At 39.7% G+C, this 284,059-nt stretch overlaps 31 protein-coding genes and 2 long non-coding RNA genes across 45 annotated transcripts in view; 16 read left to right on the top strand and 17 right to left on the bottom strand.

Annotated features, from left to right (window-relative positions):
- The first annotated feature begins 13,439 nt into the window (after positions 1–13,439).
- On the top strand, positions 13,440–18,014 carry LOC6568982 (toll-like receptor 7). The gene has a single exon (XM_001995182.3). It carries the CDS (start codon positions 13,490–13,492, stop codon positions 17,747–17,749), a length of 4,260 nt encoding a protein of 1,419 aa, XP_001995218.1. The 5' UTR covers positions 13,440–13,489; the 3' UTR covers positions 17,750–18,014.
- A 39,221-nt stretch (positions 18,015–57,235) lies between these two features.
- Positions 57,236–57,982, top strand: LOC6568983 (dynein regulatory complex protein 8). The gene is made up of 4 exons (XM_001995183.3): positions 57,236–57,304; positions 57,370–57,601; positions 57,658–57,868; positions 57,930–57,982. Exons 1-4 carry the CDS (start codon positions 57,292–57,294, stop codon positions 57,939–57,941), a joined length of 468 nt encoding a protein of 155 aa, XP_001995219.1. The 5' UTR covers positions 57,236–57,291; the 3' UTR covers positions 57,942–57,982.
- An 84,895-nt stretch (positions 57,983–142,877) lies between these two features.
- Positions 142,878–143,772, bottom strand: LOC6568985 (protein crossbronx-like). The gene is made up of 2 exons (XM_001995185.3): positions 143,685–143,772; positions 142,878–143,619 (listed from the first exon to the last, which is right to left on the bottom strand). Exon 2 carries the CDS (start codon positions 143,607–143,609, stop codon positions 142,974–142,976), a length of 636 nt encoding a protein of 211 aa, XP_001995221.1. The 5' UTR covers positions 143,610–143,619; positions 143,685–143,772; the 3' UTR covers positions 142,878–142,973.
- A 28,334-nt stretch (positions 143,773–172,106) lies between these two features.
- Positions 172,107–174,979, top strand: LOC6568986. The gene is made up of 6 exons (XM_032741009.1): positions 172,107–172,478; positions 172,888–173,042; positions 173,108–173,356; positions 173,693–174,037; positions 174,096–174,530; positions 174,589–174,979. Exons 1-6 carry the CDS (start codon positions 172,385–172,387, stop codon positions 174,865–174,867), a joined length of 1,557 nt encoding a protein of 518 aa, XP_032596900.1. The 5' UTR covers positions 172,107–172,384; the 3' UTR covers positions 174,868–174,979.
- Positions 174,980–176,272: 1,293 nt separating this feature from the next.
- LOC6568722 (leucine-rich repeat protein soc-2 homolog) lies at positions 176,273–178,449 on the top strand. Its single transcript, XM_001995187.3, has 5 exons — positions 176,273–176,910; positions 176,965–177,147; positions 177,216–177,363; positions 177,438–177,749; positions 178,116–178,449. The coding sequence occupies exons 1-5, from the start codon at positions 176,580–176,582 to the stop codon at positions 178,282–178,284; spliced, it is 1,143 nt and encodes a 380-aa protein (XP_001995223.1). The 5' UTR covers positions 176,273–176,579; the 3' UTR covers positions 178,285–178,449.
- Positions 178,450–178,537: 88 nt separating this feature from the next.
- On the top strand, positions 178,538–181,613 carry LOC6568723 (EF-hand domain-containing family member C2). Its single transcript, XM_001995188.2, has 5 exons — positions 178,538–178,921; positions 178,994–179,547; positions 179,621–180,140; positions 180,305–180,820; positions 180,885–181,613. Exons 1-5 carry the CDS (start codon positions 178,871–178,873, stop codon positions 181,533–181,535), a joined length of 2,292 nt encoding a protein of 763 aa, XP_001995224.1. The 5' UTR covers positions 178,538–178,870; the 3' UTR covers positions 181,536–181,613.
- Positions 181,614–181,668: 55 nt separating this feature from the next.
- On the bottom strand, positions 181,669–184,828 carry LOC6568724 (2-hydroxyacyl-CoA lyase 1). Its single transcript, XM_001995189.3, has 4 exons — positions 184,628–184,828; positions 183,538–183,733; positions 182,236–183,475; positions 181,669–182,150 (listed from the first exon to the last, which is right to left on the bottom strand). The coding sequence occupies exons 1-4, from the start codon at positions 184,676–184,678 to the stop codon at positions 181,931–181,933; spliced, it is 1,707 nt and encodes a 568-aa protein (XP_001995225.1). The 5' UTR covers positions 184,679–184,828; the 3' UTR covers positions 181,669–181,930.
- Positions 184,829–185,616: 788 nt separating this feature from the next.
- Positions 185,617–192,696, bottom strand: LOC6568725 (sialin). Its single transcript, XM_001995190.3, has 7 exons — positions 192,581–192,696; positions 188,112–188,167; positions 187,568–187,713; positions 186,730–187,272; positions 186,389–186,668; positions 186,073–186,314; positions 185,617–186,010 (listed from the first exon to the last, which is right to left on the bottom strand). The coding sequence occupies exons 2-7, from the start codon at positions 188,128–188,130 to the stop codon at positions 185,852–185,854; spliced, it is 1,389 nt and encodes a 462-aa protein (XP_001995226.3). The 5' UTR covers positions 188,131–188,167; positions 192,581–192,696; the 3' UTR covers positions 185,617–185,851.
- Positions 192,697–194,389: 1,693 nt separating this feature from the next.
- Positions 194,390–197,271, bottom strand: LOC6568726 (arginyl-tRNA--protein transferase 1). 2 transcript variants are annotated; one of them, XM_032740831.2, is made up of 8 exons: positions 197,080–197,271; positions 196,492–196,944; positions 196,253–196,431; positions 195,715–195,867; positions 195,232–195,413; positions 195,000–195,163; positions 194,791–194,942; positions 194,390–194,736 (listed from the first exon to the last, which is right to left on the bottom strand). In XM_032740831.2, the coding sequence occupies exons 1-8, from the start codon at positions 197,162–197,164 to the stop codon at positions 194,638–194,640; spliced, it is 1,467 nt and encodes a 488-aa protein (XP_032596722.1). In that variant the 5' UTR covers positions 197,165–197,271; the 3' UTR covers positions 194,390–194,637. The 2 variants fall into 2 exon arrangements, with proteins under 2 accessions (XP_032596722.1, XP_032596723.1); XM_032740832.2 differs by lacking the exon at positions 195,715–195,867 and adding an exon at positions 195,520–195,669 and having other exon boundaries at positions 197,080–197,269.
- Positions 197,272–197,451: 180 nt separating this feature from the next.
- On the top strand, positions 197,452–201,598 carry LOC6568727 (hormone-sensitive lipase). 2 transcript variants are annotated; one of them, XM_001995192.3, is made up of 5 exons: positions 197,452–197,594; positions 197,709–197,772; positions 198,134–200,545; positions 200,618–200,743; positions 200,809–201,581. In XM_001995192.3, the coding sequence occupies exons 3-5, from the start codon at positions 198,143–198,145 to the stop codon at positions 200,956–200,958; spliced, it is 2,679 nt and encodes an 892-aa protein (XP_001995228.1). In that variant the 5' UTR covers positions 197,452–197,594; positions 197,709–197,772; positions 198,134–198,142; the 3' UTR covers positions 200,959–201,581. The 2 variants fall into 2 exon arrangements, with proteins under 2 accessions (XP_001995228.1, XP_043070540.1); XM_043214605.1 differs by having other exon boundaries at positions 197,586–197,772; positions 200,809–201,598.
- Positions 201,599–201,607: 9 nt separating this feature from the next.
- Positions 201,608–202,741, bottom strand: LOC6568728 (proliferating cell nuclear antigen). The gene is made up of 2 exons (XM_001995193.2): positions 202,484–202,741; positions 201,608–202,409 (listed from the first exon to the last, which is right to left on the bottom strand). Exons 1-2 carry the CDS (start codon positions 202,589–202,591, stop codon positions 201,735–201,737), a joined length of 783 nt encoding a protein of 260 aa, XP_001995229.1. The 5' UTR covers positions 202,592–202,741; the 3' UTR covers positions 201,608–201,734.
- Positions 202,742–202,867: 126 nt separating this feature from the next.
- Positions 202,868–203,671, bottom strand: LOC6568810 (DNA replication inhibitor plutonium). 2 transcript variants are annotated; one of them, XM_043216358.1, is made up of 3 exons: positions 203,515–203,671; positions 203,058–203,468; positions 202,868–202,992 (listed from the first exon to the last, which is right to left on the bottom strand). In XM_043216358.1, the coding sequence occupies exons 1-3, from the start codon at positions 203,537–203,539 to the stop codon at positions 202,895–202,897; spliced, it is 534 nt and encodes a 177-aa protein (XP_043072293.1). In that variant the 5' UTR covers positions 203,540–203,671; the 3' UTR covers positions 202,868–202,894. The 2 variants fall into 2 exon arrangements, with proteins under 2 accessions (XP_043072293.1, XP_001995230.1); XM_001995194.3 differs by having other exon boundaries at positions 203,058–203,459; positions 203,515–203,670.
- LOC6568811 (40S ribosomal protein S18) lies at positions 203,651–204,634 on the top strand. 2 transcript variants are annotated; one of them, XM_001995195.2, is made up of 3 exons: positions 203,651–203,727; positions 203,981–204,166; positions 204,235–204,634. In XM_001995195.2, the coding sequence occupies exons 1-3, from the start codon at positions 203,725–203,727 to the stop codon at positions 204,502–204,504; spliced, it is 459 nt and encodes a 152-aa protein (XP_001995231.2). In that variant the 5' UTR covers positions 203,651–203,724; the 3' UTR covers positions 204,505–204,634. The 2 variants fall into 2 exon arrangements, with proteins under 2 accessions (XP_001995231.2, XP_032596823.1); XM_032740932.1 differs by having other exon boundaries at positions 203,687–203,809.
- Positions 204,635–204,702: 68 nt separating this feature from the next.
- Positions 204,703–211,727, top strand: LOC6568812 (ATP-binding cassette sub-family A member 2). The gene is made up of 12 exons (XM_001995196.3): positions 204,703–205,012; positions 205,062–205,569; positions 206,491–207,678; positions 207,745–207,972; positions 208,026–208,317; positions 208,458–209,447; positions 209,608–209,908; positions 209,989–210,171; positions 210,228–210,875; positions 210,943–210,974; positions 211,071–211,368; positions 211,429–211,727. Exons 1-12 carry the CDS (start codon positions 204,768–204,770, stop codon positions 211,610–211,612), a joined length of 5,097 nt encoding a protein of 1,698 aa, XP_001995232.2. The 5' UTR covers positions 204,703–204,767; the 3' UTR covers positions 211,613–211,727.
- Positions 211,728–212,452: 725 nt separating this feature from the next.
- Positions 212,453–215,722, bottom strand: LOC6568814 (putative sodium-dependent multivitamin transporter). Its single transcript, XM_001995198.2, has 2 exons — positions 214,496–215,722; positions 212,453–214,430 (listed from the first exon to the last, which is right to left on the bottom strand). Exons 1-2 carry the CDS (start codon positions 215,475–215,477, stop codon positions 213,637–213,639), a joined length of 1,776 nt encoding a protein of 591 aa, XP_001995234.1. The 5' UTR covers positions 215,478–215,722; the 3' UTR covers positions 212,453–213,636.
- A 381-nt stretch (positions 215,723–216,103) lies between these two features.
- On the bottom strand, positions 216,104–218,328 carry LOC6568815. The gene is made up of 3 exons (XM_001995199.3): positions 218,174–218,328; positions 216,955–218,096; positions 216,104–216,896 (listed from the first exon to the last, which is right to left on the bottom strand). Exons 1-3 carry the CDS (start codon positions 218,286–218,288, stop codon positions 216,189–216,191), a joined length of 1,965 nt encoding a protein of 654 aa, XP_001995235.1. The 5' UTR covers positions 218,289–218,328; the 3' UTR covers positions 216,104–216,188.
- Positions 218,329–218,639: 311 nt separating this feature from the next.
- Positions 218,640–220,578, top strand: LOC116805905 (phosphatidylinositol 4,5-bisphosphate 5-phosphatase A). Of its 2 annotated transcripts, XM_032741070.2 has the most exons (3): positions 218,640–218,776; positions 218,944–219,990; positions 220,073–220,578. In XM_032741070.2, exons 2-3 carry the CDS (start codon positions 218,977–218,979, stop codon positions 220,106–220,108), a joined length of 1,050 nt encoding a protein of 349 aa, XP_032596961.1. In that variant the 5' UTR covers positions 218,640–218,776; positions 218,944–218,976; the 3' UTR covers positions 220,109–220,578. The 2 variants fall into 2 exon arrangements, with proteins under 2 accessions (XP_032596961.1, XP_032596960.1); XM_032741069.2 differs by having other exon boundaries at positions 218,944–220,578.
- A 2,415-nt stretch (positions 220,579–222,993) lies between these two features.
- On the top strand, positions 222,994–224,276 carry LOC6568816. Its single transcript, XM_001995200.2, has one exon. It carries the CDS (start codon positions 223,327–223,329, stop codon positions 223,915–223,917), a length of 591 nt encoding a protein of 196 aa, XP_001995236.1. The 5' UTR covers positions 222,994–223,326; the 3' UTR covers positions 223,918–224,276.
- A 994-nt stretch (positions 224,277–225,270) lies between these two features.
- LOC6568817 (protein Rae1) lies at positions 225,271–226,582 on the top strand. Its single transcript, XM_001995201.2, has 2 exons — positions 225,271–225,798; positions 225,856–226,582. The coding sequence occupies exons 1-2, from the start codon at positions 225,388–225,390 to the stop codon at positions 226,486–226,488; spliced, it is 1,044 nt and encodes a 347-aa protein (XP_001995237.1). The 5' UTR covers positions 225,271–225,387; the 3' UTR covers positions 226,489–226,582.
- LOC6568818 (NADH dehydrogenase [ubiquinone] 1 beta subcomplex subunit 3) lies at positions 226,583–227,291 on the bottom strand. Of its 3 annotated transcripts, none has more exons than XM_043216332.1 (3): positions 227,271–227,291; positions 226,906–227,055; positions 226,583–226,832 (listed from the first exon to the last, which is right to left on the bottom strand). In XM_043216332.1, exons 2-3 carry the CDS (start codon positions 227,031–227,033, stop codon positions 226,637–226,639), a joined length of 324 nt encoding a protein of 107 aa, XP_043072267.1. In that variant the 5' UTR covers positions 227,034–227,055; positions 227,271–227,291; the 3' UTR covers positions 226,583–226,636. The 3 variants fall into 3 exon arrangements, with proteins under 3 accessions (XP_043072267.1, XP_032596936.1, XP_001995238.1); XM_032741045.2 differs by lacking the exon at positions 227,271–227,291 and adding an exon at positions 227,250–227,269; XM_001995202.3 differs by lacking the exon at positions 227,271–227,291 and having other exon boundaries at positions 226,906–227,061.
- Positions 227,292–227,488: 197 nt separating this feature from the next.
- On the bottom strand, positions 227,489–237,233 carry LOC6568968 (nucleolar and coiled-body phosphoprotein 1). 3 transcript variants are annotated; one of them, XM_001995203.3, is made up of 7 exons: positions 236,512–237,233; positions 234,366–234,492; positions 231,849–231,981; positions 230,735–230,811; positions 230,216–230,597; positions 229,348–230,159; positions 227,489–229,279 (listed from the first exon to the last, which is right to left on the bottom strand). In XM_001995203.3, exons 1-7 carry the CDS (start codon positions 237,151–237,153, stop codon positions 228,495–228,497), a joined length of 2,958 nt encoding a protein of 985 aa, XP_001995239.1. In that variant the 5' UTR covers positions 237,154–237,233; the 3' UTR covers positions 227,489–228,494. The 3 variants fall into 3 exon arrangements, with proteins under 3 accessions (XP_001995239.1, XP_032596933.1, XP_032596934.1); XM_032741042.1 differs by lacking the exons at positions 234,366–234,492; positions 236,512–237,233 and adding an exon at positions 232,660–232,967; XM_032741043.1 differs by lacking the exons at positions 231,849–231,981; positions 234,366–234,492; positions 236,512–237,233 and adding an exon at positions 231,132–231,149.
- Positions 235,312–236,492, top strand: LOC6568969 (protein Aster-B). Of its 2 annotated transcripts, none has more exons than XM_032741044.2 (2): positions 235,312–235,436; positions 235,498–236,491. In XM_032741044.2, the coding sequence occupies exon 2, from the start codon at positions 235,550–235,552 to the stop codon at positions 236,396–236,398; it is 849 nt and encodes a 282-aa protein (XP_032596935.1). In that variant the 5' UTR covers positions 235,312–235,436; positions 235,498–235,549; the 3' UTR covers positions 236,399–236,491. The 2 variants fall into 2 exon arrangements, with proteins under 2 accessions (XP_032596935.1, XP_001995240.2); XM_001995204.3 differs by having other exon boundaries at positions 235,416–235,436; positions 235,510–236,492.
- A 17-nt stretch (positions 237,234–237,250) lies between the features above and the next one.
- On the bottom strand, positions 237,251–260,127 carry LOC116805894. Its single transcript, XR_004365448.2, has 3 exons — positions 259,910–260,127; positions 253,559–253,650; positions 237,251–237,277 (listed from the first exon to the last, which is right to left on the bottom strand). It is a non-coding gene; the product is annotated as an uncharacterized LOC116805894 (long non-coding RNA).
- Positions 239,638–240,068, top strand: LOC116805895. 3 transcript variants are annotated; one of them, XR_004365449.1, is made up of 3 exons: positions 239,638–239,713; positions 239,787–239,948; positions 240,015–240,068. It is a non-coding gene; the product is annotated as an uncharacterized LOC116805895 (long non-coding RNA). The 3 variants fall into 3 exon arrangements; XR_006246904.1 differs by having other exon boundaries at positions 239,639–239,708; XR_004365450.2 differs by having other exon boundaries at positions 239,640–239,726.
- Positions 255,763–259,672, bottom strand: LOC6568970 (zinc finger protein 853). The gene is made up of 3 exons (XM_001995205.3): positions 259,278–259,672; positions 258,315–258,845; positions 255,763–258,250 (listed from the first exon to the last, which is right to left on the bottom strand). The coding sequence occupies exons 2-3, from the start codon at positions 258,795–258,797 to the stop codon at positions 255,908–255,910; spliced, it is 2,826 nt and encodes a 941-aa protein (XP_001995241.2). The 5' UTR covers positions 258,798–258,845; positions 259,278–259,672; the 3' UTR covers positions 255,763–255,907.
- Positions 260,128–260,449: 322 nt separating the features above from the next.
- On the bottom strand, positions 260,450–263,012 carry LOC6568971. Its single transcript, XM_001995206.3, has 3 exons — positions 262,592–263,012; positions 261,423–261,767; positions 260,450–261,351 (listed from the first exon to the last, which is right to left on the bottom strand). The coding sequence occupies exons 1-3, from the start codon at positions 262,796–262,798 to the stop codon at positions 260,533–260,535; spliced, it is 1,371 nt and encodes a 456-aa protein (XP_001995242.1). The 5' UTR covers positions 262,799–263,012; the 3' UTR covers positions 260,450–260,532.
- A 239-nt stretch (positions 263,013–263,251) lies between these two features.
- On the bottom strand, positions 263,252–269,718 carry LOC6568972 (protein mahjong). The gene is made up of 11 exons (XM_001995207.2): positions 269,085–269,718; positions 268,872–269,022; positions 267,950–268,777; positions 267,616–267,888; positions 265,361–267,544; positions 265,177–265,297; positions 265,004–265,101; positions 264,575–264,937; positions 264,018–264,090; positions 263,753–263,941; positions 263,252–263,674 (listed from the first exon to the last, which is right to left on the bottom strand). Exons 1-11 carry the CDS (start codon positions 269,549–269,551, stop codon positions 263,670–263,672), a joined length of 4,752 nt encoding a protein of 1,583 aa, XP_001995243.1. The 5' UTR covers positions 269,552–269,718; the 3' UTR covers positions 263,252–263,669.
- Positions 269,719–269,857: 139 nt separating this feature from the next.
- On the top strand, positions 269,858–270,874 carry LOC6568973 (protein TEX261). Its single transcript, XM_001995208.3, has 3 exons — positions 269,858–270,174; positions 270,235–270,536; positions 270,598–270,874. Exons 1-3 carry the CDS (start codon positions 269,892–269,894, stop codon positions 270,832–270,834), a joined length of 822 nt encoding a protein of 273 aa, XP_001995244.2. The 5' UTR covers positions 269,858–269,891; the 3' UTR covers positions 270,835–270,874.
- Positions 270,854–272,017, bottom strand: LOC6570774 (ribose-5-phosphate isomerase). Its single transcript, XM_001996953.3, has one exon. The coding sequence runs from the start codon at positions 271,813–271,815 to the stop codon at positions 270,973–270,975; it is 843 nt and encodes a 280-aa protein (XP_001996989.3). The 5' UTR covers positions 271,816–272,017; the 3' UTR covers positions 270,854–270,972.
- Positions 272,018–272,306: 289 nt separating this feature from the next.
- LOC116805902 (ficolin-1-like) lies at positions 272,307–273,058 on the top strand. Its single transcript, XM_032741066.1, has 2 exons — positions 272,307–272,766; positions 272,832–273,058. The coding sequence occupies exons 1-2, from the start codon at positions 272,384–272,386 to the stop codon at positions 272,959–272,961; spliced, it is 513 nt and encodes a 170-aa protein (XP_032596957.1). The 5' UTR covers positions 272,307–272,383; the 3' UTR covers positions 272,962–273,058.
- A 2,349-nt stretch (positions 273,059–275,407) lies between these two features.
- LOC6568975 lies at positions 275,408–276,011 on the bottom strand. The gene is made up of 2 exons (XM_001995210.3): positions 275,953–276,011; positions 275,408–275,887 (listed from the first exon to the last, which is right to left on the bottom strand). The coding sequence occupies exons 1-2, from the start codon at positions 275,964–275,966 to the stop codon at positions 275,614–275,616; spliced, it is 288 nt and encodes a 95-aa protein (XP_001995246.1). The 5' UTR covers positions 275,967–276,011; the 3' UTR covers positions 275,408–275,613.
- A 6,637-nt stretch (positions 276,012–282,648) lies between these two features.
- LOC6568976 lies at positions 282,649–283,248 on the bottom strand. The gene has a single exon (XM_001995211.1). The coding sequence runs from the start codon at positions 283,246–283,248 to the stop codon at positions 282,649–282,651; it is 600 nt and encodes a 199-aa protein (XP_001995247.1).
- A 384-nt stretch (positions 283,249–283,632) lies between these two features.
- Positions 283,633–284,059, top strand: part of LOC6569104 (aminopeptidase N) — a 3,135-nt gene continuing 2,708 nt past the window's right edge. Inside the window, exon 1 of the mRNA XM_001995212.3 lies at positions 283,633–284,059. This exon is cut by the window's right edge and continues 40 nt beyond it. Coding sequence (XP_001995248.2) covers positions 283,648–284,059 — 412 coding nt within the window. The 5' untranslated portion in view covers positions 283,633–283,647.

Below are 284,059 nucleotides of genomic sequence, written 5' to 3'. Positions count from 1 at the left end.
CAAGTATAGAATCGCCAAAGTTTTGTTTACCTCTTGCAGCTAAGACTTTTCACATTTTAGAATTGGTCCAGTGTCATGAAAAAGTTTTGTAATTTTAGAGATATATTTTATCAAAATGTATATATTGCTGTAAGTTGTCTTTTAGGTTCGATTGAGTGAATTTGAAGAGATATCTATAATTAAAAGTTTGAAACACGCAATCGTCGTTTAAGCATACTTCAAGCTGACGAAACCACCCCTGAAATTATCCAGTTTGAGCCTATAATTTTCTCTCAGTGCTGCTGCGTATCCTCGACGTCGTCAGTCGCTGTCTGTTCGTGTAACAGATAACTGCTACACTTTCTGCTCGACGATGCATAAAAAGGGTGCAACAACAACAACAACAACAACAACATTGGGCATTGGACAAACCACACAAAACTCTTTCACAAAGTGTTTTTTATGACAATGGCCAATTGCATTTGGCCTCAGCTGTGACTGCAACTGCAACTGCAACTGCAATGGCTAAACTCACACGCGACTTGCAACAGCAGCTGTAAAACTGAAAATTTCATATCAATTGACATTTGTTTGGGGCATCGTAAAAGGCAAAAAATTAAAAAAAAAAGAAAAAAAAGAAAATACTTAGCACTGGTCGAAGCACACCGCTCATTTTTATGGGCTCCAATTGATAAGAGGCGAACACTTGCGGCACTTTTGATCCAGAGACATTTTGGTTACTTCAGCTATCTGGCGGCTAAGTTAAGGTCGTAAAACAAATACAAAATCGACGAATATGTAAATTTCTCAACAAATTGTTATCACTCTTCCAAAAGGTCGTCGTTGCTATAAATAGTAACTCTCTATAAATACATATATATATATAAATGAATATGTATTTAAAGTGAGTACTATATCATTTTAGCGCCATGATGCGGCAACAAAATGTTGCCTTCGCCCCTCAAGTACACTTGAATAAAACTAAAAAACAGAGAAAGAGCCAAAACAATGGCAAGCAGGTCGTGATTGGCATAATTTTAAGTGGTTCGGCGTTTTGAGGTGTGAAAATAATTTAATATACGAGACGAGACGAGCCCTGACTGAGACGATCACTGCTAAAACTCAAGGCTAACTTTAATAAAACACCTACAGGCTAAACAAAAAAAATCTGGCCAACAAAAATTGGTACAAAAAAAAAGAAAAAAAAAAACAGAAATACAGATAAAAAATGATTATTATAGACTTTGTCCGGCAACTGTTGAAATTAATTGCAATTTATGATGACGTTTCAACAAAAACAAAAACTTCAACAGCAGCAGCCAGCAACAATAATAAAAAGTGTAAGTTCAACAAAAACAAAAGCTAAAAGAGTTGTAAAAACAAAAAACGAACAAACCAACAAAAAAACAAAAAAAAAAAACTACGCAGGTAAGCACAATAAACGTGCGACTCTTAATTAAGTCATGGCCTGGTCCGCTGAATTTGTAGTGGGCTTCGAGTGGCTACAGTGGCTGCATTGGCCAGTTAACGAAAAAAAACACACACACAGAAATATAAATACGTTTGGGGAACAATATTTATATTAAACAATATATATATATATATGGTATACATGGATATGCATGTGAAGTGCTCAGGATGGTAGCTGATGTTGATGTTGATGATGATGCCGATGCCGATGCCGAGCCGATGCTGCTCTCAAGTGTAACGAAAATATTGAAATGAATTTGTCAAGTGAGTAGCAGAACTTGAGTGAAAGCACCTATTCGGCTGTGTGTGTGTGTGTGTGTGTGGGTTGACCCACTGGGCAGAGGAGCAGCAACTGAGGTAACAGTAGCTAGCCAATAATTACAGAAAATATAGCGAAAAATAGATGAATGTATTTTAAAAATGAAGAGACTTTGGTTGCTAGCTCTGAGACGTTTAGATTTGGAAATGTTTTCCAAATTCCAATTTCGATATTCTGTTTGACATCTTAGTTTTTAGGTCAATTGAGAACAAGCTTTTCGTATTTTCGCTAAGTTATTAATAACAACAGTTCCATTTACTGGTAACTAACAAATTTTGAAATTAACTTGAAATTCGTATTTCCATTCCGCATTTCAATAGTTTAATCCTAGTTTAGTTTAGTCCTACGTTGAGTTATCGTTCTAATAAGTACTTTGTGTCATATTTTCAGATATAAAGTAGAGAATTTATTTCATTTTTCTTAAAGTTAAAAATATGAAATTTAAAAATGCAATTCAGAAAAGTGAAAGATATACAACAACCTCCCACAAGCTTCTGTACCTATCTTAACCTTTTCCAGCTTGCTTACCTTAGCACATTTTTCTCATTTTTTCTTAAAAAAAAAACTCGTAGATTGTATAAGAATGCAATTCATAAAAACTAAAAATATGCAACCACTTAAAACTCGCCAACTTGTTAACCTTAATGCTTTTTTTATTAAAGATTAGTTGTTATAGTTATCGTATAATTAAGCCTGCAATTCATAAATATTTAAATACAAAACTTTTGCTGAGAAACTTCTTAACCTAGGCTTACCTTCCCCAACTTGCCTACCTGAACGCATTATAATTGTTATATATATTTATAAATATTAAAACACTGACATTAAATAATTTATTTATATTTTGCGTACTTTAACCTTATACTCTGTAAATATATTTTACACTTCCTGGTGGGCGTTTTTCACCTAAAAAAAAAAAGAAAACCAATCAAGCAATTTTCATTACATGAGTTAATTTGCTTTTGTCTCTGCAGCACACATATAAAGTCAAGCCAGCACGCCCTCCTCTACACTCCCCCTCCTGCAGCACTTTTGCTACACATTAAAAAATCAATCAGCGTTCAAAAATACGAAGAAAAAGAAATGAGTTGGTTTTTTGTGGCGTTTACGCTTTTGCGGATTTTGGCCGACTTCCTTCAGACTTCCTCATCTCATGGGCAAGTGTGAAATTTGCTGTAAACCACAAGAGGCGGTAAAAAAAAAAACAGCTCAACTTAAAGCACAGAGCAACACTGAAACGAAAATACCGCAAAGAGGTGCCGGCTATAACGGACAGCGAGTGAGGCTTGGAACACAACTTGATTACCGCCTCATTTAGTTTCATTTAAGCCAAGCGAACAACGCCAACAACGCCAACAACAACAGCAAACAGCAAAGTATATTGTAAAATGGCAAAAAAAAAGAAGTAAAACAGTACGAAAAGAGTTGGCCAAATGAGAGCATTTTGTGTGTGTGGTAAAACAAGTTAAGCAGAACCGAGCGACAGGCAATAAAAACGACATCGACAAAGGCAACAAAAATTTGCTATGACGCCGCCTTAAAGCTCTTGCCACATACATATATATATATATATATATATATACTTATATATATATATAGTATTGGAGGATCGAATTTCAAAGGCATTCTTTTTTACGATATTGTCTCAATCAGCTATGGGACGTTTATGCACAACAGAAATTCACACCACACAAAAGGCAGCGAAGCGACAAACATTTTTTTCTTTCTTCTTTTTTCAATATTTAAAATTGGTTTTTTTGTGGACATTAAAAAATATATTTCGCCCTTCGTTGGTTGGGCTGTGTTTTGATATTCAGTGAATGCGCAGGCGCGACTGTGAAAACAAAAGAGCTAAAAATTGCAAGTGATAGAGCAAAATGTGCGGCATTTAAAGCAGCAGATACAGATACAAGCGAGGAAGACAAACGACGGACTACAGATACAGATACAGGCAGCAAGCGAGTTACAGATACAAGATACATAATTGCCTGCCTCGCAAACCTTCCGTGCTGAGCGTGTCAATGACAGCGAGAAACTCAAAGAGAGCAGGTTGCCCAAGAGAGAGACCCAGAGAGCGAGAAAGAGAGAGAGAGAGAGAGAGAGCGCTTTGTAAGTGTGTGAGTGAGAGCGACACCAACACAAGCAAACAACAAGCAGGCAGCATAAAATGTGCAAGCGAGTGGCAAGATACAAAAGCCAGCAGCGCAAGCGAGCAAGCAGACGGGAGAGAGCAGCAGAGCGAAAGAGAGCGAGAGAGAGCGGAAGATCAGTTGTCAGAGTGTGCGTGAGAGAGAGAGAGTAAGAAATGCAGCTGTATAGGTGCCATATTTCCCCTCCAAACAGCGAGAGAGAGAGAGCGAAACTTGCTCTGGCTACCTGCAAAATGTATCTGTAAGAATGTATCTGGAAACGAGCTCTGTTATTTTTGTGGGCTCAGAGTTGGTGGCTTAGAGTTCTTCTGGCTGCCTGCCTTAAACTGTTTGCTGAAATAACAAGACACGGCCAGAGGAAAATATTATCTTTCTACAGTAATTTTCACTCATTTTTGGCAATTAGCTTGAAAAGGCCTGCAAAAATATTGAAAGACAGTTTTTGAAGAGCCTCCCGTTAAATAGGAAGAGCAAAAATAATAGAAATAAATAAATAAATAAATAAATGTGCACAGCACAGCAGCAGTTGTAAGCTGTAAAAATAAAATTATAGACCAATTTATAAAGATGAGTTGCCAGTTGTCTGCGTTTCGTGTGTGTGTTTAATGAAGGGTTCCAATAAAATACATGCAAGTATCTTTGAACTGGGCTACGTTCGGCTCTTTAAAGTGGGTATTAGCAAAATGCTGAAAAATTGCCAACACCAACAGCAACACCAACAAAAAAAGGCCACAAAATAAACTGAAAATGAAATGAAATCGTCGACTGACAATTAGAATTGTCTGCTTGGCTTTTTGTGCTCAGCCCGAGCCATGATTATGGGTTATGCGCGCTTTTAACTTGAGTCTGCTTCGGCTTCGGCTTCTGCTTCTTCTTCGTTTTGGCCATATTCGTGCACTCTGCTTTTTTACTCAACAAATTTTTGTCGATTATCAAAATATTTAAATTATAGGAAGTGTATTATTATATATATTTCAAAGGGTCCATTTTGGGGCATGCAAATCCAAACATGTATGTGAGGAAGTCACAAATTGCGAAAAACAGTTGCCCAAAAACAGACGAGACAAGCCTGAAAATGCTACAAATTTACTGGCATTTACTGGCTGCTTAAGCATTAAGTCTAAACAAGTTAAATATAATAAGCATGAGTAAAAACTTAACTGAAAATAAAATATAGCTTTCACACCTGTCGTAAATTTGCAACACGCGCAAGAAAATACCTCAATAAAAATTAAATGTGATTAATTTGTAAGAAAGTAAACTTATTGAACTTTCCACTGGCATTGGTTAGTCACAGATCTGTGCTCAACTAATCCGAGTGCTTGCCACACATGTTCCGCTCTTTAGTCACAGCAGGTAGCCCAATAGACTGCCACTAAACTAAATGGAGAGCTTTTGGCTTTCAGCTTCTTGGGAGAAATGCCACAGAGTAAGCCACATGGCCACAAGCACATAAATCAAAGGCGACCAATAAATAAAGCGAACCATAAACGCGTAATTAACCTCATTCTGTGGCCATGTCTGGCGGAGAGCATCTGAAAATATGGCACAAGAGTTAATGCACATTAAAGCTCATATATCAACCCCTATTCCAAATGCAAGCGAGGGTCGAAACAATAGGCACAGCCACTTTGATCCACTCCATACTCCATACTCCATACTTGCCACTCAACTTGCAGCTAAGCGCGACACGGCTGCCACAATGCTGCCAAAGTATCTTTAAGATGCACTTGAGCGGTCGTTGATGCCACAGCACAGCTCGTTACTCACTCGATAGTCCCATAGTTCTTTTCATATAAAATATTGCATGCCACAAGACATATGAATATACAAATATACAAATATATATATATATCTATATATATATAGAAAATACCTCGCATTGTTTCAGCAGCATTGTGTCGTGTGGGCGCATTGCTGAGCCCGCATATCAAATGAGCCTGATACCAGCAATAACAACAGCAACAGCAACAACAACATCGATATCAAAACACACTATGCAACAACAGGAATTTGTTTTATAAGGACACACTGGCATATAAATGATGTATAAATTAAAATTGCATAGCAATATTTTTAAAAGAAAAAAACTATTCATTTAAAAGAAGTCTGAATAACATCAAAATGAATTCTTCTCTCAATCAAATTTTTATTACAATTCAAACGCCACAAAACCACATAAAACATACAAGTTGCTGACGAGATTCTAACTAATTTAACTAATAAAAATAATATAATATATTATAATGTATTTAATAATAAATAATCAGAAAAAGGCTGTCTAATCAGGGCTTCACTTAATCGCTAAGCTTTTATAGAATATTAAAACTGCGATTAATTAAATGTCAAATCACAGACTGATAAATTGCCAATAAATTGATGATGCTTTGCAAGCTGAACTATGTAGGGCAGTGTAATCGTAATGTAATGCAAGTGCGCTTGACAGCTGCCAGGGACTTGCCAAGGAGTTTGCTCCTGTCACACACACACACACACACACTGCTGCTGCTGTTGTTTCTTCTTCAATATTTTGCATGGTAAGCAAGAATTGCACAAACAGCAACCAGAACAACAAAATTTTGTACCCATTTGGTTAGCTTCACGTTCATATTCCATATATAAACACACACATTATAAATCGAAGTTGCTGTTTTTCAGTATTGTTGTTGTATTTGGAGTTGGCATCGAGTAATTTCACTGGAGGCCTCATTCATTAAAATCCATGCAAAATGATATTCATAATTTGTGCACGCTGCTTTTGCTCGCTGGCAGACAATTCTCTCTCTAGTTTTTGCCAAAAGATTATGAAAATTTTGGCCTGGAAAAGCATTTGGACGAAGATACCAAAAAGAAAAATCAGTTTCAGTTTGCTTGAACTCACATAGCAAAGTTGACGACGCTGCTTGATGCTGAGAAACAATTCAAAACAAATAAATTATGCATTGCAAACGTGCTGCTGACCCATTGCCATTTTCTAATTCAATTAAAAACTGAAAGAAACAGCAGAAAAATATCTTTAGCTTTTGCATTTGAATACAATTTCCCAAGGAGTACGGCGCCGGGAAAGTTTTTACTTTGCCTAAATGCGCCACTGGGAAAGCCGCAGTGCACCATCACCATCAACATCAGCAGCAGTAGTAGTAGTAGTAGTAGTGCAACCAATGGGGGCATCCACTTTGGAGTCCGCTGCATCCGTTGAACACAGAGTCAGAGACACTAATTTGACATAGTTATGCGCAGCGAAATGAAAGCTGTGCAACTCCCAACAACTGCAACTGGGATTATTGTTGCAACTACTTCTGCTGCTTGCTGTTGTTGTTATTGTTGTTATTATTGTTGTTGGCGTGGCAAATGCGGCGTATGAATAATATTTAAGCTCTGCCTCTTTCTGCTGTTGTCTGCCGCTGATGCTGCGCCTGCTGCCTGCAATGGGGCGACAACTGCCAACTTGGATGCAACTTGAATTGTGTGTGAAGCCACTCGGCTTGAGCACTGCGGCCAGGCTTTATCTTTGGCTTCGGAGATAAGCATAAAATACATAGAGTATATATCTATCTGGCAAATGCTACTAGCCAATATTTTATAGATTATTTACTGCCTGATAAACTTCCTAGATACGCAATCATAACTCGGCTTACGTTTTTGCCTGTGCACAAATCATATTTATTACTAAAAAGCAAAAGCCCTGTAGAAAATATGACCAGGCTTAAGTATTAAATGGGTATAAAATTATAATATGAAATTTAGTGTGATAATTCTTGAATTATGCTTTACACCTCAAATGCTGTGAAATATATTCTTTGACTCTGGGTAGTAAAGACAGGTGCGGAGAGAATAATAAGTAAATGTCCAGCATTAAACTTAAATAATTTATTAAATAATAAGTTTGGCAACGCTGCTTCTTAATGAAAATCAGAAGACTCCGGATTAAGCTTGCACTGCAGTCAGATAATTAACATTTCTTGCAACAGCCTCAACTAATTTTGAGCTTGAGAATTTTTGATTTACTTTTTAGAAAGTCTATGTATGTGTGGCACTCTGCAACTGCAAAGGGTCGATGGCATGTGACACAAAACCAGCAACAATAACAAAAACAACAACAACAACAATAATGATGGCGACAACGTTGTCGGCACATGCCACGATAATGAAATTTAAAAATTCATAAAATATTCGCACCACTAAACAAACAACATGCCACAGCAGCAACCAACAGCAATAATAACAACAACAACAGTAATTGCAGTGCAAGTGTAACTCAATTAATTAATAACAATATAGCAACAGCAACAGCAACACCAGCAACAACAACATTAACAAGAGCAGCAAACAAAATAATTAAGTAACAAAAGTTTCATATTTGCAGCGCCGCAAAACAAAACGACTGACAAAAATTACAGAAGTAGAAATTTGCAGAGCTGTGACGAATATGAAATACCCTAACCCAGCAACACGGCTTATTAATTATATTATTATTAAGATCACTCTAAAGATCACTCTCAAGAGTGATCTTATGGAGAAATATGTAAAGATCACTGCAGAAACCACTAAATTACTATCGGCATCAGTTCCAAATATGACAAAATCTTTTATAGATTAGAAGGGGGCTATACTTAATAGTTGGAATATTCGAAATGTATTTCAATTTTGTTTAAATCATAATTTTAATTGATTATTTATATGTTGTCTGCTAAAAAAAAATATATTTAAATTATAAAAGCCAAACAATAAACAGCCATATTTTTAGAGATCATAAATTTGTATGTTGTTCCGGCAGATATGTTTCTATTTATACTCGGGTTAGTTCAAATTGTGAAATACCTTGTGTTAGGGTATAAGCATCAACAACAACAATTAATGAACAACAGCAGCAGAAGTAGCAGAAACAGCAGCAGAAGGCAGCATGGCAAATTCCCAAAAGCTGGGCAAAGTTTGCACTAGCAAAAAGTGAGTGAATTACAGAAATGCCATGAGAGAAACAGAGAGAGATGTAGAGACAGAGAGAAAGAGAGAGAGAGAGAGAGTGGTGTATGTGTGTTGGAATGTAAGATGAGTGGGCGGTGGGCGTGTGTGTGTTGTTGTTGGACCTGGCCTGTCCCTTGCCTTGGCAGACGACAGAAGTTTTTTAATGTAATTTTAAGTGGCATAAGTCGACAGCCAAAAGCATAAGTACACCGCAACACACACACACTATTCACACACACATACACACAGATGCCTATGTGTGCTATGCTTCTATGACAGGTGGGCGTGCTGGGCGTGACATTTACATGCACAACGGGCAGCAGCAACAACTTGCAACAGAGCTGCATGCATTATGCCAAATTTAGTTAGCGTTTGGTATTTCTGTTTGTTTATTTGTTGGCATTTTTCTCTGCTTTTTTTTGCAGTGCAGCTGAAAGTAACAACAAAATTATCAGAGTAACCGAAAAAATTAGCGCAAAGTAACTAGAAATGACATTAAATAGCTATAGTAACTAAATAAAGCCAAGTAAAACAGAGCCAGAGACAGACACACAAAGCACTGCGGCTATCAGATGACCTGTAAAAAAGTGCAGGAAAAAAAGGCATAAAAGCAAAAGTTGAACAAAAACAAACAGCATGCAAAATCTAGAAAAAATACGTATAAATATATAGGTTGGTCTAATAAAAAGATAGAGTTGATTAGGAAGTGCACGACTAACAGGTGACCTCTAAAAAATATGTATAAACCACTAAAAGATAAAACAAAAGTAAAACTTGATCTGTAGAATCTGGATACTTAATAAATGGTCTGCAAAAATCATATTTTTTTATTACTCAGCATGTATTATTTTAAACTTGTATCAAATTAAATTTTAATTTGGAAAACCCTCATTTATTGACAGGTTCTTATATGCTAAGGTCAGATATGCCCTCTTCTAATTGCAGGGCATTTAATTTTTTGCGGAGCAGAGCATGGCAAAAAAAAAAAAGAAAAACAAAATGGAATTAATGGTGGAAAAAACGTGGCACAGCGCAGTCGCGTCGCCGTCGCAGTGGCAGCGGCAGTGGCAGCGGCAGCCGCTTGTTGCACGCCTGAATGTGGAAGGCATTAAAAATGGCATAATAATAGCATTCAAACTGTAATGTTGCCAACCAGCGACGCCGACGACGACGACGACGATGTTGCTGCTGTCGCAGTTGACGCCAGCAGCAGCGACGGCGATGTTGCTGCTGCTGCTGCTGGCTGCTGCTGATGCTGCTCGTTAATGTTTGTTGCTGGCGCGTTGCATGCAACATTCATATGCAATATTTTAAGCTTTGCCGTTGAGAGTGTGGAAGAGTTGTGCTGAGATTGTTGAGCCGTGTGGCAGTTGTGTGTTGTATGACATAAATGGGCACGGTAGCAACTCGTAAATTTGCTGACTTGCCACATAAACGCATATCTACAATTCTCGCGAGCGGCAACTGCAACAGCAGCAGCAACAGCAGCAACTCTAAGCTGCAAAATGATGAGGCATCTAATGCTAAATGCCCAAATACCTAAATGTGCAACATGCATATTACGACTCAAATCTGTGTTGCATATGCTACATGTGTAGAGAGTAGGCAGACATGCGAAAACATTCTAAAGTTGCAGATTATAATTGAGAGGTGGCAATCCATTCCAAAGATGCACAGAGCCACAATTATAAAGAGTTAAACTTGAAGTTAACTCTAGGATATATCAAATAAATACAACTAAAGCAATTAAAATCAAATTAAATTAAAAGTGGAAAAGGAAACAAGAATTGAATGTTAGAAGTTAATTCTAATGTTAATAATAATCCAAAAAAGAAAAGATTAAGAGCTGATAAATGTTAAAATATATTGGAATATCTAAAAAGAGACTTGATCTAGTTGCAAGTAATATATTTCAATTATTATTAAGTAATGGTAAAAAGCAAAAAATTTGCTTAAGAAAATTTTTAATGAGATCTTAATCGATTTTATGTATATGTATGGATGCCTCAAAATATCTTTTTAACAAAAGTAATCAATAAAGTTTATTAATGGCTTCCAAGTTGATAACATGTATTCCAAAAATATATCAATAATTTGCTGACTAAGGCGACATATTCTGTTATAATTTGCTTAGAGGATTCATTTCATTTCATAACAAGTTTAGTTAGTTGTCTTTCAGGTCAAAAGATCGTTAAGAGTTTTAAGAATATTACAAAGGGTTCTCCAGATAGCTGTGGGTAATCCAAGTCAATTCCATTCCAGATACAAAACTAGTTTGATGTTAGATATAAAGTAATATCACAATTTACTCAAGTACTTTCAGTTAGTTTAACTACTCATAAGTTTATCACTCTTTAAAAGCCCCTTTCACAATTAAACCCAACCAAGCCAAAAACTTGATAGCCTATTCAGTGAATCCTTCTCAATTCACCACTTTCATCAACTGAGCGCTAGAAAAAACACTTCTCAATTTGACAAAAAGCAGAAAAGCGAAGAAAATGTTTTTAAAATACACAGAACAGTTGACAGACGACAATAGAAACTGAATTTTATGGCTCAGAGTCGAGTCGACTAGTTGGCTTAAGGGCACTGTGGCATGCAACATGGCCATTGCAACATACTCAAAGTGGGTGGCTGAGTGGCGGGTGGCAGAGGCAGATGCAGAGGCAGCAACACTCGTGTTGCAACACGACGCCAGCAACGAGTCCGTGCTGCTGCTGCTGCTGCCAAAAAGGACGAAAGGGGGAGGTGGAGGTGGCAACTAGCCGACAACACATGCACACACGAAATGTTGCAAGACAGCCTGTTGACTGCCACCGGTTAGTGCCACAAATGCTTAACCCTACAGCGAATGAAGGGGCTGAAAGAGTGGCAAAAGGCATTAACAGAGAAAAATACTAGAAAAAGAAACTTTAGCTTGAATTTCAAATTGGGTTTAGCTATTAAAAATAAATACATTTTTTGATGAGTTACTATCTTTTTTAAGATCTAATACTAAATAGATATTTAAGTTTTCTCTGTTGTATTTTGTTGTTATACTTTATTTATTTATCTATACAAAAAATTCAATTATAGATGATTTACAATCTTAATACATTTTATTTTATTGTTATGCATTATTTATCTGTGCAGATTACACCGATTTAATTATGTGCATACAACGAATAGTTATTCAGTATTTATGTCTATTAATTAATGTTTAGTTAATAAAAAAAGCAGTTAATAGCGCTTGGTGCCATTTAAATACATCTTTTTTGCATAATAAGTCATAAAAATGAGAAATAATTTGACATTTCTGACGCCCGAAACGGCAACATTAAAAAATCATTAACTGATTAGATGATCTATAAAAAATATATAGCTGTATATTAATAAGGAATCGTAGCAACTGTTGCTGACTTTTTTTTTGCTAAGCTCCGCTATGAAACTATTTTTTTTCTTTTATAGTTCAACTAATTAGTGTCGATCGGAAAAAAAATAAAAAATATATGTAAAGATTGAATTGGTTTTCATGACGATCGCAGCAACAACAATTTCACAGATTGTTTTCTGTCTCTAAACATATGTGTGGTAGTCTGTTGTGTGTGCATGTGTGTGTGAGAGAGAGCAGAGCTAGCAACATTTCCCCTACTTTCGGTGAGAGCGAGAGAGCGAGCGCACTCTCCCACACGGACATGCACATGCATGTGAGCTGTAAGCGAGCGAGATAGAGAGAGAGAGAGAGCGCGAGTAAAATGCATGCATGTTGCTAAACTGCATATGGCTAGCCAAAGCAGTAGCAAAGAGCGTAGCGTATGTGAGAGCGACGTACACATCTTTGCTGTGTGTGTGTGAGTTGTGTGCATGTGCATGTGTGAATGCAGCAACAGCGCAGCAAGCAGCGCACGAACTAGCCAGCAGGCACACATACACACACAACAAGCACATTTTTGTCTGTCTGCCTTTTGCTGTTCATACATACGCTATGTGTGTCTGGCTGTGTGTGTGTGTGTTCGTTGCCGTCGTCGCTCGTAAAAACATTTTCAACGAGCCAACGGAGTCGCTGGCGTTCAACTTCAGCAATCAGTTTGAGTTGAAGCGCGAGGCGGTTAACATGCTTTAAGAAAACGAGCTCCCGGCAAGCACAAAAATACAAATAAACTTATATATATATACATATATATAGTGTATATATATATATGTAGCGAGAGCAATCTGTAAAAAAAACACACGATTTTCCAAGTGCCAACGTCGAACGTAAAATGTTGTAAACAAACAAAATATATTTCAAATGCAATTTGCACACACAAAAATATGTTCAAGTGCTGAGAGCTGGAAGTGAAACAACTTAAAATAAGTCACAAATCAAATATTTAAAACAAAAGTAATAAAAAACACGCACAAGGATTACGGTTACGCGTAGCAAGCTAAAAAGCAACAAAAAAGCAAGCAACAAAAAAAAAAAAAAAAAACAGCGCTCAAATATGAAAACCAGAAAGTGAAATAAATTTTCTAAAAAAAAAAAATATCCCAAAACCCACCAGAAAAAGCTAAAACTAGCTTAAGCCAAAAAAAGAAAAGCTGGCAATTTGAAAATAAGAAAGAAAAGCGCGAAAATTCAAGCAACATGTCAACAAAAAGAACAACGACGGCAACAACAATTGCAACAAATGCGAATTGTCGCCTGTTGCTGCTGGCCGCGCTGCTGGCTGCGCTGCTGGCGGCGACGCATGCGCAGCAATGCGCCTGGGAATTTGTGCGCACCACAATGGACATCAAGTGCAACGTGCGCGCCTTGGACCAGGGACTCGGCCTGGATCTGCAGGTGGCAGAGACGGCGAATCGCTTTGAGTTGCAATGCAGCGAGGATTTGTTGCACGCCAGCGAGCTGCAACACGGCCTCTTTCGCAAGCTGCAAAAACTGGCCGAGCTGCGCGTGGATGCCTGCAAATTGCAGCGTGTGCCCGCGCTGGCCTTCGAGGGTCTCCACTCGCTGAAGCGCTTGCAACTCGAGACGCACAACTCCGTTTGGGGCGCGGGCAAAACGCTCGAGTTGCACGCGCAGGCGTTTCAGGGTCTGCGCGAGTTGCGCGAACTGCACTTGGGTGACAACAATTTGCGCCAGCTGCCGGAGGGTGTGTGGTGCAGCATGCCCGGCCTGCAACTGCTCAATCTCACCCAGAATCGCGTACGCGGCGCCGAACATTTGGGCTTCTCGGAGAAATTGTGCCTGAGTGGCAGCGCTGGGCCAGCGCTCAATCAGCTGAGTGGCGGCTCCGAGCTGCAAGTGCTCGACTTGTCGCACAATGAGCTGCGTTCGCTGCCCGACGCTTGGGGCGCCTCCCGGCTGCGTCGCCTGCAAACATTGAGTCTGCAGCACAACAATATCACGACGCTCTCGCCAAATTCCCTGGCGGGTTTGAGCTCGTTGCGAGTGTTGAACTTGTCGCACAATCATCTGGAGTCGCTGCCATCGGAGGCATTTGCCGGCAACAAGGAGTTGCGCGAGTTGCATCTGCATCACAACGATCTGTACGATCTGCCCAAGGGTCTGTTGCATCGGCTCGAACAGTTGCTCGTCCTCGATTTGAGTGGCAATCAGCTGACCAGTCATCATGTGGACAACAACACCTTTGCCGGCCTGATTCGCCTGATTGTCTTGAATCTCTCGAATAATGCCTTGACTCGCATTGGTGCCAAGACCTTCAAGGAGCTGTACTTTCTTCAGATCTTGGATATGCGCAACAATTCCATTGGCCATATTGAGGAGGGCGCCTTTCTGCCGCTGTACAACTTGCATACATTGAATCTGGCTGAGAATCGTCTGCATACCCTGGATAATCGCATCTTCAATGGGTTGTATGTGCTCACAAAACTCACACTGAACAACAATCTGATTAGCATTGTGGAATCGCAAGCGTTCCGCAATTGCTCGGATCTCAAAGAACTCGACTTGAGCTCCAATCAGCTGATGGAGGTTCCGGAGGCGGTGCAGGATTTGAGCATGCTCAAAACTCTCGACTTGGGCGAGAATCAAATATCCGATTTCAAAAATGGCACCTTCAACAATCTGAATCAGTTGACCGGATTGCGTCTGATCGATAACCGGATTGGAAATATCACCATCAACATGTTCCAGCAGCTGCCACGTTTGAGTGTCCTCAATCTGGCCAAGAATCGTATACAGAACATCGAGCGGGGCTCGTTCGATAAGAATACGGAAATTGAGGCGATCCGCTTGGATAAGAATTTCCTCACGGATATTAACGGGATCTTTGCCACACTTGCCTCACTGCTCTGGCTAAATCTGTCCGAAAATCATCTGGTTTGGTTCGACTATGCGTTTATACCCTCGAATCTGAAGTGGTTGGACATCCATGGCAATTACATTGAGGCGCTGGGCAACTACTACAAGCTGCAGGAGGAGTTGAGAGTCAGCACGCTGGATGCGAGTCACAATCGGATTACGGAAATCTCGCCGAACTCGGTGCCCAATTCGATTGAGTTGCTGTTCATCAACAACAACATCATCGGTCAGATCCAACCGAATAGTTTTGTGGACAAAACCCGCTTGGCACGCGTCGATCTCTATGCAAACGTGTTGTCCAAGATCTCGTTGAACTCGCTGCGTGTGGCACCCGTGACACAGGACAAGTCGCAGCCCGAATTCTATCTCGGTGGCAATCCGTTCGAGTGTGATTGCTCCATGGAGTGGCTGCAACGCATCAATAATTTGACCACCCGGCAGCATCCACGTGTTGTGGATCTGGCGAACATCGAGTGCCTCATGCCACACAGCAGGCAGGCGCCACTGCGCCCCCTCTCCAGCCTGACTGCGGCAGACTTCCTCTGCAAATACGATTCGCATTGCCCCTCAACGTGCCACTGTTGCGAGTACGGCAACTGCGACTGCGAGCTGATCTGTCCGAACAACTGCAGCTGTTTCCACGATGCCAACTGGTCGAGCAATGTGGTCGATTGTGGCAAACAGGATATGATCAGCATGCCACCGCGACTGCCGCAGGACATCAATGTGTTGTACTTGGATGGCAACAATTTGCCCGTGTTGCAGGCGACACATTTGGCGGGGCAACGCAATTTGCACACACTCTACTTGAATGCCTCCAATTTGATGGCCTTGGCCAATGACAGTCTGAGCCAGTTGGCCAATCTTCGTGTGCTGCACTTGGAGCACAACAAGCTTACCTCCTTGGATGCGGCCACATTCCGTTCGTTGACCTTGCTGCGTGAGTTGCACTTGCAGGGCAACCAGCTGGCTTTGATTGGCAACTCCACTTTTGAGCCACTGGTTTCGCTGCAGTTGCTCCGCTTGGATAACAATCGGCTGACAATGTTGCCACTGCAACAGCTGGCCAATCTGCAGTACAGGAATAATCTGCAAGGACTGACGCTGGGCAGGAACACGTGGAGTTGTCGCTGCCAACAGCTGCGGGAACTGGTGCAATTTGTCACGGACAATGCGCTGATTGTGCGCGACTCGCAGGACATCTACTGCGTGGAGGCGGGCATCAAGCGGGAATTGGAGCTGTTGTCTTCGAAGCTGCCCGGCAGCGATTGCTCCGAGTTGCTCGATGCGAGTGCCAGCAACATTAGCTCTGCCCAAGATCTGACCAACGGCTATCGATTGCCACTGCTCGCCGCCATTTTGGTGTTGATCTTCCTGGTGGTGGTGCTGATCATTGTCTTTGTCTTCCGGGAGAGCGTTCGCATGTGGCTCTTTGCCCATTACGGGGTGCGCGTCTGCGAGCCCCGCTTCGAGGATGCCGGCAAACTGTACGACGCCATCATCCTGCACTCGGAGAAGGATTACGAGTTTGTTTGCCGCAATATTGCCGCTGAACTGGAGCATGGTCGGCCTCCCTTCCGGCTATGCATACAGCAGAGAGACTTGCCATCGCAGGCCAGTCACCTGCAGTTGGTTGAGGGTGCACGTGCCTCGAGGAAGATTATACTGGTGTTGACGCGTCATCTGCTGGCCACCGAGTGGCAGCGTGTCGAGTTCCGCAATGCATTCCACGAGGCGTTGCGCGGCTTGGCCCAAAAGCTGGTCATCATCGAGGAGACGAGTGTGTCCAGCGAGGCCGAGGATGTTGCTGAACTTGCCCCATACCTCAAATCGGTGCCCTCGAATCGTCTGCTGACCTGTGACCGTTACTTCTGGGAGAAGTTGCGCTATGCCATCCCCATTGAGTTGTCGCCCAGGGGCAACAACTACACCTTGGATCACCACGAGCGCTTCAAGCAGCCCGTTTCCCCTGGACTCATCTTTCGCCAGGCCCCGCCCCCGCCCGCCTACTACTGCACCGAGGACATGGAGGCCAATTATTCGTCGGCGACAACGGCCACGCCCTCGCCACGCCCCATGCGCCCAGTGGTGGAGTCGATGGCCATGCGACCCCCATCGGAGCACATCTATCACAGCATCGAATCCGAATACAGCGCCTACGATCAACATGAGGCACTGTCAATGATGCAACAGCAGCAGCAGCAGCAGCATCATCAGCAACACCAACAGTTGCAGGCGCATCAGCTGCAACAGTTGGCGCGACAGCAGCAACAGCAGCGGCTGCTCCAGCCCCAATATCGACCACAGCAGCCAGCAGCACAGTCGGCGCCGCAGTCGGCAGCAGCGCTATCAGCAGCAGCGCAGTCAGCGTCAACCGCGGCGCCCATACACCTGCGCAGCGGCAGCGGACTGAGCCAGGCGAGCACCAGCACGCAGTCAACGGCTCAGGCTTCCACTTCCGCTGCGGCAGCGCAGCAGCAGCAGCAGCAGCAGCAGCAACAGCAGCAGCAGCAGCTGGCAGCGGCAGATGCAGCAGGCAGCAGCAGCAGCGCCAATAAGAACCAAGCTTTTTTGGTTTAAGCGCTCTCTCGCTCTGTCGCTTGCTCGCTCTCTCTCTCTCACTCGCTCAACGGTTCCTGCGCAAGGGCGGCCATCTTGAAGCTGCTCGCACGCTTGCGCGCCAGGCAACACACACACACACACACACCTATATATACATATATATATACATTTATATATATATGTATAACAAATAAAAGACTTTTTTTCGTAGGCATTTCTTTTTCGCATGCGCCTTCGGTGTTCAAGTGTTCAAGTGTCGTTGTTGTTGTTGTTGTTGTTTTGTAGTAGTTGTATGGCACAACCAACACACACACAAACACACACACAGACGCACACACACAACACACCCATTATATTCATAGGCTTATTATTATAAAATTTACCATTAAAAAGCATAAAAATAATTACTAGAAATGTTGCAAAACAGACACTTTCAAATTCAATGTGATATATTAATTAAAAATATAATATATATATTATATATATATTTAATGTATGACTAATGCAGAAATTAACAAGAAATAACTGTAATTGTAGCCATTAGTTTCTAGCCTGGCAAAAAAACGAAAACAAAAAGAATTAAACACCCACAAAACACACATCTACATTTAAATTAACACAGAAAACATTCGTATAAAGATTTCATCGAATCTTAATAACTAAATAAATAAAAAAATATATAGTTATGTGTAAATAGAGCAGCAGAGATCCATACATAGAAATTATTTAGCACACTTAATGTATTTATGTAATATGATGTTTAAAAAAGGAAAAACGAAAACGCAACTAAATTAATTAAATTAACTAAAAGAAATGTATTATTAAATTAATTATTACAATTACAAAAAACACAAGAAAAACTATATATGAGAAAAATAAACAACATAAAAAAACCATTAAAAAATATATACAAAAATTAAAAAAAAAACAGTCAACATCTTTTTTTCTTTATTGGAAATTATTAGCAATTTTTTTTCAGCTCGTTTTCAGCAATTTTCAGGTTATGATATCCTATAGAAGATAATGAGAGGAGATGGTAAATGACTTTAATTAAAGTATCATCATTTTGTTCACCTAACTGGAATTAAATCTATTGCATTGATAGTGTTATCAAATTTGCCACATCCTAATCAAAAATGATATTTAACAGCTTTAGCGGCAATTTAAAATTACACTTTGTTGGTCAAATTAATTGGCACTTTACGCATTATCGTGTGTAAACCACAAAAACACCAAATCCGTAATTTTCAGCTAAAACCAGAAAAATGCTTGGCCAACCAAATAAATGAAATGAAAAGTACGCACAAAGTTAATTGCTTGTAAATAATTATTTATAGATAAATTAATTGAAAATGCACTCGAACAAACGAAAAACAAAAAAACCAACAACAAAAAGTATGCGTTTTGTTTATGTATATGTAAATTATTATTTTTGAAAATGAAATTAAAATGCGGCACGAAAAACACAGGCACAATAACAAAATGCATTTCTCGTTTGGCGGTTATTTAACGCCCTGGCATAAATAAATTTTCATTACAATTTTATGGCCCGACAAACCACAGCAACAGCATTCAACAGAAAAAAACAGAAAAAAATCAGAATAAAGGCACAACAACTAACCATGCAAAAGGGCTTCATCAAGGGGCAACACAAAAGGAGAACAGTGCAACAAACTAAAAACTAAATCCATTATTTAGCCGCACGAGTAATTTTATAAATTAATTACCAGCATTGCGCCGCCAATTGTTCAAATGTTGCACAAAACTTTTCAATGTAATTAGCTGCATTTTTAAAGAGCACCACCAGCAACATGAAATGATGAAAAATACACCCGAGCGTGCTGAGAATGGTTTCAACAGATGATACCACTTAATTTGGCAAACTTTACATGACGACATGCAGTGTGTCCTATATAGAAATAATATAGGTAGAGCAACAAAAATATACATAAAAGAGAGGAAGAACGGATATATGTGGCATGCTCTTTCAGACTGGAGTCAACACGTCGACATCTCAAATAACCTATAAATTTTAAATTCCCATCGATATCTTGCAAATAGTAAAATTGTTGGTTTAGTTCTGATAATTAAGTATTCAATAAAGTTTATTATTTCTGTGACAGCTATATCATATATTTATCACATCTGGTTGGCTGCCAGATAAGTGCTGCCTACTGCAATAAGCCAACTTTAACTTTTCCTTTAAAATGGCCAAAGCAGAAATCAGTTTACAACATATATTATATGGAAACTACTTTGATTACATCTGAAGGAATACGCCGCAGTAATATTTTTAAGCCCATGTTCTTTGGGTTCGCTTATAAATATTAAGTATTTCCCCAAAGTGTAATTTAAAAAGTTTCAAGCGGATTTCAATCGTCTCGGAATTTGCTGCCTGCTCCCCTCCTCAACACACTTTACGCTATTCCGGTTGAGTTTTGGCTTGTTTATGGACCCAGCATATTGGCATGTGTCTATTTCTGGTCTAACCCTGACATTTTTTTGGCACTGACTTGGCCAAGAGCACTTGCCAAAGTCGAGCGGGCAGCAAAACCAGCAATAGCAGCAGTAATCGCAATTTGCTGGCCAAATCGTTGCGATGCGCTTTGCCAAAACAAACAGCAAATTGCATATTTTATGAGTACAAAACTTTTTGCCATGTAATTCACTTGCAATATACACACAACACATAGCACACAACATAACATACAACACACAACACCCCACACACACACACAACTCACTCAGCCTGGCATCGATAGCAAATTAAGTATGTCAATTTGTGCAGTGGAAAATGCGAAAAGAAAACAACAACAAAAAGACAAACAGACAAAAACAAACGAACCAAAAATTGCAACTTGTAAAAGCCAGAACCAAAGCCAAAGTTTGCCAAGTTGCGGAAAGCGAAACAAACTAATTGAAAATCAATAAGTAGCCGGCAAAAAACCAAAAAACCAAACAAAAAATCAACTATAAACTGCAAAACTGAATGGTTACAAATGGGAAAACAGCTGCGTTACTCGAAAGTACGCTTAATAGGCGTTACAATAGGTCATTGGCATATGAGTATTTCGTATCCGACTTGCGACTCGGCTGCTTGCGTATCTTGACCTTTACTAGCACACAGCGGCGAGAGATAAAAAGCTAAATAAAAACAAAAAAAAAAAAAGAAGCTGAATCTGTGAAATCAGAGAGAAACAGCCAAAGCAACAGCCAACACCAACACCAAAATAAACTTAAATACTACGTAATAAATGCGGCGTCCAGCTGCTTGTAATTAAATTTTAAAAGCCGAGTCGCAGTTGCAGAAAGGAACAATTAAGTCTTGAGGTTGACCTTGAATAATTACATAAAAAATACATTTCTTGGAGTTTCTTTGGCGTTTGGGAAGTTATTAAGAATAGTTTAGAATACAAAGTAAAGATTAAATCGCATTCCATTTTCTTTAATTCATAAAAAAGTATCTTAAGCTACATGAAAATTGCATTAGGACTTGATTTAGATATAGGAAAAAGACTTAAATGAATTCATTTTCAATAGTTGATATAAAAACAAAATTAAAAATCAATTGAATCCAATTTAATTTGCAATAACTGCACTATATGAATAACGAATAGCAACTGACTTGATTAAATGCAGAAAATAAACATTAAATTGAATTCATTTTCAATAGCTGACAAAAAAGACAAACTTTCAAATCAATTGAATCTAATCTCATTTAAAAAAATTGCAGTATATGAAAAATGAATAACAGCAAACTTTATTAAATGCAGAAAGTAAACATTACACTTAATTCACTTTCAATAGTTAAACAAAAGGAGCAGCCAGATAATAATTTAATCCAATTTACAAAAACTACAATTTATGATTTCTAGCTTAAAAATTTATGTATTTTTTTGTTATTTTTTTAATCTTTTTCAATCAGTGATGTTTGTAAGGGAAATATATATCCTCAATCAACATCACAGATTTCATGAAACTTTGCATATATCTTTGTTTTGCATGCATTCTAAGATATCATTTCTTTGCTGGGTTCCTGGTTTTCTTTGAATATTTAAAGAGCCTGTGCAATTGAAATGTTTTGGCTCGATAAGAACTTTAAACTTGAATCGATTAAGTTGGCAGTAAGTGCGTATCTAAAGCAACTTCGACAAAGTGGATTCCCTAATCGAAACTTAAGTACTTGGATGCCTTGCCGCAAAAATTGCACATGTTTAAAAATGCATTTATGCAAATTTAATTGACTGGGTCGAACGCTTGCATCAGACACTGTAGACACTACAGTGCACTGCTGTCTCGCTGACAAAATGGCTAAATGCCATTAAGCCGCCAACTCACTCTGCTCCTGTCTCGAAGTTGGCAAATTGATTTGTTTAATAATTAAAACATGCAAACGGCATATGTATGGCAAATTGCACTTGGCCATAAAAGGAGGCCCCAGTTTCCAATAGAATGCGGCATTTGTCTATGTGTGTTGTGTGTGTGTGTGTGTGTATATGTCACACAGGTATTTGCAATTAATGACGCCTGACAGCGTTAGATAAACGCCTTGTATTGCTGGCATATATAATAATTAGACCCCGCGGCTACTTATAGCTAAGCGGATATATTCAAATTATTCATACATATGCAAAACTCCCCCCATTTGAAAAGCTAATAACACAGTTTACATAAAACGCACCGCGAGGTATTAAGTTGGGGTTTGGGATTTGATGTTCTGGGTTCTGCTTTTGGGCACTCCTCAATAGTAAAATTTTGATTTGGAAATAAGGCTCGAGGGGCAAACAACAACAGCAACAGCAACAACATCAGCCACGGTGAATCTAAAAGGCAAACACAAATATTTATGCGTTTATTAAAAAACCAAAATTAATACACTGAAACAACAGCGATTATGCATGCTATATCGCTATAACAACAACAACAACAGCAGCTCGACTCTTAAATGTATTCGCAGGGGAAGGGTTGAAACAACCCCTTTTTGGCTTATCGCCATGTTGAACGCTTGTAAGCGCAACCCGCCCACAACAAAAGAGGTTCACTTTTTGTGTGTGCATTCATTTATAGCAAATATTTTGCATACCCTTTTTTTTGCAGTATTTTCTTCTTTTTTTTGTTGTTTTTTTTTGTTTTTTGCTTGGCCTGTGTGTTTGTTAATAAAAAATGCAAACAATCGGGTGGGGTGGGGGTCGAAGGGGTTGCTGGGTTCGCTGGGTCGATACGAGAAACTGGTTCAGTGTGGTAGCAATGGAGAGTGAGGAGCGGGCTGCGGGGCAGCAGGAAGTGTGCAGCTTACTATTTGCATACGTTGTAAGTAGGGGTAAGGGAGAAGGGGCAGAAGGAGGGGGTGGGCAGTCAAGGGGTTGCCACTAAGCGCATAAATAGACAACTGCGGAACAAGTTGCGTTGGTTCTGTTTTGCCCGTTTGGCTTGTGTTCGGTTCTGTTCTGTTCTGCTCTGTTCTCTGTTGAGTTCTGCTCGCTTTCGGTCAGTTTGCAAACTGGCCAAAATGTTGCTGCCCACTTGCATTTTCAGTTTCGGTTTAAGCTATTAATTTCTTCTTTTTTTTTTTGTTTTTGGCCCTGAAAAAGAGTTACTAGCACATTTTTCCACGAACACTTGGCTAGCCAGCTAAAACGTAAACAATGCTGAATACCAAAAGTTTGCATTAAAAATTTCAAATATTAAAGTCTTATTGTTTTGGTTAACTGCAACGAAATTTGTGTTTGACTCAAATCACGTTCTTAAATTAAGCTGCATGCAATTCTGAGTCGCGCAAGCAGCTTGGGGAAACTTTATTTGGGATTTTTGGCATACATTTTGTACTTGAAAACAGAGCCGAATTTTCAACCATGTATGAAATGGCTTGGATTTTCAAAATTGGATCTTTAGAGAAAGTCATGGTTGTGGCATGATTTGAATCGCCGCCAATTTTGCTATTTTGCCCTGGTTTTTAAAAATCTGATCACTTTTGAGGAAGTTGTGGCTGATCAGCGATTTCATCCTTCCCTAAAGACATTTTCTTATTATGGCTTTCGTTCTAGAATCGCGTTTTCAGTTTGAAAAGCAGTATTAAGCTGGAAGTGAAATTATTAAGAGCCCCTGTCTGCAATCATATTCGCAAATAAAGAGTTATTTCTGTTTTAAAAATTACTTGATTTTCACAAATTTATTTTTTCACTTTCCGCAATTGACTTGCGAAACTTGTGTGTCAAAATATGCTCGCACCTCTGCCACTCTTTTGATGTGGCACACTTTGATGCTGATTGTCAAAGGAAAACAGCCAATGTTGCAGACTATATATACAGACAGACATATAGATATATATATGTGTACATTTGTAACTGTACAATGTGTGCGAAAGTGCGCGAATTTTTATCTTAGCTTTGGCAATCTGCGTGAAATGATTTATTCATATTCATAACTTTTTGTTGCTGTTGCTGTTGTTGTTGCATGCGATTCTTGCGAGAGTGAGGCAATGCCATTCACTTGCCGACTGACTGACTGACTGACTGACTGACTGAGTGACTGACAAAATGAGAGTTGCTGCCCCAAGAAGTCGAGGAGGAGCAAGAAGCAGCAGCAGCAGCAGCAGCAGTGATTCGAGTGCCGTTTTTCGCAACACAAGCGCCAAAGCATTTCCCACGGCATCAAATTGTTGCCGCTGCTGCTGCTGCTGTTGCAGCCTCACCTTGTTTTGTACAGAGAGTGAAAGAGTGAAAGAGAGGGGTAGAGTGTGTGCGTGTGTGTGTGTGTGTGTGTGTGAGTAAGAGGGCGTTCAGGTTGAAACGATGCGCACTTCCTTCATTTGCATTACAATGATAAACTCCAAAGTGTGTGTGTCTCAGAGAATTTCTAAATTTTTTTCCTTTCATGTGTTTTTTGTTTTTGGATTTTTGCTAGAAACTAGCTTTAGTTATGTATGGAAATCAAAGATAGAACATAGAACTCTTTCTGTGTACAGTTTCAACATCATCGTCAGCAAGAGCAACAACAGCAGCAACAGCAGCTGATTGAAAAAACATGATGTGGAACAAATTTAACCCCATTTTCAGTTTCTAGACATAATGAGTTATCAAACTGAGCGATACGCTCATTAAGCATAAATATTTGCCATCGATATAGACACTTACAATGCTGGGCAACTATCCACAAATGGAAGCCAAATGTGTCATCACACACACAAGCACAAACACACACACAGATACAATATAGTTCCAGTTTTAGCTGCCACATATGGCAAGCACAATGCCTAATGAAGCCGTCGATTTGAACAGTTTGTGAATTATTTTTGTGTCTCAGTTCGGTTGAGCAGCAACAGCAACAGCAATTTCTCAGCTAATTGTTATGCAATGCCAGTGTAAGTTATGACCATTGAGACATTTTCTTACGGAAATTCCAGCACCAATAACAAACAACAACAACAACAGTCCATTGAACTTGATGCGATGCCATCGACACATTTTTTGGCAGGCCATCATCAACAGTAACAGCAACAGCAACAGCAATAGAAGAGCAACCCATCATAACTGTGTAGAACTTGAGACTTGAAAACTCATGATGTGACTGAAAAAACTTCAAGTGTAAAGAGTACAGTAAACACACAACTAGACGACTAAGCAGCAGATGCAGCTGATGCTTATAAACAGCTGAACAACCACAACTAAATATAGTATTAAATGAATTCAAAGAAAATAGAAACTTTATTAGAGGTTCTCGTTTTAGCCAGATAAAAATCTTTGGGAATAGTTGTTAAAAGTATTCTCAATATTTAAGGTATAAGTATATCTTCCAAACTAAGTTTTTCATTCATCTTAATACACAATTTAGTAGGACAAAAGTCTTTGGAAATAGTTGTTAAAGATATTTTCTGCTTTAGCCATCTAAGTTTTCAAAAGAAGTTTTCCATCATGCAAAACACTTGAATATCACTTTGGCAACTGACTCAATTGCTTGACTAATGAATGCTAATTGAACTATATATTTTAAATAAGTTAAGATAACAAATCGCATTCAGCTGGCAACGGCAACAATTTAGAGCAGCTGCTGCTCAAGTGCCTTCGATTCAAGTGTTTTTCTTTCTCGGAATGAAAGGTTTGCTCAAACTATATATTTTGAAACAATGAAATTCCATTGACTATTTGGCTTACTTTTGTAACTACGAGAGTGTTCACTGTACTGTAGACCTTGCTTCGAGATGCAACCTTACACACACACACACACGCACACACACAAAGAGCTGCCACTTGTGTTTATCATTTCTCTCGTCTCCTTTTTTGTACAAATCATCAACTTAATTATGCTTATATTAAGGTTTTTATCTGCACGCCGCCGACTTTTCACATGGCCACAGTTGGGGTAAAGGGTTATGGCAAAGGGGGCAGGGGGCGGGGTAGAAGCGGGGCAATAGCCAGAGGCAAGTGCCAGTAGCTCGAGTGCAACAACTTCACTTATTTGTGTAGCAAACTGGCGCTGTTGTATCTGTATCTGTATCTGTATCTGTATCTCTATCTATGAATCTGCATTTGTATCTGTAACTGTGGCCACTGGGCAAGCGAGTGTGTACCATGGTGTGTGTGTGCGAGTGTGTGTGTGTGTTTGCGTTTTGTCAAGTGCACTTGTGGCTTATTTGCATATAGTAGGCACTTTGGTAATTGAATTCAGTTAGCCGCCAGTTCGGACGCAAAAAGATGGTACAACTCACGCGCATGCTTGATTGGATACAGCAGAGTACCCTGCCTGTCCTCCCCCTCCCTTACTCCTTTACCCCTCTTCAAAACCCTTACACACACACACACACACACACGCAGAATGTGTGCGTTTGCCATACGCAGGGCTGAGGGAGAGGAGATAAAGAGAGATAGAATGCTTGCTGACTGTTTTATGATTAAGTTGAGTTGTGGCCACAATTAAGCAGAACCTTTCTAGGCACTCGAGACTCAAAAAAATACAGTTACGGAACTCGGGAAGGCCAAGCAGCTAGAAGAAGCCAAACAGCTAGAAGCCGAGCCAAGCAGCCAGGCAGCCAAGCAGCTAAAAACAATCTAGCAGCCAAGTGCCTGGGCCAACAAAGCAATATGCAAATGTCCATTGCATGAATTCCAATTAGGCAAAAAAGAAATAACAAGTCAGGAATCAATTCTTAAGTGTGTGTGCGTGTGTTTGCATTTACAAATAGTAAGGCCGAGTCATAAATAATTTTTACTTCATTTGAGGCCCAATCAAAAAATTACTAACGAACTTCCCTAACCCAAAACGAAACCCACACCCCAACTCCAAATCCAATCCTCAGCTCCATTCACTTTGGGCAATCAATGACTAAAATTGTAAGCAGTGTCGCAATTGAAAAAATTATATGTATGAAAAGGGCAAAATTATCTGTGAACTAAAGACTAATTGATGCCCTTTCCATCTCTTCTCCTTCTCTTCTCTCTCACTTTAATTCCTGCATTTTCAAAATGTGTGTTTTGAATCATTTTGATAACAACTTATTTAGTACTTATATCACAACTTTTTAATGAGGGTCACACAAGAGTCAGGACTTTACTAATTATCATTGGGAACTGGAGATTCAAGATTTTTTTAAAGAAGCCAGCAGACGTTCCAGTAACCAATCGTTAATCCATATATATAATATGAATACCCAAAAGTTGGAAGCTAATTTCTTTTGTACTACATGTGACAGATCCTGAACTGGTATTGAAATACGATTCGATCTGACAGCCAAATTTTATAAGACTGTCTTTCAGTTTGTTGCTCATCTAAAAAGGAATTTTTATTTTCATTTATTTATATCTGAAGAATCAATCTTTCCCTGCTGCTCACAAAAGTCTCTTCATGCAGCACATTGCACACAGTTCATAATAAAATCTATGTACCCCCAATGCATATGACATAAATTATGCAACGAACAATGTGCAGGTTGTTGTGGCAGGTGCCTCACATGGGCTTGAAAGAGTCGGCTCTCTCTCTCTCTCTCTCTGTCCCTATCTCTCTTTCTCTCTGTCTGAGGCACTAATTGTCCAAAATGGACCACCAGCACGTCTTTATGTCATTAGGAATGCCTCGCTTGACTCTGTCTCCGTATCTGTTTCTATTGTTGCCACTGCTTGTGGCATGCAATGGAAAAGGATGACAAAAGTGCAACGTGACTGCAAATGCTGCACGTGGGCGACTATCTTCTTCTGTGTGTATGTGTGTGTTGCACAACTTTGCATTTTGTGGCTTAACAATTATTTGATAATATTTGACATGGCAATTGTGTCGTGCGCATAATTACACTTGTCAATATAAAATGGGCTAAGATTCCATAAGATTCTCCAAGGCCTGAATGTCAGTCAATCACAGATAAAACTTGCATAGCCTTCCACGTTTTGTTCTCTGCCTGGCGCTGCCTGTCATTTCCTCAGTTCGGATCTGACAAGTCTAATTGAAATTTCATTAGCGTTGTGTATTCAGTATCTGCCCCTCCCCACATAAAATAATTTGTAATTTATTATTAATAATTCATAACACTCAAAGTCAGTTGTAGTTGAAATTTGTTGCTGATAAGATTGTTGTTGCTGCTACTCAAAAATGCAAGGGAGATGTTTATGTATTATTTTTTTTGGAGTGTGGGTTTAGTTATTGTTTTGTTTTTCATTGGAAAAATAATCAATGATCAGCAGCAGCAGGCACAGCCCAAAAATGTAAGCACATGAGAGATACGACCAAAGTACAAGTTGGGAAAAATTTGAAAAAGAAAAACTGATTATAGTGTTGGACATTTTCCATAGGAAGTGCATACTTTGAGCAGAGGAAGTAAGTGAAAAGATATTCTTGCAGATATCATGCTGGAATGAATAAGCAATGCTAGGGAAATGCATATCAAGATGGAAGATTGATTTGCAGTGATATCTGAAGTTTGCATATTGATTTGTTATTTCAATGCTGTTGAGACAGAGACCTGCCACTGCTTTGGCTTGGTCCAAGTTGAATGAACTTTGCTCAACAGTTTGCAGTTGTTTTCCATTTCTTTTTTTTATGGATTTTACGTATATATTCGCTGGCTGAGTCAGTCATTAAGAGAATAATCAAATTAAACTCTTACAAATTAGAGAGACACGTGAGGTAACGTTTATAGTCGGTGTCATGAGTCGCAGCCACATGCAACATGCAACAGCAACAACTGAAAGGCGTTCAGGGGGAAGCGAAAGACAAAACGGGATAGATAGGCAGACAGACAGATAGGCAGACAGCCAAGCAGATAGACAGAGAGACAGACAAGCAGATAGACAGAGAGACAGACAGCCAAGCAGATAGACAGATAGACAGAGAGACAGTGAGACAGTCAGACGACCCAAAATCAAAAACCAAACCCAGTCAAAATGAAAACCAAAGCAAACACCCGCAATCTCATGCACACACACACACACACACTTACACACACCACAAGCTATTCAATTATGGGTGCGCCCAGGGCACACACACACACACATGCACACAGGGGCAGAAGCAGGAGGGTTTTGGGGCAGGGGTTTGGGAGTTGGAAGGGTCACAGCGCAGGACCGACGAAAACGACAGATGTCATTTGGCTTTTGTGGCACACACAATATTACGATTATTGTTGTGCGTGTGTGTGCTTTATATGAAAATACATTCTAAATTATCAATGCAGGTAATTGCAGCTTATCAGTTATGCTTACGGCTTAGACATACAAAGCATATACACACATGTACACATGTATTTAGATGTGTCTTTGCAGCCACACTCCCTTTTTACCAATAACAATAACAACAATTGTTATTATAATGTACTCATATGCATTGCATCATAAATGAAACACCTCCCGACCCTCTCCTCTACTGTCTGCCAATGCATTTGCAGTAATTGCATTTCATTGATTTTTACAACGAAAACTTTTTCGATGCTGTGTCTCTGGCCATTTTCATTTGACCGTTTTGCAGTTTTTGCAGTCAGCTTTCAGTTTTCAGTAAATAAATACGAAAACGTTTTGCCATATGAAAGAGAGTGTCAAGTGTGTCATAATACTTATCTAAATTGCTGCACACATAAAAAGACACACACAGAACGAAGTCTTGAGAGAGCTGAGAGACAACAACGCCCACAGATTTTGGTTGGGGCTCTCTTTAAATATTTATCGTTTAAGATTTTTAAGTCCGCCCACCCATATTTGAGTGGTGGACCACCCAGGGTGCTAGCCATCAACTCGCAATCTATTCCTATGGCAATTGCATAGATATCAGCATTTAAGCCATTGATTATTGCCACAGCCAGCCAGCTCTTGATGTAAGTCTGGCAATTTTATTATGATTGCATGCAAAAAAAATTGTAATGAAAAACAAATGCATTTATTACAATTGCAATTGTTCCAGTTTTGCATAAGACTCTCGGCCCTCTCTGGATTGGCAGCTCGTTATTGCTTTGTATTATTTTTATATTGAATTTCGAGTGTTCGAGTCAAAAAAATGAAATGACTTTCAGTGCATTTAAGCCATTAAAATTGATCATAAATTGTGCCATAAGCTTGATTTCAAATGGTGTTTAGGACACGTAAAAATTTATATTTCAAATTAAATTTTATATTACTTTTGATTGTGTACCAAACAAAAATTGATGTCAATTTTGACTATATAAAATTTAATGTGAAATATAAATTTTATATTATTCATTTTTGATTGTGTGAGAGCAATTATTACGATCATTCTGTTCCCCAAAGGGTATCTGCTAGTTGAGCAACCTTAGCAACCGACAACTTGTCAAGACTTGAATTATAATTTGTTTTTGAGCTGTGCACTTTACAAGCAAACTTATAGAAGAGGCCACTCAATCTATATTAAATTATCAATCAGATCTCCGGCACGTTTCAGACAAGATAAGGGCAAGGGGTAAAGGAGAATTGATAACAGAATAAATATGGTTGATAATCGGGGCAATAAAATAAATATGGGTCGGCATATATTGATTAAGCATTAGCTGGGCGTTATAAGTTATTTACCACCCATTATATTTATATATATTAAGTAAATCATTAAATTACAAATTGTAGAGGCATTTTTGGTATAGAAGAATCTATCTATTTGTGAATATTTTATTTGGTTTTATAGTAACCGCAATAATTTTGAAAATAAATGCATTGCACTAAAATGCGGTTGTGAATTTATTACAATGGTCTGTCGACATTTGTCAGCATTCTTTGCTAAATTATTGCTTTATTTAGCTGACTAATTGCACTAAAAGAATGCTGTCAAAATGTAATTCGAGTGTTCTTTGCGAGGCTCCAATAACCAACACCTCAGATGTGAATTTGAAAACGGTGGCACTTTATTTTATTGCAATATAGTGATATATACACAGAGCAAACATAAATAAATGCATGTCTGTGAGCCTCTTGTCTGTTATTGCTATTGATTTTGTATATTAGCAAGCACTCACTAAATATTCACCATCAAATTTTCTCAGGCGAATGAAATTGAGTCATAGAAATGCGTATATTCAGTGGAAATGACAAAATAATCGAATTTTGAATACTCTTCTAAACTGATTTGTGTTATGATACCGACGGCAATGAAAACTGATCTACAAAAATAATTAATAATAGAAAGATCTAAAGTTTCTTTAAGAGACAACACAATTACTGAGAGATCTGTTTTGTCTGTGATAAAAAATCACAGTTTAAGTATATATTTTACATATAAGATATATATTTCAAGTTTAAATAAAAAGCTCAGCTACTCCTCAAATGTCAGTGACAAGTTCATGTCTATGTTTTCTATAAGATTTGCTGCGGCGACCAATCGTGTTGTAAGCTACAAGTATATGTACATGTTTATATATGTATATAACTATATATATCTATAACTATATCTATGTAATTGCAGTGCAATCAAAGCATTGTGTTTGTTTATTGAATTCGGGCCCTACTCTCTATTTGTTTATCTAATTTCGGTGTAAAATGGAGCTGTCGTTGCTGACAGCACTCCAAGCTCAAACTCAAACTCGAACTCAAACCTAGACTCAGACTCAGAAACACCAGCAAATTCCGAATGCCTGACTGTCTGCATAATTGTGTGCTTAACGCGTGCGTTTCTCTATATACATACAAATGTATATATATATATATATATATATATATATATGTGTGTGTGTGTATTTGTATATGTATCTATGTGACAACACAAACAAATGCAATGTGAAAAAACAACAATGACAACTGCAGCAGCAGCGTGTGGAATCGAAGCGCGAGCCGCAATGCCACAGATTGCAGCGATGTCGATGTTGCTCTTGCTGTTGCTGTTGCTGTTACTGTCGATGGCGATGTCTATGGGACGCCTCATATCGAATGGACACGAATCATATTATCAACGGAGACCAGCGAGACAACAACCACAACAACAACAAATCCCAATGCATCTGACAACGACCAACAGCAGAATATGTTGGTATTCACGAATTTCGAATACTCTTGGAAGCAATAAATAAATTAAATGAATCCCATTTGGCATTTAGACAGAATTTTAAGTAGATTCTTATAATGTTTCAATATTATTTTGAATAAGAGATTTTAATATAGAAAAACTCTTGATATTTAAAGCATAAATATAATATACTTTAAAAGCACATTTGAATTTAGAGAGAGCTCTTTAAGGATCATATATCTATCACGAATCACTAAATTACTATTCTGGCAGTTTGTAAGCTAAACTAGTGCAGGATTCGAGAAATAGTCTTATTCTTCTTAAGCACTCAGATCTCCATTTAACTTTCCCTGTATATAGAGAAGAGTCGGTATCAGTGTTCTGGAATTTCTAGCCAATATTGAAGTGACTTTCGATTTTAGATAGCTCTGTTTCGAGTACATCTCAGTTGCCTCAGTCGTCTTCCATCATATCGCTTACACTGTAATGAGTTATGTACCCGATCTTATCCAGTGCAACGCAGCAACGCCGCAACGCATTCTGTTGTGGCAGCATTCAGTTGATGTTTCTTTATTTCTTGTGGTATTTAACCATCAACGTCTACGCAGCAGTGGGGCACACACACCGAGCACACACCGAACTCTGCGGCCTGTAGCCTGTAATCAATGCGTCGACACATCGAACTGGGCGATTGGGTGAATGACGACAAATGGTTTGTTTAAGTTCGATTCACTGCTGTTTATTTATACATCACTGGACTGGTTGTTGTTGCTGTTGCTGTCGCTGTTATTGCAGAAACAACATCAGCGGAAATGCATTCAAACAAAAATTGAAACTGTGACTCGAGATAGCAAAAGTATTTAATTAACCTCATTTTCAAAGGAGAAAAACTCTCGATGCTCTTCGAGTAACTTAAGGTCAAGTATTCCTTTTGAGGCCAGCGCAAAAAGTAAAGATTTCAAGTTAATTCTTAACTTGTATTTGTTTATTTGGCAATATTAAATTAATCGTTTACATAACACAGTTTTCCTTGCTTGCAGTATTAGTTCTTGAGAAGTATAAGTTAAACAACCATTTGTTATTAATACAAGTTTACAGGGCATATGACTGACCCAATCTCAATTCAAGTAGCAAAAAACGACTCATTCGCGGCGGAAATCTCAATAAATGATAACTTAAAGGAAACAAAAACCTGTATAAAGCGTGAAGTCGAAGTGTACACAAGATGCAGGAATGGGAATTTTTATAAATATATATTCATCACATATTTGTGTTTAATGCCCCATATTTTTCATGTCACATGCATATTGCATGCTGCACGTTGCGCGTTGCACGCTGCACATGGCCATGTTTACCGTTGCAATTATTGACGCACAGTGAAACTCAACCCAAGAGATTAAAAAAAACAAATTCGCATGAGGCATATGAAAAAGCAGTTGCTGTTGGCATTGTTGCATTTGAGGGTGGGGTGGGGCGGCGTGGCACCGTTGGATGTTTCAACATGTGACAAGCGAGCCTATTTTATTTGCACACGCTTAAAAAACAATAGATATGTGCACATATATATATATATATATATGTATAGTCTGCTAAATAAACTCAAATATCGTGCGAATTGCGAGTCGCATTGAAACATAAATATTTAAAAATGATTTTTACGCGTCCAACGATTTGTAACAGTATTTTTCATTTATTTTGTTATTTCTCTGTTTTTTTCTTTTTTGTTTTTTTGTTTTTTTAGTGTTTTGTTCGCAGTGATAACAGATTGGTTTGGGATGGGCTTGGGCCTAGAACGTGAGTGTGTGCCATCAAACTAGGGTGAGAAAAAAGTCGTACAAACAAACAGACAGACAGACAGACAGGGAGACAGACAGACGGATGGACAGACGGATGGATGGATGGACGGGGCTTGTCAATTATATAGACAGACAGTTGGCCTGAAACAAAGTTTGTCGTTTTTTATTTTTTTCGCTTTTCCTGCTTTTCCTGCTTTTATTGTCATTGTATAATAGAGGCAAAGTTAAAGGTAGAATGCCGCGCCATATGTTTATATATCCAAAGTTGACACTTGTTGCGTGTTGTGTGTTGAGTGGGGCGGGGGCGGGGGGCAGGGGAAGGGCTAAACTATTGCCGTTGTGATTTGCGTGATTTAATGGGTTTTTCGCTGAAAGACGCCACCGCATAAATCGCGGAAGAGCAAAACCAAAATCGTCAACAACAAATGTTGTTTGTTTTTTGTTGTTGTTATTTTTGCGGCCCTATGCTGAAATTTTATTGTTCCACATACATTGACGTACTTCAAAGTGCGCTGGGAATATGGCAAAGACAACAACAACAAAGATCAAAGACAGAGAAAGGGTGTAGCAATATGCGAATGAGTGACATGCAACGCAAAACAACACAAAATGAAACAAAACAAAGCAAATAGACAAACAGACACACAGACGGACAGACAAACAAATACAAAGTGACAAAAAGTCAACGCTTAGGCGGAAAATGCAGGCCAAAGATTCAAGCAATGAACTCCGTCATAAGTAAATAACTGAAATTGTGCATAATGGACGCTAATTAGCTGGGAAGACGCCTCCCCGCCATTGTTAACAGGTAATAGCCGTCAGCAGCAGCAGCAGCAGCAGCAGCGGGGCATGAAGGCAGGGGACCCCCAACAAACGGAAATCAACAATAAAAGCAAATTTGTGTGACAGAAATTATTTAATAGCTCAATTTTTATGAGCAAGCTCCAAAGCGCCACCTGGTGTGACGACAAATGTAAATGCACTGAGAAAAATTAGACGCTTGTAAGGCATTTATGGGAAAGAAACAAAAGTGTGCCACAGATTTGTATAAATGATGCAGTGTTTAATCAAGCTAACTTAATAACTGAGGTAACACATCGCATAGGAAATACAGAAAAGCAGATAGAGCTGCCTATATCTGTTTGGCTAGTGATTTTGATCAGAAATATATATATCTTATGCTGGAAATGCGTAACTAACTTTAATACCCTTACATGGCTATAAAAAACCTTGATTTTATTCAAAGAGAAAAGGATTTGCAGCGCACAAAAATGCAGAAAATTACGGTCTAAAAATGTTGTCTCAGTGTACATAGCGTAGTTGTACGTGCTGTGGTTGTAACCGCGCTGACAAGTGTCTCTCTCAGTGTATCTGTGCGTGTTTGCCTCTCACACAAAAGGCATCGATTTGAAATCCGTTTGAAAGAAAATGAAAAATTAAAAATGTATGAGCTGTAGCAGTATTGGGTCAGTTTGTGGCTGTGGCAAAGGTTATAGTGGAGGGAGGGGGCGAAGGGGCGGCAAAGCTGCAGTTTCCGCCCTGAGCCACAAAACACACTGTGAAGAAAATAATACCCACAGTGCCACCAAAGAGCAGCAAGCAGGCAGCAGGCAAGCTTCGAGTACAGCTCACTTCCGCTTGTCAATTTGGGGTTTCTGCGGCTACGTAAAACGACAGACTTGACATTAATTTTCATAAAGACTTTTTGTGGCATGACTGCAGGTCTTAAGAATTTCACTTTAAAATTAATTTCGTTAAGATTTACGGAATTTTTGTTTACAATTAACAACCAGCCACAAGAGAAGCAGACTCAGCCTCAGCATCAGCATCAGCCTCAGCATCGGTAGCCATGCGGGCGGGCTGGCCCAAAAGATTTCTCGTTTTCATTTTCATTTTCGTTTACAGTTTGGTTTTCATTTTCATTTTCCTTTTACATACATTTTTCAGGGCCGGATGCATTCAATGGCATTTAATTGTTTATACATTAAGATACACAAAGCCACACACAACAGACGGCATGGCGGCTGATTGCCAATGATGTGCTTTAAATCGTTGCCCGAACGGTCAAAATTGTGTATAAACAGTCAAAAAAGAAAAAAAACTGTTTATCGATTTTCACTTTGTGTTGGCCAGAAAAGGGGGCAAGTGCCCCTCAAACTCTATTTATCTTTTCAGATACAATTTAGCTTATCAATGCGCATTGTTGCAGCTAATTAGCCGTGTCTTATCAGCAATTGCAGCTGTCTCTTTTGCCTTACATTACTAATCAAGTGCATTTGTTTACAATTCTCGAGCATTTCTTTCGACATCTTCTAATGAGTTTTGCCCTGCGCTGCGCCTCTTGATTTCAAGTAGCTGCAGCTACTGGGACAGTCTCTACACACACCAATTTGTATGTGTGTGTGTGTATCTGTGTTAATATGTATGTTTGTGTGCTGGAAGTAGGACAGCAGCAGTGCAGCTCTGCAGCTAAACTGCTATATAGAAATATGATTGGAAACCCTACAAAATGTCATCTAGGAAAGGGTAAATCTTTGTGCAGCAAAACTTTGTCAAAATTAATCGATGTTAAAAAACCAGGGCTTTTCAGTCATGATTTAACCTCTACAATAATACCACATTCAAAGTTGGAAACGCTATTCCGATTCTTAGTTATGAATCCCAATAGTTTAGAGAAACTAAAGTTAACCCTTCACTGCTGCTTTCAATACCCCATCAAATAACTCATTTTCAAAATTAAAATGCAGCAATTGAAATTAGCAATTTAAAATTTGAAAGGCAGAACAATTACAGTATTATGTTGATTTTGGCTACTGTTTGCTGTAACTCTGAATAATTCAATTGAGGGGTATCTCATTCGATCAGTTCACTGTTGTTTAGAGTTTTTATTTTGGCAGCAGCTGCCTAATTGCTGAGCAGACTCAATGCGAAGGCGTTTCTCCTCAGGCATAAATATATAGATATATATATATATTGTTTTTTATCTTTCTTGTTCATAATTATTATGACAATGTTTTTTGGGGTGTTGCTGCTGTTGCAGTTGCAGTTGCAGTCGCTGTTGCTGTTGCTGTTGCTGTTATTGGTATGCAAACACAACACCAGATCGAAATGGAAATTGAAATGCTCGAAACAAGCAGCTGGCCACAACACCAACAACAACAACAACGAGTAATCAAGTCCGGGGCACTCGATATTTACGAATGTATCTGCTGGATACATTCCAAGCCAAGCAGCTAGCCAGCTACTTGCAGCTACTCTTGTGTGTGTTGGTGTGTGTGTGGTGGGCGTAGAGGGGGCTCTGCCCCACCTCAATTACTGCCGCAATGCAATCTGCATCTAAATTGATCGTAATAATTATTGTTTGTGTCGGTTTGTCTTGTTGTTGCTGTTGCTGTTGTTGTTATTGCTGGTGTTGCTGCCTGCTGTCGGTGCTAAAAGTAGCTCAAGTGGCAACAACAACAACGACATTTGCCCTGGTGGAAAAGTGAAATTTTTCATTAGCGCTTCAATCGAATCGCTGCAGACACAGTGGCACACGTTTGTATCCATATAGCTCAAAGACACACAAAAGCAGAAAAAGAAAAATTACATTTCGATTTGGTTTTTGATTTCAATTGAATTTGTAATTGTTGCCTTTTTTACGTTACGTTTGTCTTTCATGTGTGTTTATCTTATTGTTTTTGTTATTCTTTTCGCCCCCAAACTATATTTTTGATAATTGCTTGCCTCACATTGTGCAAGGTTTCTTTTTGGCCCCTTTGTTTAGATGTTTTTTAGCTACTGTTGTTGTTTTTGTTCTTGTTGTCTCTGCTGCTGCTGTGTATCTGTGTGTGGTTTCTTTTATTTTCCATTGATGTGGAAAACTGAAGGCAATTTTTATATTTTGGCCACACGCCCTTTTCCACAATTGAACAAATTGAATGTTTTGAATGTTTTGAAGTGCGCTTTTCCATTTAAATAGACCTCCCCCATTTGCCTTTCACCCAATGACCCAAATACTGCATTCATATCAGCTTTTGTGATTTATGCCAATTATTGGCTTTGTTCTATAGCGTAAATTATCAATTTTAAGTGCAGGCAATCGGTTTATCCGACTAGTTGCAATTGGTTCCGTTTTGATATATGGCATTATGTTTGAAATGCGGCCGAAAGATACATAATAAATTAAGACTCTTATGCACTTAAGATTGGTTTTGTTTTTGGGATAAGTAGATTATGTTGGGCGTGAAAATTGTCTGCGATTGAATGTGTTAAACAAATCAAATAAATTTCTTTAAGCAATTGAATTGAAAAAGGAATCATAAGAAATATTTTGTAATAAAACGAAAATGAAATTCAAATTCAACCAATTCGAACTCCGAAAAAGTATTTAGATGTCTGCAGATTAATTCCGGTATGTAATCTTTTGCGTGCCTGAGATAACAGTTATTTCTTTTTAATGCAAACGTGAATAGAAAACATTTCAAGCCTCCATTAATTTGTCTTAGAGCTTATCTAATTGCCGTTGAGCTTATCGCAAGAGTTTAAAGAAAAACCGCACGTTTTAACTAGACTCACGAATTCTATTGGCATCTTTGCAGTCATTTAGTTAGTGCGCTTTCATAAACGCAATAAAGTAATAGATACACAGATACATAGATATACAGATACAGATGCGGCAACAGCAGATACATTTCAATCTCGCTCGTGCGCTGTCTTCATATCCGTATCTCAATCTGCTTGCAGAACGGCTGGCAGGCCCAGCTAGCTGTTTAATCAGCCGTTAATCGCCGGCATGTACTCAACTCTGGCAATCAAATGACGGCTTGGACATCATCTCAACTGCTCAGGGCCAGCTCAGTTCTAATGACGTGCAACGTGGGGCATAATTGCACGTACTGCGTTTTCCTTTGAAGTGTAGAAGTGCAACAGCATCAGTAAATGCAACATGCAACATGCAACATCAGCGCATCCACAAGATACGCTAAAGACACTTTTGCACAAACCTTAAAGATACATTTCAACTGTTGCGCCGTTTGTACTAGAGATGAACAGCAGAATGCGACCCATGGTTTATAGATAGAACATAAAATCAGTCGAGAATCGTAAGTGTTGTGAATTACTTAGAAATTGTCAGACAAATTCACAATTTACAGCAATTTGATTGGTTACTCTGGAAGGAAATAAAACCCAAGATATGTAGCACGTCGAAGATTAAATACTCTTTCAGCAACTCAGCCTCATCCAGATTGCTTTGTATATATTCCTGATTAAATTGTTTAATCTAAATCCCCATTCAATATTCATAACTATCTTCTATGCTGCAGCGTATGTAGAATCTTGGTCGTGTTAGCTCGTGTCACGCATTCATCTCAGATATCTGCCTAAAACTAGTTCGTACTTTTTTTTATATATATTTCTTATTTTTTTGCTAATCTTACAATACAGAAGGGGGTTTGAGGTGGCCAACATCAATGCCCTCAATGAGAGATCAGTTTTCGATACGTGTGGAAATTGCCATATAATTGCCGGGCTGCCTCATCGAAAAGGAAACTCGAATTGTATGTCAGTAGTCGTAGAGTTGATTGTTGATAGTTGATTGTGGATAGTTGGTCGTTGATAGTTGGTAGTTGAGTGAAAACACAACAACAACAACAGAAACTACAAGAGCAGAGACAAACGAGTTGAGGTATCACTGCAATTTGCAATTGCACAGGTGGAAATTTATTTTGATGCCAAGTGCGATAATGTACCAAAGCAACCATTTATTTTCGCAGGGGGCCACCTCCTTTTGAGACCTTCAATCTCGTCCCGCCTCGTCCTTAATTTATGGTCAAAGTTTTCCCTTATGCCACTTGTTGTTGCCTTCTCATGCTCGGCATTGGCATTGATGTTGGGCTTGTGAACGGATGTCATTGCTGGTCGCAGCCTTAAAGTTGAAAGTTCACTCGCATGTGGATGCAACACAGTGGGGCACTGTGTGGCACAGTGGGGATATCTCGGACAACGGACATTGGCAGCTTGGTCTTGGATTGGGATTCAGTTTTAAGCTGCATGTTCGCCGCTCTGTCTACACGCTGTCAATGTGCTCCTCGTTTGATTAATTACAAAAGCGCCGCACAGCAAACAAAAACTGCAGCAAATTGCGCGCAGCAACGAGGGTTGCCACACAAGTCGTATGTTGTTTAATTATATAAGTACCATTGTGTTAAAATAATACCATTAATATTATGTTACCTAAGTATTAAAAACTTAACAACAGCTTCATTAGATATCCCAGTAAAAATACAATTTTAATTTATTAATTAGTCATCTGTAATATATATTTAGTCTAATCGAATCTTTTATAAATTACTCTGAAAGTTCTAAGCAACTATTAATTATGTAATATAAACTAAATAATTGATAATTAACTGCTACGCATAACTTAATTAATAGTTTCTCGATTGCTTTACTAATGATATTCCACTATTTTCAGAATAATTTATAATAGTTTCTTATTAAATTTCATAATTATAGTCTTGGACCTATTAAAACATGCAACTACAAACGGAGACTGTGAGTCCGTATTGCAGCCCTAGCGCGTTGCATGCTACAAGCTATCCTTGTGCAGCTGTTGCTGCTCTGCGGGCATGCGAGTCATGTTATTTACGCCATTTTACACCGATTGACAAATAAACTAAGCCAACTAAGTCAACGTTGAAATCGCCTTTGCAGTCACCGTCGCCGTTGCAGTCGCAGTCGTTGGCAGCAAAGTAACTTACATTGACATAATTAAATTAATTTACGTGGCAGGCAGCGCAACCATGTCTAATTGGTTGCGCCAACAAGCATGTTGCAAACAGTTTCTGTTGACTGGTTGTGGTACCATCTTAACGGCCACAACTCAGCTCATTCATCATGCGGGCCAGCCACAATTAAAATGTCACTCACTTCGATCCCAACAATGCAAGGTTAACAAACTAAACTAGCTACTTGCTACTATAATTATTTGCCAATGTTTTTTGTGTATCGCATATTTGTGACATTTTGCACTGACTTGATATATAAATCATACGCAGTGTTGTCAACGGCAGCATCGCAAACTGGCAGTTGCTGTTTGCGTGGGACACCAGCTGCAAAATGTCAAAGTTATCGCACACCTTGCCAAACCAACCAGGCTGTCAACAGTTGTTGTTGGCTGCTCACTGCTCACTGCTGCTAACTCGCCTGCCCCACGGGTTGCATGACCTAATTAATGCCCTAACTGAAAACCCCCATATACCTTGCCGCATTCACCTTTCAGCGTCTACAAAACTTTTCTTTTTGCATGCTCCCGATGCTCAGAGTTTGACATGTGGCCAACGTTTGCCGCCACGCTGACTGCCTGTCAGCCAAATTCCGGTTGCAGATGACTCACTCGCAAGGGGGGAGAGGGGGTAAAGGGAACGGGCAGCGGACGAAAGCTGTGCAAAATTTCATTTGCTGTATGCTTAAGTGTAAAATGTTGTTTAAACTGAAGGTTAACATGCCCTTTGGCTAACTTTGTGTGGAATTTAGTTAACAAGTTTAAGTGTTTAGACCACCTAAAACGAGTCAATTTGTTAACGAGAAAGTGAAAGGCTTAAAAGGTCAACACATTTAGTGCTATAATTATAACTTGTTTTTTTACTACCCATAGATTACTTCAAATTTGTGTAACAAATTTAATTGTTGTACATTTTATTCACTCAAGTTCTTGGCACTAGTTTCGATTATTTATTTCAATTTTATTTTATTTTTAAATATTTATTGAATTTAATATTACAACATTTTTATTATAAAATGCTTAATGACTTTAACTTGTTCTAAGATATTTTTTATTTTATATATTTATTAAATTGACAATTTGAAAACTTTTTAGGCTTGCATATTAAAATGTGTTTAAATTGCTTGAATATCTTTAAGTATTCAAAGTATGTTCACAATATGAAAATATGTGGACACCATAACAAGAATAGAATATACCAAAAATATAAAAATACACGAATAGCATATGAAATGAAGTAAAGACATTCCATAAGCGACACAATGTATACAATTTCAAAGAACTGTGAGTCACAAATAGTTTTGCATGTTGCAGTGAAGAGTCAACTATGTGTGTAGCTGACAAGTGCGACAAACGACTGTCAGTCAATTGTGGCATTAAAGTAAATTTGCTTTTGGCCAAGCCCAAGAGAGTGTTTGCTATTTTGGCCAAAATAACACGAAGCAGAGGCAGAGGCAGAGGCAGCGGCATCTACTTCACTTGCCGCTGATGTTGCATTAGCTGTGAGTAATGCGCCGTGACTTTCATTGAGAAAGCTGCTTGCAAGGGGAGAACAGGTCACAAGAGCCAAATTGGGATTCTGATTGAGATTGCGATGGGGATGGGGATGGGGAGGGGAATGGTGATGGGGATTGGGATTGGATTGTGTGCAAACGTTGTGAAGTTGAGTGATTAATGCAATTTAGAAGTTCAATGTGGTGCAGCAATGACCCAGTTAACATTGCCCAACACCTGGCTAAGGCACAATTCAAATTAGTTGCAACTAGTTGTGGCACGTACAACATGCTTAATTGAATAGTGCAACTGGGTGAGCAGCTGAGTGCAACTGATTTTATTTTTTTTATGCATGCAACCTCCAAACTGCAGAAAACACGCAACACTCAATCGGCAATCAGCAGACATGCAATGTTCATTTATTTCTTCTTTTTTTTATGTATCTGCAAGATACTTTTTTACATACATATTTCAAGTGTCTCGCCGACAGCTGCTTATTATAGTAGATGCTGCCGCTGATTATCGAGTGGCCCCCAACGAGAAAAGACTTCATAAATCTACGGAGCAAATTTTTGACACATGCTGCGGCAACTGTCTGCCAGATGATCGAAACTTCATCTGCTGTGGGTGGCTCTTGTTGACAAGCATTCTGACACTTGCTGACATGCAAAATGCCAAAATTTATGGTTGTGTTGCCCCCATGCTGCTGATAACAGACACAACTACGGACTGGCGACGTACTTTAATTGCAGCCAGTTTGTGGCAAGCGCACAAATTGTTAACTGCCGGCTTAAGTGCCGCATGATCGACATTCGTTTTGCCAAAATGACTGCCGCACGTTTAGCACATCAGTCTCACTACTGCAACTGAAATTGCAACAGAAAATTGAAAGGATCGTGATTTAGCCAACATGCCCCAGCCACCAAATATCCCTGGTCGGCAACATACAACTACAAACCTGGTTATGTTGCATGATGCACACGCATGATACAAACACTACTGCGGCTGCTGCTGCGGCTGCTGGTGCTGCTGCTGGTGCTGGTCGTGGTGGTGCTGCTGCTGCTGCAGCAAATAACAGACAACGCTCAAAACTAATTAAAAACAACTGCCGCTCAACGACGTGGAAAGCTTTTTCATAGATAATGGACTGCAATAATAGAAATGGTAATAGCGCTCCACATCCACAGTCCCATTCAAAGAAAGCAAAGCACCAAATGCAGGCTCATAAAAGAAAAGAAAATCAAAAAACAAAAATGCCACGAAATATTTAAACACTACGAATACTTTAACACTCTCTCTAAGCATTAGTTTATCTTTGGATATACTCAACAATTGTAACTCTTTAAACAGTCATTAAATTTTTTGAAACTATTTTTGTTAATTGATTGCAGCGCCCAATTGGCTAAGAAAGCTGAAAGACCTTGCTGAAAATCGTCGTTATGGAGAAAAATTACAATATTAGATGGCTGGCTGGCTGGCTGGCTGGCTGAAACTACTACTTGAAATTGGCAGACAGGCAGCTGGCCAGGCCAGCACACAAACACATACTCATCCAGCAGCAGCAAGTCTAGTCCAACCTTGCTAGAAAGCATTGCCAGCTGATGGACAACAACTAGGTTTGAGTTACGCGCACAGTTTGAAATTCATTTATTATATTATTGTGTGGCAAATGGATGCGGCCATTCTGAAATACTTATTCGCTAGTTACACACACATACACACACACATGATTGTGTGTGAAGTTAGCTGTGATATGTAAATGGTAGCAGCAGCAGCAAAGAAATTGAATAAGAAGAAAATCTCTGCTGGATATTACCTCTAACGATTTTGAACAGTCTGCTACCTGCCACAAGTTGAAGTTGCACTTAATTTAGCATATTAATTTACCACACTGGCACCCCACACCCCCTCCCCCTGCCCCCTACCAGCAACTGCAGCTCGTTCCACTAATGCGCCAATATTATACGCTATGCGATTTGAGTGTAGTTCTTTAATGGCTTGGAAAGTACTCGAAATAAATTTGACTTTAAGTTGCAATTTTCTTCGTTCTAAATCGAGCACATTTATGGAATCTGTGAGAGAAATATGGCAACAAGTTTATTTTTTATTGTATTTAACTATTCTTGGTATTTCAAATTCATAATCTCGCACCTCAATCTGAGCTTTAAAACACTTTTATTTGCCTGACTTATGATCCATTTTATATGTTTACGTTCTATTCACCTTGACCTCATTTGAGATGCGGAAACTTATTTGTTTTTTAGGGAATGGCTTTCAGAAAATCAACACCTCGACAAAGAACATACCCTGTACAGATCTAACATGCATTTGTACTTTACAAATATCCACTTTATCTTCTTAATATTTGACTGTATAATAAACCCAAGTGGGATATATCTGTCTCTGCATTTAGCATCACTTTAAAGCCTAGTCTATACTCATTTCTACACATTTTCATTGCCTAGAGGGTACACATGTAGCATATAAATATAACACTAAAATGTATATTCAGCATAATCGCAACTTCCTCAGAAGTTGAACAAACAAAAACAAAGCTGCAACTCCTAGCTGTGAGAGAGCAGCTCCACATGGGGCCACCCACATGAATGCAAATGTTGCTTGACCTTTTTTCCTGATCCGCGAGCCAAAAGTTGCATGGTTAAATCAGTTCAAGGTTTCCAGACAGTTTCAATTCGCACACACATAACTCACACAGTCGCAACTGAAACTTCTTCATGGGGTTCAAGTTGTTTGCGCTTTTGTATCTTGCTTATTTTATTCTTGCCATTTTTTTTTCTCCATTTTTTTCGGGTGGCTGCTCTTAAGTAATTTATTGTGTATCGGAAATTTTGAATTTGCATGCCAAAGCCATAATTCTTAATTTACTCATTCTTCAGCTTTTATTATGAATACGCAACGATTGCCGACTGTTGCGTGTGAGCGACCACCAGAAGACAGTCTCTCCTTCTCCCCTCCCCCTGTTTACGCCCCCTGCCCCTCTTGCAACAATTAAGTGACCCGACCGCAGCTTCAGCTGGAGGAGAGCTTGAGGCCAACCCGTGGCTGAAGTTCATGCAGCTGTGCACTGTGGCAGTTAACAAAGAAAAAACTTGGACAGCATTTGGCTACGCACAGACAACACTTTCAGTTTCTGTTCGAGGCACAAGGCAAATATGAATTTGAAATAAAAAAATCAAATTCCCACTAATTACTGGGATCGGACACAGTTATAAATTTATAAGTTGTTATTTCTGTTGCACAGCATCTGCTGCTGCTGCTGCTGCTTCTGCTGCTACTCGTTGTGTGTGCATATAATTTTAAGATGAGCGATTTTATTTTTTTTTAACATTTATTTAACTGCCAGTTAAAGCACATGGCAACTGTCAAATAAAAAGTTGTTATTGTGCCACTGTAATTATTCTATAAAAGGCAATCGAAAGTATTCAAATGGAAGGCAGAATGCTTTAGCAGAGACACCCTGAGGTCAATTCATTAACAATCTGTAAGACATACATTTCTAAAATATGCAAGACAACAAACATTATAATTCAAGTGATTTTAATTTTAGATACAATGAATGCTAAATATAGTTGCAAAGATAAATACAGATGGACAGTTATATCATAAAACATTGTGGTTCTTTTTGTTATTGCCAAATTGTGAGCCTCAAGATCTTAAAGTCTCTGACAAAGGGTTTTTCATACAGACAGAAACACAAAGTGAAAGACGAACATGACTAGCTGGACTCAGCCATTGATGCTGATTAAGAATATATATAATATATCAAATACTTAGGTGCCTTCTGCGTGTTACACTTAAATTAATACCTTCTTTAGCCAGTTGCCATGAGTTCAGGATGTAAGCAGACTAATCAATATGCTCGATTCAAAATGTTGCAGACTAATACTCTTTATATGTCCGCAAAGCAATAAATTAAAATCAAATGCTGTCATAGATACTAATCTAACTGCAGTCAGTAGGAAAAGTCGTTAACAAAGAGCGCTTTTAATTGACTTCTAATTGCACATTGAACTTTTGTCTGAACTCAACGGCACTGCACATGCAATATGCAAATGGAGTCATTTATCAAGAGGTTGAGGCACCCACAATAAATCAATTTAATTAAACTACACATTTAACATTTAGATGATGGCTAAATCCTATAAATAAAGCAATTTGCAAAGCACGACATGCCGACAAGGTAACTATGTATGTGAAATTCGGTTTGAATAAAAGTGTCAAATAAATATTGAGTTGTATGCAAATGTTTGTATATGCAAATTCTTCGCATCATTGAGCCAAACACAAAAGACAAGCGGCAAGATTTGTTTTGACATTAGAAACTGTCACAGTTGTATTTGTTTTTTTTTTGGGAGGTTTGATGTGAATTTACGAGCCATGCACTGAAACTTAAACTGAAAAAAACTGGCTAAGGTCGAAGGGGGGCGGCAGCAGCAGCAGCAGCAGCGTCTTGTTTGCTTATCGACAATATTTGAATAAAAATCGATTTAAAATATTTGTTTAATTTGTTGTGCGGCAATAACAGGCAATAACAGGCAATAACATGATAAATGCTTGTACGCAATTTGTTACCTCATCGTCAACACACAAATTTTATGCTAATTGGTACCAAACTAGATGTCGATATTGTTTAATTGAGCAGCCAAAGCGTCGCTCGTCAGTCAATCTGAACACATATACACAAATATGTATAAACTCAACTTTGTAATTAGCATATTATGAGAATCAAAATCAAATGCTCAGGTTGAAGAAGATCTCGGCCCAAAGATAAAGCTGCAAATTTATGGGACTTTGAATGGTCAAAGCGACACAAAAAATGGCAAAGTCAACACACAATTAAGTCAGCTGGAGAATTTAAATTTTACATTTAATTAAACGAAATATGAATGCCCTTTCAAAAGGGTATCGAACGGCAGGAAGGTCCCTGCTATTATATTCATTAGTTTTAGGCTCAACCCTCTCAGGAACCAATTTATTTGGCGGGCCTTAATTATTATTTGAGATCGTATTATTTTTACCATGACTACATCAAATATATTGCATGAGTCGTGCAACATCTTAGTAATTGTCATGTCTTTGATATTATTTACAATTTAACTATTATATAATTTGACACATCTTCAATATATGTCCTTCTATACCCTATATGAACACTATTTTTTTAGCTGTCAATCATGAGGGCGGAAAAATATCCGGTGCTGCTGAGATTCACATAAATTACGCAACGCCAGTTAATGAAATGGACACAAAAATGTGTTCACTGTCGCGTTAATATTTATATTTATTTATGAATATACAAACAAATCTTCTTTTTTTTGTTGTTATTTTGGCATTGCGCTTTAGGAACAACAAATTGCTTAAGCGAAATTATGGGAAAATGCTAATAAGGCAAATAAATTTTGACAACATAAAATTAATAAACAATATCGATTTGAATGAATTTGAAAGATGCTAGTCGCGAGTCTGGTCGCACACTGATTAAATTTCACACTCAAATGGGGTCTGCGTCCAAGTGTGTGTACAAGTATATATATATACAACTATATAACGACTTGTGCTAATTGGCATCTTTGATTTGCCGCACAAAAAAAAACAGCGAGTGGCATAGATTCTGCACTTGCCACAACATAAATGTCTGCGCTACGAATTTTCAATTCAATGCTAATTAAGTCATCAAGTGATGTTTTTTATTATACATAGATGGGCAACATTTGAATGCTGGCGAACAGGCTGACAAGGCGGCACCCAAAGGCAGAAGAGCATTGCTGGTGGTAAATGTTTTGCCACTGCCACAGACAACAACTGCAGCAGCAACAACAAGCAACGAATCCATCAAAATAGCACGTTTTTAGTGTCCACACGAATACAATGACCAGCTAACAGTAGTTTCCAGGTAATTAATTGGTAAAAAACAGATGGAAAGAAAAAAACAAATATGTATTTAAATGTCGAAAGAAAGGGTCACATTTAATTTTTAAACACAACAAATCATGTTTTTATACTCAACGACATCCAACTAACTAGCTTGAGCTGGCCAAACAAGCGGCTAATTAAATTGTCAGCCACAAACACGAATGCAGCCACGAAGAAAAAAAAAAGAGAGCTGGGAATTGATAACTGCTTTATTTATGATATATGCTGAATCTCTGCTTTTGATCTACGAAGCTGACCAGCTTTAATTTTTCTTGAATACTATGAGCAACTAATTATTTAATGAGCGGGCGAAAAAATCAATCATACAGAAAATTGTTTGATGGAGCAGCACAGACTAATGATACTTAGGCCTAGACAACCTTTAGACGGTCTTAGTTTATTTCGAGCTGATTATCTTCAAAATTCTAACAATTTTATTCTTATTATTATTCTATTTTGGGAACCCCAAAAAGGAATATTCTGTCATCTGTAGTAGTAGCTATCACACTCATGTGATGCTGAACATTTTTGAAATCCGGGAAAAATGATCATATTTTGCCAAATGTATAAATCTGAAAATAAAAAAAAATATTTCTTATTATGTAAAACTGACCTAGAGTTTGCAAATAACAAGAAAATCGAATTAGTGGAGAAATAAAATTAGGCCTTCTTAAAGAGATCTTAGACACCAGGCGTATAAATATGAAAAGTTAAGTCTTGAATTTAGTTTAATCTCTAAGGCGATTAAGACAATATTCATAGTCAAGTTCATGGCGAACAGGCAACAAATAATAGTAAATAAATACAAGTAATCGGCCGCTATCAATGAAGCCATAATTATGACATAAAATGCGTTATTGGCTAATGGAGAATATGCGATAATACAATAATAATGCTTGAGTACGAGTCCGACAATAACCGAGTAGTTTTTCAACGGCGCTTTCGTGTTCATACATTGTATACAGCTAACCAATTAAAGGCCATCAAAATTGGCTAAAAATCTTAAAAGCCGTCAAGTTGAGAACAAGCCAACGCGATACGAATCACATTTGTATATATATCTGTCTGTGTGTGTATTGCTACAAGTTTTTATTAGCCAAGAGTCTTTGGCTTTGACTGTGACTGTGGCTGTGGCTTTGACTGTGACTTTGGAAGTGGTGGGCAATGCTTTTGCCATTTGTTTTTATGGCTTATCAGCAATTGCCGCAGCGCGGTGGCTTCCTCTCTCAGTTGTCGAGGCGTAACAATGTTGTTCTTGTTCTCGTTGTTGCTTTTTATTGTTGTTGTTGCTGTTATTGTTGTTGTTGAGGCGCGATGCGTCAGTTCGTTAGCTGCTCAACGAACAACAAACAGCCCAGCAACAACACACGGCTCCACAACAACAACAGCAACAACACCATCAGGTTGAACGACGTCAACGTCATGTCTGCTATGATTATGCCCGAAAGCACTAATTACCTTATTTACACTTTTACAACTCTTATGGCAGCCAAGTTGCGCATGCGCAGATCTCTGCAGATCGCCGATATATACATACATATATATATATATATATATATATATATATATATATATATATATATATATATATATATGTGCATATGTACATATCGGCAATCTCTAACAGTTGTTTATGGCTTATGGAAGCTGCGGTTTGTGTTTGACGGATGCCGTTTTCAGCTGTGTGCAAAAGTGAAAACATTACTGGTCAACATCGATAATAATAATATTGTATATATTATGCACCCGTGCACTCGGATAAAAGAAATACACAAGTATTTTGTAGTCTAAGTAGAGATTAGATGCATTTTTGTAAGCTTAAACTTTAGCTTTGAAGTGAGTATTTTTCCACTCATTTTCCAGTAGTCAAAAATTATTTATTAATAATAATCAATTAGTCAAAATTTTCAATCGATTGTGCTCCGACTTTTTTGGAGTGTATGCAGTGCAGACACTGGGCAAAAGCAAAATTATTGATGTGTGCAATGCAAGTCCTGCAGTTATAGAGCAAACAATCAATTGTCCGAGCCACCAAGTAACCCACCACCAAGTGGTTCATTTGCCGCCAGGCACAAGCCACTCACTCGGCCAAGTTGATAAAGTTGGCTTTTTTCACTTCTATATTTTGGGTGCAGCAGCAGGCAGTCAAACTTGGTCGGGGGCTCTTTAGAAACTGCTGTTGCTGTGGCTGCTGCTGCTGCTGCTGCTGCTGCTGCTGCTGCTACCGATTGCCGGTGATTAAGTCATGAATCAGTTGCGGCCTAGCAACTGCTCGGAGAGTAACGGTTAAAGCGACTCTAACTATGAATTTTGGTGGGCGTGTGCCTTGCAGCATAAGCCCAAACAACCAACCAACCAACCAACCAGCCAACCAGCCTACCAATTCACAAAGTAATCCGAGTGATTGTCATGCTAAAGCAAAATCAATTTTCTACCAATTTTATTTCCATTTTTTTTTGTGCGAGTCCAAAAAATACGAATTTCATTTCATTTTGGCCAATTTCAATGTCAAGTAAATTTTCTATAAATTGCTAGCAAATCAGCAGCGAAAGCTGACAGTGAAAATTAACATGTTCAGATAGACGCACATTGGTTGAAAATAAACATGTTCAAAGTCTGAATCCCGACGGGACCCGAAATATATCGGGGCAAAAAAAAGACTTAATCAGGAGCTGGAAAAAATCATATTTTAATTATTTGAAAATTTTAATTTACAGAACAAATATTGTGATATTAAACTTGTAGTTGAAACTTTATTTGATCAACTGAATTTCCAATTTAACAAATCTTTCTTTCTGTAATAAGAAAGTGCTTATAAATTACTGATAATATCGATTGATATAACAATTTTGCAGTTTCGGCCTTTGATTAGTCATAAGAGAAAGGGAAATGAGTATTTCGAAAGATGTTTTAAGCTTGATTGCACCACTGTGTGGCACGGCCATAGCCAAAATCGAAGATTGAGCCGCCTCCTGGGCACATGCAGGTGCCCAGTTTGAATTCAGCTGTTGGTTGCATTCCTGTGCGTCGCCAACAGCAGCTGCAGCAGCAGCAGCAAAAGCAGCTCCTTCTTTTTCTGTGGCATTGCGGTCTGATTGAGGATTTATTTTTTTGTTGCTACTTTTGGGGGGCGCTTTTCAATTATTAGCAACGCCTAACGAATGCCAATTTCCAGTTGTGTTTGCATAAAATAATATATACTATAAGCGCAGGGAAGTTGTTGCGGTTGTTTGCCTGGTATGGGTATATGTACATACTTTTGGGTCATTTTTTGGAGCGGGCCAAGTCCGTTCTACATTTACGTGTATTTTGTTTGCACTGTGGGCAGGGTCAACAAGTTAATCACATTGTGTGGCATGAATATAATAGAATTCTTATTGAGCTGCTGCACGGATTACTGAGGCTGATGTTGCTGCTTTTGTTGGTGGCGAGACTGGAGACTGGAGCTGAGGCACGCGTTTGGACCTTAATAAGACAACGGTCGCAGTTTGCCCGTTTGTTGTTGCTGTTGTTGGTGTTGTTGCTGTTGTTATTGGCACGGAAATTGACGTTTAAGCAGCAAAACAAACCAACGGACAACGGCAGCTAACTGGCCAGCTGTCTGGCCTTTTTTGGCCAAATGAGAAGCAAGTACGCTTTTAGCCTTTGGCGTCCAAATTGGCAAATTAAGTCATACGCCTGCAACGCACCGTTGTAATTTATCTCCGTGATTCTGTTGTGCAGTTGACCAACAACAACAACAACAATCTCAACACAAAAAATCAAGTAATATTTTGCAATAACAATTATTGATTTATTGTCGGGTTGGTGACTGTGTGCCAAGCAGAAAGAATAATCAAAGCACCCGCCAAATTCATTATCGCATGCATGCGAAATGTTCAAGTTCTCAGAGCGACCCCAAAATAAAAATAAAAAAAAAACAACAACCAAAATAACAAAAAACAAAAATCATTAGTAAAGGTAATGGGTAATGATGGGGCTGCTGTTTGTGCTCAGATCTCAACCTCAACATCGACTTTGACTTGAAGTTCGACTTTGTAATTGGAAAGGCACGCACATTAGGGCGTAGGCATTTTTATGGCTAGAAAGTAAGGCTTCTAGAGAGAGAGAGAGAGAGCGGGGCGAGGGTGAGGTGGCGGTACGTGGGGCCAACCAATTAACTGGCAGAGCAAGAGTAGCAATTGAGACGGCAGAGACCTTTCCTTTTTTTTTTGGGTTTTGTTTTGTTGTGTTTTGTATATTTTGTGTCTGTGGCTACCAGGCGTGTTCAGCGCATTAATATTTCACGCCTATTAATCGAACGTAAACTAGTGCAGAAATTGGCTTAGAGCCGTTTACTTTTATGGCTACATAATGACTAAAAATGTTATGGCTATGCTTAAACGGGTCTAGAGAAATTAATATTTGATAGGCTGTTGTAATGTGAACGAAAAATTGAGAGAAGTTCAAACGACTATTTAAAAGATATTCCCAAGAGAAATATTGCAAGAAAAAACACAAATATGAAGTCAGATTAAAAGTAAATTATTAAGGAATATTTTTAAGAAACAAAGGCTATCTTTAGCAGATAGATCTTAAATATCCTGCAGATCAAAGAGGCACGGCTATATTTGATTGGCTTATACTTCTATTCTAGATTTCTTATACTTTACAGTTTTGGGGGCATCTTCTATAGTGCATTACGCATAATAATAACTTCTTGTGATAACATGTCAGGCAATCTGTTTTCCTCATTGCAACAGCATTTTCCTCAGTTAAGCCGTCAATTTCATAATGTTCTCAAATTTGCTAACATATTTTCTACACCTGATTTTTCCTCGGCAATCGGACAAGTTTCTTTGCAAATTTTCACTCGAAGTGGCGACCAGTTTAACGAGTTCCTTGTTGCCCGATACATATGGTAATTTTGCCAGCGCTATCCACCGAAATGCAGAAAAGCAGAAAAGCAAAAGAGAATAAAAATAAATTAAATTGCAAAATATTTTTAACGCCTTATTATAGAAAATGTGCTACACATTGTTACTGTGCGGTGCTGGCAAGCAGCCTATTTGCTGTCCCGTTTGTCCGCCGTTCAATGGAAAACAATTTCCATTTCCTGACAGGCCACAAAGAGCAGCCAGCTACCACCACAAGAGAAGAGTTGGCGATTCAACGGGGTGTTTGGGGATTGGTGGTTTAGCTTCAAGCTGGCGACTTGGGACAACAATTGTTGGTTTCGCTTGTTGCGCTTTCATGCTGTTGTATAGTTCATGGTTGGAGGCATGAAACCCACTTATCTAATTGCGATTCCGGGAACTGGTTTTCCTTGATACATTTTTCTCAACTCATTAGAACTCAATCATAACTTGCTGTGGCCGGACTGTGTATGCCTCTCTCTCTCTCTCTCTCTCTCTCACTCTATCTCTCTCTGTCTATCTCTGTCTGTCCATGCAATAGGCAAATGTAATCGCTGGCTACATATTTTTCAGACGTTGCGCGCAATTGTTGCCCTAAGCAATTTTTAGCCAAGCCAACAAGCCAACAACCACAGCAACAACAACAACAAACAACAACAACAGCAGCAGTAACAATAACAACAACAACAACACGCCGGACGTGTTCCATAAACAACACTTTGATTACAACGACGCGGGCGCAGCAGAGAACCAAACGCAAATCGATGTTTTCATATGGAAATTGAATCAAAGTCAAGTCGAGTGGAGTCGATTCGAGGCAAGCTCGGCCACAAAACAAAACATGACTGGACGCCAGAGTCGTCAGAGAATGTGGAGCACAGCAGCAACAGCAACAGCAACACCAACAACAATAACAACAACAAAAGCCGCAGTTGTAGCATGTGTAGCTGCTGCTACGCCCAGGCTTATGCACGGTAAACTATTTATCGATTCTTTGTCATTTTTATTTAATATTTATTTTGTAGTTAAATTTAACTACTATTCACCAAAAGATTTAAATGCCAATTTGTAAAGGACATTGTCAGAAATATACCTTCAGAGTTTTGAGAATCTAGCCTTAAAATAAATATATAATAATATTAAGATTCCTCAAAAGACTTGAAGATATTTTACATTTAACCAACTCTTTTTCTACAGTACACTCAATTGGCCTTGGCTAAAACTGAAGTTGAAGCTAAAGTTGGAGCGAGCATGGCGTCAGCGCTTTTTTGGCCAGTAGCCACCGTCTCAGCCTCACTCTCCGTCCGCAGTCTCCGTCTACAAGTCTACAGTCCGCAAACTGTGGCACAGTCTGAGCCTCCGTTTGAGCCTCCATTCATGAGGCAGCTCTTTTGTGGTTTTCGCTATGATTATTAATCAATTCTTTCATATCATTTGCCTTTGAATTGAATTCTGTTTTTTACCAAGACGTTTACAAAAATTGAACAGAAAAAAAAAAACCAAAAAGGGGTAAGAAAAAAACAATCTGTGGCTGCTGCTGCTGTTTATCTCTGTTAGTCTGTCCGCCTGTCTGGCTGCCTCTTTTTTACTCTAATTAATTCAACAAAAGTTTCTGGGCCAGCTTTTTCAGACAGTTTTTCCGTTTTGACTGCTGTGAAAGGTAGCGCTCATTATTTGCATGTTTATGTTTATTAAATTCCATTTAATTACCACAATCTACACACACACACACGCATTCACAAAGCGAATTGTAAAGCAATTCGAATCAAAAATAGATAGGGAAAAAAATATTATTCATTTTATATTAATGGAAAAATACTTTTGCAAAAGGGCCCATGATTTGAATGGGAAACTGGTCTTTTTAACGTGTATGCATTAATATGGGCGTATGCAAATATAAATATAGATATTTCCATTATAATTATTATTGTTTGTTATTGACAATTGCCTTTTGTTAAAGCACTGATTTGAATAGTAATTGCCTAGTCTAGTTTAATGTATTTTTAGAATGTGTTTCTTTGATTATATTGGTCAAGGATTTAGATTAGCATTTAATCAAAATAATGATATGAATAAGTGCTATTCAAATTACTTTCAAAAATCAGAAATAAGATAATAACCATAATAAATAATAACATTGAAATTTCCCTTTCATAATGCAAGATTTTAAATTAGTTAAGACCATTGAAAATGTGTACATAAATATCCGTAAAAGGAAATTCTGTATCCTATTAACTCATTCTCCATAGCAAAGATTAAGAGAGCAAAATGACAACCCCAATTCCTATATGAATCAATCAAGAGATTTTAATTAAACAGCGGCTTAAATAATAAGCCATCAGTTGGGAAAAAGTACACATTTTAAGTCTGATTCAATTATAAGGAATTTAAGTATAGACATTGGCAAATGAAGTGCACTTCATACTTTAATGAAACTATTTAAATTAATTATGAAATCAATATTCAAGGGCCGCGGAAATCATAAAGCTGCAAAAGAAAACGGAACTAAGAATAATGCCCTTAAATAGCCATAATGAAACCAGCCGCAGCAGCAGCAGCAGCAGCAGCACCACCAGCATCAATTTCATGTGGAACCCCACAGGAAGTGGGACAGGCTGACAACTTGCCGTCCTGTCTGTGGCAGGTGTCGAAAATGACAGATGAACACAGTCCGCTCTCGATATGCTAATGACAAAACCAAATGGCAAGCGGATGTTAAAACTGGGCGTGTTGCTAGATGCATGCAGGAGAAGTGGTAAAGGGTGGCTTGGATCGCAATTTAGGCCGAGGCTCGACTTCAATTTAAATTTTAATCGCTTGCCTAATAGACTAACAAACTAAGAGCAAATGTCTGAGTAAAGAGACTAAGAGCCTGGCTTAAATCATGCCAACATTTACAAAGTGCTTTACACAAGACCACCAGCTACAACGGACACGTCGTCGACAAGGCTTGGTTAAGACAAACTTCCGATCATGTTGTAAGTCTGTGCAACGAAATTGCAAAAGGCAGTCAACAACGAAGGCCTAAGCGAAAAGGGTCGAGAGCCGCAGAGTGAGAGAGAGAGAGGGAGAGGAACGGAGAGTGAGAGAGAAAATGAAAAAGAAAAAAAAAACTTAATGGAGGCAAATGCATCAAAATGGTTAATTGGATCTGGAACAGCAAATGACGAACACTTTTAGTGTTTATGGCAGTAGCCATGGCCAAAAGCTGGCCTAGCAGACCTAAACCAGCCCAGCACTAGATGGCCCAGCCGATATGCAGCTGTATGTGTGTGTGTGTGTGTGTACGTGTTTGTTGCAAGAAAATGTTGAACGCAAGTGCGCACAGCTCAAGTGGCTCGAAGCGTGTTGTACACGACACGCATTAGCGTGAATGAATAAAGTAGTGTCATGTTGCCTATTGCAACCTTTTCCTTTTTTTTTATATTTTGTTTTATTTTTCTTTTTTGTTTTGCTTTAATCGAATTCAATGCGTGGCATACGCTTTTCAGCACTGCCCCACCTCCTTGAGGATCTGCTGTAATCTCCATTAAAGTGAGCATAATTCTAAAATGCACTTGTTGCTCTATCCAGTTGGAGTATTATGGCCTGCTTACGGTTTCATACTTCCGTATGCCATACAAGCTTAGCTTAGAAAGGTAAGTCTCGCTTCGCAAATTGCAATTGAAACTACAAAGTTGCCACACAATAAGAAAAAATCATTATCGTTAGGCATTTAAATAGTAAAATATTTCAAAAGAACTTACTTTGATCATATTTATTGGTTTACCTCAGGATTTGTTGATCCTTACCAATTTCATAACTTGATCTTTTATTGCGATGTATTTGGACTCGTTTGGATTCAATTGATAAGTTGCATTGCACCTGCCAAATAAATAAAGCATAATCTATTTTTTATTAAAATAGCTATTTTTCTTTTCTTTAATATTGCATAAAATATATAATCGACTATTAGGAGTATGCTCGATATAAGAATTAATAGTGATTTTGATTGTACTCACATTTATCCTTAAAAATTACTGCAAAACTTGCTCTTAAATTTTTAGAAAATTTACTCCTTGACTCTCTCTCTCTCTCTCTCTCTCTCCCTATCTCATTCAAACTCCCTTTCTCTCTCTCTCTTCCAGACCCAATTGTCACCAGGCAACACTGACAACAGTTTTGTCAGTCTCACTTCAAATATTGATCTAACAAACAACAGTTGAAAACGCTGCTTGAAAAATTATTTTGTGAAAACCAGTATACGATTTATATAGAATGGATCTAGACTGTAAGTGTTCTTCCTAATAATTGAACATCAAACTATAAAATATGGTTTAAAATCTCCACAACTAGTCAATAACGATTTGGAGAAACGCATTTCGGATGCATTTTGTGTATTCGATCATCATGGCGACAAATTGATTGATGTGCGTGAGGTGGGCACAGTTTTGAGGCTGTTGGGCTGTGTGCCCACCGAGCAGGAGGTCAACGAGGTCATCTCGGCCACCGAAACGGAGGAGACAAGCGGCGTGGTGCATCTAACCAAATTTCTGCCACATGTCTCGCAGTTGCTCATGGAACGCAAGTAAGTTTCTCTGTTTTTGCTAAAGAGATTGTGAGTCTATCAAAATCGATTGTCAGAATGGAGCCAGCACCGCCGGAGAAAATTCTGGAAGCTTTCAAGATATTGGACTTTGAGAACAATGGCTATTTGACCAAGGAGAGCTTTGGCAAACTGATGATGGAGGAGGGTGAACCGTTCACCCAAGAGGAAATGGATGAAATGTGGCCAGTGGCAATAGATCCCATCAGCGGACATATACCCTATGAATTGTATTTGAATCAATTAATGGTAAGTATTCAGTTTAAAGATGGACAGAGTGTTGGTGTATTAATTTGTGGTATTTTTACAGGTGTATCTTTAAATAAATGTACAGTTTGGCTTGCTGACAGGTCTCATATGGAATATCCATTAAGTCATTTGAATATTTCTCACAGTGTACACTTTGGCTAATGGACTACACACTGCGTGGCTCATTTTAGCCACTTTGACTTTGCATTAGCCACACTCACACATATACATAAGCTATGGGCTAAAGCCAACTAACCAGCGAGCCAAATGCGTTTCAAAATAGCAAAATAAATCCACAAGCCCAGCAGACAGGACAGGAGAGCAAAGAACAGGACACTCTCCTACAAACAACAACAGCAACAAAAACAACAAGTTAAGGAGGTGCTGACTGGCTGGTTGGTTGGTTGATTCTGTGCGGATCGCGGCTCAAAGTGGGTTGCGCATCATTAGCACAACTAATGGATGTTCACTTTTCTTTTGGCCAAAGTCGCAAACCGGCAACAGCAACAGCAACAGCAGCAGCAGCTTATAGTCGTGTGCGCCAGTTGGCCAAGACACCAAAAAGGATGTCCGTCGGTCCATTTGGTCCGTCTGTTTGTCTGCCCTGTCGTTGAGTGTCTGTAAATTGCAGTTGGTAATATGAGCGGCTAGAAAATTTAAATAAATTAAAATACCTCTTTACGAGTGGTTGCTGTTAGTGGTAGATGTAGCTGGAGTTGTGTGGCTGACTTTATACTACTATTGGCAAGGACTGTGTGTTCGCGTCGTGTTCTCGCTTCCGTATTTATTAAATACTAAATACACGCTGATGGATGCACTTAACTGCATCTTTGGGATTAAAATATTTCATGTAATTCAGGCATATTCGTGCCGTTGCCATCTGCACGTTCAGCTGCTTTTGGCCAATTTGAGTGATTGCATTGCGCGCATTTAAATCGCTTGCCTGCCATGTTCGCTTCGACTCGATTTTGTGGTTTGACTACTGCAATTGCCTCATTGCTTCATTGCCTCCTTGCCACCCCTGCCATCCCTGCCACAACGCCTTCCACACCACTCGCTTTGACGCTGCTGCCATCTAAACAAGTTCTACGTGCGTCGGCACGCCTAATGGACATTTAATCTTTACAACTTGTAACAAACCTTTTTTTTAACATTCTGAATTGCACTGCATACGAACTTGATTGCAAATTGTCAGCGCCATAAAAAACTAATTGTAAAAAAAATATATATATACATATAAATGAAAGAATTATATTATACTCAACTAGACTGACACAGCTGCTGACCTAACCCATTAGTGGTCAGGATAGTTTTGTATTATTGTCCGTATATATACAACAAAATGGAGCTCGTTGCTCATTCGATTAAATATTATTGGTAAGGCTCAAAAATGGTATAGTTTGAAACAGTTTCAGCTGAAATCATGTCTGCATAGTGCATTTATTTAACTTACTTCTCATCTAGTTCTTAATGCACTTGCACATCAATTGCCAACCATTATCGGTATCTTAGACTTCGTTATGCCTTCCTTAATAGTTCTTTCCGTGTTTCGCATTTCTCATTTCCAGTTATGCATTTGATTTACTGTCAACAATTATCAGCCATAAAAGCTAATGGAATGAGGCATATTTTCAACTGGGTACTATAAAAAAAAGTAACATTCCTGCCACAGCTGACTGGGTGAGGCATATTCAAAGTTCAGAAAAGTCGTCGTCACTTAGTCTGTGTGGGTCATAAAATGAATAAGGAAAATAATAATATAAAATGCCGCCAAATTGTCAGAGTTACTTGAGAGTCGAACTGAAGCTGCTGCTGCTGCAGCACAATTTCTTCCTTCTTCATTGAAGAGCTTGTGGCGAAATCGCTATGCATGAATCAATTTGGCCAGTACGCGCTGCGGCTGATGATGATTTACGCTCGACGAAGCGTAATTAAGATTTATGCGACATACTTGCTTACAAACACATGACCAGATATCTATATCACATAAATATATACATATGCACACACTTCGATATGTATATACATAAATGCCCTTTGTGGTTAACTTGCGTATGAGCAATGCGAGCTTAATTGTTAGTTATGCCCTTGGTTTGTTTTGGGCGTGGAACGATATTAAAACTAATTAAGTTGAAAGAATTCCTATAAGATTTATATGCCTCAATGGCGGCAATATAATTTGCGTTTGCTCTTGTTGCAAATTGCGGCAATTAACTGCACTTAAAGACAAATGGCCCGAGCACATAACAAATTGTCACCAAAGTGCTCAACAATAGATCAAAAATATAATTTCCAAGCCTCAAGGGACTTACATGAATAATAAGCCAAATTGAGCCGCTTGATTGAACAACATTCTTGATTTCTGCTAATAAGTGCATAATTTCACAAAGTAAAGTCTGTGTGTGAGTGTGTGTTTGTGTGTGTACTAAAATCAATATTAATAATGCGACGGTAAATGGCCATTTTTCATTGAATAGCGACACGAAATAATTGCTAATGAAAATTCCAACAAAATTAAGATAGCATAATTTTTGGGGCGTAAAACTCTAAGCAGGTAAAAGGTTAATTGATATTAGTAAAAAGTAGTTAGAACTCTTAAATGAATTATTTGCAAGTTTGTTTTATTAAATTTTAATTAGAATAATGAATAAACTTTCTTTTTGACTTATTTTTACTATTTTTTTATTTTGCTTAAATTATCAACAAATTGCATAACTTTTTTGTAGATTTTCTAACCATTATTAGGTTATTTCCAGCAATAGTATCAGTCATCTGTAGGCATGTACAGCGGAACAAGTTATGACGTTTTTGATAACTTGTTTTGCATTTAATCTGCTGGTTTATTTGCTCAAGCTAGTTACCTGCCAGTGTTTGCTGCTGGTGTTGCTGATGTTGTTGCTCCTGTTTTTGTTGCTCCCACACATCTCAGAGCTCACTCGTGCTGTGTTGTATCTCACTTAGTGTGGTTTCATTTCCCAGCTGCACTTTGCTCAAAACTTTCAATCAACTTTCTGTTTACCTACTCGCCAGGCGGCTACTTGTTTGTTGATTACTTGCGATGCCTTGCGATGCCTTGCCTTGAGTTGCAGTTGCAGTTTGAGCTGGAGTTTCAGTTAAGTTTGAGTTAATGGCCAGCAACAACTACTATTTCTGGCCTTCGCCTTTAACTCTGAGCTGTGGCAGGTTGAGAACGAAAGCGCAGCAGGCGCTCGTTATACATATTTTTGGAAGCAATTCGCATTTCGTTACTCTTGGCGGCGTCGTACCGTTAATTGAATTTAAGCAATGAAATGTAATTTGAAATGCATTTTGCATGTGTTCGAAGTCTCTTGCGCGTAGCACGCCAAAAATCATCATGAAGACAAGACAGCCGACAGACAGACAGACAGACAGACACACAGACAGACAGACAGCAGTTGCAAACATGAAATGAAATTGCCAAAGGTGAACAGCATGCAATGGGCCAATGTGGATGCGAAAAGCGGATGGCGGATGGCGGATGGCGGACATGGCCAACAAAAACAAAAAAAAACAAAACAAAAAGCAGCCAGAGCCCAGCAACAAAAAGATGAAGAAGAAGCTGATCGCAAAAAAACGCCAAGCGTGGCCAGTGGCATGCAGCCTGTGCTTGCCTGCCTGCCTGCCTGCTTGCGTCTTTATTGTTGGCAACAGTCGCCGTCTTGTACAACACCCAAAGGTATCAGCAGACAAAATGCTAAAAATGTATTTACCACAAAAGTGAACAACGACGACGACGACGACGATGACGATGACGACGGGTGCGCTTCAGCAGCGACTGCGACTCGCTGCTCAGCTCATTGCCTGGTGCCCTTAATGGATCTGCAGCACTTTGAGTGATTTATTTCACACGTTGATGAAATGGACAGCAATGGGCCGCATTTTGACGTTTATTGCAGCAGTGGCAAAGGCAGCAGCAAGCACTAACAAAAGCAACCAGCAACAACAACAAAAAACAACAACAACAGCAGCAGCAGCAGCCACAACAACTGCCCACGGCATGTGTTGTGCGCATGCGCGCAGCCCTGTGACGACGACGACGGCAACGACGAGTTGCCCAGAAGGACGCTGCAGTTCTTTATACTAACCGAAAGAGATTACATTCACTATAACATCAAGAAAAAACTAAAAACCCTAATTTGAAAGCGCTTTCAACTTTAAAAACGAAGTTCAGTTAAAATCAGAGTTCACTAATAAAAATGAAAATAAATCACATAACAAAACAATATATATATAATGTTAAAAAACAAATCACAAAACCAAAATATATATTCAAGAACAAAAGTACCTTCCAAGTTCTAGACTAGATATGCTTTCCGATCTTTCAGAGTGTCAAATCAGAAACGCAAATTTGCCAATTGTGTTTAAGAAAATCCACATTTTCAAGAAGCTGTTAGAGGAACTGACTATTAAAGTCCATGTAGTACCATAACCTTTACCTGAAAGTTTCCAGTTTATGCATCAGAACCGAAGCCGGAGCCGGAGCCGGAACCGAGCAGCGAATCATTTTGACAGCCTGCTTGCAACTATAACAAAAATCTTACATTGAGATAGAAGAGCTAATTAAAAAGGAAAGTTGATTGTGCAGCCAAATCTTAATTGTTGGCGATAATTGCATAAATATATACCCTAGAAATGGCATATATTTTAAGAGACTGACTTAAAAAGCAAAGGTTAACTTTGGGCTAAATAAAAACCGAATTTTAAGTTAATTAGTTAAGTTGGTTAATTGCATGCTGCTGGTTTGTTGCCTCTTAAAACAGTGCACCAGTTTCAGGCGACCGAAGGGTATTTAAAACTTCGGTTTTATTTCCTTTTGTGCCTGCATTTTTTTAATTTTTAAAATGTGGTTGATGTTTTCGTTTTACTCGTTTTTGGATCTTTTTTGCCGCAATTGCGTTTTGCGCTGTGAGCTTGCACGTCTTTTGGTAATAGCCCCAAAGACCGTGTGCGCTTTAATGAGGCGCGCTCCTCATTTGAACGCCACGCATTTTGTAGTTTTATATCCGGCTGTGTCGCCTGATGAAATAGTGCAAGGGAGCAAGGAAAGAGCAGATGGGTAATGAGATGGGAGCAATGGGGTCAAAGATGGGCTATTAAAAACATTTAATTGCAACTTAATTAGCCAACGTTGAGCTCTTCTCACGAAATGCAACGACAAACTGTTACTTGCAACTGCAACTGCGACCTCATCTCAAATGCCAGCACCGACCTGGAGCTAAACAAAAGGCCACAGTGATCCAATGCATTGAGAAGCACCCACCATTCACGAGCCATTCAGCCAACCATTGATGTGGGCCAAGATATTGTCGCGGCAACCACCCCAGGAGAAAAGTCAATTTAACACATTCACTATGCCTCTTAAAATGTTGATATTTTAATTAGTAACGCTCTAGAGGATTTTCAACAGCTCCAGCTCCAGCTCCAGCTCCGACAACCACTCCCACAATTCAGCCAATGCAGAGGCGGGGGAGGCGGGACACAAAGCGGGACACAAGCTCCAAACCATCATCAACAACAACAACAACAGCAGAAACAACGATGTGGCAATGCAGCTGAACCAAACTGCAGTAAAGTGCCAAAGGGCACCAGGCATTGAGTGCGATTTGGATTTATTTGTGGCTTTTGTTCCAAGCCAAAAGCATATAAGAATCCAGTGGAGTGGCAAAATCAGTTTAACTGGGGGAAGCTTTAACTTTCTGGTAGATAATTGAATTCAATCCCCTTTCAAAAGTTGTTGTTCCACACCAATGTACGCTAAAGAAAACATTACCCATATGCCAAACTGCAGATTTTTTTTGGAGCCAACCTACAGAGTTTTTCCCGACTGCTTTTATGACAGCGTGCCCAACTGTGGCAATAAGTTCAAATGCCAGTCCGCAAAATACTGAAAGACTAAAAGACTTAAAGCCAGGCTTAATGTGCCACATGAGCAAGGAGAAAGAAGAGAACTCCAACTACGACGACGACGACGACGACTGTGACTCTAAGTTCGACTTTGACTCTGACTCTGACACAGAGTACACATACAAAAAGATTCCCTTGGCCAAAAAGTGGGTGTAGCGGCACCAAATGCCATTGCCACAATGCCACAGAGCCTTACGGTGGTTTGGGTTTTTGGGTTTGGGTTCGGGTTCGGGCTTGGGTTCGGGATCGGGGCACAAACGCCAACGCACTGACACTCACTCACCGCTCACAACTCACAACAGCTCGTGAGGCTCCACTCCTCCACTTTTGTTATAGAGAGATTGCTCAAGAGCTGCCTGCTGCAGCACTGTCTAGTGCTGATTTCTACTAATTTGATTAAACAGATTGAGTTTAATAACGAATAAAGAAAGCCAACCTGCCACAACAACAGCACAACAGCACAACACCAGCTTACAGCAAACTTGCCACAAACCATGCCAAGCCCGGCAATGCCACAACCTGAACAAATGTTGCCTAATTCGAGTGCCGCATTTATTTTGTAAACATTTCACATGTACTCGTTGTGGTACTTAGGCATACCCTCACGATTTGTTGTGATACAAAATATGCCGGCTGAGCAGTGATACCACTCAAGAATTTGCCCACACAAAAGGCCACAGTCTCAGTCGCAGTCACAGACCCAAGCAGGCTGGCTGGCTGGCAGGAACAACCCAATCAATGGCCCCCAGTAAGAGACCCCATCCCCATCCCCATTCCCATACCCAATCCGCAGTCCCATTCTCAGTCTGAACTGCAATGTGCGTTTTGTGTGCACTTATGCGATCATTTGTTAAGTGTCATCGCGCCGGCATATGGGCAAGAAAACAACTCAAGAACAACCACAACAAACAACCCAATGGCTAGGGCACTTCGCACACCGAAGCTGCAAATACTCTGCATTATTCACAATCGATTTAAATTAACTTAGAATATTGAAAGTATATATTCATTTGTAGTAAATCCTTAGATGTTGTATCTAGAATCTAGTTTGAAACTCATATAAATTATTGCAGATAAATAAAATAATAATTAAAGATAATTAAAAGTGATAAGACACCAATATAATTTTGGTAATTAACAACATAAAGTAGGAGAAAATAATAATCTGTCAGCAAATTTGTTTATTGCCTGCAAACAGCAGATTGTAAATAAAACTCGAATGAAACAAAATCTAAGTAATAAAATCTAATTTTGCTATTCCAATCAATCTTTGCAATTTAGAAAACAATCTTCTGCACATTTTTATACTATTAGGAGCGTCTAACTAATATTTTAGAGTCAGTTCTTATACTTATACAGATATCAATTTGATCTTGGCTCAAATATTTTGAAGCTCTCCGACTTTCGTCCTTGTCAGGCTAACTCACAAAGCAGATAAGCACTTGTCACCGAGGGTATAACAACAAAGTGCAGCTCGTAAACAAAATGTTGTTGTTGTTGTCGCTTGCTGTTGTTGCTGTTGTTGTTGTTACTGTTGTCGTTTGCTGTTGTCCATGGTCATGGTAAATTTATGCACAATTTTTCGCGCTTTCAAAAAATATTTGCATCATTAATCGTTGCACAGTCTTCGGCCTCATGGCGGCACATCGCATTGTTGTTGTTGTTTTTGTTGGTGTTGTTGTTGCTGTTCGAGGCGTTGTCTGCGCCTAAAACTTCAGCAACAGCAACAGCAACAAGAACAAAATCGGCTGGCAACAACGGTTGCATTGGCATGCGGGCGCTGGCGTCGTTACAACGTTGTTGAAATGTTTTGTCAAGTTCTCAACGCCGCCGCCGCAGCAACAGCAGCAGCAACAACGGCTGCAACAGCAACAACAACAGCAACAACAATGTGGCATTTGCCCTCTGGAAAGAGGGGCGGGTGATGAAAGCGAAGAGAGTCTGATGGTTTATAGATGGTTTACCTATTTACGCTTTAAAAACATTTGGAAAGTTCGAAACGAGGGAGCGAGCGAGCGAGAGAGAGAGAGAGAGAGTTGAGTAAGAGCGAGAGAGAAGTTGGAAAATGTTGCTAAAATCATAACACCGTGAAACACATTTCGCATTTCGCGAACCGCAAAAGTCGTAAGTCAAACACTAGACAAAGTACATAGAGTTGCAACCGCAGTTAACTAGCCGGCCGGCAACCAAACCACCACCCACTCAATGCAGCTGTTGCAAAGCACACACACACACACACACACAGACACACACACACACACACACACACAACACACACAACTCAAATAGAACAAGTTTAGCCCAGCAGCTAAAACAAAGGAGAAAACACAACGCGCAGCAATGAAATTATCAAATGTTTAATAGACTCAACGAGCCGAGGTTGCAGCTCTAAAATGCTCCAGTACAAATGATGATAGATGGGGTCACCCAGCAATTCCCTCCACAAATCACCACAACCCCCTCCTCCCCGTGCACACCACGTAAGTAACTCTCAAAGTCAAGAACTCCTAAAAGTCCAGCCCAGCAACTCGAAACAGAGTTCAAACTGCGGCTTAGCTCAGCTCAGCTGCCAAATGAACTTGTAAAATTTCTGTGGGGATTTTCTTCTTTTTTATTTTTTGTCGACTTTTTTTGCGGGTTTTGTGTTGCAAAAGTTTTCTGGGTGTTTTAGTTGGATAAAACTTGAAAATTTACAGCTTGCACCTAGCCATAAGTCGAAAGTTAAGACGATGCAACAAGTTCAAGTTTCTCGAGTGGAGAACTGAGTATTTTACAGTTGGTAAATGTGATGTATTAATTTCAATTAAAAGACACTTAAAGTGCAAATAAAGTCTAGAATAATGCCGTGCCGCAAAGTTATACAAAAGTGAGTTGTTGCCACATTAAATCTTAATATTGTATTAAATATGAATAAAATACAAAGTGTTGAAAGTACGCAGAAATGTGCAATCTGTAAAGGAAAAATCAGCTTGATAAGCAAGTGTAATAGATAGCTAATAGAACACTTAAGACAACTCCTTTTAAAGCACAAACTCAAAAGCGTAATAATTACCCATTAAAGCAACTAAAACATTGGCTACATTTCCTGTAGAGAGAGAACGACAACGAGAAGGAGGAGGAGCAGAAGGATGGGGAGGTGCTTGAGGAGGAAAACGCACAATGAACTCATAAATTGACGCACCCTCCAAAACCGACAACATAATCGGCCACGCCGCCGGCAATGGCAATGCCAACAACAGCAACAGCAACCACAGACAACAAGAACAACAACAGACGACAACAACAACAACGATACCAGCGACGACTTCGAAGGAGTAGTCTCCAAAAACTCGATATTGCAAACGCTGTGGCGCGCACTTGTAAATGGCATGTTGCAACATGCCTAAATATGCGCCACACACACTAACGGCACATGGGGCCAGCCACTGAGTAGAAGTCGGCTCGAGCTGAGCTCAACTTGAGAGCGCGGGCGACTCCTACGCACCATCTAGCGACATTGGATGCGATGCGATGCGATGCGACTTGACTCGACTCGACGCCAGATTGCGAGCCAGCCTCTATTTAGCTACGCCAAAGCCTTGACAATGATCGTCATTAATTGAGAGGCAGACGACGACGACGACGACGACCATACTTGCCTCACTTCCCTGCATCGCGTTGCAACGCTCCAGCTCGAGTCTAATGTTGGCGTTGTTCGATGAGTTCGGTTTCCATTGGACGACGCTTTGGTTTTTCACATTCGGTTGCTCAAACATTCTCAGGCAGTTGGTAACGCAGCAAAACATTGAACAGACTGCTAAACTTTGAGAAAACTATCAAAAACTTTATCAATGTTGTTGCTAAGCAAAGTAGATTCCACAAATATAAATGAGAGCACAATAAATTGCAGAGCTCTTCATTTTATAGCACTCTAAAGCCGTCAATTCCCAAATCACAATAATTAACATCGAAATTGTAGATATGCAATCATGTTTGAATATTTTATAGCAATATTGTACACATTTAAATGTATTACTTATACAAAGGATGTGTAAGCGTATACGAATTTCACTCTGTCCACAGTTGGTTTCCATTTTCTGATTGTTTGTCTTTTTGGCCATGCGAATTATGAAAATGTGGGCTTGGTACTCGTACCACCAACAACAACAACAACAACAGACACACGCAACAGCAATAACAAACAGCAGACAACGACAACGACAACGACAACGCCACCAATATTGTCATCGTCCAGAGTTGAGACCTAAAGCCTCAGCCTGTGAGCTGAGACCCGAGACGAAGTTGTAGCTGGATTTTGGTAAACTTTGGGCGCTGGCATGCGATGCATCTGGGATGAGTTTTGATGGTAGTTGTTGTTGTTGTTGTTGTTGCTATTGCTGCTTTCTAAATGCGTAGCACAAGCCTTGGGTGTGTGTGTGCGTGTGTGTGTGCGAAAATGTTGACCTTTGGCACAGAAAGCCAAGACTAGAAATATTCAACGCTTAATGCGAAAATCTTAGCACAAATCTACGCAGATTTATCTCCCTGCCAAGCAAGCGTTGAAATTTAAGCTCGACATATAAAAAAAACAAGTCTGGGTTATCCGCAAGTTTTTGGGGGTACAAAGAAAATCAACTTAGACATATGTATAAAAGTAGAATACAATATTTATCGACGCAAAACAATCTTTTACAAGCATGTGTATCAAATTCATGCCTTATATTTTATGATTTATATATTTTTTTGCACTCTGATTCAGCGTCAATTTAGGCTGCATCGTTTGAGTTGAGCTGACGCCAATTTCTGGCCTCAAAAAAGTAGTCAGAGAGTATGAAAAGCATAATGATGACAGCTACCGATATGCAACCAACCAACCAAGCCAGCCAGCCAATCCAGCCAGCCAGCAGGCTGCGCGCGCCCCACGCTCATAAATTACAGAGCCATAAGGCACAAAACAAGATCGAGAACACAGCCCAATGATGACCTCGGGGAGGGAGGGAGCGATGGATGTGGGCAGGGTGGGGAGGTGTGGGGAGGGGTAGGCAGCTTATGAAATTACGCTGCGAAATTCTTAGCATGCCACATACATAATTTGTTGGTAGCACTGAGAGAAGCTTTTGATGTTGTTGTTTTCTTTCGCCGCGCACGAAAAAGAAATCACAATCTCATTATGGCATACACCTTTTGGGCAAAATCTGGAACCACGCGCACATACACACACACACACACACACAGACACACACATTTATATACATATGTATATATTTATATGCCATATATGCCGAGAGCCCATAATTATAAAGAGCCCTTAAGTACTTGTTAACAAGTTCGATATCTGAGCGATTTACATGCTGTTCTTTAAATGTTGCCTCTGCCTGGCCGAAAGGAAAGTGCAAAGCCAGCTCGCTGGCAACGGCACATTTTGTCTGATCTGTGGTAAATGATAAGCAGCCCCAAGCGAATTGCACACGCACAGTGGTTAAGTCTTTTTTGTTTTTGGGTATTTAAACAGCTATATAGACACCAACCACCCGAAAATGACTACTGCAAAAGCTGCACTTGCCGGCAAGAAGTCAGACTCCCTGGGAAAAAGTACAAACCAGATAACCTACCTACAAATAATATATTGAAACTACTTTTCATACTCTTACAGGGATTGCTCTACTTAAGAATCGTTTTTAGCATCCATCAAAAAAGACGAACAATATTTCTTTCCCTAGTTAGAAAGCACTTTTCCAGGGATGGCTATTCTTAAGAACCACTAATAATCTCCCCAAAATATTATTATTATTCATGTTTATCAATTCGTTATGTTTTGCATTTGTAAATTGCTGCATTTGCTAACCACTATGCAGTCAGTTTTGGCGGTTAAGCCCAAACAAATTGAATGGTTATGCCTTATGAGTTATGGAAACCGGCAGCTGATTTGCGCGCAGCGATTTGCCGTTTAAATCGTTTGCCATAAAAATCGAATGCAGCACTAATTAAAGGCAGCATAAGATAAGCTCCGAATCCGTTAACTCGTCGACTCCCAGACAGACAGAGAGACGGCCGGACAGAGAGAGCCATTAGCCGTGACAACGCTGTGGCTAACCATTAGCAATTAATTAAAAAATTAGAATATATTATGAAACTGATAGTGCGGCAAGGTGATCAGATGATGTCTTCTTATCTGTCCGCTGCATCGCAGCCATTGACAAACCAAACGAATTAAATAAATTGAAAAATCGTCTGAATTTGAATGAAAATTTGTTAAGGGGAAAATAATACAGAAAGAAAACAAATTCGTAGCTATTCATATTACAAGCGGCTTGAGAAAAATTAAGCTGAGCAGGAGGAGTTCAGCTCAGGCGAATCTCGCATACATATTTACGAGCTATTTATGCATATTAAAAAATTCTTTAAATAAAAAACCAAAGACTAGATAACAGTAGCTCTGACCCCGTAACCGTCCCAGCAACCAAGGCAGTCCTACCTGGGTCACTTTGGGTTATACTACGAAATATTTGTTTGTTGCATGGCATCATTTTTTGTTGTAGTTGTTGTTGTTGTGGTTATTTCCCTTATATATTTGATGTTTTCGTGTTCTTCTTCTTCTTGTGCTGCCCGGAGATGCATTTGCTGATAAAGATTTGTATGTTTTGATTTTTATGACGCCACAAAAGGTTGCTGCTGCTGCTGCTGCTGCTGGCTTCATTCTAGCAAATTGGGCAGCCAACCATCGAACATCAAACATCGAACTGGGTGCATGGGGCACATTTCCTGCAGCACCAGCTACTCTGCTATAAAAACTCTCATTTTAATCTATGGGAAAAATGCCATAAAAAAATTGAACATCAAATTCGCAAATATGCATAGGCAATTATACTTTTTTCTTGTCGTTTTTATTACGAAACGAAAGAAATTATGACAAGAGTGCATTGAACGACGCCGCAGAAGATTCTCCTTCGCTGCGCAAAAACTATTTTATAGCTCAAGTTTACAGTAAAATGATTTGAGATTTAATTTGCTTAAGTGCTAAATTAAAGTTTTCAGTTTATCATATCATGGCCATAACATGTCATTTGCCAGCTAAATAAAATATTTTACGATGAGAAGAGAGAATTTCTCAGAGAAGTACATTCTCATCTTAAAGAAAAAAAATATATATGTATTTCAAAGTGATTTCAGATGAAGTTAAATTTTTATTAATTGTTGATTTTGTGAATTTTGTATTTAAATAATTTCATTGATTTATCCAATACGAAACGAAAAGCTTTTCAAATATCGTGTTTCTACAATGCAACCGATTAATTTAACATTATTTATATATACTTCAAACTTTCTTCAAGTATCCGGTTGTTAGAGTGCAATGTATGCAATTCTTTCATTTATCATCTGTAGCTCAAGTTTTATATCCGCATTCGGTTCTCTCTAATCAACAATCCAATTGCTCCTTAAATATCATGAAATAATAAGCCCAAGAATAGTTGAATATATTGTTGGCCGATTATCTATGGAGCAAACTTGTTGCAGTCGGTGTGCCTCGCCCACTGCTTCGAATGTCTTTTGTCTTTAATATGGATCCTGATTTATGAATATTACTGTAACAGACGCCGCCACCAAGCCAACGGAATAATCCATTTGAATGTACGATCCGGGATCATTACTCATAACGAAAATCAATTAGTGCAACCCACCCAGCTCAGAACAGAACCAAACAGAACAGAGCAGAGTAGAACAGAACAGGACGGAACAGAACCAAACTGAACAGAGTCATCGTCGTCAAGTCGCTTCGAGTTGATGAATTGGTTTTAAATCAATGATAATGCAATGAACAAACCTCAAATAGACACAGACACAGACAGAGACACACAGAGAGAGAGAGAGGGAGATAGGGAGACAAATAGTCATGGATACAGTCTTGAGGAGGAGTCGCCCAAGTCTTGGGCGAAATTCAAAACTTGTGTTTGTGGCCAAGTTATAAATTCAAATCACACACAACAACCACGCAAAATGGAATTCATTGAGAGCCAGCCGCAGCATGTGGGTTGCAAAATCACCACCACCACCACCACCAACAACAACAACAACAACAACGACAACAGCAAAAACAACAGCAGCACCAACGAGACACGAGTTGCTTGTTGTTATCTGCTGTGCAAAAGTTGGGAAAACTGGCAACATGTTGCTGTTGTTGTTTGCTCCCCTCTCACTCTCCCTCTCTCTCTCTCTCTCTCTCTCTCTCTCTAGCACTAAAAAAATATCAATTATGAGGCACAAAGAATGACGCCAAGGAGCAAACAGAGCTGAACTGAGCTGAGCTGAGCACTCGTATCATATTTGTCGGACAAGGCAATGCGGTAGCCAGCTGCGGCAAAGGAGGCTCAGTTTAACTTGCTGTTTGTTGTTTGCAACAGTTGCTGCCGCTACACATGTTGCTACCGTGTTGCAACTGCTGCTGCTGCAGTTGCCTGGTTTGTTCAGCGCCTTTGTAGCCGAGTATGACATTTGTTTTAGCCGCTTATCTGGCAGCCAAACCCAGTCAACATACTCTTTCTTGCCTTGCATTTTCATTCAACTCCCCAAGCTGCTCTCTACTTTTACCCGCCCCTTCTCCCGAGACCTGCCCCTCTCCGGGACATACTCTTCTGATTATGCGCTAAATTCCTATAGATGCTCATTTATTATGTTTTATGTGAGCTGGCTGAACAACAACGCAGACATAGTTGACTGCCATATAATTTGCTGGCTTAGCAAATGTAATTGATGCATTGAGGTTGCGACACAGTTTCTGATAATGTGCCTCGGCTTTCCATATTCCAAATAACCAAGTGCAACTCGTCCCGTCTCGTCTCTCTTGCCACAGGCCACAGTGAGTGGCACGCAATTGTTTCGCAAGCAAGACGCTCAGCTCAACGTGGCTCAATCATTGCCCCCAAAAACAGTTGTTGCAACGTAATAACTATTTTAGACCTTAGACAATGCACATTTCAATTTGTACTTCATAGTTTCGTTTTGTTTGTTGTTTAGCCAGTTATTTATTCGGTGTGGCGGAAAATCTCTAATAAAGCGGCTTTGTTCTTGACTGTTGTAAAATCTCTTTTTCTCACTATTCAATTTGCACACAATAACTCAAATGATGAGTACAAAAGATGAGTTGCCAGCGAAAGAGTTGCATAAGCTATAAATATTTAATATATTCAAAAATCCACATCCAGAAAACTACCAAAAAATAGAATTATAACGCTTAGATTTGTCGATTGTTTAAATACCATGTGGAATAGTTTATACTTTTACCATCAGCTTTTGCTAATTATCAAGATTAGTTTTATAAACTGTTGACTATCAAATTATTTAGATTTATGGATAATAAATAAAATTCTAAAATACTTCATTGCGTAATTAATGTTGATAATAGCTTTATTTGTTAAGTAGTCTTTTACTGTATTTGGATTAGTTTCATAACTTTTTACACTCAATCTACAGTCCATTAAAGACTTACAACATTTTGTTAAAGACCTGCTCCAATTGTGAACACATTCCAGCCAACAAATAAATCTTGTAACTGGCTTTGGTCAACCTGCAGCCAGCAATTGTGACAGCTGCCTGGCAGAAGAAGCTTAGGCTTAAGCTTTGCTGGACTATGTGGACAGAAATGGACTCGGGCTGTGTATCTGTATCTGTGCCTGTGCCTGTGTCTGTGTCAGTATATGTGGTACATATGTGGTGAACAAAACACGCCTTTAAATCCAAACCAATTTGGGTCAGAACTGTAAGCAAACGACAATTGCAGTGGTGGTTGGAAAGGGGGATAATCGACTCGTTATCCAATGCATTTGCTTTTTTGACCCACAGAGGAGGAAAGAGCTTTGACTGCGTCTCAACAATTTCCCTTTCAATTTCAACAGTAATCAAAACTGTCCACTTTCTGTCATGTCACACGCGACAACAACAGCAACAACAGCAGCAGCAGCAACAACGTCAACTGCAGATACTTCAACAAAACAAAAGCAAAGCCCAGCACACAAGCAACTGTCCAACTGTCCAGCTGTCAAATCCAGATATATGTATACATATATATATATATATATATACATACAGACACAGACGCACTGAAGCTATTCAATCAACTTTACAACTTGGACCCAGCGACAGTGTTCACTTCAATTGTACAAACGGCTTGTGGCGGATTATGATTATGTGTGTGCGCGTATCTTACAGATACTTAGGCTTACACACAGCACAACACACTCAACACACACACACACATATATATATATATATATATCGCCGAGGCGTGTCTAATTGCGCGCACATGTCTTACGCCCCATGGGTCAGCGCATACCCCCTGCCCAAGGGGGGGGCAAGCATTGTCATATATCGCCACAATAACTGAATTGTAGCCCATTGTTTCGATCCAGCTATAAATACACACACTGCTAGAAAAGCCAGCAAGCTTCAATGCACCGATTTACGATTGATTTAACGCAATTTATTGTCATGTCGCTGAAATTTCCCAGTGGAAATTAATGGTTATTAAATGTAACATGCGATTTTGCGCACTTATCGAATAATCGAATATTTTAATATGATTTCACATCTCTATTTTCCCAGAGAAAGTAAATTGAATGTTGGGGAAATATAAAAAACTGTCAAACGTCAAGAATAATACTGCATTTAAGTTTGGAAACGCGATTCTGACTCTAAATTTATGCCAAAATACTATTCCCAAATAAAAAACATGGCTTTTTAAACATGGTTTGACCTCTAGAGCTATGCTACAATCTAAGTTGAAAAAAAAACAAATATCTGGCTCGATTCTCATATTTAAATTATATTTTCAGTCGAGGCCAAAACTTTCCACGGCCTTTGTCAAATTTTGGAAACACAATTTTCGCTTGAAATTCATGCAAAATATTAGCCTCAAAAAATTGCTTTTAGTTACGGGTTGAACTTTTCCACTACGATAACTATGTCAAAATGAATGCAAACTTTTTTGAATTTAATAACCAGATGAGAGTTAAGATTAATATGATCATAAAAACCCACTCCAAGCTACTAAACAATTAAGAACTTATCAATTTAAATTAAATTAAAGTTGAAACAATTATGTTAACGAGAAAATATATATTTACGCGAACTTTAAAAAAAAGATACTTATCAAAAGAAGCTCTTTAGTTTACAGGCTGAAACAAAACATTTATGGCTATGATTATTATCCGATTGCATGCCAAAACCCGTTGAGCCTCTGGCCCTTAGTTTATATATAATGGCATACGTTTTATTAGCCACACAGACACTTTAGAAAAAGCTTTTAAGCATTTTTTATACAATATATAAAAATATAAAAAAAACTGCTTTAACCATTACCAGTTAAGAAACCCCCAATAAAGTGTCCGTAATGGGGAGGAGAGCCATCTTGCGCTGTAAAATCACTCAAGAATTCGCCACTCGAAAGATCTCTACTCAGGATACCCTTCAGACAAGTCTCTGACTTGGAGATGGATATATAGCTAATGGGTTGCTAAACACTTTTGCACAACTACAATATACCCTTTTCCAGTGGATGCAGGGTATAGCGTAGGCAGTCAGTTGAATTTTTGTGCTCTTTTACTTTTTTGGCATTAGCCTTCATCAGGCATGCAAAGTGGCGTCCAGGCGGCAGTCGCACTGACGCCAATGGACGATAACCGATACAGTCCCAGGTGCAATAATTACGCATGCAGGCGGCGCACTTCATTGAATAATGCGAGTGCATAAATTAATTAAATTACGTTATAAACTTTTTTGCCTTCCTTTTTTGCGCGAAGAGTGAGGAGCTGGCTGAGCAACTTGCCTCGACTTGCGCGACTTGCCTCACGCATTTGTCGCATAATTACGAAAGCGCGAATTGCGATTCGAGTTCAAGTCTAGAGTGGAGCGGGGAGCAGGGAGCAGGCGGAGAGGTGTTTGCCAGTGAGTCGACTCACAACGTTCAGCAAGTTGGTTGTTGCTTTGATTGGAAATCGTTGTTTGGTTTTAATTTTTGTCGCACGGCCACCCAGCAAGTGGCCAGGCAAACTGAGCCGAGTGGCCAAAATCATTTGCATAGCCCACAGGCCGAGCTCTTTCGCTGCTCGACTCCAACTCGACTTGGAGCTGACTGTCGTCTGTGTGCTCCCTTTTTGGCCAACATGTCGTCCAATTACTCGTTTATTCAATGGCGTTTGCATTAAGTGGACGCGTTAATTACGGCCAACGTTCGATGCTGGGCGAAAAATGTTAATTAAGTGATATTTTCGGCACCCAGCCAGACAAGGTACCAACCTGTACGAAGAGAGATAGAGAGAGAGACAGAGTGAAAGAGTGAAAGAGAGAGGAGTCCTGCTGGCGTCAATGAAGTGCACGTCTCCTTTTGGCAGGCACTGTAATTAAGTTGTACTACGAACGCAACTACGACGAGGCTGCTGCTTTGGTTTTTTGCAGTTTTAGCTGCTTCTTTTTTGGCGAATGTGTGCGAAAGCTTTGTTTTGGCCAAAACAAAATAAATAAAACTTTGGCTGGCTTCAAGGTCGCTTCGTGTGAGGCATAAAAACACATACACAGCGAGTGCAGCGAGTATGCGAAAGTTGTTTGAAAGTGCTACAGCATTTTCCAAATATTTGTTTAAAAAAATGTTCACTTACGAAACAGATTTTAAAGCTGTGGCTAACACTAAGCTAGAACTTTTCTAGTGGTTAACCAATTGCTAGAATAATAATTTGAACTTTAAAAGTTGTGGCTAACACAAAACTAGAACTGTTTGGGGATTGCCACTGATTGTGGCTAGTCACAATTTTGGTTACTAAATTCAAAAGCAGCTAAAACTAAAGAAAATAAGTATTTGTTATTGGTCACACTTATGCAACTGCCAACAAAAATGGTACATTTATGTTGGCCAACTATTTTGGCCAGCGCTTAACTAGCCCATCTTTTAAATGCATCATTAATGTGCATTTGGTGCTTTAGATTATTCGTTTGGATAACACACGCATGAGAATCTGCACAACAAGCGCAACATTAGAGACTAAGCAACGAGGAGAACTGAACGAGAAAACAAATAAAAATGATTTATAACGCAATGCGTTGAGGTGGTTGCCAGACGCCGCCAAAAGCGCCAACTTGCCCGCCACATTCCCTGTCGGCATGGCCAACATTGGACATTGAGAAGGTCCCTCGTTTGCTTGGTTTGGTTCACCCTCGGACTGTGACTGGGACTGCGACTGGGACTGGGACTGAGACTGGAACTGAGACTATCGCGGCTCGCAAGCTAAAAGTCTATGTTAACTTTGATAAATCGCTGCACTACTAAAATGCGATAAGCGTGCGAGCGAGCCAGCCACATCGCTGATGATGTCCAAGACCAGGTCCCCAGTATCCGAGAAGCAACCCAATCAAGAGACCGAGACCAGCACCAACTGTTGTTGTGCTGGCTACTGTGAAAGGGACGACGACGACGACTACGAAGATCGTCCGTTGTAAACGCATGCGCTGATTGCAATGCGATAGTCGACTCAAGACGACGTACTTATATATACATATATATATACGCTATCATGTATATATATATGTACTCTGCTAGTGTCCAGCAAGTACTTGCCACAATGATATCTGCATGTCTATCTTAGATGCTCACACACACACACACACACACACACGCGTACGCACACAGAAAAGGCGTTGAGTGGTGTACGCCTGCGTGGCAGTTGCAGTTACAGTTGCAAGTTGGCAGTGGCAGTGGCAGTGGCAGTGGCTATCTGCGCTGCCAAGCCTCCTTAACCAGCCCATTGCGTGTTGTGGCAAGTCAAGTGCAGCAGCCGCAGCAGCAGCAGCAGCTCTGCAAGTGTCACACACACAGACACCCCAATGGCAAAGTGGATGCACCACACCCAATAAACAAAATTACCAAGCTGGGTATACAAATTAAGTAAAAAATATTAACACACAGTTTAAGACCAGCTAGTTAAAGATTACTTGTAGTCACAATTGTGTGAATAAAATAAAATAAGTATAATAAAGTAATTCACTTTGAATTTAATATACATTCAGTTGTGGAAACCAGAGCTGCAAAGCAAATCAATTTATTTAAAGTTGATCAATTTATAAAGAAGTATATATATATTATCTATACACATAATAGAGGTGGTTATATTCATGTCTAGATATTTCATTTTGTATAAATAGATTCATCATTAATTTTTGGAATTTCTCTTTCAATAAAAGTTGAATTTAATTGAGCGTGTCAAGTGTGGCAAACAAATGAACAATTAATAGATATATTTTATATTAATTCTGAGTTGAAATCTTGTTGAGAGATCTTGTTTAATCTTGTTTGTTTAATACAAACTGCAACATGTGACAACTTGCAGATACAATTATTCTACTGCACAATCTGTTTGTTGGGTTAACGTCTTTAAAATGTTATCTTTAGCTACGTTCTCTCTATCTCTCTCTCTCTCTCTCTGTCGCTATCCCTCCTCTTGCATCTTTTGGGTGCAAGCCCTGCCTGCCACCGTAACGCCGCCCAACACTTTGTACGTAAACTCTTATCTAGCGCCTTGAACTTGTAATGTTGGTTATTTTGTGCAAATATTGCGTTAATTAAAATATTTTAGTTGCGCCTCGTTGATAATGGACGTCATCGCCGCATTGCAACGTCCCTTGAGAGGGGCGGGGCATGCAGCAGGCAGCAGGCAGCTTGTTTGTTTTTTTTTATATGCCACCGACACCTTTGGGCTCCATTTAATGTGGCTGCAGCAGCCACAGCGCGGCAAGTGCATTGCGTTTTGCAGCTTCGATTTCTGAGGCAAGTTGGCAGCACGACGGCTGCGTTGCATTGATTAGATTAAAGCAAGTGCCCAAGTCCAAGTACCATTCGATAGGTTGAAGAATAAAATGGACAAGAATAACTCATTGAAGCTCCTCCCTGGAGGAGGCAATGTGCGCGTCAAATATTTGCATTAAGATGCCAGATACGAAAATGCCGTGTGCTAAACATTTATAATTACTTAACGCATCTTATCGCTGCTGCTACTTTGACTACTTGCAAGCGCAACAAAGACCCAAAATAACTTTGATAAACTCAACTGCACAAACATCAAAGCAAACCGTTGCCGTTTGCTGCCATTCAAGAAACCCAATCCCTAATCCTGCCCCTCCCCCTTCAAGGCAAGTCAACGAACTCAAATGGAGCGTAACAATATTCAAAGTGCCATTGAAGCCGCACATTCACATGCCTTGGCATCCACCGGGCTCCAGTTCCAGGTCCAGTTCGTGCAAAGTTCAATGCGAGGGCGGCTCTCGTCATTCATGTCGAGTTAAGTCTTTTAGATTGAATTGATATAACTGCATCACTGGTGTGTATCTTTTGCTTGCATTTGTGTAACTTTTCAAGAAGTTAAGATACATAATACTTACAGTATGCAAATCGATTCATCACCTTCTCTGTCAATGTTCAACACCTAAGCAGAAGTAAACAAATACTTATCTATTAATAACTATAAGTAGTTAAATTCAGCTATTTGGATTCTCTATATTTGTTTTGTATAATAACTGACTTCGATATGTTTTATTATATTCCAAGTGCAAAGAGAATTTGATTGATTACCTTGCAGTGTTTTAAGTAAACAAATAGTTAACCATTTAAATCAAAAATAAATAGTATTTAGATCAAATCATATTATTAGATTGATTACTGTTTAATAACTATTTTTGATTGTATTTAAATACAAATATTTGATATATATATCTAAAATGCATATGTTCAGCTCACAGTCGCATTTTTTATCAGCAACCCTCGTTGAAATTGATATTTGGTTTGTTGTTGTTGTTGCAACAACTCTCGTTGCATATGTAAGAAGCACATTTCGAATTGCACCCACGCATTAGTTGTAACAAATTTGTAGCGCGTTCTTTGTGGCACGTGACTCTTGGCTGACTCTTGCTGCCCGAAACTGCCCCAACTTCAACTTCTGCTCCAATAGTTCAATGCCGAAACGCCATGGCGGAAGTGTGAGCACATTTGCCTGGCCTGTCTTGGACACCTCCTCCTCCTCCTCCGTCTACTTCCTTCCATACCCCTATCCTGTCTTCCCTTTTGGCCAGTATGTAGCGAAAGTAATTGATTTCTTTTATAGTTGAGACAGTTTCAAACTGAAATGGCTCCAAAGCAGCAGCAGCAACATTTCCTGTCTGCTGACCTGCTGCCTCTCTCTCTCTCTCTCTCTCTCTCTCTATCTCTATCTCTGTCTCTCTTCACTGCACCCCCTCTGCCACTAGCACTTCGCATTGATCGTTGTCGGTTCTATTCCGTTTTCGAGTTTAGCTTTGCCGCACGTGTAAATGCTTCAAACATGTTGCGGTTTTGGCCAAGCCAACAGCAACAGCAACACCAACAATAAGTCGAGTTTTTCGGTGTTTTATTGTTGTGTGGCGTGAAATGTTTTAAATAAAGATTTTTTATTGTCAATGGGAAAATAGTGTTGCGGCTTTTGGCTTTATATCACTCGAAGCAAAAAAATAAAGAAAAGAAAAGAAAAGAGGGGAAAACACCTCTTCAGAGCGCGGCGTTGACTTTAATGTGCTGCGGTCGTTTTGTAAATGTCATCGCACCAGGGACTTTTCCGTGCTGCGGGTTTAACGAGTTGGCAGGAAACGTTTAGACTGCAAGACGCCACATTAACGGACATTCAACATTCAGTCGGCAACAACAACAAATCGTGTAGCAAATGCATTCGCATCGAATATTTGGTTATATGAAGATAAATAGTATCTGCAATTAGGTTTAAAAGCAGTAGCTATCTATGCATAAGTGAAATATTAATCCCAGAAGTATATCGTCCTTTCGCTGTAATCTTTTTGTTAAGTTGCAGTTTATTATTATGTTATATTGAATATATATTTCCCAGAGCCATTACCTATGACTTATGCAGAAGCTGCAGTGATGAAACGGCAGATAAAATTATCATCACTTTCTCTAGACGATGGTTGACATTTTTGGGCTACTTTTCTTCACAGACTTATCAGAGTTCTCTGGTATTCAAGCGAAAGGATACAAAACAGTGCCTATAAATTAAAAATGAGAAATGTATGGGAGCTAAACGTGCCACACGTGGTATTCCCCTGCTCCTGCTGACTATCAATCTAACTTAACCTAAGCTGGTAAGTTCTTCATCCATATTTACCCCTGTGTCTTTAGTGCTTGAATCGAGGTCTTCAACTAGTATTCAAAATGTTCGTAGAACTCTTTTAAACTATAGAAACATCTGGCGATTATCACTTCAACAATAAATGTGTGCTCCTCCTAATCATTCATTACATTTACTCATTTAATCTTCAAGTACCTTCAGCAACTTTCATTTGTAATCCATTCCCAGCCAAGCTGCCAACTCGCTGCAAAACTTTGCATGTTATGAACAACAAAATGCCGTAAAAAATTAAAAAGAGAAACACGCATTTGCTTCTCTAAAGGCGCCTACCATTTCAGACTTGGGGCGTTTTAAACGCCTCAATCAATCTAACTAAAACTGAGAGCTGAGAAAGGTTAAGAAAAAAGGCAAGCGGCGAGTGGAGTGGAGTGGAGTGATGTGGATGTGGTAGAGTATAATAATATATAATGTATGTAAATCACGGACGCATGCCAAATGTTTTGCTAGTGTGACTTTCGATGATGCTTAACATAAATCGAACTGCTTATAAATTTGATAGATATCGTTTTCAAACAAAATTGATTAATGAGCGCTTAGCTGAGGCTTCCAAAAAACAAACAGAAAATAATCAGCTAAAATAGTTTAGGTGAAAACAGCGCGAGGCCATTAATGGGACCAATGTTGTGACTGGAATGGGGGAAGAACCCAAAATATGAATCTTCATACAGATGTCTTGGCTGTTTGTGGAGTAAGTAGCTGGTGTAAAAATGCAAACAAAACCGCCGACACAAAAATGATTTATTAGAGATGCTGCACTTGACAGCGGCATGAAGCGAGTGGTTGGGGCTGAGAGGGGAGCTGCTGTGGTGGTTGAAGCTGCTGCTGGCTGCTTACTGCTGCTGTTACTCATCAGGAACATGACGATCATTATCACTATCAGCTGATGCTGATGATGAGCTGGCAGGCGGCAGTGATTTGATTTGCTTATACTTGCAACATACAACAACACATGTGGCAAGCAGGCTGGCAGGCAGGCAGGGTGCAGTACACATTTATATGCAACATACAGCCTGCCAACGTGTGTATTTTGCCGGCTGCTGATGAATGCCAATGCAATGAATGTTGTCGCTGATGCTGTTGCTGTTGTTGTTTCGCAAGTGCCAAATGTCTCTAGCTATGTCTCCGAGCCTCGTCGAGTCTCGCATCGTGCCGGCTCGTGGGCGTGGCAAGCACTCAGCGTGCAACGCGACTTGACTCCCACTTGAATTTGCATTACAAAGGCAACACAAATTGCGCGCTGCTCTTTGTGCTGCTCAACGCAACACGACGCAGGCATCCGAGCTGCAGCTGCAGCTCCTCAAAATGTTCTACGCTGCATCCTCCGAGCGAGATGTGCTCCAAAAATAAGATATAGTACTCCGATCTCAATGATATTTTGCTTAAATGTTAATATCATAATAAATGCAGAACTTGTGAGTTTGGTGCGGATTACTCAGTCAACAAAAAAGTTACACGAACAAGTCCTTTTGATCTGGCTAAATTGACTTGGCTGGCAATGTTGATCAAGAATACATATAACTTCTTAAATTTATGTTCAACTACACATTGCTTTAGCGGTTGTCTAACAATTTGTTGAACGCACCTCGCACGGCTCTCGCAGATTTGTTTGCCATGCCGTAATTGAATATTGAAATGCATTTTTCATTAGCGCGTCGCAGGGCCAAAAGGGCCACAGCAACAGCAACAACAACAACAACAACAAAAACAATAACAACAAATGCTAGACGAAGGCTAGAAAAATTGCGTATAATGAAAATTCAATTAAACTTTATTACCTTTTGGCTGCACTTGCTTAACCTCAGAGCTTTCACAACTTGAACCGCCATGGGATTTGTGGCCCATTTGTTGCATTAATTCTAAGGCAGCCGCTTTTGCCTCAAGTTCCACCAGCTTGTTACCAACAACAGCAACAACAACAGGCACCCACCAACTTTAGACGCCCCATTCCAGTTATCAGCCGCATAGCAAAGTTGCAAGCAGCATTCTATATGCCACGGCAACAGTTTGTAAATTGCATGCTTTTGTTCAGATTTTCCGCAGAAAGTTTTTCTTTTATAACATTTTCCTCTTGTTGTTGTTGTTGTTGCTGGTGTTGTTGTCAAGACGACAGACGGAAAAACACCTTCATATCTTTTAATGAGAATAAATTGATGTTTTGGGCATTTTGTATTGCTGCCGCTTGTTGCACACCTATTTGTATAGAGCATACACTTTTCCAGCTAGCCAAGCTCCAAGCTTGTAACTTGCCACTTTGTTGCTTACGCTGTTGTTGCATATTGACAGCTACTAAGAACGAGGGGCAGGGTAGTTGGTAAATTTGATGTTAATCAGTGTCAAGACACCCTTGGGGCGTACACGACGAAGAATAAGAAGAAGAAGTCATCAGCAGCAGGGAACACTTTCAACAGCTTCAGCTACCCAAGATTCACAAGTAAATTGATGTTGCAAGTTCGACAAGTGAGCATGGATACGCAATAGGTGCACCTACGAGCATAGTTGCATGTGTAAGAAATTTGATGAAGGATAAGAATATAACTCATATATAACATATATTTAGATATATATCATTGACTGCTAAGCTAAAGCAGTTTGATATGAAGAAGTGAAGTAACTAAGAACATTTAAATCCTAAGAGGCAATGAGGAAAAAAAGAAAAAATAAAATAAAATAAGAAATATATAAAATATATTAGATATATATATACACATAGAAAGTGAGCATTATTTTTCATATAAAAAATTCGCTAGTGTAACACAAACCCAATTCCTAATCTCAACACAATTCAAATCACAAAACCTTCGCCAACTTTCTCTCTGTGCCCATCATAAAGCAACTTATATATATGAAAGCACGTCAAGGACTGGCCTTAAATAGCAGTCACATTATCAAAGATTAAACGTTTCCCAGTTGAAAGTTAAAAGCACTCGCTTTACCCCTTTTTAATAGATGCCTTTTACTTAGTCACTTACTTACTTAGTGCCACCCGCCCACAAAATTACTTAGTTCCAGTCAAACGACCCTTTTAGCTATTGTAGACGCCATTAAACAAATACAGGGGTTGAGGAGGAGGGGGTTGAGCTATTTAAAATGCAATTGCAATGAATATATTTCAAGCATTTCAGGCATTAAATAAATGACAGTCTGACTGACTTGCTCCACTTTCAGCAGACACAGTCACGTCGAGCGGCAGAGATAACGCCAGGCGATATAATATTGACCCAAAGAAGTCAACTCAACTTGACTCAACTCAAATTCAACTGAGCGAATACTGAAAACTGAAAGCTGAAATCGGGAAAACTGAAGAGTGGCAAACACTGGTTGGTTTCGAAGTCTGAAATGAGCTCAGTGGCAACAATTGCAATGCAGCAAGAAAAGTTGAAACTTATTATAATTTTAATGCAAAACATTATGCGAAAGTATAAAATTATATATCTTTTGCCCAGCCAAGTTGCCAGTTGCCAGTTGCCAGTTACGAGAGTTGTTGCCTGTTACCAGTTACCAGTTGCAACTGCAACTCGCTGGCCATAATTTTAAATGGGCAGCAACAGCAGCAGCAGCAGCCGCAAAGAATCAACTGTCATAATGACAGTTCTCTGTTTACGCCATCATTGCGACGGGGGGCAACTTGGTCTTGGACTTGTTGCCTTACCAATATTACCGCCAGTTCACTCCTACCCGCTCCACCGCCCACTGCCCCGTCCCCTCTATAACCACTCCCCTTTATTGCAGTTGTTGTTTGTTGATCCGTTTGCTGACTTCTAATGGAAATTATAATGTGCATTGCAGTTGCGCGCTGCCATCGCTTCAGTTGACTTGTGTTCAGTTGATGCAGTTCCTGTCTGTCTGTCTGTCTGTCTGTCTGTCTGTCGGAGAGCGCGCCAAAAATTTGCTGTTGTTTATCAGTTGTGCCACTTTGCGCTAGACAAGCGGGTCTACTAGTTTTGGATACTTGTTGGTAACAGGTGCACAGGTAAGTGATTTGTTATTCAATTTAGTTTAATCACTTCATAGCTGCATATACAGTCACGGCCATGCAAATAGCAGAGAAGTGAAAAAATAAATTGCTTATATATATTTTAATTAATCAAAATGAAAAAACAATTAAAGCGGAAGTCACCAAACGCCAGCCAAACAACTTTGACCAACTTTGAGGTGTAGTAGAGCGCTCTTTCTCAGGACAGATGTGTCTGAAAGCAAAGGCATCTAGCAAAGAGCTGAAAATAGTCTTAAATCCGTAAATATCTTTATTTGTAACATTTTTGATACTTGCGAAACTTTTATGATATTAATTATGTTATTCGGAGCTGACATTTCTTCAAGGTCTAAGTTATTTTAATTGTATTTTTACTAAGCTTGTCTGAAGCTTTTGAAACATAAGTGTAAATTACTCTTTCAGGAACTATACCTTATAAAAAAAATAAACTTAGAGCACTACAGAAAAAATTCGCACATTTTTGAGTCGAGTGGTATTTATTATTCGTCGTGGACTTCAAAAGTGTATTCTAAGTTGTATTGAAATATATATCTTCTCGCGATAAATGATGTCTTTAAAATATCTCTCTTGCAATTTATATTTAGACTAATAAACTATCAAATATTAAAATCAATTTTACTAAACTTTTCTTTGTCATTTAATTATCCTCTATTAGAGAGCATTTCAATCAAGCAATTAAATTATATTGCTCTCCTCTAATTTGCCCTTTTACTTATTAAATAAATTAAAAAATATTGTAATATGCATTTAATTTGCATTTTATATTCAATTATGTTGAGGTCGACTTTATTATTTACTCGTATTCAACTAGAGAGCATTTTAAATTCGTTTAAATATTTGCTTCTGCTCACATCTAACTTGATTCTTTGTTTGTTGTCCAACTAGGTACGTACTACATACATATATAGATAGTTGCATACCAAGGCAGCCAGTCAGCCAGTCAGTCAGTCAGTTGAGTTGATTAGGGGTCTGTCCGACAGATTGACTCCCTGCCTGCCTGCCTGGCTGCCTGGTTCGACTGGTCTTTTTGACTGCGCTGACTGGCGCTCTTCAAATTGACTCCTTTTGTTGGCCGACGCGATAACGCGCCGAAATGTCAATAAAAACTATGGCCACACGGCATCGCCTTGACTCTCGAGTGCTGAGCGGTGGCCTCAAAATTCAAAATACACTCAAAACCAAAATATCGACACACAAAAAAAAGATCTACAAAAACTACAACCACAGGCAAACCTGAAACTGAAGCTGAACTCGAAGCCTGTGCGGAGCGAGCATTTGAGTGACGTTGCGCTACTTGGCTGACTAGCTGCCTGACTGACTGACAACAGCACCAACCACTGCAAAAACAACAACAACAACAACCACAACAACAACAACAATCTTGTTTAGCCTTGCCTTTCAGTCTCAGTGCCTGGCTTTGCCTTGCCATTGTTGGTTAGTTTTTAATATTTATTTTGATGTGCGATAGATTCGTTTAGACAGGTGAAAGGCTAAATTGTCAATTTGCAAGCCCGAAAATCGAGCCAATATTGGAAGCAAGCAATGCTCAATTATTAGATACTCTAGAAAAATATAAATAAATAATAATTCTGCAAAAATATGGCTAAATATTATGCAAAAATACTCATGTATAACATGGAAACACCTCTTTTGATTTGTAGAAATCACTTAAAGCCACTTCGACATTTTACAGGGTATACCAAATAGTAAGTGTATTGAAAAACCTGAGCAAAAGTGAGTCGACTTGCTTCGTTTGACTTATTTTTGATTGGTACTAACATTTTCATTTCACTGTATTGTTATTTTAGGCTTCAAACCGAATATCTGTGTACAGTAGAGCCTTTTGTTTAGAGCCATGGACACATCTATCAGTTTGTTTACTTGGCCCAGGTAAACTCGATGAGTAAGTTGATGAAGTGACTGACTGACTAGCTGACTAGCTGACTAGGTGACTGGCGAGAGGAAGAGAGTGCCAGGACAACAACATCAATAACGAGTGCATTTCAAAACTGTTTGTTGTTGTTGATGTCTGTTAATGACTGACCGACTTTCGATGAGACTCGTTCTGTCTCAGTGTTTGGCCAATCGAAAATTTATGAAAATGCAGTGTACGTGATTAGTTTGCCGTTCATCAGAAAAGCAGCTGTCAAATCCAGTTTGATCAAATGCATATTTGCCAATCATTTGCTATTTGCTCTATGGTTTCTGATTGGCATATAAAATATAGTTGTCTTAGTAAGTATTTTATTGAACTTATGATTTTCCTTTGGGCGTCAATGAAAAACATCCACTAGAAAGACAAGAAAATTAAGTTATTATAATGAATGAAAAGTTGATTGGAATATAAATACAAATTATGCTAATGCATTATTTGGATAAATATTTATTTAGTGGCTGACAATGACAAACAGTAATCATATAGCACCATAGAAGGATAAATAATTTATATTTGAATTATTACCACAGCTATAAACTCACAACTGACTCTGAATTTACTTAGTTATAGTACTAAATATATTGTTCAAATCAAAAGTGAACTTTATTATTATCTTCTCTTTGGTCACTCATATCTCATATTTCATCGGTTTTTATGTTTGCCCACAATAGCCGATTACATCAGCGCTGTGTCAGCGCATAAAACGCCTCAATTTATAATCGAATTAAATATCAACGAGGTCCCCACCAAAAGCTGTTCCTTCTCTATGCCAACATTTAAGCCACAACAAAGCACAAATCTCAACAAAGTGCAGTTGACTTTTGAATTTATATTGTGTACATTTTATGCGCTGCTTATGTTAGATACTACCACAATACACATACGATTAACGACCTTATAAACAAGTGCCACAGAATGGAGAGCATCCGTTCGACCCACAAAATGCCGAGTGCATTTTGTTGCCCGATTTATTTTTTGTTGTTTTTGTTTTTGCTTCTTTTTTTCTGTTTTAGATGTAGCGCCACGATTGTTAGTTTTGCGATGCATCGTTTAATTTTAACGCTCAATTTAAAATGTTTTATGCAGCAGCGCGAGCGGCACACACACACACACACACACACACACAGACAGACACGCAGACACATGGATATATATCCTGGAACACCCACAGTTGTTAACTGCAGCACCCATACATAAACATATACATATATATATATATATACATATATGAGTGCAGCCAGCCAAGCACAGCAGCAACAACCAGGACGCGCCGCAGGACCAGAGCCAAGACCACTTGCAACAGTAACATCAGCAGTAGTAGGATTCAGCCTGGTTTTCTGGTTGTCGTCCTTGTTCTGCATGCAATTATCTCCGCATTGGCTTTTTCTACAGCCGCTGGTCCTGCATCTTTTTGCCTTGCAATAAATTAAGCTATCAAGTGTCCTTAATGTACGGCGGCGGCAGCAGCAGCAGCAACATCCGAGGGATCTCGACTTAATTTATAAGCAACCCACTATAAGACACCCACAGCTAGCTATCTTGGCACCAACATAATAATGCAAAGTATCACACAGTCGGTCGGCAATTATAAACTTTTTATTTATATACATATATATGTATCTATATGTATATATATATATATATAAGCACTACACTACAGGCCATAAAGACGAGTCCCAGACATAACTGCAGCAGCAGGTGTTGCATATGAAAATTATACGCTTCATAAATTTCGCTAGCCACAAATTGAAACTGGCCCCAGACTCGAGACTCCGACTCCGACTCCGATTGAGTCTGCGACTCAGACAGCACAGTAATTCAAGAAGTTTGTCAACCTTTTTTTTTGTTTTTTTTCTTAACTGTGTCATGCGATACTTTTTATTCAACATCTTTATAATGGGCTGAACGAGATGCCTGGCTCTGGATTTTGGGGACTACCTGCGCACAAATTAGTTTGACAAACTCTATTGACAGCAGAGGGAGACAGAAAGAGAGACAGAGAGAGAGACAGAGAGAGAGAGAGAGAGAGACAGAGAGAGAGAGAGAGAGAGGAGCCATAGGGTCGAGGAAGAGATATATCGGTGGGCATATCAGCAATCTCTTTTGCATCGTGATTTTGTGGGAATAAACTGAGCTGATGTCAAATTATTTTGAAGTGTTTGGACAGATTTTTACCTTTTTCTCATTATTTTTTCTTTTTCTTTTTTTTTTTTGCAAATAATTTGATATGAGCCCTTTAATTTTGTTTGAGAGGGGGGCGTGTAAGGACTTTTATTGCAGGGCGTCTACTTCCGCGGCAACAGCTGCCACAGGACAACTTAACAGAGGATTCTGTTGGGGAATGGAGGATCAAATGCAAGGGTAGACACAAAGGTACCAAATTTGAAACATTAAGTGTAAAAGTTCGAGATGTTGAATTTTCATAAATGTCAAATTGATACTCACTTCTTGAAAATAAAAAGATATTCACACAATCAGAACATTTTCAAATGCAAAACTAAACCAACACAGAAAAACAACTAAAAATAGAATAAAATAAATAGTAGAATCTATCTAAAGGACAATTCGCTTTAGTTTTCACACAGTTTATGGAAGTTTGAGGATTCCAAAAAGGTTGTCATTCAATAATTTTTATTAAGGAATTTGACACAAGACAAGAAATCAAATGAAGGCATTTATTTAAGATTTATATTAAATCTAAAGCCTAAAAGTCGTTTAGCTTGAAAATCCGATTAGTCTTAACAAAGTCTCGACAAAAGTGAAAAGATTTAAATATACTCATCAAGCAGCCCTCGTTTAGCATATTGTTTCTTTATGCGCCGCTACTCAAATTTCAAAGAGTTAACAGCTTTAAGCAGAGCCAAATTGATACGCAAATCAGTGACCAAAAATAAAAACAAAATATACACCTTAAAGGCGCACTATAGATGAGTTTTGGGTTATTGTGGCGTGAAATGAAGACATTTATTCATATTGTTCTTCTTCTGCGACTGAGGCTCTCTCTTTCTTTGGTTTTCTGAATCTGTCTGTATCGGTTTTCAGGTTTTCGTGTTCCAAATTGGTGCTAAATGCGCTGGCGTTTCAATTTTCAACAATTGAGATAAATCGGAAGTTGCCAGCATGCCTTTGATGCCATCCATATAGCATATACACCATTATATACTATTATGATGCAGATGAGGGTGACTCTTCGCTGGCTGGGTAAACCAATTTCGGCTATGAAAATGACACTGTTGCGTGCACCTTGCGGCGGCGCCTCGCATTATCACTCAAGTCATAAATTTCTTGGGTCTACAAAATGAATACTGAGCCGAGAACTCTGAACTCAAGACTCTAGAGTCTTAAGTGCCGTAATTTTGAGTTCGATTTTAACATGTTTTGATCGCGTTGCTGACAAACTTTAAGTGCTTTTATTTCTACGCTTTATGGCAGCCAGCAAAAATTCGTAGTTCTTTTTTGTGGTTGTTGGATTTTGATTTTATAAAAGCAAAATATGCCGCTTCAATATTTTGTTGTATGCGTTGTCTTTTTCTCGTTTCATTTATTGGCATTTGGCTTGTTGCCTTTTGAAGCTTTTTTTACTGCTCGACTGTGACCTTTTTTTGTTGCTGTTCTGGCTGCCTCATGCCACGTTGTGTGGCATTCTCAAATTATTAAAAAAAAAACCTATATAAATATGTGTAAGTATTGAGAAATATCACAGAGATATAGGAACAAAAGAACTTGCCGCAAAACGCCAGACGAGAGCATGTTTATGGAATTTATTCGCGTACTGTGCAAATTCTTCGACTTGTTTAAAATGCCACAACTGAAAACCCAATGAGGCAGCAAATAATATGTTTGTCAAGAGTTGTCGTCAGCTAAAAATTAAAGTATATCAGCAGACACGAACAGTCATAAATTAATAATAAATAACTAATAAATCAATAAAAAAAGTGAGTTTGCTTTTAATCCCATTTATTGGAATACAAGATAAAGTTGCATCATTTGCTCGCTCTTATTTGCCTTATATATAACTACAGTTGACAGGTTAATTTATTATATGCCTCTCAATGGGATTGGCACACGCTTTTCCCCATATCGCAATGAAAACCGATAGTTCAGGTCCATTTCCATTTCACATCAAGTTAAATATTCAGCCGCACCCGCAAGTCAAGCTTCGATTTTAATTTCATTTAAATCTCAGTGCCCACCATAATAACTGCACAATACATATATATATATGTATATATATGTTTATATTTATGCGCATAATGCCACAGTGTGTCCCTTGGCTTGGTCGCAGTTCAAACTGGGTTAATGACAAGCTTAACGGCGCTGGCGGAAAATTAAAAAAAACTGCCAACAGAAAAGTGCAAAAAAAGTAAAGGTAACAACAAGCAAGAATTTCTTTTTTAAGCTCACCGAATATTAAATTCCCTTGCATAACGATGCCAACTTGATGATATTTAAACTTTGGTATAAATATAAAGAAAAAAAAGGAATTTTCGTATGAAAGCTATTTGATATGAAAATCTGATATTGATGATTTCCTGTCCAAATGTTGAAAGCACAATAATATGCATCGCTGGTGGGTTTGGTTTGGATATCTTCATAAATAAAAAAGTTTTTTAAAGAAGAACTCATCTTTCAATCGATACACATGGATAATCTCAGTTATTTTTTGTCCAAATATCATATATTCCAAGTTTCATCAAGACTAGTTCGCAAATTAACAGACTGACAGACCAATATGGCTATGTTGACTCTCGTATTAACGCTGATCAAGAATATATATCGCAGACGTTTACAGTAATGTGTTACAAACATGTCGACAAAATGATGTTACCTTCTGCAAGGGGATACAAATTAAAACCATGAGGCTAAGCCCAGGTGAAGGTTTCAATGGCAACCGACGGCACATTGAAAAGTATGAAATATTGAACACAGAAAATAGGCAAAGCCAGTGAAAAGCGAAAATATTGTTTACCTTTGCGACCGCTACGATATATTTTCCTATTGTAGTCTTAGTGGCACGTAAAAATGCCAAAAATTTAATATAACAAACATATTTTGTGAGCTGAGCGGCAAAAAATGGAATTGGAAGCCAAAGCAAAATCATATTTTTAATCAAAATTTTGACATAAACCCCTAAAACTGCGGCATCGAGTGTGTTTCGCGTTTACATGCATGTAGTAAATATAAAATACATCAAACACCATTGTATATTTTGCCAGGGACGTAAAATATCCATTGGACAACAAATAAAAAAAAATATTACACAGCAACTATAAAGTTAAATAAAAACCATACTATTTTATATCATAAAGAAAATACTTTTGGTTGCATTTCGCCCGTCAAGATATTTTTAATATGGTCTGGTATATAATACTCAAAATTAGTATAAAATTAAGTTATGAATGTAGTTTCGTATACGCTTTGCCGCGGAATGTTAATAATAATAAGAAGAAAAAACATGCACAAATGAATTCAACTCCTTGTTTAATGACAAAGTTATTAAGACATAAATATTTGCCTTTTGTTGGGTGGGGGTTTGAGGGGATCATAAGTGTATGTAAGAGCGCATAATGTGGCAGACGCAGACACCGACACCGACACCGACAGTCGGAGCCGGCACCTCGATGACGGGACAAGGCCCTTGAACATCATCTCTACTCAATATGTCACGCGCCTGCGCCTGCCGGTGTGCATCAAAGTGATTAATTAAAACATTTTTGCATATTACAAGCATTTCGACTTTGAACTTGATGGCGGGTTGTGCAAAAAAAAAATAAAAAAAAAAGCCCTGAGACCAAACGAGAGACCAGTTTCATGTCTGCGTTGCAGTCGCATTAACCACAAACAACAATAACAACAACAAATAACTATATAAGCAACAACAGCAACACCTCACGCAACATGTTGTTGACAATGTACAGTGGGTCAAGGCTTTAATAATTTACTTTAATTTGCTCTAAGTATTATTCACTTGTGAGTTTGTCAATTAAACAAATCAATTTGTATTCAAATCAAAAATATATAAAGGGCAGCTTGTATAAATACTTTATTATATTTTTATATATTTTATTTGATTTATGGTAGATATAACTTAAACATTCCTCTGGAAAATGTTTTACTAAACACTTTATTAGCTTTTGTGTTATTTACTTTATTTACAGTTGCTGTCAAAGTATTGTGCTGCTTCACTTAATATATAATCTCAATTATTTCAGAGACCTTTTCATATTCACTTCGATTCCTTTACTCCTCGATGTTTTTTTTAGTTTTTACATGTTTGAATTCCTACTAACCTTAATTTAAGCTTTACTAAAAACCTTTTACATATTGTAATCGAGCAATTATTAATTTGAAACCATTTGCCAGGCTGTTGACCACTGTGCAATGCTTGGCAATTCCTGCAAAAATCCACTGTCACTCAAGGGCGATTCTTGGATGCGGTCTCTGCACATGTTGCATTGACGCCGCCGCTGCTTAAAAGTAAAATTGTGTCGATTTCAATAATGCAAGGGGCCCATTACAACACACACACACACACACACACACATTCGCACACTCGCACTCGCACACACATTAAAATACACTCAATACTGGATGTGCGTGCTAGCGTTGGCATTTTGAGCGAGCATTCCATCAAAGCGATTCGACCACAAACGCCACGGGACGACAGAAAGAGGTGGAAGGAGTTGTAGTTCTGCACACACACACACACACACACACACCAATAGGATGATCAGCGAACAGAAAGGCAGAAAAACAGTCCGGAGATAATGGGGAACAAAAAAGGGCAGACAGGGTAGCTCTGTTTGTATGTCTGTACGTAGTCTGCTGCTGCCGACATTGTCAAACATTTCATTAATTAAACATGCGAATGTAGCACATTTTAATTTCGCACAAGAGCCTTTTGGACTTACACACACACACACGCACACACACACACACACACACATGTGCATGCATGTATGCATGGGGGCACCTTCATAAAGTGTGCCTCTTGACTACCCTTGGCGAAAATGCTTCTCCTTTTTTCGTTTTAGTTTTTACCCTTGGGGCAGGCGTTGGGTCTGCGTGTCAAAAGACATACATAATTTGCAACACGACGGGAACAGCTCGGTCTGTTAGCCAGATAGTCCTCCTTACATGTAAGCAGCGACGGGGCAGTTCAATTTGATCGAAGTACTCATAAAACTTCAACCACAACAACAACAGCAGCAACAACAACAGTCACAAAATGAAATCTACATATGCGTCAAAGTGATACATGAACTTGAATGTTGAACACCTCCCGCCAAGGACCAAAGGACAGACGACCGAGCATATTCAAGTCTGTCTAGTCCTTAACAGAAATGAAGGCTACATTTAGAGCTACGAGAATAGTACTTAATGACTAGGTGCTAGGGGCCAGGAGCAGGATCAGTTAGTCTCAGCGACTGGTGGCTTAATTACACTGGAAAAAGTACAAAAATGCAGTACAAGTTCAAATTTACAATACAAATTGGTTTTCGCCTATTTCCCCTAACTTGAAGAAAACGTATACTTATAGGATAAGCTATATAAAGGATAGCTATTGTAACATTAAGGAATATTTTAATTGTTTTCTGAAACTTTCACCTACAAAAATTTAAGAAGTACAAAATTCAACACTGAAATTCCATAAAAAAAAGCTGAAAGTGGTTTCACTTTACTACAGATATTCAGTTAATTATTGATTATTTTGTTTATAATAAGTAACAGAAACCGTTCATTGCCGTATTTAAGTAAACCAAAAAGAACTGAGACAAAGGAAAATATTAAAGTAGACAGGATAAAAGCACTTTGTTAAACTGCACTTAACTCTCTGTATACAATATACACACATATTTACATATAAATTGCAGCCCTCGTTGTGTGTGTGTGTGTGTGTGTCTGGGTGTGTGTGTGGTGCTTCATTTTAGCTACCTTTAAATAAATTAAATAAAAATTATACAAGTGGTGCAGCATAATGAGCGCTGCAAGCGCTTTTCCAGTTACTTTTACCTCAATAGCCAAGCGGCCGCAACGTTGGCGGGACGGCAGCAGCAGCAGCAAAAACAGGGAAACAGGGTAGCAGGGAAGCAGGAACAAGGCGAGGGGCAGATCGAGGCTATGTGGCCACTGGGGCAACGGTGCATGTGGCACGGCTGACTGAGTGCGGCTGACTTCGCGTCCATGTGTGTGTCTGTGTGTGTGTGTGAGTGTGTGTGTGTGTTTGGGTAAAATTAATGTGTTGTAAAAATTAATTAATTTTGCAAATTATATATTTTATGCATTATCAACTTGCATATTTTTTTTGTACTCACTCACATGTAGCTGCCAGGCGGCCAACGGCTGGCCAAAGGATGCTTTAAATTAACAATGGAAAAACGCTTGTAAAAACAACACAGGCAACAGCTGCACTTTGTTCCGGTTGCACATTAAGTGTGGATAAGTTTTTCGTGATTTGCAGCATGCCTCACATTCTTATCCATAAAGGATGCATGCATTTATGCGAGTGTATCAAGGGACAACAGCAGAGTTATTCATTTGTCGCACTCAATTTAATTGCATAAGTGGAATAAGAGTGAGTTGAGCAGAGATCATAGAGCAATTATTCAGCGTACATGAATATCCAAGCGGAACAGTGACCAAAATATATAGCAGGGAAGTTCTTAAGCCATCCCTTATTGTGATATAATTTTATTAATTAATGATTATGAAGACCTGGTAGTTCAAAATCAGTTCACTTTTCACTGAGTTATGTGTTCAAAAACCCATAAATCAATTTAAGTAGTATCTGCAGGGCATTCAACAGTCAAGCATTCTTACGTATTTAAACAAACTCTTAAAGGCCATTCAAAAAGGGCACAACAAATGAATAATTAAAATATTCTATTGTATTTGCACAGACCTTTTATTTATTTTTCACAGTTTCCCAAATAATCCCAAACAAATTACACATAATATGTCTGCATATATGTATGTACGTATGCCAAACAAAATGTGCAATTAATCCTAGCCGCCCTCAACATATATAGCTGACAACATTCCGACATAAATACATACATACAAATGAAGTATAAACTCATTAAGCTTAACGTAAGCTTGTTATAAAAACGTTTTTTTATTTTTCTCGCTTAATGTTTATATTGCTGCTGTTGTATGATAAATATATAACTTAAATTGTTTATAGCCAATGCAATTTATAATAAATAGCCTGCTGGCTGATCCCATTGGCCATGCTTAGCGGATGATTTTTGGATGAAATAAATCGCTAATTATTTTTATGCAGAGCAAAACAACTTTTAAGCTCGGGTCGATCCAATGTTTTTATAGTCTGAACGCATACCGCCGGCAAATGGGTAAACAGGGGATTATGAAGCTAAAGTAACAGATAGATAACTATCCTATAACGATCCTATTCTCGATCAGCTTCGACCGATGAGTCGATTGATAGCCATGTCCCTTTCGGCGACCGATTTCAGCTGAAAAAAAAATCCGAATCGATGACAAACAGAGAATATTATAGAATATTATTCACATTTATCATTTACACATCAGCATCCATTTTTATAGTCTTTGCTACAGGGCATCTCTTAGTCGTGCTCTCGCGACTAGAGCATTATTACTTATTTGGATTAGTTTTTGTTGTTTTGAGCGATTGGGCAACTGGCGGCCGCCTGTTTGGCTGCCCAGGAATGCCACAAAAATACACACATACAAAAACAAATACAAGACGAGGTCGAAATCTGGCAGTTTACCCTCGCATTTAAATCCAAAATTCATACGAAATGAATTTGTATCTTTTCGAGTGGCAGGCTGTCGGACAGATCGGACAATCGGGCAGGCCAATCACATCTCACGAAATGCAAAAGCAGAAGCTCTTTGTGAAACACACATTTTCGTTCTAAAATAAATTATAATTTCTCTGGCTTTGTGTCTGTTGGTTTCGCCGAATATATACAACTCTTTGGCACAAATCAACTGCTTAAGGTCTTTCAGTCTTTGTATTGTGTTGTATGTTGTTATGTATCTCACACATAACACACACACACACACACACACACAGTATCCCGCACACTCGCGAAATGAGTCCATTTCAATTTCGGCACTTCAAAGTTCCGAAATACATTTCTGTCTGCTTCAGCTGCGGATTTTTGCGGTGGCGGAGTGATTAAAGGTGTGGCCATATATCAAATGTGCAGCTCAGTCACACAAAACTCTGACAGCAGCCGCTGCTGATAATTTAAAAAAAAAAGAACCAACAGCAACAACAAGAAACTACTCCATTTTTTGTTGGATACAAGCTTAAACAGAAATCTATAAGCAGCAGCTGTGAAATTTAGTTAACATGAGAATTAATATGGAATAAATAACTGGGAACACGTTTTCAAACACTTCTAGACACGATTTGTGGTAAATGAGTGCAATCAAATATGAGCAGCTGGTAGATTTAATCATAAGAATGATTTTTAGCAGATGACTCAGCATTAAGCAGGAACACGTTATTCATTATTCAATTGTTGGCCAAACTATTAACAAACAGTATCAATATTTAAAATACAAAATGAGCTAATAATTGCTACAATTAACCACAAAACAAATGATTTCAAGAAGCTAAGTTAAGACTCATTTCTCTTACTCTTAACTTGTACACGCCACTCAACTTCTTCTCCACATTAAACACTTTTCAGTTTAAAATAGAATTTTTCTCATTTGCCATTTGCGAACGTTGACTCGCGACAGACCAAGTTCAAATGTCAGCGTATTTGAAATTGAAAGGAAAAGCTTTGCGTGTTGCGATTTTCCTCTCAGCCAAGTCAACAAATTTTATTAGCCAACTTGGCTTTTGGTGTCAATGTCGCGTCAATGTCAAAAAGTTCTCTCGCGCTGCTTGGCTGCGTTTATTACAAAACTGAAGATACGAACTACTACTCTATAGCTACTCTGAAGTATGTGTGTGTGGATGTGAGTGAGTTAGTTAGTCGCTGGCTGTGTTTTTGTTGCAGTTGCAAGCAGACAGCAGCAAGCTGCCATAATTATAATGAAGTGTTGCAGCGCGCTGAGTTTTACTGTTGTTGTTGTTGTTGTTGCCGCCACACTGTTGCCTCTGCTTTTGCTTTTTCGCCATGTTCTTCTGTTGCACCCCTAAGCGCAACAACTACACACTCTCACACACATGCCACGCTCGAATTGTCATAAAATGTTGAACGCTAATTGGCGTCTATGTGCGCTTCGGGAGTCGACGACGAATAGCTCAGCTCTCCCCTTTCCCCTCTCCCCTCTCCCTAGCCCAATCCCATCACTCCTCCCTGCTCACTACCAGCTACCAATTCCCCTGACCGGCGGCAGCATTCTGTGCGTGAGGAGCTTCTGATATGAGAACTATGATCAGGCGCCAGCATCGCTCAGTATGTGGCACCTTGGCGCTGCAACTTCTTATGTTGCTGTGCAAAATGTTTTAGCTGTCGTTGCTAACAAGCTAATACACTCGGAGAAAAAATCACAGGTCGAAAATCGTTGTAACACAACTCTTATTGGGTCAGCACAGAATTTCGAAAAGCAAAACTGGCTTGGCATAAATTTAATACCACTCTTCCTGAGCCCTACACATATTAATAGTAATCATATACTTCTGCTTTTCGCTCAGTGTACGCTAGCTCCTTGTAGCTGTCTGCTCTACTTCTTCGTCTTCTTGCTCCTGTGTCACTGTACACTTTCTATGTGCCACCTTTTGAAATTTCTATTTATGTGGCACACACACTTTCAAATTATGCACTATGAATATGAGTGCAAATTTGAATATGAATATGAATATGAATATGAACACAACCACCGTCACTCGTCCACATCCCTCTAAATGTGTGTAGTGTTCATCAAATTCTTCAACATGGCCTTTTGTCTTTGAAGGGCTTTAAAGTGGAGCATTCAACGCATTTATGTTGGCTACAATAAATAACAATTTTCGAATGTGCAAAAAACATGTACAAATAATTGAGTTTTTTATTATTAATATTAAAATCAAATTGGTATCAGATAGTCAGCAAAATATTTGAATACAAATAAAAACCACACATCAAAATAGTTTAAAGCAAAATGAAAATGATTTTTCTTTTTCAGAGTCCATGGTCCATGAATATTAAATAAAAATTAAGAAGAATAAATGTTGAGTGCAAAATCAATAAACACGAACTTGGCAAAATTTCCGTAAGATATCAAATAAAATAAAATAAAATAAATGCTTTGTGCAATATTTGAAATTCTCTTTCGATTTCAATTACAATCAAAGGGTGTCGAACCGAATCTTTTATCTATTCAGGAAGAGGTTATGGACTGGTTCCAAAATATGGACATCGTTTCCTATAACTGATTCTGAAAACCGAAAAATTTCTGTTCCGGTACGAATTGAAATAGATAATATTGTAGTAATAATTACCATTTCAGTTTAAAAACTTAATTTACTTAATTTTTAAGAGTTCTTGGTCTAAAAAGTCACTTTAACTGTTGGACGTATATATATATCAGCGACAGTATTCTATTCACATCTAGTAACAACATGTTCAGAATATATATTTTACAGTTGTCTCATGTTAATCTTGTGTTGGGTGCCACATGTTTCAAGCTGTTTTCAACACTTATGTGATTATCTTATTTGAAAATCTAACTTACAACTCTAGATGAACACACATTATAATCATTATGAGCTCGCACAACATATTAATGTGTTTAATATATGTAGAGAATACCATTTTAAACGGAATAATATTTTCCAAGCCACATTGTAGTTAACGGTGTAAATGGAGCACAAACTAATTTGGCTAAAATGCCCCAAAGGCAGCAGCAATAACAATGAACAGTGAACAATGAACAATGAACAGTGAGCACTTAAAACATTTAAGTGGAAACTATAATAACAATATTAAAATATATATATGCAGTTAATTACCAATGCAGATATATTACTATCGCTCCTATAGATCAACACGACTAGTGTGTGTGTGTGTGTGTGTGTGTGTGGAAATAATCCTTGTGAAAATCCAATTTGCGATGAAAATAACAATTAGTTAGTCGTGTGTGCTAATATGAAAACCATATGTGGTAAATGCATTAACTTACCAATATAATCAACGCCACACACAGAGCGAACAACAGCGGGTTGATTGGAAGGGTGGTGGAAGGGGGATTGGGTGGGGTGAGTGGTTGCCAAAGAGAGTGGATATAGTTACAGTTTTGGCCTTTCGCTTGCATCTCGATGGCCGTAAATTTTGGACAATTTTGTGAATCATTAAGCCAAAACATTTTACAGCTTGTTTAATTATGCAGACATGTGTAGCACAAAGATACATAGATACATAGATACATAGATACATGGGCAGTCAGAGAGATATACACACATATGTATGTAGATGCAGTTGTTGGCATTTCTCCACCTTCATCTCCAAAAATGTATCCATGTCCGTGCAAAGTAATTGCAGCCGCTGCATGAACGCATTACACGCTCGACAAACATGCGATTAACAATAACAACAACAACAACATCAACAATAACAACCAAAACAACAATTCGAAGACATTACCACAAAATTTATAACATGACATCCATGTTGCTGCATACTCGTACACACATAGATAGATTTTAAGAGGCAGCTGCTGTTTTTACCAGCCTCGTCTGCTTCTTCGTCGTTTGGCAGGCAGTTGATTTAAAATTAAGTGTTAATTAGTTAGAAAGCTGCAGGGCGCCTGCGTTGCATTTGATTTACATTGCAATAATATTGACGGTCGAGTGTACAGCAATTTCCAATTTCGATTATGGCCCCATCTCATCAATATTTTACCGGTGCTGAGCAAGCAACACAAGCAATGGCTAGAATAATGCCAACAAAAAAACAGCCAAAACAAAAAAGCCAAAGCTATGCACTAAAAAGGGTGATTTACATAGAAACCCATTTATAAAAAAATAGTCAAAATAGAACCAATAAAAAAAAAACAAACAACAAAAGCTTTTTATCGAAAAAATATTGCTCACAAACAAATTCATATTTTTTAATATGTAAAGTTTCGGCAAAGGTAATCAATTTATTTTGGTATTTCATTACGATATGGTTTTTAATATCAGGTAATGTAACTAGTAGTTTCAGGGCTATTTTTTTTTTTAAATATATTTAACAATATTTGTTATTTGATTTCTGAAAACACATTTTGTAAAAGTACATACAATTTTATTTAAAATTTACCCTAGCTTTTAAGGGTATCATATTGAAATATTTCACTTTTATGTATCAGATATTCAAAGAATATAAGACAAATTCCCAACTACAAATAACACAATTTCAGATAACAAGATTCATCTTTCAGCTAGATATATGTTCAGCACTGTTTTTTAGCTTGTTTTCACATTTCTCCTCGGTATGTCTTTCAACTTGAAGTTCACACAGGGCGCATCCTTAAACATCAATCAATCTAATGATCTTGCTATGATGATCTTAACGTTTTGAGGCGTTTTGATTGTGTACTTTTGTTTATGCCGCACCATAATCAATATCGAATTTGTTTTGTAATCGTTAGAGAGGGGTTTTCTTTTTATTTTCCAGTTGTTCTTCTTGTTGTTTGCGAACAACAAATACAAGTTAGCCCTTTTGATCCTGCGCTGTCATGTTGAAAGGATCGCAGCTGCCTAATGATTGCGCATCTTTAGCCGCGTTAGAAATCACACTTTTCTACTCCACACAACTCGTAGGTGTTTCAATATCATTAATCAATACGTACGTCGGCTCAACAAATTGCTTATGAAAGGGGGGCAATGAGGGAATGAGGGAATGAGCGGGGCTAGGCTACATTGTATGACTGTCCAGATCACTATAGCGCATAGTGATTATAAAACATGTCTAGGCCTGCTCCTTTTGTGCCTTGCGGTTCGAACGCAGCTCGCCACATAAAATCAATCAAATTTACTATAAATTTCAGTTGGCTTTTGCATTTTAGCCATCTGAAAAGTATGCGAAATAATTTATGTTTAAGATGCCATAAACATTCATTAGGCAAGGACCAGGCTTCAAAAAAAAAAATGAAAAGAAAAAAATGAAAACATATTAAAAATTGCGTACATAGTTTTATGACTCGCCCAGCTGGCTGTGTGTTAATGAGTTGTGGCGGCTGCTCTTCAACTTCAGCAACTTGTAGAATCTATCCAAACAACAACACCAATTAAGTACACTCGGAAAAAATATCAAGTACAAGCATATTAAACAGCCGATGTTGAAATATTGCTCTTGCAATGTAAGTACATCAATTTGTTTCGTGTTCTTCTCTATTCCACAAGGCTCATACTACAACTTAGAACAGCTTGTTTCTCTCAGTGTGCAACTACTATCTTTATCATGGCTCTGTGGTCTTAAGTGTTTAGAGTCTGGCGGTTTTGTAGTCCCAGCTGTGGTACACAGTAGCGTAGAAACATGTCTGTAAAATCGCCAATAATGACAAACATAAAACACGTTAATACATTGGAAACTTCCGATTCTTATGCAAATGCCTGAATATTCCAACGTTTTGTAACTGGTTTTCTTTCGTTTCTTTTTTTTTCTTCTTTTTTTTTTGTATTTCGCCTTATTCATACATATATGGCTTATAATTAAGAGTTGAGTATGTGCGTCCAACAAAAGGGTCGCTGCCTTCATCTTATATAAGTTATCTGATTTTGGGCATATATCATTATTAGCTGCACAGCAGCCGCACCACATTTCCATGACAATGCCACCGAAATGTGGCTCTATATATATATATATGTATATATATTCCAATGATCCATTGCTGACTGTGCTGAGAACAACCACCTAAATAACATCATTGACTAACTTGTTCTTCTTTAGTCGCTGCCTGTTTTAAATAATTATTAATATGCCTTACGCCTTTGAGAAGATCAGAAGTAGGAGTGCTCTAGTCGAGAAAGCTCGACTGTGAGATACCCTAGACTCAGCTGTTGAATCTACATTGAATTCTACATTTGTCCTTGTTGTTCTTATCGAAATTATATTGGTATCTATTTAGTTATCGAGAAAATGGAAGTAAACTTGATCTGTGTCTGATATTGAGGTATTTGTATTCCTGAGATATGCTTCCTTATACAGAGAGACCTGCCTAAATTGTCTTGTCGTAATTGCTTTCTTCTGCCTGTTACATACTCTTGCACAACTTCATTACATCCGCTCTTACTCTCCATTTTGAATGGGTATGTGGTTCAGGGTATAAATAAAATTGTTATTTAATTGGTTGTCACTTCAGCATGGAGTTAAACACTCACAGCTACTTCGTAAACAGGTCTCTGAATGATGTGCAGAGTTCATGCTGAGTCTTGTTTTCTAAGCCAAGTAACCAGCCAGATTGTGTCTGTTAGCTGAATGGTTGTTTAGGTTAGACAAACATTAATAAGTAGCGATTCAAGCAATCATTTATTTCGTTCCTTATGTTGACAAATCTGGGATTTTATAAAAGCGCGCGAAGCTAATAAATTATAATGAGCTCTAGGGTTCACAAAAATCTATTAAATATATATACAAAGTAAAGATTTCTGTGATTTCCTTGACACAAGCTGTTATTTGAAAAATTTTAATTTTTAATAATATCTATTATTTAATCTATTTGCTTTAACTTATTGACGTTTCATTTGTATTATTTATATTGTAAAATATTTCGTTTTTTTTTTTGCTGGTTTGAATTTTCATCAATTATTTTCGATAATCTGCCTGAAGTTTTGCGCATAAACAAAAATTTACATAAGTTGCCAATATGTCTGTTGCTATAACAAGAATATTCCCCAAGGCAGATATTTATTTTGGCTATAGTTTTGGCTTCTCTTACTTTTTTTTTGGCTTTTCAGCTGCAGGCGACAAACAAGAAACAAACTGAAAATAAATATATATATTTTGATATATGCATATATGTATGAATGTAGGAAGTTTTGTGTTGATATGTGGCCAAACGTTGTATAAAGATGGTAAAGTCATAAAACTGTTGAATTGCACGTAAATCTCCAGGGCTTTTGGGCTACTATGGGATACTACAACACAGCAGCAGCAGCAGCAGCAGCAGCAACAACAACCAAAGTGGCCAGAGGCAGGCGGCACTCAAGCCCCAGGCCCAGACTGGGATATGTGGCACGTCGTCGTCGTCGCCGTCGCCATCGTCGTTGTTCAGCATTTCTATTCTGTGTGTGGAGATTTATTTTTATGCAACGCGTCTGCAGCAGTTGCGCAAGCGAAAAACAAAAAAACGAGCTAAATAAAAACTGAAGCCAACAACAACTCTTCGTGTAAAGAGCAGAAAAATCATATAATCGTCAAAAGTCACAGGAAACATATGCAAATGCTGCAAGCTCACTGGACGCGCCACTGTCTGACTGCCTGCCACTGGCACTGCCACTGGATAACTGACGACTCCACGTCCAGATCCATATTCAGGTCCAGGTTCAAATCCGGGTCTGCTCTTTTGTTGTTCGCTGCATTCGTTCTCGGTGCACAACAATAGCAGCGCACACGTTTGTCCAAAAGGTAACAGCGGCAGCGATTTATACTTCTATATAGTATATAGATATACACTCTCCCAAATCGGGGGCACAGCTAGCGACTGATGCAGCTTGTTTAGTTTTCAAAAGATGATTGTGGTTTATTATCTCCGTCGAGAATCTCTTTAATGACAATGTATTCAATTAATTGCGTGATAAGCAAGCTCAGTCAAAGTAACTTTTCAGTCAAATCGCATAATTATGTGACCCAAATTGCATATCTGATTGAAAAAGTGGCAACATAGTGTGTTGCAAGCGCATAAATTGTAGTGCAACACTGCATATTTAATGCGTATGGCGTAACGAAACTGACAGTTACACTTAAATTTGATAGTGTATAAAATCAGCGGCAAGCTGCTTGCCACATTTTGTTGTTCTTGTTGCAGTTGCTGCTGCTGCTGCTGCTGCTGCTGCGGCTACATTCATTCATATTCGTACAAATTTTGCGCGCTTGACAAAGCTGAACAATGATGTACTTCATGTAAATTTCACTCGCCGGCTGACTGAATCTCTACCCAACCCCCCTCTTACCACACCCTGTCCACAACCCTCTCGCAATCGCGCTGAAAAAGTAAAGTCGTTGATATGAAAAACCTAAAATGTTGCATATGTAAAATGGATTGGCAGCGTGTGTGTGCTGATGTGTCTCTGTGTGTGTGTATTGGTGTGCTGTTGTGTGTGTTTACATAACTTTATTGATGGCAACAATAAATGCTGCCAGCGGCGCTGCCTCGAAGGGGTGGGTGGCAAGCGGAGGCAGGCGACTGCTGCAGCAGCAGCAGGAGATGAACTTAGCTCAGTGGAACATGCATTGCATATTTGTATAAATTTAAGTTTTAGATACGCGACTGACGACGAGTGCGACGACGACCAACAACAGCAGCAGCAGCAGCAACCTCAGCGGCAGATGTTGCATAATACAATTGAATTTGTTAAAAACAAAAGAGGCAACAAAAAGCAACAAAATCACAAAAACAGTGCTGTGGGAAATTTGCGCACGCCAGCACCAAAAGCAACAAAATAACACAGAAACAAAAATCAAAAATTGCATTTCAGAATTTTTTCATTAGCAGTTTATTTTTTTGTACATTTTGAATGGCCGCCATTTTCCCAGGCAGGCGGGAAAACACTGCCAAAGTCGTTAGGCCTGGCAAAAAATTGTTGGCGGCTAAAAATTTTAGATGCCACACAGAAAGAAACGTTAAAATAGCATTTTGCAGAGAACCAAAGATTGTTGAGCCACATTGGCCAAGGCAAGAAACTGAGTGAGTTGAATGAGTGGCTTAAGTGGAAAGAAACCCATCTCGAAAATAAACTGCAGAAATGTAAAGCAACTCAAGTTTCATGAAGAGAGTTATTGAACTTACATTGTGCTTGAGGATGTATCAGTAAAAAAGAATAATTGAAACTTTCCCTTAAGGAACCCCTTAAAAATTCTAGTTGCTGAAGAATGTTGCTAAAGCAAATATATAATTATACCATTATCAAAGCATTTTAACCAAATGTCATCGAGATCGGATCACTATATAACCACGATCTGTCGAAAGATACGTTTTCCTGTGAAAGCCTAATTTGTTAACCACCTCAGCTATTCTTATTATTCAATATTATTATGCTGCTAACATTTTATTGTTTGTTTTAAGTTCAAAATATATAAAAATCGAACAATTTATGTAACTGGGAATTTATATGCACGGATTTATCCTTAGTACACAGACACATTTGCAATACACACACACGCACACACACACACATTCGCATATTTGTCGATTAACCCGCGCTGTGTCAGCCTGGTCAGTGGTCAAATTCAATATATGCATATGTTAATAGCCAGAAGGAAGGAAGCCTGGATTTCAGTTGTTGCTACTGCTGCAGCAGCTCCCATTCAGCAATGTGCAGCAGTGCCACATCTCTCTCTCTCTCTCTCTCACACACACATGAGTGGACCTGCAACGACTGAGCAACGATCCAGTGGCAAACAACAACAGCCAACAACCAACAGCAGCAACCAAACGCAAGTTGGCCTTTTGTTATTGTTGGTATTTGTGCACCGTTTTAGAATGTCACTTGATTTTTGATTGATTGTTGTGGGAAAAATTGCAAAAATATATTTTTGCATAAATTCAACGAGGAACACAGAGCTGTGCTGACTGCGGCAGATAGTTGTTGTTATTGTTGCTGTTGCTGTTGCTGTTGCATGTGGCATGCTGTGTGTTAACATTGTTTATGTTTTTATTAAAACATGAGCGCCATCGAGGCGGAAACATTTCATATGCAATTTGTGGCAGACCGAAATAAAAAATTAGTTTCCCTCGCCGCCGAATATTAAAATGTGCATTATTTAGTGGCCAACAGCAATGGCCAGGGCAGGGGCAGTCCACGGTAGGGGCAGGCAACAATGTAAAAAAAAAAATAAGCAGAGAAGAAGAAAATGAACCAACAGCGGCAGCCGAATAAAAACGAGACATCGTAAAACTTGGCCATGGCTAAAAGAAAGCATAACTCTCTGGACGCCAAAAGACTAGTCGAGAGACAGAGAGGGAGAGGTAGAGATACAGAGAAAAAGCGAGATAGCACGGGTCGAATAACGAGCCAAGAAACTTGCACTCGCTGAGCATTAAAAAATCAAATTATAATAAAATTGCAGATTAACTGTTGACTGTTGAGCAGCAGCAGCAGCATCAGCAGCTAGAGTAGAGAAGCAGCCAGTGGGACAGCAAGCACGAGGGGCAAGCACGAGGGGCAGCACTCGTTAAGCAGCCAGAGAGACGTCTCCGAGACGCTAACAGCTGCTGCTGATGCTGCTAGTTGCTGCTAGTCGCTGCTGCTGCTGCTGCTGTGCCGCCTGCCAAGATTAAGTCATCATCGACATTTTGCAGTTGTCAACTGTGCGCTGTGAGTCGGCTACTTAAACTGCACTTTGTGTGCGGCCTGCATGCAATAAGGACTTAGGGTTGCACAAAACAAAACTTGACTCGCCTCAAATCTCAATGATCAACGTTATTTGTATTTTCTCTCTCTGTTTAAATTAAACCTGGCATGAGTGGTTCTTAAGCAGAGCTGTGCTTGAGTTGCGTTGAGTGTAAAAAAATGCTATGAAGTTGGATCTTATAAGAACTATAATATAGAATAAGAATTATAATATTATGATTACCAATATATAAACTACACTTGCGATATATTTTATATATAGAGAGAAGTTGTGAATAAGAATAAATTAAGCTGTGGTTAATTTTTTACATAAAAGTATACTATTTGAATAAATTGTCAAGCATGTTACACATTTTCAATATTTTGCAAGCATAACTCTCAAGTCTTGGAGCACGCCCAACCCTATCTGCCTCACTGTTCTCATTAAAAAGCCATCTCACCCATCCCTCGCCTTTTCTTTTTTTCCGCCACATAAAGACATTCCCCGGCTCGTTGGCCATTAACGAAGCCAACTAAAATTTATATGGTTGCAACATAGTAATGCGCTTATAAGTAGTATACAAATTTAGTTGACAATGTCGACAGAATAGCTACCATTGAGATACCAGAGAGAGAGAGAGACAGAGAGAGAGAGAGAGTGGCATAGCTGACTAACTGACCAACTAGCTGACTGCTGGACCAACTTGCAGCTTATCTATGAGTGCAAGGCACGACAAAAAGAAGACATAGGCTGGTTGCTGCTGATGATGACACATGCAACATGTCGCACACTCTCCACACCTCCCCTCTCTCTCTCTCTCTCTCTCTCTTTTCTCTGTCTGTCTGCATCTCCATCTCTATCACTGTCTTGGTTGGAGTTCCAAGTGTTTATTGCATTGACACTCGAGGGAATGGCAATGGGCATCGTCGCATTGGGACCTCTTTCGGCAACGGCACACTTTCAAATCATAAATTTTGAGTTTGTCACTTGTGTGCTGATAGCACACTGTTGGCTGTAAAACAAAGCGGCTGACCGATCGAGACATATTCCCCTCCCCTCCCCTCCCCTCCACCATCCATCTACCCGTAGTAACCCTTTTGTGAACAAAATGCAAATGAATGATGAGACAGAGCCGTTGAAAATTATAATTGGAGCAGCAGCAGCAGCAGCCGCATCGACTATATTTTTTTAATTTTTAATGGTGTCAACGCTTATCGTCAACCAAAAAAGAAATACCAAAAAAAATGTATATAAAACGACTCCAGCAATGCAAATGCCGCTAAGTGCCGAACAAAACGTTTTTTTTTCCGAGAGATGAAGTCATTAAGAGGTTGGAAACGAACGGAAATCGTTATCAGCACTTTGCCTCGATTTCGATTTCGTACATATTGTAAATGTGTATTTTTATATGTATATATATATATATGTATACAAGCTTTTATTTTGTATTTTGTTGCTGCAACACTTGCCACTGCGTTGCAGTAATTACAGCATCAGCGCCTCTAAAAGCTTGACATTTTGAACTGGCGACTTGCGCAACTCCCAAAACACAACCCCAACCCAAATCCCACCCAGCGGAAAAGCAGCTACTCAATAAAAATGTTCTTATCTCTCGTAAAAAGCAAAAGAAAAACATCATCATTTTGTTGTAGTTGTCGGAGGGAAACACATTGCCCATAAAATGTTTTCTTATTTTCTTTTTTGGCCCAGCTACAACTCTTTAGAGACTTGTGCTACATTTTTATTTGGTGGGTGGAGTAGAAAATTGAATTTAAAGGCTGAGATATTTTTTGTGGGTTTTTTTGTTTTGGTTTTGTATTTTTTATTACAATTTGCCATTTGTTAATGTCATAAGCAGTTGCAATAATTATTTTTGGCTTTTATTTCTTGTTTATTGATTTATAGTTTTAAATCGTTTCGTTTTTTTTATTGTGGTCAAATTTTTTAACACCGGTCGTAATGATTTCTGCGGTTTTACAAGCCCTGATGCTTATTAAGGAAAATTCATTTTTTACCCAAACTGACATAGAAATTAAAAAAAAAAAACATTTTTCTTTTATTTTTTAATGTTGGTAATTGTGGTTGAAGCTAATGATGGAAAGGCTCTATTAATGTATTTGTCATTTGATTGGCCAGGCCCACAATTATAGTTTAAAAAGGGAGAGAGCCAGTTCAAATGGGCAATTATTTATTTAATATTTTAAATTATGAAATGATATACTAATTTATTTACTATGAAATTGAAAGCTCTTAAAACTGCAAGTTTTAATTGTTTCAGATACATTTCATTTATGTAACTAAGGCGTCAAGTAAACCTCGAACTTTATCGATTGAAATGCAGAACCTTAACTGCAATTCAATATTTTTTAAAAGATCCGGTTACATTATCCGACATGATTATTAGTTCATATTGTAAAACAAGGGAACCTAATACCGAAATAAATTTGAACACAGTTCATAATCTTTAACGGATCTTTTAGAGGAAACCAATAATTTTAGCTGCATTTTTTGGCTTCTCTTCACATTTAAAAGCTGAATACATGAATAAAATTAAAATTAAAATAAAACCCTCAGTATCTCAATCACTTTCATATGTTAACAATCTTCAAAAGTATTCGCTGCTATTTGCTGCGGCATACAAAAGTAATTCATAACTGAGGCGACTGCTCGACAACAACCTTCTACTACTAAAGCTCAACATTAAGCCTGGCATTAAAATCAGTAGACAACAAGTAACCAGCAACAACAAGTAACCAACAACAACAGCAACAACAGCAGACAGCAAGAAAGGTTTGACGACATTTACGAGCGCTGCTAAGCAGCTCAGACACACAACCGCCGCCGTAGTCAAGACACCCACCACTCAAAGGACTGAGAGACACACTAAGAGATGGACAGACAGCGAGACAGACAGCAGACAGACAGTGAAATACAGACTGGCAAAAGTCAGTCATTGTTTATTTGTAGTTGTTGCTTTTGTTTATATGTCTGGGTGCCTCAAGAAAAGCATTTTGTTGTTGTTGTTGCTTGGTTTGTTTGGTGAGCTGCGTGTTGCAAGTGAAAATTAGAAAGTACGCACTTGAAAAGTGTCTGTGTTTATGTCTGGCAACTGGCAACTGGCTGCTGCTCCTCCTTCTGCTACCTGCTAACAGGCTTCGCTTCTGGCCAACTTCGAAAACGAATAACGCCCCCAAGCCTGGCCCACAAAAAACAAGTCGCATGAATAGTTTAATTAAATTTTGCCTCTAAGCTGCTCACAAAATCATCATAAAAGAAAAGAGTTGCAGACAACATTAACAGTAACAACACCAAACAACGACAACTTCCTGGCAACATGAAAAAACGAAAAACTAGTTAAAGTTTTCCAATTTCGCCCAGCTGACGACAAGTGTTTAACTTTTTCTGTCTGTGTAGCAACAAGACCCTTAAATCTTGTAACCTTTCTTTTCGAACTATGCATTAGAAAGTTTAATTTTAGATTCTTTTTCTTCTCTTCTTTTTGGTCGGCCAAAATCAAAGCTATATTCAAAGTTATGTTTATCTGACTGTTGGTAGCAGACTCAAATCGAACAGCATTCGATTTTTATATATGGGTGTGTCTCAATTGCTGATTTGTGGCCTTTGTTTGTTATTGCCAAAAAAAGAAAACAATAATAATAACTTGTAAAAGTTCAAATTCGCTCAGCAGGTTGTTAAATGTTGAAGACAATCGCATATTAGCCAAATTTGGATAAAATGCTAAATAATGTGATTATGATAATAGTTGATAGTTGACGTTTAAGCTTAAGGCGTAGTTTTAAGATCCGTGAATCGTTTTGAAACGCTGGCTTGATTAAGCGAGCGTAGTTTAAATAGTTTTGTTGTAAGCAAAACTACAAAAATAAACTTTAAACGGATTTTTTCAGAAAATAAAATTGAAGAAAACAAACTCAGAAAGTCCGTGAAAAACTGTCCAAAAATTCCCGGCTGTCAACACATGACATTTCACTGAATTACTTAACTAAACATCTCACTGCATAATGCAACAGGTTCACACACAGCGAAACTTTGGCGCAACCAAAACGCAAAAGGGAAAAACTAAAGTTAAAAATCAACCAAAAAATAATCCGACTGCGGACAAAAGTTCAAAAGACTCTAACAAACAACAAAATAAAATATAAAAAAAGACCATGCGAAATTGGAGCATTGTCTGCAGGGTGGTTTGGGAGGCGGGGTGTAAGCAAAAAGTGAGTTGTCGCTGCTTTTATGGCCAACTGCTGACTTTAGTTCAACGTGTCGGCAATTAAAAGTCACAAGGCAGTCATAAACATGCCCCCGCGCTCAACTTGCAACCTTGCTTGAGGAACGCAACATGCTTAGTTACGAGCTGTTGATAATAAGTGGAGGGGGGCACCAACCAGGAAAGGAAGCGGAGTGTTGCACAGTTATTTGTTTGTTTGGCGGCGTCGGCATCGGCCTCTGTTTAATGGCTTAATTAGGAGCAACAACAGCCCAGATTGTTATTGTTATTATTGTTGTTGTTGAGGTTGTTTGTTTCGGTTATTGTTGCTGTCCAACCAAATCAGCATGAACAATAACGGTACAGCAATGCTTCCTCAAAAACACCTTCATCACTGCTACGATAATTATGCACGCGACACATGCTGCAAGACACTTGCTGCCTTGCTGCTGCCACAAGCAGAAGTCTATTATTGGCATGAGCTCAACTGACTTTGTCTAATTATCGTCAACAATAATCACTTGGAGGCGTCTCTTGATTGCGATCAAGAGTGCCACGCATAACCGGCTGAACAACATAATAATCGGCAATGAATAATCATTATTGTCATGTGCAAAACTATGTGCAGCTTCGCCAGTGCCGCATGCCACGCCCGCTGACGCATGCGGTGCATCAGCACCAAGTCTCAGTTCGTGCTGCTGATGGTCTTTCTTATAATTGTGTAGCTCGAGATGGTTAATCAAATTTGCGCGGAATGCAAACACCCAATATACTTTGATAGGAACCATTACAATTAATAGTTTCGAACAATTAGAACTCTAAGTAACGAACCGTATCACTTTAAACACTGCTATTAACACTATTTAACATTATTTTAAACACTTTTTTAACACTGCTTACACACTAACGATGAGTTCATGAACAGGCCAGAATAAATATAGTATTTAAGAATATTTTTCAATTCGACTCGTATAAACATCATATAAATCAAGCATTTGAAATCGATATGCATCGAAACCATTGGGGGTTTCTGTGGGTTCCAACACATAATGCACTTGATGAATGCATATTGAATAAGTGCTAAACATGCTAAATGGATTATGCAGTTCAGGAGGAGGAGGAGGAGGCAGTAGAAGTGAAGTGGTTAGGAGCTTAGCTCGGTGAGTGCATATCATAAAATATATAAAGAAGTAATAGTGGCCAGATAGACACAGACAGACAGACACACACCCAGATAGAGTAGAGTCCCACACACATTGCACCAAAACAGAAACAACAAACACTTCATGTGAAAGCTTAACGACAAGTCATTAGGCAGACGAACCCAATACACATGTCCCTGTCCATTTCTGTGGCTGCATATAGATATATAGATAAATATATATATATATATATATCCAATGTAGTTGGAATCGAGAGAGTCAGCGCGATGCCAATGACTTCTTGCACAGAGTATGGGAGTGTTGTTGGGGTGCAAGCAGGAAACAGGAGACAGTGAGGCAGTGTGGCAGGCAGAGAGGCAGCAAAAAGCACGTTGAATGTAATAAAACTTTCATAACTCTGCAGCTAATGGAGTTCGAAATGCTGCCTCGTAAAATATTTGTTATTTTCGCTGTTGTTGCTATTGTTGTTGTTGTCGTAGTTGTTGTTCTGACTTCTGCCTCTGGTATAATTGCTAGGACTGGGTTACGTTTTGGGTTCGGCAACAAGGCAATATAACAGCGAAGGGAAGCGCCAACTGGCAACGCAGCCTCCGAGACTGGACTGAGCCTATGTTGTTAAAATGAAGAAATTGTCATAAAAAGTACACATAACTGAATAGTTTCTGTACATTTTCTGCTCAGTCGTTTGGACGCGTTCTAATACCCTGTTGCCATAAAAATGAACAACGAAATGGAGAGTATCTTTCTCTGCTTATAGTTTGACATCCTCAATATAAATTATTCAGCTTGGAATAGTCTTGAATGGGAGGAAAAAATAAATATAACTTAAACTTACCATTCTTTTTATATATGATTTTATTTATTAGAATAATTACAAGGCATTCAACTAGTCCATCATTGTGTAACAAGAAAATAGCAACTTGTTTAATTTATAGTAATGTGCACTCAAAAGTGCAACTCGGCCAGGTAGTACTGTATATAGTGTTGTTTATAATATGCAGTTGGAGCGGCTGCTGCTGTTTCTTGGCAATTTGTTTGGTTTATATGCGCATTTGCTGGGCATTTTTAATTGAAATCACAGACTGGCTGGCCAGCGAGAGTTATAAATAACGCAAGCGAAACATTTTCAGCTACAATTACTTTTTGGGTTGCATCGCTTGGCCAAGTTATTGAAGAGGCTGCCAATACACCTTGGCCAACTTAATCATCGCTTGCAACTTCAACAAATGCCAAAAAATAAGAACGAAAAGAAAAGAAAAAAGACAAGATGAGGAGCAGTAACAACTACTTAGGAGCTGGCAGTGCGACTTTAGCGACTTTTGCTTATGTTTTAGTTGCTACCTTTTTGCATACACTGGCAGAGGGTATGCTGATGTAATCAAGTGTGTAAGGCATGCATGGAAACGGGTTCCAGTAGATATATATATTCTTGATCAGTCTCGATTAGTCCTGTTTTTCTGCTTAAGCATTAACAACACAGGCCACAGCATATATCACAAGTACCCCTTTAGCAGCAGGGCATTTAAGCTTCGGTGTGTTGAGACTAACTGCCTGCTGTTTTTCTTGTTGTTGTCGTTGTTTTTGTAGGCGTCAACCTGCTCTTTAAGCCGCATTATTTATGCGGCTGTGCAGCGATAACGCGCTTGCAAGCAAAAACGCCACGACTTCCACAAGTTGCAGCTCAGCTCCAGTCCAGGTTGCAGCACCAGCAGCAACAGCAGCAACCTGCACACAAGCTCATCCCAAGAAGAGTTCTTGCAACGACCTGCACTACTTTTAAGGGCTTACTTGGCTGCAACTGGAGGCAAGCAGCAAGCAGCAAGCAGCAGCAGCCGCCAAGGCGAAACAAAAATATGAGATATTCCTTATCAGCTGGTATGCATCTGTGCACCTCAAGCGATTCTGCCCCCCTGTTGCACCTACTGCTGCCCCTGCTCCCCTATTCCAGCCGCTGCTGCTGCTGTTGCTTCAACTGCTGCTTGCATTCGCTTTCAAAACATTTTCATTTACCGCTGAAAAGAAGCTGCTGCAGATTTATTGTCTTTGTTTTTTTTTACATTCTCATCCTTCTACAACAGCTCACCCCCTGCCCCACTTGCCACTTGTGCCCCATCAGCCATACCATAATAATAATCATAATATCAGTCGTAAGTACATTTGTTGCTGCCGCTGCCACAGCAGTTGCTGCCCCTGACGCTTACTGCTTGCTGCCTGCTGCACTAAATACCAAGGAATTGGCTTATTGTGCTGGCCAGTTGCCTCGACCTGCTTCGCGCCCACCTTCTCCCCATCGCCCCCTCTCCCGCACTACCTCATCATATATGGCCGTAAGCGTCTTTTAGTTGTTTTCCATCGCTGTGCACTGATTTTTTCCTTATATTTTATTGTTGGCCGGTTTCGATTTCTTTACTTAGAAGTGGGCAATGCATCTGTCTGTCCCTCTGCCTGTCCGCCTATCTGTCTGTTGGTCTATCTACCTATATGCAGGCTGTTTTCATGGAATATGACAGCCTACAGTGGGGCAAACTAATATGCTAACGACGGAGTGTGCAGTAATTTGTTGTCAGAAGAAATCATCATTTTTCATAAATAGTTTGTCATTCATTTTGTAAAAGCCTTAATAATTTTTAAATACAAGTATTTCAAATCCAAGAGGGCTCCCAGGGATCTCCCTTAAGGTATCTATGATTCACAATAAACAGATATTTTGACTTGTAAGTTCTTTGATTATTGTTGTGGCAGCTATGGGATATAGGGACTCAACTCAATAATTTGTTGCTGAAATGTCAGTCGAATAATGATCATTTAATATATATGATATAGTTATCGAATGCGGCCAACTCCGTACTACCTTTAACCAAAATATGGATATTTGGTCAATTTATTTACGGAAGATACTTTCTACGGCCAGATGAACAACTGTCGTCTCACTGTGCAGCCGCAACTGAATTTTATATGCTGCCAAGGTTACATCCCAGTTACACAAATCCATAACAAAACTAGTGCAATATTTGTATAATACGCACACATATTTGTACATGCAACAAGATTACGACAAAAGCAACAACAAGCTGGACTCGGACTAGGCAATAGTCACGAGTCCAAGTCCAAGCAGTCGAGTCGAGTCTCAAACTTGCAGCATGCAGCACAGCCAACACAGAGCCTCATTTAAATGCTTATCACTGAAATCTGGATGAACAAAAGCGGCTGCTGCTGCTGTGGTTGCTGCTGCTGCTGCTGCTGCTGGTGCTGCTAACCAAACTACTCACTCAACTGTGAGAGGATGATGCTCCAACTGCTGAGCAATTCCGCAAATATGCTGCAAATGGAGTGGATGTGGAGTGGTGCAGAGCGGTTGGGGGTGGTGCTGTTGCTGTTGCTGGTGGTATATAGTTTTGGATAGAAGAAAAATGAGAAACCACTGAGATAAAGTGGCAGAGATTTGCAACATTCAAAAGCTGCTGCTGCTGCTGTTGCTGCTGTTGCCGTTGCAAATGCAACTTGCCTTGGCTTGTGTTTGCAAATTTTGGATTATTCATAGTTGTGATGAAGAACAAGAGAAGAATAAGAACAAGAACAAGAACAACGACGATTGCAACGTATTTGCTCAGCATAAGTAGAGTGCGCGATTTTGCTGCCACATTTCTTACGCAGCAGCAGCCGCATTTGTTGTTGTTGTTGTTTCTGCCAGGCAGCCAGCAGTTTCCTTGAAATTGGCTAAAAACTACAACTAACTACACTCAACAAAAAAATCGTCTTGAATTTTAGATACTCGCCATATTTTCGTTGCCATTTTTCTAATCTTCATGGAACTTTTTGTGTATATTAGAGAAAAATTCTGATTTTAGTTTTTGTATTATTCATATTATTATTAAACAAGATTATTTTAAGATTTACTTAATTTACGTTCGCGAGTCGAGTGACTTTCCATTGAGTTAATCTGACTTTGGAAATGAATTCCTTAATAATATAAAATAGAATTCTAAAATTAAGGACGCTTTTTTTGTGGGTGTATGAAAATGTTGTAGCATCTCTTCGTCTTCATCTAGTGGATGGGGCCTCAAGTTGTTATCTAACATCTGGGCGCATACATTGGGTGCCCACGTTGCGGCGCATATTTAACTCACGCTGCGTGTGTCTTTAACCCTCAATCGACTGGCCCTTTGCCACGCCTTTTGGTAGCCCCCTGTGTGATGCATCATTTTGGCCTAATCAGGCCGCAAATCGTTGGCATTAAAGGCTGGCCGAGAGCAATGTTAGCTTTTTGTAAAATGCAGGCTGCCTGGCTGCCCACTTGTGGCCAAATTCTATGATGATATGTATTTACTTGCATGTTTGCATTTCGGTTTGCATTTGCTATTCACACACACACACACACACACACACACACAGAGTGCACACCAATTCAATACGCCTCCGGTGCATAATCCAGATGATCCGATACATGCTTATACTATATACATATAATATAGATATATAGAGACAAGCATGTGCAAACACTTGCCTACACTTTAGTCCAATTCAATTGCACATGCATCCAAATTAACAGCTTAACAGCAGTCAGCAAGCAGCCTGAGTTTAAATCAAACATAAATAAAGTGTTTGCAATTAACTAAGTAATTAATCTTGCCCAATTCGAACGGATTACGATTCAATTCTTTTAACTTATGATGATTACTTATACTACATTTAACTAATACTGCATTTAAGTGAAATGTGATTTTAACACGGATTCAAAGCGAGTAACAGCTTTCCACAGCCATAACTTCGTTAAAACTAACCAGATTTGCAACAACCAGAGTTTTTAATCCTGATTTGACATCTAGAATAATACTGCAACTTTTGGCTCGATTTTCATGGTTGAATTGTATCCCACACTGTAAAAATGACGATAGGTTCACACGTCTAATACAATATTTGTAATAAAAGTGAATTGATTTCCAAATCCAAAACCATTTCTAACAACTTTTTTACATCTATATATTAATAATGCATTTAAAGTTGAAAGCACAGTTTTGCTTCCCGCTGTGTGTCTTTCTCTCTCTCTCAATATTTTCATAACTTTTCAAAACTAATGCTTGCTCATATTATATGTATTTAGTTCAATGCAATCGATCGCAGCACTTTCACTTGTCTCTTTCTCCATAAAAAGAATGTTCTGCTACAAAATGTTTCAGTTGTCAAAAAAATAAATATTAAAGCGCTTTATAAATAGACGAGAACAAATGTTGAATGAAATGCTGAAGTTGAACTAATCAAACAGAAAGGCAGCAACAGCAACAGCAGCAGCAACAGCAACAGTTGCCCAGATAAAAACACACTCGAAGCGACTCGAGTTGGGTCAAGAGGAGACGACTAGACTTTACTTAGCGTCAAGTATTAATACGCTTTCATTAAGAAATTGAATGCTCGATTAGTCAGACTGAGTGAGGCCCAAGTTAAATGCGCACCTTTGACACTTGTGACCCACACACACGCTCAGCACACAACACACAACACACACAACGGCATGGAAAAACTCAAGTAGACGTGTGCCGTCAAGTGTGGAAAATTCGCCTTTTGACAAATGTCGACTTTAGAAAAATACAAACACAAAAAAACATAACAAGCCTTCAGACAGAAATGAACATTTGTTAGTATTCTTTTATACTCTGTCTCTCTGTTTGCTCAACGAACAATTCAATCGACGATGCGTTAAGGCCAAAGAAAAAACCAAATATATATAAAAAATGATATGTTTGTATACATAAAGAAAGTCTGTAAAGTGTTGTATCTGCTGCATGTTAGAAATTTATAACCGCAAGCGTTGCTCTTTAATTACAAATGACAACGAATTCATTTCGAGTGTCTCAATTGTGACATTATTAATGTTTGCCATGCCACCCAATATGCCCAATATGCAAGTCACTTGCAAAGGGAGACAGCGAGCGCGAGAGAGCGAGAGAGGCGGGGGGAAGAGTGGAGGTTTTATATACGGCTTGCAGCAGCTTGAAGCCGGTTTTTTATTTAGTTTTTTTCGGCTCTGGCCGAAACAAATCACAGTTTTGGCCATATGCGCAAAATGCCAGCCGCGCCTGATGTACGATTTTCAGCTTAATCTTTGTGGAGCATGTGCGACGAGCTGCTGCTGTAACTGTGTGTGCGTGGCACGTTCAAGATTTGTAGTTATAGATAACGAGTGCGCCACGCACCGCACAAGTGCACAAGAGGAGAGTCAGTTCGACTCACTACAAAAATCAAATCAAGTTTAGCCTAGTCAGAGTCAGATTCACAGTCACAGCCAGATTCAGAACTGAACTGGGAACCTCGCCCAGCGCGTTACTAAAAACCATAAACCTCTCCAATATTGAGCAAGCAGCGGGTAGCAACTGCAACAGCAATAGCAGCAGCCAAAAGACACATTGCATCGATTCGCATCGAATCTGTATCTGGATCTGAATCCGCAACGCAATGCAACGCTTTGCATAGTGCCAAAAGCTGCTTGGCCAACCAACTGGAACACAGCAGGATGACAATTCCATTGAGCCGCAGCCACAAAGTCACACACTTACCATTCACACACACACACAGACCAGAGGGAGTAGATATCTATGGGGAGAAAGGAGGAGAGGGGAAATTGGTAGAGGGATTGTAATAGAGTAAGCAGCACTGTGCCACGACTGCGACATTGAGTTAACGTCGTCAGCAAAGATTAAAAAACAAAACATACCAAAATCCTTTTTGGGTTTGTGGAAAAGTGTTGAATATGTTTTGCTGTATACCCAGTGTTGTAAAAGGATGTCCCGTTTCCGGGAAACATCATTTGCAATGTGAAATCACAATTAACTGATGGAATGGTTTTAACTCTAGAATACAGTTAATGTTTATTAATAATAAAATTTAATAATTGTTAGCTGCCAAATAATACAAGTCGGAATGGTTTCGATTCTAGAATGAATGGCATTTTCTTCATCTATCGAATAGACTTAATTTAGATGGAGACATCATATATATAAGCTCATCTACAGTTTCTGTGATTATTAATTGAACATTTTCAATATGAATTTATCTGGTGCAAGAGTAAATAAAAGAAATACTGAATAAATTATGACATATTCTAAAATCAAAACAGCTCTCATCTTGATAATCTATATTAGTACATCAAAAATGAGTATTTGAATGATGTATCATTAAATATTTTAAATTAAAAATAGAGCACGAAAAATGAAGAAATCCTTATTCCTTATCCATGTTCTACATAAAACATATATTTTTCTATTATGATACAAAATTTCACTTTCCACATATATCTAAACAATATAAAGCCACAGACCCAGATACTTGTAATGAATGGAAATCACATCAAAAGCATCTGAGCTACAAAATGAACAAATGCAGTTGAGCAATTTCTATAGTGCTCCCAGTACTAAATGCTCAATAGAGTATAGAAGACGAGCTGCCTGGCAGGCCGCTGGCTGGCTGAATGCCTGCTTGCCACACTCGTTGCAAGTCTCATGTGGACATTATGTGTGGGGCCTTGCTTGGGTTAAGAATCGCTTTAGAGTGCTGTATACTCGCTGCATATTTATGGGCCTGCAGTCGCACCACAATTTATGTCTTAGAAGTGCAAAATATATAACACAAAACACGCGGCTTAAACCACTGCTACAGAATACAACAACAGCAACAACAACAAAATAAACAACAAACAACAAATAGTGCCCCGCTGCAAGAGGTAAGTAAAAACGTGGCTATGAATGGAGCATTTAGTCGCAACGACAAATGGCCAAGTTTGCATAGAAGGAAATTAAGACTTGCGCCGCCTCCCCTTCCCTCCCCTCTACCCTCTTCCCCACACAGCGCCAACTCTGAAATTCGTCGTCTTTAAGCACACACTCAATAAGCAGTGTGTGGTGCGTGTGTGTGTGGTGCGTGTGTGTGTGTGGTGCGTGTGTGTGTGTGGTGCGTGTGTGTGTCTCTTTTGTGGGCCACAAAAGCGTTTGATCATAGCCGGCGACCCCAACGCCACACACAAGCACACGGATAGGATATACACATTTTATTTTTTTTTGAATGCATGCAACCCAATGTGGCAGGCAGTTGGACAAGTAATTTTTCTCAAGTAATTGATACTCTGCCGCGTCGTCGTCGCATCCCATCGACTGACTATGCGCTCTAGCTGTCCACTCTGTCCGTCCGTCAGTCATTCAGGCCAGTGAGTTTGCTCTCAGCCCAGCTGTCTGTTTGTCCGTCCGCCCGTGCAGAGTGTCCGTTACCGCCTGACAGTCTGCTGCTGCATATTAATGACTTTCTTTAATGCCTTTTCCTCATTTATTTTACACACGGACACTTTTTCAACACTCGCATGTAGAGCATCAGAACTAAACCATGCACTTTGACAACCGATAAGATCCTTAAAGTGTTCGATAGATAATTATAACAACTTCTAAAAGAATTTTGAACTCATTGTAAAGATTTACGCTATGTTATTATTGTATTTGATGTTGACGATTTTTCATTGTTAATCTCAATGAAATGCTTGCTAAAATAGTTATTTTAGTTGGGTTCCTTAAGCACCCACAAAATGTTACTCGAATAATTAATTTATAATCTCTGTTCTATATTTATCTTCTATTAAATGAAAGTCATACATTTTTCAAGCAACTTTCTCGAAGTTCTCGTCAAAGTGCATGTCAAAATAATTGTCGACTGTCAAATTATTAAAAAAAAAACACCCTCTATACAAGAAAGTGTAAAACTTATTCGGTGTCTTAAATTTGGCACTGTGATACAACATAATTTTCATGTTTTACTTATTTTTAAGCAATGTTGCGTCGGCAAATTGCCGTTTGGCTTTTGAAATGGGCGTATTGCAGGCCACCCAGACCCGAAACCAAGAACCGAGACCGTAGACCGGAGAGCCGAGATCCCCCCTTCTCGGCACATATAATGTGAGCAGAGAGAGAGAAAGAGAGAGAGAGAGAGAGAGAGAGAGACGCGCTAGAGAATCTCTTTCAGTGAGCAGAGTGCACTTAAATTTTACGCAACCCGCCGCACACGGTTACAGCAAATTGAGTTAGTATAATTAAATATGACATTGGCAAGCGTATATCCGGCAGTGTGTGGGTTGCAAGTTGCCAGTTGCCGGTTGCCGGTTCCCGGTTGCAAGTTGCAAGTTGCCAGTTGCTGGCCTGATGGTCGCCTGCCCTGACAATTGAAATGAAGTGTTGACGCCCTCTGTGTGTTGGTGTGTAGTCGAGACAGTCACTGAGGCGACAAATGCTCCATATCATATGCATATCATGTCACTGGCTGCACTCACATAATGAGCGGCTGCTTCTCCCTCTCTCCCCGTCTCTCTCTCTCTCTCTCACTGGCAGAGTTGCCGATCCGAGATTCGTCACACATATAGCGCTCATAAACGCTTGACTACCGACAACAACAACAGCCCGTTTTCAATTAATGCATCCAGCCAGTCACTCACTCAGCTAGTCAGTCAGTCAGTCAGTCAGCCAGTCAGTCAGTCAGTCAGTCATCCACTGAGTGAATATGCCACAGCTACAGCTGCATAGCATACATATGTAAATCCAAAGTGTATCTCATTCCTCCTCTTTTATAGGCATGTGGCTGCTGCTTTGTAGGATTCCAAATTCATGCGTAACTAAATCAAAATTCAACAACAACAGCAACTACAGACAAGAACTGGCAAATGCGTGAGGCAATGCTTATGAAATTGGCGTACAACCTGCGTGTGGCATATACGTGTGCTCAACTACAGAGGATAGGGGTATTCATTGGAAACAGTATAAAAAATAAGTTATAGATAGATAGAGATTAAGATTGGGCTAGAGAGAGAAAATACAATACAGAAAGCAACAGCAAAGTTCAATATAAATCACAATTAGTTTCAAAATAAAAGAGCCAGAAATAGTTCAATTATAAAATCCATAAAAAGTTCTTAAAACTATGACCAACATTTAGTAAAACATACTTTGCTAATTAAAGATTTATTTCTGCAATTTTAAAGGCAGGCAGCATATTTATTCAGTATAAATAAAGAGAAACTAAATCAAAATATTAAAAAACATTGAAAATGGTTTCGCCTGTGGGAAACAAAAAAGATATAAATTCAAACTTAAATATATGTTTTAATAACAAAAGAGAAATTAAGAAATATTATAAACATAATAACAAAAATATTTATACAAATGAAAAACAATTTAAGGCATAAGATAAACTAAATGTTGTCCAAAAACAAAGCGAATAAAGCCTGAATACCCCTATTGCTCGTGGCAGGGTGGCAGGCAATTGCAACAAGAGAACAACAACAGGCAACAACATTCACAACAGCGACAGCAACAGCTAACGGCAACAATACAGCAGCAGCAGCATCAACAGCAACAACAGCAACATGATGAGCAACAGCAATACCCTTATACAATTTGCACGCATTTTTCAGCGAAGAATTTTGCCGCAGTTGCCACTAATGCTGCACGCGTTGCATATGCTTCATTGCAACAAAGCGCCAAAAGGGAGTGTCAACGCCACAGCAAAAGCAAAAGCAACATCAGCTGCAGCAGCAGCAGCAACAGCAACAACAGCAACAACAGCATTCAGAATAGAGAGAATGGAGCATGTTGAGTGCTGGACGTCGTTGGATATTGGGCAGCAACGATGAGGATGTGGATGAGAACGAGAATGACGACGAGGATGACGATGGCAATGGCAACAGCGATGAGATGACGCCGCCGCCGGCGGCTGTGAAAAGTGTTGTGCGCCGAGGCGACAGCTGTGAAATATGCCGTCAGGCATTTGAATTTCGCATAATGCACGCCTGCCTGCCAAAAAGCCGATGCACAGTGGCACCAAGCTTCATGCCTTGCAAGCAAATTAGCCTACAAATTATATACTTAATATACCACTGTATAAAGACGAAAATCATATAAGAACTGAACTGAAAGAAGTTGTCAAAGGGATCAATGTATTGCAAACTAGAATAACATGTTTAGTGAAAGAGTTTTCCGTAAAAGAACTCATATTTTGAACGATTGTTCCCAGACTGACTTGATGCTGATTAAGAATATATATACAGGCATCAGTGACGTCTTCGTCAGTGCTTTATACACAATATATATTTATATAAAAGTATGAAAAATTACCAAAATTGCCAAAAAGTCAAACAGAATAACAAGTAAAACCTATTTGGAAAAGGAATCAAAATAAGTCTGGTTGCCAAGACCTTATAGCCAGCATTAGCCGCTCCTTTAACTCTAGTTATGTTTTTCATTTTTCCCTAGAACATTTTAACCACTGTGCGGGAGGAGGTGGGCGCTGCTGTTGTTGTTGCCGCCACCGCCGCCGCCAACGACGTCGCTGCCTGATTTGTATGCAATCATATTTTTGGGTGCCAAGAGTCTGGGTCTGGGTCTGGTCTATGGCCTGACGCTTCGCTCCAGTGTTCTGACGCTGCAACGCTCGACTTGATGATACTGTTGGATTACATTTAGGATTGTTTATGTTGTCATCTCCTCCGCAATTGTTGCTGTTGCTGTTGTTGTTGTTGCTGTTGGCTGGGGGCACGAACAAACATGCGCGCTACAATTGCGCATGATATACGATGGCGACAATGATAATGATGATGATGATGTTAATGTAGATGTGGATGACGATAATGTTGTTGTTGCTGTTGCAGTTGTTGTTGCAGTTGCTGTTGTTGGCCATTTAGACTGTTGCTCTGCTGCTACCCACATGAAGAAAGACCGGTGACACTATAGGAAGCCACCGCATTTGGAAAATGGACCAATTTGCTGGCTACCGTCTGCAGCAGCAAGCAGCAGCAGCAGTTGCAAGTTGCAAGTTACTGTTGCTGTTGCGCCTACGTGAATGCTGCTGTTGCAATTGCAGTTGATCAAACGAGCTACAATTGTAGTTACTGTCGCTTGCCGCTGACTGTTGCCTGTTTGGCCAATTGTTATTCATAAATGCAATTCAATTTGAAAATTGCTTTAATTTGAGGTAGTTTTCGTCACCTTCGCAACTGCAGAAGGATGTATAAAAAGTGTCGCCACATAATCCAATTAACATTTGCAACAGTGTTGCTGCCACTGCTCACCATTCAATTTCCATATTCAATATGGCACTCACACAGACTCCCTCACACACACACACACAGAGACAACCACAGACTCGTGTTGAAAAGAGCTGGAAGCCGGATGCAAAAGAGATTTTTAAAATAAGTTTTCCGTTGTCTATTATCATTTTTGTTTCCCAAATCCAATAAAAAAAAGTGAGCAGCTGGTGCTTCAGCATACAAAACATGAACTGCAAGTGCTTTTAATAGTTGTATGAACTTTTGATACCCTATAATTGTGTGAGTGTGTGGTGAAGGTACCAAATGGAAAATATGCATAAAATTGTGATTGTTTAACCAAAATAAAAACTTATTTCATTGTGTGATATTATTTTTTAATTTTTAATAATAGTCATAATACCCTTTCCGATTGAAAAACACAATTTAACTGCAATGGTTGCCGGGCACAAATTTGCACATTGTTTTCAAAGCGTAAAAAATAACAGTTTTCATTTTTATTACAATTGAATGCGTTAGTTTGCGTTAAAATTAACGGAAACTGTTGACCCGGTCAATGGTAAATGGCCAATGTCCAATGGACAACCATTTTCAGGCATTCTCTTTTTATGGGGCATATTTTTTTTAAAATGGATCCGTATCTGTATCTGAATCTGAATCTGTATCTATAGCTGTAACTGACCACTTACAGCTGAGCGCATTTGGACAATCTGTGTAAGCAAACTTCCAAACACACGCACAAAAAACAAGTGAGAAAGGAAATAAATGGACAAAAAAGAAATTATTTTTCAATTTCACGCTTCAAATAATTTACTAATTAGATTTGCATATAATTTTTTGGCAAAAACCCGTATGCAGAGCGAGACCCGCACCGAGAAAAAGTTGCCAAACTTTACGCACTCGCTGCTGACTTGGCACAAATGTTGTTGTTGTTGTGGTCAGCGGTCAGTATGTGGAGTGGTCAAAAGTTTTTACCAAAAAATACCGATTGCAACATTGCTGTACAGTTAGTTGGCCTACCATCTGCATGTCTATATCTATGTATATTGGCAGTAACAGTAATAGTTGCGAACACCCAATTATTCAACAATTTAGCAGAGCTCATCATAATTTGCATGCGGATTTGACCAAAAGTTAATGCCAAGCGATAGCTAACCAGGGATGGAGGCCCGAATGGGTCCGCAAACTTTTAATGAGAAGTGAAATTGAATGAATTAAATTAAATCAGATTATGATTGCTTTGGGTAGTTATTGCGGAGGCTAAATCAAGATATTAAAAGCTATTAAAGAACTGAAAATAAAAGAAAACAAAATATAAATATTTTATGACTGACGAAGACTCTTTTTAAGTAGCTTTTGTCAAAGAATCGAAACTAATTAAAATAAATATAAATAAGAACATTTAAAAACTGATTTTGATTGACTTGGATAGTTATTGTAAAAGCTTCGTCTTAATATTAAAAAACTGTATTTCAAGGATAAACAGATTATTTGTGTTGCAAATACAAATATATACAAATATATATACCAATAATATATAAATGGCCAGCCCTGGTTTTTGAAGACTGACTTTGGCAAGCATTTTGAGCCAATTTAATCAAAAACCGAAATGACAAACGGCGCAAGAAAGAAAGCCAGGACAAAACAAAAAGATTAAGCCACAGCCTACGAGGAGCAGTGAGGCGAGAGAGAAGCTGGGTGGGGCAGGAGATGGGGTGTGTGGCAAGAATCGATCGATGGCCAAGACTGGGAAGGAGACAAGTCAGTTGGTAATGCCACAATGCCACAACTACTGCTCGCATTTGCATATTGAGCATCTTGACAAGCTCGTTGAAGCTTGGCTGCCTGCTCGTCTCTTTTGGGCCAAACAACTGGCAAGACAATGATCCCGGGATGTGACTGTGATAGCAGCGGCAACAACCACTGGCAACCAACAACTGGCAGCAACTTGTGCGACGAAATGTGCAAGAAGAAATTCATTTGGGGCTTTTTGTCTAAGCCATCGATCTTTCAATCAATGCCCGAGAGCCAAAAGCGTGCAAGCCTCGGATGAGCATCGATTCTGACTTGGTTCGCATGCAAATTGTTGCCAACCGTCGCCGCCTGTTGAATGCATCAAAATGCAATCAAAATTAAACAAAAACAAAAAGAGTGAAAAAGAAATAAAGCCACGTTGCATGATTCAAGGCGATCGAGTCGCTTTTACTTGTGTGTCTGTGTGTGTGTTTGTGTGGGGGCTGCTGCCCGTCATTATTTTAATTAATATGACAAAAGCGAAGGCAACCCACCAACAAACTAAATGCAAATGTGGCCAACTTCAGACTCAATTAGTTTCGGGGAGAAGTGAAAAGAGAAATAGAAGCAAAAGAAATGTCAAGCGAGTAAAAAGCTGACATTTAAGCAATTTCAAGCGTTTGCAGCTCAACAAATTGTGCAAAGCGACGCGAAATCACAACAAAAATATCAGCATTGACCTTTTGACATATGACTTGCTAGCGCTCTCTCACCCCCTACCACTCCCTCCCTCTCTCTCTCTGTCTCTCTCTCCCTCTTTACATGGAGCTCTCTTTTAGCTGACTTCTTTACTTTGTTGTGTCGTGTCTCATATAGGTCCCGAGTCGAGCGAGACATTTTACAAATGTTTTCAATTGAATTGCTCTGATTTTGCCCAAGTTTGCCTGGCACCAGCACCAGCTCCAGCTTCAACAGCAACAGCAACATCAACAGCAGCAGCAGCAATTGCAGCTTTTTGGTAAGCTGCATTTTGTGGGCCCGCTGGCAGCGCCGTTAAAGCCAACGCCGCCAGCGGCAGCCGAAAATGTCGTGATGATGGCAAATTGTAAATAGCTTAAATGGTCTAAATGGTTTAAATGATTTCAATAGCTCTACTCTGTACGTGCAGGCGGAGGAGGGGCAGGAGGAGGAGGAGGCGGCTCGTTTGCTACAGTTGCAGTTGCTCGCTGCTGCTGCTGCTGCTCCCAGTGGCCGACAGACAACGTGGCCAACAACAAACGACAACGACGACTACGAGAAGCTGCTCTGCTCTGCTCTGTTGGCTCGTTTTCAATGGTAACAGTTATCACACAAACTAATGACATGAAATTAGGTATTGGCTCTGACTCTGACTGTGACTCGAAACGTTGACTCTGACTCTGACTCTCGACTCTCGACTCTCGACTCTGGAGCTGCCTGCCTCTGCCTGCCAGCTTGAACAGAGCGCCCCCGTTTAAAACAAAGCACAAAAGGTAACACAGCCAACAACAACAATAACAACAACAACAAGAAAAAAGCTATAGTATTTTGCTTGCTGTGATATTTGCAATGGCTACATTTGAAGTTAAAGTTGAATTTGGTAAATACACTTAAAGAAATAGGAAATACACTTCCAACCAAAAGTAATAATAACTTTAAAGTGTGTTCAGCTCAAGATAGAAATCAATAATTAAAAAGAGATTTTAAAAGAATCAACTTAAATCGTAGAAGACAATAATATACAGGGACATTTTCATATTGGGACTAGATTTGAGTTTATCTACCGTATTAAAATATACAAAAACCCTGAATACTTCTTAACAGATACAAGCGTATAAAATCACTTGAATGAAGTAACAATCGTTTGCCATATATTAAGAACAGTTAACATCCTCTTAAAACCAGCTTAAACAATATTTCACATTAAATTATCTAACAATAAGTTGATCAATTTCTCACACTGCACCTTTTGGCTAAGATCCATAACGTTAACAGCACTAATTCCCCGCACACAGCCTGCTGCTTAGGACAACAATGTTGCTGCTACAGAAACCTTTGCAAACCGTTACAATATGAACAACAACAATAATCTCTGGCTACCAAAACGTTTTCTGTGTGTTACAAGTACTGCAATAGTAAAAAATTTTCTCCTTTACCACATTAAAATATTCCGTTTTTGCTTTATTGATTTGTGCTACCAAAATTATCAGTAAACAAATAAAAAAAAAAAAGTAGGCGAGTGCAGGCCGAGTTCATGATCTTCCACAAATAAAACAAAGAAGGCAATAAAGAAAAAACATAGAGAAACAAATCTCAGACTCCATTGTTTGAAGACTTTCTGCCGGGTGAAATTTGTACAGCCAAACACAAATTTTTCACAATTTCTAATGCAACGGCGACGACGACGACGACGACGGCATTCAAATTTGGCCTGGCATTGAATTATAGCGGCTCATTAGGGCCCATTTACTTCAATCACGGCGCGAACAGCAACTAGCCCGAAAAAAAAAAACAAAAACAACAACATATAACAATTGGCCATAAAAGGCCAATGGAAAAAGAACTTAGAACCTGAACCACAAACGGACTCCAAATAATTTAGATCACGAATTTGCTGTCGTATGCAAATTAATCAAATGTCTTTGGGTAATTCAATAATGTCAAAACACGGCAACGAAATCAATTATTTAATCAACTTTGAACTTTATCTGTATTAATTACCAAAAATACAATACACAAAAACAAAAAACAGAAAATTTATAATATCAATAATGTTCAGATAAGACAAAGAGCGACAAATGCAGTCTGGGTGGTCGTTATTATTATCATTGGGTGAATTGGAGACAGGGCTTAAGCTGTCTGCGCTTTGGGTAATCCAAGACGGCATTTAACCAATTTAATATTATTATCTATGATCTTGTAAGGTAACAGCGTGTCAGTCCCTCTTCCTCTTCCTCTTCCTCTCCCGCTCTCCCGCTCTCCTGCCCCAAACCCCCTACCCTGCTGTGTGTTTAGGTCCAAGTCTTGATATGCTCAATGTCGCTGACTGTAATCAGAGAACAGCGAACAGCAAAACAGCTAACAGAGGTACAGAGAACGCTGGCAAACAGGGCCCAACAACAAATGCAACAAACAACAACAAACAACTGCAACCAGTTGCAACGAAACGAAAATGAGTGAAATATATTTGTGTTGTTCTTGTTGTTATTTTTGTTGTTTTTGCCTCGCTTGGCTCGCAGCGTTCTAATTGGCGCTTGTTGCTGCTTGTTGCAAGACAACACACAAAAATCTATGCTTCAAATCTACAGCGTTCTTATCTTACCAGAAATGAGCATTGGACATTGAGCAAAGAGCATTCCATGCCTGTCAGCGGCAACGGCAACGTTGACGTTGACTGCGACTGCAACAGCAACTGCAACGGCGACATTGATGCATGTTTATGTAACAGCAAATTGATTTTTAGCTCAACACAACAACAAAAATAGTAGCAAGAACAGTTAGTTATATGGGGTGGGACGAAGATTTGATACTCCAGCTGATCTATGTAATATAATAAAATAAATAAAATAATAGCTAGATGGATTTGTCAGACGATGCTGATCAAGAATATATTCCCAGATATGACATGGGGCGGAGAACGATCATTCAATGCAAGCATTCTCGACAAAGAGATATCCTGTAGACAAGTCTTTAGCCATCACATACACTGTGCATGTTGATCAAGAATATATAGTCGATATGGGATTGCAAATGCTTCCATTCACGTGTTAAATACTCTTGCACAACTTCATTATAACTTTTGTCATTTTGACAATCAAGATATCAATGCATGAAATGATGTCCAATCGTTCTAAGATTATATTAAACTGATGCCTCCAACAGCAACTTTAAATATATTTATCGCATGCTGCCCAAGAATCTAAAAAGTATTGTTTTATTATACATTTTATTAAAAATAGTATATATTATAAAAATACCCTTGCAAGTGCAACTTTAGCTCTTCTCTTGTATATAAATCCTGTCTCTCCATTTATTTCAGTATAATTGACTCAAAAAAAGAAGCATGTCTCAGCATGAGTGCATAAATCTAGAAATCTTCAAACAATTTCTCTTTGATTTGCCTTAAACAATTGCACTCTCAGTGGAATTGTGGTTTGTCTGCAAAATCTGACCAATATGAATCTGTTTGTTGGTGCATATTTTAAGTTATGCGTTTGTCTATTTACTTTTATGGTTGAATTGGTTTCTGGCGGTTTTTACATTTCGAAATTGGGTCAGCTTAAGTGCGTTTCCTCTCAATTCATTGAAAAATTAAATCACAAGATTTTTATCACTTTGCACAGATTCACACACAAGTCAGTCGAGCTGTGCGTTTGCGTGAGTTTTGTGCATTTGTGGCTTTTGGAATTTTTGTTTTCATCTAAAACTTTAATTGATTTTTAAACCGACCTTGCCACAGAGCAACTCTGTGGCACTTTTGGGAAGTCTCACTCCACCTCTGCCTCTCTTTTCCCCTCTATTATTGGACCAAATGCAGCCACATTCAATCAACATTCATCAGTTGGCCAAAACTCATTAGAATTTTTGGATTTTTGGTCATTTATTTTATTTGCACAAGCAAAACAGCTGTGAATTTTCCTCAATTAAATATTTGTAAACAAAAAATTGTAAATTTAAAGAAGAAAACAATAATAAAACAGGCGAATAAAACAATTATATAAAACAACAAAAAATATTTTAATATTTACACTAATTATCAAATTGTATTTCGGATTGCTTTCTCATAGAAATTAATTGCAATTTGTATTAGTAATTTGATAATTGTTACTTAAAACATTTAAAATAATGTTACTTTGTAAAGTAAAAATATTGTGAATCAAATTGTACCCATTTTGGCCCACAATTCATTTGACTCATTCGTTAAGTTTGAAAGCCAAATGCTGCTGTAAAACAAATGCAATTCTCTCTCTAAAAAAAAGCAACCTAAATTAAAATTGCACTTATCGCTTCATCATTTGGAGAATTGCATTAGGAGCCGGCACATTTCGTGCAGTTGCCAAAAAATAAAAGTCCCAGCCAAGCCCCAAATTCGTGACACTCAATCAAATCCCCAAAATGGGGGCCCTTAGCTAAACAGACGACTTTTGCAAACTTTTGAGGTGTACCACCCAGCACTTACGTCACTGACCACACACACACACACACATCCATTATCCATTCTGATGCTCATTGGGGAAGTGCTCGTAACAGGGAATTTAAATTGAAGCAAAAATGTGTACAAATATTTAAACATCTGTTTCCTCTCTGCCCCCTCTCACTCGATCAACTCAACCTCAATCTAAATGCGAGTTTCGTTCAATTAAAAGGATTTTCGATTTTACAGAGTGCGTTTTGTCAACCAATCGATTGAGAGAGTGGAGGGTTGGGGATCGGAACTGAACTCGAGGTAAATAAAAGTAGGCATGTTAAACGTTTTGTACATGACAACTGCCAAAGCTTAGAACAGGCGGCAATTTTCTCTAGGCCAAGCCATAAGTCTACAAGTGCTGGATATTTTAGAGTAAAGCATGTACGAATGTTTGAGTCGAGAGAACTCAACTAAGAGATACCCTAAGAGATAAAATTCAATAAATTTGATCTGCATATGCAGTAGTTTCTAGCTTCGTTCTAAGATCTTCAAGTTCAGATAGAACCTGTTGAAACTAATCAAGAATTTATATTTACTTTACTCTACTTCTTTTGACATGCTTCTTTCAGGCTGTTACTCTAGTTTTGCACAACTTCATTATACCATTTTTCTCTCTCTTCTGAATGGATACAGGGTATACAAAATACCTGAGGGAAACGGAAATTCAGCAATCAAAAAAAAGAAACAAAAAAACGAAAAAAATAAAAGGAAAAAAGCCACAATAAAGACGACAGAAAAACAACAATGAGATAGAAAATGTTGTGCAAAAATTGAAAAGTTGCCTGACGAAAAATGTACCATTTCAAAAATTGATTAGAAGCTTTGGCAACATTCAACGCATTCAATTTGGGGAATGGGGCTGACTCAGTCATTGCCAGCTGACAGCAGTGGGGAGTTGGTGTGGCAGGGTGGGGGTGGGTGGAGGGTGAGTTGGAGTGTTGGACTGAGTAGTGTGTAGAATGTCGTTGGTTAAGTCGAAACCAAGTCGAGTCGATGCTCCTAAGGATATGCGGGAACGCTGGACTATCGACATCCGTGTCCTATGTGCTGTGTGTGTGCTGTGTGTGTGCTGTGTGTGTGTTGTGTGTGTGCATACTGTGTGTAAACGTGTTGCGGACAGGCTTTGGCTTAAGTTTGCAGGGATATTTGTATTTGTATGGCAACTTTTCTTGTTTGTGCCGCAGCTTTGTTGCTCAATATCGACACACACAAACACACACACACCCAAACTGGGTCAACTAGAATTTTCTTTTGGTGAGTGTGTGTGTGTGTGTGAGTGTATCGAACCCCCCTCAGCAGGCCATCAGGTAGTAGTCGTGGCACACAACACGTAGTGCCAACTATCTGAGAATGACATTAAATTACCAATGCAAAATATCCTGGTAGCATTTACCGTAAGCAAATAAAAAATATAAAAACAAAAGAAGGCGAACGAGAGGCACAGAGGGAGAGAGAGAAGGAAAACAAAATGAAAATGAAAATTTAAACAGTGGCGGCAATAAAAGAAAATTTGCTGCCATTTTCGGTTGGTTTTTTTTATATTTTTCTTAGGCAGGTTGAAACAGCTGTTGGCTGTTGGCTGCTTTTGCTGCTGGTTGGCATTTTGGCCGCATCTTGAAACTTGGCTCACATTGTCACACGGCAAGGCAAGCAAGCACGGTAAGCAGTCGGCCAAGTCACTGTGCCACAGAGTTGCACACTGCTGATGGGATGGCTTTGAGTATGATGAAGTGAATTGCAAACGGCTCAGCTGAGCATCGTGCCACACACACACACACACAGAGAGAGAAAAATCAGGACAAAGCTAAGCCGGGTATATATGTGGGATATGAGCTGGAACCAAAGAGAGACTCCTTAAGCTTGTTGTGCGATATGCTGGCAAGGAGAGCAAGAATACAAAGTGTGTGGATATTGTTTTCCAGATGTGTTGCGCAATGTGTTGGCTCTGTTTTTATTTTAGTTAATAAGTTGAAATGGGTTTCAGTGCAAAGCAAGGAGTAGAGCGAAATGAGCACAGGCTTCAGTTAACTTTAAGCACAAGTTGAGCTTTAAATCATTTTAAAATTAAATGAAACATCAATTTCAAAATGGGGCGATTCATTTTTAGCAAATAAGTAGAAGTGGAAATGGAAAAGATAGAGGGTTGCCATTTAAGCTTTAAATTATTTTTAAATGAAATCATCAGCAGAACGGGTTCTATTTTTAATTAATAATTAATCTGTGATATTGAGCAAAGAGTAGAAGAAAGGGTAATGAGCATTAGAGAGCTGAAGTCATTTTTAAACTGCACAACTTTCATTCCTGGGAAACCAATTCACAATATTATATTATTCCCACTTTCTGTTACGACTATTGAGCATTATAATTAGCCGAAGGATCCCACAATCAATAGTCTATCTAACTCTAAAACAGCACCCAACTAAATTAATTTACTATACAAAATGTAAATATATCTTTTCAGATGGCTGAGTTTAAATGTAAATCATTTCCAGTTCTATTTTGCGCTTGCATATTATGCTATCTTAATTAGACCAAATGAAAAGTGTACAAGGCAACAAAGCAATGAAAATGAGCTGCTCCAACTGAAAAAAAAACAAATAAGCTAAAACAAAGCAAAAAAAATGGCTAAAAGGAAGACAAGCCGAATGACTTAATCGCATTTGCGCGACTTTGTTGCACTCGCCGCCAGACATTTGCCATAAAAATGCAAATGAAACATTGAAGCAGCACTAACCAAGAGAAAGAGACAGAGAGACAAAGGGACACAGAGACAAAAGAGAGACAGAGAACATTAAGAGCTCCCAACTTCAACTTCAACTGCAAGTCTAAGCCAAGTGATGAAGTGCAAGAGTTAGGCCATATCACGATGTTGGCTGTTGGTTAATGCCATGGCTAATCCGCGCCCGTTACCTTAATCCCCCAACAATTTTGTTAACAAACGAACATCAAACGAAATAAAATGTGCAATAAATTTAATTTGCACGGCGTTTCGAGCCAAATAAAAATCACACCTTCTTCCGAAGGGTATGAATGAGTCTCTCGCTTTTTATTTATTTCATTTTTTCTCCTCTTGTCGAGTGAATCGCAGCACAGACACCAACCCCACGCTCAATAAGTGGAACGAAACAGGGCAGCAAGAAAACTCGAACTGGTTACGTGATTTTATCGCTCGCTTTTATCGCCAAAAATTTGCCAAAAAAGACAAAACTACTAAAAAAAATGCAATACCAACTACAGCAAAGACAAGTTAGAGGACTCTAGTGTAGAGAGCTCGACTGGCAGATACCCTAAGCCTGACTAAAGATAGACGGATAAACGGACTGCGCCACAGTCAAGCCAGCTGTTAATGCTGATCAAGAATATATATACGATATGGCAGCAACCTTTTACATACTACTCCACAACTTTAATATACCCTTTTTAGCAATTTTCAATGGGATAACCTATGTAAGGAAATAGTATAGTAAGTATACTATCTCATTCTATCCCACTCTCTATCTAGCTCTCTTTCTCCCTCCGCGCTCTCTGTCCCTCTCTCTTCTTAATAATTAGTCGCCCGAGCAGGGATTTCATGTCAGTCCCTTGTGCTATGCCATAAAAATCATTGGCAGGGACAGAAACATGAACCTCGGGGTCAGTTCAACACTTGCAGCTGAGGGTATCAGCCAAGTGGAGTTGGATGTGCGAGTGTGTGTGAGTGTGTGTGTGTGTGTGTGTGTGTGTGTATTGGGGTGTGTGTGGCTTAACCTAAAGCAAGAGACTGCTGGAGACCTACTTGAACTTGCGAGAGAGAGCAAAGCGAACTCAACACTTGATCAAAATGCCACAAAGCGATTTGCATATTTTAATTAAATTCGCGCTTTTGGCCGGAAAGAACACAGGAGAAAAGCGCAACAATATGAGAGAGATGAAGAGAGATGGAGAGAGAGGGGGAGAGAGTACAACTGACACCGCATATTCAGAAGCAGGAGGTGTGTTGGGGGGAGAGGTCTGGTCTGTGGCGCTGTCTTTAGCTATTTTTTAAAATATGTAAAAAGCGCGCGCAACACATGTGACCACAAGCGTATTAAATTTTGTGCGCCACTCGAAAAATGAAAATGGGAAAATAGAAAAGCAGAAAGCAAAAAGAGTACAAAAATGTTAGAAGGCAAAGAACTTGCTGAACTTGCTGGCTAGCAGAGAAAGAGAGAGAGGGGGGAAAGGGCGAATGTTGGGGATTTGTGTGCCGGCCAAAAGGTAGCCAATTAAACAGAGTCGCAAAAGTGGCGGTGAATGCAAAGGTCGTCCCACTATCAAATACACTGAACGAAATGCGCCAAGGGCCCAAAGAGACCGAAACTGAGAATCAGAGAGACAGAGAGATAGAGAGACAGAGAGATAGAAATGAAAATCTGATGAGCGTTGTGGGAGTTTGGGAATATTCGTTATTGAATGTCGATGAGGAAAGCTATCAATGGGGGACAGGGCAAAGTCAGATTGATACTGCACAGGCCAATAGTTGAAATATTCATGATACAATTTTAGTTTGTGGAAAAGAAACTAGAAAATTGTCGAAAAATCGAAGATGAAATATACTCAAGATACAATCGAAGTTTGTGGCAGATTAAAGTAAATTTATCGTAGAAGGAATTGTCGAGGAATTCAAATTGATTCTCAATTTTCAACAGTCATAAATATTCTGTAATAAATAGCAATAGTTTAAGAGGGCTTAACTTTTTTGCAGTGTAGCGCAAAGTTGGCCAAGCATTACGCTCATATTGGTGTTCAGTTGCCGCTTTGGCACTTGCCGCCTTGCCACATAGCTGCATGCAGCCTGCTCAAACATGAGCAAAGCGCAGTGCAGCATAAAGTGTTAAATTGGATTAATCCAGAAGATTTACGCTGCGGGTGATATTAACAAGGCTAACATGGCAACGTAGCTACTACAACAACTACAACAACCACTACTACTACCAACTTTCAACGTGAGCTCCAACATGTTGCACTTGAGCCAGCAGCAGCAACGCCAGCAATTTTATTAAAACCGGACGCGTAGTATAGCAACACCGGAAATGCAGCAGCAAGACAAAGCACACACAAACACACACACATAGTGTGGTAAGTGCTAGTGTAGATGGTGTAAGTGTGTCAAGTTGTGTGTTGTTGTGTTTGCTGTTGTTTGTTGTTGCTGTGGAACGTCAACGGCCATGCAAATTTGTGATTGAATGCGATTTTGGGACTTAACGACGGCCTCAACTCAACAGCCGGGACCACAGCTAGTTGCAGAGCAACAACAACAATAACTACAAATTACACTCGAAAAAATCTAGGGAATATTGTACGCAACGGAAGTAGAAATTTAGTCAACATCAAGCCAAGCTCGAATATCTTTGACAAATACTTAAACCTCAGAGTCTATTCTGAGACCTTCTCTGAAAAAAGTATAGGCAGTTTGAATCAACGGATGCGAAACGAGCGATAAAAATCGATAAAAATCGATCGATAAAATACACTTAACTGAGTATAACTTATACGATAACTTATATTGCTCTTCTATATTAAGTCTCTATATCTCTAAGTCTCTCAGGTTCAACTGTTCATGCTACTCATGAATATATTTATACTCATGAATATATTTCTACTTGAACTAGGCACAGGGTTTTTCTGCCAGTGCAGCTACAACAGCAGCAAATGCCAGGCAAGGCGGTAATAATGCCTTGACAGCCAGCGCACAACAAACTGCAGCAGCAACATGCAACAAGAACAGCAACAACAACAACAACAGCAACTCGGCAAACGCGTTGATTATCCCAATCAGCAACACTTTACCAGCGTAAATCTATTTAATTTGCCATTGGGCTCCATTTCAATACACGCCTGTGCTCCACAACCCCCTCCCCTACCCACCTACCTCCTTCCCCTACCCGTGTTGCGATAATGCTGCTGTTGCAGCTACAAATCAGCTGTTTGCAGCTCTTGTTAAATGTAATTGAACCTGTTCTTTGAGTTTTGTTTTGTAATTTATTATTGGCGCATGAGTTCTGGAACCAAAAACAGCAACACGAAGAAGAAGAAGATGAAACTGGAAAAATAAGCGCTGCAACTTCAGAGATCGTAGCTCATGGAGACTGTATTTTCTTGACTCTTTTGATTTTTTCTTTTTCGTTGTCTTTTTCTTTTCCTTGGCCATGGCATGCGAGGATCGCGTCAAGATCGTGCCTGACGCGTAATTGATTATTACGAGCAACAACTGCAACACTAGCAACAACAACACCAGCAACAACAACATCAGCAACAGCATAGCATGCCAGCATAATGATGTATTAGTTAAAGTTGGCCAACCGGTTCGCATTTTGGCCATGAAAAACGGTTTAGAATTAGGCGGCGGTGATTACATGGCCAAGTGCGTTGAAATTGAAAAGAAGTGTGCAACTTGTGAGCAACTCCGTTGATGATACGATGAACAAGAACTGCAGCAGCAGCAGCAGCAGGAACTGCACCGAGTCGGCACTTTGTGGCAGCCGCAAACGTGATGTGGAATGTGGCAAACTGTTGCCACAAAATGTTCCGCCGCCTTTAACTTCAATCAGAGCAAGCAGCAAATTGAATGGAATGCGATCTAAGTACAAGCAACGTACAGAATAAAAGTGTTGCACAATTGAGTTCAATTTTTTAGTGATTTGCCACAGCAATGGGCGAAATTATGTTGAGAATAAACATGTGGAATTTATGGCAACTTGATAGAAGCAAGTAAAATCTTTAAAAAATAGTGCGAACTAAAGACATCAATTTGCCCTCATATATTTTCGAAGAATGTTGAGAACGTGAGAAATTTCCAGAGATCAAAGAAAATGTTTTTAGATAGATTCAGTTGAAGCAGATTTAGATTAAACTCGAAGCTAATCAATGTATCTAAGCTCTTCTATATTTTAATATTATAAGCAAACCAGCAAAGTATTATTATAATTATTTTAACAACTTATCAGGCAAAGAATTTATTTTTATTTTATTTATTATGATGCAATTGTTACAAATTGTTTATATATCAATTTTAGTCCAGTATTAAGCATTTTATGATATTTATGACTCAGCTGGTGTTGTCAATTACTTAAAGCCCAATCAAAACTTAGTCTTATGATTCATTTTTCAATTGTGTGCCCACTTTTTTCATATGTATTTCACACACTGCACTGACAACAATTGACTGCAGCTGAGGCACCTTTAACGAACACTCCACACACCCTCCGCCATCCGCCAACCTCCCCCCAGAGGTGACAGCGCCCACTGTCAGCATGCCCCATAACTCATAGGAAGCAGAAGAAGAGAAGAAAAAAAGTGCAGGCAACACACACAAATATATATAGGGAAAAAAGCCAGAGAGCTCCAATTTTAATTGCCCAACATTAAACGATCGACGTCGATGGCGGCAACGAGTAAGGTCAGCAATCGAATAGATAGAAACGTGTGTGTATTGCTAGAAATCGAATAGCTGCAACAAATACAGATACAGCTACAGCTACAAGTCGAGTAATAGCAATAGCAATAGCAATAGCAACAGCAATAGCAATACCATTACCAATACCATTACCATTGCCAATACATATGGCCAATACCCATACCAAGGGGATTCGCAGCGCCATAAAATATGCGCACGTTTTGGTTTTGTTAGCCGTTTGTTTGCATATGCCAAATCCAAAGGAGCGAAGCATATACACTGATCAAAATCAGTGTATTAAAGTGGGAATGCAACTTAAAGTTTGTTTCTAACATGAAAAAGCTGTTGCAGTAACGAGGCTAAGAGCTGCATCCAATTGTCTTGAATGGAGCCTTAGAATATTTGATAATTCCATAATCAGATAAGCTTATTTTTTGTGATCAAAGCTTTAAGAAAGATTTGGAGGTTAACGATTTCCATCACATATATTGAACTGAGACAAGAATATTTAATTTTCCATACTTAAAATTGGATTATTTTTTGATTCGAGGCTAGAGAAAAACAGTTTAAATTCTTGCTAAGCTTGGGAATATTAATTGTATATAATTGTATTGCTTGAGAATATTTTTACATACTTCAAGTTTAAGTTGGCTTCTTTTTATATAATGTAAATAATTCCTGGCTAGAAGAAAAATATACTTGAATGCCTACTGAGTCTCAGAATACTTGAACTTTCCGCAAGCCATGCAAACTTTAATCAATTATATTAAACAGAGTTTTAGAATATTTAAACTTCAAACTTGTTCCGACTCAGCTTTACTTCTAGCAATAGACAATAATTAAAACAAGCACATGCAGATATTTGTTCAGTGTACTTGCGAGGCATATGGTCTGCGTTGTTCTCTGCTGCAGTGCTCTGGTCTGGTTTGAGTTTGGGTTGGGGTTGGGGTTGGGGTTCGGTCTGTGCACTGTGCTGCCAGGTCTCGCTGGCCAGACAGCATTTAGCGTACGATTTGGCGGCGCGAAAAAGATAAACTCATAAATTATGGCATTGAATGTCACTTCGACGACGTCGACGGAGACGGCGGCGGCGGTTGCTGCGACGTCGACAGCTGTAGCAGCAGCAGCAGCAGAAGTGGCAGCAGCGGCAGTTGCCACCGACAATGGACGATGGCTGCGGCGACTGCGGCGATAATGAAGCCCATTTTAAAGTCAGTACCATTGAAATGCGATTTGATTTACAATCCCATTTCGATTATAATCGATGATGATGTGTGTGCGCGCCTCGGCCATGCCATGAACTTGCATATAAATACCAATCTGTGTCCCCGTCGTTGTTGCAACCACACCGCAAACCAACCAAATGCTAAGCAGGCAGTGAGGCTGCCAGAGCCAAGTCTCTAGCGGTTTTTCCAAGGAAATCGAAACGTTTGCCGAAACTGAAGCTGCAACTGCAACACTGCCCACAGGCGGATTCAATGTTCATTTTACCTGTTGCTCTTGCTGTTGCCATTGCTGTTGCTGTTGCAATTGAACTTGAATACGAATCGGGCTTTGACTTCGTCTTTGACTCTCTGTCTTTGACTTTAGCCCGGGCTTTCAGCTTCAGCTTTGGCTCTTTGGTTTAGCAAAAGCCGCCAACTTGTCAGAGTAACGAAACGAAAACCGCCACCGCTTCCACTCCTTGCATCGATGGTGGCAATTGTTTTGATGACCGTTGATAACTGCAGCAGCGGCATATTTTATGGATACACTCGCAGAAAAAAGTCTTTACAAAGATCAGCAAAGTTTTCACAGTCTAAGCTTAACTTTTTTTATTTTATTTTATTTTTATTTTATTTGTACTATTGAATTTCTAACAATTTATTTCGTCAAGTGCAGTTAGTGATTTCACCAGGGACTCAAGCTTTAACCATACCCCAAAAAAGTACGCAAGAAACAATCAATAAAAATATAACAATAGCCTTTGTCACGTGTTATGCCGGCGGTCTTAAAACAATTTTTATTGCATTTTGATTGAAGCTGAAAGCACATTAAACTGAACTGAACTGAACTGAATAAAAAAAAAACAAGCAAACTCAGAAAACACAGAAAACACAACTCTTTCAAGTCCAAGTTCAGCCCACGCAGCTACAAAATTTATTGCAACTTAATTGTTAATGTTGTTATTGTTGTTCTTGTTGTGGTTTTTGCTTAATTGCATATAAATATGTATCTGTATATGTCTTCATTTAAGCACAACGCCCCACAAAATGGCGTGGAAACAAAGCCAAAGCCGGACCGGATGTTCTTTGAGTTCTAGATTATCTCTAGTCAATGCCAAAAGTGAACTTATCGATACTCTAGAAGCAAATGAAATACCCTTGATTACATCACAAGGTGAATCAAAAAAAAACATGGTATCTCCAGCAAAGTATTTACAGTAATATGTGTAATAGTGTAATAAGATTAAAATGATAAATAAGAAAATCAATAATCACTTCACTTGAGTTCTGACAGAGCATTGAAGCTTCGTTGAATTGTTTTTTCACATTTGCTTTATTATCAAATTTCGTTTGTGCTTAGCAAACGCCTACACAGAAAGGCGTTGGCGAACAGGAAGCGAAAGCAAACAGATAAATGAACTGCCAGAATTAAGTCGAGGCCGTTGAAATGTAGACCACCAAAATGGTCTGGCATGCATTCTGCACTGATATCTATTTTGCATGCTTAGACAAGGAAACATTTCATGCGCATGCACATAACACATATGCATGGGGCAATTAGTTTAAAAATTGTGTATGTTTGTGTGTGTGTGTGCTGCGAAGTTAAAAGCATAGTCATAAATGGTCTAAATTATGGCATATTGCACTTCGCACATCCATAATTGCAACGAACGATTTTTTGCGTGCGCAACCAGCTCACTAACGAAGAGAAGCTGCAGAGCTACGCAATGCACAGATTTCCCCACTCTGTCTCCCTCTCCCCGCTCTTTCTCTCTCCCCACAGACTCACGAAGCTGGACAAAGTGCAGTGATAAATCAAATTGTCAGTTTTGTATATTTTACGCCACCTGACGACAGCTTTTCGGCCAATGTGCATCAGGCAAAGAGAGCAATGAAAGCGGAGAGATATAAGCTGAATTTTAATGTTTCGGAATGCCAGTGTGGTAACGGTAACAGTAAGTGTGTGTGACGCTTGAGGAAGATACTCATAATTATCATTATTATTATAATTATTGACAGTAATGTTGCTGCGCAGCAGACAAGCCAAGATATTGGCGAGAAACATCCAAAATGGATACAGAAAGAAGAATCACAAGAACTCCAAGCAGTTCACATGTGATCAGGCTTTGATTTTTATATAATTTTAATTATTAAGTTAATATATATGTAGTTGGTATATAATTTTAATTATTAAGTTAATATATATGTAGTTGGTATATAATAAAATTCATAATGCTGACAATATATAAATAAAATACAGTCTAATATGTCCATGGTTTCATAGTTCACTAGCACTCAGGTTAAAGCAAGCTATTAACCAGCCAAAATGCCAGCGCTGTTCAAGAGTGCTCAAAAGTGACATTAAATGCGCAGAAAATCACATATACAAAGTAACGGCACTCTTTCACTTTCTGCAATGTTAAGTTTCGATTACCTTAATAAGTATCGATGCCTTTTCAATAAGAGCATTGCAGTCGATGAACTTATCGGTTTTTCAAATTTGAAATCAGAACTTGAATTTTAATACATAAAATGGCAACGAATATGCTTGGTAATGATAACAATTATTTGTGGCAATATAATATATAGTTATAGGCTCACTGCGAATGCGAGCTCTTCATCACAGCCAGATGCTTATGGGGCAAATACCGTTCGAGGACAATATAGTGGGGATCCTTGATGGGTGGCTTATCGAACATGTGCTTGCAACTCCACAGGATGCTGTTTCTCACGCGCAACACATAATCGATGCGATTCTGACTGAGCAAATGGAATGCCTTGAAATTGTTGAGCTCGGTCAGAGGTCTGGCAACGCCATTGCCGATGATGCTGCCCTCGGGATCGGCAAAGATGGCCTGAATATACTTGAGTATATGCCAAATGTGATGCTCATCCTTGACCCAATCCTTGAGCAAGCACCTCAGATCCAGACTATGCGAAATTGGACAAATGTGCGGATGAAATATATCCTGCTGAAAGATAACAGTGGGCAGGGTGCGCTCATTGGGAAACTGATCCGGCAGCAGGATGGAGAAACGGAACACACTCTCCGCATAGCAGCCGCTGTGTATGAAGATCACTCCGAACCACAGCAAACAGCTGGAGTAGCTGGGTATCGCATAGATGCCCCTAAGCTGCTCCTGCTCGACCAATTGGTATTCGGCCAGGATTTGGTAGCCTTGATTGATCAGCGACAACGTTTTGCTGTTGCCCGGTTTGCTCTCCAGACACATGGCAAAGTGGCTAAGCGATTATATATATCCTATTGTCATATGATTTAACCAAGTCAGACCCCATTTTGCACTCACCAATTTGGACAAACTATGGCGGAAAGCAGCGGTGTATTTTGGGTGTGTTGTGAATATTGTTTTTGATATGCTGAATAATTTAGAAACACATTTTGACAAAGACTTCAGAGTAACTGGCTTTCGACCCCATAAACAATACATATTCTTGATCAGCATCAAACAGGTAGAGACTTATTCATTTTTATTTCATTTCATCGATATCGCATAAAGAACACATAGTTTTTACTTACTTAGCAATTTTGATCGATTTTAATAATTTTTTTAATATGATTTGCAAACTCCTTAAAAATTTAACCAGCAAATTAAGACTAGCTTTTAATGAAGATGCCTTGAGGCACAAAACCTTCCCTTTTTACTTATTTTATTAGTTGAAAGCCCAACGAAATCGATACAGAGTCAAAAGCTACGAAAATGGATGCTTCTTTGAGAATCGCTTGCATTGATTTACTGGCAATTGCTTGCCACATTTGAATTAATAATTACAGTCACAGTGCAGCCGTGTACGGAGCTGCAACATTGTAGCCTCTTACATTTATGCGGTATGTCAACTTGCCACATGCTACAAGCAGCGCAACGGGAATTGCCCACTGGAACACAAGCAGCGAAACAAGTAAGAAATGTGCAGATCGAGGGTGCTCGACTAGCAGATACCTTACACAAGAAAATAAGCACGAAATGCATATAAGAAAGTGATCAACTAGCAGATACTATAAGCGGAACTTTCAACCCAAATTTGCAGTCTCGAGTTCCTATAGTATCTGAGATCGGTTGGGCAATCGGACCTGACTAAATCGATTCGAAGCTGATCAAGAAAAGATATACTTTATAGCATCGCAGAACCTTCAATATACCTGTTACAAGCTTTTGCCTTCATTAATAATACTCGCTAAACACCTTTACAATGAATTCAGGGTATAATTATGTTCAACTGGTAGGCAAAGGGGAACTGGAACTGAGGACTGGAGCAATGTCCAGCACTGGTCGCGACCAGCAGCATACATGTGAGCGTGTGTGTGTATGTGTGTCGTTGTGTGTGTGTCTGTGTGTGTGTGTGTGTTGTGTCGTACTCAGCGGTATATTCAATCATGTCAAGTGTAATAATTTTGCGAATACTTGCAGCAGATACAAACAAGCTGCACACACGCAGTTCCGTGGAGCTCAGAGCTCGGAGCAGAACCCAACCGAACCGAACCGAACCGCAGCAAAAACGGAACCAAACAGAAGAGCTTGGCGCATAGACAACGTTCTCATGTGTTTTGGTCGGATTTTGATTTATGATTGCAATGCTCTGATGTACGGTTCTTTCACGCACTGGCAACATAATGTGGCATTATAATGTCGCATGTCGCACAAACACAAGCACACAGATACACACACATGGAGAGTCGTAAGAGGAGAGATGCTGTATGTATTATTTCATATACCCTGCAACTATTAGAAGCGCATAAGGAGTAACATTTTCAACCTCATCATGCTAGCATATACTGGATCACTATTGACAGATAAGAAGCAGGGAATATAGACCTAAATCTTACCTATCTTCTACTAAAAGATACTAATCTTGCCTTTCACACACTGATTTATGAATATATACAAAGATACTAATCTTGCCTTTCACACACTGATTTATGAATATATACAAACTTAAAGCTAACTAAAACTATTAACACCAAAATGAGGTCCATCAATTCGGCAATAAGAACTAAAGAATAACTAAGAAGTAAAAACGTCAATTTTAAATGTAGAATTCTTTCTTTCTTGGAGAATTATAATATCTGCACCCGTTTGCCTATATCTACTTGTGAAATATCTTGAATCATTATTATTTGAGGTTCTTGAATATCACTCATAAGTAAATTATATTCCCGATGGTAAATATTTCTAATCGTTTTCTGATCAAGTTGATAAGCCTTATTTTCTAAAACCCCTCCCTCAAATCGTCATCTTTATCACTGTCATTAAACGAGAAACACTTTACTAACTATAGCTCAATACAGGGTATTCCACAAGCCGTGCCTGCAATCTCTGTCGCTCTCTATCCCGCAGTCAACTAGAGCATTACCTCGGCAAAAGAGTTATAAATTTATTGTGTGACGGAAGTTGAAAGATACCCCCCACTTGAAGTCTGATGCCTGCCTGATTTCTGCTGCTCAACTGGATCATAAATATTTGCATGCCGATGTCCGCTGAAGCAGCTGCTAATTGGCAAACGCGAAAAGCAAACAGACAGCATTTCAGATCTTTTGGCACTTTACTGCTTGAGGGTAAACATATCATAAACGCTCCTGACAGACAGTGAGGCACTCTTGATAAGTTGCCCAGCCCATGCAACAGATAAGAAATGTCTCCCTCCCAAAAAAAATTACATACAATAATAATAATGAACGGAAATACAATGTTGCCCAGCTTTTGCACGTTTTGCACCGCGAAATGCAACTCATTAAAAAATTTTAACAACGTATATATATAAATATATTCATTTGTACTCTCCCCGATATGATATGATATGATACGTTATGAGTTTTGAGTGTGACTTGGACTTTCTTTCCAGCTTGGTTAACGCCAGTTGTCAGTGCATTGACATGGGTGCAACACCCAGGCGCAGAAAGGGTCAGATCCTCGAATCCATTGGGATTTTTTTCATTCTTTTTCTTTGCGGGCTCGCCTCATTTTCACCTCAGCCCACATTGGCAAGACGGCACTGACTCCTACACTCAGAGAAAAACTTGAATTGTAGTTTATAATCGAACCAATGAAAATACCGTCAAATGGATGCTAGAAATAACTTGTAAATACATATAAATAAAAACTGAACATAAATGAAAATTCTACAACTGCTTCTCTAAATTTGAGTGAGGTGTCTAAAAATAAGGCGACTTATTAAATTGAAGTTCGATTGTTTTGTTGAGTGTACAACTACTATAATAACCCATGTCAAAATGTTTGGCTTGTCTTATAGCGCTAAGGGCAATTGCTAATATGTTTTGGCTCACACTCTCACACACATACAAAAAACACACACACAACACACACACACAACAAACACACACACAGCGTTTACTTTAGGCCTGGCGCACCTGTGGGGAATTGCTTGTCACCTGGACCCGCCACGCAAACAGTCGTCGAGCGGAATCGCAACATTCAATTTCGGTTTTTTATTTTATATTATTACTTTCAGTATTCTGCTGCTGCTGCGATGTCTTTTATGCGGGCAGCAATTTCTCGTGCCGCCCTTTTAGCCAGGTTCTTTTTTTGCCTTGTTTTTGATTTTTGGTTTGTGTGTTACTTGTTTCTTATCAGCTTTCTTTCATTTATGCTACGTTGCATTTTGGGTCTTCTGACCGCGACGAGTTCGAGGTTCTGTGTTTAGTTCTCTTCGATTCTGTTTGGTTCGGTTCGGTTCGGTTCAGTTGTAATACGGTGGCATATAACACTTAAGTGCTTGTTGTTGTTTTATAAGATAAACTTTGGCAAAGGCCCACATGTCTGTCAAAAAGAAAAACAGCAACAAAGAAACAGCAAAAATAATAACGTGATGCCAATTTCATTTACTGCCACTTTCATTAACCAAAAAGGAGGCAGCACAAACAACTTTGGCATGTTTTTCTTTTCTTTCTTTTCTTTTGCTTATCTGCCCCCAGAAAGTTACAAGTTGAACTTAGGGTTTTGAATTTGATGTTCCATAAGAGCTGTGTGTGTGTGTCTGCTGTGTGTGTTTGTTGCTAGTTGAAGCATGCAATTGGCAAAAGACAGCTGCGTTTGTGAAAATAAATTGACTAACTGTAAAGAGTTGTAAGGTGAAACTTAATGCCATTCAACTTTTGCTTAAAATTCAATTTGTATATTCTTCATATGTTATTATAACATATTATTATATTTACACTCATTTTACTTTAAGCAAATTAATAAGGTATTCATAACTTAAGTCAAAGGCATATCTGCCAAAGAATTTCTTGAAATTATGAGAGTGAAATGTTTAAGGAAATCTGTAAAAATACTAACAAAGCTGTTAGAAGTTATAGGTAAAAAAAAACCCTTACTATTATATTTATAATTATCTAATTATTATTAGCTCACCTATGAAACTTATGCACAAAATATACAAATATTACAGAAATACATTCCACGTTCCTGTCTGTCTGCAAATCGAATTATTCGCCACATACTTTCAGGCAGTCGCCATAAATGTGGCGCCATAGAACAATTATTATTATGAAAGATTAAAAAAAAATATTGTAATTGCTGTAATTAATGTATATGTATTTGCCAGTGCAATTGATTTATGTGAAAATTGTGCAAAGGTTTTCACTGTGGTTGGATCTGTGGTTGGATCTGTGTGTGGCATATTCAAATTAGGAGAGAATATATATGCAAACTCTTTCACTTGCCGTTCTTTACAAGCGACTATTGAGTATTATTATAGCCAAGTTATTTGGTTGGCAATGGAGTACGACAACAACTAATATTTGCATAATCTCGCTGGTAGAGCAACCAGCAGAGCAATTATTTCTTTAAAAATAAATTGCATGCACAATTGGTAGCAATAGCAAAAAATAAAAATAAATAAAAGAAAAAAGTAAAAAATGCCATGGAACCAGGAGTGGACCACCAATGTTCTGGCTCCGACTACGGCTCCGGCTCAGCTACACTCAGAAAAACAATCGCTCTGAATTTTAGAACATCGACATACTTTTGGCGCCAAGGTTTCCTTGCCTTATTGTTCAGAAAGTTAACTTCTAACATAGAAAGTGGTGGCTTTCTTCAGACCACGATTTAAATTTCTTAATTTCAGTATGTTGTTATTATGAATTCTACTTTTTATAAGTGCATTTCTTAGTAATAGAATACGTTTTTATAAAATAGATAATGGTCGATTTCGAAATTATTTCTAAACACAAGAAAAACTTTTAAGTTTTCAGGGAGATTTTCTAAAATTAATTTTGATTTTTCTTTCTGAGTGTAGCAGGCTGTAGCACAGTTGCCGTCTTTAGGCACACAGATCCAGCGACGAATTTGGTCAAAACGGCTTTTTGGAGTGGTGGCGGCTGCTGCTGCTGCTGCTGCTGCAGTGGAGGGTTTGAAGTGGGGGCGTGGCAGCGCCCTGGTCGTTGTGTGTACGCCTCATTCCGTTTTATTTGCATATCGATTTGGAGTTTTTAGACGGGCCCAGAACACGCTTTGCTTTGGTTTGCCTTTGGTTTGGGTTTATTTGGTTTGGTTTGGTTTTTGTTGCCTTGCATTCAGCCGTCTTCCTGCTTGGCCAAAATGTATTTGCATCAGAACGGATACACTTGGCTTCATTTGATTTGCAGCACAAATAACAATTGCATAATTGACAAAGAATTTGAATTTATTGCCTTGCGACCGTTAACAAAAAGCAAATCATAATAAAAAAAAAAAAACAACTCATAAATTGACACCAAGAAATTGTTTCATTCTTTGCAATTTGCTGCTGCTGATAGAATTCAATTATTTTAATATTTCCTTTAACACACTTATCGTCGCCTTATCAGTGACGAAAGTCAGTCAATGGTGACAAAATGCTTGAGCTGCTGCTGATATGCTCGATAAGCACGTGCCATTAGCCCATGATGTTATTCCAAGGGACGTTGAGAGGAGGAAGAGGTGGAAGAGGAGGAGCTGGTGGTCTGATGTAAAGCCAGCACTTTGAACAATTTTAATTTGCCGCTCGAACAAGACTTGTCCCAAAAGTATTTTTTTGTTAGGTTTTTTTGTTGGCCCCAGTCACGTAGCCATAACTTGCCGGCCGCACTGTAAGTTGACCCCTTTGTTGTTGCAAGAAAATTGAAAACTTGCTGTGCCCAAGTGCCTAGAACACTTTTTATACCCTGAATGAGTAAAAAGGGCATAATGAAATTGGGCAACAAGAAGGTGACAGGCAGATGAAAACAGCTCACAACTATTAAGATATATATATTCTTGAGCAGAATTAACAGCTGAGTCGATATAGCCAAGTGTATCTGCCTGACTGTCGTTGACGTCAGATAAGTCCACAAATGTGGAATGTGAGGTTCTCATTTAGTAGCTGCTCAATATATAAATTATTTACGGATTTCTTTTAAAGCTCCGTTTCAATGTCGATCAAATTAAATTATTGAAAAGTTTTATAGAAACATCTTTCTAATCGAGATTGTATCATATTTCTATCAATCACATATATCAAATTACAAACACTAAAATATAAGAGACATTTTTTAGTCGCTTACTTGTGATAGTTAGGGACTTAGGTTTAGGGTATCTCCTAGTCAAGCTACCTTGTCTAGAACTTTGTTACTTGTTTAGCCTTAAAGGGACTAGGCTAAGGCCATTAGAAACACGCTATGCTTAACAAGTTAGCAAATTTTAAGTGACTTTTTGATGGCAGGTTAAATAATCAGAGTGATCGATCCAAATTTGAGGTTTACACCACAATTAGCAAATAAATTGACGGAATATGAGGTGTAAGAGCGCAATAAACGCTGGCATGCAAGTTTTTAAGAAGAAATTTACAGAGAATATTAAATGCCCAAACACCGAAAAGCACTCGCAAAATATTGTAAATTATATCTCTATTGAGATAGTTGAATAGCCCAGGTATGCCTGGATAACTTTCAGACTGATCTACAGGGTATCTAGCATAGCACACAGAAATTTGTAGACTTTCAGCGCCTCGGGTATTAATTAAAATGTTGCTAAAATGCTACTGGTTTTTTCAAGCATTCATCCATTAAATTTTCATGGCAGCTTTAAGCACAACTACTTAAAAATGTACTGCAAGTCGTACAAGTTGCCCTAACGTCTGTGGTGTGTCCTATAAGTCACTCATTATGTCCGCTTTTGGGTCTTTTGGTTTATCATGTTCGTGGTTGACATTCGGCGCAGACGTAGATGAAGCAATTTTCTTGACATGCAAAACGTGCAACGTGCAACAGTTGCAACCGAATGAGAGCAACTGTTGCTGCTGTCACTGCTGCGACTGCAGTTAATTTTCGTATATTTAATTCAACTTAAATTATTGTAAAGCAACTGACGAGACTCGAGACTGGAGCCCAGCCAAAGACCTGGCCGCGCTTTGATGTGCTCCACTCCATTAGACCGGGCCCGAATCGAGCTCGGGGTTTGGAGACGTCAAAGGTAAAGTCAGAGAGCCATCACGGAGCTGTGCCTTGCCGTCCATTTGCAAGGCAAATCAAACGCTTAATGAATTCATTTCAATTAAATATAAGAAAACAACAAACAAACAAACAAACAAAAAACGAACCAAAGCAAAGCAAATCAAATCAAATCCACAACAGCAGCCGTGATAGACGAATGCCAAAGACCCGCCAGACAGTCAGCCAGACAGACAGACAGATAGCCAGCTTAGCCTTTAGCATTAATAAATAGTTTACTGCAGTTTATATTAGTCTTGTTTTTGTTGCTGTTGTTGCTGTTGCAGTTCAGTTGAACGGCTCGCTGGGGGAGCATATGAGCCAAAGACTTGGCATTTGAATCGAAGTTAGATATGCAGTAAGCTGCTCTGCTGGCTAATTGATAGTGATCTAGAACAGATGCAGTTGACAACCCACAGTATTGAGAATCGAGAATAGAGAATGCGACTGTGCATCCAAATCACAATCAGAGACTTCTCGGTATGCCAGCCATTTGAAATGTTCTTGCCAATGTTCCTTTGTTGTGCTGCTTCATTTGATTAAATCGTGATTGTATCATTGGATAATCTACTTTTGACTGGTTGGCATGCTAAGCTGAAAAGCTCTCTTTCGATAACCAAAAATGTATATTTGACCCGCCTCTATTATATTTTGGGTAGGCATTTTAACATGAAAATCGCGCCAGAATCGCGTGTTCAACTTTGAATGTTTTACTAATCTCGAGGTCAAAGCATGATTGAAAGGCCCTGGTTTTTTTTCTTGAACTCACCTCAATTTTGACAAAGTGGCATTGCAAAAATTGTGTGCCACACATGGTTATTTTTTGGGGGGATTTTTGTAGATATTTAATTTATTTATGATTATTTACTGCGAATTTAAAGAGACGTTGCTCGCCTTGGATTGTGCTCAGAGCTACTTAAGAGCTGAAGTTTTGGAGGTCAATCAACCCACTTTATGGGCATCGACAACTTATTGCTCCCCTTGCATACAATATACATTTTTTTTTTTAGTTTGGGCTTTGGGTTTGGACAGCTGGATAGCTGATAAGCCTTAAGCTGCTTAATCGATGACCAGAGAGTTGTCAAAAAATAATTCACAAGCCGCCTCAAAAGGTAAATACGAAGACAGCTTGGCGTATACGTAATGTTATCAGCTGTGCAAATCTACCCTGTGGGATCGTCGTCGTCGTCGCCGTTGTCTCCTCTTGCCACACCTCACCCTCAACTGGAAATGCAGACAACGGAACCTGCGCCAGCAGCAACAGAGCGCTAAATCAGCGTTCGGGGCCCTTTACATGAGAAATATTTTAGCGGTCGATGCAAAAATGGTAGCAATGGTAGCGTTCCCTTATCAGCAGCCACTGACGTATGCAGTCAAAAAAAAAAAAACAAAAAACCAAAAAAAGAAGCAGAAAAAAGCAGTAAGCTACTACAAAAAACAAAAAAGGTAAAAATAAAGAAAGAACAGCAAAGTAAGATAACGCCACAATGAAGACAGCAGAACGCGCCGCAGTTGAAAAATCGCAGAGGATTCCGCAGCAACAAGACGACGACGACGACGACGTCGCATCAAGATAAATGAACGTGCGCCCTGCTTTAATACACTGAGAGAAGAATAAAATGTAGGCAACCTTCGAGAATACTCAAATCAAGCAGCAACTTGGTGAAAGTTTGTCGATTAAAAACGAACTTCTGATAAACAGTTTAGGGATTAGTTCAAAAAAGGGTGTCAAACAAAAACCTGTTTGCCTTCAGGTACCACTTAGTAAGACGTAAAGATTCCAGTAAAGTTTATGAATTGTCATCATAAATAACTTTGTTATTCAGTTTAGTTACTGTTCCAGACTATTTGACCTATTTATTTATCGGTTTCTGCAAGCAGCTGACTTGGATTTCAATCAGTAAAGTTGTGTTGCCATTTTGACAACCAGATTAGGAACAAATGTTCTTCTAAATTGCAATTTGAAGATGAAAACCATCCGCTATTTTATCACAATTTTCTTCCAGTGTAATTGTTGTTTTTCTTATTGACTTCTGCGGCTGCTGCTGCTGCTCGTTTGGTGTGTTCGCCAACCAAAAATCAAAGTTATAATAATGCATAAGTAATTTGCAGCAACAGCAAATCGAACAAAGCCATCAGCAGAACTGCTACAAGTGGAAGAGAGCAGCTCGTGCCAGCTTACAGACAGGCTAAGACCTACTTGACAACAGTTAATCAAAGGCTCCAAATACCGATTGGCAAGGCATAAGAAAGCCCAACCGAACCGATACGAACCGAAAGCAACCAACCAACCCATCAGCTCGCCATGAAGAAGCTATCGCCTCTTTAGGCAGTTATTTATTAACTGAAAATCATATTATCGGCATATCGCTTACGGCTTTCGAATTGACTTAACTTGATGCTGCTGCTGCCGCTGCCTTTTTTCAGTTGATGGGTTCATATGAATACCCTACGTTGTGGCCAACTTGACTGAGTTTACTTATTCACTTCAATTGCTCTGAATTCGATTAAATATAATTTCATATATATTAAGAAACTCTGTATTGAGCACAACCGATTCAATGAATAAGAAATGCCCAAGCAGCCAGTAGTCAAACCGAAACAAATTTAGTTTCCGGTTCTGGTACATAAAATGTTAAGTTCCCGGTCGGCTGTGGTATATAAATTGTAAAAAGATCTAGTAAATATTATGCAGTTTATTTCCAAATTATTTTTGATATGCGGTTCCTAATTGGTAACGGTAAAAAAGAAGAGTTTTCATTAAAAACTTGGCGTTAAACTTTCAATTGCCCCACCCTATAGCTCAGCAAACGAACCCAACTAGCCGCACTTGTATCTGGACCTGGTCATTTAAGTTGGGCTGCATCAAAGAAAAAAGAAGCAGAAACAACGGCAGCACAATGGCTTAACCTGGCCAAGAGCGCGACCAAGAACCAAACCTAGCGATGCAACATAGGGCCAGGGATAAACAATGCCGCTGCATGTTAAGACAAATGCCTGGAACGTTGCAGGCAGGCGGCCGACCATTGTGAACTAGATTCGCCACAAGTAAACAAACAACAAAAACAACAAGAACGAGCAAAAATAAAATCAGGAAGTGTATTATATAATTTTATAGATACTAAACTCAACTTTGACACAAATCGACTGAGTGCGGTCTGTAAACATGACATTTGCTGTACACGAGAGTCGCTCCAGCAGCCCGCTGGAGCCGCAGCTAGTATGTGGTATGTGTGTGTGTACTGCTGAGAGTCGCCTCGTTTAGGCCAACAGGGAAGCCAGCTAACAGCAGCTAACAGCAGCCGGCAGCATCTTTAGACACTGTGCACTGTGCGATGCTTATCGCAAAACGTTCAATTATTTTATTTGGTGCAGATGTGGCCGGCGATAAAAGTGCCTGATAGCAAACGGCAGCAGCAACAGCAGCAGCAGCAAAAGCAACAGCAGCAGAGGCAACAGCAACAGCAACAGCAGCAGCTTATAGCCAACAATGAATGCAACGGGCCAAGTTAATGCTGCACACAATACAAATACGGCCAAAGAGTGCCACAGCATGTTTGCCCTACTCTTCTCTGCTCTTCTACTTTGTATATATGAGATTCAATTAAAATCAGCTACAACCACAACAATCAACAACAACAAAAACCTGCACAGCAGCAGCGGAAAAAAAACCAAACAAAATAATTGACACAAGAAAGCAATGCCGCAAATTTGCAGCAAGAGTGCCACAGAACCAACCAAAAAAAAAAAGAAAAACGACAAAAACCATACAGCAAAATCACAAAAGCAAAAAAATAATGAAAATAATGTCAAGCCATAAATGTTTAGTGTTGTTGACCGTGCTCATAAAGTACTCTTAGCGTGCTCGTAGCGCAGCGGGACTGGCGATTGAAAATGTTCACAAGCCATTAAGTCAATGCTTGTAATGAGTTGTAGATTTTAAGTACTGAAAAATATATTATTGATTTCAAATTTAGTAAAAGTAAACTTCCCATTCCGATGCTTCTTCTATTTTTGAAACTCACTCAAGATAAGTCAATGAGTTGCACATATTTAATTCAGTTTCTGTTGCTTAAAGGAAGATCTTGTTGATTTTAATTTAAATACATTTCAATATTTCACTGGACTTATTAAACCAGGCTCTCGATCAAAAATAAAGAGCCAAAATTCAAAGTAAAACTATAAAAAATCACAAAGGCTCAAAAGCACAGAGTTAGTTATTGATTCTACTCAATATAGAAGAACAAATAAGGAGCAGAGATGCAACTCTCGCCGCAAAGTGAGCACAGTACAGTGGGCGCCAAATGTTGCTGCACAAGCGCAGCAGCGCTGCAATTAAAGCAAACCAAAGTCCAAAGTCTGACAACGGAAATTGTGGGCGACGTTGCCAACTGCCTCACGTTCTCAGTCTAACAATCTGTTAGCCTATTGTTTGTTGTTCTTGCAATTAAAAATTATTGTATTTTTTGGATGCCAAAGGGGGTGTGGGGGGTTGCTGTGGCCTATTGATCGTGTGGCAAGACTGGCTCGCATTCAGCAACTGAAAGTTGGGCAAACGGAAACGGAAAGTGTGCCATTATGCGAGTGAGCAAGCGACCGGATGTGGACTCAATGCAGCTGCTGCAGCAGCAGCAGCAACATTCAGCATTCGACATAAGCATCAGCATCAGCATTAGGAGAGCAACTGCTGCTGCTGCTGCTGTGGCTGCTGCTTGATTTAGTTATCTGCCATTGGCACTGGCACTGCGAAAACCGCACTTTGCGGCAAGAACTTTGTTGAGCTGCAAGCAAAGTTGAAGTTGCTTTATACAGTTGCTGCCACAATAAAACAGACTAACGCCAAAGACCACTAAAAGTTATGCGACCCCCTCTATACAAATTCGAAGTTGCAATGGTTTTCGGGTTTTATTTTTTATTTTTTATTTATGTGTCGTGTTGTTAAAACTTTTCACGCGTAACACTCGCTCCGGTAACGTTTTCTGCAAATCAAATCAAAATCGCAATCAAATGCAAATTGGTATTAGATTAGTTTGTTTGTCGTCAACGCGACTGCAGCTCTATCAGGTGGCATCAACTTCAAATTAGACAGTTGAATAGGGGAGACTGACTAACTGACTGACAGACAGACAGACAGCCAGCAGGCAGACGGAGACACAGACAGTTCGTGAGTTATTCTACTCTCGGGCAGTATTAGCATCTGTTGGAAAAGTGACAGTTTTTTACCCCCAAAAAAAATAAAAAATAAAAAACGAAAACTGAATTAAATTTGCGTTTGTCCTTGCAACGTTCAAAATAAAGTTGAAATGGTTTTTTTTTTCGTTGGGGACAATCAAAACTGTAATGCTCTACAATAGGGATAAAATTTGTCATCGACTGTGCGCATAATCTTTTAATATTATAAAATATTTGTATATATAGTCAAACCTGTTAAACTGTCCTTGAAAGGCTCGCCTGATGTTTATTCTTACAACGAGAAGAGGTAGATTAATCGATTCTATTCAGGAAAATTTGTTTTGTTTGCTAATGATGCTGTTCAAGAACACTTCTTCATGCGTTACACACCTCACTACAAAATAATATCATTCCCAGTTAGCGTAAAAATAAGGGAATTGCAGTTAATAATAAAGGGAGGGAATGTGCGTCAGCAGCTGTCGCTATTTCCAACAGCTATCAAATGCCAAAAGCTACCACAGAGTGTCTTAAGTAAGTTCATCAGTCAGTCAGTCAGTCAGTCAGTCAGTCAGTCAGTTGAATCATTTACTGTCGGAACACGCACATAAATTGAATTTCATAATATTAATGGAGAGCAGCTTTTAAGGACTAAGCCATGTTTTATGTTGTCTTAAAGTGTTTATTATGTTTTTAGCACATATTCAAGTGATGTGCTTTCAATTGAGAAGCAGCTCAGTTTATATTGACTGATACGAGTATACAGCAATTTCAGTTAACTTTCTAAAAAACAATTTACAACAATTCTCGGTTGAAATTCTTGTTCGAATTGCACAGAAAAAAATCACACGTGGATTGGGGTCAAAACTTTTTACAGACTTAACTTTGTCGAAACTAAACCGATTTAAAATAAAAACCTTACATTTCTTAATCCTGTTTGACCTCTTGCATAATGCCGCAAAAACTTCTACATGCAAATTGTCCAGGTACAGAACTATTTTAGAAAGGATGCAGGACCGATAAAGTTCAGGTTGTGAAAAGTTTTCACACGTTCTCATTTCATTTTTGTAAGTAGAGTTTTAACATAAGCTCTGAGCCAGAATCGTTTTAATATATAACCATGAATAAAAAGCACAGACTTTCGAAAATCGGTTTTAATAATAATTTGTACATTAATTTCAACTTAATATTTTACTTTTGACAAATGTTTAGCAGTGTAAAATGAAATCCAAATAGGATCGGAGATGCCTCATACTGCAGGTTGCCCACACAGTAAACATTCTATAAATCCAATGCATATTCAAACTTATGGTTAATTTTTGGAATTTTTAGCTTTAAAGCCACAAATATTATAGTTTCTGGAATTGAAATTCTCAGCTACAAATTAAACAGCTCTCGAAAAAGCCTTAAAATAAATCATTTTTCTTTTGTTTGATGTGTTCGAAGTATTTTGTTTTTGCTTTGTGGCCACAGAGTTTGGTTCAAAGTTGAGCACCATTGTTGTTTCGCCTGCACATTTAAGCCACATTTGTGCAGAATGCAGAAAACAGGCTGCCAGTTGCCAGTTATCCCATTTGCCAGATGCCAAAATTTGCCTGTGTGTTTTACATTTCAACATACTTGGCTGCACAGGAAAAGGCACGGGCTCAAAACTGTCATTGACAAAATCAAAACAATAAGTTTGTTATTTTTCTGCTATCCAACGAACCGTATGTGTATCTGTCCCTCCACATCCCCTACACCACTCAGTCATCCCCCTCACACCCTTGTGTTATTCAATATGCTTAAGGGCTCTGCTCAAAACACTGACTATGAAAATTTTTATTCTTGCTTAAGTTTTTATTTTTATTTGGCTGCATTGTATTTTGGCCTGACAACATTTGTTGGTACTCTTATTAACATGGAGTATTGTTTGCTTAACTGCCACTAATTGTTGCACATTCTGTGCCATGACACTCTCATAAAAATCCAACAATTAGCAACAACAGCTGCAAATGTTTTGTGTCTGTTAGCAAACTGCAATTTATTCCTCAAATCTTTGAAAAGCATTTGCACAATTTGCATATTTGACAGGCGCCCATCAGTTCACAAATTTTTGCATAGTTTTTGCTTATTGCGACATTTAATCTACAAGTCTTTTTTGCACAACATTTCCACTGAAAAGCTAAATAATAATATTGTTGATGTCCGCTGCACAGCTGGGTTAGTTAAGGTATATGATTTGGTTGTAAAACAATCGATTGTTGTTATTAATAAATATTTATTGTGATCTATAAATAACTTATTGAGCTACATTCAACACTTGCTCGAATTGAAGCACTTTTTATCTTCAATTCGAGGAAAACATCTAAAATCATCTTCAGAAACTTAATAAATTATCTTTAATATTTCCAATACGCACTTAAGTAGTTCCTATTTTATAAGCAATATATATAATAATAATATCTTATTTCGGCAAGAAAAAAATATGGAGTGCTCTAGTTTACTACCACTTCTTGCTACTTGTTAGCTTATTGAAGCTAAGAGCTGTTGACCTAACTAGTAGCCAGCGATGCCAGCGATTTGACCTGAACCTGTGCTGTGCTGTGCAAATTACTTTCTTTCTTTCTATTTTTCTGTATTTGACAAGTACGATGCTTTTATTGGACAACATACACTCCTCAGACACACACACATGCTACAATTTATGCAGCTCGATGTGCGATGGCAAATTATGTGCACTTCATTTCATGCAGGATACGACGACGAGGACGACAGCGACAACTAAGAAACGAAAAAAATGGAAGGCAATAGGAAGAAATAGAAAAACACACACACCCCATATATTTCACACACACTCAGATTGTTGTAGTTGTAGTCGTTATAGTTCCTATATATGTATGCACATACATATTGGGACTGGGGTCAGTTTATTGTTTACCTAAAGCGATAGACGTGCAAATGGCTCTGAGGTGGTTGGTGTTTGGGGGAATGGAGAATGGGGAGTGGGAAGTGTGAGTCGTTGTCGGTGAGTAGTAAACTCGACAAATTCGACACAAATGCGAAAATGCGACAAGATTTATGCGAAAGTAATAAATATAAATGTGGTTTTGAGTAGAAAATAGAATTATAGCAATACATGTCCAAAATACTCTCTCTCACACTCACACACACACAGGTGCGTATACGTAATATGGCTGCTGCTACTGCTGCTGCTGCAGTAAATCATTGTGGTTGGCCTGGCAATTTATTGTAACGCTTTGTACGCACCACAGCCCCGCCCCGCCCCGCCCCACCCCTACCATTTGTGGCCATATGTTACACGAGCGTAAATATTAAAATAACTTAAGGAACCGGCACATACTTGGAACCGGACCTTACAGTCTGTCCTGCCAGCCAACCAGCCAGCCAGCCATCCAGCCAGTGGACATTGAGGCGCCGCAATAAATCAAATACACAAAGCGACCAGCAGAGCGTATACGTAATCTATTTAAAAATCGGCATTTCTTTCTTGTTGTTCTGCTCCTCGCTTCTATATGTGTATATTTTTTTTCAAATATAAATGCACAACATAGCTAACAGCATGCAAAATAAAATATGCATTATGCACTAGCAAAAAAGATGCTGTTCTAAATTCAAGAGAAATCGAGTTCGACTTGAAACACTTTTGAAGTACGCTAAGTTGTTGATTTTAAATTCAAAGCTATAAACAAATGGGAATAATCAGTACTCATTACATTTTTCAATTTCTAATCTTGCTGCATGTCTTAAGCTGATAAAGATTGAGTTGAATAATTATATCATATCAATTGAATAATCATATCATATGTTGTCAAGCTTTTGACTCATACAAAGTATTTTTAGACAAATATTCACAAATCAGAAAATGTTTCTGTACTTATACTAAAAGCTTACAAAATGACGTTCTTAAAATAAGTATTTCGCTGTAAGATTTCCAATCTTGGCCGTATTTCGACAACGATTGTACAAACTAATCTAGATTTTTCCCGAGTGTGGCAAGAACTCTACCTATTTTTTGTACATGTTTTAATCTCAGTAAGAGCGAAAAGAGAGAGAGAGACAGAGAGAGTGAGAAATGGAGAGCATTGTGCTCGCCCACTTCATTTCAACAATCGGGCAAGCAAACGACTGACTGGCCCCAAAAAATATGCAAAATTTGCAGCTTTTACCCAAATTTATGGTTATTTGTGTTGCACTCTTAATGCTATTGAACTTGCACTTAACAAATGGCATCGAGAGCCAGCTCAGCTGCCCCACCCCCCTCTCTCTCTATCACTCTTTCAATGCAAACTCCATTTAGACGATGAAATAAGCGTTTGGCGTTTCCTTCCAAATCCCCACCTCAAAACTCCCCTCCCCTTCACTTCAGCAATCCTTTGTGTGTGTTGTGTATTTTGTATTTTTTTTTTTTTTTGGCTTTCGAAACATTTTCAGAGTTACAGTTTGTGCATAGCATTTCAATATGCGTTTTTGATATACGTCCGCAAATTGGAAATACCAAAGACCCAACAATGCAGCTCATTGAGTCAGTGCGGAAAGGAGGAGAGTTTAGTTGTAGTTACAGATCCGCAAAGGAAAATACATACTTAAAAATAGTATTCCATTTTGATATGCTGATGATGAACTCAAAGCAAATGCAGCAAGGCATTTGATTCGATTGCCAATTGTCTTCTGTCTGTTGAATGAAAAGCAAATTTGTTGCCTGGACATAATTTTAACACAAACTTAATTATATTAACACTTTCAGATTGCATCTTTAAGATTGATTTTAAGATAAGAATACATGCCAACAATTCAATTCTCTTACTTTGTTGACTTTGTTATTATTATGGGAAACAAGCATGCGGTTAATTATACAAAATTCTTAGTTGTTTACTCAGCAGACAATTAATTAATCCACACTCCACACAAGCCAAACTAATAAAGCTATCGTAAAAAAGAAAAACAAATGCCGCCATTATTTGTACTCATCCCCAAGCCCCCACTTCCCCCACTGCATGATCTGGGCGCTAATTAAAACCCATATGCACCAGCTAACAGACAATAATTAGCACACAAACGCGTTCAAACAAACACACAATTAAAAGTGCATAAATATGCAAGAATGTGCATGTCAGCTTTCAACTTGAGCAAAGGTCCCTCCATTCCCTCAACTCTTTTTCTATCACTCTCTGTCTCTCTCTCTCCCTCTCTCTCTCTCTCTCTCAACTTGTGCGCTTTGTATGATTTAACTAAGCAGAGATATTGACTATAATATACCCATATTCTAGACTAATCAGGTTGTCAAACCAGAAACCAGCAACTTTACCGATTGATATTGAGAACCAGAATCGCAATTCAATACTTCTGTTAAGAACCACTTACAGCAACCCATTTTATTTTACATTAAACTTTATTATTATTTTTATATTTAACAGTCTTTACTTCATATAAAATCTTAAGGTTTCATATATATATTATGAATGTATTTTTATCTATGAAAAATATTCATAAACGACCAGAATACAATGAAGTTCAAAGCTACTAAAGAAAGAAGGGTTTGTATATCGCACAACTATCTTTAAGTACTTTTGAAGTTTAAGTTCAGGCTTATTATTGCTTATAAGTCTTTTACTTGATTTCTTTCACCTGTTCCTTAGGCAAACATAGAGCAAAACTTCAATTAGTGCACAGCTTGAATAAAACTTGCAATTTTTTGTAATAAAAATACAATCTAAAAAACAATAGAAATATACTTATACATTTAATGCACATAAATATAAATATTCTTATGTATATATATAAATAAATTTACATATATTATACATATATGCATAATTAAAGCAAAAACCTGCTTTTGAAAATCCCCTCAAAGTCAAATAGTCGTTTACCTTTTGTCTACTTCTGGTTAGGGTATACCAAACGAAAGGCATTTTAATGTCAGTTGACTGCCACACACAAGCTTGCTAAAGGCTAAACGCTCAACACACACACACATAGACACCTGTAAGGACACACGCACCTACACACACACACAGAGAGTAAATAAAGTGAAACCATAATTGTTGTACTTGCCAACTCGACTTTGGCTCATTTTTGTCGCTGACTGGGGTTCATTTTGTGTGTTGCACTCAACGTTGCCTCTCGGTTGGGGTTATAAAATATGAATAATGTCAGTCGAGTGTGTGGGGGGGCTGTGTGTGTTTGTGGCTAAAGTGTGTTCGTAATTTGATGTGCGTATTTGCTAAAACCCGTTTAATGTACCAGCTCCCCTCTTCCTCTGACTCTCTAACTCGCACTAATTTCGTTTAATTCACTGCCAACAGTTTCAAACAGCTCAGCAGATTTTGTGGCAGTAGTTTTTCGTGTAGTTAAAGTCCTTGAGAATGTTTTGGGGGGCGGTTGGGCGGTTGGGCGTTGGTATTATATTTAATGAAACGATGAGCGCTTTGCTGACTCATAACTGCAAATTGGCGTCAGTTTCAAGTCTATAAAGTCAGGTAACATAACACTGCCTGCCCCTCTGGCTGTCTCTACAAGGTTATTTGCATTTGCGGCCGTTAACTGTTTCGTCAGAGGCCACGTGGGCGTAATTAACCGCTAAAATATGAATTCAACTAAGAGTTGTTGTTGTTGTTTGTCTGTTTGTGGCTGATAAAAAGATTTGCCAACTGAGCGCTGCTCGTCAAAATGTAATTGAAGTTTTATGGCCAAAGCGAGCTGAAATTGCGGCTTAGCCGATACTATCAAATTCTACGTCTAATATTATATGCATTTAATATTAGGCACCTGTGACATAAACTGACCACCTGACTCAGGCTCAACTTTCTAATAACTATTCTCAAAAATACAAAAGTAATCACTTGAAACCTGAACTACACAGAGAACAATAAGCTGGAATGTTTACCCTAAACCTGCCCCTTAAGCAATGTGTTAAATACGTAAAACAATTCGTCTGTTGATGCTGATCAAGAATAAATATACCTTATGGGGTCGAAAATGCTGCCTTCTGCCTACATTTAGTAAACTTCAATCTACAATTTTTAAAGGATTCACTTTTTAATGGAATCAAAATAATAATTTGCATATATGTGTAAAAATACCTTTAGTTTTAATCAGCTCTTGTTTAATTTCAGCTATTTACTTTTGTTAAATGAAATTCAATGAACTGTATGAACTGAGTAGCGTAAAAAAAAGATTGCACTTAAATAAATATGCATTTAAATAAAATCAATGGATTCAACCTACAAGGACGGTTGCACACACACACACACACACACACGCACACACACACAATGTAAACTGTAAATTGTTCAACCCTAATTGCTTAATGCCTTAAAAATGAGCTTATTAAAAGTTGCTGCCAGTTTAACTTGCACGAGTTCCGCACTGCCTCAATGACCACATCCCAATTTAACAACAAACCTCCAGCACACCCTCCCCCTCCCCTCCACATCCGATTCCCCACTATTTTTCCCATCCCTGCTGCATAATAGTCTCTTGTAAGTAAACGCACAGCAGCTGCCAAAAGTGCATGTTGTGAACAGAATTTAATTTTTAATTTACATGCTCTTCGACACTCGCTTGTGAATGGAAATCGGGCAAGAATATTGAGACTTGATCATATGCAACAAGGCGATACTCTATTAAAAACGAAGAACATCAATATATACATATATAAATTGAGCAATTATAAAAAGATCAATCGAACAGTAAATACGATATCATTATATAATAAAGAAAAGAATCAAAATTTAAACTTCTTAAATTTTATTTTGATTTCTCATATGGTAAACTGTAATAATTTATTTTTGCTTAATTTTGATCATTGAATATAAACGAATAAATTCATCAATAAACTGGCATATTAATTATTTGTGTTCATTTTTGCAGTTCTTATTATTATTGAACTTCATCATGATAAATATTTCTATTATATAAAAGTCTATTCATTGCACAGAGTTTTTCAGATTTTATTGCACATACAGCGCAAACATGTCCGCTTACAACAAAAGGATTCAAAAAGGCGAGTCTGAATGTGTTTTGTCTGTTACATATATATTTATATATATTTCGTATTTCATTAATATATATACAGATATGTCTGTGTATTGTAATGAAATCCCTTTAAATGTTTATGAAAAATTCATGACGCATGCAAATGGCGCGAAAACAACTTGTCTGCTTGTGTGTGTGTGCGAGACCCCCACCCCCTCCTCCCTTGTATGAGTGTGTGTGTGTGTGAGTGTGGCCAACATTGGGCAGCCACTGCCAGCCAGCCAGTTGGTTGGCTAAGGGTGAAAATGACGGCGCCAAGCTTGGCAGACACGCAGCTTTGCATGCAAAATATGTTATGAAAGGAATGCAGAAATGTATTCTTGTTGCTGCTGTTGTTGTTGTTGTTGTTCTTGTTGTTGTTTTTGTTGTGTGTACACGTGCAGGCTGCAATAAATGACCAAGGAGCAGCAACAACCGAGTGAGGTGAACGTAGGGGGAGGGGGAGGGGGAGCATCAGCCTCGCCTTGCACGTGATCACAAAAATGAATCCATTTGTTTGTTGTTTAACTCATTTCATTGACTTCAATTATGCAGCAAATGGATGAGAACAAAAACAGAAAAATACAATAAATATGTAAAAAAAAACGCTTATGGCAGCCCTGGCGTTAAAAACGTGCGCGTTAAGCTATAAGGTGAGCAGGGCTGGGGCAGCAAAGTAGAGCAGGGTGGTCATGCAGAGTTTTTTTAAACCGATTTTCAACACTAATGAGGCTGTCAACTGCTTTTGCATAAAAAAGCATCCCAAACTGTAAACGCGCGATTTTTTATGTTAATGGACAAGGCGCACGCCGCACACAGACACACCAGGATATAGCAACATACACACACACACACATGCAGTAAACACCAACACACATGCCGGACACGCACGCACAGAGCGTAGTAAATGAAACTAGGCGTCGTTTGTAGTGCAAGTCAATTTTTCGATAATTTGAAAAGTTTATTTAATACAAAACGTGATTCAATTACAAAACTGACCGAAAACATATACACAATCAGTGGGTGCCAGGGGGCAGGGGCAGGTAGCAGGGGGCAGTTCACTGCTGCCCTTTTTTGCCATGGACTCTGCAACATAATGTGCGTTGTCCTGTTTCACGTTGTCGTCCTCTCGAAAAAGCCAAAACTAGTTTTTGCTTGTAAAACGCAGCGTGTGCGCCATTTTTTTGTCTCCCCTCCCCTCTGCTTTGTTGTGTTGTTCGTGCCGCTCAATGGCGCTTTGTTAATGTTACGGAAATGTAGCAGCAATGTGTGTATGTGTCTGTGTGTGTGTGTGGAGGAGAGCAGCCAGCAATCAACGGATGTGGCACACGCTGTGATTGTGGTCATCGCATTCTTTTTTTGAGAGTTGACTTCTTTTTATTTCTATTTTACTTTTTTGTGTGTGTGTTGATGCTACTCGTATTCTGGCTCACTAACCGCAACACCTGAATACAACAGCAAAAACACCTTCGTTCAACGCTTTGTGTAAGAAGTGTTTTTTGTGTTAACATAATTGAATATTGATATTTAAATTGAATTATTTTGGGGGCAGTGGCAATGGTCTTGAAAAGAACTGTCACAATTCAAAGGCAAAGTAGGCAAAGGTAAGTAGACAAGACATATACTTGGTAGAAAGCAATCAAATGCTTATTATTATCGGCAAAGCTTGAGTAAAATATGTAAATGAATTATTTGACAGGGATTATCAGTTTCTTTAATCAGAAAAGTCTTTAACATCCCAACGATTATTGAGGTGTTTAATGAATTGGCCGCCAAGCACTCAATGAAACTTTCTAGCCATGATAATCCATTTGTCACTCTTCTTTCCATAGGAACTTTGAGGCATGGGAGGATGGAACATGCATCGCCTTCCCCCTTATCCAACCTTGCCAGCAGCCATGTATTCAGAACTGGAGATTATAACTAATTAAAGGCAACAATTTCATTATATTTTCCATACAAAAAGAACATCACTTTCCCCAAAAAGTATGCTACATTTTTATGATTAATATTTACATTAACAAAATCTTGAACAAAAAACTTTCGAATGCTGCAAATTACTGTTACTTATATGAAACTAAATATATACTGTAAAAGGATTTGTAGATTAGCTAAATTTCTCAAAGAATTTCATCGTTTGTTTTTTGAGAGAAAAAATGCAATTTATTTTTTTTAATTCGAAGTTGTTACTTTGACGAGAGACAGCTGAGGAATGTAGATTTCTAAGAGCAAGTTAAACTCAAAAGACTCAAATGCTCAAGAGACTCGCAGAACTTACAATCGAATAACAGTCATAAATCTTTTCGATTTGCTGGAAATACAAATGCGTCCTAATATAATAATTTCCTTGCATATCAAATCGAGTTCAGCTTGTGGATTACAATATATATAGATATATATCTATATATGTTTATATGTATGAGTGTTTTTTTTTTATCAGGTAATTCAAGTGTTGACTTGAGTCGCTGTGTGGCAAGTGGCAAGGAGATGGTTGTGTTGGCAGCTGAGTTTTCTCAACTTGCCGCATAACCAATGAATTTTTATGCAAATTGCAATCGCCTTGCAGCTGACAACGTGCCACTTTCAACTTTCACCAAAAAGAAGCGGGGAGGAGTGCCACAATAGACTAGCCTGAGGCAGTCGCCATAAATCTTTGAGCAGCAGCATTCGCAGGTTGTTCGCTGGAGTTGTTTACCTTGTTAGCTTTTCAAGTTTTTCGTTTTGGATGGGGAAGTTGGGTGTTTGTTGAAAAATACTTTACATTTGCATAATTTGACAATTGTTTTCAAATTGCAATAACAATTTTAGCTTAATTGTTTTGCACACGCCAACAGATACTCGCACTGCTTTAATTTCCATTCATTTTATTAGTGCACCAAAGTTGCTCCTAGTGATTTTTATTCGGCTGGGGAACGGCCGGGGGGTGTTGGGTGGAGGCAAGCCAAACTGCCACAGACAGAAAGTTTTTCAATTCAATTGTAATATAAATATTTTACAAATAATTGCTGTCATTTCCACCAAAAAAAAAATGGTTACAAAACAAAACTGGTAAAAAGTTTCTATTTTATATGGTATTTTTTTTAATGGCCACAATTTGCTGCGTTTAGTGGGCGTTTAAGAGGGTCGGGGACGTAGAGGGGAGTGTTGGGGTCTAGATGAACCGCAGCTGCTGCTCAATTAAAATGCATGACTATTGTCAGGGCAAATTACTAAGGGTGGCAACGACCCAATTGCCATTGAGGGTTGCTCCCACAGCTGGTAAGGGAATAATGGGAGGAGGAGGGGAAGGAGGAGAGGATGAACTAAAGTGACAACGCCAGAACAATTGATAATTGAATGTGGGTGGTTGCTGGGTCTTTTTTGCTGCTTCCGCTGCTGTGATTGAGATTGAGCCCTATTTGTAAGTTTATATAAAACTTTGGCTGCTTTAAGTTATCCACTCAGAGACAGCAGCACCCATTGAAGAAGAAGAACTTTGCATACGAGCAACAGCTGCGCATCCAAATTCATAGCCAGCCAGGCAGCAGTTGCAACTGCCACAAAGTTCGTTCCTTCGTTCTTTTGGTAAGCCCCGCAGCAAAGCTTTATATGCTAGCATATAAAGCGGATATGTTCTACGCTCATAAGACAAGGGGGGTGGATGGGATATAGGTGGGATATATAGAAATGAGCAGCTGACAAAGCAGTCAAAGCAGTCAAAGCAGTCAAAGCAGGGCCTGCAACTGACTTAAGACTGTGCTGACTTTTCGAATGATTTTTATATCTATCTATATGTATTTCTGTCGATTTATTAAAAATTGTTTTTGAAAACTTTTGAAGAAATTTAAGCTGGGAATTTATTTTATATTTGTTATTCAATATGTTTTTTACTTTGTTTTCTTTAGATGGTCGCTGCAAGAGGATGGCACATTAAAGATACTCAGCAAGGACTCGCTTTTGCATCTAAGACTTCAGGCTTTATACTTTAAAGCATTCTACTTTAAATGACGTACAGATTATAACATAAAAGTCCTTATTTCTGCTGAAACTATATCCCAAAAGGAGTATCTTCACTATCAAAAATATACAAAATATAATTAAAAACATAGATTAAAATTCATCAAATGTGTTTCGTACTGAATCAAATTCAAATCAATTATTTTTTCAATATAAGCCATGATTTTTCAAAATACGCCTTCGACACTTTCCACAAAATAACTTAAAAATGTCTCTCGTTAAACTAACATTTATACATAAATAATACTTCTACATTATTCCCCCATTTAAACACAGATCTAAGAAAATTGCGTTCGCCAATTGTTCAGAATAAAACTCCAAACTGCTACTCAATGTGAGTGTTCGAGTTTAAGCTGAGCAGTTACATAATCCATAAGTACTTCACCCACTACAGTTGAGAGCACTTAACCAGCCAGGTAGGTAGGACCACCCCAAATAAACGCCCAAAGTTATGCAACACAATAAGCAACAACAACAACAATTTGAGCAACAACTCAAAGAACAACTTACTTCAATGACTTGCAAAATGATTTGCAATTAAAATGTTAACACAAATGCAGTGTGCATATGCACAAAAATCAAAGTCATGCGACGTTTTAGCCATGGCCATAAGCCGTCAATTTGCATAACCACATGCCATGAATTTAACTGACGCCGGTGGCAATGTTTTGGGGGCGTGGAGGGTGGTGGTGGGTTGAAGGAGGGCAGTCGAGTGCATGTAATTAAAATGCTACAAAATTATACATTAAATGGCCCAAAACTTGGCAACATCCGACGGCTAGAAACAATGGGCCAAAACAGCTGCCAACGCAATGCACCTGAGCAAGTCCAAAATAGAAACAACAACAACAACAATAAGAACAACAACATGCAACATGTGCAACAACCATACCAAGAACACAACAACAACAACAGCAATAGCAACAATTGGCAGCCAGGAAGACAGCGTCGAGTGCTTGGCCGGGCTTGGCTAACCAAGCCAACGAGCAACTTCCTGTTTTACAGTTTTAAGCTGCCGGTACACACACACCACACACACACACCACACACACACACACCACACACACAGAGAGCAGCACACACAGCAGCACACTTATGTGCTTGAATATGCATACTTATGCATAAGCATGTCAGAGATGCAACTTTTCAAATATCGCAACAGTTGTCAAGCAACTCAAATTGAATGTGAGTAATTCATCAAATATATGAAATTACATTTTTACATCACTAGAAAATCATATTTTGTAAGACTTAGTGCAACGACTGATAGAAAGTAAGGTACTATATGAGATAGATAAGAAGAAAGAGGGAGAGAAAAGTAAGGAAGAAGGCAGGGGAGAGCAAGAACAAAGAAAATCCATAGAGAGATAATTATAGTGTGACTAAGAGAGAGATGAAGAGAAGGCGCAGGAAGAGAGAGAGGTACAGCTAGGGAGACACAGAGGAAGAGAGACGGATATAGTAAACGATAAGAAAAAAGCAGAAGAGAGAAAGAGAAAAAGGATAAGGTGAGACATAAATACAAACTGAGAAAGGAAATACCTCTGAATGCAGACAGCATAAGATGGTGAATGTAATATCAGCCCTGACTTGTCCAATCGCATTCATATTATATAAGCTATGCTGTATAAACTGTATAAACTACTGCCTAAATTATATGCTAAGCATGCATTTAAAATTTAAATATAATTCTTATCGCAACCTAAATCTTTTTTTAGCTTCCATTTTGGACATCTTGTTTATTAAGTCACGCACACATCTCTAATAAGTAAGCACACACATACACACACACATACACACACACACACACACAGACACACACAGACACACACAGACACACACATCCAGGTAGGTAGCATAAATTTGGCGCAATGCGCTTCATGCTGCCAAAGTCGGCAAGTGTAAAAAGCATTTTGGTAAATGTTACGTTCAAAATGGTTGCCAGGTTGCCAGAAGCCAGATGCCGGTTGCAAAATGGCAAACGATGCCACACAAAATAAGGTTTTTGGGTTAAACGGCAAGTTTTTGTTGACATTCAAATTTGCATACACAAATTTTCTGTGCGAACCGGCAAACGGCTGCTGTCATATTTGATGTGCTCAAACCCAATGCGGAAGTGCTTTTCCATCCGCACACACACACAAGTGTGTGTGTGTGTGAGTGTGTTTTAACTGCTTTTAAATTTGTTTTAATTACGGCATACAATTGCATACAATTGTTTCAGCTCGTTGCGTTGCTTATCAAATATTTAGCATATTTTTAAGTGCTCAGCCGCGAAAAATGCGCTGATCCTAAAAGTGTGCAACAGACTGCAAAAGAATAATAAAAACAGCAGCGGATGACAACCAAAGCCGAAGATTACATACCCTAACAGCTCGGAGTTAATCCGGTGACATTTCTATTTTAGTATACATTTAGAAAGCTGAACGATCGGCATGATGAGTATTTTATAACTGGTGACTTCAAACAAAATACCTTGAAAATTGGAACAGTAAGTTAGATATGGCTATATCCATTTGGCAAGTGATACCACTCAAGTGGATATAATCTTTATCTGTTCTTTACAAGCTTTATGCGTTACAAGCATCACGACAAGCTTAAAATACCTCCTGCAGTAATAATAAAAAAGTCGTGTCTGAGTCACTTTTGGTCACTTTGCAGAAAATGTGCAAAGAAAATTGCAAAAATGCCTTTGCACATTTTTTTAGTAGTCGCCATAAGCACCCAGTGGGAACACGAGCCATAAACAGCTGTTTCCGCTAAGTGTACCTGCCGGAAATGACAATGGCCTCTGTGTAGTTGCTTCCTTTAGCAGCTCCTTGACAGCGATGGCATGCGAGACAGCACTGGACAACTGGACAACTGCACAACTTGGATAGCTGTTTGGTGGCATAATCAAGACAACGGAGAACAACAACAACTTAAACAACTTACACAACTACAACAACAGCAACAACAGCAATGCTGGTGAGTGGAAGGACATTGGCATTTCAGCTCCACTGGCGTCCTGCAAAGTGGTGTCAAATGTCAAAAGCAGACGACAGAATGGCCAAGTAGCTTTGTCTGCTTAAAAACTCAACTTTGCTTTTACACAGTGGTTGTTTTAATGTTTGCAGTTGCTTTACAAATATTATATTGAATTCTTATGCTTGTCTTGAATATTTAAATTATAAAATATTTCAAATAAATTTCATATAAATTCGATTTAAATTTGATTTGAGTTAAATATTTCAAATAAATGGTTTGCTGATAGCGGTTTGTTCAACATTTTATTGTATATTATTTACAATTGTGTCTTTTATTGCTATGGGAAATCGATTGTCGATCTATCAAATCTTGATCTCTAAAATATACAAGAACTTTTATGCCAATTTATAAGTATAAGTTCATACAGACTGGCATAACTAAATCAACTCTCCTGCTGATGCTGATCAAGAATATATATAGACTATAGACACACCTTAACACAATTTCAATATGCCGCCTTTCCCATTTTTAATGGGTTTGGGGTATTAGGTTGCTATATATAGGATGTGCCCCCAACAATATGGCATTCATATTTCTATGCCAGACTACACCTGTTTATAATGTAAACTTGTAAATAAAGAACTGAAGTTTGACTTATCAAAGTGCTGAAAATGGAGTTGTTGGATTACACGTTCTCCACTTGAGAGCTGAGAGTCGGCTAACTCAGTGATTAGTTGTTGCTCAAATCGCATGCAACGGAACGTTTATTTATAATTAACACCTCAACAAGATTTTAGAGGCAACATCAACAAGTTGCCCCAGTTTTGTGTGTGTGTGCCCTTAGACCTTGCCACATCAAACGTCGGCCATCTAATTATAACAAAGACATCGAATAACATCAACATCGAACAACAACAATTTCTAAATAAACACAAAAGTATCGAAATCATTTCCAGCAAACAAAAACAGACAACAAGCCAAAATAAACAACAACAAACTCGACGAAGGCGTGCTTTTTTACCAAATTTCGAAACTTAACGAAAAACTACAACTTTTGCATTGCTTTCGTTCTAATTTTCGAAAATAGCATTTGAATATTGAAAGGCATTTGTTTAAAGACTCTGTCAGTCTTCAACCCAAACGCGACGCGACGCGTTGCGATGCGACGCTGTCCGAGCGAACCGAACGATCCAAACTATATAAAAATAAATCGCATCTAAAAAAAAAAAGCACAACAAAAGAAAAAAAATAAATAAAACAGCAAGCGGTGCCAAAAATTTCAAAATTAGAGTGTGGCATATCGTAATGTGTCTTGTTTTCGGCACGTCTTGTAAATAATTGAGACAATTTTAAATGCAAAATATAGCAAATATATAGGAGAATTAGTAATTGTCTATCGAGATGGCTGCAGTTAGCGCTAGGCGCAAGGACAGCGCCCAGCTGGACAAGCAGGATATGCAGAAGGCAGGCTGGAAGATCGATGAGCATGAAAAAGGTATACGAAAACCAGAAAGATCGTCTATCTAAGGCAAGTCGAAGATTAAATACTCTAGCTGACATAAGTCTAAGTGCCGATTGAATAATAATAAAACTAGTTCGATGAACATCTGATGTTGTGAGGAATATAATAAATTAAGAACTGATGGACCATCTTATACAGATAAACAAACTAACCCGGTTAAATCGACTCGGCTAAGGTTGATTAAGAGTATATATACTTTTCTTCAATGCGTTACAAACTTATCGATAAAAATATAATATTCTCTCGAATAATCAAAGGGTATAAAGTGAATATAAATGTCAACAAATTGAAAAGAAAAACGCAAAACCATCTACGTCTCTCTCACACTCACACTCACCTCCTCTCCATCTCTCTTTCTCTCTCTCCCTCTCTCTTCTGACAGCCTGCTATATAGACATAGATGAAAATGACGACGATCCGAATGATAAACTAGATGAATCGCAGCGTACCTATTCCCGTTGGTCCGAGCTGCCCAATCTGGTGCTCGAAGACATATTCACGTATCTAACCCCCAAGGAACGTTACTATGCCAGTCTGGTATGTAAGATATATGCGGAACTGATGGATTATCTAACTGTGTCTCTCTCTCTCTCTTTATATAGGTTTGCCGGCAATGGTATAGTGCCTTTTATTTACCCACCGTTTGGAATAATTTTGTGGTCGATGATCGTACTCTGACGCGTCAAAAGTACAACTACTACTCGGGCTGGCAATACTGTTTGGATCATATGCGTACCCAGAATTGTCTGGCACGCATCGGCAAACATTTGAGAGGCATCGAGTTTCGACCCTGGCATAGCTTCAATAACATCTATCAGTTTATGACAGTGCTCTCGTGGAGCATGGATAAGGTAAGCAAATGGAAAGGGCAAAAGATCTTAGACTGTTGGCAACCTTAGATGAGAATGATCAGTGAGAATCTGTAAGAAGTAATACTTGCCTATAGAAATAGATCTACTTTCATAGAGCTCTATTTATATTCATAGTGTTGCATATATACTTATATAGACAGAGTCATGTCTCTATAGTCTTTGTTGATCACAGTTTGAACTTGATTCATATCATTGGAAGCTTAAAAAGTACATAGATTGAAGCACAATAGGATTTCGTAGGGCATCCTAGACTATTCTACTGTGGAAACAACTCCAAACAGATAGCATTCAATAAACCTCTTGCCATCTTTCTAGGGTTTGGAGCACAATCCTCAGCGTGAGTTGGAGGGCATGGGTCAACGCATACGCTCGCTGGTCTATCATTTTCCCTGCAACATGTCCCAGCGCAACGATCCCGAAGGCATCAAGCTCTTTGGCACCGGGGGTCAACTGCTGAAGGGGCTGAAGGAGCTAATGCTGCGTTTGAGTGATTTGCATACATTGAAGTTGATTGATTTTGTACTGGAACGCTTTGAGGCGAATCATTTGCTGGACGAAGTCGTGTGCAGCTGTTGCACCAAGATGCGTGTCCTCAATCTGGTGAACGTAACCACAACACATTGCCCCATTATGCATGTGGGTCTATTTCTCAATCTGCAGGTGAGTAAACTTGCAATTAAACTTGGAACTTTACTAATCAGCCCCTGCCCATCCATAGGTGTTGACTATATCGCCACAAAATATAGATGATGATGTGATATCCTTGCTGGCGGACACAAAATTGCGACATTTGCATTTGCTGCAAAACTGTTATACGCCCAATCATCTTAGCATTAGCGCCTGTGGCGTGAAAGCCTGGCGAAGTCTCAAAGCTACGAATCCACGTCTGAGAGTCCATCTGCGTGTGGAGAATCTGGTGGACGGTGAGGTGGTGCTGCAGCCAGAGGCACCGGTGCACAGCATCACGTATTGGGCACCACAGGCACGCATTCGCATCGATCTGCTCATCCGCATGCTGGATCACTACAAGAACACCCTGGCCATCTATGGCCATGAGCTGTTGCCCCGCTTCAGCAGTCCCAAATCCTTTGACAATCGCGTTGACAGCCTGCTACTGATGATGTGCCGACAGTGCTTCAATCTGGATACACTGGTACTAATATATAGATATATATATATACATATACATATTTTTATTGTTTTGTCTTCAGATCATCCGGGAAAAGGTGTCCACATCGACCCTGTTGTTGGTGGCGCGCACCGCAAAGAATCTGCAACAGTTGCACGTGCGTCGCTTCGCTGTCATCTTGCGCTGTGACTGGCCCCGGCACTCGGAGTGGACTGATGAGTTCCATTTGTGGCTGAGGCGCAACTCGCGCTCCTACGAAGCTGTTGAGCGTGAAATCTCACAGATATTGGGCTATAAATGGCATTTGCTCAGCGATCGTGATTTCAAGCAACTAACGATTAATCTAAAGGCGGGTGCGTAAAAGCCACGCCTACTTTCTGTACTGCGACGGCGACTTGTGATAAACGGTGTAGAGCTTTATAAATTGTCGAAATTTTGCTTTGCCAAAATAAAGCAAATATTTATTCAAGAAATTATTGCTTTTTTTTGTTGGAGGAAAAACATTCTTTAAATTAGTTGCTAATTCTTTCGGTGAAATTTCTTACACTTGCTGCAGAGCCTATAAAAAGTGATTTTAATTTTGAACGCTACTCAGTTCGTTGACACACTTCGCGTGGAATCATGAAAGTCTTGTTAGCTGTTGTGGCGCTTATTGGCCTTTTAATGGGTCAGCTTGAAGCTAAGCCGATTTTCATCAGCGGGGGAATACCTCTGTCTATCCCGATAGGTATATCGTCGCCCTATTATGGATCGTCGTCTAATTATGGTCATCATCATCATGATCATTACTATTCGTCGCCGTACAGTGGCTACCAACAGTTTTCGCCCTACGGCAGCTATCATCACTATTCACCGTTCAGTAGCCCATATTTTGGTGGCTATCCCCCGATCTATTATTAAGTCACTGCACTTTTGTGAAAACTGTCAAAATAGTCAAAATAAAGTCGAAAAATCTGTTTCAAGAATAAATCATAAATTGCGTTTTAGTTTCACGTCGCGAATTGATTGTTTATTTTGTGCGCGAAATTGTTTAAATAAGCGGAAAAGGAACGCAGAGAGGCTGCATATTGTGGCATCATAAACAAATAAACAAATGAGGGAATACAATATAACGCATTTGTTATGTTTACATTGTTACACGTAACGCCTGCAAAGTGATTTTGAATTGTTTGCATTTATTTTTAATTATATGTAGACGATACGGCTATAAACTTTGAAATATAACAAAATCATAATCAATTTTAATCATACATATCATATATACAACATATATCTATATATCATTCACAATCATTCACAGTTTCTTCAGTTTAGTAACTCTTAAAAAGGATAAAATTGTTCTGCAGAAGCAGTTGTTGGGTTTGAAACTTGGCTAACCACGTACAAGTTCCATGCTACTGTCTTTTTTAGTACAGCGACAGTTAGCGAATTCACCAGCCAAAACTTGAGGTTAAGCTTTTAGCACAGAAAAGTTTAAGTCGGCTCTCGCACAGCTCTATTTTTAACGCAATGACCTTGAAGAGACAGCAACAACAATACAAACACAAGAACAAGCTGCGAATCAATGCAGCCGCTTGCAGAGTGCAACCCGCATCAAATTCAATGTCAGTGTCAAATGAGCTTTTGCAGCGAGAGTATTTGTTGCATACCTTTAGGCTGTCGCATTACGTATACGCCAGCGAGCAATTGCAAATAAACATTTTTAGAAATAAATTCAAATCTCTAACATATATATATATACCCGATCTGCGAAAACTAAGTGAATATGCTCGCGAGCATATCAAAGTGGAAATGAGACTAGAAAGTTAAGTAAAGAAAAGAAGACTTTTTTGTGTGAGCAAACTGTTGCTGTTTGTTGTTTGAGGGGCCAGTTTTGTGGGTGACAGTGAAGGCGCCGCATGCCAAATTTTGATCATGACCGCGTAAAAACAAACTAAATACAGCTGACTCTATATATATAAATATATATATATATATAGTTAGATAGATATAAAACCAAAACAAAGGAACAATCAAAATATCTATCAGTATCAATTAAGTTGATGAAAAATTGTGTAACTCGAACGCTTTGAAATGAATAAAACCATATTGCACTGGAGCTATTTAAATTTTAAGGACGTGCCTATGGACCTGTTCCTCTACGAGGACCTGGAGGAGGTATATCTGAAAGAGAACTATATATCTGTCATACCCAAATGGCTGCTCAATATCACCACACTCAAGTTCATCCATTTGGCTGGCAATAATCTCACCGAACTGCCTGTGGACATATATTTGCTGGAGAATCTGGAATTTCTGGATGTGTCCAACAACGAGTTGCGCGAACTGCCCAAAACATTGGGTCTCCTGCTCAATCTGCAGCAGCTGAACGTGAGTGGCAATCAGCTGTGCGAGCTGCCAGTGGGTAAGTGAGATACACATTCATTTTGGCATCAATTTGACATTTTCCTCCAATTAGAGCTGAACACCTTGCGCAATTTGGAGCATCTGAACATTGCCAAAAATCAATTTCGACGACTGCCCCTGCAGCTCAGCGAATGTGTGCGTCTCAACGAGCTCAATGTGAGCGACAATGAGGCACTGCTGCATCTGCCCGAGCGCATCTCCAATTTACCCATGCTGCAATCTCTGGCCGCAGATCGTGAGTAAACCAGAGAGACACAGAAAAAGTAAAAGCGAGGAGAGAGTCACTTTTGATTTATGTTGCAGGCTGTGCTCTCATCTATCTGCCGGCTGCACTCTCCAAGTTTATGAACCATGTGCGCATCTTTCACAACACCTCCGTCAATTATATACCGATGGTCTACGAGCGCTTCTATCAGAATTTCTACGATAATCGGCAAAAAATTACGCCCATGTGAGTTGAGAATGGGGTGCAAGGAAAGTTGTCTTTCAATAAACTTTCCAACCTTCTCACCTCCCCCTCCCCAGTTCCATTCGCAAGAAGGGTCTGTTTTGGGTGCGTGAACTGGAGACGCAACAGCGTCTGCTGCTGCCCGTTGGCACACGTAAAGTATTCGCTGTGCCCTCCCCGGAGAATCAGGTGACCCTCTACGATGACTGTTTGCATGCGATACAAACTATGAACCGACACGTGCCCGTCTACGAGAATGCTGCACTGCATCGCCTGCTGCCCGAACCCTATATGAGTTCGCACATCAACAATGGACCCATTGCACGCTGCACGACCACCAACTGCTCCAGTTGCCTCTATACAACCTACTACTTTATGGTCGTCAAGCGGTGAGCTGAAGCATCTTAATATTATTTCATTTTGTTAATATCCCAGAAGTTGCATCTTTAAGACTGGAATGAATCATGATCACTAAAGATTTTTAAAGAATATGGCTTAGTTAGATCATGACTAGTTAAATCACCGTCTCATTCCTGGTCCAAACTAATATTAAAAAGAGTTATTCATGTAATAAATCCGCTAAGGGAAATCACTATTTGATTTGGCCTGTTTAAACTATTATTCCATTTTCCAAGGCACATAATATAATTATATTATAAACTTATCCCTTACTCATGATTTATATTATTTATATATACAATTTCTCACTTATCCCGCTAATCCATTGGCTGATCCGTATTTATCCTTATTTGCAGACGTGGCAGCGCTTCCAAACAGCTTTTCACTTGCAACTTTTGTACACTAATTTGCGCATTTCAATGGCTTTCGAATAATGCGAAAAAATACTATCAACTCAATTGGAAAGTTTCCGATGATGATGACAATGATGATGATGATGATCGTGGTGTTGGTGATAATGATTAGAACATGGAGTTATTTGTAATGTGATCCTTGCAACTGTTTGTACAAAAAGAAAAAAACAATTTGCATTGTTTGAATTAGTCGCTAGTTTTATAAATGTTATTTAAACGCTTAAATATAATTTAAACGCTTAAATCTAATTTGAGTCTGTCGATTTGAAGTTTCCCAAAATCCAAAGAGGTAATAAATACTATTTTTAGAAGCTAGTATATTAAAAAGTTCAAAATTAATCTAGAAAATAAATACTTTTCAAACTGAGACACAACATGAAGATCAAGCAATGCCACTCATTGCATTCCACAAAACTGCCTCTCATCTTGCAACCCCCTAGAAGGCGACTTTTGAGGCAGCCCCGTTCACTACCACCGCTAGCTGCAACCAGTTGCTGCCACTGGTGCTGTTGCTGTTGCTGCCATGGAGAAACATTGGGCATTGCCATAGAGCTGTTTGTTCCATTTATCGAACAGCGAAAATGTTGAAACAGTCGCTCAGCAAACTCAAAATCGAGTAATTTGCAACGAAATTTGGCAGGAAGCATTTTCAAAATTTCAAAGTGGATATATAAAATCAATTTAAATTTACTGTCAAAATGCTGCGACTGCCGGGAATGCCGCTGCTGCCAGGTGCACAATTCTACGATGTGAGTAGTCCCAAAAGTGTTTAAGATGCCAAGTTGAAATGCCTCCCTCCTCTCTCTCTTCTGCCTTTCCAGTACAGCAAGCATCGACATCCTCGGAAACAGACGCTGATGCACTACCAGGGCATACATATGCTCTCGGATCGCCGCGAACCGGAGTTGGTGGAGCCCAATGGGCCGCTGGTGGATCCCAAGTGTGCACCAGTGTCGGCGGAATTAGGCGCACTGTGGGCGCCCAAGATGAGCATTAAGTTGCCACCGTGGCTGGCGTACGATAAACAGGTGCTCTGCTTCAACGCGTACTTCAAGGAGCCACTGACCGAGATCTATCATGCACCGTATCAGGTGCGCAAGGTGAAGATCTATTTCTATCTGGAGGATGGCACCATGCAGATAACGGAGCCCAAAGTGGAGAACTCGGGCATACCACAAGGTTGCCTTGTGCACCGCCAGCGTATCCCAAAGGCATCGCCAAATGAACGTGAATTTCTGTCCGTATTCGATTTGAATGTGGACACCAATGTGCAGATCTTTGACAGGGATTATCACATCAGTGGCTGTGACGTGTTCACCAGACAGTTCCTCAATCGTGCCGGCATTTCGGTGCCAGTTGCACTCCTCGAACCCAAGTAGCTAATCCCATTTAGACCCATCTGCAGCGGATCTTAATAAAGCTTTCTTTCTCTCTGGCTTCTTTCTCAGCGATCCGACGACGGAGCTGCGCAAGCGTTCCGCCATCAAGCAGACACCTCGGCCGGATACGGGCGCCCTGCCCAAGCGGCATTCCTTTGCCCAGTTTTTGGAGTTCGATAGACGAGTGCTCAAGTTCCAGGGCTATTGGAATGATTGTTCCGAGTATGGTGACGTGCGCCGCTTGGACATATGCTATTATCTGGCCGATGACACCATAGACATTAAGGAGAAATTTCCACGGAATTCGGGTCGCGAGGGACCCAGCACATTTCTGAAGCGCGCCAAGCTGCCCAAGGAGTTTACGGGTCTGGCACTGCCGGGCCAGCAAACATCCCTAACCCTACTCAATGTGCTAGGCTCCAGCATGCGTGATGTGCGCTATGTGGCCGATCCTCTGAATACGGGTCAGAAACAGGTGCAATACTATACCGATCAGGATTTACAAATTGGTGCCGTATTGAATGTGTTTGGACGCGACGTGGTGCTGACCAGCTGCGATCAGTTCACCCAACACTATTACAGAGAAAAGGTGAGTTCTGGATGTGGGTGCTCGAGGATAACATTTGATAAACCCTTGCAGCTTCTACAAGTTCTTGAATCTTCAATATTAGAAATGACAATGACAGAAACGCATTTCTTCATAATAGAAAATATTTATAAGAATTTGAACTTTCAATTTATTGTTATTCCTAGTATGGCATTCAGAACTTTACACCGCAAGCGCTGCCGGAACGCAGCGATGAGCGTCCTTACCACCAGGGTCAGGTGCGTCGCTTGCCGCCCTACAATGGCTGGGGCAGCTACGAGGACTCGGAGGGCAACTGCATCACAGTGGAACCGAAAGCGCCGCAGGCTGACTTCAAGAAGCTTATGAAATACGATGGCTGCATTCTGCGCTTCGGTGCCAAGCTAATGTCCATCATAAAGGAGAACTGCGAGCGTAGCTTTGTGGTCAGTTACTATCTGGCCGACGACACGGTTCAAATCTATGAAGTGGCGCGACGCAACTCGGGCTTTATGGGTGGCGAGTTCCTGAAAAGAGCACGTGTTGCGCTGCCCGGCCAGGAGAAGTTTAGCTCGGCCAGGCCGGAGTATTATCGTGCCAATGATTTCTATATAGGTTCCCGTTTGAATCTCAAGGATCACATATTCCACATCATATCGGCAGATGAGTTCACGCTACTCTACATGGAACAGCATCCCAATGAGGTGAGGAATTTGAATCAGTTTTTTAGCATTGACATCTTCAGTCACTTACCGATTTCATCTTCAGTTTCCTGTGGCCGACATACGCTCGATCATGCAACGGATACGCGATGCAGTGCGTCCGCAGTATAAGCAGTTTGTGCTGCGCTGCAAGCCGCATGCTGATCTAGGCGATGGCACCACCATTAGCTATGAGACACTCAAGACCACACTGCTCTCGTATCTTGGCAAGGATGCGTTGCAGCATCATGAGATTGTCACCGTTTGCCGTTACTTCTCGGCGGAACAGATGCCGCCACCCAGCTGCGATAGGAATCATGTGCGTGCCGCTGCCCAACTGGAACTGAAGCGTGCACTCTGGAACAGCGTGGAGGAGCTAGTGGAGCACTTGAGTCACATTAATCCAACGTGCAAGGCGTTCATCAAAGAGTCACAAGTGCGATCCACGCTGCGTGGCTGTCGACTGCCTTTCAGCCTGGAACTTGTGGAGGATATACTGCAGGTGTTGCAACGCAATGCACAGGGAGAGATTGAGGTACGCGATGTGCTGGGCTTCTTCAACATGAGTGCGGATCAGGTGCCGGATATAGCGCCGCTTAACATCGCCTTCGAGCTGTGCCCCAAATTGCCGTTTCTGCACAAGGGTCGTCTGGTGGATTTCAATTGGTTCCTGCACTACCTGGGCCTCGAAGAGGAACTAGTGCGCGCCAATCATTGATCCCATATCTAATAGCTAATAACATTTGTCAACTAATTTCAGTGTTATCCGATTAATACATCAATATAAAACACACGACATTTTTTTGCCTATTTAAATATGTATCTCGAGCACAGAAAAAAGCTTTGCCGAGTTGTTGTTTTATAGTTATACAGAATATTTGCGTTTCAAATTCTACAATCGTTGGCTTTATATAAAAAATGTGGCATTGTGTGTGTTGTTGTGTGTGTCGTGTGTGTGTTGTGTGTGTCGTGTGTATATACAAAGACAATATCGTGACAAATGCATTTGAAAATTCATTTGGGAATGCCGCCGAGCTTTATGCTTAAAAACTAATTGTAAACGTTGTTTGCTGCTTATATCAAAAAAAGACAAGTCAAGCCGATTCACACAAATTACAGTTTGGACTCGGTCAGCCAGTTGAAGGATTGCGGCTTGCGATCTGACGATGGACTTATTGCCACATTTATGATTGTGGGCCGATCCGTTAGTCGATTGGCGGCCTTAACGGCGGTTTGCAATTGCTCGATCTCGGTGCAGAAATAGCCATGCATACCAAACATTTTCATCATCTCCTCGTAGCGCACCTGAACGCCCAACGCCGATGGTGGTGTGCTGAAGGTCAACAAAAAAAATAAACATGATAAGATTAGAGCGATTAGTGCCAAACGTTTGAGTTGTGATAAGATTTAGTTATTACATTTGCGTAAGATCACCATCGCTGCGTATGGCCTCAAATGTGTCCTTATCGAACCCGCCATAGATGCCATTATTGTTCACAATCACAATGGTGATGGGCAGCTTGTAGCGCACCATTGTTTCAATTTCCATGCCCGAGAACCCAAAGGCACTGTCTCCCTCCACGCAGAGTACCCGTTTGCCGGGCGCAAAGTCGCGACAATAGAGTGCTGCGGCTATGGCGAAGCCTGGTCCAACGCCCATGGTGCCAAAGGTGCCGGCATCGAGACGGTGACGCGGCTGCTCATTCAACAGCATGGAGCGACCAATGTCCATGGTATTGGCGCCCTCACTAACGATGATTGTGTCACGTGGTAGCAGCTCGCGCAGATGATGGAAGACTGCATAGTAGTTGAGCGGCGTCGTTGTATTCAGAGACATCTGGGCGACAGTGTCGCGATTATTTTGGCATTTAGCTGCCAACTGTTTCCACCAGGCCTGCTCGTAGCCAAAACGGAAATTCACAGCGTTCATCTGCTCGAACAGCTGCTCGGCAAAGGGCCGAATATCGGCCTGAATGGCCACCGATGCGACAACCGAATTGTGCAGCTCCTCGGGACAAATGTCAACCTGAATGAATTTCACATCCTTATCGTAGCGAGGCGTGCGTCCAAAGTGCAATATCCAATTGAGTCGAGCGCCGAGCAACAAGACCACATCCGCCTGCTGCAGCGCCAAGGTGCGTGCCGAGGAGACACACTGCGCCGCCGAGTCGGGGACCACGCCCTTGCCCATGGGTGTGGGCAGAAACGGTAGATTTGTGTTATCAATGAAATGGCGCAATATATTCTCGGCATGAGCATAGGCAGCACCCTTGCCAATAATGATCAGGGGACGCTTGGCCTGGCGCAACAGTTGTGCGGCACGGATAACATCATCATGTGGCGGATAAGCCAGTGGGGCAACGGGATGCGGCAGTGCTTTGTAGATGCGCGACTCCTCCGCTTTCGATTGCAGTATGTTGCCTGGGAAATCCAAATAGGCAACGCCAGGACGACCATAAGTCGTATAACGTACCGCCTTCTCCACGTGCAACGGTATCAGAGCAGCAGTGGGCGGACGTGCTGCATATTTGCAATAGGGACGCGACAGCTCCACCTGCGGACACTCCTGAAAGCCACCGATGCCCTCATGATCTTGATTCGTGGAGCCACCAATCACAATTAGTGGCCAGCAATTGACCTGAGCGTTGGCCATGCCACCTACAAATCGAATAATAATTAAATAAAGACTAAAAACAGGGTATATTATATAGAATACGCACCCGTAACGTGCAGCAAACCTGGCCCGGAGACAACCAGACAGACGCCCGGTTTCCCCGTCAGGTAGCCAATGGCCTGGGCGGCATAGCAGGCGGCCTGCTCGTTCCTCATGCCAATGTACTTGAGGCCGGCCGCCTGGAAGGCCATCGACAGCTCAATAACGGGTATTCCAATGATGCCAAACACATACTCCACGCCCTGCAATTGCCAATAAGTATCAATTTTTAATGATAACAATAGCAAACATTTACAATACCAATATCTATTTGTAGCACTACCATTTGACTTCTTATAACTATTCTTAACCAAACAGAATTAGAATACTTGGTTACAGTTTTGTGTACAATTCAAATAATGACTTGCCAACGTGAACTGAATCAAATGTAAAATACAACAAATACAACAAATCCAGTTTACAGCTTAAGGTTATAATAAACTCTATTTCATTACCCTGCTGTACAACAATAAAAACCATTGTTAACCAAAAAAAAACAGAAGACTTGATATCTTTTTGTGTACAATCTAAAAAATAACATAAAAATTCAAATGTGTATTCAACAAATTCAGATTACATTTTTTGCTTAGAATAAGCACTACTCTATTACCCAGCAGCAGATTGCGGCTGTAAAACTAATCAGAATGTAAAAGCTTAAAGTTCAATTGGAGCAAATACGATGTTAATCAAAATAATTCTCTTTGGAACCTCTGCGAATCTGCCCATTGATTTTAATCAGCTGCTAAACTCGATTAATTTACTGCCTAATTCGTGTTGGATAATGTTTTAAAGACCTATAGAAACTTTGAACATAGCTGCACTATCAAGATCCCCTCATATCTAGAGCACCGGCTAGAAATAACATTGCTTTTGGCCATTCATTTTGCAAGTGCTTTTTGAACTTTGTACAATATGAAAAAAAAAAGCTTGCGAAAGATAAGCAACGAGGCCTTGTTGCCGTTAAATCCACAGTTAAACGCACTTAACAATTCTGCTTTGCACACATGTTTACATGCAAGAAATGCATACAAAGGAAAGAGCGACACAATGGCAAAGACTCATAGTGCTGGATAATAATGGCGTCTCGATTAGCTTACCTGTTGCTTCAACGATTCCGCTATAATTTGCACCGCTTCAACTTCAGTCATTTTCACGTTGTGTATTGTTCTAAATGTATAAAGTAATGTACGCTAATGGGTTTCTACTGCGCTTATAAATAAATAAAGTTTACTTTGCCAAAGCAGAGTTGCTTTACGTTAACAAACGCGTCTGTGTGTGTGCGTTGCAGACACGACTTTAACACTGTGCTGAACAGCTGTTAATTAACAGAAAAATGTAATTGGTTTTACTCAAAATGGATATGTTATTGGGTAACAGTATTAGCGTTGGTCACACTTTTACTATTGGTCGCTCTCTTGGCGATTATTATTCGATTGTTTGGCGCGCTAAATTTGATTTATTTATTTAACGACAACATAATATCTTAGTACGACACATACTAAGAGGAGAGCAATTTTACAAAAATGATAATTAATTGCAACATTATTAATAACAGCAAGTATGTTTATTATATTGATAATGATGTAAATTACTTGCGAAAGCATATCGCTGTTTCAGTTTCGAGTACTTGGCAAATATTTTGAAACATTTATTTCACAACACTTGTTTTTCCTCAATATTATATTTTTAGAAAGCTCTTTGAGACATCATTGCTACATAGGCCCACGGCCGTGATGTTTTTTTTAAATTCATTCCATTGATCAACAACAAAAAAACGAGGTCTGCAGTTCTGCATTTTGATTAACGCTTAACTAATTGTTGTGTCAATTTTGGGGTTTTTTGCTTGAGTGCGCAAAAAAAAAAATTAACGACTGTGGAGACAACAACCAGTTCGAGTGTAACCCCCCTAACAAAAAAAGTAAATAAAAATCACTAAGGTCGATGACAATTTGTAAACGTTTTATGGGGCTCTGTACAAATACCGGTTTAAATGGTCAACAAGATTCCAAAGAGCGATCTAATCTGAGCTGGAAAGAGTTTTCCAAATAAAATAAATTGTAGTTTTCTTTTTCTTAATATATAGAGGTCATTTCCTTAAACATTTATTCAAACAAAGTTACAAAATCAGTGAGTGAATATTTTATATGAAAAACAATATCATTTTCAAAAGAACAATAAATACACAGCATTAACTTTAATAGGACTCGGTATTAATGCAACCCCAGCTTGCAGTTTTGTTGCAAGAATAAAGTCGCATTAATAATGTCATAATTGGCATATGGCATTAGTAATATTAACAACAACATCACAGCGAATACAAATTACAACTTTGTATTGACAACATCGTCGAGGGGTTCCTTGGTCGCCACCTCATTCCACTTCTGTATCTTGCCCGATCCAAAGACCCAGAAGAATATCGCTGGCAAAATGTAGGCCAAAGCCCCAATTATAAATATCCAGAACCACTCATCGATGGTGTTCTATGAGCATTACAAAGAATAAATTACAATTAATGAACATTGATTTTTTTTTTTATACGCACATTATCCTTGGTAAATTCGGCCACAATTAAGGGTGAAAAGATGCCGGGCGTGGTGCCCAAGCAATTGATAATTCCATACATGGTGCCCGCAAAGTTCGGCGCCAGATCCTGCGAGTTGGCCAAATTGGTAGAGGTGGCAGCTCCATTGAAGCCCAGCGAGATTGTCATTATAGCCACACACACATAAGGATCGCGACCAACATACGCCAATATTATCAGCATAATGCCGGGCAAGATGTGAGCTGCAAAAACAAAGGCAAAGCAAATTAAATAAAATTAAATAAGAGACTTCAATTAAGATTCGAGTTTCACTTACAAGGCACGCAGAATACTTTGCGTGTAAGCGTCACAGTCCACCAGCCCTTGCGACGAATCCAATCCGCCACGGAGCCAAAACCAAAAGCAGCAATGAGACGCGCAATGTGCGGCAAGCTGGAGAGTATTCCAGCTGAGGATAGATTGAAGCCGAGCACCTCGCTCAAGAATTTCGGCGTCGCTGTCAGCAGGAAGAACAATCCCCACATGCTGCCATAATGCAGCAGTGTCAGTGACCAGAATGGCATCGAAACAATGAGCTGTTTGTATGGCGGCCATTTCTGGAGAGGCACAACAATTAGTTGAATATTTAATACAGCCAGCCATTTGTTGCAAACTTACCGCCTTGTTCCCGATTGTGTCGCCCAAACTCGTCTCAATGTATTCGCGCTCCTTGATGCTAATGCTGCCATGCTGTGCCGGCGTATCGGCAATCAGATAGAACCACACACCGACTACAACAACCACAAAGACGGCAACCAAATAGTATGCCCAAACCCAGCCCATATGCTCGATGATTAAGCCACACAGGGGCCAAGTGATCACGGTGCCAAATGTGCCGCCCATCAATGCGGCAACAAATTTGCCCTTCTCATCGGGTGGTGACCATTTCGAGACCAAATTGTGGCAGCAAGGATAAACGACACCAGAGACAAGGCCAAGCAGGACGCGCAAAACAAATACCGCATATTTATCCCAGGAGGCGGCGAGCGGGGTAAGTGCGGTCAAAATGGCACCCAACAGGCAACTATAACCAGCCACCTTGCGTCCGCCAAACATTTCGGCGAGTGTGCCTCCTGGCAATGAGGTAACCATATAACCATAGAAATAACCACCCAGCAGCAAAGCCTGATCCTGTTGCGTCCAATCATAGCGTGGACCAAACTATAAAGAGGAAATAGATAATAAAATAGATATGTTTTAATATTATGTTTCTCAATTTAAATTTCGTCTTTTACACTTATATTTGTGTAAAAAGGATGGTAACGCTATGCGGAAGTTCATAGCAGTCAGCTAGAGAGCGTTAGCAAGGATTGCTTACAGTTGCCAGACTGTGCTAAAGAGTCGATCAGTAGTCGTGAAATGCGAAATAGTCGACGATTTGTAAGTTTCCAATCAAACTATACACTTATAAATGATATATTTAGAAGTGAGTAGGTGGACTCATCGAGATACTCACATCCTCCTCCTCGACGAGTGTTCCATTCTCATCGTGGTTCGTAACCATGGCAATTATGTTGATTGACAGATTGACGCGCATCATATAATTAATGAGGCACATCATAAACAACATGATGCCCACATTGATGCGCTTCGGCACATAAACTGCAAAAAAAAAACAACAACAACGAAAAGCAAATAGAAAACAATTATATAATTTTTAATTTAATAGGAATTATTGTTGATAAAGCCATTATTTATAGATGTCTATTTTCTGCTAGCTTTGTAGCACTTAGCGCAATTATCGCCGAATCTGAGATCTGTCAACTGGAACTCTGCCAATATTTGGCATTTTGGGGAATCGGGGCCCGAGCTCGAGCGACAGTCGCCATTTGTCAGCAGGTGTTTAATGAACGGCGCACGCGTAACTTTCAATATTTAATTATTCCATTTTTTGGGGGGAATTTATTTGCTGACGCATTACAGCAAAATCACGTGAGATTTATTTACTGCGCCTAATTTGTTTCTTCTTATTTTTTGCTTAATACAGAAATAATACTTACAGCAGGGTATAACAGCCATTTTGGTAGCTTGTTGCTGAGCCGCTCGTCAAAGTCAACTGAAAGAAGTTAACGGGAAACAGTTAAAGACTTTATTATTATTATGCATATTGCAACTGGCACAAGTGGCACACTCTAATTGTATTCAATTCGAATCAGTGCATATTCGAATCGTTAAATAAGATTGCGGAGTTATTTTGAGTCAGCTTATTTCATATACAGGTTTTTTTTCCAGCTGGGAGTTTACCAATCTTATCGCAAGTGCTTACTTAAGCGTGTTGAATTTCTAAAAATTGCATATCATTGGGAAATTTTATAATACATATATTTAATGTTAATCGCATTCCTAAATTTTAAATATCTTAATAGAGCAAAATTTCAAAATTGTTCAAATTTCAATGCATATATAATTACATGGATTGGGTGGGTATTCGCACAAGCTTTGAATAGTCGCGAATGATGAATTTGATTTAAATGCTGAAATGCGAATGCACAAGTCAGATTTGCGGTAGATTTATTTATATCACAAATTGCAAATGTAAAAGGTATATTAATAAATTCTAACTGATTTAGCGATTGTCAATCTCGAAGAGTGATTGCAAAACCCCGATTTCATAATTTCGACTTGCTATAACTTGTTTAATATACATATACAAAAAACACTATTCCCCGGTTTGGCAGATGAAGGGAATTTCGTGACAAGTTTAGAAAATGTTTGCTTAATATTTACTACTACTACAATTTCTGACAATGATCGAATATATAATGTAGACACATATGTATGTGGCTTATACGTATGTATATGATTTGACCAACTGTTGAGACACGTTCTCCGTTAGCAGTTTTGGCAACGCACGTGAGCGGCATTTAAGCCACAATTGTGTTTCGATCATGACGAATGTCAATACCAACAATACAAAACGAAAAATCATTTTAATGCAGTTTTTATTTAAGTGTTTTTGATTTATAGTAAGTACAGATCGGCTATCATTGGCTGTCAGCAGGCAGCCTTTTGATAAGGTAATTACTCCATAACACGCCACACAAATTTATCAAATTGTTCAGATGCCAAACACAAAACTAGCGTTTGTGCAACAACAGCTTTGGTTTTGGGAGAATGCAATTGTAAAGTGCAACACTTGACGACTGTTATATATCGATACAGTCTACAAATACATATATATAGATATATATATAAATAAATATGTACAACTGAAAATAACGCCCTTGGCACGTCGAAACAGTATATTGGATTCCATTTGGACAGCTGTTTGAAAGCGATTCACGATATTCAATATATTGCACAGGCAGTTTGTAGTCTCGTTTAAATTTGACAGAGTTAGATAAGACAGTTAGCCAGTTAGCCAGTTATATTTTTAGTACTCACAAAAATAATATAAATAATGCACTTATCGACTAATTCATATCGGGTTCTAAAAAAGTATACTTCCGGTTAAGGAAAACGTAGTTTAGACGAAGATTAATTTAGTTAACAACAAAATGAAAGCATGATTCTTGCTCGACTTTAACTAATTCAAAATACACTACACAAAAACAAACCTACTCAATCTAAGCATGTATTTATGACTGGAATTACGTTGCTTTCTTAATTTATGATATAGTCCTTACGCAGTTACTTTTTCAACGTGGAAAAATCTCAGCCAGCCAAAACGATAATTTACAAGATCTAATGATCCATGACAAAAAGAAAGAACACTAATCGCTAATAGATTGCAGCTTGTCATTCGAAAGCGACTAGTATTATGACTCTGTAGATTATTATCATACTTGACTCGTGTACCAAGAACAAAACCCATTTGTGTAAAGTGGGCTCATAAACAAGTCTTAGTTGTGATAAGCAATCGTATTTTGGTTTTTCCACAGTTCTCAATGAACGGTAGAAGGCAAATAAAATAAAAATAATTAATAGAGCTGCAATCAAAAATTATAACAGCTAGACATAAAAAAGTATATAACGCCATTATGCCAAAGTTCACTTAGAAAATATCCATTACCTCAATAAATTATTAACACAATTTTTGTTTTTGTTTGTGGTTGTGATTGTGATTAACTCGATCTTCCCCAAAAAAAAAAGAATACTTTGGATAAGGTAATAAAGAAATGCCATTAAAGAAAGATATCCAAATCGTGAAAGTTAGATTCATTTTAATTAAACTTTGAGTCAGATATCAATTGCAGAACATCAGTGAAGTTAGTATGAAGTGCACAGTATAATTAATTAGCCAAAGTGCGATAACACAATTAACGCACTTAAGAACTTAAGAGTAGATTACTATCTTGTTTAAGTGGCGGGACAAATGCGAACAGACTGTGCAACAAAACATATTTGACTTTTGTAACAGGAAGTCCAAAATACTTTTATCTTTTAAATTCATAATTATTATTTCTTTGTTTTTGAAGATTGTCTCGCATCCTGTTTAAGTTAAGCGAAAAGATATCGCATCAATTTAGGAAATTGTATATGAAGATAATATTCTGTATCAATCTAAATCTTTAATTTGTATATATTTATTGCTTACTACTTACTCGAAATGGAGTCATTTGAATTGAATAACAAATTCTAAGGAATTTACAGCGTGAAAAACACTTTACCACAAATGAGTTTGTTTATGAAAACTTGGTAATTAGTAATTAGAAGGTGTCAAATGCATTACAGCCATAACAAATCTTAAATAACTGAATATAAAAATAAACTTCGGGAATTAGCATGTAACAAATAGAGTAAAAAGATCTTTAAAATATTATATACATAGTGAATATCTTTAGGTTGAGGGTGCAGTTAATTGTTCTGTTTTATGCACCTCTAATCGGGAGCGTGGCGCTTTATCAGCGTCATTACCGCATTGTGCTGGCTTTTATAAAATCAACTCAAAACTTTATGATATTATATGGGTGGTGAGGGCAAGCAAAAATCATAATTGTAAAAATATATAGACGCCTGATAAAAGGCAGATTGGCTAAATAACCCACAATATAGATATATTAATCGTCAATTACAAAAATTTGAAATATTCTTATTGCAAATATTCGATTTTTAGGGGCCACAAACGATTTGATTTATTATGTGGGGGGTGACTTTGGATAGCACGACATTACGGTATGATATTACATAGATACGTTCGATTTGGACATCGTGCACATATAACGGATTATGTGTATATATAACAAATAATATATGTACCCGTAGCACGCGTGCTTGAAGCATTTACATAAGACGCGATCGCTCATTTGACATGCTTTGCTAGTTTGTCTCTCTCTCTCCCTCTCTATGTCACTCCCTCTCTCTCTCTCACTCTCTTCCTCTCTAACTATCTCTCCTCCTCTCTTTCTCTCAACATTTTTCAGCTGTTTTGCTTTTGCTTAGGTTTCTAAAGAGCGCTTCAATGTTTCGTACTGTTTTTATTAGTTATGTTTTTGTTTTGGTTTCTTTTTTTCGCCGTTGAAATTCTGCAAAGTTATTCAATGGCATTGAACCGTAACTCACATTGAATAAGAAAATATTAATATATAAATATCTAATACGCCTGGGGTACCAGTTAGTATCACTTATTAATAATTTAGTAGTCGTATAATCAAAGTATATCAATTAATTCCTGATCAGGAATTGTGAGCATTGCGAATTGAGAATTGTATTTTGACAGTTATTCCCATTGTATTTGCATTTTTGCACGTTCTAATTAGCTGTATTCCAATAATATGCTAGTAACCCACAATTATAGAGCACACAAAAAATTGCTTTGAATATTACATGTATAACAACTGCGAACAAATATTTCTGTAATTAGCAAATCAATTTGAAAAGTAGCACTTGCAAAACAAAAATAAAAACTGTAAACATAAAAACAAAAATGATAAAACTCAAAACTTCTGACAAAAATCCCCTTACTAATGACACTAGACCAAATTATATAAGACAAAAAAGTACATGGCGAATTCGAAGCGATGTTATTCAATTAGGAATTTATTTCATTTAAAGTGTCCAAAAACCAAACCAGTTGTCCAATTAAATTAGCCACCTTTTAAATTTTGTGACTGCACTCTTCTTAACCCAAATAATAAGCGAACTGATAATGCCACAAGATATGTAATTAAAAATATTTATGCACGTGTTATGCTAACTGCTTTGGATCTGCTGGAATCTGACAACTGATTAAGCCGTTAAATTTACGATCATGCTCCATCCAATACAATACACATTCGCATAATGATATTAAGTTTATCGTCTCGCTTGGCACACTTTTTGTTAATACAAATAATTTATACGCAAGAAATTTTTCCATGACACGAGCTGCACACAGACGAAGAGGCGAAGAGGCTCTGCGACTTTAAATGTTTATAATTATCAATTTTTGTTTTTTTTTTTTTGGTTATTGTCGTTTTTTTCTTTGAGTCCTTCTTTCTTGTTCTTGTTTTTTTCACCTTTCTTGGACACACTTGCACAACACACTCACAATTTTTTTGGACAGCCGCTTAGCACCCGAATTTGGGGAGTGTGGGAGTTGCGGGTGCCGGATTGCGGGTGCGGGAATGTTTGGACAACAACAGTTAGCCACAACAGCTACTGAGAACGCCGCGAAACGAATGAAGCTGAATCGCCAACTGCCAATGGCATATATACTTTTTAACTTACCTTACATATTTGCCCCCTCCTCAGATGACGACGACGTTTCCATAAGCAAAACTTCGGCCGACGACAAAGCAGCGCGCGCAAAAAAAAAAAATATATATAAAAAAACGGTTAAAATTGTTTAAAATGTTGTTGACTGTTGGCGGTTTCAAGATTGAAGCGATGCGTCGCAACGCTTTGCTCTGCTCGCCAAATTTTCTCTCTCTCTCTTTCTCTATTTAGCGCTCTCTAGCTGCGATCGCATGCGATTATTTCACGACGAGCTAGTTTTCTTTGCGACTTGAATCTGAACTAATTAACAAATTCATGCTAAGACCCAATGCGAAGAGTGACTATAAACATAATAAAAATACTAGAAACACCAATCTGGCCTTAAGACGCAGATTTCACGCCTTTATTACGAATTCCATATTTAGAATTATTGACTGTCCTTGCTTGGCCAATCAATCGAATTCGTGTTAAATTTTATGCCAATAAACAGACGGAAATTAACAAAGAGCACAAATTGAAAAGACTACGCTTGACAAATGACAAACTTCACATCAAAGTATTCGATTTTTAAATATTTACCATTCCTTGCTAATAACCAAAACGCGGCCACGTGCCTAAAATGATTTATTTCACCTAGATTAATTCTATTGCTATTTTTGCATATTTTTAGCATGCGCATAAAATTATTAAAAACTGCAAGTTTAACTAGTCTATTTCGATTAGTGTAACAAACACTGACGCTGATAATCGCCAGCTTTGAAAAGGCTAATGATTCTCAAAAAATATTAGAGTCAGTTTCTTACCTGTTTCAGTCATTAGCATAATATAATATATGCCTTTTTGATACATAGTATTGATATTGGGTATCAAAACAAAATTAACAGCACGTCTGGTGCACAAAAGTCAGCGCTCCGTTTATAGGTAAAACAAAATATTGTGTTTAATTAGCACCTCTTGACAAATGTGGACAAAATGGCAGACACGCGTTAAAATGTTATATTATTTATAAATTTGTTTTTTCTTTTCTTTTTTTTTTTTATTGTTGCAATGTGTGTGTATTGACATGCAGTTTCAACTGTGTAATTTAAACTGTGCAAGTTTTCTCAACCGTTTTTTTGCTGCAGCTACAATGCCATTAAAATTATGATTAGTCTTTACCTCACCAAAAAAAAAAAACTAAAAACACAAATATATATATTTTTCTAGCCGAAGAAACTTGTAGAGTATCTCATAGCTTTGTGCTCATAGTCTAAATTATACAAAACTCAGCGTCATCGAGGTAGGTTAGAAACCCAATCTTCAAGTCAGCTTCCCTTACCAACAACAACAGTTTGCCAAATTATATTTAATCATGATATGAACCAAGTACAAATGTCGTATAAAGATATACAATTAGTGCTCGTGACTGCAAACACTTGGCGGAGCAGCTTCTCTGAGAGCGCGCAAGTGTTGTCAGATAATTAGTTTTATTGATGCATTTAGCTGCCAGTTGTAGATAAATGACTATCATTTGTGATAGCCGTTGTTAAAGTGCGATTCGCTCGTGCTATCATAGTTATCACAAATGATTTTGAATATAGAGTTGAACAGATTTTTATCTTTCGTTAAGTATATCCGTTTAAAGTATTGAGAGTATTTCATATATTTGCTGAACAATTTGTTGATTTTATTTGTTAATGTGCAAAGATTGAATTTAAGAACAAAGACTTATTCTGGGCTCAACAGACAATAAACAATTATATTTGAAAGAAACAATTTTCAACTACTTAGCTAAGGCTTAATTTCTGTTGTTTATATTAACTTTATTGCGCTGCATACGAATTGAGGTGCGCTTATAAATTTCTATATATATATATATATATATATATATATATATATATATGAAATTATTCATAACATGTTTACATAAAGCATGCGTTGCGCACAAACTTTACCAACAAGTTTGCTGTATTCCATAATGTCATCGCGGCCGTCATTATCGCCCTCAATCTAAATAAATAAATAAGTTAAGTGGATTTCAGGCAGTAAGCGTATTTTATTTACCTGTACGAAAACTTTGTAAGTGATATAACTTTTGCCGTTCACCAGCAACTTTACATCATTCAAATGATTACTCAAAAACTCATTTGCATCCCTTGCAGCTGCGTCCGGATTCAGGCGTTGATATTTGTTCGCATCGAGCTTGGAGCGTATGTCTGCCAAAAAAGAAGAAGTTAGTTAGCATATAAAATGATTAAGTTTTTAACAGTTACCATCGGTTAGGGGCAGCCAAACGTAAGTCTCTGGGCACAATAAATAAGATGCATCTAATTTGCCTTTGTAGCGCATTTTGGGGCACGAGTGTATGTAGAAGCCCATGTAGTAAAACTTCAAGGCGGGCACACGCGCCGCAATCTTTTGCACCAAATCAATTTCCCTAAAAAAAAAACGGACATATTTATTAATAACAATAGCAATAATTAAAAAAATGCACTCAAAACTCACCGCAAAGAACCATATGTGCCCAGCGACAGAAAACTATAGTCGGGATCATAGAAGAAGTACACAGAGCTAACCGAGCCGGGCAATATATCAATGACGCCCACAGCAATCAACTTGTCATCCAGCCAGTATTGCTGATGAAATGATCCATAGCCCATTTCGGGACCATCTTCACTGATTTGGTGCTGCACAGAATAAACACTTTGAGGATTAGATTATTCTCTTATACGATCAATGAAATAATAATGTGTTTTTAATTCAATAAAAATTGTTGGCAATACAATTAGCAACCTTCATCGGCGAATGTTGTAGATGTTCCTGATAGGCCTCCTGATGCTTGGGCGGATCATTGTGTATGGCAATCTGATACTTCCTATACAGTTCGTAGCTTTGCGGAAGCGTACGCCTAAATTCCTCACCATCGACGGGCACCAAGCGCAGCTATGGAAGCAGTTACACAAAAAGAAGAAAATCATTGATAATTACCTTTAGGGGTGATTGTACCAAAAACCGCTTCATACTAGCTAGTGTTAGACGTGCGGGATTATCATTGTGTATGACTAATTGATATTTGCGATACAATGCGTGCACTGCATCGGTACAAGTGCGCTGTGTATCTGAGGCAGCGACCAACACGATCTGCAACAAATAGCACAAATACGATGTGTGTACATAGAGGGACTCAATGACTCACACGTAAAAGGTAACACAAAACAACAATATGTATACATATATATATATATATATATGATAGACATAATCAAAACACAGCAACTACGCTCTGCATAAGGGTATACAAAATAATGGCATTTGCTTAAAGTGCTACTTAAACTCGAGCGATGAAAGGAAAGTGTCTGGCATATATACAAAAAAACAACCATTTTTGAAATTTACAGAAAACAAGTTAAGGTGGGGCTTTTAAATTGATTTTTCGGCTTACTTTCCACTCGAGTTGTATATGAAACGTGAGTCATGTTTTGATTGAACTTTAAGCAAATGTTTGATTTTGAAAGCCCACACACACCTTTAACTTGTGCACATCCGTTTCGCACGGAACTGCCAGAAAATCTTGCAAGTTCTTCTCCTTATTTAAAGCTTTGGTCTGTTGCTGATCGGGGGGCGTTTGGCCCAGTTTGGCCTGCCTGCGCTCCAGTCGCATTTGTTTGGCCTTCTTGCGCGGCGGATTTGAGTTCGAGCCACTAGCTATTCAAATAATCAAATAATTGAATTAAGAATGAAACATATCAAGTCAATGAAGCTCACCTTTACATTTGTTTGCTGCCAACGATGATGCGGGTTGATCACCGTTGCCCGCGTCCAAAGTGCTCGTGATTTTTAGTTGCTCGACATGTGCCTGGGATAAGGTCTCCACTTGTTCCACGTTAATAGATATTGGCTTCTTATCAGGCAGCTGGGGTTGGAGTTCGCTTGCATAAACTCCACGTTCGCCGACGTCATCGCCATCGCCATCGCCATTTCCATTTGCATTCGATGTGCTTGGCCCACTTTTGCCATCACGCAAGAATTTGTTCATGCGCCGCAATATGCGCTTATTTGACTTGGTCAGTTTAAATTGCTGCGCATCGCATTTAATCGTGTAACAGGGGCAGCAGGTGATGTCGTTTTGCGGCTTATAGCAATAATTGCCGCAGCGTCGCCAGCCCCGATCTATGAGCTCCTGGTAATCATCGCAGGACAGCCGAAATGCATGCAAACCTGTATGACACACGCACACACGTAACACACACAGCCAGTCACACAGAAACAGGAAATGTAGAGAACATTGAACTTGAATTATTAGCGCTGATACTTCTGTTATTGTTGTTGTTATTTCCAATTGATTGTTCTTACCATGTGATTTGCTGCACTCTGTTCCCGTGCAGTAGCCACATTTGTTCTTCTGCTCACCAAAGTACTGCACAATGCTAACGCTCATTGTTCAATGCGTACTCTAAATTTTGGACTTACGCACACCCACACATTATAATATAATAAATTTCGTTTACTAGAACTTTAACATTTGCTTCAATGCTTGGTTAACAGCGCACAGCAAATTTGTTCCTGGAATTGCAATCGGATACAATGTCTCTCTCTCTCTCTCTCGTGAAACACCGCTGAATGAGTCAATGTATATCGATATGTTAATATAAAACATATTAGTGCTGTAAAGTGCACACACTAGCACCGATCAGCTGTGCCTGATGCCTTATGAGCTGGTTCCTTTTGAATTGCTTGTGTTCATTTGTTGTTATTGTTGTTATTGCTAACTTATTTTGCGTAGCTCTGGAACGTTACCTATGCTAACATAAAAGCGCGATAGAAATGCATTTTGCTTCGTATAAAGTGCATTGTTAAATTTGCAATATGTAAGAATGAACAAGTGAGCTTGTTCAAAAGTTCAAATCCATTTAGCCAACACTATTACAAAACAATTACAATTCCACAATTCGACCGCAAATAATGAGTAATTTTTTAATTAGCTAATTTGCGCATATGTGTACTATTAAACCATGAAATAAGTCAGCGCCAACGCATATACCACCTGTAAGTTAAAAAGTAACGCTTTGGGAAATGGCAGCAACACAAAGATTTAAAACAATCAAAATGTTGTATTGCGTAGTTTGCAGTTGAAAAAGTGAAAGTTTTTTCTTTTTTACACTGGCTCGAATGGAATTAGTTAAGCAAAGCTATTTAAATCTGTTTAAGATTGGGTTTGATTCTTAATTCTGTTGCTGCATTTCCGGCTCAGGTGCTTAATTGTTTTTTTCACCTACCTTATGGCTAATCTTCAAGAAATATATTTGCCCAAATTGTATACAGCTTTTTACGAAGTTTTTGTTTTTTTTTTATGTTACTATCCCAAATTGTATTTGTATTGTAAATGAATATTGTTTCCACTATTTAGCACACTGCAATGATTGCATCCGAGTTTGTCGGCCGCCCTCAAAAGCCGAATGCCCACTTTGAGGATAATCTGAAACTCGCCCAGGCGGCGACCACCACTGATGAGATCAATATGAAAGCAGCAGCTGCCGAAACAACCACGCCCACAACGACGCCCGCCGATTTGCAGCCAGCATATCAAAAACTGTACGCCGATTGCCAGGATCATGCCGCCTACTTTGCCAAGGACCACACTGAGCATGGACAACGTTTGCATGCCGCACACATTGCCTGGCAGGATTTTATAGTGCTGGCCAATCGGCTGGTCCTGCAAATCGAGGCCTTTGCCCACGAATATGACTTTGATGAGGCGACGCCGGGCAACGGCTATCGCAGTTTCATCTATGTGACCAATGCGTGCATTTCGCATGGACGCGGTATTTGCCAGCAATTGTTGGCCACACGCGCCACCCTCTTCTTTCGCAAGAAGTTCCTCATGAAGGAGGTGGAGGCGTGCTCGCAGCTACTCTGCTCCCTGTGCACCTGCCTGCAGTATCTGCTAATCCTGCGCCAGTGGTCAGTGAATACGGGCGATCTGCTTGCCAGTGGACGGCACACAGCCGAGCAACTGTTTGAGCTGGGCGACACCATCAATCAGTATTGTTTCTACGGTCGCTGCTTGGGCTTTCAATATGGCGACTCTATACGCGGCGTGCTCCGGTTTCTGGGCATCGGCATGGCCAGCTACTCGGAGACGTATTACTCGCAGACGGACAACGGCAGCAGCACTCTGCTAAAGACGACGCGCAGCCTGTGGTCCAGCGGCAAGTATCTGATGAATCCAGAGTTGCGTGCCAGACGCATTGTCAACATTTCGCAGAATGCCAAAATCGATTTCTGTAAATCTTTTTGGTTTCTCGCCGAATCGGAGCTGATGCACAAGTTGCCCAGCATTGTAGGGACTTCGATTAAAGTGAATCGCTTGATTCAGCTGCCGGCGGAGCCACTGCGTCTGCCGGCGCGTCTACAGCAAGTGGAAAACAGCGCTGATCAGCAATTTGTGGACATTCCCGTGCCCAGTGCACATCTGGGACCTGGTCTACCCGTCTCGGTTCGACTGCTGAGCGCCAAGCGACGCGTCGGCATGCTGGGCGAGGGACGCTATCGCGGCTGGCGACGACCAGCAGCGCCATCGAAATCCATACTATTTCACTGCCATGGCGGCGGCTTTGTAGCGCAATCCTCCAAATCGCATGAGCTCTACTTGCGCGACTGGGCCGTGGCACTGGATGTGCCCATACTATCCGTGGACTACAGTCTGGCACCGGAGGCACCCTTTCCACGTGCCCTGCAGGAGGTGTACTACGCCTACTGCTGGCTGCTGAACAACGCCGAGCATCTCGGCACGACAGCAGAGCGTGTAATCTGTGCAGGTGACTCAGCAGGTGCGAATCTCTCCATTGGCCTGGCGCTCAAGTGCATTGAGCAGAATGTTCGGGTACCGGATGGCTTGTTTCTCGCTTATTGCCCAACGCTGGTCAGCTTTGTGCCCAGTCCGGCGCGTTTATTGTGCCTAATGGATCCACTGTTGCCGTTTGGTTTTATGATGCGCTGCCTGCGCGCCTATGCAGCGCCGTCCAATGAGATGCTGCAGGAGAATGCCAAGCATGTGGATCAGCTGGAACAGATACGCAACGCACAGGCAGCAGCAGCACAACAGGGAGTGGAGTTGCCTGCCTCTATTAGCATCAACTCGAGTCGACGCACCTCAATAGCGAGGAGTCCGCTGACGCCGCTAGAGCCGCCGCAGAATCGTGAGGATGTGGATGAGGACGAGAGTAGCGACACTTTTGCCAGCGCGTCGTATCACAGTCAGACGGTGGAGCGCACTGATCTGCCCAGCAGTGGGGGCAGCGACAATAGCTCGTGTGTATCCTTTGAGGACGATTCGCAGCCCATCGAACATTATCCGGTTGAGATTTCAGCTGAGATACCCAAAGATGCTGCCTCAGCTGCGTACATTGACAGTTTTCTGGACAAATATCTCATTGACACCGCCACCATGGAGGCCACGGAGGAGAATACAGTGACAGCGACAACAGCGGCAACAACATTGCCACTGGCAAATGGACACGCCAAAAGCGATTCCGAGGAGAACATTCTGGTTGAGACGGGCCGCGAGATAATGGTGGACACGCTGCCAGGTCGTTTTCACGATGCGGTCAACAATATAATCAATCGGTGCACACAATCCTACGAGATACATGGAGGGACGCACAGTGCATCTTGTCCGCAGGATGTGCGAAACTTGGATGCACTGATTGCGCGCAGCCCGAGCGAGGAGTTTGCATTCGAAGTGCCCAAGGATCCGTTTTTATCGCCCTATTGGGCCAGTGACGAGTGGCTATCCCAACTGCCAGAGACCAAAATACTTGTAGGTTCCCAACTTCCAACTTTTCAATATATTAACTAACTTCTTTCATTCCCATAACCCATCCGCCCGTAGACGCTGAACATGGATCCTTGCCTAGATGATTGCGTTATGCTTGCCAAGAAACTGAAGCGACTAGGACGACAAGTGACTTTGGAGATACTTGAGGGTTTGCCACATGGTTTTCTAAATTTTACAATGGTATGCAAAACTCCACTAAAGACTACTAAAAATACTGCTCAACTATTAACAACATTCCTTGACAGTTGTCCAATGACGCGATGGAAGGCTCCAAGCGCTGCATCAAATCGCTGCAGATGCTGCTGCATGCAACTAAAGATAACAACGACGATAGCACAGGCCAAGATGAGATCTCCAGTCCCAGTGCGTGCTCGGCTGCATCGGCAGCGCCTTAAGAACAATATAATCTTAATCTTATATACATGAACCATATATATATTTATATTTATACAATGTTATATGCAAAATTGACGTGTGGTTTATGTGGCACATTTCTTGCTTTTTTTTGCATCTCGAATGTTTTTTGATACACATTTTTATATTATTATTATTGAAAATAACGCAATTAGCTTAGCTTTATATGTTTTGTAATGGCAGCTATACAATTATACGACTAGTTAGGCTAAAGCTTCTACACATTAACCAAGCCAATCGTTCAAGTATTGAGAGCGTGTAAGCACGCTCAATAATGTATGTATATATATATATATATATATACCGATTCGTATATATATAAAAGCTCAAACAATATGTACTCAACACTTATACAATGACTCGAATATGTGCCTGTTATAAACGAGTACTTAAGTGTTATTTATATACCAATTTATATATTTACCTATGTCTGGACATCACTTTTGAGGCTTATCAGCTTCTATTCGAATTATATATACATTTATGTATTTTATTTTGCATATCAGTTTTAAATTCCTCCTTTAGTTTTAAGCGTACTCGCCCAGTTTTTTATGTTTTATTGTACCCAGTTTTACTATGTTATTAAATGGTTATTGCCATCAAACAGAATTCAAATTTATTGTATTTTGTGAAAATGTATTTATTTATTGGCCAATGGATGAAATGCTGCGCTGTAAAGTCTTAATAATTAGTATGTCAAACTATGTGAGTGAATTATGTGGTATATATTGGTAGTATGAATACGATATAGATATTTCTATGTTTCATTATCCTCGATCTTCGGCGCCAGGTAGTAGCGTATATGACCCAGATCCTTGATGGCGTATTCCACCACCAACGGCACATCGGCGCACATGGACAGCTGCACCTGAGTGGAGAGCGGTGTTGCCTTGGTGAAGGCGTTCAGGTAGCGACAGGCGAATGTGAGCGTGACCGGCTCCTGCATATCAATGATTACAGCCTCCTCCTCTTTGTCTACGGAACCAGTTTGAGCCAATTTAATATTGGCAGTGCCAACATCGCCGCTAGCAGAGAATTTGACACCTTCTTTCGTACAGCAAATGACAACCGATTCACTGAATTGAGCCAAGTCGCGACAGATGCGAGCAAATTCCATTGCCGGCATGCGAACCACGCAAGAATAGTCCGTTTCCGGAATGCCCAAATGCTCCTGATCGAGATTCATCAGTTTCATCTCGTAGTCGGAGACCTTCTCCTGGTTCGCCGACTCGAACATGATGGTGACTGTGTCCGCATTATCCTGTGCCTTCATCGTCACATTATCTTCATTGTTGGCACACTTCAATATTTTTGCCATGCTGCCCAGATTCATGCCCATGGAAAGATTACGATCACAGCGGAACTTGTCGAAGCCATCCGATCTGAGTGTCAACGACACCAGCGACACATGCGAGTTGTCCATGGCCTGAAGCTGCAAAACAGAGCGGATGCGTCACTTTAGAATTGCCTGCAACGTGATCTCAGCTAATCATCTGGATTACTTACCTGAATGCCAGAATCGCTGCAATCGAATGTGCCTTCATTTAGCAAATCCTTGATGGCATCCAGGATTTTCTTAAGTATAGTTGCCTGTCCAAGACGTGCCTCAAACATGATTACGCGTTTATCTTATTATGCTACTAAAATGCGAATTTATGCAAAAATTTTAAGAGCGCGTTGTTGCTGCTGCTTGTAGCTGAATTGACAATAAAATAAGTTTGCGGCGGCAAAACTGGCGTTTTGGCGCGAACAGCTGTCAAATTGCCGCTATCCACACAGCGTTGCCCAACTGCACAAACAAGTGTTGCGAATGTTTAGAGTAAATGCTGCCCTGGTACGCAATTGAAATTTTTAGGTTTAAATTTAATTTAAATAAAATACATACATAAATAGATACGCCGACAATTACAATTATATTTAATCAATTCTATTAATGAAGTTGGACTGCAAGGGATGAATTTGTTTCTTCTTTGATTTTCCATTTACCATCTGGCGCAGATCTTTAATGCCAAGACCTAAAATAAAAGTTGCAATAAAAGTTTCAATAACCTTAGTAGATGTATTTAGGAATGGAGCTTACCATGTACAGTGTGCAAATCTTTTGTACCCAATGGATCAATACTCATAAAATAATTCTCCAAGAGGCTATGCTGCCGCATGGCAGCCACACAAACTGCTGGGATGAGCGAGGATAAATTAAAATCCTGGTAAGTGCGGCGACGCAACAATTCGAGAACTAGTTGAAAATGACCGGAATGGGTGGCCAGCGTTAAGGCATTCTGACCAAAATAGTTGACCACGTAGATATTTGCCCCGAATTCCAGTAAAGTGCAAGCGCATTCCAATTTTCCAAGATAGCAGGCTTTGAGCAATGCCGTATTTCCATACTTATCCAGCTCCTCTAAGTTATATTGACGATTGCGTGCCAGAGTGCATATTATGCGCAATGAAATCACGTCATCCTCACCAACACAACTGAGTGCTGCAAAAACTATACATATATTAAAAGTATAAATTTAAATGACATAAACATTTACCACTTGTATGTCCAATTTTATTCATCGTTCTTCAATAACGGCGCTTTTGGGAGGGCTGCCACATGTGCAAATACAGCTCTGTCTAATAACATTATCGATAGTTGCGGTGTATTCCAATACTGTTTTTCGAAATATCAATGCGAAAAGTGACAAGAAGAAGCACATCCGCTTTCTTTTTCGACTGAATATTTGTCGCTTAAACAGGGCAAAATGGTGCGTCTACATATAAATCGCCAAATAACAAGTTAATCAAACAGCAAAAGCACCCAAACAACACTAAATACCCATATAGATGGTAATGTGTGAGCCGTGATTGCAAAATGCTGCATTTAAATGTTGTATATATGGGTCTAAATTGTGTTGCAATTTCGAGCGGAAATGCAATATCGGCTTTTGTTGTTTTTGTTATTGGTGGTACAAAACTGACTGACGAATGTATTTGATTAAATTGTTAATAATTTTGCAGTCGCTCGTCATCCCAGAGAAGTTCCAGCACATTCTTCGTATCATGAGTACGAACATTGATGGCAAACGCAAAGTTGGCATCGCAATGACCGCAATTAAAGGCGTTGGTCGTCGCTACTCGAACATTGTCCTGAAGAAGGCCGATGTCGATCTGACCAAGCGTGCCGGTGAATGCACCGAGGAGGAGGTAAATATATCCCCTTGATATATCTATATTTTTGAATTGTTTACATTTGTATTTGATTTTGTTGGCAGGTTGACAAAGTTGTGACGATCATCTCGAATCCGTTGCAATATAAGGTGCCAAATTGGTTCCTCAACAGACAGAAGGATATCATTGATGGCAAATATTCGCAGTTGACCTCATCCAATTTGGATTCGAAGCTGCGTGACGATTTGGAGCGCTTGAAGAAGATTCGTTCGCATCGCGGTCTCCGTCACTATTGGGGCCTCCGTGTCCGTGGTCAGCATACCAAGACAACGGGTCGTCGCGGTCGTACTGTTGGTGTCTCCAAGAAGAAGTAAGCTTCTATCTGTGGCAACAATTATGATATAACATCAGCACCCAAAAACAAAAAACCAACAAATATAAAATACCGAAAAAAATTGTATGCAAATTGTTTGTGTGAAGTGCTTAAAGAAAGTGTTTAATTTACTTAACTTGACTTTTTAAAGAGTAGCTGAAGCTATCCAGGCAGAAGAACTTAAACCAGACGTGGCATTATATTTCAAAATAGATTTTTCTAAAAAAAAAAAACTAAAAAAAAACACGCAAGAACAAAATTAAGATGTCATCAACGACGCTGATTGAAGGACGTTCGCCGATGTTGAATGAGATTTGCAAGTTATGGCTACTGATTCGCAAGAATTTGAGTGTCCTGCTGTCTCAGCCACTGGCCGTATCAATTATCATTTTGTCACCCATATTGCTGTTTCTATATACTCAAATTGAACAATTTATAAGCGATGTGGAATCGACGGAAATTGCAGAAACTATTTATCCACATATTGAGCTGCATCATCCGTTTATAACGTATGTATACTTGGATTCTGGCATCAAGATATGCTTAAATCCTGCCTAGGTCCATTATGTATTCACCAGCTAACGAGGTGCTCAAGGGTGTCATAGAAGAGGTAGCCACAATTCTGGGCGCCAATCACACCGAGGCATTTCTATATGCCACCGATTTGGAAGTGGCGCTGTTGAACAAGGATGGGTTTGTCGGCATCGAGTTTGAGGATAAGCTTAGAAGCATCATTGAACTACCATCGGAGGTGAATGTTGCATTGCGATTTCCATTGCATCTGCGATCGCAAGTGAAGAGGATATGGCCACATCGGTTATACGATGCGATAAATGAACAGAAGGCGAGGAGCATCTATGACACCGAGGGTTTTCTCATTGTCCAAGCGCGGCTGAGCGAGGTCCTTATGCGGACAAAGAACGAAAGTGCGAATATTCCTCAAGTGCTCATGCAGCCCTTTCCCGACATTAGGCGAACGGATAATTCACATTTGCTTCCAATGTTTAACAATTGCCTAACCTATTTCGTGTTCAGGTTTTTGGGTCCCTGCTTGATTATTGGTCAGGTAAGTGCCGCAGTAGTTCGGTAAATTTAGTTCCGTGTGCTTCTAACGCGAAATGATTCTAACTTCGAAAATCTGCAAGAATTTGGTCGAACTAAAGCTAATTTTCTAAAGGTGACCGTTGGTCTTGGGTCAGAACTCATTACATCTATTTTTGAGCTCTCTGGATAAGGGACAATCGATTTGCATTCAAAGTTTTCCAGGATTCGAGAAAGTTTATTTACCAAAAATGCCACAAGGGTACCCCCTTGTGACACAAAAAATCCAACGTATCTTGGACATTTCAAAGGCTATCCCTATGTCCTTTGGAATACAGATAGTAGTTGGCCAGCCAACTGGCGCAAGGACACTCGAATCATCCCCGTAGTTACCGAGAAAACAAGGATTTTGTAATTCCGACTCATTTCCTTGCGTGCTGCAGTGAATTTTTTACAAGTGTTTGGGTTCTTGGATGAGCCCATTTTTCTTGAATGCACTTCGATAGATTTTGTCCTTGGCAGTCTAATACATGTTCTTCCAAAATCTGAGTTTTTGGCCCATATAGACCCAGTTTTCTGATTTGTTTTAAGGTCCTTAACTGCGCCTAAAAAGTATGCAGTGGTTTTGCAGTAATCCGCGTCGAAAACAGCCTAAAGGGAGGCAATATTATTATATACTCTTTGGCTTGTGTGCTGCACAAAAGTATGCAACATATTTTGTTACATTAAACACTTAATTGAAATGCCCAAAAGTATGCAATTAATTGGAATCCATTTATTAAAGTCAGCAAAGTGTTGAAATTTACATTTATAAAACAATTTATATAAATATGGACGTTATTAATACTTTCACACATTTAATGTTAATACTTTAATACACATTTAATGTGTGTCTTTCTTCATTTGATAGTAGCACTTACCCATCTTTATTTCGACATTTTCACAGCAAATTGTCGTGGAGAAGCAGAGGAATTTGAGGGAGATAATGCGATTAATGGGCCTGACCGTTGGATTTAATTGGCTGTCGTGGTTCATCGTTGCCTACATATTCTATGGGATACCGATGCTGGTCATCGCTTGCCTGATGAAATGGTTGCTGTGCCCCTCCACGCATTTCCTGGTGTTGTTTCACATATTTTTTATGTACCTCATCACACTGATATGCTTCACTTTTATGATCAGCGCCTTTGTTACCAGCACCGTTATGGCCATGGCCACCATTAGCCTTAGTCACATTGCTAGCCACTTGCCGTACATGCTCACCGGCGCTGAGCCGACTCTCAGCCAATCTGTTATCAACGGTCTATTTCTAAATAGCGCAATACCCTCAATCTGGGTCCAGGTGCGGGGCTTTGAGTTAAGGGGAGATGGTGCCCAGTGGGGCAAACTATTCGATTACAGTCATCCAGATGATAATCTGAGTATTGGCGCCATATTGCTCCTAATGATGGCCAGCAATGTGTTCCGGTTGCTTATCTGTTTCTACGGCGATCAGTTGGTACCCGGTCATCTTGCTGCCGGCCAAAAATGGTATTTTCCATTGAAACGCAAGTTCTGGTGTCCTTGGGATCGACCGCGTCAAAATGTTGTCGGCGTGGACGAAGAACAGCCCATTGCCAACACATACAGTCGGCCAACCATGCCGGGATTTCAGGAGGTGCTCCACAACAGGCCTGTCATCGTGGAGGCACAGCGATTGCACAAGGTCTACGATGATATCGAGGTAGTGCGCGACTTGAGCCTTAAGTTGTACGAGGATGAGATAACTGTGCTGCTCGGACATAATGGCTCCGGAAAGACAACAACATTCATGATGCTCGCCGGCATGACTCGACCCACCTCCGGTCGAGTGCTTGTCAATGGCCACGACATGGCCACGTCCACGCAAAAGGCTCGCGAATCCTTCAGTATTTGTCCGCAAAATAATGTGCTCTTTGAGGAGTTGAGCGCCTATTGGCATATTGTGTTCTACAGCCGGCTGAAGGGATATCAACGCGCCGATGCTGAAGTGGAGGCGTTGAAGTATCTGGAAATAATGAATTTAATGGACAAGTCGTCAATGAGTGTGAAAAACCTTTCCACCGGCATGCGGCGCAAACTGTCCATATGCTGTGCCCTCTGCGCCAACACCAAGGTGAGTGAGTCACTGCCAGAGATAGAGAGAGTTGAGATTGGAACTACATCTGTTGGTTTACAATAGGTGGTACTTTGTGATGAGCCTACGGATTGTCTGGATCCGATAGCTCGTCGTGAGGTGTGGAATCTTTTCCGTATGGAGAAGACCGGTCGTTGCATTGTCCTAAGTACGCATATAATGGAGGCAGCCGAAGTGCTGGGTGATCGTGTAGCAATCATTTGTGATGGTCAGCTCTATGGGAATGGCACACCAGAGTTTATTGTCAATCAGCTTGGACCCGGCTATCGTCTAGTAAGAAGTTCAACCGCGTATACATTTAGTGTATTTACAATGTGTGAATTTAGGTCTGTGCGAAACTGGATGATTGCAATGTGGCAGAGGTGACAGCATTTCTGGTCCAGCATATTCCAAACACTCATCTCGAGAGCATTGTGGGCTCTGAGATAACCTATCGCCTGCCGGCTGAGCATATGGACGCATTTACGAGGGTCTTCATTGCACTCGAGAGAAGGCTGCCCAAATTGAAGCTGTCCAGCTTTGCAGTCAGTGCACCAACACTGGGTGAGACCTTCATGAAGATCGGAGCTCGTAATACAAACAGTATGCATTCGCAACAAAGCCTAGCAATAATTAGTGGTAAGCGTTAATGATTTGATACCAGATCCTGATTAGGTAATACTTACTGTTACTGCTCAACTCATATATCCGATGTAGGAATAGAGGTGACAACTTAAGCATTCTTCCTTCCGCCTTATTATTCTTTCTTTCGCCAACAGCTTTTAAGCCGGATCAATCCGACCACTATGAGTACAGCGCCTGGAAGAGATTCCGCAATGATTGGCATGGAATGATGTTGAAGAAGATATTCTTCACAAGGCACCATTTCTTTCTATTTTTGTCGATCATTTTGTTGCCGTTGGTGTTAATATCCTTGAAGACCGTGGCCGATACAGTCAAAAAGAAATCTGCTCTATTTGTGATAAATCCCACAGACTTGTCCAATTATCCGGGCGCACTGGTAATACGGGAGTACCTAGTCAACAGCGATGAAGTCGATTATGTTATTTCGGATCACAGCAAATCGGTGTCCGATGCATACGAGAATCTGGCAATGGATGCTGGTGCCACGGTGCGCAGCACCCCCAACGATGTTAGTGTGGCCGACTATTTGTTGCAAAACATCGATTTGTATGCGGAGGGCTTTGAGACCACCTATGTGGCAGGAGTCACGTTTCGCGATGGCTCTGTCACAGCCTGGTATAATCGTCGCTTGTCGCATGGCCCACCGTTGTCACTGGGCCTGGTCTATAAGGCGATTGCACTTACCCTGACTGGGATGGATATTAAGGTTATCAATAAGCCGCGCACCGACTCCGATCCATCGGTTTATGAGCAAGACAAGCACTTGAATACCAGGAAGCAGACAACGTTTATATTGCTGTATCTGTGCTTCGCCACCGCCGCATTCGTTCTGATGCCTGTCCACGAGAGAATAACGCAATTGAAAAAGCTGCAGCTGCTTGGTGGCATTAGTCTGTACACCTATTGGTTATCGCATCTGGTTTGGGACTTTGTCATATTCTTATTTATCACGGCATCTACGCTGGTGGCTCTATATAATCAACCTGCTGAGGTTATAGCCTGGATGGCGTTGCTAATGCTTGTATTTGGCCTATCCGCTCTGACATTCACATATCTGTTGTCCTTTCTGTTCAAGGAACATGACAGCAGCATGTCCTATATACTGTTTATTTACTGTTCCATTGGTAATTACACAACTATTTATACTTTAAGGGAACTATCAGTTTTCGATACTTGTTTATCTAATTGGGAAAAAGTATAGAGGAAAATCACATCTTTTAAACGTATTTCATAAATAGATATCATTAATGTTAACTCTCTCTTCCACAATGCATATCCATCTAGTTTTCCTTGCCATTGTCATAACTGCGAAAGAGGCGACGTATAGTGTTTGCTACTATTTAAACTTTGTATTAATGATACTGCCGATATACGCAATGTTCTATGCGACCCTTGTATTGTTGAAGTATGGCTCAGAACTGACCGGTTGCATGGATATAGACGAGTCAGGAGCATGCCCTATAAGAGAGAGCTTGGAAGATGTTTCTATCGGACGAGAATTATTGTATTTGGCAGTCAGCGGGGTGATATTTTTCATACTATTGCTGCTAACCTCCAGAATGGTCGCCGCTGGATATCTGTTCAAGTTTAGTTGCATTGTGATTTGCCACAAATTCGATACTTTCACTAACATTTAAACATTTTTTGCATTAACTATTTACGCAGACGTGGTAAGAAAGCCTGCGTGGTTCGGGGCGATGATCCTCTCGTGCGAAGCGTGCGTACCGAAATCGACGAGATAGTTAAGGATCCGGAGCAGTTGAGGGCGCATAGTCTGGTTTGCCATCGGATAACTAAGAAGTATCTACACGTGCTCGCCGTCAGCTGTGTGTCCTTCAAGATCAGCCCGTCAGTAGATAATTAATTAATAATTACCACATTAATATCATCAATTATGTCTGCAGTTATGAATGCTTCGGAATTATGGGATTAAACGGTGCAGGCAAGACAAGCATTGTGGACATGATCGTCGCCAATCAATCGATCAGTAGGGGCAACATCTATGTGAAGGGATTCCGTGTGAAGAGCCAATTGAAGCATTGTTTTAAGCACATCACCTTGTGTCCACAGCATAGCACCATGTGGAACCACATAACTGGTCGTGAAATGTTGAGATTCACCTGTTTGACCACTGGCATTAAGAAGGACCTCATCCCTATCATCATTTTATATTTGGCCGAACGTTTAATGTTCAGCAAGTATCTTGATCGGAAGATCAAAGATTATAGCAGTGGCAGCAAAAGAAAACTGAATATTGCAATGGCAATGCTGACGCATACGCTCACCTGTCTGGATGAGCCCACCACTGGTGTGGATATCAGCACCAAGGCGGGCATCTGGATGGTGCTGAGGGAGATGTGCAACATGAGCAGGTCCATTCTCATCACCTCGCACGACGTGGAAGAGTGCGAGGCACTCTGCACCACCATCGGCATTATGGTCAATGGTCAATTCTGTTGCTTTGGTTCCGTCCACGAACTGATATGCCACTATAGCAAGGGCATTTCCATTAAGATCCAGCTGGCCACCAGTGCTGAAATGGACGAATTATAGTGTGTACTCTGTGTTATGCAATCTAATCTACTACCTTATTCATTCAAATCTAAATATCTTTTGCAGTCTTATGGAGGATGTCAGCTTACCAAGTGTTGGTAAGTGCAAACATCATAAATCGATTCGAATCATGCGGTTTCGATTCGAATCATGCGGTTTCCTTTGAGATCATTTTAAACACTTATCCTTTTTAGGATCAGAAGCCGCGTCCATTTCAACAGTATCGGAGGGAAATACCAAAGCGACACAGGTTCATTTTAAAAAGAAAAAATCCAAGAGGAGGACTCTGAAAACGTCAGGGACAGGCTCCGGAGAGAGAACACCAGCACTGGAGATATCACGACTATCAGCATCGCCAAGACCAACCTCAACCATTTCAGCAGGGATAAAGGTTTTAGATTCTGAAGTTATGAATGATGTGACCGAATATGATGTACTCATCCAAAATGTGGAAAAGCAATTTCAAATCGATTTTCCAAGCAGTTACATCTTGTATGTATGCAACACAGATGAGTTGAGCACCATTTACCATCTAATCCCAACCCTTGTCAGAGAGAAGAACACGTCTCATGGCTTGGTCACCATAGCAATAGCCGACTTCGAACTGAAGTGGTCCACAATATTTAAATATATGGAAGATAATCGCGACGCCCTCCAAATAGAGCACTACTCGATAATTCCGCCAACACTGGAGGATATATACATGGAATTTGGCAAGCAGCAGCGTACCAATTAAACTCAACTTAAACTAAGCTATAACTTAAAAAAATATTGTAATTGTATTCTTGATTTCTCTGTGTACTATTTAAATTGCAGATGTTCGAAACTATAAACGATAGCCAAAAAGTAAAGCTCTTCGATTAGTATTTGATATCTTAGTCAGAATTTCTTAATTTCACTTATAGCAGCTAAACTCTAACATAGCGGCGGAAGAGAAAATTCTGATTTATTTGTGAGATAAACTTTCTAATTTGTTGCCGCAATTTTTTTTCTGAGTGTAAGTATTCTCTTATATATCTTTGATGTGTAAAAAAACAAGTCTCGACTTTGGACTTTTCGCGTGCTGTTTAGTTTCTTCTTTCTGCCGCTTAATAAATATGTATGTCAACAAAGAATTTGGGTACTTTGAACTTTAACGTTCGTGAAAAGAAACTTTCGACGTACAAATACACACACAAATAAATAGACAAGCTCAATTAATGCTTGTCACACTCAATTTATAAATATTGTTTTTTTAGCTTTTTATAGCCAATAACAATTCACATGTTACACTTTGACTCCGCAAATCGATTTCAACCAATTTGTACAGTCACCAATAGACAAGGTTATGAACACGTCTATCTCAGATGGAATATATAAATATGGAAAATAAATCAAAGTTATGAAATTCATTGGCAAACTAATTCGCTATTAGTCAAATCATGGAGGGAAAGCCGCTCGCAACCTTGCTGATTGCGTAAATTTAGCTTATCATATTTCCTACACATATAGTATACATATATACGTTATATTTGTACATTGTATAAGTGTGATACTTTTATTAGCGTGAAGCAGTTCCCAATTAGAATTAATTCAGTTTCTAAATGCAACAGATTTTAATGGTCAGCAATTGATGCCTTACACATGTGTGTATATAAGTACAATGCAATAAATATATTTTGTTGTACACTTAAACTATATGTTGTTCATTGATTTGTTGTAACATTTAAGCATCCACACCGAGTCCATTGTTATGTTTGGGTGTATATAAATATGTTGAAAGCTATGCGCAGTGGCATGTTTATAAATATTCAAGACAACATTGCTACTATATTTGCTTATAAGATACTTTCCTTTTTAACAATTTGCAGTACGACTATAATAAATATAAAATAAACTTACTAACCAAATCTTATTGATCACTCGCATTTGAGACTTTTGGCTGCCAGTCTCTGATGCGACGACTCCATAATTATTGTCTACTCCGTGAGTTAGTATTACAATTTGTGTAAAGAATCTTGTGTTTTTTCAATTTACCAATATCAGTTACGAGGTATATGTGAGAGGTCTGCTGAATGTCATTTTCTGCACAGTTCACATTTTGAATAATGAATGAGAAGCAAACTAAGCAAAAATATGTAAAAGATTTTTAGATTCTTTGTTTTTTTTTTTGATTTTGTAAGTCAAACAAAGAGTACATAAATAAATGATTAAATTCCTGTTTTTCTTTTGTATATTAATCTAACTGTGACAATAATTGCAATCTACTAATAACATTTATTACAACACTACTTGCGACGCCTTTGTTTCGTTGCCAGTATCCACTAATTACTGTCTTAGCTTACAATAATTTCCTTCATTTTCATTTTCATGAATTCATTTCACCATTTCGTTTCAAATAGAATACTGTGCAGTAAATTTGAGTGCTAAATATGAATGTATTCCTGCAGACCTCTAGTTTAGTTGGTATATACATACATATATCATAGATCCTAGTTAACAATTATTACAAATGGAAGACGTTGATGGGCGCCTCAAGCAGTTGATAAGTTTCACATGCAGGTATACAAATATAGGTCACATTATTATGCACGTTTTAGGTACGACAACTGTTAATAAAAAATACAAATAAATCAACAGCTGCTTTTGGCAATTAAAGCCGATAGGTAATTGTGCAATCTGTGCCACGGGCCATGGCTGTTGGCTGCCCCCACTGCCCCCACTATATACACTACATATACTATGTCATTTAAGTTGTAAAATTATACTAGATTTCACTTATTATATAGCTGCATCTGATAGCGTTAACTTCGTTAGCGTCGGATCGTCTGTCTCCATCGGTATTTGTGCCAGCTGCTGCCGCCTCCAGCGACGTGAGAGGATGGGCGCAAACAAATCGTAATCCAGCTGCTTGTGGCATTTATCCAAATAGATTTGGGAGTTGTTGGCACAGTTGAAATACGCCATCAGCAAACTGCCAAAGTAGCCAATGAACAAAGTGATCAGGAAGCCGAGCACACAGAACCACAGATAGGATAAGCGAAATAGCCAAAAGTACTCTGGTTTTGTGGTGCTTGAGGCAACCTGAAGCGCATCTGCCGTCACCTGAGTAACATTTGTGAATGTGTCACAGCCGGTGGTGTTCAATGGCAGCGGCATTGGTGGCGGCTTCGGTCCACCGAATCCAATCCAAAAGGAAAAACTCAGAGCCACCAGAAAGCCGAGCAGCACGCCACGTTGATTGGTGCGCACCGTGCAAACGCCAAGGGTGAAGATGCCAAGCAGCGGGCCACCTACAACGCCGAAAATGGTCAGCGAGGCCTGCAGCACGCCGCCCAACGAGCTGGCGCCAAAGGCCAACGCAATGCAGAGCAGTCCATAAATACAGGCAATGATTTTCGTGGGCAACGTTGACTTCGAGTCCATCAGCGTGCTCTTAAAAATTGTCTTGTAGAGCGGCTTGATGTAATCCTCTAATGTGACAGCGGAGAGCGATGTGACCGCCGATGATATTGTTGACAAACTGGCCGAGAAGATGCCCGAAACGAAAAGACCACACAAACCAGGAATTTGACCTGCAGCAAATAAAGAGTTTAACTTCAGGCAATTGCCACAATTGGTGGGAATACAATTCACTCACCCATTGTGTCGACGGCAAAGAGCGGCATAAGCTGATCTCGGGATTTGATGCGTCCATTGAGCAACGGATCACAGTCACGATAGTAATAGAAGATTGCCAGTCCACTGAAGATGGTGCTCATGCTGAGCAGGCCAAGAATGGGCATATTCCACCAGAGAGCCGCCTGGGCGCTCTTCAAGTTGTGCACGCTGAGGAGACGCTGCACTTGGGTCTGATTGACGCCGTATAATGATAGATAGGTGACCATGCCACCAATAATCAATGTCCACCAACTGTGACGAACTGTTGGATCCGTTGAGAACTCAAAGAACTGAACACGTCCCCGCTCCTGGGCCACTTCCCAAATGGTGGTCAGTCCACCGGCCTTAATCGCTGAAGCACCAATCACCAAGAAGATGGCCGCAAACATGAGAAAGGACTGAAAGACATCGGTGATAAGCACCGCCTTGAGGCCACCCAGTGTCGAGTAGAAGGTGCACACCAGTCCCAGCACAAGTATAGCAGTGCCACGCGGTATCCCCGTGACTGCCTCCAGAGCCAAAGCTGGCCCATACAATGCAATGCCCATGTAGAGAACCATTTGCAAAGTGAACGCAATGGATGCCGTCAGACGCGTTGCATGACCAAAGCGACGCTCCAGATACTCATAGACGCTTGTGGTGCGCATCCGGTAGAAGACAGGCAAAAAGATGTAAGCGGCGATCGGGGTGCTCAACAGATAGGAGATGTTAATCACACCAAAGAGTGTGCCAAACTGATACGATTCACTGGAGACACCCAGCAGCGTGATCGCAGACATGAAGCTGGCCATCAGGCTGAATGAGACGGGAAACGCTGACATGCTCTGATCGGCCATTAGGTACTCCTGTGTTGTCTTCTGTTTGCCGCCCGTATAGCGATAGTAGATGCCAATCAGAGCCGAGATTATCAGAATGCTCGCCAGCACCAAAGCATCCCATGCATCAAAAGTTCCAAGCTGCATTTTTGCGTGTTTTTGTTATTCAACCAGCAACAGCAACAGCACCAGCAAATCACTGCAATTGATTTTTCACAAAAGGCAATTAATTTGTTTTTAAAGCGTATTGACCTTATTCACTGTCAATGCTTCTTGTAAAATATACGCACACACAAACAATAAAATAACACGCGATTATGGGCAAAATGACAGAAGCGACGCGGGAACCGCCACCAATAAAAACACAACCGCAAAGCTTTGCCGTTGAATAAGAACTGTTCCTGCAGCAGCAATAGAGCGTTTGGCGTTGCCACCTGTTGTTGGCACAGTTGCCAGCCAGCGCTTGCAAGGGCAACAGCTGTTCGCGGTACGCCAGGCTCGTAATAAAACACAACCAAAAAAATTTCATAATTTGTCTATTGGCAGTTACTAATTTTAATATTTAAGAAACTTAACTTTCGTCTAGTTGAAAAAACTTGTTTTAGGCAGCATAACAATATGTTTGTTGGCATTCCCTCTTTCCATTCAAAAGCTTAAATTCTTTCAGTTGTTGGGCTAATCGACAGCCGTTTAAAATGATTTCTAACCACCATAAATAACTCCGAAATATTTGGCAAAACAAGCCCAATAAAAAATAGGAAATCTCATTTCTATGTCAAGAAATTTGATTGATATCCTTTTGTATTTTCGTACATGTACAAATGGCTTCAATGGATATGCATCTCCTTTGTTTTATGTTTAGTTTTTGGAGTGGCTGGCACAGGTGCGCTGATGTTTTCGTTTGTCGCGACGTTTGCAGTCTGCGCTGCAATAGGACGCAGTGAAGCAACAATCAAATTTCGCCAGCTGCAGGCAATTTTGACACCAACGCTTGCGCTTCACCTGCTCCAGCTCCTGCTGCTTCTGTATCAATTGCTCCAGCTCCTGCTGCTTCTGTATCAGTTGCTCTTTTAGGTTCGAGACTTCACGCAACAGTTCACTGTCAACTGTCGTCGCTGGGGGATCGATGGGCAGTAAACCTTGTCTGGCCATGGAACATCTTCGCATTGGCTGCACACGCTTGAATACATTTGGTGTTGTTGCTGTTGTAATAATTTTGCGCTTCTTGCTCGCTGGCGCCGCTGCACCTGAGCTGTGTTTAATTGGACTGCTGAGCTCCGATGCCTCCATGCAAAGCGATAGCGAATGATTAATGAGATGCTCGGCCTCGCTGGGATTGGCATGGAAGTCAAATAGTTCAATCGGTTTATTCAGCAACATCTCGTGACATCGCAGCTCCAGCATGGCCGCTTTAAAATTACGCGATGATCTTGCCAATCTGTCGAGTTGTGGCATTCTCGAATCGATTTGCAGGATATTATGCTCCGGGACAAAGGCACGCGAATGGGAGCCACCAAAGAAGCGTACATCATAGATGGTAATCTTTTTTCTTATCACGCGTATGATCTGCAAATACAATTAATTAACAATTAACAATAATTTAAACAGTGCACAATTTGCTTACCTTCGCCGGCCAGTGAGGTGATCCTTGCGCCTTGGCGTAGACTAGCTCATGCCGCTGAAAACAGGGCTTGGCGAACCAAAACTTGTGATTCGCTTCGTTCGAGTGACGAAAGCAGTCCGCACATCGGCTAATCTCGCGGACATCGTGTGTCACATCACGCAGCAGATACTTGGTGGCCTCGAAATCGTCGCCGCTGGGGCCATAGAATACCCCAAAATTATGCTGCAAATCCAGCAGATCAATCACAAAATCAGCCAACTTTGTATAACGTTTCATATCGATGTTTTCAGTTATATTATAGACGCCAAGTACATCGTTCTTAAATAGCACACTCTTGACGAGTTTGGCATCATGTTTGGTCCAGTTTTGGTCGATGTACTTGCGAATATCGGTTTGCAACCAACTGCTGTGCTGGCGCCACGAAAAGTCGAGTAGACAGTTCAGCTCTGCAACGCTGACGCGTGGCGGAATCAGAAGATCAGCCAGCTTCTGCAGCCGACACGCTGTGCATAGCTCCAGCTCCTGTTCCAGCTCATTGTGCTTGCTGGCGTTGGTGGATTCGGCGCTCCGCTGATCATGCTCGTTCTTCACCAACAATGTTTTGCTCCGTTTGCGCTGACATGCTTTCTTCTCACCCACAAAGAGTACGTCGTCATCGGAGCTTTCGGCTTCGCGTTTCCATTCGTTGATATTGCTGTTGAAGTCCAGGTGATGCTTACGCCCGTCCCATTGCTCGTTTATATTTGGTGCCGGCGTTGTGGTAGTGACTCTTCTCTCCACCTGCTCCCCCTCCTCGTCTCTCTTTTCATCACACAACTCCTCCGAATCGGAATCATCGCTGAGAAATTGGTGGAGTTGGGTTTGGTCCACGGGCATCGAATAATTGGGTTTATTGGGATTCTTTCGCTGGCAAGTCTTGTGAAAATGACGCTCACATGTGCGACATATCTGTAGCTGCTCTGGCGATCCGGACGAATGGCACTCGTAGCAATAGGAAACTAATTTCAGTGATTTGCAGAGTTTCTTGACGTTTTGCGAGAAAGAGAGCGATATTTGTTTGCCCTTGGGAGTGACACCTTTCTTGTTCCACGGCACCAGAATACCCACCTGTATGCCATAGTCCACGGCCTGACTGGCCTCATCTTTCAGTTCGGAAAGTTTAAATACAACACAATCACTAACATATGAAGAAAGCAAAGGAACTGCACTTTTTACATACCGGCCGACATGAGCGGGTGCAAAACTGATTCCAATATTTTTCTAGATACATGATTGCCATTTTTCAGTTTATCCATCCAATTGGGCACCGCGAAGGCTCGGAAATTGATTACCATCTTTCCACACTTTTCGAAATTAAAGTTGTGCACAAAATACGGTTCGATTTGTTGAACTGTCAGCAAATTTATGCAGATGCGACTAGTGTTGCCAGACATTCGTAGTGAATTCACTTTGCAACACTACAGTCAGCTGTTATTTTTTAATTTTAAGTAACTAACTTTAGATAGTTAATTAGATAAAACCAAATATCATTTCTTGACAGGTATTTATATTGTTTTTTAGTTGCATTTAGCGTTCGAACATATTTGTTAACAGTTTGTAGTGGAAATTTTTGAAAATGTTAAAAATGCATGGCCTGGCAACGCTGCGCATTAAATGACCCATGTGTGTCAGTATGCGTGTTGTGTGAGATATTCAACAACATCAGTAGAAGCAACAGCAGCCGTGACCAGCAACGTAAACAGCACTGGAGGCCAAATGTGGATGCGCTTAAAAATAATTACAAAACACATAGTTCGCTAATCCAATAAGGAGGAGAATAAAGGTAAGCGGCAAAACAAAAAATATTCCAGTTGCACTGGATATTCATATGTGCATAGAAATATATATGTATATATAAAATATATATATATTTCGGAGATTAGATGAACTCATCAACCACCTTGTCTCTGACGTATTTAGTTGCTTAACCAGTGTTGTCATTTATCACAGATAATTCGAGAGAGCAGCCGCAGCAGCGATAAAATGACAGCGACAACATCTGTGATTGCCGATCTCTGCATATATCTGCTAACCTGGAATGTGGGCACGCACACACCGAAGGGTGTGTCATTGACATCCTTACTGGCTCTAAATGGAACGACCAATTGTCCGGGCAATGGGCTGCCAGACATCTATGTGATTGGCATGCAAGAGGTGAACACGAAACAGGTGTTCAACATCTTTCAGGAAGATCCCTGGGTGTTGAAGTTCGCCAGTGAGTTGAGTGATCACGAGTATGTGAAAGTCCAATCGAAGCAACTGCAGGGTATCCTCATTACGATGTTTACCAAACCCAAGCATATACCGCACATGAAGGACATCGAGGCGGAGGAGACACGCACCGGACTAGGCGGCCTATGGGGCAACAAGGGTGCGGTTAGCATTCGTCTGAGTCTGTATGGTACGGGCGCAGTGTTTGTGTGTGCCCATCTGGCGGCCCATGATGATAAGCTAAAGGAACGCATCGAGGACTATCATCAGATAGTCGACAATCACAAGTATCACGTGGATGGCTATCGACGCATTTTCGATCATGATTTTGTATTCTGGTTTGGTGATTTGAACTTCCGTTTGTCCGGCGACATGTCCGCCTGGGATGTGCGCGGTGCGGTGGATCATGCCCGATACGAGGAGCTGCTCAAGCTGGACCAGTTGATACTGTTGCGCGAAACGGGCAATGCGTTTAGTTTGTTGGATGAGCAGCGGCCCAATTTTGCGCCCACTTTCAAGTTCATCGAGGGCACCAACGAATACGACCTGAAGCGACGTCCGGCCTGGTGTGACCGCATCCTGCATCGCGTGCAGATCAACAGTTATCCCTCAATTACGCTGAGTGCTCAGCAGTTGTCGTATCAATCGAACATGGACTACACTCTATCCGACCACAAGCCTGTGTCGGCCACCTTTAACTATAAAATCGAGGCACACAATCTGACCTACACGGACGAGGAGCTGCACGAGATGACGCACGGTTCGGCAAGCACAGTGTCATCAAATGTTAGTGTGCTTGCTATTGTTATCTCAATTATGACCTATCATGCCACCATTCATTTGCCTCTTTTCTCCGCTTCTTTTGTAGCTGTTTAATGCCCAGCTTGAACGTTTCCAGTGGTAAAACTAAAAATGGAATTCACGACTCCTTCTAAAGCAGTCAAGCAAACCATATCTTCCATTGCATACATATCTCATGTGTCTGAATTAAGAACTCAAGTTGTTCCCTATCGCAATCATACTCGAAACAGAAACATACAAAATACTTGTGAGTGCAAATCAAATATTATACTTTTATTAACTGCATGAAATGTATAATTTAATCTCAGTATAGCAGCAAAAAACCACTTTAAATGTAATTATATTTAGACATGCATCTTAAATATAAATAGTGCAAAATGTATACTCCTAACTTTGATACTCTTGTCACATATCATGTTTGTCATATATTCTCGAATACATAGGTTCGATTAATAAATCAAATATACACTTTTTTTAAGCTAAGCAAAGACATCGATTGTAAAGCGTATAATTGTTAAAGTTCATAGGTTGTTGATCAAAAATAAAGCAATAAATATATATTTTTTCTATCAATTATCGCTTCTTTGTTTTTTATTTAGTACTCCATGCATTTTGTTGGCATTTTATTACATCCTATCTTCAAATATAATAATTGCTATCAGTTACGTGCGAGAAATTATAAACACTCGCTTTTTGTTAGTCATGCGTGTGTGTTGTTAATTTGCCACCGTACATATATATATACATGTATATATATATACTCGTATATATATATATATACATATATTAACAAAATAGCGATGATATGCACCAGTTCAGAATATATATTGTAAAAGGTTGATAAGCCTCTCGAATAAAAATCAATTTGCCGCCGATGAAAAACTAAATAATTGTTTTATATGCAAGGATTTCCATATCTTAGTAAACTAGCTAAATATTCCCACATTGCATAAGGATGGACTGAAATAGCTTGCTAAACGCAACCATCACTAAAGCGATCCATTTTTATTGCGGTCTGCAAATTTCACGAGCTGATTATCGGTTATCTTGAATATTTTATTTTATTTTTGGGTTAACTTTGCTGCTTTTTTTTTGTGGTAGCTTTATAGCCAAACCCAACTGGGTATCTTCTGCTAAACACAACAAAGGAAAAACAATGACAATATTTGATAGAAGGCTGATGAAACCTGTTGTTAAGTGGTGCTTTTTTATTACTTTGCCGAGTGAGCTCAACTACTTTATACCTTGAACTCAGCTATTAAATATATTCTACCTTTATAGCCAAAATTACCTTAGATACTGATAAAAACTATTTATTAAGGAGATTAATAAGAATAAGAATAAGTTTAACTAGGACCTATATTCTAAAATGGAAGCCTCTAGTTTTGATCCTGATGAAGAATATAAATACCTAATGGGGTCAGAGGTGCTTCCTTCTGACAGTTACATACATTTGCAGAAAATCAATATACCCTATTTGCTCATTTTTAATGGGTTCGAGGTAATAGTATTAAAAATTTAATAGTCTTGCAGGTGCTCTTCCTTAGAGGGGGTTTTTCAGTCATTCTTTGGTACTGATTACATTAGTTAGTCAATTAGATAATTGATGTAGAGAGTAGTGGTTAACGAATCGGCAGATATGCCCATTGCTTATATGTCAATGTATATATGATTTGTGTGCAACACGTGTACAGCAACAAATACAGATAGTTTAGAAAATTGTGCAATTAGCTGGCTTAGCATGTAATATAAGCGAGATAATTTTGATTGTCGACTTTGGTTATATTTTTTTGTGTTATTTGATTTTTTGTTTTTTGTCGATAGCAACAACTATAGGAAAAAGTCCCCAAGTAACAGTAAATAATTACCGAACAGATAAACAAATAATTTAATAATATTGAATCAAAGATTATGAACATGTCAACAACTTGGAACTAAGTAAAAGCAGCAGGTGCACTGTAAAATAGGAGTAAACAAAAATGATTGCGCTTAAAGTAATGTTTATGTTTCAAAGACAATGGTACATGGCCTCTATCTGTTAGGTGCTTTACCCAAAATGCAAAAGTAAATATACTGAAAAATGTATATTTACACATAAAAACAATGTTTACACAATATCCGAGTCCGAAAACGAAAGCAACTTTGGGATCGCACAATTTAAACACGTATAATACGAGTGAGAATCAATCTCTGTGGTTGCTCCAGAGAACAGAGAGAACTGATATTGAAAGCTTCCGAAGAGTGCAGAATTGAGATTGTGAAGCGAGAGAGAGCAGGAGAAGCGGATGTGGGAATGCAGGGGGAATTGTACTCATGTGCAAATATTGTTGTTTATAAACAAACTGGTTTATTCGAGAAGGAAACACTCGGCAGTTATTTGCGAAAACAGCAAGTGCCGGGCAACTAATGAAAGGTGATCTGCTTATGAAATAAATTACAAAAACTCTCTCGCAAGTATGCTGAATATTACTAAAGTTTGTTAACAATTTACCAAGGTCGTGCCTGCATATATATATATATATATATAAGATAATTCAAATCGCAATGGTAAATTTTACCGATACCGAAATCTACAAATCAATATCAAAATATGGGTGCTTAACACCGATAAGAAAGTTGAAAGAAAAATACCCATTAGATTCACCATGACTGATAGATAACAAGCCCCCAACAAAAATACCTTTAGATGAGTGTGTAGCATTATATGGATACTCATGTCTTTAATTAAACACATTTAATGCATCTGCAGTTGCCAACAACAGCTGCTGACATTATTCATGGCTGGCGACCTCTTATCAATTGGTCTTCCCTGGCAGCACTGGCAACCAAGCAAACAAGATAACCACTTCGATTTCTGAGTTGTTGGTTAGTGAGAGTGAGCGAAGAGAACTAGGATTGTCACCCCAATCGCAAAATAAAAAAAAGCCCCGTCCGGACGTTGCTGGCGGGGTATAAAAGCCGCCTCCCAGAGGCAATATCGTTCAAAGCGTTGCCAACCAGCGGCCAGAGAATAACAAACAGGCGGCCAATTAACAAGCAGCGCAAAGCATATCAACAAAGAGAAATACAAAAACCACTAAAATACAAAAAAAGCACTGCTACAGGGGTGTTCCCCATTCGAGAGTCGAGCGATACGTCAGCCATTAACTATTTCGGCAGCAACAACAATAGATAAATTTCGGATATGCATAGATAGATGTAGCAAAAAGCAGTTAAATCTAATAATCTCTGAGCTGAGATACGCGAATTTGGTGACTAAAACGGAACATCAAATTTGGCAATTGGTGATTTTTCTGAGCAGTGGAAAGATTTTAAATAATAATGGGCGTACGAGTCATTGAAGCTGATTCGGCGAGCGATTCATCGTATGACGATGAGGAGTGTTCGGCCTGCAAAACGAATCACAACAAGAGTAAAACAACAAATGCTAAACGTTCGTCGGAGGAGGAGTCGAATAACGTGCAGTTTGGCAGCAAGGATCTGGTTGGTAACTGCAAGGAGTATCGCATTGAGCACAATGCGAGAGATCTGCGCATCATTGGCAATGGCAATCGGTTGAGGATCGTCAACAACACGGGCAATCTGCAAATCATTGGCAACTCAACGCGTCTTAAGATACAGCACAACAGCGGGACCATCAAGTATATGGGCAACGATGGCAGGATCTATTTGGGCATCGATTCGCAACAGCAGAATGTCGACTATATTGGCTGCAATGGACTCCTTAAGGTGGTCAAATCACTGGAATTGCAGTCCAACAAAACCAACAGCAAGCGACGATCTTCACCAAAGGAGCCAAAGCATAAGGAAAGCAGTCAAAGTTTGGGCGTTGAGATTGACAATAATCTGACAATTGTGAATGGCATCGGTGGAAATATTGTGATTAAGAATGCGATAAATGTAAGCATTTAAGGAGCTCTCTCTGTCTGTCTAACTTGCCTGTAAGAATTACATCCAGTACGAATGGTTCCTATTGTTATATATATATAGTCATTAGCATATAGCAAAACTTTCCGACTGATATATGATTGTCATTCAGGCATTGAAAAGTATTAACACGCCCATAATTAGCTCATCATATTAGTAATATATTTATTAGGAAATTATGTATGTCCATATATATATATATATATATATATGTGTATAGTCAAGTCACAAATCCACAATGAACAACACCAAATATGTACTGTCTGTGGTTTCAAGAGCACATCATTCCATGAATGATGTCTGCAATTGAATATATTCAAAATACAACAAATTAAACAAACATTCAACATCGTCTTATTTAATAAAACGGCTATTGGAATTAATGCTTTGTCAATCTCTCTCTATAGAGAGGTTAAAAGGGGATTCCCTTGTGTTAAGTTGCAGGTAAATAACCGCATACCGCCAGTATTCAATTTGAAATGACCCTCGGCTTGAAATGTGCTTTTTAGCTTTCTTAGAAGGCTTATTGCTCACAATTTACAAGTCTTCGACATGACCCATATTTTCAATAGCAAAAAAAAAACAGAAAAAAAACACTTTTCAAAATAAAAAGTACCTCGGAGACTATGTAAACTGTTATTGCTGCCTACTGATTAAATAAACCGTAACGATCGCAATTCAGGTTTAACGCATCGCGCCCTTGTATTTTGGTTGAAAGCGACAAAAATTAAATAAAACAAAAAAAAAAAATGTGACGCTCGTCATCAATTTAAATTTTCGGGGATTTTATTTTCGAGTAGGCAGATGAACTAACAACAATTAACGAATCACACGTCTGTTTCAAAATCAATCTAAAGATAAGAATAAATGATTTGTATCTGCGAGTTTAAATTTGACAACTCAATGCGGATATTTCAAATCAAGTAGTTCAAGCCAAGTACATTTCTATGTACATATGTATGTAAATAACTGTTAACTCGAGCTCTTGTTAATTATGTATGCAAATGTATGTTTGTGAGTGCAAGCTACGCTTATGCATTTGCATGTTGTATGTGTGTATGTAAGCGCCACTTACCTGTCACATTGACGAAAATCGTTTTGTTATTTAACAAAATAGAGCTGCAACTTAATAATTAACAGTTTCAGTTATAAATTTTGTTATCAGACGCAATTTACCGGCTTTATTTAACATCATTAACTGTTGTCACTGTGAATTACAGTTTTTTGTTGTTGTTTTTTTGTGTGGAGTAGAAACTACTGGTGTTAACATTACCGGCACATTGTGCGTTCTCTGTAAGCTCTTAAATGCGTTGCGGTGCTCTTCTTGCGTTGCGTGCTCTTCTTGCGTTGCGTGCTCTGTTAAACGTATGTTAAATGTAATGTGGTTGAATTACTTTTGACGCTCCGACGTCGATCGAATATACAAACATTTTGCGACATTTCAAAAACAAAATCATGTTTGGGCCCGCACAAACCACAACGAATCGTATGAACGACTTCGAGGTGGCCTCGCCGCCCGACGACTCCGTCTCCGCGCTCGAATTCAGTCCGAGCACACTACCCAAGAATTATTTAATTGCCGGCAGCTGGGATAACAGCGTCCGCTGCTGGGAAGTTGAACAAAATGGAGCCACGGTGCCCAAATCGATGAAGTCGATGGGTGGCCCAGTGCTGGACGTATGCTGGTCGGACGATGGCACCAAAGTCTTTATGGCCTCCTGTGACAAACAGGTCAAACTGTGGGATCTCGCCTCCGATCAAGTAATGCAAGTGGCCGCCCACGATGGGCCAGTCAAAAGTTGTCACATGGTTAAGGGACCAAATTACACGTGCCTCATGACCGGCTCCTGGGACAAAACGCTCAAGGTATGCCAATAAAATATTTCAATATTTATTCCGTATTCAATTGTGTATTCTCCTTAGTTCTGGGACACACGCACTCCCACACCCATGATGGCCATTAATCTGCCCGAGCGTTGCTATTGCGCCGATGTGGACTATCCCATGGCCGTGGTGGGCACAGCGGGTCGTGGCCTAATCATCTACTCGCTGGAGAACAGTCCCACCGAGTACAAGCGACAGGAGAGCCCGTTGAAATATCAGCATCGCGCCATTGCCATCTTCAAGGATAAGAAGAAGACGCCCACGGGTTATGCGCTGGGCAGCATCGAGGGACGGGTGGCCATACAGTATGTGAATCCAGTGAATCCCAAGGATAACTTCACATTCAAGTGCCATCGTTCGACGGGCAGTTCGGGTTTCCAGGACATTTATGCGGTCAACGATATTGCATTCCATCCCATTCATGGCACGCTGGTCACCGTTGGCTCGGACGGCACCTTCAGTTTCTGGGACAAGGATGCACGCACCAAGCTCAAATCTAGCGAAGCCATGGATCAATCAATTACAAAATGCGGCTTCAATGCCAATGGTCAGATATTCGCGTATGCCGTCGGCTACGATTGGTCCAAGGGCCACGAATACTTCAATCCCGCCAAAAAGCCACAGATCTTCCTGCGCTCCTGCTACGATGAACTGAAACCGCGCGTCAATTGATCGGAGGCGTGCTTTGGCTTTGGCCACAACATGTTCTGCGATTAACAATATCAATATATCAAGAGCATCAATATACATAAATCGTATCACTAAATTTATCGAAGCGCAATTTCATTTTTATTTTTATTCAACTAAAATCACTTAACGCTTAATGCTCCTTCTTGTCATCGTGTCCATGCCCATGACCATGGTCACCCTGGCCCTTGCCAATGCCGAGCGCATACTCGGCTCCAATGGTGACCAGAAACAGAGAGAATCCAATGCCCAGGCCGCGGAACATGAACGTCCGCAGGCGGGAGGCGTGTGTGCCAAATGCATTCGGCTCATAGCGCCAGGCCTCGTTCCTAGCAGCAGCAGCAAGATTACCATTAACATTTATCGATAGCTTTAGCGATTGTTTAGTTCATCCTTGCTTACCTCAGCCATGGATCACTGAGGCCCTGGCGACCGAGTGCCTCCTTCACCTCAAGCAATTGGGGCACATTCTCCACCTTGTAGACCGATGGATGTGGCACTGTGTAGGGTTCGCCGTGATGTCCACCCATTATTTATTTAATTGCACTTCCGCTGAAACGATATAAGTTTTGCTTGTTTTATTTTAATGAATTACATAAGTGAATTTTGGTTTTTTGCTTTCAGCTCTTTTGACTGTTGTTTAGGTCACATGTCATCAGCACAACAACAATCACTTAGTAACAATAGTATTTGCTTGAATTATTACAAAATATCTCGTAAACAACAGGAAAATCACAAAGTATTACAAAATTAATGGAAATACAAACTCTTCTTGCCACAATAACAGAAATGTGAACATAAATGTTAAGCGCTATCGATAATATATCGGCATAAAATGTACTAAAAATGCCAAAATGCAAGGTGGTTTGTTTACATACGACTGTTAACAGGGTGGCAGCGCTACCAAATTAATTAGTTTTTTAAATATTAGGTGCGAGAAAACAAAAGTTATTCAAATATTAGGAAACGACACAACTCATTTGTATTTTGTTGTCATATTTATTGATACTTTAGATTTATTTTGCAATCAGTAGAACATTTGTAATTTTTAAACGTGCTTAAGTGAAAATATACATTGTTTATTTCTGTTTCTGTTTGTTTTTTGTATTTTGTTTTTCTGTTTTTTGTATCCATTTAATTTTCTAGTTATACAATAAGTAATAGTAATATACAATTATATGTTGTTAGGATTTATGTTAATAGCGTTTTCTTGCTTGCTCTCTTCTCACAGTTTTACACACAGATTGAACTGCGATTGCTACAATTAGAAAGGAAACGATGATTTAAAGCAAAATAAGAACAAATAATTATAACAAAATACTGTTTCTTACGCTTTGATGCTTTGTCATTTGCATTTGTATGTATTGTAATAATATAGCTAGGTATAAAAACGCATGACTCGCATGCCAGTTAATCGTTTTAAAATACAATACATATACATATACATTTATATAGTATATAGTTGTTTTTGTTTTTCATTTTTAATATATTCGTAACACATTTCTCACAAAGTTCGAATTTGTTTCAGCGCTTGGAAATGCAGAAGCTTGAACAATATATCAATATCTCAATTCAATTCAATTTTTGTAACTTGTAACTACGTTTTGGAAGAAGCAAAGTTCACAATTTTTCCATTTTTGTTTGTTTTGTTTTTGGAAATGTCTCTAAATCAATTAAGAAAAATTGTCAGCTCTACAAAGGTTTTAGTTTGCTGTGTTTCTTTTTAAAAGTGTTGCCTTTATATATCCATCATATTTTGTTTTTCTTTTTTTTTTGTTGGTTTATCTGTTTAAATATTGTTGCTTTTTTTGTGTTATTTGTTTTTTTGTTTGTTTTCTTTCTGTTTTGCTGAATCACATTTCGAATTTCTAAAGATTAGTTTTAATAATTTAACACATGTTGCTACAACAATTTAGGTATTCCGAAATCAAATTGTACTTTTTTTTGTTTTTGTTTTTGCTTTTAACTTAATAACCGAACCGAGACGCTGCTTAGATGCTCTCCTCGGCGAGAATCTCGTTGAGCAGGCGATTAAGGCTATCGAGGCCAGTGAGAAAACCGCCATCGGGTCCATGGTGCACGGGGGCAGCTGCCGCCGGCGTTGGCAACATGCTGCCGTTGCGCGGCACAAACGCAGTGTGTGCAAAATCAATGAGACGCACATCCACAAAACAGGCCGAGTCATCTGTGGGCGGCGCGGACATATCCAGCGACTTGGAGCCATGCAACAGCGCCGAGTTGCGAGCAGTTGCAGCAATTGGAGTCTTGGCATCTTGGTTGACACATTTGTTATTGTCTGCCGCCTCGGCACTGGCACGTCGCTCCAGTGAGTCCAATAGGATGCCAGCTAGCAGCGAATTGGAAATATTCTCGCAGCTGCGTTGCACTGCGGCGGACACTTTGCTGCGCTGCAACTTGGCTGGCGAGGAGACGGCAGATACAGGTGTGGATGTTATGGTGGATTTCTTAGCCTCGCGTGGATCATCATCGTGTGCCGCATAATGTTCATCATCGTCCTTGCAGCGCAAACGCTTTACAGCCCCCTTGACGGACTTCAGGGATGAAGCGCTCGATGAGGCTGGCGACACCACAATGGACTTCAATGTGGCACTCGAGTTGTTGCCGGTATGCGATGATGGCGTGCTGGGCTCCATTACCAATCCACCAGCTTGCGCATCGAAAGATTGCTGTGATTTGTAGCGCTTGAACATGGCCTCTGTGGGTCCGATGATGCTGCTCTCGTAATCGGAGCTGCCATCGTCGGAGCTATTGTTGCCTGTTTACAGAGTAAATGTGTGATTAGAGAGTGGATTAGGATTAAGGGATCATGCGCCTTAGACTTACATGTCTGACGACCGCTGGCCACCGCTTTGATTTGCTCCGAGAGGCCAGAGAAATCGTCGCTGCTGTTGCTGCTGTAGTTCATCCAGGAGTCACCGGAATGTGGCGATGAGGTTGTCACGCTGGGCAACGTTGGCTCTGGATCCAGAAATACTGTCTCTTCGGAAATTGGAATGAATGCAGGTGTGGCGCTGCCATTGGCACCGCTCTTGTTGTTCTTGCCACTACCAATTCCAGCAGATGATGATGCTGCTGCTGATGATTTGGTGGTGTTGGGCAATACTCCGCAGGTACGCGGCGGCGGCATAACAGATTCACGACACTGCTCCGCCTCCGTCTCCTCATCCTCCTCCTCGTCGTCTTCTTCCTCCTCATCTGTGGTGGTTGTGGAACTAGATGCGGTCTGTTTGACGCCACGTGCCGCAGCCTCCGCAAAGCCACGCTTATGCAGATGGCGACGTGTGGCGAGATTTAAACGCGAATTGGAGTCATTCGAGGCATCCGCATCATAGTTGCAGCCATCGGCGCCATTGCTGCTGTTTGTGGCCGAGGCGTTGCCGCTGTCAACGGCTGCCATCAGTTGCAAATCTTCGTCGGTATCATGCGGCTCGAGCTCATCTCCCGCCTCGTGTCCCGCCTCATCGTCCTCGATGTCATCCTCGTCTATGCTGTTCTCCGGATGATAATCAAAGGCGGCTGTTGTCGTCGACTGCACTGTGGCGGATTTTGGTGCCTCCAGCCAATCATCCGATATCATGAAGCGCGGATGGGCCATCGGATTCTCCTCGTAGCCCTCATACACAATGAGCAAGGAGCTGGAACCGAATATTTAATAACGTGCTCATAAAATATAATAACCAGGAAAGCTTACCAGGAGTAAAATCTGTAGCTGGACTGCTTCTCGATGACGCGTCGTAGTTGCAGCAAACGCTGGAGGATCTTGCGTATGACGCGGGTGCGCAAACGGAAACCATTATAGAAGAAGTCATGGAGAGCGGTCTTGAAGCCCGTCTCGTTTAGTTCGCGGCCCCAGTACTTGTCCCGCTTGGCATATTGCTCCAGATCCGCCTGATACGTTTGCATGCCGCAGAGACGCACTCCCAGGGAGCCCGAAGTGCTGGCAGCGCATTTGGCCATCTGTTTGGAGCGCTTCTCGGCGGAAGCATCGTCGCCATGCTGACGGGTGCCCATCTTCAGGTCGAGAATGCAGGGATTGCGAAACTGTGACGTGATATTCTCGAGCATCAAGAAATCTGTGAAACGAAAGATGCCAAAAAGAGATTAGTTAAAATAGTTGCAGGCGAACTCAATTGTAAATGTTGTAATTCATTTTTGGAAAGGGGGGCGGGTTTTTTCAGTCCAGGCCGAGGGGAACACAGGGGATACTAACATTGCTTATTGGAGTTGTCAAGTTGCGAAATGCTCTTGATAACATCGGCCGCATTTCCGTTCTTATGCACCTTCATTCTGCAAATAATCCAGGCGAGATGTTTGAGATTAATTATGATGGAATCAAGCGAGAGAAGCGAAGTATTTCAAACCCCATTTTAGATGGCACAAAATGAGAGTGGATTGACCTAAAACAAAATAAACTGCAAGTTTTTCGTTTATAATCAGAAAAGCAACGAGAACAAACACATCATGCGCTGTTCCATTGACAAATCAAAATTGTACTTTACTGAGTCTTGCAATGGAACAGGATGAGATGATGATGTCGTCAGCTTGAAAATAAACAAACAATAACAAATACTCATACACATAGTACTATATGATTGTAATTTGCATACCCAAAGATACCCGTAACAACAATGTCTGAGAGGGGCGAGTGCGTGTTTGTTTTTTGTATGCATTGCACAATCTAAAACAAAAATAAAATTCATTTCCATTTGCTTGGCTGAAAAGCATCAGTCATGTGTGGTATTCTTTTTTTTTTACAACATATACAACTATATACAAATATTTGGATGTATCTATATATATAAATGTATATGTGTATGCGTCAGTGTTTGGCAAATAGGTGTTGGTGGTGGTGGTTGATTGGGTGTGTTGGTGCACTCAGAAAAAAATGCCATTGAATTTTAGAAGGATTCTTCAGAATGATCATTTTTAATATCGAATGTTGTGACTGTTGAAGACTGTGGTTTTCTATGTGTGTGTGTGTACATAAGATAATTATGATATTTTATTATAAATCAGTCACATATAGCAAAAAACACTTTATATATTTTATAATTTTACTTCCCACTGAGTTAGTTAGTTAAAAGAGCTAAACTCTGCAATGAGTTTCTACTTTCGATAATTAAATAAATATATTTTTGAGAAATATAAAAAGAAGACATCAGATTTTTGGGGTTGTAGATTTAATTTTAAGAGACTTTTCTTTCCATTTGCAGAAATTATTTCAGGGTGATTTTCTAAAATTCAGATGGTGTTTTTTTTCTGAGTGTGGTGGTGGTGCAAGAGCTAGTATGTCGAAATGGTGGCGCCATTGGCTTGCTACATACCTGAGTACATCATCGCGCTTCCGCTTCGAGGCGCTCATCTTGCGCACGGGCACCGCGGCGGCATCGTCCCGAAAACTGGGCGAATAGCGTTTGTCCAGCTTGACGCCGCCCATGGATGTTGCTTGCATAACGCCTGGAAATAGAACGGGACCGGCGAGCGATAAGTCTAAAATTGTTTGTTGTTGCTTCTTCGTTTGCAGCATTAACTTTAATTTGTATGTAAGTATCTTGAGGTTAAGTTCTTGATGGATCTGATTAGACATAAGGAAGCATCCATGATTGATTGATTCGTTGGCACACAGACAAACCCATTTTCTCCCCCCAACAATAAGTATAAATTGAAGGACACACATATAATTCACATCTATTCATGTTTCTGATGGACTGCAGCAATCACCCCAATGAAACTTTCATGCATTTCGGATGGACACGCACACAAAAGCAGCATATGATAATACATATAGTGACTTATGACTTATATGACTTATGATTTATTCGATTTATAAGGCCTAAGCGGAATTCTCAACTGTGTGCAATTTAAGAAAGACAGAAAGAGTGAGAGAGAGACTTAATCAAGAGTTAAACATGTGCAAAAAAAAATTCAAGTTTACTTTTAGAAGAGTAGCGAAAGATTATTTTTCTTGTTGGTTTTTGGTAAACCTACGCTTACTTAGCTTAAAACGATCAAAATTTATGTATATATTAATATATTTGTACTTATTTAAGGAACTGAATAGCTTATTATATTATATAGTAATTGGTAGATATAGTAAAATATATATAAAGTAGTATGTGTTTTAATCATACAAACCCGTCAATGGCCATTGTGTCATTATTGGCTTGCTTGCATTTCTAATCGGCTTTCGTACTTTGAGAGTCTCGGAGACGTTTCAGTTCCAGAGACAGACAATGAGCAGAGCTGAGCAGAGCGAGCAGAGAGAGAGTGCTGAGCTGAGCTGAGAGACAGATCTGAGAGCAGAGCAGCCATATCGATCAGAGATCCGATTAGAGATCGGCAAGGCCTAGGGACGACGGCGACAAGACACAACAAACGAGACAACGAGAGGGGCAGCACCGATGTGCATTCTGAACAAACACATATATAAAACACAAGAATAATAAAAAAAAAAAACAACAGAAACAATAAAAACAAAAACAAACATACACGATTTTTCGTTGTTTGTTTTTCTCTTGTGTGGCGAAACAAAAACAAAAAATTGGAGTAAAAAATTGCATATTGATTTTGGTAATTTTTGTTCTTTTAGTAATAGTATTTTACGCTGTATTTCAGTTTCAGTTTCAGTGGTTTCAAGTTTCGAGGCTGCTCTCCGCAATTGGTTCAGTGTTTGGTTCGGTTCGGTTTGGTTCAGCGGTTCACAGCAGATCACACACACACACACAGGAGCGGGTCTGTCAGTCGGCACACACTTCGAACCTTTGGATAATACGAGCATAGAGCGTAGATATGTAGTGGCAGAAGTGGCACGCCCCCAGAGCTTCAGGTTTTATATTTTCTTCTTTTTTTTTATTATTAATTTCACCTGTGCCCAAGGGCGTGCGCATTTTTTATAGTTCAACAAGTTAAAATTGTCATTTAAAAAAAAATTGTAAAATTTTTTGGCAGCTAGACCGAAAAATTTTACAACAAAACGTTTTCGATTTGAAGATTTGTACATGTGTATATAATATATATTGCATACTTGTAAAAATCTTTTGCTAGAGAGAAGTTGCATATTTTTGTAAAATTTCTTTATAGTTTTAATTATTTTTTGTTTTTTTTTGTTTTATTGTTGTGTGTTTCTGCGACTTACCCATTGTTGTCAGTTCGCTACTAACTAAAAGTTCTTATGTGATAAAATATATATATAGTAGTTTGAAGCTTTTGGAGCAGACAATAATTGGGCATGGCGTCTATAATATATTTATTTCGCTTTTCGTATTTTACAAATTGTTAAAGCTATAGTTTACCTATTAGATTACGTTATAGTTTTCAGTCTTTATTGATATTCATTGTTTTTTGCACCACTTTTCTTTTTTGCTTTCTTTTTTTTTTAGTTTTTTTTTGTGCTCTGTTTTTATTTGTTTTCATTCAATATCAAGACTTACAGACTATAGATATATCACATATATATAGGCATATATAATACTTAAAATAAAAATGATATACGGACAGAGTACAGTGGAGCGCATAATTGTTGATTTTGGACAAATGCGAGTTAGTACAAAACAAAAGTTGAAAATACAGCAGCGCAAACAGCGATTTCAAAAACTCAAGACAAGAAATGGTTTTATCACATCATGTTTTTTCATTCTTTTTTTTTGCTTTTCTTTTTTGTAATATATTCTTTATTTTTTCAATTTTTTTTAAATGTATGATAAATTGAACGAGCAGTTAATTCGAAACGAAAGATATATATATATATAAATGTATATGTATATCAGATGAAGCGCTTCGATAGGAACGAGAATCGTTGTGGCTGATTGGTTAATTGGAATAGAATATAGTCGGTATCTTACCTTTGTACTTGGGCACAAACTTCTGTACGTCCTGCGGAATGTTCTGATAGAAGTCCAATTCACGCAAGTTCAGTGGCTTGATCACCGTCGACTGGTTGAGCAGCAACAGGCGCGTATGTCCTCCAACCTGCAACATGGAGAGGCAAAGAGCAATGAGTAAAAGTTCATTAAGACGATAATAGGTGAGAGAGAGAGATAGAGAGAGGAGAGGAGAGGAGTCGCGTAAAGTGGGTTAAGTCGACGAGAGGGAGATGTTTCGAAGTGGAGAAAGAGTCGAGTTTAAGTTGCTCTGAAAACTTATTGATTAAAGTTCCGGTCCCAGTACATAAATGGTAAAGGTTATCCGTAAAGTTTATGAAGTGGTTTAAATTTGTTTTCGGTATTCAGTTCCATTATGGTATAGTATTTATTGTATATCTCGTTCCTGTAACTGGCTCCTAAAAAACTAATTGCATTTCGAATCCAGTTTGACGCCTTGTCGAAAACTAATTGCTTGAATTTGCATATCTTCTCCACATCTGCTATAAAGAGTTTTTTCTTTGTCACAAACTTGGGAACAATATAGAAATGGCCTCTATAAGGGTACACGAATCGAACTTAAGACTCGCTGGTCGCGTGGCCATACTAACTAACCAACCATTATCTTATCAATCCTACGTCATGCGACGTTTTGATAACGAGACTGCTGTTATACATTCCACTTTAATCTGTCCTTGTCGATTGTAGTCTGTAATCTTTAGGAGCTTTGAGTTGCCAGTAGAGGCGCATTTCAAATTGGATATGAGCTTATCAAATACGACCTGTCTTCGGCAGGTTTATGTAAACAAAACTTGAGCTGATTCATATGATCGGATAATAATAATGAAGGCAACCAGAACCACTTGATGAACTCACAAATATATCACATATCAAAATTCAACCAGGTTTTATAAGTCAAAATTCTGGCAAAAGAACTCACATTGGAATTGACGGGCATCATGACTTGAAATTGAAATTGTCACACTTTATGTGAATATGTATTCCTTTGTATTGCAATAAGTGGAATATTTTATACGCTATTGGAACTCACACGTAATCATCTTAGTATTGTTTTTTCTTCTTTTTTTTTAACGAACTTAAGAAAATTTATTAGGTTTACTTTTAGACCTGTGACGTTCATAATAATAAATACGATTCTTGTTGTAATGAAGCCCCGCAAGTTAAATGAGAGTGATTCGAATTATGCATCTATGATATCGCTGCATTTCACTGGAGAAATGCGACCCGAATCCATAGACTTCAATAATCCGGAGAGATCAACAATACCAACGCGACGATCGCGTACGAGACAAACGCAACAGGCGATCACATATGGAAAGCGAAAGACAACCAGAGGAACTACCCACTTGGTGAGTCAGCAGCGAAAGAAGAGCATGAAGGCTACCCAAGCACCGCAGACCAATCAAGTGGAAATGATAAGGGATCTCGCGGTGGGCACCAGCCACCAATGCGATGGCCAACACGATGGTCGCATTTTCATCAAGACAAACCTACGGTTCGATGTGGATGCACTATTCGAGCTGCTATTCTCGCCCGCTGGCTCCACATTTCTACGAAAATTCCATGCGGGTCGCAGTTCGACAGATCTGTGTTTTGGTAAATGGAATTGCAATGTGGCCGGGCAACAGGAGCGACAGGTCAGCATGATTGTTGCCCTCCAAGCGAATGTGGGACCCAAAAGTGCCCGGATCGTTGAGCGTCAAACGATCCGACAGTGCAGTGCCAAAGGTGAAATCTATTCGATAGATGTGGAGAGCCTCAATCAGGGTATACCCTATGCCGATGTCTTTACCATACTGATGCACTATTGCCTGAAGCGTTCGCCGGGGAATACCACAGATATTCTCGTTGTTGGCGATATCAATTTTGTCAAATCGACATGGGCAATCGTTAAGACATTCATATTGAAGCATTCATTGGAGGGCATGGCCGAATATTTCTATTCTCTGCACCAACAATTGCTGAAGGAGGCGGAGACGATGAATCGACGATAGAAATTGACAGAGACAGGACAGAGATTCATCACACACAATATTATATATATATATATATATTAGTTTCACAGTTTTAGAGAGAGAGTAGAGCAGTGTTGTCATTGTTGCCTTACCTGATTCGAAAGTGGATGAACGGCGACCTCATTATCCTCATTGTCCAGGAGATGATCCTTGATGCTGAGCTGCTGAGACTGAGATGATTGCGACTGCTTCGCTGCTGCTTTGCTATCTGACGTCAATTGCGAATTCGAGTTCGAGTTCGAATTGGACTCGGAGCATTGTCGCAGCCACGTTGGGTGCAACTTGAGTGTTGCTGGGGATAGCTGGGAGGGATGATGAGTGGTGGAGTCAACAACAACAATCTGCTGCAACTGCTGCTTGGTGGGCGTGTTGCTGCTGACAGTCAGTTGCTGTAGATTGGCGGTTACCAAGCTGCTGCTGCTGTTGTTGGTATTGCTGCCGGCAACATGTTGCTGCTGTGTCTGTTGCTGTTGCTGCTGCTGCTGTTGAAGAAAGCTGGAGCCGCTGGCAAATTGCAGCTGCGATTGCAATAGGCTTAAACTAGTTGAGATTTGTGCAACCAGCTGTTGTTGTTGCTGCTGCTGCTGTTGTTGCTGCTGCTGTTGTTGTTGTTGTTGCTGATGTTGTTGTCCATGGATGCGCTGTTGTTGTTGCTGCTGTATATTTGGAACATGCTGCTGATATGACGACAAGTCAGAATCTCCCATGCCCCAATCCCCCAAGAAATATACCATTCCCTGCCACGCGAAACAGTTTAACAAGTTGTTTGTTTGATTGTTGTTGTTGTTGTGGTTGCAACTGTTGCTGCTGCTGCTGCTGCTGCTGCTCTATATTCCTTTGATCTGCTTGTTGTTGTGTCTGAAATAAAAAACAAGAATTGCATTATAATTGGGTTAAGCGTGTGCTAAACGTTCGCTTTAAACAGGTTTATTTTATTCTCTGAAAACAGCATGCAACTCACAACTTATTAATCGCATGTGATTCTCAGTAAACTCTCAATAATTTGTTGCATTAATCTGAATCATGCACAATTGTGCATTTGCATTCGTTGTGGGTTCAATGTTACTTCCCTAAACGCAACACGCAATGCAAAAACTAACTGCATCTATAGAAACTTGTTTCCGATTTTGATTGATTGTTTATGTGTGTGCCTTGAAAATTGTTATTACGTAATTGATATTGATAATTGCAAACATTAATCAATGCATGGGTTCAGGAGATCATGGATCGATAAGGATTTTATGGGCAACTCAAGTTGAGCTGTAGAAGTGGCTGAGATGACAACTTTTAATGAGAAAAAGTAATAAAAAGCGGCAGATAGAACGCAATAGCTTCGCAACATAAACAAAAATATGTCAACTGAGAATTTCACAACAGTATTCAATTTCCACAAGTCGAATAAGCCAGAAGATCACAATGTGATTCACTGCATATCTGTTTATCTTTTGCGACGTTGCTGGGGGCTAGAAAAGTGCTTTATCTGACTGACTGATAAGTAAACTAATCACAGAAAATGCTCAAGTTTACGTCCAGAAGCAGCTTTCTACTTCTATCCAAAACTCGAATCAGTCATTGAACTCAATCAATACACAATAATTTCGATTGGGTCTGTCGCAGTATAAATACAAAAGTCAGTGGTGCATGCATCTGAGGCGTAATCGCACCACCTATTTGGCTGATCCACTCGACCCACAAATCAAATCGATCTGTGATCCATGAAACTCATCTGTGCATATATAAAACATATATATTTTGAAATATTATAGGCATTTAGTGAAGCGTATTCCCAAATTGAATTCGAGTGCTTTTGTGGTCAGTCAGGCGTGTGGAACGTGTGATTATGAATGCAACTCAAACTCAGATCGGTCATTGATATTGATATTAATATAGCTAAAGCTAAAACTAAAGCTAAAATAACAAATCAGAACAAACACTAATCGGACGGGTGCAAATGTTAATTGACTTATTGTTTAGAAAATTGCAATAGATAGCGCACATCCACAAATTGCACATTCTGCTTGGCAACACACCCACACACTCGCCTTCCTAATAGTCTCTCTCATATTAAATGCAAATAAACAGCAGACACCATAAAAAATGCATATTTACATTTGTGTTGTAAAAAAAAAACACAGTCAATATGCATTTATCTTTTATTTCTGTATCTGTATCTCGGGCTGTGTGTATTTTTGTATCTCTATCTGGCACAAATATGTACATATGGCTAGTTGCGTTAGACGGTGGCTTAAATAAAGCCAACTGCCAACAGCCAGCAGCTATCGGCCAGACGGCGCGACTCGTTTTAATCTCAGTCTTAACTGAATGCAAACTGTGGGAATTAGTTGGTGTAAATTGTTTGCCTTGATTTTCATGTTTTTTTTTGGTAACTTAACACATTTGATTACAAACCTTAGAAACTGATAAAAATTCAAGTCTATTTTGGATGTTCTCATTGCTAGTTTCAAGAACTTTTCAATTAAAACCAGTGAGAATGCTTAAGTCGAGAGAGCTCGCCTGGAACTTATTGAATAGAATAAACTTATTGACAGACTAGCTGAATAGCCTAAGCAGACGCACTTGGCTAAATCGATTCGGCTTTTGATGCTGATCACTAATATATATAATTAATGGGATTGTTGTAGTTGCTTCATTCTGCCTGTTACGTACCTCAGCAAAACTGCCTTAAACTCTGGCTTAAATTGAAGTTTTAAATGCTAAGTTTTGTATTTCCCCAAGTCTGCCAACCAAACTAGTTTTTCCTTAACTAGAAATAATAAAAGAAAAATAAATAAAAACTGCAACTACTTCGGGGAACCACAAGTCAGACAGACAGTCAGCTAAACTGTGTTGTTGGGGGGAAGTCTGCGCAGTCGATAAGTAAATACGAATATTACGAACGTAATCAGAGATCGGAGAGTGTCATTAACTTGGGGGGCAGTCAACGATCGCGCATTGTTCGCATATCTGTGATGACTGTGATCCAAAAGCTGTATTGTTTTGAACTCAGTGCGCATCGCTTATCTTTTTTTTGGTTTTCATTATTTATTTTTATTTATTTATTTACTGTTTTCTTGACTGACCAAATCCGTGTGCTCTGTGCGTAACACTTGACGTGTTATTTTTGTATTTTCGCCTTTTATTTTTAGCGTTAACTTGGCCGTATTAATAGCACACTCACTGAATGCGTCAATTGAAACTGTCAATTGTCAATTGTTAAGCTAGTCAAAACAAAACAATTCTCGAATGGAACACGGAAAACAATACTCAAGGCTTCGCGAAGGCGGGATTGGTGGGGTAAACTAATTAAGTATTTGAGAATTAATTGTCGTGTGTGATTATAGAAATCTTTGTACTTTTGCACCGACAGGGAAAGCCTCAATTGCGACGCAGACGAAAGTTGAGACAGACACAGAGCGATCGATCGAGCGAACGATAATGAGAGAGTGGGAGAGCGAGAGAGGGAGATAGCGAATCACGCTGAGTCAGAGCAGAACATGCGATAGACTACACTTGGAAACTAAAGTATCAGGTGGAACCCATAACAATACTATGTCTACTACAAAAGGCTAATATAATTTCTTTCTACATTTCATAGGCACGTTTTACATTGTTAAGAAACCAATTTGAAATATCTATCTAAGAAAAATTCGTATAAATAAATTAAAAATGTATTTTCAAGTTTTCAGTAGAACTGCCTTCCCCGATATCCACTTATTTTTTCTAAGTGTTAAAACATGGGGCTACCCTTATCAGTCGCTAGTCTAGACCTGACCACCCCCCGTCTGCCCATTCGCCCCTCGCTTCCCCGGAGACCCACTGAAAGTGGGCCACAAACAAATGTTGGATTCACACAGTCAAAATGAAAGTAAACAAACGATGAAATTCCCATGCTCCATTTGCCTGTGTGCGTGCATATATGTGTTTGTATATACAGAATATATACATATACGTATATACACGTATATATGGCCCAAAAGTGGGTCAAAGTGTCGCAGATATCGGAACAGAGAGCAGCAACAGAAAAGACAGCAACAGTAGCTGTCTCTCTCCCTCTAGCTGTCAGTTGAGCCTGTGAAACAAATGCTAGGCTAAATATTTAATTAGTATTCAATTGCAAAAACCTGAAGTCGGAATCAAAACGAAGCAATAATAACAATAATAATAATAATAATAAACGCGTAGAAGTATTAAACAAACAGAACGCAAAATGCGAGCGACGATAACAAAAGCGACGTCTGTTTTTATATTAACACAATCCGTAATACAAATATACATACATATATACTTGTATATACATATATATATCTACCTCTAAATATACATACACACAGAAACTTATGCATGTGTATTTGTACAAAATTATTTGCATATAGTCACAACAGCTGCTGCTGCTGCTGCTTCAAAAAACAGCTGATTGTCAGAGCTCAACTATAAAATACCCGATGATAAAAGGAAGGGAAATTCCATTTGAAACTTTTCCCGCAGAAGAAGACGGATAAGCCAAGGAAATTTTTAGCTTGCTTTTGTCAACTCAACTCCAATCGAAAACAGATCTTATATATTAAATTCCAATGTATATTTTTGTATTGCTGTCGCATTGGAGAAAAGACACGTATGCGTTGAGCTGAATCAACAATGAGCAGACAACAATTTTGCGAATTGTTAAGCAAATGTTATTTAAATTCATTTAACACATTCCCACAGGCCAAAAGCCTTCGCTCACATTGAGTTATCAACAGAAGAAAATGAACATGTCTGAACATGCATACACATATGCATATGCATGTATGTGTATCAGTCGCATGTGCATATGCACATAAATAGGAACACGGACATTACATAAACATATAACTCAAAGCAGCGCAAAAAAAGGCCCGCCTTCTTTCGACGTGTGTGTGTGTGTGTGTGTGAAGCTGCTGATAACAGAGAAAGGTGACAAGTGAATGAGCGAATTGCGAGAGGCAGAAATGGGAAAAAGTAATTATTTCGAGCGTGCTTGGAAACAACTTAGATTATAAAAGAAGAAGCGAAGAAAGAGACGAGGTTTAAACAGAGTTAAAATCGATAAAAAGATAATTATAATTTCTTTTGTCATTTCATTTCTTAAGAAAATCCCCGCAATCTTCCTTGTTTATATTTCGCCCCAAGATGTTTTGATGGATTGCCCGTCATATCTTATCATATAATTAAGTTTGAACAAGCTTATTAACAGCAATAAAGAAGGCTTTATCTACGCACGTACGTAATTCATTATAAATAATTCAGTGCAGACTTTAAACGCCTCAATATTTAAGCATATTCAAATCTTTTGTTGTGCGACGGAAATCAATTGAGGGAAACATAAAGTCATATCTTGAAGAGTGTTGTGCATGCGATAAGAAATTGTGTGAAAAAATAGCAAAGAAATAACAATTAAAACGTTTATTAGTCATGCCTTATTATTATTGAAGTCACTCTCTGGAATAATCTAAAAATCATTGATGATCACACAATTAACTTGAATATATTTGAATGTTTTTGTTTTTTAGGAGGTGTTTTCGCCAAATATTTCGCATAATTAACAAGAGGTTTTTTTTGTGGCCAGATCAGTTGAATCAAGTTTCAAGTCTCAAAAAAATGTGTTAATAATTTATACAAGCCAACACAGAGAGGGACACTCACACACACAACACAGACACACGCTCGCTGCTTGATTATGAATTTCTCATATCAAAACAAAAAGCAGCTGGGGTGAAGAAAAAAACAAGAAACAGTCGATGTTGATGACGATGACAACAGTGACGACAAAAATAGTAGACGAAGCGCAGATAAAAACACGTACGCATGGCAACAACAAAAACACAAATAAACCTATTCAAAACAAAAGATCAAGACAAATAGCGACGCAAGCAGCAACAGCAACAATAAGAAAAAATAAAAAAAGGAAGGCAAAAAAAAAACACAATCAACTCTTCAACTAACGACGATTCAAGTTGCTGTCGCTCTTTCTCTCTCACTATCTCTCGCTCTCTCTGTGCGTTGTATGGCTCTCTCCCACACTCACTCTCGCAAGCTGTCACTCTTTTGCTGCTCTTGCATTGCGTGGCTCGCTAGCTGTCCATTTTTTAAAGTTTTTTTTTGTTGCCGCCGCCTGCTCTTTACTTTGGCTATTTTTACAGCAGTTCACTAATTTCACTAATACAAGCGCACCCTCGCTCACACATACACACATACATTTGCAAAGGGCACGCAACAGAGAAGAAAAAATATGTAAACGTTTTGCATTTAATTTTGTTAGTTTACCTTTTAACAGACACCGTTTGCCGTTTGTTTAATTAATTGATTTACGTTTTGTTTCAGTTTTCATTCATTTGCATTTCCAACACAAATTTCTCAATTCAATTTTCACATTGGATTTGTATGTGAAAAATTTCACACACACACACACATACACACTCGTATATATATGTATATAAATATATATATATGGGCGACTGGGTTGGTGGGGGAGACGAAGCAAAGCACAGTTACACTTTGGCTTCTGCTCTGCACTTATGGCTGTACACACTCACACACATATATATATACAAATTTAGCTTCTCAATTAATTTTGATTTTCTCACACGCGCGTTTTGGGCTTATTTTGCGCGACTTGCACTTTATATCACTATGATTATTTTCTGTTGTTTTCATGCGTTGGACACGTCCGATCCGAGCGAGTTGAGAGGCTAAACTGAATGCAAGCAAAATTCATTTTCGTTGCTCTGGCCAGGCAGAATATGTTGGCAGTGCCAACGACCCAACAACTGTGAGTAGGTGAGAGCGAGCCAACCATACAGCACACCAACACTTGTTCGTTTGATTGCGGACGCAGCTGTGCGTTCGAGCAGCAACACATGCTGCTGCCCTCCGCTATTCTCTCATATACTTTTCTTAACAGCTGCGCGCTGCGCTCTCAGCGCTACTGCATTTAACAGCAACGCTCTTAATCTTTATTTAAGAGCATAATCTAATGCAGCGGAATTGCAGGGTGTAATTGCAATAAGGATTGCAATTGGGATCCAGGCTGAACTAGATACGAATTGTATCTGTATGTGTGGGTAACTCTTATTGAAGAAATGAATGCACACTGCAGCGAAAACATTCATCTATTTGCTAAATTCCAATCGAAATGCAATAAAAACAAAAAAAAATGAATCTATGGCTCCGCTTGAAAATCTAATCGCAAATCGTAAATAAATTCGAGTGCCACAATTTTAACAGCAAATTATTAACAATAACAATAACAATTCGTAGAAATTGGCTACGGGCAGCAGTATGAAAAATCATTAACAAAGTTGTTTTTTCCTCGCCAATAAAAACGAGAAAACAAATATTTATCAACTGGTAGCTAATGGCACAATACAATACACAAAACACAAAACCCAATACAGCAGCAACCTCAAATGCCCTCTCCAAACGCCTTCCGACTTGTGAATGGGAAAAACTAATTAAATTGTCGCCAAATGCAGGTGCGAGCAGAAAGAGAACAGCTGTTTGCTAATTTCTTATCGTTCAGATCTTATCAAGCACCAGAATACAGAAAACAGTCAACCGCCAACAGCCAACACTTAATACTCTTTCTTTGATACCACAATCTAAAAACAAGTTGCGCTCAGATTCAATAGACTCTTTCTCTTTCTCTGTTTCGACTTTGTATTTTCTTTTAACTAGAGCCAAGCTCAGCTGGTTTCTGAGTGATTTAAGATATTATAGTCTACAGCCTAAAAAAAGCTTAAGTTTCCATAGGCAATATATAAAGTGAAACTTCTCGAACTGTAACAAATAACTCACAAAAATAAAGTTCAATTTAGGGAACACCATGTCTATAAGTTTAACTATTTATTATACGATTTATGGCATAAACTTACCCAATTTTAGTTTGACTTGTAGACGTATTCCAGTTATGAATTTTTAAAGTTATTGTTAATTGGATAAAATTAGGTAGAAATTTGATCTTATTGCAATTGATACTCAATTTGTTTATAGTTTAAGTAAATTTGAACGTAGATAAAAAACCAAAAGCTTATTAAGCGGAATCATATTTCGATTTCAGCTCCGTTTCAGGTACATCAATGTAAACCTTTCCGTTAAAGGTTACTAAATGTTTATTAACAAAATATTGAATTTCAATTTCGGCTCTAAATTTCAAATGCTCAAGTTGCGTTTCCGCTTCCGGGTTGACAGCCTGCAGATTAAAGTTTCGGTAAAATAGCTGTTTGCAATTTAAATGCCAAAGCTCAACTTGATTTTCACACTCTCTTCGTCAGACAAACAAATCAGGCACACAGAAAGCTCATTAAAACACTGCCTACTTTTTATGGGCTTGACGATGTAACAGAAGTACGAAAGATACAAATGACGTACTTGCAGATACAATTTCAATTTCAATTGCACGACACGGGCGTGTCTTGGCCCGGTGATATCGCCACAAGATAATAATAATAATAATAACAATAAGAAAATCGCGTGTGCAGCTCGCTTCTTCTAAACAATCCGACGATGTCGCTTTTTATTTTGGCACGTTCCGAAAATATCTTTTAAATTGTGTCCTGCGCTGTCGTTAAATGTCAGCTAAATGTTAAACTAATGACGCAACAATCTGATATTTTTACACAGCCCATAAAAAACGATGCAAACCAAAATAGACCCAGGCAAAATCGCAGACAGCTGATAAAAACAAAAAAAGTGGGCGAAATGTGACGCATTCAAATCAGACCTTTTAAACTGGGTGAAGAGATAATGCCATAGCATCGAGGGGTGTATAGTATGAGGACATAATTTATTTAAAAAGTGGGCTACTCCCCGAAGTACTTTCCATTTAACATTTAAGGTCGCTCGAGGCTACATGTGGGGGAGAGGGAAGGAGGAGGAGCAGGAGGAGGTCGCCTCTCTTGGTTTAGCCCCAACTGCATCATGATTTATTCAGTGGCTGTTTTTGACCCTGGACGACGAGCACCAGGCAGCCAAGTGGGCGCCGCTTGAATTGCTCGCTTTTCCATTGTGTTGCCTGCTTGCCTGCATGCCTGATTTTTGCATCCTTGACACTGACATTGACTTTGAATGGAGGCCACAGTTGCTGCTGCCACAGTAATATAAAAGAACCTTTCATATCCAACATGAGGCTGCACTTGCAGCGCACACAATTTACCCCACAGTGATGACAATATCAAGTAAAAACGGTTATCTTATCCTCACAGAAGATTATATACCCTTGCCCATATCTGAATAGAATAGAAAATCGACTGATTTTTCCTCTAAAAGCTGTTTCAGATATAGTAGTCCGAACTCATCTTTTAACCGATTGTTGATATACTTATACGATCAGGCCAACTCCGACAAGTTTCATCAAGAAAGCTTTAAAACTGATGGATAAGTTCAGGAACAGGGCTATAATTATACCTAGTGCAGCTCATCACTAATATGTATATAGTTTCTGCGGTCGGAGACGTCTCCTGGCAAACGAAACGACAAAATTAGAATATCCTCTGTAAGTGTAAAAAACAATCATTGCTTTTGTCCTGATTCGTGACTAAAGAGGGCTATAAAAACATGCAAGTCCATTTTAGTGTTGCTGAAATTGGCCAAACAGGGTAGTTTGAAAATTGGAAGCTTTTGGCTTAGAAGGCGCAAATATATTTTATAGCCCTGTCTCCAATATAATTGACAAACTCATGCATTATAAATGTATATATATATATCATATATACCCAAGAGTTCTCTGTTATGAAAGTGCATTTCGTGCTAATGCATTAATATTAGTTTGTTGCTTTGCATCTTATTTATTTGTGCTTATTTACAAACTGTCAGCCAGTCACCAGTCATTGTATAAGCACACATCCATATCTATATACACACACATATATATATATATATATTTATACATATGCATAAAATCACTCAAATTAACATTTTAATTTTTTGTTATTTATGTTTTTCTTTTGTTTTTTTGCGCTTATTAGCTGATTAGTCATCATTCAGCCAATTTAGTTGACAGCCAACAAAAGTTAAGGCAAATTGTCAATCAAAGTGGACGGGTTGGGGACTGTTTTCAGCTGATAGCTTGTCTGGGGAAATCGTGTCAATCTGCTAAACAACTTGATTTATATGCAATTTCGCTAAATTATTTACACAAACAGCTTAAGGGCAAAAAACAGATGCAAATATTGACTGAGAGCAGAAGGAGCTAATAAATATAAATGGGCTGCTTAATAAAAGCTGAGCGAAAGCCTTCCATGTAGATGAATGGTTGAGTGCCTGATGGCAAACAATCACCCAACAAGCCACCCACTGTTCAGAGTGCCTCTTAAGGACACTGTCAAACAGGTGAGGCCACTGCAAGGCTATGCTGCAGGATATGCGTGCTGTCCTTCTCTCTCTATCTACCTCTCTCCCTCTCGCTCTGTCTCTGTGGCATTGAGCGCGCATTAGTAAATTGAAGCCTTGCTGACATGGGCGTGGCCAAAGGGGGCTGGCAAATAGAGTGAATACGTGTTATTGCATGCAAAACTAGGAGAAACAAGTAAGAATGCTCTAGTCGTGAGTGATCGACTAGTAGATACCCTGAGTCTTTTTCTTATGTACGTGCCTCTCTATGTAAAAATGAAAATATAATTTCTCCCCTGTTTCTTAACCAAGCTTGATGAAATTTTTACAGATATTCAATATAATGTCGAGCTATATACAAATCTGTAATCGATTTTTATCGATAGATGATGGGTATGCTAATCAAGAATATATATACTTTATGGGTTTGGATATACCTTTTTCTGTTTGTTACAACTTCACTATATCCTGAATAACTTTGAGGGTATAAACATATTCCAATATCTAGTTTGTTTGGCAATCAAGAAGGCAACATTTGCTCCTTAGCTAAAATCCTGGGAATGTTTATATAATATACATGCGACATTCTGAAAATGAAGAAGTAGCAGAAGTAATGTATGAGAAATGCGTGCTGCAAAGCAATTATTTTGTTGTGCTGTTTTTAATTGGTACTCGCTTTTGTATTAGTATTAGAATTGCCATTTGACAGCCAATTTCAGTCATATTTCCACTTCGGGCCTGACTGTCTAGTTTGGCAAGGTGGAGGGGGTTTTTCCGGGGGGTTGGGGAGAGATTTATTGAAAACACGCGCTCGTCAACGTTTAATTGAAAACAGTCCGCGTGCTGAGCAATTGAAATTTGTTTGCAACAACAATAAAGTAGTTTTACCTACTCTTGTTTAGCCGATAATAATGTGACTCACAAAGGCGATAAATTGAGTGAATAGCTGTCAACAGTAAATAGTCAACAGTCAGCTGTTTTCGATTTGAGCCACTGTCATTGATTTGAGTGGCACATTCATTCAATCACTCATCTTATCTATGAGTGCGATAGCAAAATTGATGTGATATGCTGTGCTTGAATGTGGGTCATGAATATTAATTAAATGTTTCTTTGGAACTTTTATCTATGAATTTTATTATGAAAAGTGTTAATCAGAACATCTTCCATATCTTTATCTTATTTATAATTAAAAATATGCATAGCTATATTAAATAATAATAATATATTTTGCCGAACATGAGATAAATATATTATATCTCGAATATCGATGGTTTTTAGATTCCGAGACCTCTCTTACAATGCTTTAGGAACTTCACGACAAAATCTATAGCTCAAGTTTATAAAAATCTATAATATATGGTAAAATTACTCTTCTTTCTCGTCTGTAAAAATTCACAAATAAAAAGAAATTCTTCGTAACGATGAATATTTATCATGTGTTTGCTCATTAATACTAAATGAGAAATGTGTTTGATCTATTATGAATACATAATAAAAATGGACACAAGAATATATATATATATTCTGACCGCGTGAGTCCTCAATTTTAACCAGATAAATTCCGAATAGAACTTTGAGCGCTGACAAATTCGAAGCAGAATTTTTTGGCAGCACATTTCGCAAAATATTTTAAATGATATTAAAATACTTTTGATTAAAATGTGTTAATATAAATACCAATCAAAGAACCAATGACATATCAATATGGTAACTAGGGTACTATATAAATTAGATATATGCTTTAGCAAACATTTCGATTTCAAAGCAAAGACACAGACAACATTTTGGCCCTGACATTCAAAGGTGGCTAAGAAGCAAGTACGAGACCGTAAAGAATTTTCTGCTTGAGTATTGCGAAATTTAAGCAATTTACTTTGGTTGCGTAGCAATTCTCGATTTATTTATTTATATTTATATCGCACACCTTAAAGCAAGTAAATAGTAAATCAGACAGGACGTCACTTCTCACAAGAACGGGAACGGAACAATGACCACGCTTTCAGCCCGTGAAAGCACGTCGCATTCACTTCCGCCTTCGAGTGCGGAGCATTGGGATTGGGTGTTAGGCGGAGACAGGAGTAGAGCATTCCCCAAGCGCCAAGCATGAGGCAACAATGGCAATAATCATTGCCAATGGCCGGCATTTTTCATGGGTGCCCCCAAAATGGATCACGCTTACTATTTTGATACAAAGAATTTGTAGTATACATATGCAACGTAAGAATGCTATCGACTTGCAGATACCCTGTACCCCCAAACATGCTTTTTGCTTTCTTGTGTGTAATCTTCTTATTTTGAAATAGTGTAGATGAACAAAAAGAAAAGTCCGAATTGGAAGATATATCTTTAAAATGCTGACTTTTATCGGCTATCAGCCATCGATTTGTATCGATATTTGCAAAATTAGAAAAGTAATCGATCAAGAGAAATAAACTTTATCCGCGTTTGGTAATCGAGAACTTTTATTCCAAGTTTAAAGTTTCTAGCTCCCATAGATAGATTGACTCGACTGAAATTTGTATACTTTATAGGATCACAGATACTTCCCACTTGGCTCACAATTCCAACATACCCTCTTCATACATTTTTAATGGGTTTAACGAGTATACAAAAGCACTGACCATGCCAAACGATTGAACAAATGAATTTTATTAGCAGCTGTTGCCAACTAAGACCAATGCAGTACCACCGAATTCGTGGGCGGTTCAACAAATATGTTGGCCCAATGCCAGCAATTTCCATGGCATCGATGCGCCCCCAACAAGGGCACATACATTTATCATTCATCATATGCGAAACTATTTAAACTACTTGAAATTAGCGGCAACCATTTGTGGTAGGATTTTCCTGTACACATTAAATATATTTTTAAATCATTCTCATATATCTAGCAGTCATAAATCTTAAGCTTATTTCAAAAATGTGACTACTTTTCTTTGATCCACATTCAATACAAAGCAAGTAACTAAAGCAAACCCAAATAAGTAGACTATATTAACAGAAACAAAACTGCACAACGTCAAACTTAAAGCATGCTCAGCAGGCGTTAAAAAATGAATATGCCACAAAGCAGGAAAAAGCAAAGTGTTTTACTCACACCCACATCACATGCAAATAGAAAGGGGATATTCATGACCCACTAAGTGAGCGATTCAATGTCAATAGCAGTTGCCAAATAAACCACATAAGCGAAACAGAAAAAGTGTGTCCCACTTGTTCTGCACAACCACAATTGTTAGGCAAGTGCCAGACACATTTATTTTTTATTCATTTGTCTTATATAATAGCCGCTATTTGGCAAAACGAAAACGAAACTGCGACGCAAAAATATATACATATATATCCATATATATATATATATATATACATAGATTTGTATAGTCATTTGCATACCTGTGCGACGTTACTATAAATAATGACATCCAAAATCTGCAGCAGGTCTATAATTATATGCCTCACATAAATATTTGTAAGGCATTTGTCTGTGTGTGCATTTGTACTTAGCTACATACATTTGTACATCTGTACATCTGTACATACATAAATGCTTATGTACTCAAGCTTATGTAGATCAAGTTTAATTTAATGCCAACGATAACAAAAATAAATAAATACAAGGAACGAAGGCAAATGTTGCAAAAAGAAACCAGCTCGACTGCGATATGCTGTAGAAGTTATTTGAACAGATTCAATTGATAAAAAATATGTTTTTTATGACGCAAATAAATCGAATAAGTCTCATAACAAACATATTAAGTCAAGAGTATATATATATATTACAAATATATTCATAGTTTGAGTACGCTTATAGTATGAATGAAAAGCCTTCAAACAAGATAGTTGTCTTCTTTCTTCTCTCTTTAATTAAAGTTATTGAATCAAGAGTGGTCATTTTAATTTGTATTCCTTTAAGAATTCCAAATAACCAATCCCATTTACTAACTGATATGCCCCAGCTATATTGAAAACCTCTCAAAAAACGAACGGCGACACGAAAAGCAAAAAACAATGTGAGAATCATAGTGTGAATTGCAAATTCGTGATGTTGCACATAAGCAAAAAGGAAAATATTGCTGACGTGTCTGCAAAAAAAAAAAAACAAAAATAAATAAAAAAAAAGAGAGAAATACACAAACGTAAAATAAATAAAACTAATGCGAGCTAAGCACTCGAATGATTGAAAATGTCTTTGGACACTGCAACGTATGCATTGTAAACATTATTTGTATTTATTTTCAGCTACGTCAATGGCAACAGCAGCCAAACAGACAGACAGACTTTTTAAAGGGGGGCGGGACTCGAGTCGAGAGCATAACCAGAATCACCAGCACCAATCACATCAAAAGATCTCACATACGCACTGTATACGTAATCATTTTGCTGAATGATCTATTGCAAACCGTTCCGAACTGAACCCAAACGAAGCAAACTCAACTCAACTCAACTGAATTGTAAACATCGCCGCAACACATTCGCTTTCGGTTTCTTCCGGCACCGCAGCAAGAAGGCAAACGCTCTTCTCTGCTCTGCTCTGCTCTGGGCTGGTCTGGTCTGATCTCTTTCTCGATTTGATGACATAAACAAAATGCTGCTTAGTCAGCATCGGGCGCAATCAGGGAACTTATTTGTTTTTGCTTTTATAAAAGTTTATTGTTCAATGCGGCGTATATACAAATGATGAATGTAAAATAGCCCATTAGGCATCTGTTAATGATTCCATTGGTTTAAATTGATGATGATGGATTCGAAATTGAAAAATTATGGAAAAGAACAAAAACGAATTTTTTTGTTATTGTTTATTTTTCATGAACCCATTAAATATGGCTAAAAGGGGTACAACAAAGTTGTGCACAAGCAGAAGGAAGCGTCCTCGACCCCATAAGGTGTATACTCGTATATTCTAGTTTGTTGGTTTATAATAGTAGAATGAGTAAAAACTTTGGTTCAGGGTATCTTCTATCTCTAGCTCTCTAGTTGAGAGCGTGCTTAAATATTTCAGCTGCAACTTCAACTATTTCCACTACAAACAAGTTTAAGAAGATAGTATTTTATAAAATTCCAGAAGTTAACTTCCTCAACTTCCTGAGATTTAAGCTATGTAAAGATATGTATATATATAGAAAATAATGAGGCGTAAATTAATTGAGCCATTTTACAGTGAAATGAATGCAGTGACATTATTTAAACGACAGTTGTTATCATATATAATTTCTTTACAAATTCCCCGAATATAATTAAATTTAATGATTAAAATTATATATGCCGCTAATGACGCAATTTAAATGATTATTCATACTTAAGGCATGTAACACATTTGCCCCGAATCTAGATATCTAGTTTGAGTACGTAAATTATGCAGAGAAATGCAAAACATAAATGCGTATAATTTTAATGAACATATTTAGCATTCAATTATCATAATTCAAACAGGTTATAGCCACTGTAATTCCAAACGAAATAGAGAAATGATTTTTGTATTTATATCTACGCGTTTGCACAACATTTGTTCTGGCATTTTGAACCAATTAAATTTGATATAATTTGGCATGTGCGGTAAAACCCAAAAATTACACAGCTCTCATTATTTAGTAAATTTTGCATTTATACATTTAATATATATTGTAGATTGAATATTTATATTTGAGCACTTAAATAATTTTGGCCCCGATTTTAGACCGGGCCCGGGCAACGCTTTTATAAAGTTCAAGGACGCCAAAATTTAATTCCATAATGCGTATATATAAATTCATTCAAGGAAATGATTTAATAAACATTTTTTGCACAGCTCAAAAGAGATGCGAACTTGTGAGAGATAAGAGCCATTACCCTGAACACATTAAAAATGAGTGAAATAAATTTGATGACGATGTTCAAATGTATGAAACAGACAGAAGAAAGCATCGGCAACCTTATAAAGTATACATGTTTCGGATCAATGATTTAAATACAGGCAGAGACTATTATATTGTAGTCAAACCGGAAAGGTAACCTGAACTGCAACTTAAACAATTGATATTCTGAACTGAAACCTAAATGATGAACCGATTTGATCCATATGGTAAATGATATGATACAGGTACTGAATACTTTACCATATCCTTTAAGCTTCCCGGAACCGAAATAAACCGAGTACACAATCTGCTTGTAATAATAAGCATTCAGTCCCCACTCACTTAATCCATTTCTAGATAAAACCCGTAAACGTGTAAATGATGTCATGTGAAATTCCTGTTACGAACTTTCTAAGTGTTTTTTTTTTGGCTTATTGATTTTTTGATGCGGCCACTTAGCATGTAAATTAAACAGGATATGTACATGCTAACCCATCATTATGTCCATGAATGGAGCCTTAATTCCACTAATCACGCTTATCGTTAGCAAGTAACTAGAAGAGTCACGCACTTTGAAGCTCTGATTGTCTGATTGATGGTTTTCCCCACGGCACCCCAACTTCGAGTGCTATCTAATCGAGTGCGAGTGTATTCGAGTATTCGCGATGGGGGCCAAGTCAAAATATACAATTTTCGTCATAAATAATCTTAAATTGATGGGATACGGTTGGTTGTCAGCCAATTTGGCAGACACTAACATTTATGGATTAGTTAAAAATTGTTGTTATTTTTTGTTGTTTATTTTTTATTTTGCTTCTGCTAATTAATAATAATTATCAAATTGGACAATAATATTGACATAGGTGGCTTATAGGAAAGTGTGCACTTCAGTTTATCAACTGATAATTATTTACAGACCCCAAAAAACAGTTGGAGAACTAGAATCGTGTGTCCAACTTACGCAGTTTGTTGATACTGTTTGAATATACATATATAATATATAATAATATAAATATATATATGTGTAGTATGTATGTAGCCAAGAAGTCGCACCTGCAAGTAAGCAATGTAAATCGTATTTAGTTTTCAGAAAATGTACACGAATTGTTTCAAATTGCGTTGTGGCAACTAAAAACTTTTCTGGGTAAATGTGGTGCGCATTAAATGACGCATATTTTGTATGACAACGTTCCACAGCAAGACAACAACAACAACAACAAAAACAGAAACAGAAACAACCACAAAGTAAACTCCAAACGCCGCCTTCCCCCTCCAGTTTGAACTGCGTCTTTTCTTTTTGGCTTTTCCAGCTGGCGGCGGAGCAGCAGCAACAGCAACAACAAGAACAACAACAGCAATTGCGTTTGTTCCACGGAAATGGGATCCCATTTCAGGCGCACATTATGCAAACAGGCGACTGCAGTTAAGTTGACTGATTTAGCGCTCGGATGTTGAAGCAACAATTGAAATGTGGCACCAGGCTCTCAAAATAAGCAATATAACCCGAGATATACGATCGAATATTTACCTCAAATTAGAAGTCGTGTTTGGGCATTAATTGAAAAGTATTATGCAGATATATACGTAGAGCCAATGCAAAATAGTGCAAATAAAGTAAGCACAATAATTTCAATAAGTATTCACTCAAATTTGATGAGAACAATCTGATTCAAAAGACCAAGAAAGAACACTCCGAAGATTACATACCCCGTCAGACAAGATGCAATCCGTTCATATGTAAATTTCAACGCTATATGATATAGTAGTCTGATGTTGGTAATCTTATGCCGTAATGTGAGGAGCATAATAAGTGACTTTGCTTCAGGTAACTTTTTAAACAAACAAACTATTCATTCATTTTTCCCATCGTTTCTACGCCAGATATATGATATAGTTATACGAACCAGATGGCTCTCGCAAAGCTCTCTTAAAATATGAATATATGCCAAGATTCATGAAAATAGCTTTCAAGTTTGCATAGCAAAAGAGAGGCAGACAAACATGGCTATATCTATTTGGTTGCAGACGAACAATGTGTTACATATCTCAGGACAAAATTCAAGGATTTTATAGTGCAAATCAAGTTTTTCAAATTTGGCAATATTAATTCATTCAAAATTTGAATAGCCAAATGGCCGAACAAATCATATCTATTATAGGAGAAAAAAATGTGTATATAAATAGCAATAAAAGAGCTTTAGTTTTAAAACAATATCAATTGAATTCAAATGACACATGAGCTCACCAATTTAATAGATATCTTTGTGGGCGGACTGTGCAAAATTCCACATAATTCCCAGAGGACAGCACAGAAATCCACCTGTCCAAGTGTTAATACCCAAAGAACTAATTGTAATACTCGGTATTGGAATAATAAAAAAACAAAGAGGTCTTCCGTTAACCGGTTCGACACGTGTGCAGGGAATCGATGAACAAAGGGGGATGGAGAGGGTTGGGGGACCTTGACTTCGTTGGGTAATTTCTGTTAGCCGATTATTTATGTTGTTTTGCTTTGAACAGAATATTTATGTTGCAATCATAGGAGAGAAAGCGGCTTAAATTAAAGGTAAACAAACGTTTGCTTATAATTATAGTTATTGAATTTTATTTTGCATTTAAAACAATTTCATTTTTATTTGTTTTTTATTTTCTTTTCTTTTTTAGTATTAATCAAAATGCCCAACAATGAAAACCAAAAGCCGTTTAAAAATTGAGTCTAAAAAATATTGAAACAAATCGCCACTGGTGAATGGGATTAGGGGATGGGGTAAGGGATGTTTATATATATTAGCCGCAATGAATACCTTATAGACAAACATACAATAGAGTATTCCATAGCCATATACACACATATATATCTAATTAATTAATTTGTTAATTAATTATTTAAAGCATTGCGGCTGGTTTGTTTGTTGGTTTCTTTTGCTGTTTGTTGTTGTTTTTTTTCATCATTTGTGCCTAAAAAACTAAGTCTTAAATGGCTAAAACGGCATTTGTTTAGTTTAGTTTACTTAACTTTTTATTTTTTATTATTTATACAGTTTGTCGACTTGCCGAACAAAGAGCGCTACGATTGACAGACAACTAGGATTGCGATAAGTGTGCTAATTATATAGACTATATATATATATGAACATATATATAGATATATATATATATATGCCTAGTTAGTAGTATAAAAATATATATATATATATACGTGTACGGATCTGTGTGTAAATCTAGATTGCCTGGGCATTTGTTTTTATTTTCTGTTTCCGTTTTTTTTTGGGATTTACACGCCGAGCAGGCACTCGGCAAACTGCCCGGGCTACGCCTGCGTCACAAAATACATCTCGCCGGAGGAGCCAACGACAACGGCATGTGTGTCACCCGTGTGTCCACCAGTGCCGCCGCCCAATGCATTTGGAGCCGCTGCAATCATGCTGGTCATATCGGACATATCAGTGCCGTTGCTAACAATGCTAACGGCACCGCTGAATGCAGCTGCTGCAGCCGCCGCAGCTGTCACATTCGTTGACCCAGTGGCAATTAGCTGCTCGTTGACCACACTACTGCTGCCATGATCCGTGGTCTCCACATGCTGTTGCAGCCCGTCGATATTGTCGTACAGCATCGAACACTCACCGCATTTGTAGAAGGGATCCACACACTCGGGATGCTTGCGTTCGACGTGCCAGCGCAGATTCGCCGCATTCGAGAAGTTCTTGCGACAATTGGCGACGCCACAGCAATAAGCGCGTTGCTGATGCGTCTGTCGATGCCGATACAGTATCGCCTTCGATTTGAACGTGCGATTGCAAATGTTGCACACCGGCGTACTCGTCTCCGCATCGTGCGTCTTCATGTGCATGCGCAACATGCCGGGTCCCTTGAAACTCTTCAAACAGATCTCGCATTGCGGCTGCTTCTTGCAATTGGCACGTATCCAATTGGTGTGCGAATGCATGTGATTCTGCAGACCTTTGAACTGCCGGAACTCCGTGCTGCACAAGTGGCAGATGTAGCGACCCGAACCGAGTGGTGACGTGTGTTGTCTTATGAATTCCGTCACCAGGTTCGCATCGATCTCGTAATTATCATCGGCCCCCGCTGCTGCAATCACAGATGCCGTCTGCACCAATTGGCGTGAATTGGCTGCGGCAAGTTTACTGCTAATTGTGGGTGGACTATGCTGATGATGATTGCAGGGTTGTTCCACAAGTTGCTGTTGATGCTGGTTATTATTGTTGTTGTTGCGACGCGTTCGTTTGGCGGCACTGGGTGTGGGACTTGGTGTGCTGTTCACGTGCAGCGTGAGCGTATCCTGTCTAAACTCGACAACTGCATTCTCCAGCGATAAACTATGCAGTTCCATAGATTGTTGTTGCTGTTGCTGCTGCTCCTGCAACTGTTGTTGCTGTTGCTCCTGCAACTGTTGTTGCTGTTGCTCCTGCAACTGTTGCTCTTGCATCTGTTGCTCTTGCAACTGTTGCTCTTGCAACTGTTGCTCTTGCAACTGTTGCTGCTGTGCATCGACATCGATGAAGGCCTGCTCAATATCGCTAGCGCTCACATCGCCATCGGTTGGCTCCATAATCGCATAGTGCAGCTCATCATCGACATCGTCGGCGAGTCCTCCATGCTCCGGGTCATCCGTAATATATTCGCATTCATCTACTGGCGTCATATCATCCACATCGCCCTCCATTTCACCTCCGTCGCCATCGTCAAGCATATGCTCTCCCTCGAGTTGAATTTCCTCAATGACGAAATTATCTTCAACTTCATCCTCTGGTTTGACAATGCCGCTGCCATCCTCGTGCTGCATCAGGTGCTCAACAAAATACCCATCATGCTCCTGCTCCTGCTCATGATCCAATTCCTGTTCGTGGTCCTGGTCCTGATCCTGGATGTCGCTGTGCGTCAACTCCTCGTCGATGAGCACCTGATGATGATGATGATGGTGATGATGCTGCTGCTGCTGCTCCTTCAGATAATCCTGCTGTTGATCATCGTCCAGCACAATCGTCTCGAATGCGTGTCCCTTGCCATCGAGATGTTCATACACCTCATCCAGCTCCTCCTCATCGACCATTTCAGCATCCTCCAGCAGATGAACATCTGCATCAGCTAAAGAGGCGCCGCCATTTCCACTCGCCGCACACAGCTCCGCCGTTGTTGTTGTGCTCACAGCTCCCGCCGTCGCCGTCGCCATGGTGCGCTGAGGCACCAGCTGGACAAGCTGTAGCGTCTGTGTACCATTCGGTTGCTGGACAATTTGCAACGTTTGACCATTGGGCGCTTGCAGGAGTTGTGGCAGAAATTGCGCTTGCGCCGCTTGCGTCGCATTCGCATTTGTTGTCGCCTGCGAACTGATTATCTGCGCCAGCTGCGGCGTTACAATCTGTGTGGTGATAAACTGGCCATTGGGCAGTAGGATTTGCTGTTGTGTTGTTGTTGTCGGCATCAGTTGCGTTGGCGCCGGTTGCAGCGTTGGCAGCTGCATTTGTTGTATGTGTTGTTGTTGTTGCTGCTGTTGTTGTTGCTGCTGGGTTATCAGCGGAGGTGGCGGGGGTGGTGCTGGCTCTGGCAGTAGTTGCACAATTTCCTGCTGCTTTTTCGTTTGACGTGCGGCGCCCTTCCGCATCAGTGGCTTCAATTTACTCTTGGGCTGTGGCAGGTAAAGGAGAATGGTTAAAGTTTTGATGGGGACAAATAAATGCCAAGATTTTTACCTTGACCTGCACTTGTTGCTGCTGTTGTTGCGACTGGTGCAGTACAAAAATGGGTGAATGTTGTTGCTGCTGTTGCTGTTGTTGTTGCAGCAGCTGTTGCTGCATTAATAATTGTTGCTGCTCCTCGAGCTGTTGCTGCTGCTGCTTGAGCTGTTTCTGTAGCAGCACCTTTTGCTGTTTGCGCTCCTGCGGCGTCAACGTCTCATCAGTGACCATACGCACTGTGAGGCCTCGAATATATTCGCGCAATTCTTTGTCGCTCCGCTCGACGAGCGTTTTGAATGCATGATTCCGGCTGACGGCATGAACACATTGCACGCATATTTTGTCCGGCCAGCCCTCGGTGGGCTCCACGCGTACACTGGTGCAGTCCATTAGCATTTCGGGCACTTTTTCGCTGAAGAGCGGACGCATTTCCTTTCGCTCCGATATGCAAAGGCGGCAGATTTTGTCCAATTCCAACACCTTCTTGCGGTCCATCATAATGGAGGCTTGGCTGTGATTGGTTGTCACCTTAATTGCAACTGCCTTCTATAAGCAAAAAACAATATACACTTGACACTTGTTGCATCGAGATAAAAAACCCTTTATCAAATGGCTGTCAGAGTGAGAAATATTTACTGATAACACTTCGGTGTTTAAAATTTGCGCCTTCAGTCGCTATCTGGCAGCACTGTTTATATCACAACGCTCTGGCAACTCGCCACTGGCGGTATAAGCGAGATGGCTATAGTGTGGCAAAGACACGACGACGACGACAACTAGTTATACACACTTTAGCATCCTGGTATTGGTGCGAGCGAAAAATCAGATTTTTAACTACTTTCGCAGCAAACGACACAAAATGTATTTTGTTTTTTTCTTAAATTTGTAGCATTTATGCAATTATTTCACATATTTCTCATACTCTGCGGCCACTTGACGAAGGTTTTCGATCAGAAAAAATTCACATTTTCGACTTACCCAAGCAGTATTTATATAATTTCTGAGGCCTTTTCACAGCATTCAACATTAAATTCGTTTTAAATATGGCCGCGTCACACGATTTGCGAGTGAAAAAACGTAATTAAATCACATTTTACACAATGAGCGCGAGTTTTTGGGTGTTTTGAATTGAGGCGAAACAAAAAAACAAAAACAACGGCGACAGCACCAGTTGGTTATTCTGGCAAGTAAATGAAATAACTAGACTTCGACCAGAGAGTGCCAACCAAATTAATAAAAATTCGATGAATGAAATTTGTGCGTGCAATCGGCGCAGTTGCTACTCCTGCTGCTGTTTCTCCTTTTGTCTTTTTCTTGCGACTGCAGAATGATGCGCGAGGTAGTTGAAACGATGTGAAACGACGATTACACACACGACACACATATATACATATAGTTCTCTCTTTTTTTTCTGCCTCGCCTACTGCTTGTGTGTGTGTGAGTGAGATATGCGTATGTGGCGTGCTGGTCCTGCCAACTTGCTCAAAACAAAAACACCAAAATCCGCGTGTAAAATCAAAACAAATTTTTGTTTGTTTATTATTATAAATAAACTTGACTAATAGCATAATAATTTGGTTGGTTATTGTGTATAATTTCGTATCTCTTACCTGCGCTGCAGAATGTGTATTTCACAGGTCCCCTTGACACACACACACACACTCACACTTTTACACAATTGCACTTTGGCGACTTTATTCCGTCGTCCGGCTATTGCACTTTTTTTTATTGGGTCGTCGTCTGTCGGCACATTTATAATAGATTTTGCAATTGCTCTTATTCACCAGACAAAAAGAGACAGCAATTCACATCTTTCACACGCCCACGTAACAGCTGCGCCCGGTTCGAGATTCTTTAAGGACTGTAATACCATGGCTACAAACCGTGAAGGATGCCACAATAAATTTGTTCCATTTGAGCTGACGTCACAGTAACTGCTGAGCTTAATCGATATATCGATTAATAAGAGCAAATGTTATCTTTGGCGCTATTTTCAAACAGCTGTAATTGTTTATAGTTGGGATGATAAGCTGTGCGTCCGACATGACGTCACAAAATAAAAATCGTAGTTGACTTATCGATTAATAAGCGCAAATGTTATTTTTGGCGCTATTTTGAAAGTGAAATGAGACTCAAAACCAAAATAAATTGCTTTAAATTTAAAAAGGGATTTAATTAAACATGTTGTGAACAAAACGAAATTCGATATAATTGTTGTAAATTGTGTGTTTTTTTACTTAGATTCTAGGCAGGATGAATTGGCCTGCTTATTGTTTGTGTTTGCCAATTCGTATTTTTGACGTTCCTTTGTCTTTTTGTTGTAGACCCGAACAATGCCATAAATGACGACAACAAGGACAATGGCAAACAGCAGGCAACTCAGGACAAACCAGGGATAAAACGAGGAGTTGCCCTCCTCTTCCACCGACGACCATTCGTTGTAGCCTTCAGTGGCATTGACGCTCATCCTCGCCGGCGATGCATTCGCATCGCGGAAAAGTGAAGCCTTTGCCAGATTACGCGAATCGGGTGCTTCAAAGGCCGGTTCGGTGCTATCGATGCGCACGAAGGTCAAACGACCACCGTTCAGCGGCTGCTTGTAGCGGAGCAATCCATGTCCAAAGTACTCGTAGATGTCCGCATCGAATTCCCGATGCTGATCCACCCATTGGCCAATCACCTGCAATTTTACCTCGCTCTTCGCGTCCATGGTGCGGCCAAAATATGCCTGCTCCTGCACATCCAAGCCGCCCACACCATCCGCATCCAGTTCCAGCACCGAGCCACGATGCTCCAGTAGCAGTGGCAACTTCGCCAGCTGCTCCAGCTGGAAAACGCTGCTCGTATTCACGCGTATCTTCTCCACAAACTCATAGCTCAGGCTGCCATAGATGGGCTTCCGCTGTCCACTGGGATTCTTCAGCACTCCATTGCCCAGTCTCATCTTGTAGCTGTTGGTCACATTCCGCCAGGGCAAATAGGTCACATTCCTCAGCTGATACATCAGCGGCTGCAGCTCGACGAGCACATTGATATTATCATCAATACCATACTGTGGCAGCAAGGAGAGCATTAAATTGTATTGTATTGGTAGCTATTGGGAGCTATTTCATCTTCACTTACAAAATTATCCTCAAAGATCATGACCACACAGGTGAACATGTTGTCCAGCACATTGTTGACTAAATCCGCGTGTCGAAAATGACACAATTCGGTCTTTTCTCGCTGCACATTAGTCGCCTTGGCAATATAGCTGAGTCGTTCCTTGGGATTCAGTTCGCTCGCATACTGCTCCATCATGGTGGTGTAGGGCACCCATGCCAACATGGAGCTGGCTTTCCCATCGCATATATCCCGTTGGCCACCTCGTCCACTTAGCTCCCCATTGTACAGCTTGAAGAAGTGATTATTGCTGCGCTTCATCAAAGTCGAGCCGTGATCCGTGCACAGCGTATCAATGAGGATTTCCTGGGGATTAGTCAAGTTGCGAATATATCTATAAGTATACACTCATATATATAATCTTATTCTTATCTATAACCATTATCTCTCTGCCCTGTTCACATTATCTACTCACAGACACTTTTCCTCGTTTCCAGTCTTATTTTTGTTTATTATTATCGGCGCAGCTAATTGAATTTGGAATATATATATTATATATATGTACAGAATGCAAAACTACTCGACTTTGATTTATATTTGGTGTATATAATCTATATTGGCCATATATAGATTGAAGAGCCTTGCGCTTGTCATTTAATGATTTAATGGCAAACAGCTCGTTTTGGACAGGCGATGACAACAACATCAACCTCATCTTAGCCTCGGCTGATTGATCGCAGTTAATGCCTTAAAAGGCTATTATTTTTAACGATGTGTTAACTATGTGCATTAAATCATTAACATAAAATATATACATATATTGTTTGAATTGATCTCTATACCAATTATATGGTAATCTGACTAATGGACACTGATTTGACATCGAACTAACTAAAAATAAATTAACATTATTAAAAGCGCATTTCAAAATATCTTAATGAAATAGCTAACTATTTCCATGTGCCTGTATATATATGTATATATATGTCGTTGTGTAGGTTTTGGATTTGTAGAATCTTTTTTAGTCGCTAAAGTTTTTAGTTTAGTTTAATTAGATTTAAATACACATTGCATTTTGAAATACAAATAATTAAAATAAGTTTGAATATATCAAAATGAGTGTCATCAATTTTCGATATAAATAAACAATTAATTTGAATAAAAATCGTTATGGACCCTGTTGGACTCACCTTCTCCTTGGCCGTCAGGGTTATGGCTGTTATGTGACACTGGGACTGCCCCTCGTTGCTGGCGAGGAACACACGTCGCTCTAAATCACTGAGCAGCAATGGTTCCGTTTTAATGCAGAAATCCGCACGCTCCTCAAACGCCAAACAGCTCGACGTGGACAGCAGGAGGCGGAGCAGAAGCAGCAATCCAAATGCGAAAATGCCCATTGTTTGGTTCTACTTTGATGAGTTAAGTGAATGAGCTGTAATGTTTTCCGTTGCGTTGATACGCGCGACTTCGACGACAAATCGTAACTAAATTTAACAATTAGAACTGGCCAGCTTTTTTTTTGTAATCGTTATTTGCTCACTGAATTCAGTCATTCAACTTGACCGCAAAATCCACGATAGATACGCAGCCTTATAACCATATTTATCTATTTGTGCTTGGAGGATAAACTTGGAGTATTGCGAACCCCAAAAGCAAATCGCCAAAGTAACTGAATTGATTAACATTCAACGAAAAAAAGAGAAAAAAAACCATATATATCGCTTGCACGTCATTTCAGAGATAAGATAATAACTCAGGTGTCTATATCGGTATCATGGTTCGACTCCACACAATGACGAAACGCTACTGAAAAATATTAAAACATAATTTGATTATAAATCGCAATTGCAACGGTAGCCATAATTAATATTATTCAATTTGTTTACAACTGCGTCTGCTTTACTACAACTACATTAACTAGTTTTTTTGTTTTACATTTTTATTCATTAATAGAAAAGTATATAATTGTAATAAACTCTGTACAATTGAAAATTGTTGAACAATTCTTTTTTTTTCTGTTTCTTTTTTGTTGCTTACTTACAACTGCTTCTTAACAGGTCAGTTTAGTTTTTACGTTTTGATGAACTTTTTACATTTTGAACCATTTGTACAAACTTGAACATAAAAATATAGTTTAAGTTAACAGCTTATAAAACTAGGCGTAAATATATAGCTAGTGTGTGTGTTTCTTTTTGAGAGGGGTGCAATTCCGAGAGCTCGACAAGCTGCGCAAAATAAACAAAGCATTGAAGGAGTCGAGAAGTCGAATTAATCTGTGGATAAATAGAGGGATACAAGGGATATAATATGATGATATTTTTGGTCAGCTTGAGGAGGTAATTTCAAATTACCTTCGCTGCTGGCATCGCCTTCAAAATCCAAATCTTCACCATTGAGAATGGCAATATCTTCCTCATCGTCATCATCGCCATCCTCCAAATCGCTATCGTTGTCATCATCGTCGCTCGAGGACCAAGTATCGATCAGATCGCGATGGCTGCGCAACGGGAAACCAAGAAAATTCGGACCAAGTGCAAAAGCTGTCCAAACAAAAGGAATTGTGTAAGTATTCAAATCATAATAGAATCAGATATATATATATATGAAATTAATTACCATTTTCAGAGCCCGTATCGGAGCCCGTGTCGGAGCCCTCCTCATTGGATTCGGGCACCTCCTCATCATCTTCCTGCAAGCATAGACATAATATTAAATTCAATATCATCCATCTGCCGCATGAGCGTTCTGAGATCGACAGGGGCTCCGGTACCGGCACCACCGGCACCACCCAGTGTACGTGCTCGCCGTCGCACACCAACAATTGAGTTATTGGGCGCATGCTGGCGAGCCAGATTCGAATTGGCATGGGACGCTGTGTGCCTCAGCCAAATCGGACGACGGCCAGCACCAATGGCTGCTGCTTCCAATGCATCCAATGGAACAGCAATTGGCACAGCAGCATCAGCATTGGCCTCATCGGCATCAAGCAAAGCTAAATTTGGCGCTGGCGTATGGGGGCGTGGTGCCGCCTCTTCGACGAAGCGAATTAGAACGGAATCACCGCCTCCGGCTGCATGAATGGCTGACGGTGGCGGCTCCACCGACGCACCGGACGCAGAAGCGCCGCTTCTAACGCCACCCTCATCGACGGCCAGATCCTTAACCGGACGCACCTCTTCCGAGCGTTCGCTCTTTTTAACGCCCACTGCATAGATTTTCACATATGTCTCCTGCTTCGAATCGTAACCGCTGTGATCCTCAACGACGGCAATCAGGCTGCCATTGGCGCTAACACTCAAATCGTTGATATTCCGCTTCACATCGATGGTCGCAATACTTGAATAATCGTACGCATCCAGCACATTAAAGCTCGTATCATAGGTGGTCGTCTCCACATCATGATCCCGATCCGCACCCAAACTAGCGCCATATATCACATGCATTGGCGAGAAGGTGCAATTGCGTTGATCCAACACCGGGACAGTCTGCAGCAGATGGAACGTGCGCAGATCCCACACTTCCGTATTGGCTATGATCTGTTGAATAAAAACGAAGTTTACACATATATTTATGGACATTAAGGAGTTGATTTAAGGACTCACCTCGAGACAGTTGGGATGAAAGACGCCCGAAATGCACTGATTGAACTTGTCAAATTTGTGTATCTCTTTGCCGGAGCGCACATCCCAGAGCACACCATCTGGATTGACAAAATATATAAATATGAGAATGTAAATATAAAAAATATATAACATATTTATGCCAGGAACCTCACCTGAGAGCAGCAGTTCGTCTGTGCGGCAGAGTGTGGCTCGATTCTTGGTGTACTGATTGGGTATGGTGGGCGTAAAGGTGAACACCTTGGAGCCCGTATTCACATCGTACAGCACAGCGCACTGCAAAAGGGAAAATAAGAGTTCATTGGTTGATTAAAGAGCAACTGCAGAATCAGAACTCACATCTGTGTGGGTGCCCAGCAGACGATCCTGTGTGGTCTGGCTAAACTCACAGTAGCCCACCTCAGGCAGCCGCAGCTTGGAGCGGAACTCGTTGTCACTGATGGACCACAGCACCGTGGTGCGCAGACGCCACAGACTGGTGGTCAACACCAGATCTCCGGCACGATTCGCCTGTATTGCGTCCACACCGTACGTGTGGCAAATGGAGGAGAACTGTTCGACGCCATCGTTCATGTTGAACACTTTGCTCTCGCCCTGATGGGTGCCCACAATCAGATAATTGCCAACGACATCACAGCACGTGAACTCCAGATCATCGTAGTCGGCGGAACGCATGGTGCGCCACGGTGCAAAATGTGTGTGGACATGTCGACGATCGAAGCGAGCCGTATTGAAACCAGCCTGCGTGCGAAAGTGTCGCGATGTCAGATTATAATTGGAGCTGACCAGTCGGCTCGGACGTGGATCGGGGCACTTGTGCGGTTCGTAGAGATCGAACTGGGGACAGGTTGTCACCGGATTGTTGCACAACGAATGCTGATTCGTCAGATACTCGGTGACAATGCTGTTGAGCGTCACACGCTTCGGATGCAACATGGGCGACACAGCCAAGTCATCGGGTAATCCCGACCCGCCCGCACCGGGTTCAACGATCTGCTTTTGGAGGGAGCGACTGACGGACGAGGCGGAACGTTCCGTTTTGCGCAGCTTGATGGGCGTCTGTGCGCTGAGGTAGTTGAAATTGGGTACACCCAATGTGGCAGATGCAGCGCCACCAGCAGCAGCAGCAGCAGCTGCCGAAGTGGAGGCACCACCACTACTGCTGCTGCAGTGCGGCAACAGATCTTCACTGCGATTCTGTAATTCACCATTGTGCGACATGATGGCAGCATTCACATCCTGCATGCGATTGCGCAAACGACTGCGCGACATCGAGCTGATGCCAGCGAATCCTTTGTAGTCGAAGGGTGACTGGTGAAAATTGCGCGTTGTGGTCGTCTGGAGCGGAAGGCCTACTTCACGTTGCAGCATCTGGGCTGTTTGGGCCAAACCTTTGCTCTCCAAATGCTCAAAGATTAGCTGATACAGTTGCTGTTCGTTGTATTGAATGCGCGTCTGGGCAATCACATTGGCCTTGTGCATGTTGGTTAGCGATGGATCCAACGGATTATTTAGTGGCTTCGTTTTGCCCGAGATGCGTTCGAGCAGCTCGAGGGCATACTTCTGGAAGAGCACATGTTCCGCCCGCTTCTCTTGCAGTATGGGATCGCGCATCAGTGTCTGCAGTAGACCGCTGGCAAACAACGGCAGCTTGCCCACAATTTGACGCACACGATCCGAGCGTGCGAGTCCGGCGAGAGCACGGCATGCCATGCCGCGTATGCAGTCCGCATCGGTGATGGGTCCTTTGGTCTGCATCAACGAGAGCAGCACCACAATGCCATTGTTGGAGCACACCGATTCCCAGACCTTCTCGACGAGTTCCTCGGCATATTTCTGATTCGCTTTATTCTTGCGCGATGAGCTGGCGAACTTCAGGAGAGCTGTGCTCCCATTATCCTTGCGTATGATGGGCGAACAGACGCAATGACAGAGCACGGCCAAAGCGGATTTGATGACCTCAGCATCGGCGGTAATTTCACCGGCAGCGGCGCCGAGCACTGAACAAAAACCAGACGTTGTTGTCTTGTCGAGCATCTGGAGACGCTCGCAGAGCACCAAATAGACACGTGGTATTACACAACAAACACTGAGCACATCCAATGCGGAGCGCACAGTCTCCGATCGACCTGTGTTCACCCAGTCATAGCTGAACGCAATGATGCGCAACAGCATTGCAATTCCACCCAGCTTGAGCAGCTGATCCACTGGCTCCCAATGCGCACGCACCGAGGTGTGCTCCTGCAGGGTGCGCAGCTGTTCGTGCAACTGATCAAAGGTCAACTTGGCTGCGACCGTCGGCTGCTGGCTAAAGTAGTGTGCCGACGATGAGGCGGACGATGTCGCATAGTGTTGGCATAGGAAGTTATTGTACTTGTAGAAGAAATGTGCCTCCATATAACGCTTCAGGGCGATGCACACATGTCGCACCATTTGACGTGAGGCGCACTCCACATCCTCATTGATGTCCGAAGCGTTGTCATTGTCATTCTGCGTGGGATCCAAGATCTTCAACACCGATATCTGGGAAGCATATGTAAAAAGTAAAAGTGTAAGCAGGAATAGTTAAGGTTCCTCAGTCAAGTTCAACTCACGACATTGTACAGCTTTCGCAGGCCATCCTGTGCATCAAACTCATCGAGTATAACCTTGAACTGAAAGCTCAAACTGAAGAACATGGTCGCATGGCACTTGGAGGAGTCATGACAACGACCCAATATCCACAAGGCATAGCGCACTAAATTCGATATCAGAGGACGCGGCATGCTGCAAATGCGCTCCATGGCATCCTCACAGTAGGCCAAATAGTAAATGGCTATGGAGACGCCAGTAGTTGCCAAACTTGGACGTGGCACATTCAACAGTAGCTGCAGCAATAGAATAATAATTTTAATGTATAACCAATATCCATATGGGTTCCCAACTCACCTCCAGGCCACCGCGTGAAATGAACTCCAAGGCAAACTTCTTGTGGCAGAGCAACGAGGCGAGATATTTGAGCACCTCGTAGGCGAGGCAAGTGTCGCGTCTGTCCAACTCCTCGAGATGGCCAAAGATGAGCGTCATCACATTGTTACCGAAGGCCATGCCCAGAAACTCCTGATACTCGCCCAGGCTGGTCAGGAAGCGCATGATGAGCATCTGGCTGGTGTCCGCAGTCGGCGGATGCAGTGGAATATACATGCGTTTATAATAACGTGACAGTGGAAACGCATCGCGACTGTTCTCGAAGAGAATGGACATATTGCTGGCACTGCCACTGGCGCCGTTATGCTGCGGCGATTGTGGTGCGGATGCAGCACCACCACCACACGCCATCCAGCTGAGCATCCCCGGCGAGAAACTGCTGTCCGCCGAGTTGTTGTGATGCGATGTGCCGGCCGCGACGCCCGTAGATTCTGTTGCTGAGTTGTTTTTGCTCATGCGACTGCAGGCGTGCAACAAATGGAGGCGATTGATCATCTTGGGCACCAGGCGCATGTTTTGATCACGACACGTGATGGCAATATCGCTGACCTCCATGGCAGTGGCCAACAGACCAGTTGCATAGCTCTGCAGCGGCTCAATGCTGTCCTCTGCCCAATTGTACAGACGATTAATGATGCCATCTTCCTCAGCGGTTTGAAACACGGCTGTCGTCTCCAATCCCGGCATAACAACCAATATCAGACGACACGCAATGATATTTAGCTCCAGAGAGCTGCGACTTACGTTCTGCCGCGTGAAATAGTTCTCCCGGAGATAATCGTTGAGCAGCTAAAAGGTTGAGGGTAAAAGAATTCAAGATTAAAATGAATATTGAAATAAATAGAACAATTTGAACAGATTATCGAATATTATAATTGCGTACCTTGCCCATGAACTGATCCTTGCGAAAGAGCAGCTTCAGCAGCAGTCCATACTGGCAACTGGGATCGGTGCGATAGGGATGCCTCAGATCCAACGGATCCGGATCCTTGCGCATATACGCATCCTTTTCGCGCTCAAATATCTCAGCCAGACTGCAATTATCACAATGTGTATATATAAATATATGGGATTATATATATTCATTAACTTTTACCTTCTGAGCGTGGGCACTGGATCGTAGCCACTTGTTGTTTGCTCCTGTTCCCATTTGTCAATGATTTGAGTGAGTTCCTTTTTGGTGGCCGAGCGCCTGTCGGCGGCTGGATCATCATCTGCATTGCCATTGCCAGCATCATCGCCACCGCTCTCATCTTCAGCAGCAGGCTCGCCATCGCCATCCCCATCGCCATCAGCTTCTCCATCGCCATCACCTTCACCTTCACCTTCTGCCTCCCCCTCGGCATCAGCAACTGAATTGCTATCACTTTGAGCATCCGCTTCGGCTTCGCCTTCACCAGCCTGATCCAGTGCATCGCCTATGCTGTCATCGCTTTGATAGGCAGCCGCAAACACGGCATTATCCAGGGAGGTGTCGTTGTCATTTCTCATCAATTCATCGGCAGCATCGTCTTCCTCCTGCGCCGCGGCATTCCCATCATTATTGTCATTCGCATGCGACATTCTGCGACCGGACCACGAGCCAAGCGCTGTACGCCAATTATTTATATATTCGTTTCGAACTTTGTGGAAATTTTATGTGTTTATATTTACGATGGGATCGAGTTGATTACAATGCAAATTCCTTGCCGCTAAACCACGCGCTTCTCTTTTTTTTTTGCCAATGAAACAGTGTGACCATCTGCCTGGCTAGAGAGGAGAGCGTGCGAATCGTGAGTGGGCTGCTTGTCAAATATATCGCGCAGACAATATTGAGTCACAGTAATTTAAATCAACTCAAAGTTAAAATTGCTTTAAATCAGCAGTTGTTGTTCGTTGTACTTATTTAACAACTAGTTCAATTATGTGGCAGCTTTTTAAGAACAGAAATCACCGCCTATTCAACAACCAGTTAACTATCTGGCAACTCAGTATGCAAAAAAATCATCGCATATTCAAAAGCCAAATTAATCGCCGCATATCGCCGAAAAAAGTTTATCGATGTGTCGCGTCATTGTTTTGTTTTGGGCACCTCATCAAGAACCAACACACATTTATTAATAATTTAGACAATAAAATGGGATTCCTATTCATACTTAGTTGGATATCCCTGGCATTACAGATCATCTTCTTGACACTCTCCATAGGTACGTGTACAACTGAGCGAGCAATGTGTATTATCTAATATATGCCCGTATTTTTCATAGTTGCTGGACTTTATTATCTGGCTGAATTGGCCGAGGAATATACAACGTCAACGCGTCGTTTTATATTGTTTATGATCAGTTTCACGATATTCGTGTACATCATGTTGATCTTCTTCGAGGACTTCTCGTGGACGATGATGGTGTGCGGTTTGCTGGCGCAGGCATTTCATTTTAGTATTATGACTAGTTTTCCATTTATACGATTGCTGTCGCTGCCATTTATTGGCTCGCTGGTAATGCTGGTGGTAAATCATCTGCTCGCCTTTCAGTATTTCACTAGCGTCTATGTGCCCTTTACGCAGGTGAGTCTATCGACAATTGGACGCGATATGTTGACTATGGATTTGTCTACTCCTTGTGCAGGTGCTTGCCTATTTTACAATCTGCATGTGGATGGTTCCCTTTGCACTGTTCGTTTCGGTCAGTGCCAATGACAATGTGTTGCCCACGACAATTGGCCTGAATGAGCGAAGATTGGGCAGCAGTAATCCGGATGTGGTCAGTAATTATTTCTCGGGAAACAAAAAGCTTGGCTTACTTTCGCTGTTTAACTATGTGAAGGACACGCTACTGCCAGGACGTAGCAAGAAATCGTTTTAAGAGAGAGAAAGCTAATCAATTTATTGTAAAAAAAATTTAATGATCCTTTAGTTATTTATTTTGTAATACAAGCCCCTTTTTAGAGTTAATAGAGATGAAGATATTTCACATGATGCAAATGTGGGGAGTGGCAGTGATTTATTTATTCTGGACTTTGACGGTGCCGTCAGCCATGCCAAAATAGCATTTGATTGCCATGTCAACGAATAGACCCGTCTCCATGACGCCCGGTATCATGGTTATTGCGCGATTCACCTCATCCCAGTTGTATTCACGTTTCGCCACAAATTTCCAGTCGATCAGAAAGTTGCCATTGTCGGTGACAATGGGACCGGCCTTCATCAATGCCACACGCAGCTCAGCATGTCCCCCGAAAAGCTCCTCGATTTTCAGTTTGACTGGCACATGGGCCTGGGGTGATACCTCGATGGGTATGCCACGGCACCACTGTTCGCCGAGGCGCAGTGATTTCTTTGTGTAATCGGCAATGACAATCATCTTCTTGGCACACGATGCCACAATTTTCTCCTGCAGCAGGCAACCGCCGCCGCCCTTAATCAGCACCATGGCATTGTCCACCTCATCGGCACCATCGATGTAAACATCAATTTTGCTATGGCGATCCAAATCGCCCAATGTCAAATTATGATCGAGTATCAGCAAACGTGCCTGATACGATGATGGCACACAGATGATGTCCGCCAAGGCGCCATCCTTCCACACACGTTCCGCAATGCGTTCGACGGCAAAGACAACGGTTGATCCACTGCCAATGCCCACCACTTTTGTCTCCTCGGTGACCCACTGGTCGACCGCGGTTATTGCCGCTAGCTTCTTGGCTGCATCCAATGCTATCTTATCCGTCATCTTGTTCTTGCAGCCTGCAGTTGAATTATTGCGCTGATTGATGGTTGAGGATTTAAATCCCAATGAGATCAATTGTGGTAAACCTCGACACAATGGCAACAATGGCTTCAACATGTGCTCTTCTCTCTCTCCAAATTTCAATGTGACCCGGCTTCAGCTTCGCAATCACAAATCTATTTTCACTGACACCAGCTGAAATTTAGCTCTTGAGTAAGCTGCTTATTATTTAGAAACAGTATGAAATAATAAATAATAATAATGGAAGTGTCTTCTAAAGTCTGTTTTATAGCTTCAATAAGTTGCCGCATTGGGAATTTAATCCACAACATTTTAGCAATATCTTATCGATATTTTCAACTAGTGTCACTGCATTATAAACATTAGAGACGCTAAACTAATATCGACTTAATTGATATTCATCGAATAAAATCAACCCTGCATTGTCGCCACCGCCAGAAGTAGAACAGCAGCAAGCAGCCGTTACCTTTCAAAATATTCAACAGGTTTTAAAATAAAATGGCCTAAAATAATGTGCAGATTTTAACTTTATTTATATGGATGATTGTAATTCAATTTAATTATTATATTATATGTGAGTCGTTATAGTCGTTATAGTGGCATCCATCAGATCCTCGTACCTGGCTACAGTCTGCATCCGTTTAAAGTCAGTTGGACAACGGTGATGCGCCGCAAGGATGGAAGTGTGGATTTCTATCGCTTCTGGGATGACTATAAGAACGGCTTTGGTAATTTAAATGGCGAGTTCTTCATAGGACTCGACAAGCTCCATTTCATTACCAAAGCTGTGGATCAGGAATTACTAATAACAATGGAGGACTTAAATGGACGACATAGGTTTGCAAAGTATGATCGATTTGCAATCGATGGAGAAATGCAATCATACAAGCAGATCACATTGGGCACTTACTCCGGAGGTGCTGGTGAATCCATGCGAATACATGCGGGTAAAAAGTTCACAACCAGGGATCGGGACTATGATACACATGACGACAATTGTGCTGAAATGTTTACGGGTGCCTGGTGGTATGATGCCTGCCACGACAGGTACTATATACCAACAGATTTGATTAATAAGCAATAGTTTATTAATATATATTTTTATTTGACAGCAATCTGTTTGGAAAATATATTCCGCAAAACTGTCGTGACATTAGTTGGCTTATGTTTACGGGTTACTCATCCTACCTAAAGCGTGTCCAGATGATGATAAGACCGAGGAGGGCTGAACACAGTAGCTGAATACATTTTCAAAACAATTGTTTCCTTTAATCTTTCAAATGTAGCCGAAGCGAGCAGAGCAGTGAAAGTCATTAGCCAAGAATATATTTTTAGACTAAGCCAGTTTGTTTTACAATAAATACGCTTGAGTCAAGTCATTATTTAATTTCTTATTGCTAACAATAGATGCAGAACAAACTTCGCTTTTACTATAATACAAATACATATACATACTTATGGAATATTTAAGCTTCGAAGCACTTTGTAAACGAATGCCAGCTGACGGAAATGCGCCAAAAGTAAGTAGAAAGCGCAGTGATGTAATAATAGTTTTCTGGATGCAATCGGGACAATGAAGTGCATACAATTTGCACAACCAACAGCAGCATCACAACAACAATAACAACAAGAAACCACAATACAAAAGTCGTTTAAAGTAAAACGCTTGCCTAGATAATGATAAGAAATGGTTGGAAAAACCATTAAGAGCATTCCTTCTTGGCTTAGATGGCGAGTAGATGTGAGTAGAGAAAGGGGCGGAATGGGTAAGGAAGGCGTTGAGACTTTCCATTGCTGACCAATGAATTGCAAATGGGGGAATTCCCCATTCCTCGAAAGGCCGCCCGCATCATGTTTCTGTTGCTCTTCGCCAATATTCCGAGTGGGAGTTCAGCAGTTGGACCATTTCCGAGTATGGTATTTGGTAGAAATTTAATACTTTTAGTGCACAAAGCGAAAACTCTGTTGAATGAAAATTGCGATAAGGCTGAATAAGGCAAAGCACAATCACAAAGGTGATTGCAATTTCTTCATTTTTTGCTAAATGTGGGACACAAGCTGAATGCCATACGAAACAGCAAAAAGATACTTACAAAAAAAGCTGTAAAAAAAAAAGAAGAAGAAGAAACATCAAATGTGTTAATGGAAGGAAATGGATTACAAGTGCAACAAAGAAAATATGCATGTATGCATCTCAAGATAGACTGTTTTTTTTTTATCATTAGCAAATGAAGTTGTCAGGTGCAATGAGTGGTGTCTTAAAGATATGCAAGAGTTCACTTCTGCTGTCCTTATTATGATCTATTGCTGTAACTTAAATTTGTGCAAGGCTTCTCTTTTTTAGAGAATTGATTTTAAATTGTACTAAATTAATTTATTTTAATGCATATGAAAACAAATCAATTGTTTGACACAACGTGTAACAATATTAAAGCATCCTTTTGTCAAGCGTATGCGAACAGTGCCAATGTAAATATCAATTATGTGAAACAAAAGCCCTTCACACACACACACACACACACACACATGTACACACACACACATGTAAAAGGGGAAAAAAATGATAAATGCAAATGGTTAATTAAAGGAATGCATTGTTTAATGTGCCCCTTGTGGCTGCCACACGCTTCAACACCTGCATGCAAAACCATTTCCCATTCCTCATTCGCCCGATCCCCAATTCCCATCCCTCACTTTTCCTCAATTACACGCACAAACTTTGCACAAAAAAGTGGCAAAATGGCAAAAAGCAAAGAGCAAAGAGCAGCAATTGCAAATGGAGCCGCGACCCAGTTGCGATGCCGTTTTCCTATTATGCTCCCCAAATAGCCGGGATCGGGGAGCACTGGGAGGAAAATGTGCATTTCAAAAAAAGGTCTCGTTTTTTGAGTGGGAGAGAAAGAGAGAGAGAGAGAGAGAGAGAGGGAGAGAGAGAGTTATGAGTTGGGAATGCTGATGATGACAATGTCAATGCTTGGTGTGTTGGACTCTGTGCTGCACTCAATGACTTTACCAATGGCTATATAATTTATAATTTGATTAGCACATCGCTGACTGCACACTCGAGGGGGGGTTGCCTACAATGGAGGCGCTACAAAAGTTAAACGGATGTGCATTTGAATGCAAAGAGGGGTGCAGAGTTTCTAAGCCTCTTATCTGAGCTTCCTATTGAACATGCTAATGGCGGAGGGACGAATGCGGGGGAACTGTGGGTGGCTTGGGAGCTGGTAAATCACACTGCGTTAACTGAGACAATGACAAATGATGATGAAGTGGTGGCAATGGAAAAGGATGCCTTGACTTAGCCTTGCCCTGCCCTGCCTTGCCTTGCCTTAGCCCAAAGTTTTATCTTCAGCTTTCAATTAATATTCGAAGTGGCGTTTTTTATTGGAACCCAACCACAAAAACACGCCGCACACACAAAAACAAAGGCAGCCCATGATAATCAGTTTTGCATTTGTTGTTGTTGCCACACACACACACACACACACACAGAACAAAGAATTTTTGTGAAAAGCCCCCTTAAGAAATGAATGAGACAAAAAGCAGACTTCCACACTTAAAGTGGATGCGGCGCATGAGAAACGCCTCCAATGTGAAAATTCACATTCATTCATTAAACAATAAACACAGCACAAATGTTGCAAATGTGGGCGTGGCATCTTTAGATTAATGGCCGCAAAACAAAAACGGACTAAATCAATTTATTACACACACAATGTATACGGCAGACAGTGGACCGCATTAAATAAACACATTCAACTGACTTTATTGCAATACACATTTAAGTTAATTAAACAGACAGCAATTTTGAGGGCATCATTTTTTAATTTTTCTTTTTATTGGCAGTTAGTGCTCCCAAAATTGTTGTCTATTTCGAATAACTTGTGAATTTTAGTTCAACGGCTGGCGTCTAGCTGGCAACATGCCCAGCGGCGTCCAGCGATAATGGCAGATATTCGTCTTTAACATCAGATTGAGACGCTTGATCTCCAGGAGCTGTTGGCTCGCTTCCCGCTCATAGAGTTCACGCATCCGCTTCTGACGGGATTTAATGAACAGCGCCTGGGCGGTGTTCAGCTCGATGCTTATCGGTTTTAGAAGGCTCTGGACAAAGCTGCCGCCGCCGGCGACCATGATAAAGTCCCGTCTCGCAGCCAGTTTCAATCTGAGAGCAAGGGAATATACCCATATCGATATCGATAATAACATTAACTGAATGCGATTACTTACAAATTGGTGTACATTTTGAACGCTGGAAAAAGTGCTTTACAAAACAAAAGAAATCTGAAACTTCATATAAACTACAAACAATAACAATAATGTTAACTCAACTGAAAACCCTGCTGTATTATCAAAGCCAATTGAGTTGAGAGAAATGTATAAAATATGCTGCTAATATAAACATTATTTTCTGCAGAGTGTGCAAAATATACAAGGCTTTAACTGTGCCACTCAGATAGCTTAATAAATCTAAAAATAGTAAGAAGCCTTAAGTTAAAGGCCATCATTGTCAAACCAAGCTCAATAATCATGTTAAATGGCGTTAATTAACACAATGAAATGGGCCAACAAGATTAACATAGCATGTGGATAACCACACGTGTGGGAGTATTAGGGCCAGGAAGGAAACCAAAACCGTTTGAATGTAAAGTCGAATAAGCACTTAACCATGTTTGTCAGCCTATCGAAGGTCAGGTCGAGTGAAACGAGGCCACTGAAATAAATAGACAGCAAAAGGGGAAAGGGGAAAGGGAAGGGACGGAAGGGAATGTGGTAACTTCTTGGCCTAAGTCTGGTTGCAATCTCTTCATTTTAATCAAATGTTTCTGTCAAATTTTGTCCTTTAAGTGCAAACACTCGTTGGGTTGAAAAACAAAGCACAATCAATTTTATTGGCAACGTGGATAAACGTTGTTGGCTAGCAACCAACCACTTTTGTAATTAAGCTTGTAGTAGCTTCTCCAAAAGGAACTACACTGGACTTTTCATTAGTCTATTAGAGCGCAGAATAACTAAAAAGGACTCGTCGCTGCTGCAAAAGGACCTGGCGGCTAAACAGCTCTTCTCTTCTAGCCTTTACTTTGGGCAACTGTGGCTAAGCAGAGGAATGACTGCCATTTAACTTAAAATTTGGCAAACAACGAGAAAAGCCAACACAAATCGTTGTTCGACAAAAGTCATATGCGGAGTGGCAGGGAGGGGGAGGGGATGGTGTTGTAGAAGAGGAGAGGAGTGGAGAGGAGAGTTGCTACACTCAGGTGTGTAATTGCAATTCGAATTGGTCAAGTGTAACAATGTAAAGACGCCAACGGAGAGACAGAGCAAGCGACAGCACTGAAAGTTAGTAAGGCGAGTGAATGACCGACGGGGAGCATACCCTGTAACCTATGCAAAAATTTGACTTAAACATTGAAAGCTGTGCTTCGGTTTCTAATAACAAAATCAATTGTTAAATAATTTCTAAGTTTATTGTTGCTTAAGGAAGGCAGTAAGCTGAGTTAGTGCTCGACTGGGAGGATACACTGTACCTTATAAAAAAATTACTTATGCATTGCAAGTTATACTTCTACTTCAAATTAATTGTTAAACTAGAAGGATATCCTGTACGCAATGCACATACACATTGCAAGCTGTGCTCCTGCTTCTAATGACCAATTATTTGTTAAATAACTTCTCTATTGTCTGAGTATCAAAAGAATTGTGGTGCATTAAGATGGCATTCCACAAGGACACACAGAATAAACGAACCTGGCCATAATAACTTGCCTGTTCAAGCTGATCGAGCATAAACATACTTCATGGTTCACAAGTATCTGCCACTGCCTCTTGCTGCCTCACATTGGCACGACTGCTGGATGTCCGTTCAGTATTATGTAATGCTGCTACAGGGTATCAACAAAGAAGAAGAAACACATGCACATATAGAGACTCTTTTGGCACTGCTTGACACCAAGACTAACACATGAGAGCAGCAAAGCGGCGACAACATTGGAATCAATTGGAATCCATGAACTTATGCAGCCAAAACTGCAACTTTGCTGCGAGTTGAAGGATGCTGAGAGGGAGGAGGGACGGGCTGAAAATCAAATTGCAAATTGCATTCAAGTGTCACGTGCATGGACACATTTTTGGAGCTGTTGCCAGCAACTATGCCCGATGCCCGATGCCCGACTCTGTAATGTCGTGAAATTTTTGGGCGCGCGCTTTGAACTTTGAACACATGAGCAGAGTTGGGTTATTGGAATCGCCGCCAAGGCAATCAATGCCAGAGACATGAACTCCCTAAGTGCATGTGTTATGCTAGTAGCAACACAAAGCTAACACACACACACACAGGCACACAGACATACAGACACACTGTTGGGGACAGGACAGCAACACATGCACCTGCGTCATGCCACACTCTTGCGCTGCTCTTTTCCGGGGTGGCAACCATTCATTATGTTGACCACGCTGTCACATTTGCTACGTGACATTTTGCTAACTGCCCGAAATGAGTAGAAAGAGAGGCAAATAGCGACAGAGCGAGTGAATTAGAGAGAGAGGGAGAATCGTCACTTGTAAATGCAACATAGTTACACACACACACACACACTCTCCCACTCGTCTTCACAGTAACCGAGGCAAATATGAAAACTTTGTGGTGCCCCTCATCTTCTAGAGTTGTGCCCAAAAGTGATTACGATAGGCATAAAATGTGATTTATGTTGCGAAACATCAGGAATTAAATATATAAATACATTTTTTTAATATCTTATTCAACGTTCTATTATATTAAGCTACTCCAAATACTCTTATGTGGCAAAAAGATATAATCGAAAACTATCAAAAGCATTTGTTAAATAAAGTATTTTTCAACACCTTCACTTTTACATGTGATCCATGTAGTGGAATTGCTGGATTGAAAACAAACTAGTGCAAATTGAAATACAAAAAGTCATATTTATAATTAGTAGAATAAATAATTGAAAACTTTAATAAATTTGAAAATTCAGATATTTTGCCAAAAGTTAGTTTTTCCCTTCAATTAACTTGTTTTTCAATTTATTTTTGTCTCCTTTCTCGAGTCATTAGTTGCACTACAAAAATGTGAAGATATTATCTTATCTAAGATTGCATATATTTTTTCTTCTTTTTTTGTTGATAATATTTAACGAAATAACCATTTATCTGTGACTCAATGCGCATCTCCAGGGATTGCTGCTTGTGGGTCACCCATTTGATAATGTGCGCTTTGGGAAACGTGAGCTTCACTCGAATTGGCTCTGGCTCTGGTTCAGGTCCTGGTCCTGGTTCTGTGGCTTTGTGCGTCGCTAATCGCCCTCAACTGATGCTGGAAACTGACGAGTTGTCGCATTACTGCATCCATTTGAGCTGTTGCAAAGTGCTTGATTTGAAAATTAGTAACTGTCAGTTGATATTTGCTCGAAGTCCCAAGTGATATGTACATATATTTGTATATATATGTATGTTTATATGTTTGCTATAGCACCATTGCATACTGTTAGAAAATGCAGTCAATTGCATTGCCATTACAATATACGAAGTTATGGCAAACGCTGTACTTGGGGGAGAATTCAGAGGCCCTCAACTGCATTGCAGTGGAGCTGTAGTGCTCAACTTGGCTCCGTTTTGCCTTTTGAGCTGCGTTGAGGATTTGTATCGAAGATTGCTGCAGCAGCAGCAGAGCTCCGGCTTCAGCTGCAAATTACAAGCAAATAAACCGAACGCCCCCGCACTCCTCCCCCCATCAAACTTGGTGTAAGAGTTGAGTTATGAACGTGCTGGGAACAGGAAGCGCAACGAATCGAAGCCAACAGGCAACAACTACAACAACAAGTAGAAACAAACAAACAAACAAACAAACAAACAAACCACCCACAACACCAGTAGCCTCGTCCATACACACTGCAGACCGAAGGTAAAGTAAATGTGCAAACATTTATTTATGTGCCAGCCATGGAGCACTTTAAGGCACTTCAATTGCCCTGATTCACCCACACTTAGCGAAAAACCTATAAGCTGTATTTTGTAGAAAGTAGTCAAGAGCTGCGTTACTTTCCAGAGAGTGGGCATATTTGCTCTGTGTATTTTGTTATTTAATGTACATACATATATATGAAGAAATACTTTTATTTTAAGTCATATATAATCTTTTTCAAGTAAGTTGTTTCATATTTTTTTGGTGTTCTAAATAAAGGCTTTTTGTCAGAGTTTTAGAGAACAAAATGTTTCTTTTCAGTGTTTTCATAAGACTTCTTTTCAGAGTTTAAGCCGAGTTGTTAAAACTATCATAAAAGGTTTTCAGCTTTTAGTTTAAACTCAAACTAGAAAAAAATAAGATGTTTATGAGATGCTTGACTGAGGGTAAGCTTTTCGAGCCATAAAAATTGCATTTGACTTAGAAATTGAATTTCTAAAATACTAAACCGTTAGCAAATGTCTAAATTTTTAGGCCAACCTTTTTTTTTGTCGAGTGCAGATTGAGAATGGAAACAGCTGCAACTTTAAGTTGGCAGCTGCGGGGACGAAAGCGCTCCTTAACCCAAACAAATGCTGTGTACTTCGAGTGGATGCTGGACAACGCTTACAAATGACACTAGGCGAGTCTCGAGAGCTGTCTGTTTGTCCAGCTGTCTGTCTGTTTGTCAGGTAGTTTTGCCAATTCAAATATCAAATTTGTCGGGAATTTGCAATTGCATTTTTGCACATACTCCACCTCTGGCAACAATATACCAGCCAGTGGCGAGAGCTCCACACCCGCTCCCTTCTCCTGTTTCCCCATCTAACCATACACTATACATATACCATCAGTAATCGAAAATGGAATTAAATGTTTTGCAAACACGCCTGGACGCGTTTTGCCTTTACAAACACACAACTGGCAGCGCCAGCCAGCAGCATATAAATTAAATTTTATTGCCAAGTTTGGTCCGTTTGCGCTGTAAATTGTGATGGATTCTTCGCCATTTGGTTTTGTGTGCAGTTTTAATGTGCCACCATATAAGGGGCACATAAATTTACTACACGCACACGGATGCATAATAGATATACATAGATGAGCTGCAGTGCAATACGTAAACCTTATATCGGATATGGTCAGCTGAAGTGCGATGCTCCCTTAAATTGTAAAACAAAGTACATCAATTTAATATTACAAAATGGATGTATTTTATTAAGTATCGTTTTCATTTAAACTAAATGAAATTGCATTTAAAAAACTGTTCAGTTTAGACAAATCATGATTTTGATTTCTCGATGAAGCTTTGGTTATTGAAATCGGATTACTTTTGACAAAGTTATAACCTTGGAAAGTTTGGACACATGTTTTTTTTTTGGAATCGAGATTTAAACTTTAAATGAAGTATTATTGTTGAGATCAATTATTATTCGAATTATCTTAATAAGTACATTTTCCGGCAATACTCATACATTTTGTCAGCACCAGCATCTTTATTATATTTCCAGAGAGACATTCATTTTTTTAATGAGCACTTGTTGGCCTTTTATTTTGCGCAGGAACTTTAATGAACAAAAAAAATGCTGTCCGCCCCTTCCATGAAGGCCTCTCTTAAGGGTGCCAAATGAGAGACATGCTGCGGAAGAATAAGTTGCAAGACACATGAGCAACATGAGTTGGGGCACATTTGAGATGGCTGTCTGTCTGTCTGTCTGTCTATCCGTCCGTCCGTCTGTACGTCTGTCTGTTGGCAAGGAACAAGTGCAAATAAAAAGTCGCCACTAAGTAGTGTTTTCTTTTTGTCCATTTCTCCCTGTCTGCCGGCTCAGAGGGAAGGGTAGTTGTTGCACTTTGGGTTAAAAAAGCGGAAAATCGCAGCACATTTCTGCTTTTTAATTAAGCCCTCCATTTTTTATGTGGCTTTCGAAAGCGACACGCCGTGGTTCCATGTGAAAAGTGTGAGAATAGTTTATTTTTCACTCAAAACCCAGAGAAAAGTGCAAAATGGCAAAAAAATAACAAGAGTGTGTAAACAAAAAAGAGGGTTACTGAAAAACGCAACGCAATGGTTAACGCTCTGGCCCGTGTTGGCCAACTGAGTCTCAGTGAGGAGTGTGGCAAATAGGGCTTAAATGCCATGAGATCCAGACGCATTGGGGTGCAATTGAAAGAAATACCATGACGACTACTAACTTACAATACTTACAATTTATATGAGTAGGAGCAGCAGAGTCTAAATGGCAAACCACATCATTATTTTTATGTCTGTGTAAGGGTTAAGTCGAAAGACTGGCGATTCTTATGTGCTTATCCATCTGTAAATAGTTTTTTGCATGCAACTTAAACCATGAATATGTATAACATTTCAATTTGCAATTCACCAACTTCCATTTCTTTGTGAATTTGCAGAGAATTGTTGTTTATACAGTGACAAAAAACTGATGTCTTTAGTCCGTTGAAGTTTATACAATAATATAAATGAATCATTTAATACATTTCTAAGTAATAATACAAGTTACTTTTGACTCCGAAAGTCTGTCGAACTACTAAAGCTCTGGGATCTTTTGTTCTGAGTGTACTTGGCAAATAAGTGGAAGGCACAGCGACAATTTAGTTAGACTACAAAATGCTTTATATATGTATATATACAATAACAAGAACCTTAACTTTTGAAAGCCGCAAGAAAATAAACAAAAAAAAAAAAGATTGCAAAGGTCTTGATTGACGATGACAGCCACGAGCATATTCAAAGACGGTCAACAGAAAAAGTGGCTCTGGTATTTCAATGATGCATTCAGTTAATATCGCTGTTCCCAGCGCAGCAGACGTGCTTTTGTTTGTTTTGTTGTTGGTCGCTTTCGAGATATATTGTCGATATCGGTTCAATTTGAATGCGTGCCATGATTCAAGCGAGGTGAACAAGCACATACCGAGACTGAGTTATTGAACTGAACATGAAGTGCGTGTTAAACTGGTTTTAGAAACTCAATGACCCGATACTGCAACGTTACGGGACTGTAGTTTACCAGTCTGAAGCCGTACACTTTGTAAAAATCGACCAGCCAACCCTTGGTGTCCGTTCCTCCTGACTCTTCAGGTCGCAGCTCCTTGCGCAGCGTCATTTGGAACTCGCCTAGGACTATCCGGCGATGTGTGGGTGCCAATTGTTCGGGTATTTGAGATTTTCGGAGCACCTGCCGCATCTGCTGCCACATCTCCTGTTGCTCCACACTGCATGCAAAGTCGCGCATATCGCGCAGTCCCACAAAAGCAATATCCACATAAATATAGTTGCGTCCATCCTCGCAGAGACGCTGCACAGTCACCGGTTCGACACGGCACAGATGCTGTCGCTCAAAGCGCACCAGTTGCGTGTATTGGGTTTTCCGTTGACTCTGGGTTAGTCCATAAATGGCACAAGCGCCCTGATCTGTGCAGCAGCTGCGTATGCGACTCCAGTCCGCCCGACGCACCGCCTCGATCATCTGAGTGGCCGCCTGTCGTGCCCCCACTAGGAAATCAAACTCATCGAACTCGGGTCCCAACAGCCGACGCAGCTTCCACATGTTGTAGCGGCAACGCAGTCCACTCCACCAATGTAACCAGGCTGCGTACGTGCCCATCCCTGATTGACCCACATAGCTCAGTGAGCGTCTTGGACAGCTAGTTAAACGTAACAATTTTGTTGAATTTGGATGGCAAAGGCGTGTTGTAGAGCAACCCAAGAACTTGGCCATCATTTTGAAAAGAGAAAGCTAAATATTCGAATTATAATGGGCCGAAATGTGACTAAATGTCAAATTGAATTACATTAAAATCTCGGAATATTTATACAATGTTCGTAAGGGACTAAGGAATTGAACGTGCTTCAATTTCAACTAGATATGCCAAAATTGAATATATATATATATTGTCTTATGATATATACTCCTTGTTAACTGCTAACTTTTCTACTTTATCACAGCATGCAGGCTTTTTTGTACTACTTCACCAGTCTTCTGCTGGCAACAGGTGTCTTGTGCATCTATAATCCTTATAGGTTGCCTAACGTTATCAGACCAAAACACTACGATTTGCGCATTTTGACCCATCTGAATGGACGCGATCAGCTGCATTTCGAGGGTCGGGTCAAGATTGACTTTCAAGTTCAACAACCAACAAATAATATTACGCTACATGCCAAGAATTTGACTATAGACGATAGCCAGATTACTTTATCAGCGCATAATGGTCTTAAGACGAATATAATTAAAACTGAGCTGAATAAGGAGAAGGAGTTCTACATAATGCATGTGGCTGGGGAACTGCCAGAGTCGGAGCAATACGAGTTGATGATTCCTTTCAAGGCTCAATTAAGTGAAAATGATACTGGCTACT

The sequence above is a fragment of the Drosophila grimshawi genome, unplaced genomic scaffold (assembly GCF_018153295.1).
Source record: "Drosophila grimshawi isolate 15287-2541.00 unplaced genomic scaffold, ASM1815329v1 contig_1367, whole genome shotgun sequence".
In the NCBI taxonomy this organism is placed as follows: Eukaryota; Metazoa; Arthropoda; class Insecta; order Diptera; family Drosophilidae; genus Drosophila; species Drosophila grimshawi.
Note: the sequence above shows the minus strand (reverse complement) of the source record. Positions and strands in the feature narration are given on the sequence as shown.

Bases quoted from the DNA above. Each gene is read 5' to 3' on its own strand.
- LOC116805905 (XM_032741069.2), top strand. From the start codon at position 218,977: ATGACAGCGACAACATCTGTGATTGCCGATCTCTGCATATATCTGCTA.
- LOC6568728 (XM_001995193.2), bottom strand. From the start codon at position 202,591: ATGTTTGAGGCACGTCTTGGACAGGCAACTATACTTAAGAAAATCCTG. The intron at 202,410-202,483 runs GTAAGTAATCCA...TCTGTTTTGCAG, and splicing joins GCAGCGATTCTGGCATTCAG to CTTCAGGCCATGGACAACTC.
- LOC116805902 (XM_032741066.1), top strand. From the start codon at position 272,384: ATGCGCCGCAAGGATGGAAGTGTGGATTTCTATCGCTTCTGGGATGAC. The intron at 272,767-272,831 runs GTACTATATACC...TTTATTTGACAG, and splicing joins TATGATGCCTGCCACGACAG to CAATCTGTTTGGAAAATATA.
- LOC6568723 (XM_001995188.2), top strand. From the start codon at position 178,871: ATGCTGCGACTGCCGGGAATGCCGCTGCTGCCAGGTGCACAATTCTAC. The intron at 178,922-178,993 runs GTGAGTAGTCCC...CTGCCTTTCCAG, and splicing joins CAGGTGCACAATTCTACGAT to TACAGCAAGCATCGACATCC. The intron at 180,141-180,304 runs GTGAGTTCTGGA...TGTTATTCCTAG, and splicing joins AACACTATTACAGAGAAAAG to TATGGCATTCAGAACTTTAC.
- LOC6570774 (XM_001996953.3), bottom strand. From the start codon at position 271,815: ATGTTGAAGCCATTGTTGCCATTGTGTCGAGGTTTACCACAATTGATC.
- LOC6568971 (XM_001995206.3), bottom strand. From the start codon at position 262,798: ATGGGCATTTTCGCATTTGGATTGCTGCTTCTGCTCCGCCTCCTGCTG. The intron at 261,768-262,591 runs GTGAGTCCAACA...ACTAATCCCCAG, and splicing joins CCCTGACGGCCAAGGAGAAG to GAAATCCTCATTGATACGCT. The intron at 261,352-261,422 runs GTAAGTGAAGAT...TTGCTGCCACAG, and splicing joins TGATCTTTGAGGATAATTTT to TATGGTATTGATGATAATAT.
- LOC6568724 (XM_001995189.3), bottom strand. From the start codon at position 184,678: ATGACTGAAGTTGAAGCGGTGCAAATTATAGCGGAATCGTTGAAGCAA. The intron at 183,734-184,627 runs GTAAGCTAATCG...TGGCAATTGCAG, and splicing joins CGGAATCGTTGAAGCAACAG to GGCGTGGAGTATGTGTTTGG. The intron at 183,476-183,537 runs GTGCGTATTCTA...TTCGATTTGTAG, and splicing joins AGGTTTGCTGCACGTTACGG to GTGGCATGGCCAACGCTCAG.
- LOC6568726 (XM_032740831.2), bottom strand. From the start codon at position 197,164: ATGAGCGTTAGCATTGTGCAGTACTTTGGTGAGCAGAAGAACAAATGT. The intron at 195,414-195,714 runs GTAATTATCAAT...TATTCTGTGCAG, and splicing joins TGGTACAATCACCCCTAAAG to CACCAAATCAGTGAAGATGG. The intron at 194,737-194,790 runs GTAAATAAAATA...TTATTTATTTAG, and splicing joins CTTACAAAGTTTTCGTACAG to ATTGAGGGCGATAATGACGG.
- LOC6568986 (XM_032741009.1), top strand. From the start codon at position 172,385: ATGGCTGCAGTTAGCGCTAGGCGCAAGGACAGCGCCCAGCTGGACAAG. The intron at 173,043-173,107 runs GTATGTAAGATA...CTCTTTATATAG, and splicing joins AACGTTACTATGCCAGTCTG to GTTTGCCGGCAATGGTATAG. The intron at 173,357-173,692 runs GTAAGCAAATGG...CCATCTTTCTAG, and splicing joins TCTCGTGGAGCATGGATAAG to GGTTTGGAGCACAATCCTCA.
- LOC6568727 (XM_043214605.1), top strand. From the start codon at position 198,143: ATGATTGCATCCGAGTTTGTCGGCCGCCCTCAAAAGCCGAATGCCCAC. The intron at 200,546-200,617 runs GTAGGTTCCCAA...ATCCGCCCGTAG, and splicing joins TGCCAGAGACCAAAATACTT to ACGCTGAACATGGATCCTTG. The intron at 200,744-200,808 runs GTATGCAAAACT...ATTCCTTGACAG, and splicing joins GTTTTCTAAATTTTACAATG to TTGTCCAATGACGCGATGGA.
- LOC6568982 (XM_001995182.3), top strand. From the start codon at position 13,490: ATGTCAACAAAAAGAACAACGACGGCAACAACAATTGCAACAAATGCG.
- LOC6568812 (XM_001995196.3), top strand. From the start codon at position 204,768: ATGTCATCAACGACGCTGATTGAAGGACGTTCGCCGATGTTGAATGAG. The intron at 205,013-205,061 runs GTATGTATACTT...AATCCTGCCTAG, and splicing joins CTGCATCATCCGTTTATAAC to GTCCATTATGTATTCACCAG. The intron at 207,973-208,025 runs GTAAGAAGTTCA...GTGTGAATTTAG, and splicing joins TTGGACCCGGCTATCGTCTA to GTCTGTGCGAAACTGGATGA.
- LOC6568811 (XM_001995195.2), top strand. The intron at 204,167-204,234 runs GTAAATATATCC...TTTTGTTGGCAG, and splicing joins GTGAATGCACCGAGGAGGAG to GTTGACAAAGTTGTGACGAT.
- LOC6568970 (XM_001995205.3), bottom strand. From the start codon at position 258,797: ATGATGGACCGCAAGAAGGTGTTGGAATTGGACAAAATCTGCCGCCTT. The intron at 258,251-258,314 runs GTAAAAATCTTG...TACCTGCCACAG, and splicing joins AGCAACAAGTGCAGGTCAAG to CCCAAGAGTAAATTGAAGCC.
- LOC6568985 (XM_001995185.3), bottom strand. From the start codon at position 143,609: ATGTGTCTGGAGAGCAAACCGGGCAACAGCAAAACGTTGTCGCTGATC.
- LOC6568972 (XM_001995207.2), bottom strand. From the start codon at position 269,551: ATGTCGCATGCGAATGACAATAATGATGGGAATGCCGCGGCGCAGGAG. The intron at 268,778-268,871 runs GTACGCAATTAT...TCAACCTTTTAG, and splicing joins AGGATCAGTTCATGGGCAAG to CTGCTCAACGATTATCTCCG. The intron at 267,889-267,949 runs GTGAGTTGGGAA...CTATTGCTGCAG, and splicing joins TTTCACGCGGTGGCCTGGAG to CTACTGTTGAATGTGCCACG.
- LOC6568968 (XM_001995203.3), bottom strand. From the start codon at position 237,153: ATGGTATATTTCTTGGGGGATTGGGGCATGGGAGATTCTGACTTGTCG. The intron at 234,493-236,511 runs GTAAGGCAACAA...TCCATGTTGCAG, and splicing joins TTCATCCACTTTCGAATCAG to GTTGGAGGACATACGCGCCT. The intron at 231,982-234,365 runs GTAAGATACCGA...TTCTATTTCCAG, and splicing joins GTTTGTGCCCAAGTACAAAG to GCGTTATGCAAGCAACATCC.
- LOC6568816 (XM_001995200.2), top strand. From the start codon at position 223,327: ATGGGCGTACGAGTCATTGAAGCTGATTCGGCGAGCGATTCATCGTAT.
- LOC6568815 (XM_001995199.3), bottom strand. From the start codon at position 218,288: ATGGTAATCAATTTCCGAGCCTTCGCGGTGCCCAATTGGATGGATAAA. The intron at 218,097-218,173 runs GTATGTAAAAAG...CCGAACTGAAAG, and splicing joins GCACCCGCTCATGTCGGCCG to ATGAGGCCAGTCAGGCCGTG. The intron at 216,897-216,954 runs GTAAGCAAATTG...TTGTATTTGCAG, and splicing joins CACCTCACTGGCCGGCGAAG to ATCATACGCGTGATAAGAAA.
- LOC6568983 (XM_001995183.3), top strand. The intron at 57,602-57,657 runs GTAAGTTTCTCT...ATCGATTGTCAG, and splicing joins CAGTTGCTCATGGAACGCAA to AATGGAGCCAGCACCGCCGG.
- LOC6568817 (XM_001995201.2), top strand. From the start codon at position 225,388: ATGTTTGGGCCCGCACAAACCACAACGAATCGTATGAACGACTTCGAG. The intron at 225,799-225,855 runs GTATGCCAATAA...TATTCTCCTTAG, and splicing joins CCTGGGACAAAACGCTCAAG to TTCTGGGACACACGCACTCC.
- LOC6568973 (XM_001995208.3), top strand. From the start codon at position 269,892: ATGTGGCAGCTTTTTAAGAACAGAAATCACCGCCTATTCAACAACCAG. The intron at 270,175-270,234 runs GTACGTGTACAA...TATTTTTCATAG, and splicing joins CTTCTTGACACTCTCCATAG to TTGCTGGACTTTATTATCTG. The intron at 270,537-270,597 runs GTGAGTCTATCG...CTCCTTGTGCAG, and splicing joins TCTATGTGCCCTTTACGCAG to GTGCTTGCCTATTTTACAAT.
- LOC6568725 (XM_001995190.3), bottom strand. The intron at 186,669-186,729 runs GTAAGTTTGCAA...GTGCCTCTCCAG, and splicing joins ACACAATCGGGAACAAGGCG to AAATGGCCGCCATACAAACA. The intron at 186,011-186,072 runs GTGCGTATAAAA...TAATGCTCATAG, and splicing joins CCGAATTTACCAAGGATAAT to AACACCATCGATGAGTGGTT.
- LOC6568722 (XM_001995187.3), top strand. From the start codon at position 176,580: ATGAATAAAACCATATTGCACTGGAGCTATTTAAATTTTAAGGACGTG. The intron at 176,911-176,964 runs GTAAGTGAGATA...TCCTCCAATTAG, and splicing joins GCTGTGCGAGCTGCCAGTGG to AGCTGAACACCTTGCGCAAT. The intron at 177,148-177,215 runs GTGAGTAAACCA...TTTATGTTGCAG, and splicing joins GCAATCTCTGGCCGCAGATC to GCTGTGCTCTCATCTATCTG.
- LOC6568818 (XM_043216332.1), bottom strand. From the start codon at position 227,033: ATGGGTGGACATCACGGCGAACCCTACACAGTGCCACATCCATCGGTC. The intron at 226,833-226,905 runs GTAAGCAAGGAT...TGCTGCTGCTAG, and splicing joins CTCAGTGATCCATGGCTGAG to GAACGAGGCCTGGCGCTATG.
- LOC6568814 (XM_001995198.2), bottom strand. From the start codon at position 215,477: ATGCAGCTTGGAACTTTTGATGCATGGGATGCTTTGGTGCTGGCGAGC. The intron at 214,431-214,495 runs GTGAGTGAATTG...TATTTGCTGCAG, and splicing joins CTTTGCCGTCGACACAATGG to GTCAAATTCCTGGTTTGTGT.
- LOC6568810 (XM_043216358.1), bottom strand. From the start codon at position 203,539: ATGAATAAAATTGGACATACAAGTG. The intron at 203,469-203,514 runs GTAAATGTTTAT...ATATATGTATAG, and splicing joins TAAAATTGGACATACAAGTG to TTTTTGCAGCACTCAGTTGT. The intron at 202,993-203,057 runs GTAAGCTCCATT...CTTTTATTTTAG, and splicing joins AGATTTGCACACTGTACATG to GTCTTGGCATTAAAGATCTG.
- LOC6568976 (XM_001995211.1), bottom strand. From the start codon at position 283,248: ATGTGGAAGCTGCGTCGGCTGTTGGGACCCGAGTTCGATGAGTTTGAT.
- LOC6568969 (XM_001995204.3), top strand. From the start codon at position 235,550: ATGAAGCCCCGCAAGTTAAATGAGAGTGATTCGAATTATGCATCTATG.